We start from the raw sequence: 288,358 nt of genomic DNA, 5'->3' as shown, positions 1-288,358 counted from the left end.
GCGTAATTGGCCGACTCTAACCACGGTGAAGGAAGTGCAGCGGTTCTTAGGCTTTGCCAATTACTACCGGAGGTTTATCCGGGGTTTTGGCCAGGTAGTGGCTCCCATTACCTCATTGCTGAAGGGGGGGCCGGTGCGTTTGCGGTGGTCGACGGAGGCGGACAGAGCCTTCAAGAAGTTGAAGGCGCTGTTCACCGAAGCACCCGTGTTGGCGCATCCGGACCCGTCTCTAGCATTCATAGTAGAGGTGGACGCATCCGAGGCTGGGGTGGGTGTCGTGCTATCACAGTGCTCGGGTGCGCCATTGAAACTCCACCCCAGCGCTTTCTTTTCGAAGAAGCTCAGTCCGGCGGAGTTTAACTATGATGTGGGGGACAGGGAGTTGCTAGCGGTGGTAAAAGCCTTGAGGGTGTGGCGACACTGGCTTGAGGGGGCTAAGCACCCCTTTCTCATCTGGACCGACCATCGAAATCTGGAGTACATCCGGGCAGCTAGGAGACTGAATCCGCGTCAGGCAAGGTGGGCCATGTTCTTCGCCCGGTTTAGGTTTACGATCTCCTATAGACCAGGCTCCCTGAACACGAGGGCCGACGCGCTGTCCCGTCTTTATGACACGGAGGACCGGCCCATCGATCCAACTCCCATCATTCCAGCGTCTAGGCTGGTGGCACCTGTGGAATGGGAGGTGGACGCGGACATCGAGCGGGCATTAGTATTGGAACCTGCGCCTCCACGGTGTCCCGTGGGTCGCAAGTACGTGCCGCTCGGTGTTCGTGATCTTTTGATTCGGTGGGCGCACACGCTACCCACTTCGGGCCATCCTGGTGTGGCGAGGACAGTGCGGAGTCTCAGGGGGAAGTACTGGTCGCCCAACTTAGCTAAGGACGTGAGGTTCTATGTCTCTTCCTGTTCGGTGTGCGCCCAGAGTAAGGCTCCTAGGCATCTTCTTAGAGGGAAGTTACAGCCCCTCCCCGTTCCACAATGGCCATGGTCGCACCTGTCTGTAGACTTCCTGACAGATCTCCCCCCATCTCAGGGGAGCACTACGATCCTGGTGGTTGTGGATCGGTTTTCAAAGTCCTGCCGTCTCCTCCCGTTGCCCGGTTTCCCTACGGCCCTGCAGACTGCGGAGGCCCTATTTACCCACGTCTTCCGGCACTACGGGGTGCCGGAGGACATTGTCTCTGATCGAGGTTCCCAGTTCACATCCAGGGTCTGGAAAGTGTTTATGGAGCGGCTGGGGGTCTCGGTCAGTTTGACCTCTGGTTATCATCCCGAGAGTAATGGGCAGGCGGAGAGGGTGAACCAGGAGGTGGGCAGGTTTCTGAGGTCGTATTGCCAGGACCGGCCAGGGGAGTGGGCGAGGTACATTCCTTGGGCGGAGTTAGCCCAGAACTCACTTCGTCACTCCTCTACTAACTTATCACCCTTTCAGTGTGTTTTGGGTTACCAGCCGGTCCTGGCACCATGGCACCAGAGCCAGACCGAGGCTCCTGCGGTGGAGGACTGGGTACAGCGCTCCAAGGAGACCTGGAGAGCCGTCCAGGAATCCCTGAAGGAGGCCAGTGGACGGCAGAAGAGGAGTGCTGACCGCCACCGCAGTGAGGCACCCGTACCGGGGGACAGGGTCTGGCTCTCGACCCGGAACCCGCCCCTCCGCATGCCCTGCCGGAAGCTGGGGCCGCAGTGTGTGGGGCCCTTTAAAGTCCTGAGGAGGATAAACGAGGTGTGTTATCGGTTACAACTCCCTTCCTATTACCGTATTAACCCCTCGTTTCATGTGTCTCTCCTCAGGCCGGTGGTAGCTGGTCCCCTGCATGAAGGTGAGGTGCCGGAGGTCCCCCATTTATATTAGCTGGTCTGCCTTTTCTTTGTGCGGGATTGCGTTTATCTGTTGTATGCTTGTGTACACGCTGGTTGTGTTTTTGCGCTAGTGCATTGGTTTTGCGCCGACTGTGTTTTTCCCCCTGTGTTTGGGGCAATTTGTTTTGTGTGCTCTCTCATCACTCTTTGGGGTGGCTTGTGTTTTCCGCCATTTGGCCCATTAAAAGCCACTACTCTGTATTCGCTGCTTCCTGCATTTGATTCCTCACCCACGACACCCATCTGCGAGGGGTTAATAGGTCCATAGAGAAAAGCACTAACTATAGTTTCAATGGCCAAGATAAGACAAAGAAACATAGCAGAAAAACATCAAAGCGTAAGGAGATAGCTCCCTGTTTTAGATGTGGGACTATCGGGTATTGGAAGAATGAGTATACGGTGATAGTGGAACCTACTGCATTCGAAGGAAATGCCGCTATACAAGAGTTTGCATCTTTTTCAAAAGAGCAACAACTAATCATTTTGAGATTAGCAAGAATGGATCTTTCACCTAGGGGTGTATAGTCTCTGTTCGATCGATTAGTGGTTCATAGAGATTGCAGTTTCTATGTGAAGGAAGACGTATGAGATCACGTTTTACCTAACTTTTTAGTAGAGGCCAGGGATTAAATATTGCGGATTCCTTGCAATGAGAATTTGGCCAAATTTGCCACAGGAAAACGTGTTTTAGGTTGAAGAATCTAGGCGAAATGCCAGGGGAATGGAATCTAAAGGTAACACATTTAAATGATATAGTCAAACACTTCTTGCAAACTCAGATAGCCTTGGGGGGGTTTTGAAATCATTAGACATTTTATGTGGTTTTATTTTTAAATAAATTTACGTTTTATGTCGTTTTATTCTGGAATATGATTCTAGAATGGACGAAAGGGTGGAGGAGTTATGAGGAATAGGGGTCTCAAGGAATTGGTATAGGGGTTACCAAACCTAAAATTAACTTTACATTTTTTTGTGGCGCGGTGGTTATGAAGAATCTTCGGGAAAAGGAGACCAGTTGACTCAGTGGAGAGATAATGTCGCTGTGTCTAAGGGTAGTGTCGATAATGTCGCTGTGTCTAAGGGTAGTACATGCTAAATAAAGGATGGGCTGGATTAAAACAAACATTTAACGATTGGAGAAAGGACAGTGGATTTAAAAATAACATGTTTGGTTTATAATGAATACTTTTGGATTGCTGATTAAAATGTTGCATAGTGAATGCTAACGGAATGTACACTCTCTTTTCCGAAAGAGGTGGTTTCATTATTTTGCTTTGGAAGGTCCCCGGAGATTGTGGGGGGAGAGCACTTAGTGATATTCGGCAGTTTGAGGTATTAACGTATCTGGATTAGGCCATAAACAAGGTCCAGATAATAAGTGAGGCCTGTTTATGTTTGTTCTGGACCTACGGTTCAACAACAAGCACACACCATTTACTGGTTACGAATGTGCATTAGTGGTTTGTTGATACTGTGGGATTTATTGGATGGGGTCTTTTCAATTCAGTTAAATTGGGTATGCAGAAGGATGGAAATGTTTTAAAGGTATTTAAATAGTTTCTGAAGGACAGGGCAAGAAAGGCAGAGGAAACATTTTAATGGTGTCAAATGCCCTGTATACAAAAATTTCTCGTGAGGAATGATAAACCTCACTAGAATTTTCAGAACAGGGGGATTTAATTATAAAATGAATGAGAAACACCAGTCTCTTCAAATTGTACCATTACTTTAGGAGATTATTATTTCCGTACGGAGTTAGAAAGAGTTGTAATTCTATGTTGATTAGTTATTTGAATGTTTATTTTTGATTTAACATGTTTTTGAATCACGTGTTTGAAAGGGGAAAATGATCAGTTCCCTGAGGTCCTGGTCTCTAGGTACTTATACAGTGGTGCTGTGTTCAGTCTGCATATAGAAAGGAAAATATATGTTAATAAGGGATGACAGTTACTTCAAATGGATTGTGATATATGTATTGCTGATTTCATTTTGTGTTATTGTTTCGATACAAATTTCACCTGATTGGGGTCCTGGAGTGGGAAATCCTGCGAGGGGTTGGTGTGCTAACCTCATAATTTGGCAACTCTTCCGAGAGGTTGCCAGTAGAATAAGGGAATATGGACTAATTTAGAAAATGGTTTTAGCAGTAACATTGTTATGCTTTTTGACATTTGTCATAGAGATAATGTTATTAAGAAATGGTTAATGTCATACTTCGTCATATAGTCAATGTTTGTCTGGTTTCCTGAAACAGAAATGAAATGAACTAAACTGTTGTTATGATCTGTGCTTTTTTGAGGTTATCATGGAAGATGAAGTCAGATTGTGTCTTAATGCATGGTAGGAATAATTTGACCACAGACAGTGTGTGTAAACCTCAAAACCCTCCCTAACTGGCTGAAGAAAGAGCGACAAAGGCGTGCAATGAGAGACAGTGACCTTTACCACTCCTATCTGAGTCCGAGCCATAAACCGGGGCTGGGGTGCTGAGAGTGAGTGTGGAGTGAGCGTGGAGAGAGAGAACAGCTCAGGTGAGAGACTCGTGTACGTGGGAGAAACGGAAGTATCTACTAGGATATTAAAATCTGGACATTATCAAGGGCCATGAAATGTGACAGTCAAATGTTACATGTGCCGTTGGGTAAATTAACTGTAAACGATATCTGAAGAAGACACACTAGAATGATAAGTGCCGGGTGAAGGAAAGGGTGGTATACGCCCTGCTCACTATTTAGACTAAGAATGCATTGAGATACTGATCTTTCATTACCAGGCCACTCATGACAGGAAAACAGGGACAAAGGGGGGCTGTAATGAGAAGAGTTATGACCTGCAGTAAAAGGTTGTTTATAAATGTATGTTCTAACAGGGATGATGTGTGCTAAATTGAGAAGCTGGAATTCAAGTCCTAGACTCAAAGTAAGCACTTAGGACTGTCATTCTAAATTTGGGTTGTATAATTTATAAAATGTTTTCTTTGTGATTGGGTTACAAAGTGAGGGAATTGAACGATGAGGGGTGGGGGCGCTGCTTTGTTTACTATAAAGCTTGTTAGCCTGTAATTTCCCTCAGGTTGCTAGAGACCAACTGACACCATCTTGCTGGTCAATCCCTCTTTGTGATGACAAACAATATTTAATAGCTAGGCCAAGGTGTCAAGTTGTTGTATTTCTTACTGCTTTGCCTGTAAATAGGGATTTTGGTCTATGGTAATTGATGCAACATATATTTTTTTATCTCATTTATTTCGAAGATACTGTAATGTATAGGCTGCTTCTAAAACAATAGTACAAGACACCAGAAGCAAAACTAAACCAGAAAACCCATGAGTGATTTCAGCTTGAAAAAAAGCAGAGGAGCCATGTGTGACTTTATGGGAGGTGGGCTGGAGAGACTCACCTCTCCTCTCCATCCCCCACTCCAGCATCCCAAGGTCAGATAATCCTTGTGTGTGTGTGTGTGTGTGTGTGTGTGTGTGTGTGTGTGTGTGTGTGTGTGTGTGTGTGTGTGTGTGTGTGTGTGTGTGTGTGTGTGTGTGTGTGTGTGTGTGTGTGTGTGTGCCTGTCTGCTTGCCTGAGTTTCTGTGTGCACATGTGTACGTGTGAGTGTAAGTCAATCAGTGTGTGTGTGTAGTTGTGCTCTGGCTTGTTGCAGGCATGCATGCTCTGCACAGTCTGCTGCACCAGAGAGAGAGAGGTAGATGCTATAAATACATCTACTAGTTATAGTTATCTCCCGGCTGTATGACAAAGGGCTCTATTCAATCAGATCCGCTTTAGCTGACATCCGCATAGCGGAGGTGGAACTGCATTAGAGCTGTCAAATCCACAAGTGGCTCCCATCATTACACCTAAAGCAGACATTGGCTGCACAGAGTCACATTAAGAGGAATCCCATGCAGCCTTGTTTACAAGTTGAACACTGGAATGTGAGATGTAATCTACACCTCGATTAGGATGGTAGAAACCCTGATTATTTTGATGAATGTTTAAAAAATTTGAGCGTAATTATTTCTATATACAATGCTTTCAGAAAGTATTCAGACCCCTTGACTTTTTCCACATTTTGATACGTTAAAGCCTAATTCCAAAATTGATTTAAATAAATCATTTTCCTTACTAATCTACACACAATAACCCATAATGACAAAGCGAAAACAGGTTTTTGAATAAAATAAATAAAATAAATAACCGAAATACCTTATTTACCGTATTCAGTCCCTTTGCTATGAGACTCGAAAATGAGCTCAGGTGCATCCTGTTTCCATTGATCATCCTTGAGATGTTTCTACAACCTGATTGGAGTCCACATGTGGTAAATTAAATTGATTGGACATGATTTTGAAAGGCACACACCTGTCTATATAAGGTCCCACAGTTGACAGTGCATGTCAGAGAAAAAAACAAGCCATGAGGTCGAAGGAACTGTCCAAGCATCACGTCTGGAGGAAACCTGGCACCATACCTATGGTAAAGCATGGAGATGGCAGCATCATGCTGTGGGGATTTATTTCAGCGACAGGGACTTGGAGACCAGTCAGGATCGAGGCAAAGATGAATGGAGCAATGTACAGAGAGATCCTTGATGAAAACCTGCTCCAGAGCGCTCAGGACCTCAGACTGGGGTGAAGGTTCACCTTCCAACAGGACAACGACCCTAAGCACACAGCCAAGACAATGTAGGAGTGGCTTCGGGACAAGTCTCTGAATGTCCTTGAGTGACCCAGCCACAGCCCGGACTTGAATCTGATTGAACAACTCTGGAGAGACCTGAAAATAGCTGTGCAGCAACGCTCCCCATCCAACCTGACAGAGCTTGAGAGGATCTGCAAAGAAGAATGGAAGAAAATCCCCAAATATAGGTCTGCCAAGCTTGTAGCGACATACCCAACAAGACTCTGCCGTAATCACTGCCAAAGGTGCTTCAACAAAGTACTGAGTAAAGGGTCTGAATACTTATGTAAATGTGATATTTCAGTTTTATATTTTGAATAAATTAGCAAAAATGTCAAAAATAATGTTTTTGCTTTGTCCTTATGTGGTATTGTGTGTAGATTGATGAGGGGGAAAAAAACAATTTAATCAATTTTAGAATAAGACTAACGTAACAAAATGTGGAAAAGTCAAAGGGTCTGAGTACTTTTCGAAGGCACTGTAGCCTACACTTTCTTGCTCTGAACTTCTAACTCGAGTTGGGCGGGTATGGCTTCCTGACAACGATGCAAGTGCAACGGCTCACCGATGTGACGGCTCCAACACAGTTCCACCTCTAACACCGCCAAAACATCCGCTGTGCTGCTATCGCCAGCTAATGATTGATCTGATTGAATCAAGGCCCAAGTTTCTGCTTCAGAGGCACAAATCAGACAGACACACACAGGGGCCCTGATCAACGAATTAATATTAAATATCCAGAAGGATATTTATAGAAACAGGGAGTTTTTCCTAGCCAACGTGCTTCTACATCTGCATTGCCTGCTCTTTGGAGCTATAGGCAGGGTTTCTGTATAAGCACGTTGTGACATCTGCTGATGAGAAAAGGGATTTATAAATACTTTTGATTACATTTGATTGAGGGAGAGTCCTCAAGTGAGGTTTACTATCCATATGAGACTGTGTCATGTGTCTTTGAAAGGGTATCTATTGTAAGGAGTTTTTAAGTTTTCTCTCTGTATATGGTAGAATTTTCTTTCCCTGAGAATTAGTGCTCAAAATAATTTGTTGCAACAGTATGAATGTGAGTTAGAGCCTGTGTGTCTGTCTGTTCCATATATAGCTGGTCAGTGCTCTCTTTATCTTCCAATTGTCTGCATGTCCAAAACCCACCACAGGCACCTTCTCACATGGGGCTTATTGTACGGCTCAAAGTTTAATTAAATTCAAATCTGTGTCTCGAGGGTGCTATCTATCGCTGAGTCTCTCTTTCTCTCTCTCTCCCTTTATCTCTTTCCCTCTCGCTCTCCCTCGCTCTCTCACACCCTGTGTATGTTTATCTGCGTGTGTGTGCTTGTTTGTGAGCGTGTGTGTCTCTAGGGTGCTATCTCTCGATACATGGGTCTCATCTGGGAGTAAAACAATTGGGAGATAAAGAGAGCACTGACCAGCTATATATGGAACAGACAGACACACAGGCTCTATGTGCTTGAGCCTGGGTCAATGGTCTGTAGACTGCCTGGGACCTAAGAGTGGAGGCGGGGTACTGGAGGGAGTGTGGAGGGTGGGGACTGGAGGGACTGTGGAGTGTGGGGACTCTGGGGTTTGCAGAGACCTTAAGGGGACTGAGGAGGAGCCCACTAGGGGCACACTAGTTGAATCAACGTTGTTTCAACGTAATTTGTCAACATATTGTGACATGGAATCTATGTGGAAAACTGTTGTTTTGAGGGTGAAATTTCAACCACAGGATTGTCATCATGGTAACAAATTTTCAAACATAGACAAACATTGTATAAAGTATGTTGAATTTGTACCTTTGAAACAACATCAGATCTTCAACGTTATATCCACTACCAGAAAAAAAATATCAATAGGCTAGGCAGCGGCTCTTACCTGAGAGTTAATCTATCCACAGCTATCAATTTGGTATCCCATTCAGTGTTTTGACAAAGACCAGCCCAGCTTAGCTTTGATATTTGTCAATGACTACTACCAATGTGCTATCATGAGAATAATTATTGAACAATCTCTTAATAACTAAATAGATTCACTGTTGCAAAGGGTAGGTTTAACAGAGCAAATTAAATGTAACCATACTTGAAAGTAATATATCATCAATGGTACTATTTAGGCCTAAATAGAATTTGTGAATTCATCATTTTACATTTACATTTTAGTCATTTAGCAGACGCTCTTATCCAGAGCGACTTACAGTAGTGAATGCATACATTTCATAAATGTTTTCTCCGTACTGGTCCCCCGTGGGAATCGAACCCACAACCCTGGCGTTGCAAACACCATGCTCTACCAACTGAGCCACACGGATAATTTGACTTCAATGTGACCTCATCACAACTATCCTACAACTAGCTCAACATCTCTGCCAACCCACTTCTCAGCAGCTGCATTTTAATAATTCACAAGCTCCAGTTTCGTGACCTAGATGAAGGCACAGACAACTGGCTAGTTACCGTCCTCACAGTAGGAAGAACCATGTTGTCCTCAGCCCGACCTATTTCAAGAGCCATTCCTCATCTCATATTAAAAACAGAGTGTTTCCTTTCCAAAAAAACAAAGATGGCTGCCAACAGAACCAAAGCAAATTGCTTTGTCATAGAACTGGGGCACAGTTCAATTACTTAGGAAAATAGTCATTTTTGGCAGCCAAATGTCCAGAATCTGTCATTTACACACTGATGTTTTGGAGATTATTCAGATGGAAAATATTCCCCAACATTAAAGCCATTCCAACTGTACAGTGAGTGAATACAGTTGAAATAGCAACTGTATTAAAAAGGCTATACAGAACATTTGCCTCTGGGGACACTCTTGAGCCAAAAGGGGTTCTCTAAATGGACATAAATATTGAAAGGACCAGTGGAGGCTGCTGAGGGGAGGACGTCTCATAATAATGGGTGGAAAAGAGCACACATGGAAACCATGTGTTTGATGTATTTCATACCATTCCACTTATTCCGCTCCAGCCATTAGCCCATCCTCCCCAAGTAAAGGTGCCACCAACCTCCTGTGTCTCACAACTATTAGCAACTAAACTTCCATAGTGTATCTTATAACTTCCTACTTCATCAAAAGCTATTGTTTTAAATTCAACCCAAGGTTCAACTAAAATTAACCAATACATTTAGGTCTAGGGTTTCAAGCAGTTTTTATTTCAAATGTAATCTTCAAGTTAATATTTAATATGGTGGGATTCATGTTTCCATCTCAACCAACAATCTAACTTAATAATTATCCTGTTGAGGATAGGGGGCAGTATTTTCACGGCCGGATGAAAAACGTACCCAAATTAAACTGGTTACTACTCTTGCCCAGAAACTACAATATGCATATTATTAGTAAATTTGGATAGAAAACACTCTGAAGTTTCTAAAACTGTTTGAATGGTGTCTGTGAGTATAACAGAACTCATATGGCAGGCAAAAACCTGAGAAAAATCCAACCAGGAAGTGGAAAGTCTGAGAATTGTAGTTCTTCTTTTGAATCTCTATCGAAACTACAGTGTCTGTGGGGTCACGTTGCACTTCCTAAGGCTTCCATTGGCTGTCAACAGCCTTCAGAAAGTTCTTTCAGCATTCTCCTGTCACTGGGCAGAGTATAGGAGCTCAGTCACTGAGTGGACTGCCTGGGGACAAAGGGATTGGATATGTGCGGTCCCACGAGCGCGCCGTTCCCTTCTTTTTACATTTACATTTACATTTACATTACATTCTTTTTCTTCTTGAATGAATATGCTATTGTCCGGTTGGAATATTATCGCATTTTTACGTTAAAAATACCATAAAGATTGATTTTAAACAGCGTTTGACATGCTTCTAAGAACGGTAATGGAACATTTTGACTTTTCGTCTCTGGTACCGTGCTCGCGCGTTATGCCTTTGGATAGTGCTCTGTACGCACGAACAAAACGGAGGTATTTGGACATAAATATGGTTATTTCGAACAAAAACAACATTTTTTGTGGAAGTAGGAGTCCTGGGAGTGCATTCTGACGAAGATCAGCAAAGGTAAGAGAATTTTTATAATACTAATTCTGAGTTTAGGTGACCCCGAACTTGGCGGCTGTCTGTATAGCTTGCTGTGATCGTGTATCTTTAAAATGGTGTAAAATAGTCGTATGTTTGAGAAATTGAAATTATTCGATTTTTGAGGTTTTGTATTTCGCGCCGTGCTGTTCCATTGGATGTTGGCTAGCGGAACGCCTGACCTCAACAGGTTTTAAGCCCTGACCTCAATCCTATAGAAAATTTGTGGACAGAACTGAAAAAGTGTGTGCGAACAAGGAGTCCTACAAACCTGACTCAGTTACACTAGCTCTGTCAGGAAGAATGGGCCAATATTCACCCAACTTATTGTGGGAAGCATGTGGAAGGCTTAAAATGCACTTTATTAAATCAAGGTTGACATGATTTAGTCCTATTCTTTAACTTAGGTTATATATATATATATATATTTACTGCTCAAAAAAATAAAGGGAACACTTAAACAACACAATGTAACTCCAAGTCAATCACACTTCTGTGAAATCAAACTGTCCACTTAGGAAGCAACACTGATTGACAATAAATTTCACATGCTGTTGTGCAAATGGAATAGACAACAGATGGAAATTATAGGCAATTAGCAAAACACCCCCAATAAAGGAGTGGTTCTACAGGTGGGGACCACAGACCACTTCTCAGTTCCTATGCTTCCTGGCTGATGTTTTGGTCACTTTTGAATGCTGGCGGTGCTTTCACTCTAGTGGTAGAATGAGACGGAGTCTACAAACCACACAAGTGGCTCAGGTAGTGCAGCTCATCCAGGATGGCACATCAATGCGAGCTGTGGCAAGAAGGTTTACTGTGTCTGTCAGCGTAGTGTCGAGCATGGAGGCGCTGCCAGGAGACAGGCCAGTACATCAGGAGACGTGGAGGAGGCCGTAGGAGGACAACAACCCAGCAGCAGGACCGCTACCTCCGCCTTTGTGCAAGGAGGAGCAGGAGAAGCACTGCCAGAGCCATGCAAAATGACCTCCAGCAGGCCACAAATGTGCATGTGTCTGACTCCATGAGGGTGGTATGAGGGCCCGACGTCCACAGGTGAGGGTTGTGCTTACAGCCCAACACCGTGCAGGACGTTTGGCATTTGCCAGAGAACACCAAGATTGGCAAATTCGCCACTGGCGCCCTGTGCTCTTCACAGATGAAAGCAGGTTCACACTGAGCACATGTGACAGACGTGACAGAGTCTGGAGACGCCGTGGAGAACGTTCTGCTGCCTGCAACACCCTCCAGCATGACCGGTTTGGCGGTGGGTCAGTCATGGTGTGGGGTGGCATTTCTTTGGGGGGCAGGTAGCCTGACTGCCATTAGGTACCGAGATGAGATCCTCAGACCCCTTGTGAGACCATATGCTGGTGCGGTTGGCCCTCCTAATGCAAGACAATGCTAGACCTCATGTGGCTGGAGTGTGTCAGCAGTTCCTGCAAGAGGAAGGCATTGATGCTATGGACTGGCCCGCCCGTTCCCCGGACCTGAATCCAATTGAGCACATCTGGGACATCATGTCTCGCTCCATCCACCAATGCCACGTTGCACCACAGACTGTCCAGGAGTTGGCGGATGCTTTAGCCCAGGTCTGGGAGGAGATCCCTCAGGAGACCATCCGCCACCTCATCAGGAGCATGCCCAGGTGTTGTAGGGAGGTCATACAGGCACGTGGAGGCCACACACACTACTGAGCCTCATTTTGACTTGTTTTAAGGACATTACATCAAAGTTGGATCAGCCTGTAGTGTGGTTTTCCACTTTAATTTTGAGTGTGACTCCAAAGCCAGACCTCCATGGGTTGATAAATTGGATTTCCATTGATTATTTTTGTGTGATTTTGTTGTCAGCACATTCAACTATGTAAAGAAAAAAGTATTTAATAAGATTATTTCTTTCATTCAGATCTAGGATGTGTTGTTTAAGTGTTCCCTTTATTTTTTTTGAGCAGTATATATATTAGTGGCCTAGCCAGTCTCCAGACCTTAATCCCATAGAAAATCGAAACCTTAATGACTTGAAGAAGATCTGCAAAGGGGAGTGGGACAAAATCCCTCCTGAGATGTGTGCAAACCTGGTGGCCAACTACAAGAAACGTCTGACCTCTGATTGCCAACAAGGGTTTTGCCACCAAGTACTAAGTCATGTTTTGCAGAGAGGTCAAATACTTATTTCCCTCATTAAAATGCAAATCAATTTATAACATTTTTGACATGTGTTTTTCAGGATTTTTTTGTGGTTATTCTGTCTCTCACTGTTCAAATAAACCTACCATTAAAATTATAGACTGATAATTTCTTTGTCAGTGGGCAAACGTACAAAATCAGCAGGGGATCAAATACTTTTTTCCCCTCACTGTAACTTTACACCACTCCAGCTGATGCTTGACATTGCGCATGGTGATCTTAGGTTTGTGTGCAGCTTACAGTTGCCTGGGGCACCTCTAGCAGGGCAGAAATTTTATGAACTGACTTGTTTGAAAGGTGGCATTTTTTTGGACACACCTACAGTTGAAGTCTGAAGTTTACATACACCTTAGCCAAATACATTTAAACTCAGTTTTTCACAATTCCTGACATTTAATCCTAGTAAAAATTCCCTGTCTTAGGTCAGTTAGGATCACCACATTATTTCAAGAATTTGAAATGTCAGAATAATAGTAGAGAGAATGATTTATTTCAGCTTTTATTTATTTCATCACATTCCCAGGGGGTCAGAAGTTTACATACACTCTATTAGTATTTGGCAGCACTGCCTTTAAATTGTTTAACTTGGGTCTTGGGGAGCCTTCCACAAGCTTCCCACAATAAGTTGGGTGAATTTTGGCCAGAGCTGGTGTAACTAAGTCAGGTTTGTAGGACTCCTTGCTCGCACACACTTTTTCAGTTCTGTCCACAAATGTTCTATAGGATTGAGGTCAGGGCTTTGTGATGGCCACTCCAATACCTTGACTTTGTTGTCCTTTAGCCATTTTGCCACAACTTTGGGAGTATGCATGGGGTTATTGTTCATTTGGAAGACCCTTTTGCGACCAAGCTTCAACTTCCTGACTGATGTCTTGAGATGTTGCTTCAATATATCCACATAATTTTCTATCCTCATGATGCCATCTATTTTGTGAAGTGCACCAGTCCCTCCTGTAGCAAAGCACCCCCACAACATGATGCTGCCACCCCCGTGCTTCACGGTTGGGATGGTGTTCTTCGGCTTGCAAGCCTCCCCCTTGTTCCTCCAAACATAATGATGGTCATAATGGTCAAACAGTTCTATTTTTGTTTCATCAGACCAGAGGACATTTCTCCAAAAAGTACAATCTTTGTCCCCATGTGCAGTTGCAAACCATAGTCTGGCTTTTTTTATGGCGGTTTTGGAGCAGTGGCTTCTTCCTTGCTGAGCGGCCTTTCAGATTATGTCGATATAGGACTCGTTTTACTGTGGATAAACTGTTTAAAGGCACAGTCAACTTCTGACCCACTGGAATTGTGATACAGTGAATTATAAGTGAAATTATCTGTCTGTAAACAATTGTTGGAAAATTACTTGTGTCATGCACAAAGTAGATGTCCTAACCGACTTGCCAAAACTATAGTTTGCTAACAAGAAATTTGTGGAGTGGTTGAAAAACGAGTTTTAATGACTCCAACCTACGTGTATGTAATCTTCCGACTTCAACTGTTTCTTTATTTTGACTATTTTCTACATTGTAGAATAATAGTGAAGACATCAACACTATGAAATAACACATATGGAATCATGTAGTAAGCATGTTGTAAGTAAAAGCACGTAAAAAAAGAAGCATGTAGTAAGCAATATATGTTTTACATTCTTCAAAGTAGCCACCCTTTGCCTTGATATGGTCCCTCATGAATCCAAGATGGCGTAGCAGTCAGACGTCTTTGTCCTTCGTCTTGTCGTGTCCCATGTATATATATTTACATATTTTCTTCGCTTATCTTTTTAAATATTTTTTTCTAAAAACTCAACCTCAAAACACTCTCCTCACCAATAATTTTTTATTTTTATTATTTACCTCAAATCTGAAATCTGAAATCCTCAACAGAAGCTAGCCAGAGGTTAGCCAGAGGTTGGCCAGTTCACTGGCTAACGTTGGAGTTCAGCTAGCCACGGTTGGCGGTCATCAGCTGTCCCTTAACACGAAACGCTATCGCCAGTTTTGTACAGCGCGACTCAGACCAGAGCATACCGGACCTATTTTCTCTCCATATCCCCGGATTTCTATCGCAGGCTCTGGACATTTACACCTGGATCTTGCAGCTAGCTAGCTGCTACCCGAGTAACTATTGGCTAACATCGGTCCCGGAGCTAACATCAATTATTCCGGAGCTAGCCAGCTGAAGAGTTCCAACAGCCACTCCTGGGCTACAATCACCTATCCGGACCCGTTTTACTGCCGATGCGGAACCCCATCGGGCCTTCACGACTGGACTACTGACGTTATCTGCCCGAGGGAGCTATCCAAATGGCCCCTCCGTCGCAACGTAATCTGAACGCCCATCTGCGGCCTGCTAATCGTCAGCTGTCTTATCGGCTGCTATCTGAATAGGTCTATCGGACAATTTCCTTGGGCCACTATAACTATTTTGTCAATTGGACTGGTCCCCCCTACCACACGGAACCCCACTAATCTACAGACGGAAACGCATGAGGTGCTTGCTACCTATGGCCCTGCTAGCTGTCTGAATCTCACGGGACCCTTATGATCACTCGGCTAAGCATGCCTCTCCTTAATGTCAATATGCCTTGTTCATTGCTGTTTTGGTTAGTGTTTATTGGCTTATTTCACTGTAGAGCCTCTAGCCCTGCTCATTATACCTTATCCAACCTTTCAGTTCCACCACCCACACATGCTATGACATCTTCTGGTTTCAATGAAGTTCTAGAGACAATATCTCTCTCATCATCACTCAATGCCTAGGTTTACCTCCACTGTATTCATATCCTACCATACCTTTGTCTGTACATTATACCTTGAAGCTATTTTATTGCCCCCAGAAACCTGCTCCTTTTACTCTCTATTCTGGACGTCATAGGCGACCAATTCTCATAGCTTTTAGCCGTACCCTTATTCTACACCTCCTCTGTTCCTCTGGTGATGTAGAGGTGAATCCAGGTCCTGCAGTGCCTAGCTCCACTCCTATTCCCCAGGCGCTCGCTTTTGATGACTTCTGTAACCGTAATAGCCTTGGTTTCATGCATGTTAACATTAGAAGCCTTCTCCCTAAGTTTGTTTTATTCACTGCTGTAGCACACTCTGCCAACCCGGATGTCCTAGCCGTGTCTGAATCCTGGCTTAGGAAGTCCACCAAGAACTCTGAAATCTTCATCCCTAACTACAACATTTTCAGACAAGATAGAACGGCCAAAGGGGGCGGTGTTGCAATCTACTGCAGAGATAGCCTGCAGAGTTCTGTCCTACTATCCAGGTCTGTACCCAAACAATTTGAACTTCTACTTTTAAAAATCCATCTCTCTAAAAACAAGTCTCTCACCATTGCCACCTGCTATAGACCACCCTCTGCCCCCAGCTGTGCTCTGGACACCATATGTGAACTGATTGCCCCCCATTTATCTTCAGAGCTCGTGCTGCTAGGTGACCTAAACTGGGACATGCTTAACACCCCAGCCATCCTACAATCTAAGCTTGATGCCCTCAATCTCACACAAATTATCAATGAATCTACCAGGTACCACCCCAAAGCTGTAAACACGGGCACCCTCATAGATATCATCCTAACCAACTTGCCCTTTAAATACACATCTGCTGTTTTCAACCAAGATCTCAGCGATCACTGCCTCATTGCCTGCATCCGTAATGGGTCAGCGGTCAAACGACCTCCACTCATCACTGTCAAACGCTCCCTGAAACATTTCAGCGAGCAAGCCTTTCTAATCGACCTGGCCTGGGTATCCTGGAAGGATATTGACCTCATCCCATCAGTAGAGGATGCCTGGTTATTTTTTTAAATGCCTTCCTCACCATCTTAAATAAGCATGCCCCATTCAAGAAATTTAGAACCTGGAACAGATATAGCCCTTGGTTCTCTCCAGACCTGACTGCCCTTAACCAACACAAAAACATCCTGTGGCGTTCTGCATTAGCATCGAACAGCCCCCGTGATATGCAACTTTTCAGGGGAGTTAGAAACCAATATACACGGGCAGTTAGAAAAGCCAAGGCTAGCTTTTTCAAGCAGAAATTTGCTTCCTGCAACACAAACTCAAAAAAGTTCTGGGACACTGTAAAGTCCATGGAGAATAAGAACACCTCCTCCCAGCTGCCCACTACACTGAGGATAGGAAACTCTGTCACCTCCGATAAATCCACTATAATTGAGAATATCAATAAGCATTTTTGAACGGCTGGCCATGCTTTCATTTACATTTACATTTTAGTCATTTAGCAGACGCTCTTATCCAGAGCGACTTACAGTAGTGAATGCATACATTTCATTTAATGGATTTTTTTATTTTTTTTTGTACTGGCCCCCCGTGGGAATCGAACCCACAACCCTGGCGTTGCACACACCATGCTGGCGTTGCAAACACCAAAACACCATGCTCTACCAACACCATGCTCTACCAACTGAGCCACACCTGGCTACCCCTACCGCGGTCAACAGCACTGCACCCCCCACAGCTACTCGCCCAAGCCTTCCCCATTTCTCCTTCTCCCAAATCCAGTCAGCTGATGTTCTGAAAGAGCTGCAAAATCTGGACCCCTTCAAATTAGCCGGGCTAGACAATCTGGACCCTTTCTTTCTAAAATTATCTGCCGAAATTATTGCAACCCCTATTACTAGCCTGTTGAACCTCTCTTTCGTGTCGTCTGACATTCCAAAAGATTGGAAAGCAGCTGCTGTCATCCCCCTCTTCAAAGGAGGGGACACTCTTGACCCTGCCTTTCTAAGGTCTTCGAAAGCCAAGTCAACAAACAAATTACCGACAATTTCGAATCCCACCGCACCTTCTCCGCTATGCAATCTGGTTTCAGAGCTGGTCATGGGTGCACCTCAGCCACGCTCAAGGTTCTAAATGATATCGTAACTGCCATCGATAAGAAACAATACTGTGCTGCCGTATTCATTGACCTGGCCAAGGCTTTCGACTCTGTCAATCACCACATCCTCATCGGCAGACTCAATAGCCTTGGTTTCTCAAATGATTGCCTCGCCTGGTTCACCAACTACTTCTCTGATAGAGTTTGTGTCAAATCGTATGGCCTGTTGTCCGGGCCTCTGGTAGTCTCAATGGGGGTGCCACGGGGTTCAATTCTTGGGCCAACTCTTCTCTCTGTATACATCAATGTGGTCGCTCTTGCTGCTGGTGAGTCTCTGATCCACCTCTACGCAGACGACACCATTCTGTATACTTTTGGCCCCTCTTTGGACACTGTTAACAACCCTCCAGACGAGCAACTCTCCTTCCGTGGCCTCCAACTGCTCTTAAATACAAGTAAAACTAAATGCATGCTCTTCAACCGATCGCTGCCCGCACCTGCCCGCCCGTCCAGCATACTCTCTGGGCGGTTCTTACCTAGAATATGTGGACAACTACAAATCCCTAGGTGTCTGGTTAGACTGTAAGCTCTCCTTCCAGACACACATCAAACATCTCCAATCGAAAGTTAAATCTAGAATTGGCTTCCTAATCGTAACAAAGCCTAATTCACTCATGCTGCCAAACATACCCTCGTAAAACTGACCATCCTACCGATCCTCGACTTCGGCGATGTCATTTACAAAATAGCCTCCAATACGCTACTCAATAAACTGGATGCAGTCTATCACAGTGCCATCCGTTTTGTCACCAAAGCCCCATATACTACCCACCACTGCGACCTGTACGCTCTCGTTGGCTGGCCCTCGCTTCATACTCGTCGCCAAACCCACTGGCTCCAGATCATCTACAAGACCCTGCTAGGTAAAGTCCCCCCTTATCTCAGCTCACTGGTCACCGTAGCAGCACCCACCTGTAGCATGCGCTCCAGCAGGTATATCTTTCTAGTCACCCCCAAAGCCAATTCCTCCTTTGGCCATCTCTCCTTCCAGTTCTCTGCTGCCAATGACTGGAACGAACTACAAAAATCTCTGAAACTGGAAACACTTATCTCCCTCACTAGCTTTAAGCACCAACTGTCAGAGCAGCTCACAGATCACTGCACCTGTACATAGCCCATCTATAATTTAGCCCAAACAACTACCACTTCCCCTACTGTATCAATTTATTTATTTTTGCTCCTTTGCACCCCATTATTTCTATTTCTACTTTGCACTTTCTTCCACTACAAATCTACCATTCCAGTGTTTTACTTGCTATATTGTATTTACTTTGCCACCATGGCCTTTTTTGCCTGTACCTCCCTTATCTCACCTCATTTGCTCACATTGTATATACTTATTTTTCTACTGTATTATTGACTGTATGTTTCTTTTACTCCATGTGTACCTCTGTGTTGTTGTATGTGTTGAACTGCTTTGCTTTATCTTGGCCAGGTCACAATTGTAAATGAGAACTTGTTCTCAACTTGCCTACCTGGTTAAATAAAGGTGAAAACAATTTTTTTAAACGACAGCTTTGCATTCTCTAAACCAACTTCATGAGGTAGTCACCTGGAATGCTCATCCCAAATTATCTCAATTGGGTTGTGGTCGGGTGATTGTGGAGGCCAGGTCATCTTATGTAGCACTCCATCACTCTCCTTCTTGGTCAAATAGCCCTTACACAGCCTAGAGGTGTTTTTTGGAGCAACAAAAATGAAGGCGTATTGCTGCAGAATGCTGTGATAGCCATGCTGGTTAAGTGCGCCTTGAATTCTAAATAAATCATAGACAGTGTCACCAACAAAGCACCCCCACACCATCACACCTCCTCCATGTTTCACAATGGGAACCACACATGCAGAGATCATCCGTTTACCTACTCTGCGTCTCACAAAGATATGGGGGTTTGTAACGGCTGTCGTAATGAGGGGACCAAGGTGCAGCGTGTTGAGTGCTCATGATTTTATTCCACTATGAAACACTTGAACAAAATAACAAAACAAGCCAACAGTTCTGTCAGGTACAGAAAACTAAACACAAAACAACTACCCACAAACACAGGTGGGAAAAGGCTGCCTAAGTATGATTCCTAATCAGAGACAACGATAGACAGCTCCCTCTGATTAGGAACCATACTCGGCCCAAAACAAAGAAATACAAAACATAGAATGCCCACCCCACACCCTGACCTAATAAAATAGAGAAATAAACCATCTCTCTCAGGTCAGGGCGTGACAGGGTTGGAACCAAAAATCTCAAATTTGGACTCATCAGACCAAAGGGCAGATTTCCACCGGTCTAATGTCCATTGCTTGTGTTTCTTGGCCCAAGCACATCTCTTCTTCTTATTGGTGTCCTGTAGTAGTGGTTTCTTTGCAGCAATTCGACCATGAAGGCCTGATTCATGCAGTCTCCTCTGAACAGTTGATGTTGAGATGTGTCTGTTACTTGAACTCTGTGCGGTGCAATCTGAGGTGCAGTTAATTGCCGATTTCTGAGGCTGGTAACTCTAATGAACTTATCCTCTGCAGCAGAGGTAACTCTGGGTCTCCCTTTTCTGTGGCGGTCCTCATGAGAGCCATTTTCAAAGTTCTTGACATTTTCGGGATTGACTGACCTTCATGTCTTAAAGTAAAGATGGACTGTCATTTCTCTTTGCTTATTTGAGCTGTTCTTGCCATGATATGGACTTGATCTTTTACCAAATAGGGATATCTTCTGTATTTTGCAAGTCAGTTAAGAACAAATTCTTATTTACAATGAAGGCCTACACCGGCCAAACCCTAACCCGGACGACACTGTGCCAATTGTGCGCAGCCCTATGGGACTCCCAATCACAGCCGGTTGTGATACAGCCTGGAATCAAACCAGGGTCTGTAGTGACGCCTCTAGCACTGAGATGCAGTGCCTTAGAACGCTGAGCCACTCGGGAGCCCAATACCACCCCTATCTTGTCACAGCACAACTGATTGGCTCAACACACACATACATTACACTTCCATGTACACACACACACACACACACACACACACAAACTCTCACACACACCCATTTGGCTGGAAGGAGCAGGATGATCAGTTATAGCTGATGTTTTAAGTTACTATGCAAGCAGGAGTTGTGCCCTTGATTGATCAACATGAACATGACCACTGGTGTACTGAACACCCCCTCCAAAAAGTAATTCATAAACCTTTATAATTTCCAAATGTACTAGCAAGCTAAATGTTTGTTTCTTGGGCTTCAAGAATGTGACTGAAAAAGTGCCTCAGGTTTTGAAAAAGAAAACATTCAACTGATTTAAAGTAAGGGGATATCTGTGAACAAAGCTACGACTGCCAGTGGTGTAAAGTACTTAAGTCAAAGTACTTTAAAGTACTACGTTTTTGGGGTATCTGTACTTTTCTATTAATATTTTTCCAACTTTTACTTTTACTTCACTACATTCATAAAGAAAATAATGTACTTTTTATTTTCCCTGACACCCAAAAGTACTCGTTACATTTTGACAGGAAATTGGTCCAATTCATACACTTATCAAGAGAACATCCCTGGTCATACCTAGTGCTTCTGATCTGGCGGACTCACTAAACACAAATGCTTTGTTTGTAAATTATGGTTGCGCTCCAAAGACTTAAAAGACACACCCTATCCCCTCAGCCCTCAAATTAAGTGGACACTTCTGATGGCGTATCATGACGTCTGACGAGTATACACTTGCAGGGCAAGGGGCGAGGGAGGAAGGAATGATTTTTAAATGGACCACCTTTGGCCGGAAATTCATCACTCATTCATGCCGCATGATTGTGTTTTCAGCCACCAGTGGCTTGTGGGTGCTTTATATGCGCTACTTTCAATTATGAGTGCATGTCTACTTATATTAAATATATAATTATTAATATACACCTACAGTATGATAGCTAGCAAATTAATTAGCTAACTAACGTTAGCCTGTCTAGCTGGAACTTCTGAAGAAGGGAAATGTTTTATTTCTACCATTTCCAAAAGATAACCAAACAAAAACATTTACTTTTTACGTAGTAGCAACATTTATAACTTATTTGCATTCGTGTTGACTTCTCCATTGATGTTGTTTTTAAGTTTTTGAGGGCTTTTCTTAGCAGATGTACAATCGTCGCGAATTTAATTATGGGGAGTTTCAGGCCCCGGAGTGAACATAATTATACACTTGCAAAGCCGACTGAAAACTAAGCCTGAAGGGCTTACGTTGCAAACTTCCCTTGCTTGGCTAATCATTTGGACCACCCACCAAGATGGCGACGGGGATTCCCCCAAAGACATAAGGCAAGGGTAAGTGGACGAGGGTGTGTCTTTTAAGTGTTTGGACCGCAACCCATGTCTGAGTGTTGGAGTGTGCCCCTGGCTATCGCCAATAAATTAAAAAAAGAAAATTGTGCCGTCTGGTTTGCTTAATATAAGGAATGAAATGGTTTATACTTGTACTTTTACTTTTGATACTTAAGTACATTTTAGCAATTTCATTTACTTTTGATACTTAAGTATATTTAAATCCAAATACTTTTAGACTTTTAGTCAGATAGCATTTTACTGGGTGACTTTCACTTTTATTTGAATCATTTTCTATTAATATCTTTATTTTTAGTCAAGTACGACAATTGAGTACTTTTTCCACCACTGACGACGGCGCCAGTGCAATACTTACACGGAACCCAAATCGGCTGCGCCCGTGTGCCATCGTGCGCTATAGTGCATATATTTATTTTGTCCCCCTACACCAAACGCGATCACAACACGCAGGTTAAAATATCAAAACAAACTCTGAACCAATGACATTAATTTGGGGACAGGTTGAAAAGCATTAAACATGTATTGCAATTTAGCTAGTTAGCTTGCACTTGCTAGCTAATTTGTCCTATTTAGCTAGCTTGTTGTTGCTAGCTAATTTGTCCTGGGATATAAACATTGAGTTGTTATTTTCCCTGAAATGCACAAGGTCCTCTACTCCGACAATTAATCCACACATAAAATGGCCAACCGAATCGTTTCTAGTCATCTCTTCTCCTTCCAGGCTTTTTCATCTTTGAACTTATATGGTGATTGGCATCTACACTTTTAAGACGACAACCGGCAAAACATTTCGTCTTTCATTCACCCACGTGGGTATAACCAATGAGGAGATGGCACGTGGGTACCTGCTTCTATAAACCAATGAGGAGATGGGAGAGGCAGGATCTGTGTCAGAAATAGAAAGGAGTTCTATTTTAGTCCTTGGCATCGCAGATGCTCGTTGGTGCGCTCAAGCAGTGTGGGTGCAATAATTGAATAACAAGGATTTCAAAATGTATTTTGCGACGCTTGCGCACACGACATCATTAATAGACTGTTTTTTTCCACCTTTATTTAAAGATGCACCATGCAGAAATCACTCGGCCATTTCCTGGTTGCTCACATTCTAATTAGAGGTTGACCGATTAATCTAAATGGCCGATTAATTAGGGCCGAGTTCAAGTTTTCATAACAATGGGTATTTTTGGACACCGATAATTTTTTTATACACCTTTATTTAACTAGGCAAGTCAGTTAAGAACACATTCTTATTTTCAATGACGGCCTAGGAACGGTGGGTTAACTGCCTTGTTCAGGGGCAGAACGACAGATTTTTACCTTGTCAGCTCGGGGATTCGTTTTTGCAACCTTCCGGTTACTAGTCCAACGCTCTAACCACCTGCCTTACATTGCACTCCACAAGGAGCCAGCATGGCAGGCTGACTACCTGTTACACGAGGGCAGCAAGAAGCCAAGGTAAGTTGCTAGCTTGCATTAAACTTATCTTATAAAAACAATCAATCTTAACATAATCACTAGTTAACTACACATGGTTGATGATATTACTAGTTTATCTGGCGTGTCCTGCGTTGCATATAATCAATGCGGTGCCTGTTAATTTCTCATCGAATCACAGCCTACTTCGACAAACGGGTGATGATTTAACAAGCGCATTCACGAAAAAAGCACTGTCGTTGCACCAATGTGTACCTAACCATAAACATCAATGCCTTTCTTTAAAATCAATACACAAGTATATATTGTTAAACCTGCATATTTAGTTAATATTGCCTGCTAACATGAATTTCTTATAACTAGGGAAATTGTGTCACTTCTCTTGCGTTCCGTGCAAGCAGTCAGGGTATATGCAGCAGTTTGGGCCGCCTGGCTTGTTGCGAACTGTGTGAAGTCCATGTATTCCCAGCAAAGACCGTAATTAATTTGCCAGAATTGTACATAATTATGACATAACATTGAAGGTTGTACAATGTAACAGCAATATTTAGACTTAGGGATGCCATCCCTTAGATAAAATACAGAACGGTTCCATATTTCACTGAAAGAATAAACGTTTTGTTTTCGAAATGATAGTTTCCGGATTCGACCATATTAATGACCAAAGGCTCGTATTTCTGTGTGTTATTATGTTATAATTAAGTCTATGATTTGATATTTGATAGAGCAGTCTGACTGAGCAATGGTAGGCAGCAGCAGGCTCGTAAGCATTCCTTCAAACATCATTTTTGTGCGTTTGCCAGCAGCTCTTCGCTGTGCTTCAAGCCTATCAACTCCCAAGATTAGGCTGGTGTAACCGATGTGAAATGGCTAGCTAGTTAGCGGGGTGCGCACTAATAGCGTTTCAAACATCACTCGCTCTGAGACTTGGAGTACTTGTTCCCCTTGCTCTGCAAGGGCCGCGGCTTTTGTGGAGCGATGGGTAATGATGCTTCGAGTGTGGCTGTTGTCGATGTGTTCCTGGTTCGAGCCCAGGTAGGGGTGAGGAGAGGGACGGAAGCTATACTGTTACACTGGAAATACTAAAGTGCCTATAAGAACATCCAATAGTCAAAGGTATATGAAATACAAATCGTATAGAGAGGAATAGTCCTATAATTCCTATAATAACTACAACCTAAAACTTTTTACCTGGGAATATTGAAGACTCATGTTAAAAGGAACCACCAGCTTTCATATGTTCTCATGTTCTGAGCAAGGAACTTAAACGTTAGCTTTTTTACATGGCACATATTGCACTTTTACTTTCTTCTCCAACACTTTGTTTTTGCATTATTTAAACCAAATTGAACATGTTTCATTATTTATTTGACACTAAATTTGTCACGTCCTGACCAGCAGAGGGAGTAGTTGTTTAGTATTTTGGTCAGGACGTGGCAGAGGGATGTTTGTTTTGTATGGTGGGAGATTGTTTCTTGTTTTGCCTGTGTGAGCCTGACAAGACTGTTTTGTTGTTCGTGCGTTCTTCGTTTTGTTGTTTTGGTGTTCTCTTTATTTAAAATAAATATCAAGATGAGCATCCACATTCCTGCTGCGTTTTGGTCCTCTATTCCCGACGACAACCGTTACAGAATCTCCCACCACAAATGGACCAAGCAGCGGAGTAAGGAGCAAGGGGAATTTGGTGAGGACCGGGAACGCTACCGGGGTACACGACTGGCGAGGAAACCGGAGAGGCAGCCCCAATAATTTTTTTGGGGGGGGGCACACGGACAGATCGGCGGAGCCGAGGATGGAACCAGAGCTAGTCGGGGTAAAATTGGAGGTGAGAGGGATGAGAGAGCTACTGTGTTGGTGTATTAGGCACAACATTCGCACTACAGAGCATGTCCTAATGATATCACCTGAGTTAGCGATTTATTCTAGTCCTGAGGTGCGTGCTAGCTGTCTGGTGAAGATAGTACCAGCACCACGCACCAGGCCTCCAGTTCGTCAGCCCAGTCCAGTACGTCCTGTTCCTGCTCCCTGCACTAGCCCTGAGGTGCGTGTTCCCAGGCTGATACCTCCAGTACCAGCACCACGCATCAGGTTTCCAGTGCATCAGCCCAGTCTGACTCGTCCTGTTCCCGCTCCCCGCACAAGCCCTGAGGTCCGTGTTCCCAGGCTGATACCTCCAGTACCAGCACCACGCATCAGGCTTCTAGTGCGTCAACCCAGTCCGACTCGGCCTGTTCCCGCTCCCCGCACTAGCCCTGAGGTGCGTGTCCCCAGACTGGCACATCCAGTACCAGTACCACGCATCAGGCTTCCAGTGCGTCAGCCCAGCCTCGAGAGTTCAGCAATAGTGTGCAGTCCAGAGTATCCGGCAACAGTGTGCAGTCCAGAGTATCCGGCAACAGTGTGCAGTCCAGAGTATCCGGCAACAGTGTGCAGTCCATAGTATCCGGCAACAGTGTGCAGTCCAGAGTATCCAGCAACAGTGTGCAGTCCAGAGTATCCGGCACCAGTGTGCAGTCCAGAGTATCCGGCACCAGTGTGCAGTCCAGAGTATCCAGCAACAGTGTATAGTCCGGAACCGAGGGAGACTGCCTGCGATCCGGGAACCGAGGGAGTCTGCCTGCGATCCGGAACCGAGGGAGTCTGCCTGCGACCCGGAACCGAGGGAGTCTGCCTGCGACCCGGAACCAAAGGGGTCTGCCTGTGACCCAGAACCGAGGGGGTCGGCCTGCGACCCAGAACCGAGGGAATCTACCTGTGACCCAGAACCGAAGGGGTCTGCCTGCGACCCGGAACCGAAGGGGTCTGCCTGCGACCTGGAACCGGGTGAGTCTGCCTGCGACCCGGAACCGGGTGAGTCTGCCTGCGACCCGGAACCGGGTGAGTCTGCCTATGACCTGGAACCAAGGGAGTCTATCAGCAACCTGGAACTGAGTAAGTCTATTGACGATCCGGAACTAAATATGAGTAACTGTGTTTCAAATGAGTCTGCCTACAGTGTGGAACGGAAGAGGTCTGCCTACGATCCGGAACAAGGGGAGTCTGCCTACGGCCCGAAACTGAGCAAGTCTGTCTGCATTCTGGAGGACAGTAGGCCGGAGCCAGAACCACCTCCTGTATAGGTGGGTTGGGGAGGGGGGGTGTAGCACAAGTGCCGTCGGTGACGGCAGCCACCCTCCCTTCCCTCCCTTTAGTTTAGGGGGATTTTTTGTTGTTGCTGTTGTTGTTTTTTATGAGGTGCATCCGGGGTCTGCACCTTTAGGGGGGGTACTGTCACGTCCTGACCAGCAGAGGGAGTAGCTGTTTAGTATTTTGGTCAGGACGTGGCAGAGGGATGTTTGTTTTGTATGGTGGGAGATTGTTTCTTGTTTTGCCTGTGTGAGCCTGACAAGATTGTTTTGTTGTTCATGCATTCTTCGTTTTGTTGTTTTGGTGTTCTCTTTATTTAAAATAAATATCAAGATGAGCATCCACATTCCTGCTGTGTTTTGGTCTTCTATTCCCGACGACAACCGTTACAAAATTGATTTTATTGATGTATTATATTAAGTTAAAATAAGTGTTCATTCAGATTGTTGTAATTGTCATTATTATGAATAAGCATTTTTTCATCGGCCGATTAATCGGCACGGGCCTTTTTGCCCCCCAATAATCGGTGTCAGTATCGGCGTTGAAAAAAAATCATAATCGGCCGACCTCTAATTCTAATAGTTTGCTTAATTTCAGTATATGTGACAAAACAAGCAAGTATAGTCTAGAGAATCATTGTATCATCTAAACCTCTGTTAAATATATTTTCCATAACAAAAAAGATTGTATTTTCAGCTGTGTGAAGCTTGTGTACAAAACCTGAAAGTAAAAGAAGCAAAAACAAAACTTGAGAATGGGAAGCATAGAAATAGTGCACATAGAACAGATATACTGCTTCTTAGACTTGCTTTCAATGCGAATGACATATATAACTGAAATGTATATGTGAATTTGGTCAGGTTGCCCAACAAGCTACATATTGCAGCTTTAAAGGTACACTATTTAAAGGAATGGCTTTAGATAAATGTATTGAAAACCATATTGAATGAAAACCCAGCAAGTGGGAGGGTTTTCAGCAACTGAATTACATTTATTCAGTGCATGCAAGGGAGCCACACCTGCAAAGTCCATTATACACCTGCATAAAGTAAGTCTGGATACCAACTACTGAGAAGTACCTAAATCAAAATGTGTAAAAAACAAATAGCTTTCCTAAGTCTGAATCAGGTACTAAGACACTCACTTGGTGATGGCTACAGGACTGAAAGACATTGAATACAACAACCATGTCTCTGTCACTAACAAACAGTCATGGGTGGTAACTACAATTCACTCTAATGGCACACTGGGAAATATGCAAATAAGGTACAATAAATTCTCAAGTTGAATTGTATGTTCACTCAACCTAAACCTAAAATTCTAAGTTGAGTGAACATACAATTGAACTTGAGAATGTATGTTGGTTCATTTATGTGCCCAAATGTTGAGCAAAAACACAATCCTATTGCAGCTGGTTGCCTTACAATTGTACAATGAATCAACTTGTTTTTTTACAGTGTAGCTTCATGTCCACATCCCAATTCAACCTTTTTTTATTTTTATTCAACCAGGTAGGCCAGTTGAGAACAAATTCTCATTTACAACTGCGACCTGGCCAAGATAAAGCAAAGCAGTGCGACAAAAACAACAACACAGAGTTATACATGGGATAAACAAACGTACAGTCAATAACACAATAGAAACATCTATGCACAGTGTGTGCAAATGTAGTAAGATTAGGGAGGTAGGCAATAAATGGGCCATGGTGGTGAAAATAATTACAATTTAGCATTAACACTGGAGTGATAGATGTGCAGATGATGATGTGCAAGTAGAGATACTGGGGTGCAAAAGAGCAAAAAAATGTAATAATATGGGGATGGGGTAGTTGGGTGGGCTATTTAAAGATGGGCTGTGTACAGGTACAATGATCGGTAAGCTGCTCTGACAGCTGATGCTTAAAGTTAGTGAGGGAGATATAAGTCTCCAGCTTCAGAGATTTTTGCATTTCGTTCCAGTCATTGGCAGCAGAGAACTGGAAGGTAAGGCGACCAAAGGAGGTGTTGGCTTTGGGGATGACCAGTGAAATATACCTGCTGGAGCGCGTGCTACGGGTGGGTGTTGCTATGGTGACCAGTGAGTTGAGATAAGGCGGGGCTTTACCTAGCAAAGACTTATAGATGACTTGGAACCAGTGGGTTTGGCGACGCATATGTAGCGTGTGCCGGCCAACGAGAGCATACAGGTCGCAGTGCTGAGTAGTATATGGGGCTTTGGTGACAAAACTGATGGCACTGTGATAGACTGCATCCAGTTTGCTGAGTAGAGTGTTGGAGCCTATTTTGTAAATTACATCGCCGAGGGACAAGGATCGGTAGGATAGTCCGTTTTTTACGAGGGTATGCTTGGCAGCATGAGTGAAGGAGGCTTTGTTGCGAAATAGGAAGCCGATTCTAGATTTAATTTTGGATTGGAGATGCTTAATGTGAGTCTGAAAGGAGAGCTTACAGTCTAACCAGACGCCTAGGTATTTGTAGTTGTCCACATATTCTAAGTCAGAACTGTCCAGAGTAGTGATGCTAGTCGGGCGGGCATAAAGCAATCATAGGTGTTGATCGGGAGAGCTAAGACAACAACGGGTAAATGGCGATGAATGGGCAGAGAGGGTTAGTTAGGTACACACAGGACCTGAGTTCGAGGCTGGAGCCGACAGAAAAACAAAAATGTGGTACCGTGTTAGTGAACAAGTCCAGCAGGCATCAGCTGTGTAGCCGTGTGATCATAGGGTCCAATGAGCAGCAATAGGTGAGTCAGGGAGTTGTTCGGTAGTCGCTACTATGCTAGGCGAGCGGGAGACACGGTGTTCAGAAAGCTAGCGGGCCAGGGCTAGCAGATGGGACTTTGGCAACATCGCAACAGAAAAGCCTGTTGAAACCACATCGGACGATTACGTCGGCAGACCAGTCGTGATGGATCGGCAGGGCTCCGTGTCGACAATAAAGGGTACAGGCCAATTGGCAAAAGAGGTATTGTATCCCAAGAATTAGGTGATATACTTCGTCGGCTAGCCAGGAGATGGGCCTAGCTCGAGGCTAGTTCAAGGCTAACTTGTGCTTGCTTCGGGACAGAGGCGTTAGCCCACAATAGCCACTCGGTTGCAGCTAGCTGCGATGTTCCGTTGTAATGGTCCAGAGCTTGCAGCAGGAATCTGATGATGTGGTAGAGAATAGCAGTCTGATCAAATCAAATCAAATCAAATGTATTTATATAGCCCTTCTTACATCAGCTGATATCTCAAAGTGCTGTACAGAAACCCAGCCTAAAACCCCAAACAGCAAGCAATGCAGGTGTAGAAGCACAGTGGCTAGGAAAAACTCCCTAGAAAGGCCAAAACATAGGAAGAAACCTAGAGGGGAACCAGGCTATGAGGGGTGGCCAGTCCTCTTCTGGCTGTGCCGGGTGGAGATTATAACAGCACATGGCCAAGATGTTCAAATGTTCATAAATGACCAGCATGGTCAAATAATAATAATCATAGTAGTTGTTGGGGGTGCAACAAGTCAGTAACACAAGAGTAAGTGTCAGTCTTCTTTTTCATATTCGATCTTTGAGAGTATCTCTACCGCTCCTGCTGTCTCTAGAGAGTTGAAAACAGCAGGTCTGGGACAGGTAGCACGTCCGGTGAACAGGTCAGGGTTCCAGCAGGTCTGGGACAGCAGGTCTGGGACAGGTAGCACGTTCCATAGCTGCAGGCAGAATTGTTGGAACTGGAGCAGCAGCTCTGGGTTGATATCGCGCTGTGCAGACTGACAGGTATTGACCGAGCTAAAGCTGGCTGGTGTCCGAGCTAAAGGTGAAGACTGCTAGCAGTGGCTAACAATGACAACTAGCTAGTAGCTAGTTAGCTGGCTAGCTACTGATGGAGGTTCCAGTTATAAAGTATAAAAATAGCAGATCCATACCACATTGGGTGAGGCGTGTTGCAGGAAAGTATATTTAATTCGTAGATGGAAAGTGAGATTAAAATATATACGAAAAAAACAAAGACACAGACTATTTATACGGGACAAGACAAACACACGTCTGACTGCTACGCCATCTTGGATATATATCCAACCCTGACCTTAGCCACAACCCTAACACAAGCTCATGTCCACATCCCGATTAAACCTTAACCCTCAACCACAACCCTAACCCAAAAGTCCACACCCTGGCTCAACCATGCTCCTAGCCATACTCATAACCTTATGATACGCTACCAGGTCTGATAAGAATCAATGACATGAGAAGGATATGGCAACCCAGGTGTACATATGTCTGAAATAGCACCCTATTACCTCAGTAGGGCCCTGGGGAATAGGTTGCCATTCCAGAAAAAGACATGGGCATCCAAACAGCAGAAATGTTGATTTTATAAATCTATTAAAAAAATTCAATCCCCATCTGACCTTTCCCCGTCATTGTTGAACAGATCAAATTATTACAATAATGACTTAATTAATGCATTATTTCCCATCCACTGTGCAAGGAATGTATAATTACCAAAATGAGAAATAATCTTGGGTAGAATATGTATTTTATTGTGTGATATCTCTGCGTACACACAGCAGGACTCATGTTTTTGAATAAACTTGCTTTTGTAAAAGGGAGATATGAATATGCACAGATGTGAATTAAAGAATGGCTCTGGTATATGGAATACAGTTAATTGTATTGACACTTATAAGCACAAATTGAATAAGCCACATATTGTAATTACTTCTGTGCTCTTAGTATTCAGAAGAATGCACAGTGCTGTCATTTAGTTCAGATGCCAAGTGCTATTTTTGTCCACATCACGGTAGGGCTGGGCGATATGGCCAAAATCTCATATCCCGATATAGGTCATTTCATATCCCGATAACAATACATATCACGATATAGCACATTTTCTGTAAATTCAATGAATACATATACTGCTCAAAAAAATAAAGGGAACACTTAAACAACACAATGTAACTCCAAGTCAATCACACTTCTGTGAAATCAAACTGTCCACTTAGGAAGCAACACTGATTGACAATAAATTTCACATGCTGTTGTGCAAATGGAATAGACAACAGGTGGAAATTATAGGCAATTAGCAAGACACCCCCAATAAAGGAGTGGTTCTGCAGGTGGTGACCACAGACCACTTCTCAGTTTCTATCCTTCCTGGCTGATGTTTTGGTCACTTTTGAATGCTGGCGGTGCTTTCACTCTAGTGGTAGCATGAGACGGAGTCTACAACCCACACAAGTGGCTCAGGTAGTGCAGCTCATCCAGGATGGCACATCAATGCGAGCAGTGGCAAGAAGGTTTGCTGTGTCCGTCAGCGTAGTGTCCAGAGCATGGAGGCGCTACCAGGAGACAGGCCAGTACATCAGGAGACGTGGAGGAGGCCGTAGGAGGGCAACAACCCAGCAGCAGGACCGCTACCCCCACCTTTGTGCAACGAGGAGCAGGAGGAGCACTGCCAGAGCCCTGCAAAATGACCTCCAGCAGGCCACAAATGTGCATGTGTCTGCTCAAACGGTCAGAAACAGACTCCATGAGGGTGGTATGAGGGCCCGACATCCACAGGTGGGGGTTGTGCTTAGAGCCCAACACCGTGCAGGACGTTTGGCATTTGCCAGAGAACACCAAGATTGGCAAATTCGCCACTGGCGCCCTGTGCTCTTCACAGATGAAAGCAGGTTCACACTGAGCACATGTGACAGACGTGACAGAGTCTGGAGACGCCGTGGAGAACGTTCTGCTGCCTGAAACATCCTCCAGCATGACCGGTTTGGCGGTGGATCAGTCATGGTGTGGGGTGGCATTTCTTTGGGGGGCCGCACAGCCCTCATGTGCTCGCCAGAGGTAGCCTGACTGCCATTAGGTACCGAGATGAGATCCTCAGATATGCTGGTGCGGTTGGCCCTGGGTTCAAGACAATAATGCAAGACAATGCTAGACCTCATGTGGCTGGAGTGTGTCAGCAGTTCCTGCAAGAGGAAGGCATTGATGCTATGGACTGGCCCGCCCGTTCCCCAGACCTGAATCCAATTGAGCACATCTGGGACATCATGTCTCGCTCCATCCACCAACGCCACGTTGCACCACAGACTGTCCAGGAGTTGGCGGATGCTTTAGTCCAGGTCTGGGAGGAGATCCCTCAGGAGACCATCCGCCACCTCATCAGGAGCATGCCCAGGCGTTGTAGGGAGGTCATACAGGCACGTGGAGGCCACACACACTACTGAGCCTCATTTTGACTTGTTTTAAGGACATTACATCAAAGTTGAATCAGCCTGTAGTGTTGTTTTCCACTTTAATTTTGAGTGTGAATCCAAATCCAGACCTCCATGGGTTGATAAATTGGATTTCCATTGATTATTTTTGTGTGATTTTGTTGTCAGCACATTCAACTATGTAAAGAAAATGTATTTAATAAGATTATTTCCTTCATTCAGATCTAGGACGTGTTATTTTAGTGTTCCCTTTATTTTTTTAAGCAGGGTAGTTTATATAAAATGACCACATGTAAAGGCTTATTTCCTATTACATTTTGAATTATATTCAACAAATAAAAAAGGTACTTAATCATATTTGATTATTTTATTTTGAACCTATGCAAATTTTCAGTTAAGCATGTAACAAAATATAAAATATGAATGTATAAAATCTAAAAAGGTAAATAGAAAACACTTCAACTGTAGTTGCAAACAAAATAAATATAGGCCTAATATATATATATATATATATATATATATATTTATTTTTTTTTGGGGGGGGGGGGAGCTTGTCTGTTTTGCATGTTATTTTGGCATTAATACGTGTCACATATCAATTTGCATTTGGTACCTTGGGTCGAGTGTTAGCACCAACTCACGAAACCCCCGTTTCTCGACCGTGTAAATTGGGGCCATGTCTTTGCAGATGTAAGTTGTAACGGCAGCTGTTATCTTCGTGATTCTTTGCCATATGGTGTGCCACGGGCAAAAGCCTCTTGCAACGTCTGAGTCTGGGATTTGTTTTGAGCACTCGACTGTACTTTTTTGGGTCTCATCCGTAGACTCTCTCCGTACTGTTTCACATGATTCTTGCGTAGGTGGTAAAAGAGGTTAGTGGTGTTTGAGCCTGTTGTCGGGACCGGCCTGCGGCATATTTTGCAGTGGATGGTTTTCTGGTCGTGTCAGACTTTTCATACCCAAACCACGTCCATGCGACTGAATTTGCCCCTCTTTTAGGTACGAGCTCCGTGTCGCCGTGCTCTGTGTCACGTTCACTCTCTTCCATGTTTGTTTGTGTTGCAAATTTACTTCCACATGGTACGTGTGGAAGAACGCAAAGTGTCGTCCAATTGACGGAAAATATTGCCGTATAGAGTGTGATTTGCGACACAATGAAATAAACAATAGATCACAATATGAAACGATAGACGTTTTTCTATCGTCACACGATATATTGTCATATCGCCCAGCCCTACTGCACGGTATGCATACTGTTCTTTACTACAGACTACTGATCACTGTCCATGGTGGTGAAATTGCAACATGTCTATGTGGCTGCCTATCGAATTGATGAGAGGCATTCTGTGGTGCCAGGGCATATAGCTTTTCTTTAGCTACTGGAGAAATGTTTATTGGGAGGCCTATTTGGTCTCCATTTTCTCATGTTAAACCAAACATTTCACAAAGTTATTAACAGTGTCACATTGCCGCCATTTCGACTGCTGACTGGTGGCAATAATTGACTTCGGCGATGTCATTTACAAAATAGCCCCCAACATTCTACTCAGCAAACTGGATGCAGTCTATCACAGTGCCATCCATTTTATCACCAAAGCCCCATATACTACCCAGCACTACGACCTGTATGCTCTCGTTGTCTGGCCCTCACTACATATCCGTCACCAAACCCACTGGTTCCAGGTCATCTATAAGTCTTTGCTAGGTAAAGCCCCGCCTTATCTCAGCTCACTGGTCACTATAGCAACACCCACCTGTAGCACGCGCTCCAGCAGGTATATTTCACTGGTCATCCCCGAAGCCAACACTTCCTTTGGCCGCCTTACCTTCCAGTTCTCTGCTGCCAATGACTGGAACTAATTGTTGTAAATGAGAACTTGTTATCAACTGGCCTACCTGGTTAATTAGATTTATTTTGACAAGTTTACTAGAATATCGAGAAAATGTGTTCAGAGTAGGGATCAATGAAAAAAAGCAATCTGATTAATCCTGAAAGTTGTCCAATCCATGAAATATTGTAAGGTGAGAGAAGTGTACGATAGGGATTGAACAAGAGTCCTGTAAATCTACCCTAATCCTCACTAATCACAAAACTGTGATGACAACAGTCCAGTCATCGTGAACCGTGCGCCAGGCTCGAGGTTTAAACTGCTATGTATGAGTGAAATAGGCTACATGTCCCAAATTATTGCACTTGCAATATGTTAGCCTAATATGATCCACTATTGCTTGCGAACCTCAGGAACAACCACACGGACGCAATGCAAAATCTAGGTTACAAACTGAAGGAAACTAATAGTCACTGAACTAAAGTGACAGTTATTATGTATATGGGTTTTGCCCGTATATTATATGATAAAAAACAACAACTAACATTTCTTTCAGAAAAGGCTTCCATAGGCTACAGCATCGGCTTGGGTCTCCAAATTTCACCCCCGCAAATTATGACGCCATTGTTCTACAATTAAAAGGTCAAACTTTATTTGGATATTCTCGAAAGTCCATCTGTAGATGCTCTATCAACAACCTATGTATCTGTTGATAAACAACTGCTTGTTAAGGTCATGGTTCAGGTTAGGGTAAGGTAAGGGTTAAGGGTTAGGGTTAAGGTAAGGGTTAAGGTTAGGGTTTGGGCTAGGATAAAATGTAAGTTTAGGGCTAGGATAAGGGTTAAGGTTAAAGTTAGGGTTAGGGTTAGTAGATGGTTAGTTGAAATGTTACTGATAGTCCATCTGTAGATGCTCTACAGACTATCCAAATAAAGTGTTCCCTGCATTCAGTTTGCTAATGTGACTGCCCACTGGGCACAAACTGGTTGAATCAACGTTGTTACAATGTAATTTGTCAACATATTGTGACATGGAATCTACATGGAATGTATATTGCGTTTGAAAAAGTAATCAATGTAAACTTGTTGTTTTGAGGGTGAAATTTCAACCACAGGACTATGTAATCATGGCAAGCAAATTTGAACATAGACCAACCTTGTATAAAATATGTTTAATGTGTACATTTAAAACAACTTCAGATCTTCAACGTTATATCCACTATCAGAAAACAAAACAATAGGCTGGGCAGCACCTCCTACTGGAGAATTGTACAATCTATCTACAGCTACCCTTTGGTCTCCCATCCAGGGTTTTAACCAAGCCCTATAAGCTTTGATATTTGGTACTGACTATTACCAATGTGCTACTGTAAGAATGATTTTTGAGAGAGCTCCACTTAAGCACTACATAGATTTACTGTTGCTATCAAAGACATTCCAAAGGGTAGGTTTAACAGATCAACTGAACTGTGACCATATTTTATTACTCATACAGTATATCATCAATGATGTTATGTTTTGCCTATATAGCATTTGCAAAGTCATCAACAGCTATTGTTTCAATTCAACTCAGAATTCAACTAAAAATAGACAATACAATACAGTAGGGTGTCAAGCTAAGGTTGATTTAAAATGTAATAATATTTAATTTTATTGATTTGTGTTTGGTTGTCAATGCAACCAAATGTCAACATTTGAAGGAGAGGTATCTTCTGTTTGGATAGTTATATCTGTGCTATTGACTTAGTCTGGCTTTAATTACAGTTTGTCTACAAATTAATATTGATATATTGGATTCACGTCTCCATATCAACCAAAAATCGAACTTAAAGAATAGGACTAAATCAAATCAAACTTTATTTAAAGTTTAAGGTAAAATAGATTTGTAGATGTTGTTCCACTTGGAACCGACAGGCTGCTCAACCTTATTCATCGTTTCCTCGCACACCTCTGCCACACTTCCATTTCTGTGATCTCCACACAAAACAAATAGCTGGTAAATAGCATGCTATTCTCATGCTTAAGTTAGTCAGAATACGCATAGAGAGGAAAGTGCATAAAAAGTGCATTATGTTACATTTACACATGCTTAACCCGGGTCAGAATTCCCGCCTAAGTGAATATTTTATCTTAAAAATAAAACTCTTTATGACAATTCATTACATATATCATAAGGCCTTTCTTTGAGGGCCTAATTACATCCTAATGACCCTGCTACGCTACAGCCATCGGGTGTCAGGCATTGCCTTCAGCCATTGAGGGAATACTTCCTTTGAAATCAATGAAAGCTGCTATACTGCATGTGTTGCGCTCGAGTTGCGTCATATCCAATGGCCAAGCTCAAGAATAGCCGAGGTTCAATTCTCGATGGCTGACATGCGTGTTCATTCTATCTTGTGAATTGAAATAATGAGAAATAATGTTGATTTTGGTTGCATATGGCCTCGACTATACACCGCTGGTTATTTTATAAGATTAATGAACTCAAGAAGCTAACAGCTAACATAAACTGTAGCTAGCTACATTGACTATGTAGCCAACAATTGGGAACTTTTAATCACCTGAAACCTGCATTGAGAATGACTGCCAGGGCAGGGAATATTAATTGTTGAGATTACCTAAATTATATAAACTGGAACAGCCATCTCGCTAAGGGGTGCAATAAGTCCAACTACTAACAGATTGGATTAGTTTAGAAAAAAATATGTTATTTATGTTTGTGTAGCATATGATTAACAACAAACCAATCAATGTACATGAAAAAACACAGGTATTGAAACAAACAATTCTGAAATCAACTTGTAATAGAGCATACTGGGAAATATAATGATGGGTGTGATTTTGAGTGCGTAATTTGAGCGGGTAAACAAACTTTAGCTAAAATGATTGTCCTTTTGAAGTCCACTCAACTCATTTGGCTTTTTTATAGTGTTGCCTTCCAAAGTCAAGCATGACATTTTAATTGTACTCAAAAAGCTTTTTAAAATTCAACTCACTTCGAGCAGAGTTTGTTGAGTAAACAAACTTAAACACATTATCTAAAATTCTTGTCCTTTTTGAAGTCCACTCAACTCAATTGGTTAAGTTGGCTTTTTTACAGTGAAGGGTTCGGTTAGGGTTGTGGCTAGGAGTAGGGTTGAACCGGGGTGTGCTCATGAAGTTACACCAGGGTTAGGGTTGTGTTTGAGGCTAGGGTTTAACAGGGATGTGGACATCAAGATAGGGTGGGGGGTCAGGGTTGTGGTTGAGGGTTTGTGTTGAACCGGGATGTGGACATGAAGCTAAGGTTAGGCTTAGGGTTGAGGCTAAGGTTAGCTCTTTATGTTTACATTCAAGGTTCGGTGTAAGAACACAGATTAATTTTACATCTTGACTAAAAACCATGCTCAATGGAGAATCTCTTAGCAAAATCTGGGTCTGGGGAATCAACCGAACTGCTATAACGTGCCTCTCCTTCAGTCTTCCTTCCAGAGCTATGATACTGTTAGAGTAGGTAAGAAGCTTTTGCTCAAATCCAGCCACACAGCCTGAGGGGAGCAGATAGAGACAGGCAGGAGGGAGCACAGCCTCTGCACGCTACAGAGATTAACTACACACACAGAGACAATTCACATGTGTGCAAAAGCTCACACACAGACACACACAAACATACTTGCACACACACTCTCCAATAACCATGCTAGATGTGGATAGGTGGAGATATTGTCGGAACTGATGAGCAAGTACTGTACATAAGCAACTTTACCCCCAATTGTTTCCAGTATGAAGAGAGGAAAACGCCAAGCTCTGTCCTGCACAGCCTCCTTTTGTGTATGACAGTACCAGATCAAACATTTTTACTCCACGCACTACACACACCTCCATCACAGCAGCTGAGCCACATAATTCTGCCTCTGTATATCTGTCCTCCATGGTGACACAGCATCATCATCCCACTGGGTGGCTACCCACCGATGGTGACTGCTGGGGTCACATGCCTCACCTGGCAATGGATCACACCTGTGTGTGTGTGTGTGTGTGTGTGTGTGTGTGTGTGTGTGTGTGTGTGTGTGTGTGTGTGTGTGTGTGTGTGTGTGTGTGTGTGTGTGTGTGTGTGTGTGTGTGCGTGTGTACGTGTGTACGTGTGTGCACGTGTACATGTGCTTGCATGCTTGTGTGTGCAGGGGTTTCAGTGAATCACTATGTCTGGCTATCCCAGGTCAGCCACACCAGGGGACCTTTCAATGAAGGAATAGGCCAATTGCACATCCACACACACATGCCATGGTGAGCCATGTCTGAATAATGCCTAGGCTAGCTGACTATGTGGAGGAAGGAACACAACTCAGTGTTAACCCTCCCACTGCTGAGGTGGCAGCTACTGTTCCCTTTGTTAAAGCTGTAGATTTGTGGGTACCCAGCATTTAAGATAATTCAGGATAACCCCAAGTTTGATGACTTATTTAATATGTGGTTCTCTAAAAGTTAGCTAGCATGCCTACCAACCAAATGCCCTTAGTCCAGTCCAACCAACTTGCTCATCCTGTTCCTGCATTGAGCTCAAACTCTTATCCCTAAACCCATTAAGTTTCCAGACCCCATAGGTGCAGTTGGCATATAAGTGAGGGGGACATGTCCCCCCCAATATTCCAGTGGGCTATTTTGTCCCTCCCCTATAATTTTATATTTTCTATCCACTGAATGCGCCGGTTAGGTCATAGAACCACTGTTACACGTGTTATGTCTCATGGGCTTCAAAACCACGTCTTTATAAGAATTCAATAATGATGAGATGGGAGACAGGAATTGGTTCAACCATTTATCTAGAATGTGCGCATCGCAAACCCCCATGATGATCTGCTGCATAACCACAATACATAACAACTCCTCCCATCCTACATAGATTGTCCCCGTTATGAACAGTAGTCCTGTGAAGATAACTGTGAACCCCTAGGTGATGACTGCTGGGCCAGGGTGTCACCCAGTAACAGTTCTGGACCACTCGTGACTGGTGGTTTTGTCAGAGTTGCTTTACTCAACAGTAAATTATCTGTGTGCTTTTTCCAGATGACATCTTCTGCAGTCTGAACAGTGTAGGACACAGGACCAGTCTGACGATGACTGTAGCAGGAACCCCCTTTGGTCCTTTAAGGTAGTTCCTAGCTAAGACAGTTTCTCCAGGATTGAAAGCTCATTTGTTTGCTTTCAGTTCCCCATGTTTGACTTGACTCATTGTCCTTTGGGTTTGAGTAAGTCGTAGCTTGTGCGTAGCGCTCTCTTCATGAGTAGCGATGCAGGCAAAGCCTTGGTAAAGTAACATGCGGCATGTTACTTTAGGATAGCAGGAAACTCCTCAAGCTTTGGTGCAGTGTCCCTTGATGCTGAGATGCTTTTCAGGCATGTTTCATGGTCTGTACGAACCTCACCGCCAGCCCGTTGGTAGATGGATCATACGGTGCAGACCTGATGTACTGTACACCATTCACCTGTAGGAATGTGGCCATTTATTGAGACACTAACTGCAGTCCATTGTCGGTAACAAGTTGGAGTGGCGAGCCAAACCGACTAAACACTTCTCCAAGCTTCTCGATGGTCTTCTCTGCAGTAGTAGACCTTGTGATGGCAACCTCTGGCCACTTGCTATGAACATCCACGACCACAAGAAACATTCTGTCTTTGAATGTACCTGCAAAGTCAACGTTTATTAGTTTCCACAACTCCTCTAGCCAACCATTTCTGTATGGACCTCGCTTTATGCACCGGGGACTTGTCATGCTAAAATTGGAAAGGGCCTTCGCCAAACTGTTGCCACAAAGTTGGAAGCACAGAATCGTCTAGAATGTCATTGTATGCTGTAGCGTTAAGATTTCCCTTAATTGGAACTAAGGGAACGAGCCCAAACCATGAAAAACAGCCCCAGACCATTATTCCTCTTCCACCAAACTTTACAGTTGGCACAATGCATTCTGGCCAGGTAGTGTTCTCCTGGCATCCGCCAAACCCAGACTTGCCCGTCTGACTGCTAGATGTTGAAACGTGATTCATCACTCCAGAGAATGTTTCCACTGCTCCAGAGTCCAATGGCGGCGAGCTTTACACCACTCCAGCTGACACTTGGCATTGCACATGGTGATCTTAGGCTTGTGTGTGGCTGATCGGCCATGGAAACCCATTTCATGAAGCTCCCGATGAACAGTTCTTGTGCTGACTTTTCTTCCAGCGGCAGTTTGGAACTCGGTAGTGAGTGTTGCAACCGAGGACAAACAATTTTTACATACTACGCGCTTCAGCACTTGGCAGTCCCGTTCTGTGAGCAAGTGTGGCCTAGCACTTTGCCGCTAGGCCACACAATAACACTTCACAATAACAGCACTTACAGTTGACCAGGGCAGCTCTAGCAGGGCAGAAATTTGACGAACTGACTTGTTGGAAAGGTGGCATCCTATGATTTTATGCACCTGTCAGCAACATGTGTGGCTGAAATACCCGAATCCATTCATTTAAAGGGGTGGCCACATTCTTTTGTATTTATAGTGTAACTCTCCTCCCCCACAGCAGACAACCGGACTGTACTGACAGCTCAGTTCACCTAGAAAGGTACGTTTTCAGTTCCTGCATCTCCTGTGGCTCTACCTTTGATGATGATATCCATCTGTCATGACGTTGGCCTGTGGGTAAGGTTTGTGACCCCCCCATAAATACCTTTCTCCCTTCCCCTCTCTTTCTGACCCTACTGAAGGACTGCTGTCCTGAAGGACTGCTGTCCTGTTAAATATAGAGAGTCTGGGAACATCAAACAAATGGGGAAAGGAACAATATTTTGGTAATAAAACCAGTTGGAAATATGCTTTGGAACGTAATGAGTATGGATGTCAGTTCGGTTGTCATCTGAGACATTATGACTGATGACAGGACGACATAAACTGTACCTGGGAAAGTATACACCCTCTAGTTATCAGAGTCACATGGAATTGTTATGCAATTGAAATGTTTGATATTGAAATTGTTTGTTAGGAGATTAAATGTAATTTTAGCTTCCAAATGAGAGAATTGGGTTTTCATAAGGAAAGTGCCCTGCTTGATCAGTGGCCCACCAATGTGAAGAGACAGGGGTTATAAACGATGAAGCACATCCTTCCCCCTCTCCACTATATAAGCCTTTGATGAAAAGATAACCACATGTTCCAGTACGTGAGGTCTGCAGCCTCTACATTAGAAGGACACACGTCAAGTACAGAACTAAGCCAACCTCGGCGTGAGCTTTGGTGGCGAATGGTATGAACTTTGAGCTTATTCACTACAGAAGTGATACGTCCTAGCCGTTGAGTTAGCAGCGGCCGCTGTAGACGTGGGCTAGGAAAGGACGGACGACGGATCCAGTCTAACAACGAACACACGAAGATACCACCACGTATCCAATTTACCACCAGAGACATTCTTCCGAGGACAGGAAGATCTGTTGGCCAACCCGGCCAGCATCTACAACCAATCTACCGAAGCGCAGCTCAGAGTAAATATTTATTGCATTTTCCTTTTCCAAATGGGCGGTAATTTAGAATGCATAAGATAATGTATTTACGATAGCATAGCTGCTGTTTCTTTGTTCCTAAGTCTTCCCGCTCTTTCATTCAAGCCCAACCCCCTTTCATTTGTGTAACCAGCTTTCATACAGGTTCCGACCACCAGGGATGTTTTCTGTATGACATCATTTGTATTCTGTGTATTTGTAATTCTGTGTGATTAGTTTAGGTATTTAGTAAATAAATAATTAAACCCAATTTTGTATTGCTGATTCAACTTGTTAGCCAGGGTTCGTGAAGATAGCCAAGAATTTACAACTTTCATTATGAGACTGAAAATAAGATAAGGGTTAATATTGACTGCTATCGATGTAAAAGATTACTAAGTATTTTAAGAGTTTATTCGGAAGATAACGACTCTATAAACGTTCTTCCGTGGTGCCCCGACTTTCTAGTTAATTACATTTACATGATTAGCTTAATCAGGTAATATTAATTACAGAGAAAGAATTGTATAGGTTAGCATGTCATATCACTTAATCCGGCATAGCCAAAGACACGACACATCCCTTCAGATAACACCGGTTGTTTCTGGTGTTTCTCTGCACTTGTATTGAAGTGACTGGTGCGAATTAGAAGATGTCCACTTGGCGTGACTCCGGCTTGACCACAGGTAGTGGCAACCTGGAAAGTCCATCTGCGTTGCAGTTTTTACTTGCGGTACTTGATGTTATAGGTGTGTGCTGACAACTAACAAAGCCAATAAGTAACGGAATCCGAGTATGCGGTCCAAAGATGGTCATCAGCAGACGATGATCTGTAAGAACTCTGAACTTCCTCCCATACAGATACTGGTGAAACTTACGTACTCCAAAAACTATGCTTAGGGCTTCTTGTTCTATCTATCACATTTTAGGGAAGACCCAGATGCAGACATTGTCGAAGTAACAAAAGTTTATTACTAGAACAGGGGCAGGCAAAACAACAGGTCAAGGGCAGGCAGAGGTTGGTAATCTAGATCAGGGTCCAAACGGTACAGAACGGTAGGCAGTCTCAGGGTCAAGGCAGGCAGAGGTCAATAATCCAGTGTGATGTGACAAGGTACAGAACGGCAGGCAGGCTCAGGGTCAGGGCAGGCAGAATGGTCAAAACCGGGAAAACTAGAAAACAGGAACTAGAAACAGACAGGAGCAAGGGGAAAAATGCTGGTAGGTTTGATGAACAAAACAAACTGGCAGACAAACAGAGAACACAGATATAGATACACTGAAGATAAATGGGGAAGATGGGTGACACCTGGAGGGGGGTGAAGACAAGCACAAAGACAGGTGAAACAGATCAGGGTGTGACACTATCTGTACGTAGTAACTTTATGCTTTGTTCAATGTCCTTGATATGAAAGCGATCAGCTTCTCTCCACCGGAAGGCATGATATGGGACACAACTGCTCCCACACCATATGAACTTGTATCACAAGCTAGTTGGATGGGCAATGATAGGTCGGAGTGTGTCAATGCCTCAGATTTCAAATCAAATCAAAGTTGATTTGTCACGTGCGCCGAATACAACAGGTGTAGACCTTGCAGTGAAATGTTTACTTACAGGCCCTAACCAACAGTGCAATTTTTAAGTAAAAAATAGGTATTAGGTGAACAACACATAAGTAAGGAAATAAAAATAACAGTAAAAAGACAGTGAATAATAACAGTAGCGAGGCTATATACAGTAGTGAGGCTATAACAGTAGCGAGGCTATATACAGGCACAGGTTAGTCAGGCTAATTGAGGTGGTATGTAGGTATGTACATACAGACATACATACATGTAGGTATGGATAAAGTGACTACGCATATATGATAAACAGAGTAGCAGTAGCGTAAAAGAGGGGTTGGCGGGTGGCGGGGCACAATGCAGATTGTGCGGGGTCACCGGTTAGTCGGGCTAATTGAGATAGTATGTACATGAATGTATAGTTAAAGTGACTATGCATATATGGTAAACAGAGAGTAACAGCAGTGTAAAGAGGGGTTGGGGGGGGGACACAATGAAAATAGTCCGGGTAGCCATTTGATTACCTGTTCAGGAGTCTTATGGCTCGAAGTAAAAGCTGTTGAGAAGCCTTTTGGTCCTAGACTTGGCGCTCTGGTACCGCTTGCCATGTGGAAGCAGAGAGAACAGTTTATGACTAGGGTGGGTGGGGTCTTCAACAATTTTTAGCACCTTCCTCTGACACCGCCTGGTGTAGAGGTCCTGGATGGCAGGCAGCTTAGCCCCATTGATGTACTGGGCCGTACGCACTACCCTCTGTAGTGCCTTGCGGTCAGAGGCCGAGCAGTTGCCATATCAGGCAGTGATGCAACCAGTCAGGTTGCTCTCAATTTGGCCTTCACATGAGTCTTTCTGTACAGCTGTTCATTTTACATTATGAATAGAAAATAATCTTTACAAATAACTTTACTGGAGATGCAGGAAACTGAAACAAAAACATATGCTTAAAGTACTTTGCATCCTCTTTCAAAATATAGTTTGGTAAATCATTGGTGACTATTTTGAAGATAAAAAAATTATGTTGTGCATTTTCTCAATTTTCCATCCAGTTCACTTGATCTTCCTTGAATAAGGTCCTCAGTTCTTTTTGTTTTTCCTCTAACTTATTCTGTGTCTCTATGGTACAGATTTTATTGCCATCTACTGTATCTGTACTGTTAGTCCCTCTATTTCCTTTGTTAATATTAAATATTTTTACCTAAATTGCTTTGGTTTTAAAGATAAGTATTGAATTCCATGGCCTCTAAAGACACATTTAAAAGTGTCCAATACAATAAGAGGATCTAAGTTATGTTGGAAAAAGTCAGTTATAAATTCTTCTGTCCTGTTTCTCCGCAGTCTACAATGTCTCAACAGCGGAGGACATTCTAGAGCCAATCTACCCAACGAGTCAGCACACCAGCCCATTCAGCAAACTGCTCAGGTCAGCGATGCCCGTCTATCCCTCCTGGAGAAATATGACAGGACATCATCCAAATGCCGTGGCTTCCTCCTTCAGTGCTCCCTCTATTTTGCACATCAGATGGGAGTTCCCACCACCGAGAAGTCTAAGGTTGCCACGGTTATTTCTCTGCTGACTGGGCGGACATTGGAATGGGCTACGGCTATCAGGGAGAGAGGAGAGGAGGAGCTCGAGTCTTATGAGGGGTTCATGGTTCTGTTTTAAATGTATTTTCAGATCATCCTGCGGAGGGCAGAGAGGGAGGTGAGCGTCTGCTTCAGCTCCAGCTCCAGCAGGGGAATCAGACAGCTGCTGTGTATGCACTTACCTTCCGGACAGTAGCAGCTTCCAGTGGATGGAATAAGCCGGTGCTCAGCAAGTTATTTAGAAGAGGTCTGCTCGAGGAGGTCCACACGGAACTGGCCTGCCGAAATGACAACCTCACCCTGGACGCACTCATTGCGATTGCCATCCGTCTGGATAACCTCCTCCGGGAGCGTCGACATCTCCATCGCTTCTCTCCCTCCTTCGGCGAGTGTTCTGGATCAGAGACTGAACCCATGGAGGTAGGGGTCGCACGTCTTCCCGCGGCGGAACGACACAGACGGATACAGCTGGGGCTCTGTCTGTACTGTGGCCAGGGAGGGCACAAGCACCAGCGGTGTCCGTTACTTCAGAATCCGGGATCCACTAGAGCAGAGAGACGGAGAATTGATGTTACATCCCCCGGACCATCTGCGCCCTCTTCTTCACCAGGTTCGACTTCACTCTGACCTATCAGGTTCTAAAACCATCAAGGCCGATACCCTGTCCCGTATCTACAATTCGGGAGAGGCTCCTGTCCAGAGGCACCCATAATCCCATCCTCCCGAGTCGTGGGTCCAGTGGTTTGGGAAGCAGATGTGGACATCTGCCAGGCTCTTGAGAGGGAGCCCGCACCCCGGAATTGTCCTCCCGCGCGCATCTATGTTCCCACAGGGATAAGGGATCGGCTGCTGCCCTGGTCACACACAGCTGTCGTCGCTGGACATCCAGGTATTTCTCGCACCATCCATTCCATTACTGAGAAATACTGGTGGCCCACCTTGGTGCAGGATGTTACGCGGTATGTCAACTCCTGTTCCGTGTGTGTTCAAACCAAGTCCCCCCGGAATTCTCCAGTGGGGAAGCTCCTGCCGCTTCCCGTGCCTCAGCGACCTTGGTCCCATCTATCCATTGACTTTGTTACTGATTTTCCCCCTTCTGTTGGTTTCACCACCATTCTGGTGGTAATGGATAGATTCTCCAAGTCATGTCGATTAATCCCTTTTCCTGGTCTTCCCACTGCTCTCCAGGTCGCTGATGCACTCTTGCAGCAGGTCTTCCAGCATTATGGCCTTCCGGAGGACATCGTCTCAGACCGTGGCCCCCAATTCACATCCCGAGTAAGGAGGGTCGCCTTGGAGAAGCTCGGGGTCACGGTTAGCCTCACATCCAGGTATCGGCCCCAGTCTAACGGGCAGGTGGAGAGGATGAATCAGGAGCTGGGGAGGTTCCTGAGGAGTCACTGTCAGGACCGGCAGGGTGAGTGGGCACGTTTCCTTCCTTGGGCAGAGTACGTCCAGAACTCTCTGCGTCATTCCTCCACTGGGTTGACCCCCTTCCAGTGTGTTTTGGGTTTCCAGCCAGCTCTGGCCCCATGGGATTCATCATTACGCACACCTGGCACTCATCATTACGCGCACCTGTCTCTTTGCAGTGACTGGGTGTATTGATGCACCATCCAAAGTGTAATTAATAACTTCACCATGCTCAAAGCGATATTCCATGTTCTACCAATAGGTGCCCTTCTTTGCGAGGCATTGGATAACCTCACTGGTCTTTGTGGTTGAATCTGTGTTTGAAATTCACTGCTCGACTGAGGGACCTTACAGATAAATTCAGGCTGTAACACAGAAAAATGTGGAAAAAGTCAAGGGGTGTGAATACTTTCTGAAGGCACTGTGTAACGAAAAAAAAATGTTTTGAATAAAGAAGCAATAATTCTTTACCCAGTGGCCCAGAGGAAGAAGGCCATACCATGTTTCCTTACCTTGAAAACAGTTTATTATGCATTCAGAGGCCAGTTATGAACCTAAACTCATGAAAACATAAACATTGTATTGTCTATATTAAAGAATGTCCTTTTTGCACCCAAAACAATTTCATATAGAAATGTATAGAAAGATTTTACATTATTTTTCATTTTGGAAGTATTTTTGACACATAAAAGACACCTGGAAGTAACTCGGTGGCCTTGTGGTGAAAGTGTCCACCCTGAGATTGGAAGGTTGGGAGTTTGATCTCAGGTTGAATCCCACCAAAGCCTCTCAAAATCAGACCTGAACCCTCTCTGCTTGACACTCAGTGTGACCCTGTTTTAGCTTATTGTGACACAGGGAGTGAACACTATTTTGAATGACAGGAACCTGCCACAATTTCAAAATCCGTGGGTGGCAAGCCAATCCAATGAAGGCTCTTTTAAAGGCTCTCTGACATTTAATAGGTCAACATTTTCACAACTATTGTCTTTCCTATATTGCCCTTAAAGTACAGCTCAAACTTATATTTTCTACAAACCTTCCAAAGAGACCATGAGTAATGGCAAACCTTGTTAAAAGCCCAGTGCAGTCAAAATTGTTTTGTATCATATTATACAACAGCGGAAGAAACTAACACTCTAAAAGTGTGAAAAATGTTCATAATATGAAGTGTAATTTTTGCTGCTTGAAAATACAATCTACTCAGTCAGAATCTTCTAATCAGTAAGTTTTGCATGGGTGGAGTTTTAACTTGCCAGGTGACATCACCAGGTGGTTTAAGTTAATGGACCAATAACAAACATAGTTTGAAACCTTTGTGCCTATAACAGCTACTTTTACATTTTTGTCATTTAGCAGACACTCTTATCCAGAGCGACTTACAGTAGTGAATGCATACATTTCATACATTCTTTTACCATACTGGTCCCCCGTGGGAATCAAACCCACAACCCTGGTGTTGCAAACACCATGCTCTACCAACTGAGCCACACGGCACCTTTTCTGGTTATATATCCCTCCCATTAGGCCCCTCTGCTCTGGTGGATTGATCCACATTGCGGTTAATGCACTGCTTTGGAGTCCTTCCCATCCCTGCTCAGACCACTCCCAGACAGTCCTAGCAAAATCTTTGCTTGAATTTTATTTTTGTTTATTTTTGACCATTTTACTGTAATACCTTACTATTACAGTAAGGTACTTAATTGTTACCCAGAATTAATTTGATATTGAGATTTTTTTTTAAAACAGCTGCATTGGGCCTTTTAAAATGCAGGAAATGCAGAGCCACTTTAGCTCTGCATTAAAGTTTCAGATAGTTAGCATAGGAAAGGAATTTGTGATACATAATTAAGATGTACGTAAACCTTAACACATGCTTTTCTCTGCCTACCCACCAAACACCTACTGTATAATTATAAATAGCGCATATTCTCATGTACTGTAATTGTTTTTATAGTAGAGTTACTAAGCAGAGCAGAAGTGAGGCCACAGTAAATGCCTGGCCTGTTAGTCTGGGTAGTCATCCTGGTAGGTTGTGTACTATAAATACAATAGCAACACATCTTTAAATAATTTATATGAAAAGGATCAAAAGCTTGCAATGACTCATGTTGCCAATTACATTTTAGTCATTTAGCAGACACTCTTATCCAGAGCGACTTACAGTAGGGAATGCATACATATCATACATTTTTTCTCCGTACTGGTCCCCCATGGGAATCGAACACACAACCCTGGCGTCGCAAACACCATGGTCTACCAACTGAGCCACACAGGACCAATAAAGATACATTACAATACCAGGTTATTTTAGGTGTTTCTAAGGCAATGCGTGTTGACTCTCACTCACTCACTCACTCACTCACTCACTCACTCACTCACTCACTCACTCACTCACTCACTCACTCACTCACTCACTCACTCACTCACTCACTCACTCACTCACTCACTCACTCACTCACTCACTCACTCACTCACTCACTCACTCACTCACTCACTCACTCACTCACTCACTCACACTCAGACACCAGCCTGATGCTGCTCTCCTCAGAGGCTTCAGAAACATGCTGCCTCTGCACTCTGCAGACCGTGCCACAGTAGTGAGTTACACACACACACACATGCATGCTCACATATTTCATGCAATCAATTACAATGAGAAAGAAGACAAGAGGAAATACATTTACAGATGAGGATAGAAATGCAATTTATGAGACTGGCACTCTCTTGTAATCCAGTCTGGTGTATAAAACATGATAGGAGAAGTAACAGTTCTCTACAGACATGCCTGTCTTTCCTCTGTGATGATTTCACCCTATTTTAGCCTAAGAAGACCAATGTATTATGCAGGGATGCAGTAAGCAGATGTACAGTACGTAGCGCCCAGAGCAGAGCTGGATTTACAGGGAACGGAAAAATGGGGAACTAAGTAAGTAGTAGTGTGCACATGTGCTCCTTTCTGTGTGTGTGTTTTTGTGTGAGTGTGTGTGTTTCGGGGAGTGCACGTGCAGATGTGAAATATGTGTGTGTATGTGTGTGTGTCTGTTTTCAGGGCTGATTGATTAACAGTGACAGCGTCTTGAGGAGATTGGGCAGGGAGACCATATGATCCTCTCTCCCAGTCTCTAACATGATGACATCACTGCTACTCACAGGCAAACTGCCCTTTATTACCACTGCACTGTAGCTCTGCATCCCACCTGCGACACAGAATCCCCTGTGTGTGTGTGTGTGTGTGTGTGTGTGTGTGTGTGTGTGTGTGTGTGTGTGTGTGTGTGTGTGTGTGTGTGTGTGTGTGTGTGTGTGTGTGTGTGTGTGCCCATGTTCATGCATGGGCATGTGTGCTTATATGTGGGTGTTTAAAGTGCATTCAGAAAGTATTCAGACCCCTTCCCTTTTTCCACATTTTGTTACGTTACAGCCTCATTCTAAAATGGATTAAGTATTCCGTTTTCTCACCAATCTACACACAATACCCCATAATGAGAAAGCGAAAAAACTTTTTTTTGGAATGTTTGCATATTTATTACAAATAAAAAACAGAAATACCTTATTTACATACAGTACCAGTCAAAGGTTTGGTCACACCTACTCATTCAAGGATTTTTCTTCATTTTTACTATTTTCTACATTGTAGAATAGTAGTGAAGACATCGCCTCACGAGTGGTGCAGTGGTCTAAGGTACTGCAATGCAGTGCTAGCTGTGCCAGTAGAGATTCTGGGTTCGAGTCCAGGCTCTGTCGCAGCTGGCTGCGACCGGGAGACCCATGGGGCGGTGCACAAAGGGCCCAGCGTTGTCCGGGTTAGGGGAGGTTTTGGCCTGCAGGGATGTCCTTGTCCCATTGCACACTAGTGACTCCTGTGGCGGGCCGGGCACAGTGCACGCTGACACGACGCCAGGCATACAGTGTTTCTTCCGACACATTGGTGCGGCTGGCTTCCGGGCTAAGTGGGCATTGTGTCAAGAAGCAGTGCGGCTTGGTTGGGTTGTGTTTCGGAGGACGCACGGCTCTTGACCTTCGCCTCTCCCGAGTCTGTAGCGATGAGACAAGACTGTAACTACCAATTGGATACCATGAAATTGGGGAGAAAAAAGGTGGTCTAAGGTACTTTTTAAAAATAAAAAACAGCAACTAATAATCATGTTGTGGGGGTGCTTTGCTACAGGAGGGACTGGTGCACTTCACAAAATACATGGCATCATGAGAAGGAAAATGATGTGGATATATTGAAGCAACATCTCAAGACATCAGTTAGGAAGTTAAAGCTTGGTTGCAAATGGATCTTCCAAATGGACAATGACCCCCAAGCATACTTTTCAAAGTTGTGGCAAAATTTCTTAAGGACAACAAAGTCAAGGTATTGGAGTGGACATCACAAAGCCCTGATCTCAATCCTATAGAAAATGTGTGGGCAGAACTGAAAAAGTGTGTGCGAGCAAGGAGGCCTACAAATCTGACTCAATTACACCAGCCCTGTCAGGAAGAATGGGCTGAAATTCACCCAACTTATTGTGGGAAGCTTGTGGAAGGCTACCCGAAACTTTGACCTTAGTTAAACAGTTTAAAGGTGTCACGTCCTGACCATTGAGTGCTCTTATTTTCTATGGTAGAGTAGGTCAGGGCGTGACTGGGGGGGTTTATTGTAGTTTCTTTTTTCTATGTTGTTTGGTTCTAGTTTTTGTTTTTCTATGTTGGGGGCAGCTGGTCATCGTTGTCTCTAATTGGGGATCATATTTAAGTAGTTGTTTTTCACACCTTTGTTTTGTGGGAGATTATTTTGAGTTAGTGCATGTTGCACCTCTGTCGTCACGGTTTGTTGTTTGTTTATAGTTTATTGTTTGTATTGCGAAGTTTCACATTTAAATAAAAGATGTGGAACGATATTCACGCTGCGCCTTGGTCCGTTCCTACACACAGACGTGACAAAAGGCAATGCTACCAAATACTAATTGAGTGTATGTAAACTTCTGACCCACTGGGTATGTGATGAAAGAAATAAAATCTGAAATAAATAATTCTCTCTACTATTATTCTGACATTTCACATTCTTAAAATAAAGTGGTGATCCTAACTGACCTAAAACAAGGAATTTTTACTTGGATTAAATGTCAGGAATTGTGAAGAACTGAGTTTAAATGTATTTGGCTAAGGTGTTTGTAAACTTCCAACTTCAACTGTATGTAAATGTGATATTCCAGTTTAATATTTTTAACACATTTGCCCAAAAACGTTTTTTGCTTTGTCATTAAGCGGTATTGTGTGTAGATTGATGAGGATTTTTTTTAAATACATTTTAGAATAAGGGTGTAACGTAACAAAATGTGGAAAAAGTCAGGTCTGAAAACTCTCCGAATGCATTGTATGTGTGTGGGTAACCTCCATACCAAAAATCTAGAACAAAAGCGATGAACCAAGCAGAATGACTTATTCAACCCCAGCTTTGCTCTTTAAGATGACTCCCACACATCTGAACTGCTGCCAATTTTATGTGAGCCCATTTGAAGATCCCAACAATATCCCCTCACACAGAGACGGTATTGTTCCCTGCACCATCTACACTCACAAAGCAAGAAGCGACTCAGATCCAATATCTCACTGACGTTCGCTACATCAATAGCGTAGGAGGAAACTGGAATGGTCGCTTTTCATAAATTCACTGGAGGGTGGTAATAATAATAATCAGAAATGGCATTGGCTTAGCCACCAAGCCTTTCACATAGTGTCATTGGCTGGTACAGATATTGCTTTGCATTACGGGCCCCGCCGGTCTTCTTACATGAACAGAATTTACCCACTATTATTGCCTGTGAGAGATTACACCAGATATTTCAATAATCTATCCACCTTGTTCCATTCTAGACCCCTTTCAGTCTCCACTCTATCCCACTCTAAGTCTCAGATAGAGAGATATGATTTGATCTCCGGCATGCAGGATTCTTTATATCAGCACAGGTAATTGTCTTGTTCATTAGTGGCATCTGTGTGCAGTCTTTATGAGCTTCCTGTTCAATGATGTACTGTGAAGAGATAGACATCTGGTCCTCCTGTCTCTTCTCAGCAGGGCTTGGGATATTGTAAGGGTCCTGTGTGTAGCTGGTGTAGAGAGTCAGGCACAGGACAGCAGATATGAGTAATCAACGTACTTTACTCAAAAAGACAAATTTACAAAGTAACATCACGAGCCCACAAAGACGGACCGAATTACAATAAACAATCACTCACAAACACAACATGGGGAACAGAGGGTTAAATAATAAACAAGTAATTGGTTGAGTGAAGCCAGGTGTGTAAGACAAAGACAGAACAAATGGAAAATGAAAAGTGGATCGGCGGTGGCTAGAAAGCCGGTGACGTCGACCGCCGAACGCTGCCCGAACAAGGAGAGGGACCGACTTCGGCGGAAATCATGACAGATATAGCCTCAGGCACCTAGGTTTCTAGGAGTGTACTGAAAAAAAAGTTCCTTATATAACCAAAAAGGGTTCTATTGCTTGATTCATATATGGAACCCCTAAAAGTTCTATATAGTACCCACTTATAGGGTTCTTTGATCAGAACCCTAGAAGTTCTTCTTCACTGAACCAAAATGGTTCCATGTAGAACCCTGCATGGTGCCATTTATGATGGCTACTGCTGTTAAATATACTGAACAAAAATATAAACGTAACATGCAACAATCTCAACAATTCTATTGAGTTACAGTTCATATAAGGAAATCAGTCAATTGAAATGAAATCATTAGGCCCTAATCTATGGATTTCACGTGACTGGGCAGCGACGCAGCCATGGATGGGCCTGGGAGGGCATAGGTCCACCCACTTGGGAGCCAGGCCCACCCACTAGGAGCAAGGCCCAGCCAATCAGAATGAGTTTTCCCCACAGAAATTATTTATGACAGACAGAAATACTCCTCAGATTAATCAGCTGTCCGGGTGACTGGTCTCAGATGATCCTGCAGGTGATCTGCGGTTGTGAGGCCGGTTGGACATACTGCCAAATTCTCTATGGTAGAGAAATTAACATTAAATTATCTGGCAACATCTCTGGTGGACATTGCTGCAGTCAGCAATGTCCACCAATCGGCTTCCTATATCGCAACAAAGCATCCTTCACTCATGCTGCCAAACATACCCTCGTAAAACTGACCATCCTACCGATCCTCGACTTCGGCGATGTCATCTATAAAATAGCCTCCAACACTCTACTCAACAAATTGGATGCAGTCTATCACAGTGCCATCCGTTTTGTCACCAAATCCCCATACACTACCCACCACTGCGACCTGTACGCCCTCGTTGGTTGGCCCTCGCTTCATACACATCGCCAAACCCACTGGCTCCAGGTCATCTACAAGTCTCTGCTAGGTAAAGCCCCACCTTGTCTCAGCTCACTGTTCACCATAGCAGCATCCACTCATAGCACGCGCTCCAGCAGGTTTATCTCACTGGTCACCCCAAAGCCAATTCCTCCTTTGGTCGCCTTTCCTTCCAGTTCTCTGCTGCCAATGACTGGAACGAACTGCAAAAATCACTGAAGCTGGAGACTCATACCTCCCTCACTAGCTTTAAGCACCAGCTGTCAGAGCAGCTCACAGATCACTGCACCTGTACATAGCCCATCTGTAAACAGCCCATCTATCTACCTCATCCCCTTACTGTATTTATTTTATTTATCTTGCTCCTTTGCACCCCAGTATCTCTACTTGCACATTCATCTTCTGCACATCTACCATTCCCGTGTTTAATTGCTACATTGTAATTACTTCGCCACCATGGTCTATTTATTGCCTTATCTCCCTTATCTTACCTCATTTGCACTCACTGTATATAGACTTTTTCTTTTCTTTTTTTCTACTGTATTATTGACTATATGTTTTGTTTATTCCATGTGTAACTCTGTGTTGTTGTATGTGTCGAATTGCTATGCTTTATCTTGGCCAGGTCGCATTTGCAGATGAGAACTTGTTCTCAACTAGCCTACCTGGTTAAATAAAGGTAAAATAAAAAATAAAAAATATGCAGTTGTCAGTAGCAGCCGAAAAACTGATCCTCTGCCTCTGATAGTTCTGGGGTTACTGCCAGATTGAGCAAAACATAGAGTAACGTAATCATTAACTAGGCTATTGAATCACCAAGACTTACTATACATAATTTATTATAAATAATTTATACATACCTCTTTTCAGTCAGCAACAGTCTTCTACTGGCTTCATGAAACATAGTTCCCTTAATTGACTCCACACTTAAATAAAAGTAACCATTAGCTAATTTCCAATGTCAAGCTGGGCCTCTAGCTCTATTTGGCATATTGTCACGTCCTGACCAGTGAAAAGGGTCATTTGCCATAGTAGAATGGTCAGGGCGTGGCGGGGGGTTGTTTTTTGTGTTTTGGGGTTTGTTTGTTTCCAGGGGAATGTGTTCTAGTTTTAATTTTCTATGATTCGTTTTCCAGGTTTGGCCGAGTATAGTTTCCAATCAGAGGCAGGTGTCTTTCGTTGTCTCTGATTGGAAGCCATACTTAGGCAGCCTGTTTTCCTTTGGGTTTGGTGGGTGGTTGTTTCCCGTATAGTCTGTGAACCTTACGGAACTGTTTGCTGTCATTTGTTTTTTCTTTGTTTAAGTGTTCTATTAAGATAAGTAAGAATGAGCACTCTACACGCTGCGCCTTGGTCTCATCAATACGAAGCTTGTGACAGAACCACCCACCAAAAGAAGACCAAGCAGCGTGGTAAGGAGCAGCAGAGATATCTGGAGGAATGGACATGGGAGGAGATTCTGGATGGTAAAGGACCATGGAGGCAGGCTGGGGAGCATCGTCGTCCGAGGGAGGAGATCCAAGCAGCGAAAGAGGAGCGACGATACTACGAGGCGTTATATGCACCGAAAGGCAAGACTGAGAGGCAGCCCCCCCTAAAAGAATTGGGGGGTGGGGGCATACAGGGAGTTTGGCTAGGTCAGGGGGGAGCCCTGACTAAACTTCCCGGGCGTACAGGAGAGAGCCGTGGAGCAAACCGGAGCCAAGAATGGAGTCAAGCACGGAGCTTGACGCGAGATTCCGGAGGGAGGTACTGGCGGAGAGGGCACGACTGAGCAGGTGTGCAGAGGGGTGAGCGATGCATTACGGGGTGATGTGCCCTATCTCACCCATCCGCACGCACAGTCCGGTGCGGTCGGTATGGGCTCCGCAGCATTGCCGTGCTAGAGTTGGCACTCAGCCAGGAAGGAGTGTGCCTGCTCAGCGCATCTGGCCCAGTTTATCCTGCGCCTGCTCTACGCACGGCAGCCCTCATTCCCCAGCACAGCCCAGTTCACCCTGTGCCAGCGCTCCGCCCGTGCCGGGCTACAGTGACCATCCAGCCAGGACGGGTGTGCAGGCCGTGCACTCCAGACCTCCAGTGCGTCTCCAAGACCCAGTGTACCCTGTGCCTGCTTCGCGTACTGTTCCATTTAGTGCGCCACCATAGCCCAGTACGTCCTGTTCCTGCTCCCCGCACTAGCCTGAAGGTGTGTGTTACTAGCCTGGCGCCTCTCATGCCAGTCCCATGTAGCAGACCTCCAGTGCGCCTCCATAGCCCGGTAAGGCCGGTGCCTGCTTTGAGCACACGGTCCGCAGTGCGTCTCCCCAGTCTGGTGAGACCAGTTCTAGCACCCCGTAGGAAGCCTCTAGTGATGGTTAATGGTCCGACGTCTCCAGCGATAATCCATGGCACGAAGCCTCCTGTGATGATCCATGGCCTGGAGCCTGTAGTGTTAATCCATGGCATGAAGCCTCCTGTGATGATCCATGGCCCGGAGCCTGTAGGGATGATCCAAGGCACGAAGCCTCCAGTGATGATCCATGGCCCGGAGCTTGTAGGGATGATCCATGGCACAAAGCCTCCAGTGATAATCCATGGCCTGGAGCCTCCAGTGAGGATCCATGGCACAAAGCCTCCAGTGATTATCCATAACACGGAACCAGTAGTGATGATCCATGGCACGGAGCCTGCAGCGAAGGTCCCCAGTCCGGAACCTACAGAGACACTCTTCAGTCCGGAGCCTCCAGCTATGCTCTTCAGTCCGGAGCTTCCAGCGACGCTCTTCAGTCCGGAGCCTCCAGCGACGCTCTTCAGTCCGGAGCCTCCAGCGACGCCTCCCAGTCCAGAGCCTCCATCCACGCCTCCCAGTCCGGAGCCTCCAGCGACGCCTCCCAGCCCGGGGCCTCCAGCGACGCCTCCCAGCCCGGGACCTCCAGCGACGCCTCCCAGCCCGGGACCTCCAGCGACGCCTCCCAGCCCGGGACCTCCAGCGACGCCCCTCAGCCCGGGGCCTCCAGCGACGCCCCTCAGCCCGGGGCCTCCAGCAACGCCTCTCAGCCCGGGGCCTCCAGCAACGCCGCTCAGCCCGGTGGCCACCCTCCCTTCACTCCCTTTAGGTTTGGGGTTGTTTTGTGTTTTTTTTTGTTTGAGGTGCAGTCGGGGTCTGCACCTTTGGGGGGGTGGGGGGTACTGTCACGTCCTGACCAGTGAAAAGGGTCATTTGCCATAATAGAATGGTCAGGGCATGGCAGGGGGGTTGTTTTGTGTGTTTTGGGGTTTGTTTGTTTCCAGGGGAATGTGTTCTAGTTTTAATTTTCTATGTTTCGTTTTCCAGGTTTGGCCGAGTATGGTTTCCAATCAGTCTTTCATTGTCTCTGATTGGAAGCCATACTTAGGAAGCCTGTTTTCCTTTGGGTTTGGTGGATGGTTGTTTTCCGTATAGTCTGTGAACCTTACGGAACTGTTTGCTGTCATTTGTTTTTTCTTTGTTTAAGTGTTCTCTTAAAATAAATAAATAAGAATGAGCACTCTACACGCTGCGCCTTGGTCTCATCAATACGACGCTTGTGACACATATCCTATAATAAAAAGTATGTTTATTTTAAAGAGTTGGCTGGCTAGCTTGTAAAGAGGCAAATTAAAGTAGCCTAGCTTTCTGTTTACTTAGCTAACGTTAGGTAACAAACAAACAAGCTCAATTTGAATAAAATGTACTTTATTTTTCTAGCCTGTACTTTATTATATGACTGGCTTCATATATTTCAATTAAATTATCAACTTTGCTTACCTTAATATGTTGAACAATAATCCAGCCAACTTCACACAACTGTGGGAAGCATTGGAGTTAACATGGGCCAGCATCCCTGTGGAATGCTTTTGACACCTTGTAGAGTCCATCCCCCAACGAATTGAGGCTGTTCTGATGACAAAGGGGGTGCAACTCAATATTATGTTCCTAGTATTTTGTACACTCAGTGGTAGAACCCCTTTTTTATCTATGATTTTATTAAACACATGATTTCCTCTTGCTTTTAGCTAGCACTTTGTTTTCAACAGCACAGGTTTGTATCAGTGGAGTACCATGCTAAGTGAATTTTATAAAAATATTTTTTTGGATTTTATCTAAAATCCTTCTTAGATAAAACTATACTAAGTATATTCACGTCACCAAATAATTGATTAAAACATTGTTTTTCAATGAAGGTCTACAGTAGCCTGAACAGCACTCTGTAGGGTAGCACCATGGTGTAGCTGGAGTAAGCTAGCTTCCATTGACTTCAATACAAAACCTAGGAGGCTCATCGTTCTCACCCACTTCCATAGACTTACATTAATTATGACAACTCCTGGAGGACATCCTCCAACCTATCAGAGCTCGTGCAGCATGAACTGATATGTTGTCCACCCAATCAAATGATCAGATAATAAATATAGTACTGAAAGAATAAGCTACAGCTAGCCCTGCAGTGCATCAAATGTGGTAAGTAGTTGACTCAAAAAGAAAGACAATAGTTGAACAGTTTTGAACAAATGTATTTCTTCAACTATGAAGGAGCAGGGCGAGAGCTATATTTACTTTCTACTTTCACTTTCATTTACTTAGGTAGCAAATGCAGATAGCTAGGTTAGCCTACTCAAACAGAGAGGGATGCTATGTTAGTTAGCTGGCTATGGCTATCCAACACTGGAACTCTTCCAAGTCAAGGTAAGCTTTTGGTTTTACTAATTTATTGCAACCGGGGTCCACCGGTGTGACTGCTAATTGCTTACTGACTGTACTGCATGATTGTAGTGGGTTTACTATATTAGCTATGTTGACTATGACGTTACTTTAGATAATATGGTGACAAAAATGTAGTTGTTAAGAAATGAAAGTTTGGCTTGGAAGGGTTTTTATTTGACTGTTCACAGACATTTGATGTGTTGTGTATTGAAGTCCATAAGTGAAGGAAACAGGTGAGAGGAGGGTGTAGCTGCGAGTGGGAATACAACTAGCTGTTTGTATCTGGCTATGAAAGTGAGCTGTTTGCGTGAAATCAGGGATATTGTCACGTCCTGACCCTAGTAAGATGTCATTTTCTATAGTAGAGTAGGTCAGGGCGTGACAGGGGGTGTTTTTGGGTGGTTTTCTAAGTTTTCTATTTCTATGTTTAGTTCTAGTATTCTATTTCTATGTTGGAGTTTTTTGGGATGATCTCCAATTAGAGGCAGCTGGTTCTCGTTGTCTCTAATTGGAGATCATATTTAAGTTGGGGGTTTTTCTATTGTGTTTGTGGGCAGTTGTATTCTGTTTAGTTGTATTCTCTGTAGACTTCAGTACCTGACAGAACTGTTAGCTGTTCGTTTTCGCTTTGTTATTTTCTTTAGTGTTCTGAGTTTAATAAACGTCATTATGAGCGCTCAACACGCTGCGCCTTGGTCCCCTCTATACGATAGCCATTACAGATATATTCTTCCGCCAATTCTGTTGAAAAACGTATAGGGAAAATTTAAGTATCATGTACTTGCCTAAATCTGTCGATGTTGCATTGAACTGCGTGAATGGAATAGGAATGACAGTCATCCAATATGCTGTAATAGAAATAAACCCATGCTCATAAAAAATTGCACCGACCTTGCTGTTTGTCACTCAGACCTGGCAACAATGTTGCAAAATATGACATGATCTTCCCCCTGCCTTAGAGATAAATGGCTAGCTGACGTCTGACAGTTTTCTGACCATGCGAAATATGGATATAAATATCAATGTAAAACAGCTGAAACAAATTAAATGGTTATGTTAGCTTTCATAGAGTTTTATGCGACTGGGTTAGCTTTAGCTGTTTTCTAAAATCCCCATTACACTCTGGGGTTGGGATTAGGGCTGTGGCAGTCATGAAATTTTGTCAGCGGTGACTGTCATTCAAATAACTGCTGGTCTCACATTAATTGACTTAATGAACATAAACACATTTAGCATCTCTGGCTTCCACACATAGCCTACAAGCCACATTTTAAAAGTTTAAAGCCATTTAATATATCACATCCATTAGTTTAGGCAGGTCTAAAGAAACATTATGAAATGGAGCCTATTTCATGGAGTCCTTATGTTAGGCCCTGATCTAGCCATGCCATATGGCTGTGGCCTACAATAGTCCATTCAGCAGACAAGGTTTGCTTCCAATTCCCATGGCATTATTTTATAGGCTATTATTTTACAGCCTAGTAAGAAGAATACAATTGAACATAGCTGAATAAAATAGAAAGGATATTTCTCCCCAAACGATTTTCAAGGGAGAGCATGTTTCGAGGGAGAGTGCTCATGCGGCTACTGTGTTGAGGGTTTAACAAACAGGTCCTCCTATATGACTAATTTAGAGTTATTTATGCAACTTTAGTTGTGAGACAAAAGTTGGGCTATATGTTTTGATTTCTAATATATTCTAAGGCTGCATGATGCAACGAATGGTGATTTGAAAAAAGTCGCATGAAAGGGAAGGGCTCTTTGCTTCTTGCACAGGCTGCAGACACTTCATCAGTCTCTCATTCAAAATAACAGTATGTAATTGACATACTGAATAATGAATACAAATAGTAGAATTATGCCATACTTTTATTTTGAAGGCTAACCGCAAAGTCCCCTATTGTGGCTAATCCATTTTGTGGCTAGCTTCACAACACATAACCGGTCCGGTCGAGCCTCACTAGCCAGATGAAGCTAGCTGGCTGCTTATAACGTCAGCTTTGGGCAACAGGGTTAAGTAGCTGGCTAGCTATTTATTTTCATGAAATGAAGTTCAATTTCAATAGGTGAACAACAAGTGGCAGCCTAGCTAATACTTACTCACAAGGATATCTAAATCATTGCTAAGAATAATTAAAATGACTGCAGTTTCTACTGGTCATTATTTTCAGGCTGGTTGTATTGGTGCTAGCTAGGTACCAAGCTAAAGCTAGCTACCCCAGAAGTTGCGGTCAAACAAATGATGCTTTATTACCAACGCGGTATTGTAAACACATCGTTTGCTTGTTTGCATACTTTTTTGTACAGCTTTGACAGGGCTACTGTATATTTTTTGACACGCAAAGACCCAAACGGCGTTCCATAATATGTATGTCGTGAAGCTAATAGCAATGACGCTATTACTGTGTAACTCCAGAAGGGTAACATCTGAAAAATAGCGCACTTGGTAGTGTGTACCGATGCTCGACCAGTCGGCGAAAGCCACTGTCACCCATGACAGAGGACGGTTGATTGTCAAGAGCAATGAATTCCATTATCTTGGCTTTAATGGATTTCGCCTTTGAGTTGTCTCGCTGAAATGTTGTTACTCTGCTCGACTCGACTTGTTGATCCACACAACAGACATTGTGAGCTAGTTTAGGAGAGGTTGTGTTGCACATATAGCGCAACATTTTACATGGCGTCATTACGTCATGTACCTACGTTATATAGGTAAGCACGTCAGCTTTGACATCGGTTTTGCACATCGTGCATTAAACTAGACATCGGCCGATACCGTTGTTGGCATTTTTAGCTAGTATCGGCCGATTCCGATATGTTCACCGATATATCGTGCATCCCTAGTTGTGATACAACCTTAGCAAAACATATAGGCCTATGAGCAAGGCTACATGATGCATGCGACTATAATTTTTTTTAATCACCCAAAAAATGCATATGCTGTGCATCATTCACAATTAATAATATTCTCACCATTCAGTATATTCACAATTTAATAGTCTCTGAATAATATGTGTGAAATTAGTTTTGATTTAGAATGGGCCATTATCATTCACCTGTTGGAACAAGGGCAGGGTAAAAAAAGACATGTAATCTGTATGCACTTAAATAGCAAATGGAGGGTGCTTTTCCTGCAGTTCATTTTCATGTCAGTCAGGTAGGCTACTCTGGTTGTAAAGCGAAGCAATTTGCTTAATATAGGTTATGATAAGTTGAGAAATAAATGTAGTAGGCCTAGCCTATAGAAAGCTGATGGATAGGATCCTCATTTTAATAGAGGCCATCAACTTTCTCATGCAATTGCATAGCCTATTAAATTGTTGCGCAACAGGAACACTTACTCTATTTCATTCCATGCATCAACCAGCTGGCTCTTGTTGCGCCTCAGGTGATCCTATTCCACTCAAACTCTGAATGCTAGGGCTCTCATTAAGTGTTTGATTTGATTTTTGATTTTACTTGCAGTGATTTAAAGGGACAATAGAGCGCTGAGTACTGGCCAATAGCGAATGGCCTTTAGCAAGTTTGATAGGCTGTTAATGACCATCAGGCATCAGAGTGCAGTTTTGGAGAAGCCTAGTTACCATGACTCAACACTCACATGGAATTTGACTGCAGTCATGACTCCTGACATGGCGGTAAAATGGTCACCATAACAGCCCTAGTAGGGATAGAACCCTCAAGGTTATTTGCCTTCACTGGAGATATACAGTACAAGTCAAAAGTTTGGACACACCTACTCATTTAAGGGTTTTTCTTTATTTTATTTTATTTTTAGTCCATATTATGGCAAGAACAGCTCAAATAAGCAAAGAGAAACGACAGTCCATCGTTACTTTAAGACATGAAGGTCAGTCTGGAAAAATTAAGAACTTTGAAAGTTTCTTCAAGTGCAGTCGCAAAAACCATCAAGCGCTATGATGAAACTGGCTCTTGTGGTGGAATATTCTAATCAGGTGAGAGAGACTTTGTCATTTCTTCAAACAATCATCTTTATTCAATATCAATTAATTATTGCAATAATGAGACTGGTCCACTGTTGGGCCGAGTAGCTTAAATGAAAAAACAGATCTTATATAGGACCTAAAAATGCTTAGTCAAGCTGGTTCCACCCCTCCCATAAGCCACCTTGGTCTATCTCTTGGTTATCTGCACGAGATGTTGTTTCACTTGGTTATCTGCACGAGATGTTGTTTCACAGACAATGCGGGATTGTTCTAAACTCTTCCAGGCTATCTCGAGTCACACACACAATGCCAGCCCGATCAGTCCGGAGACATATGTCTCACATGCACCATTAATATTAGAATGCAATTTGGCTGTTTGGTTTTTATCACCAAGCCATCTCTTAAACAGTTGACAGCCCAAGCTTCAAAAGACTCCTCTCAGATTTATTGTGGAATGTCTGACTAGTCTCTTATCTCCTACACTCCCCTGTAGAGTTCTGTCTCAGTCACACATTTCTCAGAGGGGTCTCTTTATAAGAGGCAAAGAGACCAGAAAACAACTGTGGAACAATACTAAACCTCTATAATGAATATATATATATATATATATTGGACCAGTACGAAAAAAAAGAAAAAAAGAACAAAATAATGTATGAAATGTATGCATTCACTACTGTAAGTCGCTCTGGATAAGAGTGTCTGCTAAATTACTAAAATGTAAAATTATTCAATTTCTGTTAGTCACATGTCTGTGGAACTTGTTCAGTTTGTCTCAGTTGTTGAATGTTATGTTTGTGCAAATATTTACATGTTAGGTTAGCTGAAAATAAACACAGTTGCCAGTGAGATGATGTTTCTTTTTTGCTGAGTTTTTAGACAGTTGAAGTCGGAAGTTTACATACACTTATGTTGGAGTCATTAAAACTTGTTCTTCAACCACTCCACTGTCACGACTTCTGCCGAAGTCGGTTCTTCTCCTTGTTCGGGCGGTGTTCGGCGGTCATTATTCCTGTGGTTAGAATTTCCCAGTACACGCTCTGGATAGTCGACCATTGGGGTCCGGGCTAATCAGGGAAGCCACTATCTCCCTGGCCATGGTGACGCAGGGGAGTCATGAGGAGTGAATCAGTCTCTTTCTCATTGACTCTCCTGCGTTTCCCGTGGTACTGGGCCTTCCGGTTGGCTCGTCATGACCCCACCATTTCATAGCAACGGAGGGCCCTCACGGGGTGGTCGCGAGAGTGCTCGGGGAGGTGTGTAGGGGTTTTCGTTGGTGCTACTATGGTGGAAAGTCTAGACCAGGTCTCCACTGTGCGCATCCCCCCGAATATGCCGATTTGGCTCTCGCCTTCTGCAACTCAATTACCACCCCATCGACGGGGGGATTGTGCGATAAATCTCCTGGTAGACGCTGCACTTCCCAGGAGTCATGTGTATCCCCTGTCGCAAGCGGAGACGGTGGCTATGAAGACATATGTCTCCAAATCCCTGCGTCAGGGGTACATTTGGTCCTCCACTTCACCTGCCTCCTCGAGTTTCTTTTTTGTGAAGAATAAGGATGGAGGTTTACGCCTGTGCATTGACTATAGAGGTCTCAATCAAATCACGGTGAGGTACAGTTACCCGCTACCTCATATCGCCATGGTGATTGAGTCAATGCACGGGGTGCGCTTCTTCACAAAACTGGATTTCAGGAGCGCATACCACCTGGTGCGTATCCGGGAGGGAGACGAGTGGAAGACGGCGTTTAGTAGCACCTTAGGGCACTATGAGTACCTCGTCATGCAGTACTGGTTGATGAATGCACCATCAGTCTTCCAATCCTTTGTAGACAAGATTTTCAGGGACCTGCACGGGCAGGGTGTATATCGATGACATTCTGATATACTCCGCTACCCGAGCCGAGCATGTGTCTTTGGTGCGCAGGGTACTTGGACGACTGTTGGAGCATGACCTGTACGTCAAGGCTGAAAAATGCCTGTTCTTTCAGCAAGCCGTCTCCTTCCTAGGGTATCGCATTTCCACATCAGGGGTGGAGATGGAGAGTGACCGCATTTCAGCCGTGCGTAATTGGCCGACACCCACCACGGTAAAGGAGGTGCAGCGATTTTTAGGGTTTGCCAATTACTAACGGAGATTTATCCGGGGTTTTGGTCAGGTGGCTGCTCCCATTACCTCACTGCAGAAGGAGGGTCCTGTACATCTGCAGTGGTCAGTTGAGGCTGACAGGGCTTTTGGGCAACTAAGGGCTCTGTTTACCTCGGCTCCCGTGCTGGCCCATCCGGATCCCTCTTTGGCGTTCATAGTGGAGGTTGACGCGTCCGAGGCTGGAATAGGAACGGTGCTCTCTCAGCACTCGGGTAAGCCACCGAAGCTCCGCCCCTGTGCCTTCTTCTCGAAGAAGCTCAGCCCGGCGGAGCAAAACTATGACGTGGGGGACCGGGAGCTGTTGGCTGTCGTCAAGGCCTTGAAGGCGTGGAGACATTGGCTTGAGTGGGCTAAACACCCTTTTCTCATCTGGACTGACCACCGCAATCTGGAGTACATCCGGGCAGTGAGGAGACTGAACCCTCGCCAGGCAAGGTGGGCCATGTTTTTCACCCGTTTTGTTTTCACCATCTCGTACAGACCAGGTTCCAAGAATGTTAAGGCAGACGCACTGTCCCGGCAGTATGACACAGAGGAGCGGCCCATGGATCCCACTCCCATACTCCCCGACTCTTGCTTGGTGGCGCCGGTAGTGTGGGAGCTGGATGCGGACATTGAGCGGGCGTCATGTGCAGAGCCCGCTCCTACTCAGTGTCCAGTTGGGTGTCTGTACGTTCTGTCTGCTGTCTGCGACCGGCTGATCTATTGGGCCCACACGTCACCCTCCTCTGGTCATCATGGGATCGGTCGGACGGTGCACTGTCTTGGTGGGAAGTACTGGTGGCCCACTTTGGCTAAGGATGTGAGGGTTTATGTTTCCTCCTGCTCAATCTGCACCCAGTGTAAGGCTCCTAGGCACCTGCCCAGATGTAAGATACAACCCTTACCCGTTCCACAACGGCCGTGGTCGCACCTGTCGGTGGATTTTATAACCGATCTTCCACCTTCACAGGGTAACACCACAATCCTGGTCGCTGTGGATTGTTTTCCTGTCGTCTCCTCGCTTTGCCCGGTCTCCCTACGGCCCTACAGACTGCGGAGGCCCTGTTTACTCACGTCTTCCGGCACTATGGGGTGCCTGAGGATATAGTGTCTGATCGGGGTCCCCAGTTCACGTCGAGGGTCTGGAGGGCGTTCATGGAATGACTGGGGGTCTCGGTCAGCCTTACCTCAGGTTTTCATCCCGAGAGTAACGGGCAGGTGGAGAGAGTTAACCAGGATGTGGGTAGGTTTCTGAGGTCTTATTGCCAGGACCGGCCAGGGGAGGGGGCAGCATTTGTGCCCTGGGCAGAGATGGCCCAGAACTCGCTCCGCCACTCCTCCACTAACCTCTCTCCTTTCAGCCATGCCGATTAATTGGTCGACCTCTAGTGTGTGTATATATGTACCAAAAATATAAACGCAACATGCAGCAATTGTAAGTTTAAATCAGATTCTTGATATGCCACACCTGTCAGGTGTATGGATTATCTTGGCAAAGGAGAAATGCTCACTAACAGGAATGTAAACACGTTTTTTGAGAAATAAGCTTTTTGTGTGTATGGAACATTTCTGGTATCTTTTATTTCAGTTCATGAAACATGAGACCAACACTTTACGTGTTGCGTTTATATTTTTGTTCAGTGTTTTATATAACCTTTTTTAGTAAAGTGTTCTTTAATCTCATCCAAAGAACCAAAAGGTTCTTTATAGAACACCAACTAACCTTTTTTTTGTGTAGTACCTTTATTCTACATGACAGTTAAATTGAATGGGGGGAAGAGGGGAGGAGAAAACAGCTCTTAAATGTTTGCTTTTCCTTCAGGGTGGCTGTAGTGACAACTACTCTGGCACAGCAGGTGTCAATCTAGAGACAGTATCTGGGGCTTAGATAAAGTTGATAATGATGTGAAAATAGTCTTCTATCTTTTTTCTGCTTTCAGAGCAAAATCGTACAGCTTCAGTGAAAAATTAAAGCACAGAGCCAGATTACATTATGAAGTTAATTAACGTCCTAAAATCAGTAACAGTGTTTGTCCGCTTGTCCTGAAGGCAATTGATGCCTCTTTTTTCTTTCTGCTCAAAGTGAATTAATTTCACAGATCCAGTAACACAAGTGTTTTAGTGCCTGGAAGAAATGATAAGACATGCTAATCATCTTTGTGTGAAGTACATGATTGCCAAGTGTCCAGAATAATAAGCATTGAGAAATATTTGCTAGGGTTCTTTATAAAAGAAACCACCAGAACCTTTTAGCATTTCATCATCACTCGTTATCATTCGCGGACTTTTTATCCATCAGTGTCATTCCATTTCCATAACAGTAAATAATAAATAAGAATGATAATATTTCATTTGTAGAGTGCATTTCCCACACTCAAGCAGTGTAACATCCAACGCAGGAGATGAGAAGCAGGTACAGGGAGTGAACCATTTAATATAGACAGATATGCAATGGAAAAAGAACAGCGTCTGGACATAAACACGACAAACAGTGCTACTACAGGGAACAACACAGAGGAGCAGACATATGCAGGGGCAATCAACAAAGTGAGGAAGTCCAGGTGAGTCCAATGAGCGCAGATGAGCGTAATGATGGGTAGACTGGCACCCTTTAGTGCCATGGAGGGGGAGCGGGAGCAGGCGTGACAGTACAAGAACAGCGCCCTGGACATAAACACGACATGACAAACAATGCTACTACAGGAAACAACACAGAGGAGCAGACATACAGTTGAAGTCGGAAGTTTACATACACATTAGCCAATTACATTTAAACTCAGTTTTTCACAATTCCTAACATTTAATCCTAGTAAAAATTCCCTGTCTTAGGTCAGTTAGGATCACCACTTTATTTTAAGAATGTGAAATGTCAGAATAATAGTAGAGAGAATGATTTCTTTCAGCTTTTATTTATTTCATCACATTCCCAGTTGGTCAGAAGTTTGCATACACTCAATTAGTATTTAGTAGCATTGCCATTAAATTGTTTAACTTGGGTCAAACGTTTCTGGTAGCCTTCCACAAGCTTCCCACAATAAGTTGGGTGAATTTTGGCCCAGTCCTCCTGACAGAGCTGGTGTAACTGAGTTAGGTTTGTAGGCCTCCTTGTTCGCACACACTTTTTCAGTTCTGCCCACATATTTTCTATGGGATTAAGATCAGGGCTTTGTGATGGACACTCCAATACCTTGACTTTGTTGTCCTTAAGCCATTTTGACACAACTTTGGAAGTATGCATGGGGTCATTTTCCATTTGGAAGACCCATTTGCAACCAAGCTTTAACTTCCTGAGTGATGTCTTGAGATGTTGCTTCTATATATCCACATAATTGTCCTCCCTCATGATGCCATCTATTTTGTGAAGTGCACCAGTACCTCCTGCAGCAAAGCGCCCCCACAACATGATGATGCCATCCCCATGCTTCACGGTTGGGATGGTGTTCTTCAGCTTGCAAGCCTCCCCCTTTTCCCTCCAAACATAACGAGGGTCATTATGGTCAAACAGTTCTATTTTTGTTTCATCAGACCAGAGGACATTTCTTCAAAAAGTACTATCTTTGTCCCCATGTGAGGTTGCAAACTGTAGTCTGGCTTTTTTATGGCGGCTTTGGAGCAGTGGCTTCTTCCTTTCTGAGCGGCCTTTCAGGTTATGTCGATATAGGGCTCATTTACTGTGGATATAGATACTTTTGTACCTGTTTCTTCCAGCATCTTCACAAGGTCCTTTGCTGTTGTCCTGTGATTAATTTGCACCTTTCGCACCACAGTATGTTCATCTCTAGGAGACAGAACAGGTCTCCTTCCTGAGTGGTATGACGGCTGCATGGTCCTATGGTGTTTATACTTGCGTACTATTGTCTGTACAGATGGAATTGGTACATTCAGGCATATGGAAATTGCTCCCAATGATTAACCAGACTTGTGGAAGTCTACAATTTGTTTTTCTGAGGTCTTGGCTGATTTTCCCATGATGTCAAGCAAAGAGGCATGAATTTGAAGGTAGGCCTTGAAATACATCCACAGGGACACCTCCTATTGACTCAGATTATGGCAATTAGCCTATCAGAAGCTTCTAAAGCCATGCCATAATTTTCTGGAATTCTCCAAGCTGTTTAAAGGCACAGTCAACTTAGTGTATGTAAACTTCTGACTTCAACTGTATATGCAGGGAATATCAACAAAGTGAGGGAGTCCAGGTGAGTCCAATGAGCGCAGCTGCGCATATTGATGGTAACCGGTGCGTATAATGATAGGTAGCCTGGCGCCCTCGAGCGCCAGGCTACCTATTTTTGGGATTCAGTTCATTTGCATGGCAAATAGGGACTTTGCAATTAATTGCAATTCATCTGAGCCCTCTTCATAATATTCTGGAGTATATGCAAATTGCCATCATACAAACTGAGGCAGCAGACTTTGTGAAAATTAATATTTGTGTCATTCTCAAAACTTTTGGCCACAACTGTACAGTCTGCTGCCTCAGTTTGTATGATGACTTTACTGGGGTAAAGTAATTTTCTCTGATGAATCCCCATTCCGATTGTTTGGGGCATCCGGAAAAAAGCTTGTCCGGAGAAGACAAGGTGAGCGCTACCATCAGTCCTGTGTCATGCCAACAGTAAAGCATCCTGAGACCATTCATGGGTGAGGTTGCTTCTCAGCCAAGGGTGTGGGCTCACTCACAATTTTGCCTAAGAACACAGCCATGAATAAAGAATGGTACCAACACATCCTCCGAGAGCAACTTCTCCCAACCATCCAGGAACAGTTTAGTGATGAACAATGCCTTTTCCAGCATGATGGAGCACCTTGCCATAAGGCAAAAGTGATAACTAAGTGGCTCGGGGAACAAAACATTGATATTTTGGGTCCATGGCCAGGAAACTCCCCAGACCTTAATCCCATTGAGAACTTGTGGTCAATCCTCAAGAGGCGGGTGGACAAACAAAACATCACAAATTCTGACAAACTCCAAGCATTGATTATGCAAGAATGGGCTGCCATCAGTCAGGATGTGGCCCAGAAGTTAATTGACATTATGACAGGGCAGATTGCAGAGGTCTTGAAAAAGAAGGGTCAACACTGCAAATATTGACTCTTTGCATCAACTTCATGTAATTGTCAAAAGCCTTTGACACTTATGAAATGCTTATAATTATACTTCAGTATTTCATAGTAACATCTGACAAAAATATCTAAATTCACTGAAGCAGCAAACTTTGTGGAAATTAATATTTGTGTCATTCTCAAAGCTTTTGGCCACAACTGTACATGTAGATAGAGTTATTAAAGTGACTATGCATAGATAATAAGAGAGAAGGGGGGCAATGCTTGGGGTAGAAGCTGTTAAGAAGCCTTTTGGACCTAGACTTGGCCCCCCGGGTATCGCTTGTCGTGCGGTAGTAGAGACAACAGTGTATGACTAGGGTGGCTGGAGTCTTTGCCAATTTTTAGGGCCTTCCTCTGACATCGCCTGGTGTAGAGGTCCTGGATGGTAGGAAGCTTGGCCCCAGTGACGTACTGGGCCGTATGCACTACCCTCTGTAGTGCCTTGGGGTCGGAGGCCGAGTAATTGGCATACCAGGCAGTGATGCAACCAGTCAAGATGCTCTCGATGGTGCAGCTGTAGAACTTTTGGGGGATCTGAGGATCCATACCAACTCTTTTCAGTCTCTTGACGGGGAATACGCTTTGTCGTGCCCTGTTCACGACTGTTTTGGTGTGTTTGGACCATGATAGTTTGTTGGTGATGTGGACACCAAGGAACTTGAAGCTCTCAACCTGCTCAACTACAGCCCCGTCGATGAGAATGGGGGCGTGCTTGGTCCTCCTTTTCCTGTAGTCCGCAATCATCTCCAATGTCTTGATCACATTGAGGGAGAGGTTGTTGTCCTGGCACCACACAGCCAGGTCTCTGACCTCCTCCCTATAGGCTGTCTCATCGTTGTCAGTAATCAGGCCTACCACTGTTGTGTCGTCGGCAAACTTAATGATGGTGTTGGAGTCGTGCCTGGCCATGCAGTCATGAATGAACAGGGAGTACAGGAGCGGACTGAGCACGCACCCCTGAGGGGCCCCAGTGTTGAGGATCAGCGTGGCGGATGTGTTGTTACCTACCGTTACCACCTGGGGGCGGCCCGCCAGGAAGTTCAGTTGCAGAGGGACGTGTTTAGTCCCAGGGTCCTTAGCTTAGTGATAAGCTTTGAGGGAACCATAGTGTTGAACGCTGAGCTGTAGTTAATGAATAGTATTCTCACATACGTGTTCCTTTTGTGGTAAAGGTGGGAAAGGGCAGTGTGGAGTGCAATAGAGATTGCATCATCTGTGAATCTGTTGGGGTGGTATGCAAATTGGAGTGGGTTTAGGGTTTCTGGGATAATGGTCTTGATGTGAGCCATGACCAGCCTTTCAAAGCACTTCATGGCTACAGACTTGAGTGCTACAGGTTGGTAGTCATTTAGGCAGGTTACCTTAGTATCTGTGCCCAAGAACACTGTGGTGGTCTGCTTGAAACATGTTGGTATTACAGACTCACTCAGGGACAGGTTGAAAATGTCAGTGAATACACTTGCCAGTTGGTCAGCACATGCTCGGAGTACATGTCCTGGTAATCTATCTGGCCCTGCTTTGTGAATGTTGACCTGTTTAAAGCTCTTACTCACATCGGCTACGGAAAGCGTCATCACACAGTCGTCCGGAACAGCTGATGCTCTAATGCATGTTTCGAAGCATGCATGGAAGTAATTTAGCTCGTCTGGTAAGCTCGTGACACTGGGCAGCTCGCGGCTGTGCTTTCCTTTGTAGTCTGTAATAGTTTGCAAGCCCTGCCACATCCGATGAGCGTCTGAGCCGGTGTAGTACATTCAACACCGTAGTAGCCTCCAAGCTCATCATTAAGTTTGGGCCCCGGGTCTGAACCCCGCCCTGTGCAACTGGGTCCTGGACTTCCTGATGGGCCGCCCCCAGGTGTTGAAGGTAGGAAACAACTAGTGATGCACCGATATTATATTTTTGGCCGATACTGATATCTGATATTTTCCTTTCCAAAAACAAAACGATACCGATAACCGATATAAAAAAATTGCGGCCTTTTAAGCATTCTAGTACAGTTAAATAGTTAACACACACACACACACACACATGGACGCAGCGGTCTAAGGAACTGCCTCGCAGTGCAAGAGGCGTCACTCCAATCCCTGGTTCGATTCCAGGCTGTATTACATCCAGCCGTGATTGGGAGTCCCGTAGGGCGGCGCACAATTGGCCAAGCATCGTCAGGGACATCATTGTAAATAAGAATTTGTTCTTAACTGATTTGCCTAGTTAAATAAAGGTTACACACACCAAACTGACCAAAAGGTTTTTTGTTGGCATTTACGTATGTCCCCATTACCAGTAAAACATAATCAAAACCTATTTCTTTCACTTACTTGCTGTGCTGTTTCGTTGTTCATTTGTTCAGTCGTTTCATTCTCAACCAGGATTTCTATTGAACGTCGTTTGGGTCTTTGCATGTCAGAAAAGATACACATCAAATGACACTATTTGATGTGTCAAATAACACGTCTGTTTCAGTAGCTATGGTTAGCTAGCTAACTATATTGGTAGGTGTCATCTAAAATAACCCTAATTTATACGACAGTTATTATTTAATGAATGGGGGTCGGACCCATCTATGTGAAGCTAGCCACAATAAGGATTGCCACAATAGTGGAGTTTGCGGTTAGCCTTCAAAATAAAAGTATGGAATAATTCTACTATTTGTATTCATTTGCATCACTGTCAATGACATACTTTTATTTTGAAGACAAACCGCAAATTCCACTATTGTGCCTAATCCTTATTGTGGCTAGCTTCACAACACAACCCAGTCCTGTCGAGCCTCACTTTCCAGATGAAGCTAAACTCAGCAAAAAAAGAAATGTCCTCTCACTGTCAAATGCGTTTATTTTCAGCAAACTTAACATGTGTAAATATTTGTATGAACATAACAACAACTGAGACATAAACATAAACTGAGCAAGTTCCACAGACATGTGACTAACAGAAATGGAATAATGTGTCCCTGAACAAAGCGGGGGTCCAAATCAAAAGTAACAGTCAGTATCTGGTGTGGCCACCAGCATCTCCTTCTCATGGACTGCACCAGATTTGCCAGTTCTTGTTGTGAGATGTTACCCCACTCTTTCACCAAGGCACCTGCAAGTTCCCAAACATTTCTGGGGGGAATGGCCCTAGCCCTCACCCTCCAATCCAACAGGTCCCAGACGTGCTTAATGGAATTGAGATCCGAGCTTTTTGCTGCACCATGGCAGAACACTGACATTCCTGTCTTGCAGGAAATCATGCACAGAACAAGCAGTATGTCTGGTGGCATTCTCATGCTGGAGGGTCATGTCAGGATGAGCCTGCAGGAAGGGTACCACATGAGGGAGGAGGATGTCTTCCCTGTAACGCACAGCGTTGAGATTGCCTGCAATGACAACAAGCTCAGTCCGATGATGCTGTGACACACCACCCCAGACCATGATGGACCCTCCACCTCCAAATCGATCCCGCTCCAGAGTACAGGCCTTGGTGTAACTCTCATTCCTTCGACGATAAACACGAATCGTTTATTGTCACCCCTGATGAGACAAAACTGCGACTCGTCAGTGAAGAGCACTTTTTGCCAGTCCTGTCTGGTCCAGCGACGTTGGGTTTGTGCACAAAGGCGACGTTGTTGCCGGTGATGTCTGGTGAGGACCTGCCTTACAACAGGCCTACAAGCCCTCAGTCCAGCCTCTCTCAGCCTATTACGGACGGTCTGAGCACTGATGGAGGGATTGGGCTTTCCTGGTGTAACTCGGGCAGTTGTTGTTGCCATCCTGTACCTGTCCCGCAGGTGTGATGTTCGGATGTACCGCTCCTGTGCAGGTGTTGTTACACGTGGTCTGCCACTGCGAGGACGATCAGGTGTCCGTCCTGTCTCCCTGTAGCGCCATCTTATGCGTCTCACAGTACGGACATTGCAATTTATTGCCCTGGCCACATCTGCAGTCGTCATGCCTCCTTGCAGCATGCCTAAGGCATGTTCACACAGATGAGCAGGGACCCTGGTGTTTTTCCAGAGTCAGTAGAAATTCCTCTTTAGTGTCCTAAGTTTTCATAACTGTGAACTTAATTGCCTACCGTCTGTAAGCTGTTAGTGTCTTAACAACCGTTCCACAGGTGCATGTTCATTAATTGTATGTGGTTCATTAATATTATATGGTTCATTGAACAAGCATGGTGTTTAAACCCTTTACAATGAAGATCTGTGACGTTATTTGGATTTTTGCGAATTATTTTTGAAAGACGGTCCTGAAAAGTTTAGCTGGCTGCTTTATAACATTCAATTTCAATAGGAGAACAACAAGTGGCAACCTAGCTAATACTTACTCACAAGGATTCCTAAATCATTGCTAAGAATAATGAAAATGACTGCAAGTTCTATTGGTCATTGTTTTCAGGCTGGTTGTATTGGTGCTAGCTACGTACCAAGCTAAAGCTAGCTACCCCAGAAGTAGCAGTCGAAGAAATTATGCTTTATTACCAACTCGGTATTGTAAACACATCATTTGTGGTCGGGGTTTGCTTGTTTGCAGACTTTTTTGTACAGCTTTGATAGTGCTACTGTATCTTTTTTGACATGCAAAGACAGCGTTCCATAGTATGTATGTCGTGAAGATCATAGCAGTGATGCTATTACTGTGTAACTCCGGTAGGGTAACATTGGAAAAATAGCTCACTTGGTAGTGTTAACCGGTGCTCAACCAGTCGGTGAACGCCAACATCACCCACGACCGAGAACAGTTGATTGTCCAGGGCAATGAATTCCATTATCTTGTCTCGCTGAAATTTTGACTTGTTGACTGCTCGATCCACACAGCAGACATTGTGGGCTAGTGTAGGACTGCTGTGTAGCACGTATAGCGCAACATTTTACGTGGCGTCATTATGTCATGTACCTTCATTATATAGGTATGCACGTCAGCTTTGACATCGGTTTTGCACATCGGGCGTTAAACTAGACATCGGCTGTTACCGATGTTGGCATTTTTAGTTAATATCGTCCGATTCCGATATGCTCACCGATATATCGTGCATCCCTAGAAACATCTCCACTTCGCTGATCCTCAACACTGGGGCCTCACAAGGGTGCGTGCTCAGCCCCCTCCCATGACTGTGTGGCCATGCAACTCTCCAACTCAATCATCAAGTTTGCAGACGACACAACAGTGGTAGGCCTGATTACCAACAATGACAAGAAAGCAGGGATGAGGTGAGGGCCCTGGTGGAGCTAATCGTGGACTTCAGGAGACAGCAGAGGGAGCACACCCCCATCCACATTGACAGGGCCGCAGTGGAGAAGGTGAAAAGCTTCAAGATCCTCAAGATCCAGAAAGCAAGGTCAGTACAGGTGCATCAAAGCTGGGGCTAAGAGACTGAAAAAAGCTTCTATCTCAAGGCCATCAGACTGTTAAATAGTCACCACTAGCGGGCCTCTGCCCGGTTACTCTACCATGCACCTTAGAGGGTGCTGCCCTATGTACATAGTCATTGAACACTGGTAACTTTAATAATGTTTACATACTGTTTTACCTACTTAATGTGAATATACTGTATTCTAAGTCCTATCCTATTTAACTATTGCTGTACATACAATATACTATTCTTCAGATATACTACATATTCTATCCATATACTGTCAGTACATCCCATCGCATATTTATACTCCTGACTCCGACAATTCTTGTCCTAATATTTCTATATTTTTTTATTCCATTCTTTTACTTTTTAGATGTATCTTTATTGTTGTGTATTGTTATATATTACAGCACTTTTTGAGCTAGGAATACAAGCATTTTGCTACACCTGGAATAATATCTGCTAAATATGTGTACACAACCAATAAAATGTGATAATGATTTTTATGTTATGTTTTGTGCCAACTTAAGGAAACCTGCCCTGTAAAATCCCATGTGAATGCATTATGTCCAGCAGAGAGACAGGTAACCCAATATGATGAGACCTTTCAATCTTTACACAAAGTGAGTAAACTAAAGATGTCTAGCTATAGTGCCATCACAGATTTTAAAAGATCAGTTTTCCGAAATGACTGCCAACCAGCCAAATTGAGTCTAATTGGACTGGATTCACATGGCCATATCTCCATAAATAATTGGTACATACAGCCCAGTGATGGCATAAAATGTTTGAGTTGTTGTGGAGAACTACTTCTTCAAAGTAGCCACCCTTTGCCTTGATGACAGCTTTGCACACTCTTGGCATTCTCTCAACCAGCTTCATAAGGAATGCTTTTCCAACAGTCTTGAAGGAGTTCCCACATATACTGAGCACTTGTTGGCTTCTTTTTCTTACTCGAGTGATTGGAGGCAGCACTCCATCACTCTCCTTCTTGGTCAAACAGCCCTTACAAAGCCTGGAGGTGTGTTTTGGGTCATTTACCTGTTGAAAAACAAAAAATAGTCCCACTAAGCGCAAACTAGATTGGATGGTATATTGCTGCAGAATGCTGTGTGCATGCAGCAGAGGTAACTCTGGATCTTCCTTTCCTGTGGCGGTCCTCATGAGAGCCAGTTTCATCATAGCGCTTGATGCTTTTTGCGACTGCATTTGAAGAAACTTTCAAAGTTCTTGAAATGTACCGTATTGACTGACCTTCATGTCTTAAAGTAATGATGGACTGTTGTTTCTCTTTGCTTATTTGAGCTGTTCTTGCCATAATATGGACTTGGTATTTTACCAAATAGGGCTATCTTCTGTATACCACCCCTACCTTGTCACAACACAAATGATTGTCTTAAACGCATTAAGAAGGAAAGAAATTCCACACATTAACTTAACATGGCACACCTATTAATTGAAATGCATTCCTTGGTGACTACCTTATGAAGCTGGTTGAGAGAATGCCAAGAGTGTGCAAAGCTGTCATCAAGGCAAAGGGTGCCTACTTTGAAGAATCTAAAATCTAAAATATATTTTGATTTGTTTAACACCTTTTTTTGGTTACTACATGATTCCCTATGTGTTATTTCATAGTTTTGATGTCGTCACTATTATTCTACATTGTAGAAATAGCAAAAATAAAGAAAAACCCATGATTGAGTAGGTGTGTCCAAACTTTTGACTGGTACTCTAGGTAGGCGCTACCGAATGTCATTTTTGGTGTCTTTGGTCATTTACAAGTGAATGTGAATGAGAGATATTGTGAAAATGTACAAAGGTTTGATGTATGCTTGTCTGAAGGAAGAACAGTACTGGCTCTAGAGCAGCATGTGTACCCACTGTGTTTGAAGACGCTAGGGCAACGGGCTTGTCTGCTCTGCTCTGCTCAGAGAAAAGGGGCGAGGAGAAGACAGACCAAAAAGGGAGAGAATATCAAGATAGTGGTAGCTGTACAAATAACTCATCCAAATTGCTTTGACTTCTCAAACAGAGAAGAAAGCTATAACAATATGATGCCCTGTCACTTTATTAATTCTGCCGCTTACTTAGATAACTAGCAAGTTAAACTTAGGGGTCGTGTGAACACAGAATTCTGAATTTTTCACGAGATTAGATATATCTTGCTGTGTTTTGTAAACGCTGATCTAAAATGCTTCTTATTGTAATTTTGTCACACCCTGATCTGTTTCACCTGTCTTGTCTCCACACCCCGACCAGGTGTCTCATATTCTTCCCCATTATCCCCTGTGTATTTATACCTGCGTTTTCTGTTTGTCTGTTGCCAGTTCGTCTTGTTTTGTCAGGCCTTACCAGCATGTTTCCACTTTCTCCAGTTCTCTAGTTCTTGTTTTCTAGTCTTCCCGGTTTCGACCTTTCTGCCTGCGGTTTTGTCCCTGATTTGACTCGGCCTTGGATGACGAATCTCTGCCTGCCCTCGACCTGCCCTTTGCCTGCCCCTTTGTTATTATAAATATTCTGAGAACCAAACTATTCGCCTCCTGTGTCTGCATCTGGGTCATACCCTGAGTCGTGATACATTTCTGCTCGGAATCAGACAAATGTTGTGCTTCAGTTGCACTTCTCCATTCAGATGAGAATTAATGAACGGGCATTCTGTAAGCAGACAGCGCTCTGACTGATGTGTAGCTACTTTTCTCTGATACATTTCTTGGTGTAGCCAGCCTACTTTTCTCTGGTAAAATGCAAGATAAGATAAAGTTTAAGCAAAACATAAGGAAATGTAGCTGGCTACATTCTTTCTATGATAAACATCAGAAATATGATGGCCATGCATTGTTGTTTAAAAAAAAGACCTTGCTTTATCATTGTAAGCTCATTTACTTGTGTGTCTGCCAGCCAAATAGCGTGGCACTTCTGTTGTCATCTGATGTAAATGAATCTATTTTCTGCCAAATGTGTTGCTCTAATGTATTTTATGTGAAGGAAAACTATAGTTGCACGTCCCTGATAACTCTATTGAAGCAACAACAGAAACATTGACTTTCAATGTACAGGAACATTTTCTTGTCACATTTATTGAAATTTACAAAATACAGAATATCATATTTTATGTCTTTAGGGAACAGCCATTTGACAGTTTTAAATATTTAAATGTAAAATACTGAAAATGAGGCTGAAAGTATGTTCAAGATTCAGTAATTTTGGTAGATTCTTGTGCACTTTTTCACCACTTCTTCAAAATACTTAAAGGACGCATATACAGTATACGGCAGACAAATCAATGTCTCCAGACAAATCAATGTCTCGCAAGATCACTTGAATGAACGATTAATTATTATTCTGCATTTGTGTGGTATTAAAAAGATTCTCTAATATGTAGAATTGTATGACATTTTTATAAAAGGCAATTTTTTTCTCAGACCTGCAAAAATGATGATCGATTCATTCAATGCTTCTACTATAAAGTAGATCTTTCCACCCTTACTCTTGTCAATGGCGGTCAGGTAACCCACAACCTTCTGGCCCGCAGCCCAGATTCTAAAACTGCATATATAAGGCTCTGGTCTGTCCAAGGAGTAAGAGTAAATGGTAGACATGTTTTCTGCTATCCACTTTTGTTTTATAGGGAAGGGGCCATCCATTTTCATTTCAGAAAAGTCCAATCACTCCCTAATAGCATATCATCAGTGAGAGTGCGATCAAAAGGTTATGGTTGGCATTCAGATGCAGCTTGGACATTTCACCCATAAAACGAGAATAATTATCTTTCACGATTGGCCAAATGCTCTCATCATAAAAGTATTTTGTTAAAATGGGTTACATGTCTCTCTGCTGGACATAATCCATTCCTATGGGATTTTACCTAAAGTGATGTGTACAGGACAGATTTCCTGTACGTTTTCTTAAAATTGACACAAAACAGAATATCATATTATATATCATTGCAATCAGTAGACTTCAGGGAATACCATATACATTTTTTTTGTATTTACATGGAAACTATTGAAACAAACCATGAAAAGATTAACAAAAAACATACATTTGGCATGCATTTTCATCACTTTTCTACTAAAAGTTTAAACAATACGTATTTGTGGCCCATTTATTGTGTTTTGAAACATTTTAAGCCATCATTGGACTGTATGTACCAATTATTTATGGAGATATGGCCAAGTGAATATAGTCCAATATGGCCCCATGTAGCTGGTTGGAAATGACCGCCAGGGGGTTAATGGACAAAATCTGTGATGGCATAGTAGCCAAAAATACTTCTTAGACATGCCCCAGCTGTGTGAAATTTGGTGGCTCTAACGCAAAGTCCACAATTCTCTCCCGTAGCCACTGGACTATGGTCAAAATGACCTCAATTTGACCCCCATGAAGGTCTTCAGAGTATTTTGAGTCAGAATTGTTGTCTATATTATCTGTGGGGTTTATTTAATGGGTAGATAACATTACAAAGTCATTTTAATATTATTTGGAATGATTTTACCCTATTTTATTCTAACAGGAAATCCGAATTGCTGCCATTTTATTAAAATGGATGCCTTGGTTAACTGACATGCTTACCAGACTGCCTACAATCTTTAAAATGTACCTGAAGGTGGTATTTAGTATCAGTGTACCAAGTTTGATACTTGTATCATAAAGTGGAACAATCGCTGGTATATTTGGTTCTTATCCGCTGGACTAAACCTCTTCAGACGCCTCTACCAGCCACACACCTAACATTTTATACTTGCAACAATAACACACCTTAACTGGTTTTCCTTATTAAAAACAGCTGCTATAGGTTCATAGTACATTGTTATTACGCAGAGCTTTCTCTGCCCTTGAAAGCCATAATATTAAAACAGCATATAACATTGTGCGTTCATATGAGGAGCTAATCATTGCAATAACAACAAGATGCTAATTAGTCGTTAACCAAGCAACTTTTGGCTCAATAGTGTAATCAACACTGGATGGTAATTCCAGTTACATCCTGTCTGTCTCATTATAAAGCACTTATGTAAACAGCAGAGAACTCATGTTGAGAACAGTGTGATTATACTCTAGTAGGGCCACCGGTTACGTAGGTAGAGAGTAGGGATGTGCATTGTTCCCTTTTAAGACGATTCGATATGTATCTAGATACATGGGCTCTGATAGATACAGGATGTGATTCGGTTCACTAACATTTGTTGCATAAACACATTAATTTTCCATTCTAAATTCAAATCTGCTGCTGATGGAACTCATGAGCTGGGCCTCTCTGAGCTGGATCTGTCTGAGCTGACTTCTATGTGTGTGTGTGTGTGTGTGTGTGTGTGTGTGTGTGTGTGTGTGTGTGTGTGTGTGTGTGTGGAGTGTGTGTGTGTGTAAATTATGTATGTCTATGGCAAAGTCTTTTTTTTTTCATTGCTGGACATAATAGACTGTAAAAACACCAGCAAATCAATTCGAAGTGATTTTAATTCAAGAAATCTGTTCCCAAGTATTCCCATGCATAATAGAGATACACGTGATCGTATACAAATATAAGCAAGGCTTGAAATTAAATCTGTTTGGACATCTTGTGGTCAATTTGCAGTCTACGTTCCAGCCCCCGACCATCCGCTCAAAAAGAAATCGTCCCGCGGCTGAATCTAGTTGATGATCCCTGGTCTATGGTGTATGTACTGAAATAGGCACCGGAAGCTCAACAGCACATAAATAACAATAACCTAGCAAATGACATAGGTTCACTCAACTAATAAAGCCTAATATCACGAAGGCCATTTTAGCATTTGAATGCTGAAGGTGCCGTGCAGATGTGCAAGATTAGGGAAAGGCCAGTTTGACTAGGCTACTGATAATATATTGCCTGGGGTTGTGTGGCATGCAAAATTACTTGTAGATCAATGACTGTCAACACAGCAACATGCAATTCGAAACTGAAGGAGAAGACGCATCTATTGACTTAAAAGATGAGGTATTTGGTTGAAAAAATGTAATATTAGCAAAACATTTTAGTGAACCGGTGATTCATAATGTTTTAATCGATTTTCTGACGGATGCGTGCTACCTACATTTGTTTCGGTTTGTGGTCTGCTGATCGATGCGAATCATTACATCCCTAGTAGAGAGCATACTTGATTACTCTATTGTCATCAGTGTGGGTAGGAAGAGCACTTCACAATACTATAGCTACAAGGCAATCAATACCTAATTTACAGTAAGCATGTTCATTCTTGTTTCTTTGTCTAGCCTTTGTTTCTTCACAACGAGTCACAAATTCGGATATACATTTCCATTTACATACTTAAAAAGGTTTAACAATTATATTATGTTCTATCGAATCAATATTTCCCAATCAAACTAATTATGCACAATTCAAGATTGAGTTCATATGTATATTTTCAAAATATTAGAGCACCACCATGTGGTGAAATGGGTGTATTAAAGCATCAGGCAGCGGCTCAAACTCACTCAACAATATTAGTATTACATGAATAATTTTATTGCGTCAATTAATTTGATCATTTCAGCCCAGGGACAGCCATACAGGAACAAGAAAGATCAGTAACAGACAGATAAATATGCAGGTAGGAAATACAGGTAAAAGTAACCGAATTCTGACCAAAGAAACATTTCTGAAGCTAATGTACACACTACATTTGAAGAATCTACATACAGTACCAGTCAAAAGTTGACACACCTACTCATTCCAGGGTTTTTCTTTATTTTTTACTATTTTCTACATTGTAGAATAATAGTGAGAACATCAAAACTATTAAATAACACATATGGAATCATGTAGTAACCAAAAAAGTGTTAAAGAAATCAAAATATATTTTATATTTGAGATTCTTCAAAGTAGCCACCCTTTGTCTTGATGACAGCTTTCTACACTCTTGGCATTTTCTCAACAAACTTCATGAGGTTCATGACCTGCAATGCATTTCAATTAACAGGTGTGCCTTGTTAAAAGTTCATTTGTGGAATTTTTTTCCTTCAGTTGTGTTACAAGGTAGGGGTGGTAAAAGACCAAGTCCATATTATGGCAAAAACAGTTTATATAAGCAAAGAGAAATGACAGTCCATCATTACTTTAAGACATGAAGGTCAGTCAATCTGGAAAATGTCAAGAACTTTGAACGTTTCTTCATCTGCAGTTGCAAAAACCATCAAGCGCTATGATGAATCTGGCTCTCATGAGTAGCGCCACAGTAAAGGAAGACCCAGAGTTACCTCTGCTGCAGAGGATAAGTTCATTAGAGTTACCAGCCTCAGAAATTGCAGCCCAAATAAATTCTTCACAGAGTTCAAGTTACAGACACATCTCCACATAAACTGTTCGGAGGAGAATCAGGCCTTCATGGTATAAATAAACCACTACTAAAGGACACCAACAAGAAGAAGAGACTTGCTTGGGCCAAGAAACATGACAAATGGACATTAGACCGGTGGATATATGTCCTTTGATCTGATGAGTCCAAATTTGAGATTTTTGGTTCCAACAACGGTGTCTTTGTGAGACGCAGAGCAGGTGAACGGATGAGCTCCGCATGTGTGGTTCCCACCGTGAAGCATGGAGGAGGGTGTGTGATGGTGCTTTGCTGGTGACACTGTCAGTGATTTATTTGACCAAGAAGGAGAGTGATGGAGTGCTGCATCAGATGACTTGGCCTCCACAATAACCCGACCTCAACTCAATTGAGATGGTTTGGGATGAGTTGGACCGCAGAGTGAAGGGAAAGCAGCCAACAAGTGCTCAAGACTATTGGAAATGCATTCCAGTTGAAGCTGGTTGAGAGAATGCCAAGAGTGTGCAAAGCTGTCAAGGCAAAGGGTGGCTACTTTGAAGAATCTCAAATATAAAATAAATGTATATTTGTTTAACACTTTTTTGGTTTCTACATGATTCCATGTGTTATTTCATATTTTTCTACAAGACTATATATATATATTTTTTTTTCTACAAGACATATATATATTTTTTTTATTTTTTATTTTTTTAAACCTTCAATGAGTACGTGTGTCCAAACTTTTGACTGGTACTGAACGTTAAAGACTGTTTATTAAATAATTGACTGACGAATAGTTAAGCTACTGGATGATATTTTAGGCCTAAAGGACAGAGAAGGATTCTGGAATTTTAGGGCAACCAACCACATAAGAAACACAAAGAAGTTCAAGAACATTATTCAAGGGAATGCATTTGAAGGCAAGATTTAGATCATCTAAAATACAGCACAAAGAAATTATTATAACCCATTGTATATCACAACTTTACTCTTCAGAATATTGCAGCAGAATGTAAACACAGATGTTTGTTTACATGGTTTATTGACGCTATTCGCGATATAGAATAGGGAATAACAGACTAATTTCTTTGAATACAGTCAGGGATGTTGTATGTTTACAAAGAGAGGCACATCATTTAGTCTCTATCAACCTTTAACCGTCTGTTTGAATTAAAATTTAGACAAATAACACGTATAACTCTACCACAGAGTTAAATTTAGATAAGTCATGAATGTTCTTCAAAACAAATAACATTTCTTTAAACCATACAGTATAATACACAGATTCCTGCTTTACAATATGGCTTTTACATTTTTAGGTCTCTTCCTCCATCCAAATTACATCATTCAATGTACAATTCACAGTTCAAATGTACATTATAAAACATATTGTGCTCTTCAAAGTTTTCTTTACATGAAATGCATTTTCTCATATTTAGGGCCAGGGATTTTTCCTGGGCCTGATCTCATCACAACAGGAAAAACTCCTGGCCTTACTCATTTTAAATAGAAAAAGTATAAGCTATAGGTTTTTCCAAATAACTGGGTTCCTCCTGTTCAGTTCAGGCTACCACATAAACCTCTGTACAGCCGGACTATTTGGCCATTGAAAAGTCTTGTTGATGAAGATGTACAGCGTGGCTGCGTTAATGGCTGTATAGAACAGGAACTCCAGCACCAGTCTAGTGAGGGAGGGCAGGGGCATGTGGAGGCGGTAGAGCAGGTACGGAACAATAAAGTACCTGAACTCTAGCAGCTTCTGAGGCACTGTGGCCCCCAGCAGACACACCAGGAACGCCAGGCTCCAGAACAGTGACCGGGACTTCAGAGTGTCCATGAAGTTCCACGCTGCAAACACGTATGCCGGGATGAGGGCAAAACGCACCACCTCATGCTTCTGGAAGATCCTCTTCCACACGTAGAAGGGGAAGTGTCTGTTGTCGGCCAGGAGGTACTTGTGTACGAAGGTGAACTTCCACACTAGGAGAAGGCAGAGTCCCGTGATCAGTAAGTAGAGCAGTGGATGCTTCTTGAGGGTCTGGAGGAAGCGGAGAGCTCGGTGATAGCACAGCGACGTGGGGATGGAGAAGAAGAGGGCAAAGGAGAAGAAGTAGAAGAGCTGAGGGAAGTTGAGACAGGCCTCGTGACTGGATCTGTCCCCGACTACGATCCCATCATTCAACACAATGAATGCGATAAAACCCACGGCAACAAAAATGTACGGCCACACCACTAACATCACAGCCTTCACATGATTGGCTGTGGTCAGGAATTCCAACAGGAAACGCATCACTCTCTTCACCCCGCTTACGGAGAAAGGTATCTGACAGGGCGACTTATCGTCCTTCTTCTTCGACTGTTCCGTCCTCCAAGTTTCGTCCATCTTGTTGGCCACAATCGTGCTGGCGCAGAACACCACCCAGATGATGTTGGTCTGGCGGAAGAATATGGCAAAGACGCTGATGAGGGCCGAGGCTTTGTGACAGCCATACAGGGTCATGAGGTACGTGTAGAGAATGAAGAAAGTAGATCCGGCATCTGTGTAGTAGAGGAAGTTGAAGAAGTAGAGCACGGGGAAGGTGGACAGGGACAGGGCTGAGAGAACTCTGCGGGAGGCAGTCTTAGTCTGAAACAGATTTGAAGCTTTAAGGACATTCAATCATTTTTTCAAGGTCTTTTCATTTATACCAAACTTATTTGAGTAAGGTGAGTAAAAGTTGGACTGGAGCAAAAGCCTGCACAGTGCACACACTGCAGCTTTCCAGAACAGGAGCTGGCCACCCTTGGGGATGTTATAAATGTAATAACATGTAAAGACATTATTACCTTCTCTTTAAGGTGGAGCTTGCAGATGATGAGATACAGCAGGTAGAGGATGCCACAGTTGAAGAGGAGGTTGATGAAGCGCAGCATCTCCGTAGAACACACTACCTTCCCTGTGAGGTCCACTAGCCACACCACTGGCTTGATCACACCCACTGACGCCAGGTACAGGCCAGGAAGCGTGGTGATCATTGGGTCCCACTGGAACAACAAAGAGAAAGGAAAAAGATCCTGTTAAAGAGCCTCTACTACAGATTAAACATAAAAGGGTTAATGTTTTTCAAACTAGAGAGATGCCAAATGGTTTAGTTACATATAAGGCTATATACCACTGCAGAAGTACAATACTTTTCAGAATTCAGGCATATTATCCACAATAATGACTAGCGATAGTCTGATCTGTCTATGTTCATCGTCACAAATGGTTTAGTTAAGGGTTAAAAAGTAAATCTAGCAATCAATCACAATATTCCAAGGACAAGCGTTGCGTTAATCCGACAAGCAACACTATAACAAAATCAAGGAAATGTGATTGACATAGCAAAACGATACCTCGTTGAACTTCCCGTAGCAGTATTTCTGAGCTTGACGGACGTGAAATATTTCGTCCATGTAGGGTTCCCTTTGCTCCCGAGTTATTTTGGAGAACAGGAGACATGAAACCAAAAAGTTGGTGCTGCAGAAAGCAGTGAAAATGTACCCTTCGAATTTCTCCATCTTCACCTACAAATTCCGAACTAACGCAGAAATAATTCTAAAATTAGATAGATACGTATATATTGTGTACGCTACATACGTTTAATTTCATGTTAACTAAGCATGAAATTGAAATAAGATTACAAAAAATATACAGATCTTTCCATCTAGCTAAAACGCAAACGGAAAAGTTTAGATTTTCTGACAGCTTGGTGGTCCGTTGGTGAAAGGTAGTCCGTACGGAAGCTGTTTTAAAGTTCTGATGTCCCTATCAGTATCATTTCACAAATAATTTAATTGCTTCTCAGTTGTACACACGTATAAAAAATGCGAGCATATATGTATTTTATTTCATAATATGTATTAACAATTTATAAGTACAGCATATGTCGAGAGAAACCGGAACCTTTTAGATTAATTGTGCTACTTTGTTTTTGTTCCCTCTATTATTATTTTTTTAACCACGTGAGATGGTCTAACAGAAATGTTCGGGTCTTGTTTCATCCACAAATTCGTTTTTCTTCCGTTATGTTTCAACTCAAGAATTGGAACTCTCGTACTGTAACTCAGTTGCTATTCAAAGATGTCAAAAACGCCGCAGAATTGAGGAAAAATGCTGCCTTGATTATGGTGCCTTGATAAACCCGTCTATGGTGAGACAATGAGCTGGATAGATATTTTGGTTTGATGTAACGTGTGAATGCTTGACTGAAGTTGATACAATGATCCACAAATTGATTTTTGCAGATAGTGAACCCCTTCCAGGTGCTAGTGGCAGCAAACAAGGCAGTCCATTTACATAGCACTGGAAAAATGAAGACAAGGAGCTTATATTCCGAAATCATCTACAACCTTTCACCCACTAATAATGTATGTAGGCTCTAAAAGTATCACACACACATTGAAACTCCTTTCTAAGTAATATCCCATCCCAATGTCTTGACACATGACACATTGTGTCATGACACAAATGACACATTTTCCTTTAGATTTCAGAGGCTTTCAAGAGGTTTGGGATATCAGACAGTGCTGTTCTCATAGTTCTCGTCCATCCCAAAGAGGACGCAGCACATGAGTGACATCATTGCCAAGGTGGAGGGACAACAGATTCCAGTTGAAGATGTCTCCATGTTGACCGACCCTGTAAGATCAAAAAGGTTGGTCTAGTTTTTCTTTGTCAGTCTTGTTTTTCCTGGTGTGTTGGGTGCACACACACCCTTTGCTATGACACTCGAAATTGAGCTTTGGTACATCCTGTTTCCATTGATCATCCTTGAATTTTTCTACAACTTGATTGGAGGCCACCTGTGGTAAATGTAATTGTTTGGACATGATTTGGAAAGGTACCACAGTTGACAGTGCATGTCAGAGCAAAAACCATGCCACGAGGTCAAAGGAATTGTCCGTACCGCTCCGAGACAGGATTGTGTCGAGGTACAGATTACATTTTCACATTTTAGTAATTTAGCAGACGCTCTTATCCAGAGCGACTTACAGTAGTGAATGCATACATTTCATTTCATGCATTTTTTTTTGTACAGATCTGGGGAAGGGTACCAAAAAATGTCTGCAGCATTGAAGGACACCAATAACACAGTGGCCTCCATCATTCTTAAATGGAAGAAGTTTGGAACCACCAAGACTCTTCCTAGAGCTGGCCACCCGGCCAAACTGAGCGATCGGGGGAGAAGGGCCTTGGTCAGGGAGGGGACCAAGAACCCGATGGTCTCTCTGACAGAGCCCCAGAGTTCCTTTGTGGAGATGGGAGAACCTTCCAGAAGGACAACCATCTCTGCAGCACTCCATCAATCAGGCCTTTATGGTAGAGTGGCCAGACTGAAGCCACTCCTCAGTTAAAGGCACGTGACAGCCGCTTGGAGTTTGCCAAATGGCACCTAAATGACACGATTCTCTGGTCTGATGAAACCAAGAGTGAACTCTTTGTCCTCAATACCAAGCATCATCCCTACAGTGAAGCATGGTGGTGGCAGCATTATGCTGTGGGGATGTTTTTCAGCGGCAGGGGCTGAGAGACTAATGTCCTTGCTTCAACAAAGTACTGAGTAAAGGGTCTGAATACTTTTGTGATATTTGTTTTTTATTTTAATACTTTTGCAAAAATTTCTGAATACCTGTTTCTGCTTTGTCTTTATTGGGTATTGTGTGTAGATTGATGAGGGGAAAAAAACTATTGAATCAATTTTAGAATAAGGCTGTTATGTAACAAAATGTGGAAAAAGTCAAGGGGTCTGAATACTTTCCAAATGCACTTGAAAAATTTGCAGCGATTTTGCAGCATGCAAAATGTACATCTATGTAAACATGTTGTGTTATTGGCTTGTGATGTTGCAATGGCAAATACATTTTTTTATATACCATTTTTAACTCCATATGACTCGTCTCGGCAGGTAGCCTAGTGGTTAGAGCGTTGGACTTGTAACTGAAAGGTTGCAAGATCGAATCCCCGAGCTGACAAGGTAAAAATCTGTCGTTCTGCCCCTGAACAAGGCAGTTAACCCACTTCCTAGGCCGTCATTGAAAATAAGAATTTGTTCCTAACTGACTTGCCTAGTTAAATAAAGGTAAAATAAAAAAATCTCACTGATACTGACAGTGTATTCTAGAAAGGACTGAAATGTTTTCGAATTAGCGCTTTTGGAGAATGAAGAACTAAAGTGTCGCCAACTGATTTTTAAATGCACTTTTGGGACAGAATCTTGCTTAAGTACAGTTTTATCTAAGCAATACTGAAGCTCTTTTGCAAAATGTAGATGTGGAGTGGCCCCTATCGGTATTGAGACTCGTCGATACACAAACACTCCCTTAGATAAACGTGTCTGTTCTTTTTGTAACGATGGATCCATCAAAACAGAAGCGACATTAGGAATTATCTTTTTTTTCAACTGTCAAGCTATAATAAACATTGTAATGTTCTAGATGAAAATAATAAATTGTGTGATTCTCTCAGGTAACCATAATGTAAATGTCTGCACCAAAGCCTCCCACCTTATCCTCCAATGGAGACGTTTCTTTTTAAAGACCTAAATGTCCTTTTTAAATGTCTACTGCATCTGCATACATATGTATAGATGACATAATGTATAATAACAATTCCAATAAAGTATAGATGAAGTAATGTATTATAAATGACTCCCAATGAAATATTGTACTATGTTTGACTATGACTGCTTTTAGGGTCTCAACTCTGACTAGTCCACAATGTGTTTTTTTTTTAATCTGTATTATGTACTGTCAACTATTGTATCATTATGGAGTGACACTTTAATAAATGTTTTTAACTCTAAATCGACATACTCTTGTTTTTTTTCTCCAGCTGTACAAAACCTCACCCCAGGAGGATAAGTGTCTACTGGATGCTGTTGTCTGCAGGATGGCAACCAAAGATGTCATGTAGCTCAACAAGAAGACATGGCAGAAAATGGAACCGTTCATGTTCTATAATTTTTTTGCTGCACAACGTCATAAAACAAATGTTTTCCTCCTTGAATATGTTATTAAACATGTTTATTTTTATTCTTTATATGACTGTTAATTTACACATCAGCAATGTTGAATCTGGTTAGAAAATGACAGAAGTGTAAAACGTTGGATGACCAAACTGGATTATTAACTATAGCTAGATTACCATCCAATTGGGTACAGATTTTCATGCAAATACTCAAAAATCACATTTCCCCATCAGAGCTGTTTAATCAAATCAAATGGACTTGTTGCGGATAAAAAGCTGAGCGTGAGGATGTAGTGCATATTTAAATAACTTTTGCATTTTAATTCCCATGTACTGAATAAAAAAAAAAATGTAAGTGGGTTGTCAACGCATTTTCAACTCAACTGATGGTTTTGTCAGGAAAAAATTGGCGTTATATTGAGAATGTGCCCACTCTGCCCTTGGCATGTGCGCTCTTGCCTACAGCTCGCATATACAGTGTGGGTATTGCCTACATGATGAGCTTTTTATGGACAAATGAGCGAAATTATTTGTATTTGTCAAATGGCAGCCAAGCATCGATCATCATGTCACCAGAATAAGACCCTCGATATTTATTGGAAAGGAGCATCAATCTCATCAACATGCACTTTCACCTCCCTGTGAAGTTCATCATAATTTATTTAATCTGTAGCCTAATGCCTCGATCACACCACCAGTGTCATTGCATTTTGGTACACCAGAAGTACATTCATTTCCAATGGACCGCTGTGTTTGTCTTGCAGCATTGTGTTGAAGAGGCAGTTGCAGTGCGTTCTGTGTGGTGCATACATTGGATTTATCGAACATATACAGTGAGGGGAAAAAGTATTTGATCCCCTGCTGATTTTGTACATTTGACCACTGACAAAGAAATGATCAGTCTATAATTTTAATGGTAGATTTATTTGAACAGTGAGAGACAGACTAACAACAAAAAAATCCAGAAAAACGCATGTCAAAAATGTTATAAATTGATTTGCATTTTAATGAGGGAAATAAGTATTTGACCCCCTCTCAATCAGAAAGATTTCTGCTTGTCCTATTAAATCCACAAATAATCCACCCCACTGTGTAACCAACTCGCTCTTGAAATAGCTCTTTCATTCATCACATTGTTCCAGTGGGAAACAGTCCTGTCCTGAGAGTCCTGTCCTCTCTCCTGGCGTGGGAACTCGAGGAAATGGTGCTCCTTGAGTTGCAGCAGTGGGACAGGCACTGTGGTACATCATCATTAATCAATGTTCTCAGGTTCCTTCGTCACAGTTTAGGTTGGGGATTTATTAAATCCCCTTTTGTTTTACAGAAATCTGTCGGTGTTACCACTCACCGACATTCTTTGTTTTGCAGCGTGAATCATGCTGGAAATGTTTGAAGCAGATGCAACACGTATGAATCTTTGATGATACAGTTGTACTTGAGTTAACTCAAAGATAGCAAGGCCTCTATGTCTTGTCCTGGGTCCATATATACCACAGCACAATGATAATCATAGACATAACCACTGCAGCTGTCACAACTTGTATGTACTTGGTCTGATATAGTCGTTTCTTCACTGGTACCCACTTATAATTTTGCCTTCTAGCACGAAGGGGCAGGATCCTAGTGACAAAAACACAAATGAATTATCAGAAACTATATTACAGATTTATTTGACCAAATCTCAAAATACTTTACAGAATATGATAGATACAAAAATTATGCTGTGCATTTAATTCCTCAAATACTGCAACTGCAAATATTGAATCATAATTCTATCAAATATATCTGAACATACTGTACAAAAGTGTTTTAACCTAATATGAGCAGAATAGACATCAAACAACTAAATCAAACCTTTTGGTAGAGTTCATCCTCTCCTCAAAATAAAAAACAATCACTTCAGTGTCTAAGTTCTTCATCTGGGATCCCTCATGTTCCAGTATGATTTGATTCCCCTCCATCCATCTACTGTCTGTAGTGTCTCCAGTGTCTCCAATCAAAGTTACGTAATTTCGTATTTTTTACACCCAACTTCTAACCTAAATCCAATGATAGGGTGAAATGTTTGTTTGATTTCACGTTGAATTCACGTTAGTTGACAACTCAAGCAAATGTAAATCAAAACTAGACGTTGAACTGACGTCTGCGCCCAGTGGGTAGGAACGTAAAGTTATTTGCTCCACAACGTTATAATGAAAAGCTGCCTCACTCCCAAAACACGTCTCTGAAGACTTGCGGAGGTAATGCTGATGACATCGCACTCTGTATGTGTTTTTGGTAGCCTGACTGTATCCAGACTGAGGAGAATTTTATTTGTATTTATTTAACTAGGCAAGTCAGTTAAGAACACATTTTTATTCACAATGAAGGCCTACCAAAAGGCAAAAGACCTCCTTGACACCATTGACTCAAGGCATCAATAATTGTCCAAGCATGATATTAAAATCATTATGTAATTGTTGTAATGTATGAGTGTCAATAGTTTTGTTGAATGTTGTGTTAGTCTATGTAAGTTGTTTTGTCTGAAACTTTCTTCCCCTGCTGATGTTGGACCAGGTCTCTCTTGAAAAAAAGATGTTCTCAATGAGAAACCTGTATAAATAAAGATTAAATATATTTTTTTTATTTTGAAACAATATTTCCCAAATAATTGTTATACATGGAACGACCAGGAAAATATGGTCACAATGCAGACAAAGTGGACAGATAACATACACATTTTTATACCATGTGTTAAAGTGACAGAACTTGATCAGACAGTAATTGGATCAGGTTGATCGGATAATGAAAACCACATGTTAGCCAAGGTGTAAATGAGGTCAGTGAGAAGTGGCGTTGCTGTCTGAAGATAAGGGGAGTGTGCCAAAACACTGATACCTAAATCTCAAGCTCTAGAAAATAACAAGCATGATGTACAGTGCATTCGGAAAGTATTCAGACATCTTGACTTTTTCTACATTTTGTTATGTTACAGCCTTATTCTAAAATTGATTAAATAGTTTTTTCCCTCATCAGTCTACACACAATAACAAAGCAAAACCAGGTTCAGATATTTTTGCACATTTATATAAAATAAAAAAAACAGAAATATCACATTTAAATAAGTATTCAGACCCGTTACTCAGTTGAAGCACCTTTGGCAGCGATTACGGCCTTGAGTCTTCTTGGGTATGACGATACAAGCTTGGCACACCTGTATTTGGGGAGTTTCTCCCATTCTTCTCTGCAGATCCTCTCAAGCTCTGTCAGGTTGGATGGGGAGCGTCGCTGCACAGCTATTTTCAGGTCTTTCCAGAGATGTTCGATCTGGTTCAAGTCCGGGCTCTGGCTGGGCAACTCAAATACATTCAGAGACTTGTCCCGAAGCCACTCCTGCGTTGTCTTGGCTGTGTGCTTAGGGTCGTTGTCCTGTCGGAAGGTAAACATTCGCCCCAGTCTGAGGTCCTGAGCGCTCTGGAGCAGGTTTACATCAAGGATCGCTCTGTACTTCGCTCAATTAATCTTTCCCTCGATCCTGACTAGTTTCCCGACACGGCAGCCTTGATCTCTTCATCGTTCACCAGTACGATCTCAACGTAACGCTGGCACAGCTCATAGGGCAGGGTGCCTGGGAGGGACACCACACCAGGCAGTTAGCAATGGTAAATGTTTTAACCTTTAAGTGCCTTATGGTACAAAACACATCAGGGAGTTAGCACAGGTAAAGAAGGTACAATTCACAGATTATTTTGCTTGGCTATGGTTCATTCCAGATGAAGACAAAGTTGTTCCCTCTTATGTCCTGATCTTTTAGGATTTATTTAAGTCTAGCCAATCTACTTCTATGAGATGTACTGTACCTGCAAAAGGTGGAGCCAGTCCTGACGTAATGCTCTTGGTGTCCATGCCGACAGGCTTCTTCTCGATGAAACTTTTGTACATGGTGCAGGCTAATGAATCAAAGACAGGAAATTAAGGTAAACAAAATGGTCAAACTGTATATCAACCCTTCAGTATATGGTCCCATGTGTATGTTCATGTATATCAGTTAGTGGTGTATCATAGTTGTAAAAGCCCTGCCTGATATTGTCTTGGTGAGGTTTAACCAACAGGTGTTATGTACCTCCTTCTAGCTCTACTCCATAGATCCTGGTCTTCTCACAGCCGGCCACTTTGATGGCAGCAGCCACCCCAGCCAGTAGACCTCCTCCTCCACAGCACACCACCACTACATCAGTCTGGGGAAGCACCTCCAGCACCTCGAAACCTATACTACAGCACAGAGAGAGAAGGGGAGGGAGAGAGGCAGCCGGGGTAGGGGAAGTCCGGTGCGGGTGTGAGAGAGACAGACAGCGAGAGACAGACCAGCATTTTATTTTACCTCAGAGGGAAAAAGCCTGCATGAAGCTGGTTGTGTTGCCTTGTTCAGCTGTTCTGTACCTGGCATGTCCTGCAATCAGGTCCAGGTCGTCATATGAGTGGAGGAACGTCATGTTTTCCTCCTGGACACAACGATTCACCATGTTCATCAGACAGGTCGTAGGCAACCGTTCCACCTCACATCCAAAATTCTGGAGTGAGTGCACAGCAATTGTTCTCAACAACTCACTGATATGTTTGGTTATTTTCAGATGATACAATTAAAGACGGAAGCAGTCAATTGGAAAGAAGAACCTTAATTGTATGAGTGTAGATCTGGATACAAGGGCTGTCTCTGGCATCACCACTTTCCCCTTGGAGCCGTAGTGTTTAGAGGCATACGCAAAATACTTCCCATAGTTCCCTGCAGACATGGTGACAAAATGGGCTCCTTTTGGTCTCCTGGCGAACTGGTTGGCCACTCCTCTTATCTTAATTGAACCTGGCAATTAACACAATGACAGGAACTGCTGTTATTGTATCACTCTCAATGTCCAACATCAACCACGTCCATCAACATATCCACCAAGTCCTAGAGCAATGGGACTCCCTAAATCTTTCTCAGATTATTACCAATCCCACAACGAATGACTCCAAACACCCAGAAAAGGCTACTCTCCTCGATGTTATCCTTACAAATAATCCTGATGGGTATCAGTCTGGTGTTTTCTGTAATTACCTTATGTCACGATGTGCGCAACTGGTTGAAGGCAAGTCAGGTGCAGGAGAGCAGAGATGGGTGAGAACAGGCGCATTTTATTCATGCCCAAGGAAAACAGCGATAACGCCCAAAGTACACAAATGGTACAATAAACAAAACACACGGGTCAAACACATACCCGGCGCAAACCAGCCTGATGCGAACCACACGTGACAAACAAACAAACAATTCCACACACAGACATAGGGGGAACAGAGGGTAATATATATTTAGTCAGATGAGGGAACGTGAACTAGGTGTGCGGAAAACCAAGACAAAACAAATGGAAAATGAAAGGTGGAGCGGCGATGGCTAGAAGACCGGTGACGTCGACCACCGAACGCCGCCTGAACAAGGAGAGGGACCGACTTTGGCGGAAGTCGTGACACCTTAGGGATCACTGTTTTACAGCCTCTGTTCATAATGGCTGCTCATTGAAACGACCTGTCCTGATTTGTCAAAGACGCTTGCTAAAAAACGAGCAAGCCTTCCTTCATGACCTGCCCTCTGTAAATTGGTATAGAATCAGCTTAATCCCTTCTGTTGAAGATGCTTGGACCTTCTTTTTTTATATTTTCAGTGGTATTGTTAACAAATACAAAATTAGATTTAAAAACAGGTTCAGCCCCTGGTTCGACCGTAATCTTGCAGAGTTTCTCCACCTCAAGAATTGCATTTCGCGAAATGCTCGGCACACGCATACTCAGGCTGACTGGCTCTCATTCAGGCAAATGAGAAATAAGTACTCTCAGGCTATCCGGAAGGCCAAAGTTAGTTACTTTAAGGAGCAGATCTCTCTCTGTGGGTCAAACCCCAAGAAGTTCTGGAAAACAGTTAAAGACCTGGAGAATAAACCCTCCTCCTCACAGTTGCCCATGACCCTTAATGTTGATGATGTGGTTGTTACTGACAAGAAGCACACGTCTGCGCTCTTTAAACACCACTTCATTAAGTCAGGATTCCTATTTGACTCAGCCATGCCTGCTTGCCCGTCTAACGTTTCCTCATCTCCCAACCTGTTATAGGCCTATTTCTATTTTGCCTTATTATCAGAAGTGTTGGAAAAACTTGTCAATAATCAACTGACTGGCTTTCTTGATGTCTATAGTATTCTCTCTGGTATGCAATTTGGTTTCCGCTCAGGTTATGGATGTGTCACCGCAACCTTAAAGATCCTCAATGATGTCACCAGTGCCCTTGATTCTAAACAATGTTGTGCTGCTATTTTCATTGACTTGGTCAAAGCTTTTGATACGGTAGACCATTCCATTCTTGTGGGCCGGCTAAGGAGTATTGGTGTCTCTGAGGGGTCTTCGGCCAGGTTTGCTAACTACCTCTCAAAAAGTGCAGTGTATAAAGTCAGAACATCTGCTCTCTCAGCCACTGCCTGTCACCAAGGGAGTAGCCCAAGGCTCGATCCTAGGCCCCACGCTCTTCTCAATTTACATCAACAACATAGCTCAGGCAGTAGGAAGCTCTCTCATCCATTTATATGCAGATGATACAGTCTTATACTCAGCTGGCCACTCCCCGGATATTGTGTTAAAAGCTCTACAACAAAGCTTTCTCAGTGTCCAACAAGCTTTCTCTGCCCTTAACTTTGTTCTGAACACCTCCAAAACAAAGGTCATGTGGTTTGGTAAGAAGATTGCCCCTCTCCCCACAGGTGTGATTACTACCTCTGAGGGTTTAGAGCTTGAGGTAGTCACCTCATACAAGTACTTGGGAGTATGGCTAGATGGTACACTGTCCTTCTCTCAGCACATATCAAAGCTGCAGGCTAAAGTTAAATCTAGACTTGTTTTTTTCTATCGTAATCACTCCTCTTTCACCCCAGTTGCCAAACTAACCCTGATTCAGATGACCATCCTACCCATGCTAGATTACGGAGACGTAATTTATAGATCGGCAGGTAAGGGTGCTCTCGAGCGGCTAGATGTTCTTTACCATTCGGCCATCAGATTTGCCACCAATGCTCCTTATAGGACACATCACTGCACTCTATACTCCTCTGTAAACTGGTCATCTCTGTATACCTGTCGCAAGACCCACTGGTTGATGCTTATTTATAAAACCCTCTTAGGCCTCACTCCCCAATATCTGAGATATTTACTGCAGCCCTCAGCGCCCATACCTGCTCTGCTAGTCACATTCTGTTCAAGGTCTCCAGAGCACCCACATCCCTGAGTCGCTCGTCTTCTCAGTTCGCTGCAGCCAGCGACTGGAACGAGCTGCAACAAACACTCAAACTGGACAGTTTTATCTCAATCTCTTCATTCAAAGACTCAATCATGGACACTTACTGACAGTTATGGCTGCTTTGCGTGATGTTGTGTTGTCTCTACCTTCTTGCCCTTTGTGCTGTTGTCTGTGCCCAATAATGTTTGTACCATTTTGGGCTGCTGCTATGTTGTGCTGCTACCATGTTGTTGTCATGTTGTGTTGCTACCGTGCTTTGTGATCATTTGTTGCTGCCATGCTATGTTGTTGTCTTAGGTCTCTCTTTATGTAGTGTTGTGTTGTCTCTTGTCGTGATGTGTGTTTTGTCCTATTTAAAAAATATATATAATAATCCCAGCCCCCGTCCCCGCAGGATGCCTTTTGGTAGGCCATCATTGTAAATAAGAATTTGTTCTTAACTGACTTGCCTATGTAAAAATGTAAAAAGTATATATCTATTACAAACAGCCTGCATTATTAATTTAAACTTGTAATGTAAATGTGCCTGACTAAGGCATTTAATTCATACACAAACTCACCAGTTCTCTGCATCTCTCCAGTTTGATGTGGATGTTACAGGGGATGTTGAGCGGTAGTGCTGTTTGGCACCATGGGATCATAGGAGTGTTGATGACTCCCAAAAGACTGGTCCTCACTGTCTCTCTGGCATCTCTTAGCAGATCCAAAATTATGTCTTTCACTGATACTGGCACGTCCACCATGCTGGAAGACAACCACAGAGTTGTATCAAAGAGGTCAGAAACAGTCATTAATTTGAATAGACTTGGTGAGGAGGATTGTCCTTATATGACTTGCTTAGCTCCTTTCCACCAAAATAAACATTATATATTGCTCAAAAAAATAAAGGGAACACTTAAACAACACACCCTAGATCTGAATGAAAGAAATAATCTTATTAAATACTTTTTTCTTTACATAGTTGAATGTGCTGACAACAAAATGACACAAAAATAATCAATGGAAATCCAATTTATCAACCCATGGAGGTCTGGATTTGGAGTCACACTCAAAATTAAAGTGGAAAACCACACTACAGGCTGATCCAACTTTTATGTAATGTCCTTAAAACAAGTCAAAATGAGGCTCGGTAGTGTGTGTGGCCTCCACGTGCCTGTATGATCTCCCTACAACGCCTGGGCATGCTCCTGATGAGGTGGCGGATGGTCTCCTGAGGGATCTCCTCCCAGACCTGGACTAAAGCATCCGCCAACTCCTGGACAGTCTGTGGTGCAACGTGGCGTTAGTGGATGGAGCGAGACATGATGTCCCAGATGTGCTCAATTGGATTCAGGTCTGGGGAACGGGCGGGCCAGTCCATAGCATCAACGCCTTCCTCTTGCAGGAACTGCTGACACACTCCAGCCACATGAGGTCTAGCATTGTCTTGCATTAGGAGGAACCCAGGGCCAACAGCACCAGCATATGGTCTCACAAGGGGTCTGAGTATCTCATCTCGGTACCTAATGGCAGTCAGGCTACCTCTGGCGAGCACATGGAGGGCTGTGCGGCCCCCCAAAGAAATGCCACCCCACACCATGACTGACCCACCGCCAAACCGGTCATGCTGGAGGATGTTGCAGGCAGCAGAACGTTCTCCACGGCGTCTCCAGACTGTCACATGTGCTCAGTGTGATCCTGCTTTCATCTGTCAAGAGCACAGGGCGCCAGTGGCGAATTTGCCAATCTTGGTGTTCTCTGGCAAATGCCAAACGTCCTGCACGGTGTTGGGCTGTAAGCACAACCATCACCTGTGGACGTCGAGCCCTCATACCACCCTCATGGAGTCTGTTTCTGACCGTTTGAGCAGACACATGCACATTTGTGGCCTGCTGGAGATCATTGTGCAGGGCTCTGGCAGTGCTCCTCCTGCTCCTCCTTGCACAAAGGCGGAGGTAGCGGTCCTGCTGCTGGGTTGTTGCCCTCCTACGACCTCCTCCACGTCTCCTGATGTACTGGCCTGTCTCCTGGTAGCGCCTCCATGCTCTGGACACTACGCTGACAGACACAGCAAACCTTCTTGCCACAGCTCGCATTGATGTGCCATCCTGGATGAGCTGCACTACCTGAGCCACTTGTGTGGGTTGTAGACTCCGTTTCATGCTACCACTAGAGTGAAAGCACCGCCAGCATTCGAAAGTGACCAAAACATCAGCCAGGAAGCATAGGAACTGAGAAGTGGTCTGTGGTACCCACCTGCAGAACCACTCCTTTATTGGGGGTGTCTTGCTAATTGCCTATAATTTCCACCTGTTGTTTATTCCATTTGCACAACAGCATGTGAAATGTATTGTCAATCAGTGTTGTTTCCTAAGTGGACAGTTTGATTTCACAGAAGTGTGATTGACTTGGAGTTACATTGTGTTGTTTAAGTGTTCCCTTTATTTTTTTGAGCAGTGTATATTGTTTCATTCTTCTGCTCTGTTAATACTTGCAAAATGAGTTTAATGAAATTAAGTGACATAAAATCATCTCACCATTGACATGATGGAACTGTTACTACAGATTTACACATTTGTACAATATATTCCACTTTTGCGGGTGTAAGAAGCCAATATAATCAGATACACAGTTGTATAATTCTAGTCCACGTACCTTGACACTTTAAAAAAAATATTCAAACGTGTGGATTTTCTAGATTTTTACCCAAATTTACTGAGCAGAATTTCAACAGCTCCGTTATGTTTACACATTGTTACAGTTATTCTGGCAGACCGCAACACAACACAAGTAAACCACACGTGACTTGTTTCTCGTCGGGCATGGTTTTGAGACGGATCGAAGAAACGTCTTCGTCTATCCGAAAAAGTGAAGTTGTAACCAGAATTAGACAATTAAAAACATATTTTCGTGGCAAATAGTGAAAATCATGGGTGTAGTGAGACATCTCGTGTGCGCGATGTCTGGGTGAGTTGACAGCTCTGTGCTTTGTTACTCCGAAGAGGTGAGACATTCCTTCACTGGAAAACTCAACATTATCTAACTAAAAACTCTTTGAGACGATACAAGTAAACCTAAGATTTTTTTTAATGAGTCAACGGAATATCTGTCTTATTTTATATATAATGTTGCTTGTTTACTGAAAGTATATCGTCTTCCCGTTGACTTGTTTAAGGGTACCACGTTACTGGAGTGTTTATGAAGAACTGGGATTCCCTGGATGAGAAGGTGGTGTGTTCCTCCGAAAGAGACGAAAATGCCTACAAAGTGTGCCAGAATCTGGACATACCCTTCCTGTCAAAGAGTACTGGCACGAAGTGTTCACGTATGCAACCTCGTTAATTAGATGATTGTTAAATCTGTATAATTGGAACAGTTGTAGCCCGGTCAAGCAGACAGCTGGCGAGATTAGGCTGGTGTCACAAAACTAGATTTTTGGTGTGTTCATTGTCCTGCAAAGGAAACCGTTTACCGTTTAAGAACCAAACAGAGCAAATGGAACGAAATGGGAAAGGACCTACCGGAATTCGTCCAATAGAAAACGCTCATTTTCTTTGCAAAGCGTTTTCCGTTTGTAACAGAATCTGCTAAATTGATATACCCCAGATTGCTCTCTCTCAAATGTCTGAACAGTCTCCTTTCTAAAGCAATCTTTTAAAGGACACCAAATCCAGACATTCTGTGCAACAAGCACATCAAATTCAACCACTTCTACAATAATTCCATTAACTCCTTGGGTATGTAGCCTAATAATAATGTTAGGTATTATTAGTATGCTTAGTATCATATTATATAAATATCCAAGTATGCTAAGAATTTCAAGTACCATTAAAGAGACTGAGCTTGTACAAAAAAGCCAATATTGTGTTGTTGCTGATTTCCCGTAGGTGACATCTCAGGAGGATGAGGATGACTTCATGTGGCTCCTCCCCCTCAACATGTCTTCAGAGGCTTTGAGATCAGGAACCGTAAGAACAACAAACTCCTCTCAACTTCTTTCTGTGCTATTCTCATGCCACTGTTTTTGTTATTATTATTATCATGTCAATCTTACTTCTTTATAACAATACATAGACTTTGGGTGCTTTCACATATCCCCTTATGATCCGGGTCATGGAGCGTTTGGTACCCTGATCCGCGCAATAAAGCATGTGTGAAACACAAACAAACCCTGGCTGAAACGAAACCTGGACCTGCGTGAGTAGCGCATCCAAGATCCAGGACCAGAGTACCAGGTATTGTGACGCGGCAGTGTGAGTCGCTTGGAACTTTTTTGCCCATTGTAAATAAGATGGCTCGCTAACGTCATGTTGAATGTGCGTCTTGCTTATCGCATCCTGAAACGGTTAATTTCTGGTAGGGATGCACGGTATACTGGTAAGCATATCGGAATTGGCCGAAATTAGCTAAAAATGCCAGCATCGGCCCGATGTCTAGTTTAACACCGATGTGCAAAACCGATGTCAAACTAAGCGCACACTAAAAACAAGTTCAAGTCGAACAGTTATTTGAAAAAGTAAGAACATTTCAGCAAGACAACTCAAAGTCGAAATCCATTAACGGCAAGATAATAGAATTCATTGCCCTTGACAATCAACCATTCTCTGTCGTGGATGATGTTGGCTTTCGCCGACTGGTTGAGCACCTCGAGCCCCGGTACACACTACCAAGTAGGTGCTATTTTTCAGATGTTGCCCTACCGGAGTTACACAGTATTGTTGAAACGCACATCCATGAGCTACTTGCTATGGGCGTCACTGCTATTAGCTTCACGACTGATATTTGGACCAGCGATGTCAGCCTAATGAGCATGCTGAGTCTGACAGCACAGTAGGTCGACGAGGATGCCGTACTGAGGAAAGTCGTATTGCATGCTCAAGAATGTCCTGGTTCTCATACCGCTGCTGACATTTCTAGGGCATTTGAGAACATGCTTGAAACTTGGACACACTCCTAGCTCCATTCAAACAACTGACTCGAGAAATAAGCTCATCAACTGTGTCTGCAGCAGACGTGATACCCTCTGTCATGGCATTGAAACGCCTGCTCAACAAAACTGCCGACACAGACCGTGGGGTGCAAACTTTCAAAAGTACTCTACTAGAGGCTGTGAACAAGCGATTTGGTGGCATTCTCTCTGAGCCTCTTTACTGTATCGCCAAACATGCTCAATGCTAGGTACAAGGTCCGCTACTTCGATGCAGACAAGAAACAGGGGTTACATGAAATGTTAGACACAGCTGGACAAGATGGAAATGGACACAGTGACAGTGCGCACCGAGGAAGAGGACCCACGACAGAAGAGGCCACGGACAGACAGAACTGAATCTTCACTGCTTGACATGTATGATGAAATCCTGGTTGAGAATGAAACAACTGAACACCGAAACAGCACAGCAAGTAAATGAAAGAAATAGGTTGATTATGTTTTACTGGTAATGGGGATATATGTAAATGCCAACAAATTACTTTTTGGTCAGTGTGTGTGTGTTTCAACTATTTAGCTGTACTAGAATGCTTAAAAGGCCACTAAAATGTTTTATATCGAGTATCAGTGTCGATTTTTTTTTTATTCAGGTCTTGTGAAATCAAAAAGTGTTCTGTAGAATTCTCAAAACCGAACCAGGGTACCGAATTTCAAATGTGAAAGGCTTTTATCTGTAAGTCTGTATACATTTGATATGTGTAGAGAAATTCCAGGAACTTGAATGAGTACCACCATTGGTTATATTTGATATAGGGACCTATATTATAGGGTTGTCATTTGATTGGTGTCTCAGATTTTTAACCCTTTGTTATCTCCGTTGAAGCGGTGAGGTTGTACCACGGAGCGGACTGTTTTAAGGACCAGACATTCTTCCTCAGCCAGATGTTGCAGGATGCTTTGCGGCATAGAGTCTTTCCCCTGTCGGGACTCACCAAAGTCTATGTGAAGAAGATTGCAGTCGAGGCCGGCTTCCAACACGTCCTGAAGAAGAAAGAGGTAACTAACCACACAGACAGACAGATACACTGCCCTCTGTATGTACTGTATTTGGACAGTAAAGCAATATATTTAAATTTGTATCTGTACTCCAGCATTTTGGATTTGAGATCAAATGTTTCATATGTACTTTATGTATCTAGTCCTCCCAAGTCATAGGTATTTGGACAAATTCACTTAGTGTATTAAAGTAGTTAAAAGTTTTGTATTTCGTCCCCTTTTTCCTAGTGCGCAATGACTACATCAAGTTTGTGACTACAAACTTGTTGGATGCATTTGCAGTTTGTTTTATTTTCATATATCATTCAAAAGCTTGTTTTCCAGAGAATATAGTTAGCTAGTCCATGTATGGTTATATCCGTTGTAGACAAATAATACAAATCCGCTATCTGTTAGCCAATGCAAGAAAAGCAACATATTTGCCTCATCAACAGATCGTGGCAGTAGGCTAAAGATCGAGGAGGTAGACATGAAATGTCAATATTCTGATTAACTGTTCTGGGTAAGTCTGAGCATTGGGTGTATTATCACCCCCACCCCCTCTCAAAAAAATTCGAAATAATTCTGACTTGAAAAATGTATTATTGTGATATGCAAATTAGTGCTGATGATCATAATGATGATCACCCCCCCCCCCAAAAAAAAACCCCGCTAACCTTCCGTTATTGATACACTATAAGTGAATTTGTCCAATTACTTATGACTTCTTATGACTTCTTCAGAAGAGGGTAGGGACTAGTGCTTTCATTTCTCAACGGTAAAACAGATATGTATGAAAATACCCTCAAATAAATGGTGACATTCTGTACTTTCACCTCATATGAAACATTTGGTCTCAAATCCAAAATGTTGGAGTATAGAGCCAAATGTAAAATGTTAGCTTCGCTGTCCAAATACATACAGACGGGAGTGTATATAAAGTATTGATCATCTTTCCTCTCTGAGCTGCCTACAGATAAACTTTGTTAAACATAATTTCATTGCATTGTGTTGTTGTTTGGCCTACACCTTAATTACACTGTATTGACATATATTTCTATATCTTACAAAGTCAATTGTATTTTTTCGTGGACTGTGTGGCAACACTGAAAATCATTATCTGTTTCCAGAGTATGGGCATCTGCTTTAAGAGGACATTTTAGGATTTCATTCTAGAGGTATGTACTGTATCAAGTTAATTATTGAGATACGTTAGCCATAGTAATGAATAAACACGTTTGTCTGTAATAACAATATCTGCGTTGCTATTTTTCGGTCAGTATTTAGAGCCGAAACCGGCAAACTTTATCTCCATTTAGGATGGGGAAATCATGTCTGAACGTAAAGGTAACGCTGTGTGATATCCTCAGTGGTATCTTCTATGTTACTGCTTGTCCCACTATCCTTATAAGAGTACGGCTCTTCCAATGGTAAACCTTTACATTAACGACTGGTTCTCTTCCTCTTCTTCTCTTCCTCTCAGGTTGGTTCACCCTGACTCTAGGCCAAAGGGCTAGGGTTGGTTGTCTCGGATTGGTGGGCAGAGGGACGCATGGTTTGTTGTGGACAAAGACGTCACTACTGGAGAAGTGTTTGTGGTAAGGTATGGTTTCTACCTCTTCGATATTGTTATAGCTAATTGAGTCCTAAACAACCGGCCTAGCTACAGTACAGGATATGAGGCAGATCTCCCACATCCTTGCTGTTATTTGCTGTTGATTCTCAATGGGATTCTGATTCTAAACTCCCTAACATCAGGGTCCGACCACCAATCACCCGGCTCTATTCAGAGACGAGGTACGAACAGATCGTTTCCATTGGATAACAGAGGACCCTCCCACTGAGCTGATCCAGACTAAGATGGAGTGTCACTTCCGCTTCATCCACCAGATGCCTTTCAGTGAGTCACATGACACGTTAAGGCCAGACAGTTTGTAAGGAAGTGTCATTAATAATACCTTTACCTCCCATATGGATTAAACAGCTTTAATGGGTGAAAAATGTACACTTCGAAAGTGTTAGTGACATGTTAATAAAGTGTTGGTAACTTGTTAATAACACAGCTCCTTGCACTGTGACCTTGAACATGGATGGCTCTGTGTGGATCATGCTGTCTCAGCCAATCAGAGCACTCACACCAGGACAGGTAAGCACTCTGTTGTTTCCCACACTAGACATGTAAGCCGTCTCTCTCACCCTTTTTCAGAGTTTGGGCAGTTGGTTTTGTTACTTCCTAGGGATAGTTTTTTTTTTTTTTTTTATTGAGAAAAAAAACATGATTCAAATTTCTATAGGCAATTTTCAAATCGATTTATTGTCATTTTGTCAGTGTTTAGGAGTAAAGCCAACCCATGTACCGTTACAGTCGTTTTAGTTCATCTGTGTGAGCTGGTGTGTTAGTGTTAGTCCCAGTGTGTTATTCCTTAAGATCCTGATTAGCCAGCGAACAAAGGCCTATCATAGGCCCAACAAACGTAGCCAGCTGCTCCAGTGTGTCTCTGGTTTCCCTGACAGGGATTAGTCCAGACTCTAGTCAGGGTACAAAGAGCCTTGTCCACGCTTGGATTACCCCCTTTCTTCATGTGCTATCCCATAACCCACTGAGCTGAGAAAACAATATGGCCGAGACGCGTTTGTCTTGGAGCTCTGGGCTTGAGGCCAGAGTGCGGGTAGTTGAATAGAGAAGTGATAGAGAATAGTGGTGTGTGTGCTCAAATGTGGAGGTTAGTTCAGAGGAACTAGTAGTCAATATTCAGCATCAATGTATCCCACTAACATCAATTTTCTGTTCCTGTCTTATCTACCTCGACATTGAGTGAATAGCCTTGCTTCAAAAATTCTGTCAGTGTCTGCTCCTCACTACCCTCCCCTCTAACTTCTTATTCACTTCTCTCACCTCCCCCCAGTTTGCAGTGCTGTACAAGGGGGACAAGTGTCTGGGCAGTGGCAAGATCGTCCATCTGGGCCCCACAGAGCACACACTCCAACAAGGATGAGACCGCATGAAGGAAGCCCCTGTGGCCAAGGAGAGGACTCCGGAACCAGCCAGTTGAGCCTGAAAAAGACTTCCTAGGCCCAGGCCTATCCACTATCAATATGGACCTAACCTTACCTTCCAGACTTCAGTCACACTGCTGATGGACAAGACTACTGTACTTCCACAGGCCTTATCCCATTCTCTGAACCACTACTGTAGAACAGAAGAGAACACTGATCATGCTTTTGGAACTGTCCACTCGCCAAAAAAACACACACTCAAACTTCCTCTGTACTGTTGCACTCAGTTGATACTTCTTCCTATTAGGGTACTTGTGATGTACAGTATTATTTGATAAGTGTGGACTGTGTAAAATCATACACATGGTAATTCATTGTGTAATTTATTTATTTGGACAGATTATTAGAAAATGTGAAATGCATATTTATAAAATGATGGCTTTCATGAAAATCCAAACAAATAGTGCCTTTTCCTTTGGTGTCATTTCACCGAAACACATTTAGCATTGAACTGCATTCTTTTGAACTACTGTATAAAATATCCAACATGTAAATAGAGAATAACTTGATTAAGTGATTAAACGTACGATTGTTTTAAATAAGGGATTTCTGTGGCCAGCATAAAACCTCACTGAAGAAATCCAGTTAAAGTATGTGAGTCACTTTACATCTCTGTAGCTACTGTTTCATGTCCTCTTCCACTTTCTCCAAAAGGGGGCGAACATGCATAAGTTATACTAAGCCTTCTAAACTTTGCCTATGCACTGTTTCTGGTGGTTAAAATAACAGTATTGATGTTATACCAGGTGGAATGTATAGGTAACTGCCAAAATAATGGAAACACTGGAGTAAATGATGAATACAAAATATATTGAAAGCAGGTGCTTCCACACAGGTGTGGTTCCGGAGTTAATTAAGCAATTAACATCCCATCATGCTTACTTATAAAATGCTGGGCAGCCCATTATTTTGACTGCCATGGCTATGCCCCCATAGGATGACAATGCCCCCATCCACAGGGAACGAGTAATCACATTGGTTTGATGAGCATGAAAATGATGTAAACTATAAGCCATGGCTGTCACCAGATCTGAATCCTTATTGGAGATTCTGGAGTGGTGCCAGAGAAAGCGTTTTCCACCACCATCAACAAAACACCAATTTATGGAATTTCTTGTGGTAGAATGGTGTCGCATCCCTCCAATAGAGTTCCAGACACTTGTAGAATCCATGCCAAGGTGCATTGAAGCTGTTCTGGCTCGTGGTGGCCCAACGCCCTATTATTAAGACACTTTATGTTGGGGTTTTCTTTATTTTGGTAGTTACCTGTACCTGTTCAATGATTTTGCAGATTATGCATGATTTAATTTAGTTCCATGCATACCTTCATTTTCAATGGTGATGTGATTTCCATGGGAATAAAACCAACAAATGAAAGCGCCATACATTACAAACAGGTGCAAGGGACACTTTTTCATTAAATAAGGCTACATTAAGATGGATACCAACATAAATGGTAGGATGGAGGAAGCAATGGATTATAATCTAATTTCAAATGGATGATCTGGAGAGCTCTGTATATTCTGAAAATAAATTCAGAAATTAACCTTAAGTGATAATCCAACTCCACAATACAAATCCAAGCACATGGGCCAATTCTAAATCAATAAATTATTGTAAACTATTTATTCAGAATGGATATGCAAATGCTGAGCTATAGCCTACTAACCATGACAATAGCGACTCGTTGACCAAATAGTTTAACTTTTTCCAAAAGATAATTGTGTGCTAATTCTCTTGGAACTGTGGCCAGACTCATCTCTAACAATGTACCATTTTCCCAGGTGACAAACTCAATACAAAACATCAGAGAAAGTTTCAATGATACCAAACTTGTTTTATAACAAAGTTCTAGTAGCCCAAACACACAATGCGCTTGTTAACAAGCTCTCTGTATTGTTATAACAATGGTCCGAATGCGCAATCGCCAACAGCTCAGGACACTTCCGAATGTCAATGAGAAAGCCCCCTGCGAAAGTGTCCCGGTGAGCCGAACACAGCAGGTTTATGCTAATCAACTCTCAGAGGAGGGGAGCCGCGGAGCCATTTTGTAGTCATTTAAACTTGCCCGTGGAATAATGTGACTGCGCTCCGTGGATACTATGGATATAAGTGTGTTTTCCACTTTGAAACTTCACCATGAAGGATAAAAGAAAAAGGGAGAGGGATAGTTAATGTTTTTGTGGAGGTGTTTCGATGAGGTTGAATGGGATTTGTTGGAGTTTTAAACCATGGAATTACCGATGAATTGGATCTGGGTTTGTATTCTATTCAATGTGCCCTTGCTGGGATGTTTCGAGCTACACCTTTCGGAGACGTTACAAACTGGGACCGTTTTGGCAAATTTGTCCCTGGGGCCCGGTTGGACTTACAAAATCGACAGGACTTTAACTCCTAAATACATTCAGAACTTTTTACAAGTGGAATGGCAAGAAGGAGCTCTCCGTATGTATCGAAAAGTGGATTGTGTGCGCTTATTGAGGAACCCAGTGCCTGTCTATATCAGGATAGGGTCGTTGACGTCTGCAAATTTTGTTTTGACACATTTCAATACATTTGTACACGGACAGGACTGTTTTATCAAATACAAGAGAAAGAGCACAATAGGTAAGCCCGACATTCACATCAATTACTTTTCCGAACTGGAAGCAACTTCCTGCTTATCCGCGGGTAATTTGCTTGTGAATGTAACAGAACTTTTGCCTGCCTTTTCGCGAAATACCACTTTTTCTGCCTCATGTACTACTGGGAAAGACTTGAGAGCAGTTTTTAAACATGGCAATATATTGCTGGACGACAACTACTGTTTGGGTGAAGGAGAGCTGAGCGAGGTGCATTTGTATTGTACACTGCGTGCTCTGAGTGACCAGCGCGTCCGCGTCTCCGTGCGCGTGAGGTTGCGGTTGGTGACAGTGGTTGAGGGAGAGACCCATGAGCAGTTATCACCGTCACACACCATCCAGATTGTGCCTGGCAAACGGAACCACCGAAAACGGAGAAATGCAAACACACCTCCCCAGTTTCAGCTCCCCAACTACCAGGTGTCTGTTCCCGAGAATGAACCATCAGGGACCCGCGTCATCACACTGAAGGCCACTGATCCGGATGATGGAGAGGCCGGTAGAATAGAGTATGGAATGGAGGCCCTCTTTGACAGCAGATCCAACGATTATTTTGTAATAAACCCTCAGACAGGTGCTATTACAACAGTGCAGCCTTTAGACAGGGAGGTCAAAGACACACACGTCTTCAAAGTAATGGTAACAGACAACGGCTCCCCACGGCGCTCAGCCACGTCTTACCTCACCGTGACGGTCAGCGACACCAACGACCACAGCCCGGTGTTCGAGCAGACTGAATACCGGGTAACCATACGGGAGAATGTAGAGGTGGGCTTTGAGGTGATGACCATAAGAGCCACAGACGGGGACGCTCCCTCCAACGCCAATATGGTCTATAAAATAGTCAACAGCGGCGGAGTGAACGCTGGTTTTGAGATCGACCCACGCCACGGGCTAGTGAGGATCAGAGAGCGGCCCGACAGAGAGACCATGTCCCAGTACCAGCTTATCGTGGAAGCCAACGACCAGGGGAAAGACCCTGAACCCCGGAGCGCCACGGCCACCGTCAACATCTCTGTAGAGGACGAGAACGACAACTACCCCCAGTTCAGTGAGAAACGTTACGTGGTCCAAATCCCTGAGAACGTGGCTGTCAACTCTAAAGTCACTCAAGTCGAGGCCACGGACAAAGACGAGGGAAACAATGCTAAGGTCCACTACAGCATCATCAGTGGCAACGTGAAGGGACAGTTCTACATCCACTCTCCCACTGGGGTCATCGATGTCATTAATCCCCTGGATTACGAGATGATTAGGGAGTATAATTTACGGATTAAAGCTCAGGATGGTGGCAGGCCTCCGTTGATCAACGGGACTGGGATGGTGGTGGTCCAGGTGGTTGACATAAATGATAACGCTCCTATGTTCGTCAGCACGCCTTTCCAAGCCACTGTGCTGGAGAATGTGGCCATTGGCTACTCAGTAATCCACATCCAGGCTATAGACGCTGATTCTGGGAATAACGCACGTCTAGAGTACCGTCTCACTGACACCTCCCTTGGTTTCCCCTTCACCATCAACAATAGCACTGGGTGGATCACAGTCGCCACGGAGCTCGACAGGGAAACCACCGAGTTCTATACCTTCGGCATGGAAGCGAGGGATTGTGGGATACCTGCGATGTCATCCTCGGCCAGCGTGAGCATCACGGTCCTAGATGTGAACGACAACATCCCGACCTTCACAGAGAAGGTGTATTCTCTGAAGATTAATGAGGATGCTGTGGTGGGGACCAGTGTGTTGACAGTGACAGCCATCGACAGGGATGTAAATAGCGTCGTAACCTATCAGATCTCTAGCGGCAACACCAGGAACCGTTTCGCCATCACCAGTCAGAGTGGAGGCGGGCTCATCACCTTGGCGTTACCCTTAGACTACAAACAGGAGCGCCAGTATGTTCTGACGGTGACTGCGTCAGACGGCACACGTTATGACATGGCACAGGTGTTCATCAACGTCACGGATGCCAACACGCACCGTCCTGTGTTCCAGAGCGCCAACTACCAGGTGATGATTAGCGAGGACCGGCCCATTGGGTCCACCGTGGTCGTCATCAGTGCCACCGACGAAGACACGGGTGAAAACGCTCGCATCACGTACATCATGGAGGACAACGTCCCCCAGTTTAAGATCGACCCCGACACGGGCGCCATCACCACCCAGATGGAGATAGACTACGAGGACCAGGCGTCGTACACGTTAGCCATCATCGCCAGGGACAACGGCATTCCTCAGAAGTCCGATACGACCTATGTGGAGATAATAATCCTGGATGCCAACGACAACACACCTCAGTTCCTACGGGACATGTATCAGGGAACTGTATTCGAGGACGCACCCATTTACACCAGCGTGCTCCAGATATCTGCCTCCGACAGGGACTCCGGGTCCAACGGAAGGCTGAGCTACACATTCCAGGGTGGAGATGACGGGGAGGGGGACTTCTTCATCGAGCCCTACTCTGGCATCATCAGAACAGCCAGGAAGCTAGACAGAGAGAACGTGCCTGTGTATACCCTGAAGGCCTTCGCTGTGGATAAGGGGATTCCTCCTCTCAAAGCAGCGGTGGACATCCAGGTGTCGGTGCTGGATATCAACGACAATGCGCCCGTGTTCGAGAAGGACGAACTGTTTATCTACGTAGAGGAGAACAGTCCCGTCGGTTCTGTCTTGGCTCGGATCAGCGCCACCGACCCAGATGAGGGAACCAACGCTCAGATCATGTACCAGATCGTGGAGGGGAACATCCCTGAGATCTTCAAATTGGACATCTTCAAAGGCGACCTCACCGCCCTCACGGACCTCGACTACGAGTCTAGAACCGAGTTTGTCATTGTGGTCCAGGCCACGTCCGCTCCGCTCGTCAGCCGCGCCACAGTCCACATCCGTTTACTCGACATCAATGACAACGACCCGGTTCTGCAAAACTTTGAGATTATCTTCAACAACTATGTGACCAACAAGTCCAATAGTTTCCCCTCAGGGATCATAGGGAAGGTGCCTGCCCATGACCCGGATGTGTCGGATAAACTCCACTACAGCTTTGAGTCAGGGAATGAGCTGAACTTACTGGTGCTGAATGCAGACACGGGGGAACTAAAGCTCAGCAGAGACCTGGATAACAACAGACCTCTAGAGGCCCCCATGACTGTCTCTGTCTCAGGTGAGAGCACCTCAAATATATAAATGCAAATAGTGGACCGCTTATTACCATGTCTTATTATTATTAGCTATAATTACCTGTCTTATTACCTAAAGAAAACGCCTTGTTCATAAATCATATTCTTCTGGCCTTCTAAAATAGGCCTAGTTTCCCGCTGGCGGAGTTGAATGAGTAAGCAAGGAATTTATTCAAGATGGATATCTCAGTGCTGATTTGTATGGTAGAATGACCGAGAGTTGAATTAAATGAAGTGAAGAAGCATTTGAAAGTAAGCTATTTTGGTTTTGCGCTCTTTCCAGTCACCTGAAATCGTTTGCTGCTTGCAGAGTGGAGTAAGTGTAAGAAAAATATGTGAGATAGGCAATAGATGTCACAGTTGTAATAACATATTTATCGTCTGGAACTGTGTGTAGTTGACTGCGTGTTCTATTGAAGCGACGTGGAGCTTAGGCCCTAGCAGAAGTGCTGTCTTTGTTTAGTGAGAGGTAGTTGGAAGGTGTAACAGGATCTGGTTTTACCACTTTATACTGTTTGTGTGCTACTGTATTGTGGTGGTTGGTGGTTACCTGGGTTCATAAAAGGTGCTATTATACCAGGTGCCCCTATTTTTTTAACCAATGTTGGGTTTTTTTCACTGCAGAACTGCAGTTTGCACATATCAACATCATAGCACGTGAGATACCTTCTTAAAAGAACTCACCTTAGAAGTGAACAGCTTATGTTGGCCCCTTTTTCACTTAGGTTAGCCGGAATGGTTAAGTGTGATTATCAAAACTGCTGCAATGTCTGTCTCACGCATTCACTAACCGAAATAGTTCTCTGTGCTTTGCATAGCCTTAGTCAGCAGTTCGTGCTGGGTGATTTTGCTGCAATTTCGGTTAAAACGAGGAGTGCCTTGTTGCTGATTGTGTTGTACAGCCCATACAGTTTAGTGTAATAAATGTAAGATCGGTTATCTGCATTCGTCGGTACGTCACACAGAAATAATTTGTGTGAAAGATGTCCTCTTATACAGAAGTAGACTTCGTTCGGTTAAGTTAAAGATTACACTAACGCAAACACCCATAGCTCACACCCTCACAGAGACACTGTAGTATGGTTATTTCAACTGTAATATAGAGCATTGATGTTATACAAGCCTTCGTATTGACTTGTTTCAGGCAGTAAGTGGGAGAGAGACATCCTATCCCCATGAGAGAATGCTGTCATATTGACAGCTGTTTGTCTCTCTGTGAAGGCTTTTCTTTCAAATCGCGTCATGTTTCCTGATATGGCAAACTGCCTAGCACCTTAAGTCTCTCTCTCTCTCATTCCCTCTCTTTCTATTTACCAAGAATGAAACCTCTCTAAGCCTTTCCTTCTCAACTTCTCTCATAATTAGTTATCTCAATTACTTGTCTTTTTCTGTGTAACAAAAGACAGTCTGGCCAATGAGTGTCCAGAGGCTCGTGGTTACTAGTGGACCTTCTGAAGGGGCAGCTAGTCCCTTGTGTCCTGCATTCATAGGCCCTGCTTTCGCATTCGCCAATAACAATTGGGACTCTTGAGGTCTCCTTGACAATGCTGACCCCCGGCTGTCCCTCGAGGGGCACCCCTGCCCTCCTCCATCAGAATAATGCATTTTACACACACACACACACACACACACACACACACACACACACACACACACACACACACACACACACACACACACACACACACACACACACACACACACTGCCCCCACCTCCACACACACACACCCACACCACACACACACACACACACACACACACACACACACACACACACACACACACACACACACACACACACACACACACACACACACACACACACACACACACACACACACACGCACACATTCCAACCCCCAACCTACCTCCTCACTACTCTAGACATACCTTGATGTCAAATGTTAGGTAACCATTAACACTGGTACTCTGACCTCTCAACCCCAGGCCCAGGGGCGAGGAAGGGCCCTCTAGGGACAACAGGAGACCAGACTGAGATGGACCTCAACAGCTTGCTACTGGCTCCCTTTACTAATGAAACACTAGCCCTTCTCTCTTTCTCTGTGAGGTAATGACTTGGCTGAAATTCATTCAGAGCTTTTTGGAAGATTAGGCCCAATATTAGGGCTTATGAGAAAGGAAACAAATGTTTGTTCCAAAAAACAGTTGTATTATTAGTTAAGTCTGACCTCCTTACCTCTACCATTGGCATAGTAGTGGTGACTACTGATGTGTGAAATTGAACATTGTTTTAATTAGATAGATGTCTCTTTCTGTCTATTCACCCATTCAAACGAAGCTCTCAAAACCTGTTGAAATTCACCAAAAGGGGTAGGAACAGGTGTTTTATTCTACCCACAGAAAGGGATTGAAATTGTTTATCTATCCCTCCTGAAAGGCCAGAGGTACTGTCAGATATACCCCAGATAACGTAGTTTAACATTCTAGTCACAACACCACTCTGTCTCTCCCCTTAGAACAACACCGATGAGGAATGGTAGGGGCTGAGTGTTCCCACTGTAATATAATATCTCTTATCTGGCTAGCTCAACATTCAACAAGCTTTTCCCTCTGAATGTTGCTCTCTCATTTTATTCACCATAGTCTTGTTAAAAGAAGAGCCATTGACTTGACTATCTAATGTATGTATCTATCTAGATACCTAAGTCTTTTTCCGGCCCAGCATACAGAGTTCTGTCTGTGTGTGTCACGGTTGTCGTAGGGTAAAGCGGACCAAGACGCAGCGGGGAAATGTGCACTCATCTTCTTTTATTAAATGGACAAGAAGGTAAACCAAAATAAACACGTACACAACGACTAATAACAGGCCGGTAAGGCACAGAGCTATACACAGCACAATCTCCCACAAAACACTAAAACAAACACATACCTATATATAGGACCCTCAATCAGAGGCAACTAGAAAACACCTGCCTCCAATTGAGAGTCCAATCCCCAATTAACTAAACATAGAAATACAAATAACTAGACTAAACATAGAAATACATAAACATAGACCAGTGCCCAAAACCCAGAATAATAAATCAAACACACCACTAAACACACAACCACCCCGAACCACATAAAACAAATACCCTCTGCCATGTCCTGACCAAACTACAAACTACAATAACAAATAACCCCTATACTGGTCAGGACGTGACAGTGTGATATAAGCTGTCTGTTTGTGTGGCCCCCCTGGCGTAATTGAGACGAGGGATGGATAGTGTTACGTTACTCTTCTGTAGGCCGACTTTGTGAGATGTACCTTAATGATTTGGAGTGATTGGTGCTAAATCATCATTTCCACTTGGTCTCTCTCTCTTTCTTCTTTTGGAGGGAAGGAGGGAGGGATGAAGGGATGAAGGGATGGAGAGCTTGCAGTGTGCCGCTACACTCACACACTCCTTAGTTCCCCCTAGGGGCCTTTAGCTTGCGTCTCCTATAGGGCTGGTTTGGCCCTCGACCCCACTCTGTAGGGGCCACATAGTTGGGCTTTTGAACATTTCTCTTCCCTCCATGTCTCTCTTTCTCCCTTCCAGTCTCATTTTCTCTCCCTCTCGCTCTCTCTTTCTCTCCCTCCATGTCTCTCTTTCTCTGAAGTTTATCTCCATAGCACCCAGAGGTTTACCGTTTCTCGTAAGTCCTATAATCAGATTTCTGCAGGAATCTAAGAGGTTTCATTCGATTTACATGAGGTCTCTACTGCAGCAGCATGAATAAGATAGTAAATATAGATGTTTTAGTATATTAGGTGCTGAATATATCTTACAAGAGGTTTGCTAAAGGAAAGGACTAAAGTAAGGAAATGTGTGTGTGTTTGTGTGGGGAAAGAGGAGAGTGTGCCCCCTGTCCAGCTGTGCCAGTGTGTATCCCAGCCCTGCCTGTCACAATACTACCACTGCTGCCACTGACTGCACTCAACCAGCTGCAACAGAGAGGGAGAGCGAGAGGGGGTTATTGGTGTGGTGGGGCTCCTTCCTGTGTCTACACACAACCTCTGACCCTTAACTCTAATGAATGTCCTAACAATGTCCGGAGAGGCTCGTAGAGATGAGTCACTACCTATACAGGGCCTGCCTAGAGGAACATTGTCCTGGTCCCAGATCTGTTTGTGCTGTATTGCCAACTCTTATGGATATTGTGACCATAAGTGTTGGCTATACAGCACAAACCAATCTTGGACCAGACTAGAGGATCATGCCTTTAGTTTACATGATAGATTGGAACTAGGGGTTCGGATAGAACAGATTTTGTTTACATGTTTATGCGGGTGATGTGTTGGTATATTAGTCCTGACACTGAAAGTAACTGATATTAGCAAGCAACGCCATGGTCATTCCTAAGACATTACAACCACCTCTCTCCCCTCTCTCATCCTTCCTTCCCTCTATCACTTTCTATAATATATCTCTGCCTGTCTCTCGCTCTCCCTGCCTCCATCTCTCTTTTTCTCTTTCTCCTCTCTCTTGCTCGCTCTCTCACTCCCCTCCCCTCCCTCCCTCTCTCTCTCTAAGGATTGTCCTCATTGCAAGTCATCAGAGTCTGTTGGTTACCAGGCTCCTCGTTTGGAGGCTATATCTGTCCTTGGTGTCTATAGAAACTGTTATTAGATGACAGGAACAGTCTGGGTCTCACACACACAGCACACACGCACATTGCTCTGAAACTCGCAGCCTTTGAACAAAACACCAGGCTATGCCTAGAATCCCCACCGCAGGCAAGGGAAGAAATAAAGCTCCCCATAACTCACAGGGGATGTTTTGAAGTCGGAATCAAACCTAGAGTATTTCAATCCTTGCATTTCATTGTTAAAATATTACATTTGATTAACTCTAACGTAACCAAACTAGTATAATGCATTCGGAAAGTATTCAGACCCCTTTTTCCACATTTTGTTACATTGCAGCCTTATTCTAAAATTGATAAAATATTTTTTTTCCTCATCAATCTACACACAATACCCCATAATGACAAAGCAAAAACAAGTTTTTAGAATGTTTTGCTAAATATCACATTTAACATAAGTATTCAGACCCTTTACTCAGTTGAAGCACCTTTGGCAGCGATTACAGCCTCGAGTCTTCTTGGGTATGATGCTACAAGCTTGGTACACTGTATTTGGGGAGTTTCTCCCAATCTTCTCTGCTGATCCTTTCAAGCTCTGTAAGGTTGGATGGGGAGCCTCGCTGCACAGCTATTTTCAGGTCTCTCCAGAGATGTTCGATCAGGTTCAAATCCGGGCTCTGGCTCGGTCACTCAAGGACATTCAGAGACTTGTCCCGAAGCCACTCCTATGTTGTCTTGGCTGTGTGCTTAGGTTGTTGTCCTGTTGGAAGGTGAACCTTCGCTCCAGTCTGAGGTCCTGAGCGCTCTAGGGCAGGTTTTCATCAAGGATCTCTCTTTACTTTGCTCTGTTCATCTTTCCCTCAATCCTGACTGGTCTCCCAGTCCCTGCCGCTGAAAAACATCCCCACAGCATGATGCTGCCACTACCATGCTTCAACGTAGGGATGGTGTCCAGGTTTCCTCCAGACATGACGCTTGGCATTCAGGCCAAAGAGTTCAATCTTGGTTTCATCAGATAAGAGAATCTTGATTCTCATGGTCTGAGAGTCCTTTAGGTGCTTTTTGGGAACTCCAAGCGGGCTGTCATGAGCCTTTTACTGAGGAGTAGCTTCCGTCTAGCCACTCAACCATAAAGGCCTGATTGGTGGAGTGCTGCAGAGTTGGTTGTCCTTCTGGAAGGTTCTCCCATCTCCACAGAGTAACTCTGGAGATCTGTTAGAGTGACCATCAGGTTCTTGGTTACCTCCTTGACCAAGGCCCTTCTCCCCCGATTGCTCAGTTTTGCTGGGCAGCCAGGTCTAGGAAGAGTATCCAAACTTCTTCCATTTAAGAATGATGGAGGCCACTGTGTTCTTGGGAACCTTCAATGCTGCAGAAATGTATTGGTACCCTTCCCCAGATCTGTGCCTCAACACAATTCTGTCTCAGAGCTCTACGGACAATTCCTTCGACCTCATGGCTTGGTTTTTACTCTGACATGCACTGTCAACATTGGAACCTTATATAGACAGGTGTGTGCCTTTCCAAATCATGTCCAGTCAATTGAATTTACCAGTGGTGGACTCCAAGTTGTAGAAACATCTCAAGGATGATCAATGGAAACAGGATGCACTGGAGCTCAATTTCGAATCTCATAGCAAAGAGTCTGAATACTAATGTAAATAAGGCATTTCTGTTTTTTATATGTAGTAAATTAGCAGACATTTCTAAAAACTTGTTTTCACTTTGTCATTATGGGGTATTGTGTGTAGATTGATGAGATTTCTATTTATTTAATACATTTTAGAATAAGGCTGTAACATAACAAAATGTGAAAAAAATCGAGGGGTCTGTTGCAGTGCATCTAGTATACATTGACAGCTTCTGAGAAGAAATGAAATGTATTTATTTGTATATTGCTTTAAAAAAAAATCTGATACTGCATTTAAATTGTGTTTCTTCTCTTGGTTCACATGTGATGTAGCCTATGGAACGTTGTTTGGGTCTTTGCATGTCAAAAAAGATGCACGTCAAATAATACTATTTCAGGCGTCAAATAAGCTTTCAATTTGACATGTCAAATAACACAATTCTGTTATAGAATGTCGTGTGTGCTGAATATGCACGTGCTATCCAAGCGCCACCGTTACGATCACTGTCAAAGCTGTACGATACTGCGTTGGTAATAAGACCGAATGGAAAACATCTGTTTGAGCATTTGAAATGAGATCAGGATCAAACAAGCAGGATCAATTTTTTTTTACAAATATCTTTGATACAGATGTTATTAGCAACTTCTGGGGTAGCTAGCTAGCTTTAGCATGGTACCTAGCTAGCAACAATGCAATCAGTCTGAAAACAATGACCAGTAGAAACTGAAGTAATTTTCAATATTTTTAGCATTGATTCAGGAATCCATGAGACTAAGTATTAGTTAGGTAGCACTTGTTGTTCTCCAATTGAAATAACTAGCTAGCCAGCTATTTAACCCTGTTGCCCAAAACCAAAGTTAAAAGCAGCCAGCTAGCTTCATCTGGCTAGTACAGTATGGCTTGACCGGACCGGGTTATGTGTTGTGAAGCTAGCCACAATAAGGATTAGCCACAATAGTTTAATTTATGTTTCGTCCTCAAAATAAAAGTCCCTCTTTGAAAATGATGCAGAAGGTTATAATTGGTGGAATCATGCCATATTTAGACTAGATAATGTTAAACAAGGTTGGAGTGTTGAAATGTGGAGCAATGAAATGGGGTATCAGTCTACTTGGTGACACCCACAGAACACAACTGTGAAGAGTTTACGCAAATATTAACATCGTAGCTCTTATTGCGGGACTTTTGACTGTGGGAAATCATCTCCCCAGTCAGCCTATTGTGGGTATTGACATTCATATTGCACTGTACAGTCTTACCTAAGGATTGGGGATCAATGAAATGGGGTATCAGTCTACTCAGTACCCAAGTGCTTTTTTCCCAGTCCTCAGAGTTATCAGGTTCCAAAACATCCACGTTGTATTCTTTTTCCTCTGGAATAGTGTTCAATACAAATAGGTGGTTTATTGGTACAATAAATGTGTCTCAATTCACAGTGGTTTCAAAGTCCCGCAATAAGAGCTACGACGATAATGTTCTGTGGGTGTCACTGAGGAGACTGATACCCCATGTCATTGATCCACAATCCATAGGTAAGGCTGTACAGTGAAATAAGTATGCCCCCAATGCAATTCTAAAGTCTAATACATCAAATGAAATGTTATTGGTCACATACACATGTTAAGCAGATGGTATTGCGGGTGTAGCAAAATGCTTGTACTACATTTTTTATTTATTTCCGGTTGTATGTAATAACAGAAAAAAATGTCTGGACTAATAATGTAAGAAATAACACATAAAAAAACAATATACTGCAAAGTTGCCTAGGAGCTAGAAGCACGGCTGCCCTATCTGTCGGCACCATTTTTCCTCCAGTGTGATTTCAAAAGATTTTTGTCAAATTAACAAATTATTGTCTTTTGTTGAATTGATATAAGAACACTCCAACCTCGTTTAGCATGATCTATTCCATTATTCCATGATTCCGCTAGTTTTATTAATTTGCATCACTTTTATTGAGATACTTTTATTCTGAAGGCCAACCGCAAACGTCACTTGTGGCTAATCCTTATTGTGGCTAGCTTCACATGGGTGGGTCTGACCATCAATAATCAAATAAGAACTGTCTTATAAATTAGGGGTATTTTAGATGATGACACCTAGCTAGACAGTTAGCTAGCTAACTATAGCAACTGAAACAGATTGTCATTTTGTTATGTTTTTGGGAAGAACATTGTTTGCATAGTGTTATTTGACGTGTATCTTTTTTGACACGCAAAGACCCAAACGGCGTTCCATAGTAGCCTAGCTAAGTTAGTTTGTTCAATACACTTCAACACTCAAGAAAGCAAGGGCAGAGACTGTCATGGCCCAGGATAGCTAGCCTCTGATTTTCCTTTAGTAATTCCATGACTTTAGGTTTGAGCCCACCCCAGCCTTCTCTATTTTTCTACAACAGAAGAGCCAGAGGGAGAGAGAGAAGAGAGGATTGTGAATCGTGAACATCAATTAAGCTGAAATAACTGTCTGAACTGGGTAAGCCGGGTCTCTCTCCCTGTTCAATGAGCGGGAAAGGAATCTGATTCATGTTTAATCTTGCACACTCACTTGGGTGGGTGGTGTGTGTGTGTGTGTGTGTTGGGGGGTGGTATGTGTGTGTTTCTGTCATTGGTGCGTGTCGAGGTGACTGAGATTGATGGAGGCTAGACTCAGGAACGTGTGGATGTGGTATAAGCCTAGTTCTGAAGGAGGACAGGAAAGGGGGATGGATAGGAAAAGAGAGGAGTGTCTGAGAAAGGGCTATCCAGGGACACTGTAGAAACACAGATGACCTCAATCACCTCATACAGCTAGTTTTGATTTATCGATTAAATTCATTTATATCCTAATCCCCTTTGATTAGCGTGCAGGCTATTAGTTATAAAGATAGAAAAAGGGATTTTCTTGGCATTTTATCGTCTCTGGTATTTCAGCAGTGCTCATTGGTTTCTCTGTGCGTGTCTGGCCTTTAGATGTAGCCAGCCAGAGCTAGCCGCAGGGCTGTATCAGCATTTACCAACCCTTAGGGCCCATTGGACCAGCAGAGAGGTATGCCCACTGTTTGTGTGTGTGTGTGTCTGTATCTGTGTGGGCTAAGAGTTTGAAGTGGAACAAGTACTACCAGGGGATCAGGCTCGGCCACATCTCTCCTCTGTGTCCATCGCCGCAATTTGACATCTGGGTGCCTGTTTAATGGTCTTTTAAATTCTTGTGACCGGGCTGCCATTGTGCTGAGAAAAGAATCCCAGAGTGTAGTTTTAAAGGGTCTCGACAGACGGTAAATTACAGGCCTAGGAGTATAGAGGATCTATAGTCTGGTCCTGTCTGGTTAGGACATCACTACCCTCAGGGCAGGCAACGCTGGTATGGATTCCATGCAGTCTAGCGATGGATGGAGTGCTAAACAGAATATGCAGGCTAGGGATGTTTTATTACCACTACTTTTACACCTTTGACAGTGAAGTTTGGATTTGTAATCAATTAAATTAGATATATTTATGTTCTATAGCGTGTTTTGATTGGAATTAAATCCAGAGGTATGTTTGATTTCAAATCAGTTCTGAGTGGATTTGAAGGGATTGATAATGGTTATGTATTACCTGTTGTCTTAGAAACTGGACCACTACATATGGAGACTTATTCTGCCCACTTTTAATATATACTGTGCCTTCAGAAAGTATTCACACCCTTTGACTTTTTCCACATTTTGTTGTGCTACAGCCTGAATTTAAAATGGATTAAATTTAGATTTTGTGTCACTGACCTACACACAACACCCCATAATGTCAAAGTAGAATTACGTTTTTAGATTTGTTTACAAATTAATCAAATGTATAACAAATGAAAAGTGCCTATCTCAGTGAACTAATCCATTGTGGAGGCCAAGACTAAAAGCCAATTTATGCTTGATCGAAAATGTGGTCGGAGGCTCAATATGGAGGGTGTGACACAATTGCGAGTGAGTGTGAGTGATCACTTCTGACAACATGAAACTCAGTTATTATAGGCTCCGTCCAGAGGTAGCTTAATTTCTTCTTCCGGTAAAGGGGGAAAAAAGAATTTATCAGATGACAGAAGTGCAAAGTTATTTGGCTGGCAGCCACAGTAGATGAGCTTGCAAGGTGTTTTTTGAAAAAACGATGCATGGCCATTTTTTTCAGTAGAACAAAATGTAGCCAGCTACTTCCCTGTAGCTCAGTTGGTAGAGTATGGTGTTTGCAACGCATGGTGTTTGCAACGCCAGGGTTGTGGGTTCAATTCCCACGGGGGGCCAGTACGGGAAAAAACAAAAACAAATTATGAAATGGAAATGTAGGCATTCACTACTGTAAGTAGTTGTAACAATGCGGAGGGCTCTGTATAGCTCCACATTGACATGATTGGTTGACGGTAGGTGGGGGCGGTACATCCTGTAGAAAACAGAAACTCACTTCCTTGACAAAAGCTCTGCACTGCTCTGCGATGCGAAAGAAGTGTGAATGCCCTGACATCTGCTGAAGCCATATCACTGTTAATGCTGCATGGCCAACGCAGACGTCGGATTGACCATGCGCCCAGATGCACGATGCACTTCTCTCTCCAGAATGCGCTCTCTCCTGCCAATTTGTGCACATTCATTGTTTCATAACTTCATTGGGTGAATTGTTTGCGTTTGTTAGTGTATATAAATAAAATGGCGCCGGAAGAAATGGCAGCAGTTTTACAGGTGCCTAACCAATTGTGCTATTATGTGGTTTTTTTTCGCATTATTTGTAACTTATTTTGTACATAATGTTTCTGCCACTGTATCTTACGGCAAAAAAATAGCTTCTGGATATCAGGACAGCGATCACTCACCTCGGAATAGACAAAGATTTTTTTCTTCAACAAGCAGGTCGCGCAGGATATACTGCGAACACCCGATAAGGCCAACATCCCCGTTATTGGCAAGAGAAAGAGACGCAGGTACAGAGGACACAGGGAGGGGTGCCTCGTAGGGATCCGCAAAAAGCGAGTGGGAAAGCTGCCGTTACCGTCAATTTTACTCGCCAATGTACAATCACTGGATAATAAATTAGACGAGGTACGATCACAAATATCCTACCTACAGGACATCAAAAACTGGAACATCTTATGTTTCACGGAATCGTGGCTGAATGATGACATTGATATTCAGCTAGCTGGATATACACTGCACCGGCTAGATAGAACAGCACACTCCAGTAAGACGGGGGACGGGGGGGGTCTGTGTATATTTGTAAACAACAGATGGTGCACGAAATCTAAGGAAGTCTCTAGATTTTGCTCGCCTGAAGTAGAGTACCTTATGATGAACTGTAGACCACACTATTTGCCAAGAGAGTTTTCATCTATACTTTTCGTGGCTGTTTATTTACCGCCACAGACGGATGCTGGCACTAAGACCGCACTCAGTCAGCTGTATAAAGAAATATGCAAACAGGAAACTGCTCACCCAGAGGTGGCGCTCCTAGTGGCCAGAGACTTTAATACAGGGAAACTTAAATCAGTTTTAACTAATCTCTATCAACATTTTAAATGCGCAACCAGAGGGAAAAAAAATTATAGATCACCTGTACTCCACACACAGAGACACGTACAAAGCTCTCCCTTGCCCTCCATTTGGTAAATCTCACCACAATTCTATCCTCCTGATTCCTGCTTACAATCAAAAATGAAAGCAGGAAGCACCAGTGACTCGGTCTATAAAAAAGTGGTCACATAAAGCAGATGCTAAACTACAGGACTGTTTTGCTATCACAGACTGGAACATGTTCTGGGATTCTTCCGATTTCATTGAGGAGTACACAACATCAGTCACTGGCTTTATCAATAAGTGTATCGAGGACGTCGTCCACACAGGGACTGTATGTACATACCCCAAACAGAAGCCATGGATTACAGGCAACATTCGCACTGAGCTAATGGGTAGAGCTGCCGCTTTCAAGGTGCGGGACTCTAATCTGGAAGCTTATAAGAAATCCTTCTATGCCCTCTGACGAACCATCAAACAGGCAAAGCACCAATACAGGGCTAAGCTTGAACTGTACTACACCAGCTCTGACGCTCATCTTATGTGGCAGGGCTTGCAAACTATTACAGACTACAAAGGGAAGCACAGCAGCGAGCTACCCAGTGACACGAGCCTACCAGATGAGCTAAATCACTTCTATGCTCACTTCAACACTAAGACATGCATGAGAGCATCAGCTGTTGCGGACGACTGTGTGATCACACTCTCCGTACCCAACGTGAGTAAGACCTTTAAACAGGTCAACATTAACAAGGCCGCGGGGCCCGACGGATTACCAGGACGTGTGCTCTGGGCATGTGCTGACCAACTGGCAGGTGTCTTCCCTGACATTTTCAACATGTCCCTGATTGAGTCTGTAATACCAACAGGTTTCAAGCAGACCACCATAGCCCCTGTGCCCAAGAACACTAAGTCAACCTGCCTAAATGACTACAGACCCGTAGCGCTCACATCCGTAGCCATGAAGTGCTTTGAAAGGCTGGTTCACATCAACACCATTATCCCAGAAACCCTAGAACCACTCCAATTTGCATACCACCCAAACAGATCCACAGATGATGCAATCTCTATTGCACTCCACACTGCCCTTTCCCACCTGGACAAAAGGAACAGCTACGTGAGAATGCTATTCATTGACTACTGCTCAGCATTCAACACTATAGTACCCTCAAAGCTCATCACTAAGCTAAGGATCCTGGGACTAAATACCTTCCTCTGCAACTGGATCCTGGACTTCCTGACGGGCCGCCCCCAGGTGGTGAGGGTAGGTAGCAACACATCTGCCACGCTGATTCTAAACACTGGATGTTGTATTCGGCGCACGTGACAAATAAACGTTGATTTGATTTGATATATGAATTCCCCATTACATATATCACCAGTAGTACATTTACCCTTAATTACTATTATTTCTCATCTACAATGTTTGTTACTTTGGATACGGTAATTTCTGTTAATGCATTCAATATTATTATTCCAGTCTTCCCGTTATCATTGTCAGAGTGGACACATTGTTTGCAAAGTGCACAATCTATGCTACACTTGAGAGAAACAAGTTTTGGTTTATTTCTTTCCGTTTACGAGTTTTGTCAATTTAGTGATTGTCTTTTGTTTGGAGCGCTCCTGTCAATGTTGAGTAAGGAAGCTTATGCATAGAAGTAGGCCTATAGGCTACCTGGCCTGCTCTCAAATGTAGGCATATAAATGTGCCATTTGGGGATCTGATAGTATTTCTGTTTGGATTAACGCACCAGGACTAATGGATTGGATTTATATAGAGCCTTTCTACCAACTGATGTACCCAAAGCACTTTACATAGTAAGGGGAAAACTCATCTCATCCACCATCAGTGTGTGGCACCCACCTGGGTGATGCACAGCAACCATTTTGTACCAGATCGCATGGTGGAAAGACGAGGAGTGATATATGCCAAATAGAAATGAATTATTAGGTTGCCATGACACTAAGTTGCTCTTAAATCTGTGTAGTAACACTAACTACACTAGTAATAACATTTGTACTAACATATTATTAATTGGTATTATCATGAAATCAACCCGACTCCTGCTATAAATTATACTTTTGTAGATCTCAGAAACTTTCATAAAAAATGTCTACAGTTGCATTTGTCTCGTTGACTTGTCATATCTCCTCAATAATGACCTGTCGAGCTTCTCAAAGTAATGTTTTCTTCACCTCAAACAGCAAGAAAACAAAGTCTGTTTTTACATCCATTGAGAATTACAATAGTTTCTCAATGTATTTGAAAAATCTTTCTAGCTCTCTCCCTTTCGATAACCACTCAGTGTGAAATTAACCACATGACAATGATTTTGAGATTGACGTTTGAGATTGACTGTTTCACGAAAATCTGCATATGAAAACCATAACTGGCACGCAGATCGGTAGGAATGGTAAGATAAATCAGCATTCCACATTTGAAAAGTTGCAGACTCCTCGTGTAGCCTACTACCGAAACTTCTGGAGAGTAATGGCAGAATCTGCGAAAGCCAGCAGGAGCGGGAGGAGAATAGTTGGGTCAGGTTTTTTTATTCTGGTTATTTAGATCTCTGGTGCCCTCTTGAGGCATTTGTCTTATTTTAGCAAACCGTAAGCTTAAAGCATCAGACAATCTCAATGCATATATTAGATTTAAAAAATGTATTGACTAATTGATTGGTCGAAAGAACAGACGACTTTCAAGCGACAGCCCTATACCTCACACATATATTTATCTGTACGGTCCCTCAGTCGGGCAGTGAAATTCAAATAGGTTAAACCACAAACACCAGGGAGGCTTTCCAATGCCTTGTAAGGAAGGGTACCTATTGGTAGATAAAACATTTAAAATAAAAAGCAGACATTGAATATCCCTTTGAGCATGTTGAAATTATTAATTACACTTTGGACGGTGTATCAATACACCCAGTGTTAGCATGTTACTCTTCAATAACATAGACCCCAAGGCAAATCAGGAGGAGAAAAATATGTTTATTCAAAGAGGACGAATCATAGATGTTATGCTGAGAGGTAGATGTTCATTCTCCCCTTTCCTCAGTGATTCTGTCCTCGGTGATTCTCTCCACAGAACAAAGGGACAGGATGTAGTTTTATAACCCAACCCTAGCCTGTGGTTGACCAATTACAATTCCTTGCAATGAAACTGGGCCAATGGCCAAATAACAAGTCCTATTTCAGGCTCAATGTATAAACAATTCGGACCAATGAGAACTTGCCATGTAGCTATGAGTCCCGGAATGAAATTCTCTGACCCATCTCTGACCCATTGATCATTAATTCCCTATTACAGAAAAAACACTATTTCCATTGATCATTAATTCCCTCTTGACCTTTAGTCCTCTATTGACTTTTAGTCCTCTTGAACTTTAGTCCTCTACGTTGTGTATTTATCTTGAAAATATTCTTACATTCCTCCCTAGACCATTTTAAAAATAAATATACTTAAAATGTCTTTTTAGAAAACATGAAAAAATAGACAGTGTAAAAAACATTAGCAGTAAGCATACATTCATTCACATTAAACACCTATTTCTATAAAACACAAAGGGCATATTTTACTTGCTGTTACAATAAGAAATAGATTATAGAAAATAAGTTATAGAAAATAAGTATTAACAGGTGTAATGATGATGTCCCTACCACATCCTGTATTAGGAGGAAACGCACAAAAAAAAAAAAATTGTCTGCAAGACAATAATATTCAATCGTCCAATTGGCAAGGTAATTATTCACCAAGTTTAAAAAAAGTGACCAGCTCTTCCACACTGGTATCAGTCCCACATAGATAACTATTAGAAATTATTTTCTGACAGTGTGCCGGTAGTGAGGAATCCTTCTTCCGTTCCACTGATTGATAAGGACTTCTCTAATGAACACTTCACCGGTGATCTTGTATCTTTTCAGGTGCAGCCCTTGGATCAAGGGATATTGCTGCAGCTTCAGACATTAGATTCTCATGACCTGTAACGAAGGAAACAAAGAAGTGAAAGTAACATGTCCTGGTTTCAAGAGAAATTGATATTTCACATACCGTAATTTCCGGACAATTAAGCGCACCTGAATATAAGCCGCACCCACTGAATGAGAAAAAAAGTATTATTTTTAACATAAATAAGCCGCACATGTCTATAAGCCGCAGGTGCCTACCGGTACATTGAAACAAATGAACTTTACACAGGCTTTAACGAAACACGGCTTGTAACAAAAATAAATAGGCTTTAACGAAACACGGCTTGTAACAAAAATAAATAGGCTTTAACGAAACACGGCTTGTAACAAAAATAAATAGGCTTTAACGAAACACGGCTTGTAACAAAAAATAAAAAAATTTTCAGTAAGCTTTAGTTGTCTTTGAGCTGCTCCCGTGCAGCAGCTCTATTTCCTTTTCCAACAGCCAGATCAATCGCCTTCAACTTGAAAGCTGCATCATATGCATTTCTCCGTGTCTGTGCCATGATGAGGATGACAAAATGACTACCGTAATCAGAATGATGGGAAGTTTGCGAGCGCTCGATTGAATCTAAACAGTAAACCAAAAAGTTGTTTGACCTTAACCCGTTCGGCAATTTCATTGGTCTAATGAAAGCTTCATGCTGCCAAAAAACTGAGCACGTCACAGAATGTGTTTTTTTGGAGAACAAAAAATGTAAAGCGGGAAAAATCCATATATTAGCCGCGTCATTGTTTAAGCCGCGAGGTTCAAAGCCTGGTAAAAAAGTTGCGGCTTATAGTCCGGAATTTACGGTAGATTTCCCTAAGTAAGCATGTCCCGATTTTTAGGAAAAAGTTAACATTTAACCTAGATTGCCCTAATAAGATGACTGAGGTGTACAGAGTAGAAGATTATCAGGTTCTGATCATCTTACTATGCTTCTTCACCTGAGATTGGCCCCCGATTGCTTATCAATCAGTTCTTTATTCTACAGGCTCCGCTTTGTCATCAAAATGGACAACCTTGCAATTGTTTGCTAGCAAACACTTATGCTCGGAGCACAGTGGTAGACGGAGGTAGATAAAGGGGTGAGGAGGGCGAGGGTACCTGTCCTATTGATGCATAGCTCTCAGACAGGTGTCCCCCCTCCTCTCTCACCTGGGGTGAGGAGGGATAAGGTGGAAGTCTGGAACCTCCTGCTCTCTCTATCACCTGAGCACTTCCCCTCTCAGACACGTCGGACACACATGCGGAAGTATACACAGACAAAACACGCATGCATGGCCACATGCACACATATATATATACACACACACACACACACACACACACACACACACACACACACACACACACACACCCCCCCCCTCTGACAGGGCCAACATGCTGCAGGACACTGTATTCATCACTCAGCTCTAGCCGGACTGGAGGGGATATATTTGAGTGTAACATGACACACCTGCCACTCTCTCTTCTCTCCCCACTCGCTCTCTAACCAAACAATAGAGGTCTTTGTCCTTCACACTGAGGGGCTGGAAAAGCATCTTGTTCAGCTAACGGCACAACAGTGTGACATTACATGGGTCGGCTCTACAGTGACCAACTACTGGAATGTTAAGAGAGGGGGATGGAACTTTAAAGCTGCTGTGCTCCGTCTTAACAGGGCAATGAGTGACAGGGTCCGGAGGGGTTGTGTGTGTGTGTGTGTGTGTGCGTGTGTGTGTGTGTGCATGCGTGTGAGTGTGTGTTTGTGCGTGTGGTGTGTGTGCCACATGTGTGCATTCATGTGTGTGTGTTTGCATTAGGGCTGTCCCCGAACTAAAAAAATCGTGGTCGACCGAGAGTCGTCCTATTCTTTCAACCAATTGATCGGTCGAAATGTTTAAACTTATTTTTCCATATATAGACAGACACACTCTATTTGAATAAAACCAACTATATATGCACTGAGCTTGTCTGATGCTTTGATTAAGCACACTGTTCGATTAAATAATGAAGACACACAAATGACTCAAGAAAGAGCCTGATGATCACAATGTTTTAAAAAAAAAAATTACAGCAAGTGCCTGTGTGACTGGCGCACGTTGTCTCGCTCTCCCCCCTACTTCAGCGAAAAGGCACCATAGCACAGCAAGTGTTTATTGTGCTATCCGTGCTGAAGCTGTAACATCATGTCAGCCATTTAGTTTATTATTTGTTTCTGATTGAAGTTATCTTACCGAAATCCCTAACTGGTTTAGTAAAAACATTCTCTATTCCCTCAATCCTTGCTGTCTTTACGTGAAACATAAAAGCATCACGTGCATGTGACCAGTAGGGCCTGACCTATGGACTATCATAATCACATCAATACATTTGTTATAAGAAACTCCAAAGACTGTAACACGTGACAGCAAACGTGATACGGAGGACGTGAAAAAGAAACTTGAAATGCTGAATGTTTACTGGTTGCTCAGGAGGTAAAGGGGAGAGAAAGGAGAAGTCAGATGTGTGAAAGTCATTTGACTGTAGTTGTGGTAACAACTGGAGATTAAGAAAAAGGAGGGGATAGGAACAAGCGTGATTATTATGTGTGCCAAACAGTTGCTGTTAGATTCAAATATTTAAAACAATTCTGACCATTTGGAACAGTATAAACAACACTAAATAAACAAGGTTACCAGAGAGTGTTCTAGCGAAGGAAATAAATAAATATATAAAATCTTTATTACAGCAGAATGAAAACAATTGCATGCATTCGTGAATTGCGTTTTATTTATTGTTTGGGTTTAATTATTCAAAGCTCCCTTATTTAAAATGTAATTGTAAAACTAAAATGCTTGATTGCATTTCAAAGCATGAATGTCTCGTATGCTGTGTGATGGCAAGAACGAATGAATGAATTGATTGATACAGTAGCCTATATATTCAAATATAGGCCTACAGTAAATGACGGTATTAAGACTAAGCAGGATGCGCTCTTAGGCCTACAGCTCGATGGTGGTTATACTAAGGCTACTATACCAAGCCTGCTAATGATAACAACATGACTTATTATGATAATGATACCAGTCTGTTCTAACGTTTAACTTTTTTTTTTTTTATTACAGCATAGCCAAGATTAAAAACAGACACATCTTTGAAATATCCGAGATTTTCCCATTGAATGAGGCTTGGTGCTCACCGAATCAGTAGGCTATTAAACAAACACTCAAACAGGCAACAGAAGCAATATCTGTCTTATTTCTGTAGCTATACAGTATATAAATTATTTTTAAAGCCTGGCACATTTAACAGTTAGGCTATTGATTATAGACCTAATTAAGTTAGGTTTTCTTCTCTCCTCAATTTTCTTATAAATTAGCCCAAGGCAAGGGCTGTTTTGTCATCTCTGATGCTGCTGCCTCTGCCACATTGTTCTTTATCCCAATATTCTGGTTAACTTTTATATTATGCACATAACAACATAGGGCAAGGCGCCAATTCTACGGCACTCTGAAGATTGCTTCAGAACCGCGGACAGCGACAGTATCCAATGCGGGAGAAAGCGCATTTGTTATAATATTTTATTTATTAGCGTTGCACCAATATTTTTACATAGGATAACCATATACAATTTCAGTATCACATGCATGTGTGCGTGTGTTTGTTCCTGCGCGCTTGTGTGTACCCTCTGCGGGGCACAATCCCTCTCCAGATTTAGACTTTCAAAGACTTTCTTGTTTGCCTGCCTGTTGATCATATTCAACGTCACTGAGGATGGAATGCCCAGCCCTAGCTGTAACTTTATAGCACTGTTATTATCATCGCACAATCCTCCATGTACAATTTTTCTGTGATGGATAATGGACGAAAATTGAATTGCGTGCGTGATGCATCTGAATGGTAGCATGACAGGTATTAAGAAGACCCTTGGATAACGCCCATCTGCCTGTCTAGCTAATCCTTTAAGTTAATGGTTAGTGTTTATATAAACTTGTTGGTACATGGCCTTCGCTCAGAGAGAGAAATGAAACCCCGAAACCAGTCACTCACATCTCTAATGGTGATAATGGGATTATACAGTTTATAAAACACTTCCAAATGCTCCGTACCTTTTTGCTATGGAATTAACTGGTCTATGGCCCATAGAATAAATCATGTCCCTGATGTCTGTAGACCCCCCCTCCCATCCCCCCATAACAACATGTCCCCCTTCCCCTTAACACACAATCATCTGGGTGTTATTTTACAACCATCTTACAGCTCTTCCAAATGTCTGAACAGAGTGACAACAATGTGTTACCTGGCAGAACACACACACACACACACGTCACACCTATAGCTCCTAGCTACACCAGCTTTATCCCTTCTCTAAGCATATCGAAGGCCCCGTATAAGACATGTATTGAAGTCTTATGTTTTATTAAACCCCTCCGGGCTAATGTCTAATACTGCGAGAGGAGCGGACAGGAGAACACAGATGGATTGAATTTGCCTTCTCTATTGTAAAGGTGTCAGGCTACCTCCGTGTTACCTGGCACAACATGATGGAGGTATTCAGTTCATGACCCCTCCCTCCCTACTGTGTGTGTGTGTGTGTGTGTGTGTGTGTGTGTGTGTGTGTGTGTGTGTGTGTGTGTGTGTGTGTGTGTGTGTGTATGTTAACTTTCACAGTTTGCCCCAAAGATCCTTCCCACCTTAACACTGCATAGTTAAAACATTCCCCCTCACCTCCCTAACGTCTTAAATTCAATTTAGTTTAAAGTAGTGCACGTGGGTGGGTGGAACCTGCTCCATGTTGGGATTGGACCTACAATGGGATCCTCTGTTGGTTTCAGATCCATGTGGTAAAGAGGGCTGGGAATTGCCAGGGACCCCACGATACTAAATTATCCTGATACTTAGGTCCCGATATGATATGTGTTGTGATTCTCACGATTTTCTATGTATTACGATTTGATGCTGCGATTTTATTTCTATTTGACGTTCCAAACATATTGTTCACTGCATGTCTGCTGCAGAGAGATGCGAGAGCATGTAAAAATTAGTTTTGATCAGTCATGGAAATAAAAGTGCTGAAAGCATGTTGGCTCACTGTTTAAAAAGAAGAAGAACAAGCTGTAGGATGAAAAATACCGGAGTTTTGGCACAGGTACTGTCAAATAGTGCTAGATAATGCTACCTAGCAAATAAAAGGTATTATTGTTTTTAATACTCAAAGTATAGATATAATATCATCCCAAATAATATTGCGATATGTAACTGTATAGATTTTTCTCCCCTCATCATTAGTGGTAAATGATATACCTGCTGCTGCCATTCTGTCCTCTCCCTGGAACACTACTGACCCAACCTCAAACCGTTTATCTAATTCCCCTCAAGATAAACTAGTTTCAAGGGTTGGAACATGCAGCTCTGCAGTGTTGTGTGTGTGTGTGTGTGTGTGTGTGTGTGTGTGTGTGTGTGTGTGTGTGTGTGTGTGTGTGTGTGTGTGTGTGTGTGTGTGTGTGTGTGTGTGTCGGTGAAATATGAGAAATACAGAAGAAGGCTTTGGTATATCTGCCTCTCTTGTTAGAGGGAGGATAGGTACTAGAGAGATAGGGAGGAAGAGTCACGGAAGAAGGGAGAGCGTTTATCAGGGTTAGTTGGAAGGACCGGGCTAGCTAACGGCTGAATGCCAGCCAGAGGACTGCCCTCAACCCTCAGTGCAACCGTGCAGGCCGCTGGCCAACTGTACTCACTCACAGAGTGATTCACTGATAACAGGCAGACATCTAGCCTACTCCACTGATACAGCCTCTCACTGTCTCACCATAGACACTCACACTCACACCACTCATAGATTGGCTGCTGAATGACAAACGCTTACACTACTGAACGACAAACGTCCACTGAGATCAATTGAATGGACTCTAGTCTATTGTCACTGTTGCCCTTGAAGCCTATTCATTTTCAAAGAAAAACTTTTCCGTCATTATGGTGAAATGAGACAGTTGGTTGAGAAAGTGTGTATCCATATGAATGCACTTATTGATCCATTGATCTATTTCAAATCCAAGATGGCGTAGCAGTCAGATGTCTTTTGTCCTCATCTTGTCGTGTCCCGTGTATATATCTTTTTATATCTTTTTCTTCGCATATCTTTTTTATATTTTTTTCTAAAACTCAACTTCAAAACACTCTCCTGCAACCCGCCTCACCAAATGTGGTGCGGATCTGTTTTTTTTTTCTAAAGTATTTTTATTCACCTCGAATCCAGAATCCCCCAACAGAAGCTAGCCAGCTCACTAGCTACTAGCTAGTAGTCAGCTAACCACTGCTAGCGGTCATCAGCTAACCTTTAGCTCGGAAAGCTCTCGCCAGTACAACGCTACTCAAGCCAGAGCATACCGGCCCTATTTTCTCTCCATATGCCCGGATTCCTACCGCAAGCTCTGGACATTTTCACCTGGATCTTCGCAGCTAGCTAGCTGCTATCTGAGTGACTACTGGCTAACGTCGGTCCCGGAGCAAGCACCAATTAGCCTGGAGCTAGCCCATGCTAGGCCCTTTCTCCCAGCTAGCTAAAGATGCCCATCAGCCACTCCTGGGCTACAATACCAGGACACCTTCTACTGCCGGTAAGGGGAACGGAACCCCGCCGATCCTTCACGACTGGACTACGACGTAATCTGCTCGAGGGGGTACTCAACTGGCCTCTACATCGCGACGTCCCCTGAATGCCCATCCGCTAGCTGCGGCCCGCTAGCTGCTAGCCGCGGCCCCCTAGCTGCTAGCCGCGGCTCACTAGCTGTCTAGAGCATATTGGACTGTTAGCTGTATAGATCCATCAGCCAATTTCTTGGGCCACTATACCTATTTTGCCAATTGGACTTGGACCCCTCTGCTACTCGGAACCCTACTGGTCTATCGACGTCACCGCATGCCGAGGCTAAAACAGACTTTCCTCCGTCGAGACGTCCCTCTAAGGCCCTTCTGCTAGCTTGCTAGACCCGGTCTGCTAGCGTGCTAGCCCCGGCCAGCTAGCTGTCTGAATCGCCGCGTCTCCAGCCAGCCCAACCACTCACTGGACCCCTATTGGTCACCCGGCTACGCATGCCTCTCCCTAATATCAATATACCTTGTCCGTTACTGTCCTGGTTAGTGATTATCGTCTTATTTCACTGTAGAGCCTCTAGCCCTGCTCAATATGCCTTAACCTACCGTTTAGTTCCACCTCCCACATATGCGGTGACATCACCTAGTTTAAATCTCTTTCATCATTACTCAATGCCTAGGTTTACCTCCAATGTACTCACATCCAACCATACCTCTGTCTGTACATTATGCCTTGAATCTATTCTCTCACGCACAGAAACCTGCTCCTTTTACTCTCTGCTCTGAACGCACTAGACGACCAGTCCTTAATAGTCTTTAGCCGTACCCTCATCCTACTCCTCCTCTGTTCCTCTGGTGATGTAGTGGTTAATCCGGGCCCTGCAGTCCCTAGCTCCATCCCTAGCTATAACAATTTCCAACAAGATAGAACTGCCAAAGGGGGCGGTGTTGCAATTTACTGCAGAGAGAGCCTGCAGAGTTCTGTTGTACTATCCAGGTCTGTACCCAAACAATTCTACTTCTACTTTTAAAAATCCATCTTTCCAGAAACAAGTCTCTCACCGTTGCTGCTTGCTATAGACCACCCTCTGCCCCCAGCTGTGCCCTGGACACCATATGTGAATTGATTGCCCCCCATCTATCTTCAGAGCTCGTGCTGCTAGGTGACCTAAACTGTGACATGCTTAACCCCCCCAGCCATCCTACAATCTAAGCTTGATGCCCTCAATCTCACACAAATTATCAATGAACCCACCAGGTACAACCTCAAATCCATAAACACGGGCACCCTCATAGATATCATCCTAACCAACTTGCCCTCCAAATACACTTCTGCTGTTTTCAACCAAGATCTCAGCGATCACTGCCTCATTGCCTGCATCCGTAATGGGTCTGCGGTCAAACGACCACCCCTCATCACTGTCAAACGCTCCCTAAAACGCTTCAGCGAGCAGGCCTTTCTAAATCGACCTGGCCCGGGTATCCTGGAAGGATATTGACCTCATCCCATCAGTAGAGGATGCCTGGTTATTCTTTAAAAGTACCTTACTCACCACCTTAAATAAGCATGCCCCATTCAAAAAATGTAGAACCAGGAACAGATATAGCCCTTGGTTCTCTCCAGACTTTACTACCCTTAACCAGCATAAAAACATCCTGTGGTGTTCTGCATTAGCATTGAACAGCCCCCGTGATATGCAACTTTTCAGGGAAGTTAGGAACAAATATACACAGGCAGTTAGGAAAGTTAAGGCTAGCTTTTTCAAGCAGAAATTTGCATCCTGTAGCACAAACTCAAAAATGTTCTGAGACACTGTAAAGTCCTTGGAGAATAAGAGCACCTCCTCCCAGCTACCCACTGCACTGAGGCAAGGAAACACTGTCACCACCGATAAATCCACTATAATTGAGAATTTCAATAAGCATTTTTCTACAGGCTGGCCATGCTTTCCACCTGGCTACCCCTACCCTGATCAACAGCCCTCTACCCCCCACAGCAACTCGCCCAAACCTCCCCCACTTCTCCTTCACCCAAATCCAGATAGCTGATGTTCTGAAAGAGCTGCAAAATCTGGACCCCTACAAATCAGCCGGGCTAGACAATCTGGACCCTCTCTTTCTAAAATGATCTGCCGAAATTGTTGCAACCCCTATTACTAGCCTGTTCAACCTATCTTTGGTATCGTCTGAGATTCCCATAGATTGGAAAGCTGCCTCTTCAAAGGGGGAGACACTCTAGACCCAAACTGCTACAGACCTGTATCTATCCTACCCTGCCTTTCTAAGGTCTTCGAAAGCCAAGTTAACAAACAGATTACCGACCATTTTGAATCCCACCGTACCTTCTCCGCTATGCAATCTGGTTTCAGAGCTGGTCATGGGTGCACCTCAGCCATGCTCAAGGTCCTAAACAATATCATAACCGCCATCAATAAGAGACATTACTGTGCAGCCGTATTCATCCACCTGGCTAAGGCTTTCGACTCTGTCAATCACAACATTCTTATTGGCAGACTCAACAGCCTTGGTTTCTCAAATGATTGCCTCGCCTGGTTCACCAACTACTTCTCTGATAGAGTTCAATGTGTCAAATCGGAGGGCCTGTTGTCCAGACCTCTGGCAGTCTCTATGGGGGTGCCACAGGGTTCAATTCTCGGGCCGACTCTCTTGTCTGTATACATCAATGATGTCGGTCTTGCTGCTGGTGATTCTCTGATCCACCTCTACGCAGACAACACCATTCTGTATACCTCTGGCCCTTCTTTGGACACTGTGTTAACTAACCTCCAGACAAGCTTCAATGCCAAACAACTCTCCTTCCGTTGCCTCCAACTGCTCTTAAATGCAAGTAAAACTAAATGCATGCTCTTCTACCGATCGCTGCCCGCAACTGCCCGCCCGTCCAGCATCACTATTCTGGACGATTCTGACTTAGAATATGTGGACAACTACAAATACCTAGGTACCTAGTAAACTCTCCTTCCAGACTCACATTAAATATCTCCAATCCAAAATTTAATCTAGAATCGGCTTCCGATTTCGCAACAAAGCATCCTTCACTCATGCTGCCAAACATACCCTCGTAAAACTGACTATCCTACCGATCCTCGACTTCGGCGATGTCATTTACAAAATAGCCTCCAACACTCTAGTCATCAAATTGGATGCAGTCTATCACAGTGCCATCCGTTTTGTCACCAAAGCCCCATATACTACCCACCACTGCGACCTGTACGCTCTCGTTGGCTGGCCCTCGCTTCATACTCGTCGCCAAACTCACTGGCTCCAGGTCATCTACAAGTCTCTGCCTTATCTCAGCTCACTGGTCACCATAGCAGCACCCACCCATAGCACGAGCTCCGACAGGTATATCTCACTGGTCACCCCAAAAGCCAATTTTTCCTTTGGCCGCCTTTCCTTCCAGTTCTCTGCTGCCAATGACTGGAACGAACTGCAAAAATCACTAAAGCTGGAGACTCTTACCTCCCTCACTAGCTTTAAGCACCAGCTGTCAGAGCAGCTCACAGATCACTGCACCTGTACATAGCTCATCTGTAAATAGCCTATCCAATAGCCTATCCAATTTACCTCATCCCCATACTGCTCCTTTGCACCCCAGTATCTCTACTTGCACATTCATCTTCTGCACATTCTACCATCCCAGTGTTTAATTGCTATGTTGTAATTACTTCACCACCATGGCCTATTTATTGCCTTACCTCTCTTATCTTACCTCATTTGCACATGCTGTATATAGATTTTTATACTGTATTATTGATTGTATGTTTGTTTATTCCATGTGTAACTCTGTGTTGTTGTATGTGTTGAACTGCTTTGCTTTATCTTGGCCAGGTCGCAGTTGAAAATGAGAACTTGTTCTCAACTAGCCTACCTGGTTAAATAAAGGTGAAAAAAAAATGAAAAAGAAATCTTATTGATTTCATATGGATTTGTGATCCCTGTCCGCTGAGTTTGTCTCTGGTCTGAGGTAGTGAGGTCACAGATCCCAGGGTCATGATGGTGATTTTACCTTTGACCCTAGAAGTCAACTAGACCAGAGCCTGGCCTGCTGGACAGTGGCAGCAGAGTCTTATCAGCATGGACACCAGGGCACACCCGGGTAAGCTGCTGTAACACACTACTTGTCTATCATCGTTGTTTAACTATTAGAATCCAAATGAGTGAATGTCCCAGTCTGTTTTTTCAGAGCAGTTCCAATCACTCAGGGTTTGATAGGAACATTGATCCTGTCCTGTTTGCTGTGTGTATTATCTCTCCGTGTTCTAGCTGTCTCTGTCAGGGCTAATATTTTCCCATGCGAACACAACAGTGTTACCGATTCACTGTGTGGCCCTGAGATTCCACAGACAGGAAAGGAGGGCCCTTGTCTCTTCACTGTAATAATTATCTTAATGAACTAGGCCTATATCCTGGCAGTCATAACAGGGATTCCTCCGCAATCACAATCGGCTCCTCTCTTCTTGCAGTAACATAGTGGGATTTTGAAACTGACCCTCTGGTAATGTAGAGCAAATGTAAATGCATGGACAATGGAGCTAGGGGAAGGGGTTGTTTTGACAATGCCCCAGTAGTCCCAGCTAGCTGACTACTGTAGCCCCAGCCCTTATTAGCCTACACTGTTATAAGGTGTTATGATTCACACACATTGAAATGGCCTGCAGGACAATGCAAGTGAATGGAGCCTAATTACCCTCTGTAATGAAAAGTCACTTTTTCGCTTCTGGGTCCTAAATAGATGTGGCCTTGCTAGGCCCCAGTTAAGTCAAATCAATTCAAATTCTATTGGTCACATACACATGGTTAGCAGATGTTATTGCGAGTGTAGCGAAATGCTTGTGCTTCTAGTTCCGACAGTGCAGCAGTATCTAACAAGTAATATCTAACAATTCCACAACAACTACCTAATACGCACAAATCTAAGTAAAGGAATGGAATAAGAATATATACATAAACATAAGGGTCTACATAAGGGTCTAGGGTCTAGGTCCCCCCCCCCCCCCCCCGGCTCTTCCCCTCTCTGAGCTCAGGGTATGAGGCAGGGCATGAGTCATGGGCTGGTCTACGGGCGGCAGGCAGCCTAGCGGTTAAGAGCATTGGGCCCGTAACCCGAAAGATTGATGGTTCGAATCCCCGAACCGAGTAGGGGAAGTCGTTCTGGGTAAGAGCATCTGCTAAAATGGCTAAAATGGCACATCTAGAGAGCAAGGCTGTTTCCACCAGGCTGTGCCCCTCTCTGGGCTCTAGGTATGGAGCTGCCTGAGCTCGGTCCTAGGTCCCACTCCCAAGTGGGGGGGGGGGGTGTAAGGCCCCAGTCATGTGGGTGATGTGAGGAATGAGATCCTTCCACTTGGGTGATGACAGTTTCCATACTGGGATGCCTCACATACTCACTGACCACCTTATCCTCATCTTTCACCGCACAGGCTCGCGCAGGACGGCTCGCACGCACATAAACACACATACATTTGAAGGCCTGCAGTACGCACGGACACACGCACGGACACACGCCACACTATCCCAGCCCTCATATCACCACAATATTTCCAGCCTATTGATTTTCACTCAATGAAATATTATGGCATTAATAAACCAGTAAGCTTTTGCTGTCATAGGTACTGTAGTAGTGTGTAATGATGTTAGGTGAACAAGTCTGCGATAAAGTTCACTGTGCTGAGCTGAGACTGAGCTGGAGTTGAATGGAGCTAGCTTTTCGTGTGGAGCCATTAGTTCTGACTAGTCACTGTTTAGCAAACAGATCTGGGAGTCTGTCCTCTCTCAATGTACATAAAGTTCAATCATGTAGCAGTAGAGACGAGACTACTACAGTATATCCCTCTATCCCCCCCCGAGCTTTCCTCCTGTAGTAATTACACAGCCCTGTTGAGGGAATGTTTGCTCAGTAAGGTGTGTTGTGGCTGTTGGGAGTGCATGGCTCTATCTTTAGCTTTTTAACTGAGATACACACTAAACACAGGATGAACTTCATCACTTCCTTTAACTGGCCTGTTGCCACACAGCCTAGAAACTGTTACATATACACATTGCTTTCATAAGTAAACAACGTTTTCGTGCATGTGTGTGTGCGTGCGTGCGTGAAGGTTAGGACCATATGTACCTGCTGTGATCTGATGTGAGTAAAAACAGCATGATATGCTTATTTAACGAGTGCTATCTGTGTGTACTGTAACCAGACATAGTTTCCATCGGGTTGCATGTTTAATTGGGTGTTGTGGTTATGTCTTCAGGGGGAACAGAGGCTGGTATGAACATATCTCATGGTACTGAAGCAGGCAAGCACGGCTGGGACTGGTAGTGTAAATGCTCTAGTATTGTAGTGACGACAGTACCGCGTGGGCATGCATTACACTGGCATAGGCCTACATGTGTACCACTGGGAAGTGGAGCTATGGGCTAGATTCCACGCTCTGCATTGCTCACTCTCTCTCTCAATTTCAATTCAATTCAGTTTGCTTTATTGGCATGACGTAACAATGTACATATTGCCAAAGCTTACTTTTGATATTTACAATATGAAAATAATAAGAATCAAAATTGTCAACGGCACAACAGTAACAACAATAACCAAGGGTCAAAATAACCATCTCTCTCTCTCTGGCTGCTCTCTTCCCCTCCTTTAATTTCTTCCTCTCCTTTCTCTCTCACTTATCCGAAAAGCCTTTGCAGGATTGTTGGTGCCCACTGGGCTATCTCTATAGCAACCAGAAGCCCCTCTTAGGGTCATTTTGGGGTGGAGTGGGGCTCCTTGTGGCTGTGGCCAGAGTCTGAAGGCCCAGTGAAAGAGAGCCTCGCGCTGGGTGTATCACAGTGTAGTGTCCCCCTGCTGATCTGTGTGACTGGAGGACAGTAGGGGGGCTGGCTCTGTCTCACTAGCACTGTGTCACAGCCACTCGATGGGCCAGAGATACTCAGCTGCTCTGGAGTCTGGACTCTTGGAGGACAATGTTGAAAGGAAAATGTTTAGAAATATATTGAAAAGCAATGGGCATATCAGCCTGCATCACAAGAGCCCGGAAGCAGCACTGGGTTATTCTCTCTCTCACACACAGTAGGACCCTCCCCTGCCATAGGACCAGACAGAAGAGCCAGCTGAACATAGGGAATAGAGGTAGAATAGGGTGAGCATGGGTACATTGCCAGCTGAGGATGAACGGAACAGAGGCTGGTTATTAGATCTGTACAGAGGCATTAGTCAAATGGCCCTATTCAACAACTGGGAGAGAGAACCAGTGAGCTGTGACCACACCCTCACACGGGCCAGCCATGCACCAACAGTCACCCAGTCACGGGCCCTTGCCCCTTAAACACCAACCCCCCCCCAACGACCCTTACCCCGCTGGCTGTGAAGTCCTTTGCTAGTCTGTATTGGTCTACCAGATATGACTACCAAACAGTCTGTGTATGTAGTCCTCCAAGTCTATCTCTCTAGGAGATACAGTACCATTACCAAATAGTCCCCTATCACACCCAGTTTAGTTGAGTTTTACTGATCTCGTTTAATAACGAAACCAGTTAACTTAACCCTTAACAAATAGCCAGGCTAAAGTTTACTATTGTCTGAAAGGATCAAACGCCTTCTTACAGCACAACCCTTCCTTGGCTTTACTGTTTAAGACCCACCCACCCGTGCATGTCCTAATAAGACTGGTCTGGAGTATCAGTTCCACTGTCATTAGATCTTCCTCTAGCTAGCTGGCACTCTCTTGCTCCTTTTTCTTTATTTCTCCTGTCTTCACATTCTTTTGTCATTCCCACTCACTCTCCCTTGATTTCTTGGCTTGCTCACTGTCTTTTGCCATCGTCTCTCCTCTTTTCTCCTACTCTCTTTCTCTTTCCCTCACTTTCCCCCTTTCTCTCCCTCCCTCCCTCCCTCCCTCCCTCTCCGTTGGACCAGAGTCAAGTTACAGGCATTGTCCGTCCTAGTTACTGATAAACAGGAGGCTTAGTTACGTGCCCGCGGATTATTTGTCTCTTTTCAACAAAGCCAAGAAAGGGTTGCCCGGGCGACACAGAGACTTGTGTAAATTTGAAAAAGTAGAGCCGGGGCATGCAGACGTATTATGAGGAGGAGTGGAGGCATTTTCACAGCTATTACCAACACACGGCTAGAGATGGCATGACCCCCCAATACCCTCTGTCGTCTGTCTGCACTACCCCCTGCACTGTCGCTAAGCAAGCTGTAACCCCACAGACATTCCCCTGTGTAGAACTTAACAATGTGCAAAGTGAAGGCATAACAATAAAAGTATTGATGTCTATCTTAGTCAAGCCACTCCATAATGGCAGTCTGGATTAGTGACCGGACATCACTCAGGAGTTTAATTTAATGGGAAGAGCCATCAGTAGCAAATCATTGATAAACAAAGCATTACTATATTATATCTATAATCCAACCTATTACTCTCTGTAATGTCAGGCTAATCTAGCCAGCTGAGGAAAGACAGAGATGTCCATTTACTTCTTGCTGCTCTCCAGAAGTGATTTATTAAGGCCTTGATAGTAACAACATTACGACTATATAGACCACATAGCTATCTGAAAGCGTTTGCCGTAGGATGTATAGAGACTCGAGACATACCTCTCATTCCTCTCTTTATGTGTCCTGTCACATTTCTGAGGAAACCAAATAAAACGGAAACAAATGACTGCTGCTCAACGTTTTCATACCTAATTAGTTATGGTGAAACACCCCCCACTATTTCACCCCTACTCTATGCTAGACGTCTTTAGCTGCCTCCCGCCGCGAGGCTAGCCCCCAGACACACTGTCATCTCTAAGAAAGGGTTTCAATTATAAATCACTGATAATTTTCCGGATGTTTAAACTGTCAAGGGTGATTTGAAACCTAATAATTATCAGACTACAGTAGATTTACGGACATAACTTCACATGGGGATTTTTAGTTCTTACAATAATTTTCCCACTCACCATGGATGCCTATCCAACATAAAACCAATGCCATAACTAATATATTTGACTTCTCTGCATGAATATAGCATGTTCTTGTACAAACTAGAACAAATATTTAAAGACAAATGGAAACGAATACAGAAGCATGCACCCTTTACATCTACTTCAAAATACCGGTCTGTGATCAGCCTGTGAGTTGACTTGTTGACTTGTGCCATTGAGCCATTGATCCCGAGCCAGATGAGTGAATGGACAGTAGGCTTAGGCCCACCTGGTGCTGCTCTTGGCTGAGTTATTGATATTTTAATAGAGTTTTGGCTGGGTGCCTGCCCTGCCCACACTCTCTCTCTGCTGCCCAGGACCAGGACTGTAAACCTTGAATACCTGAGTAGCAGGAAGGCAGCCAACATCTCCTCCTCCACTGTGCCTTTTCCTGTTCTGGTTCCCCTCGGTTTTACTACCCCTCTGGTCCAAGGAACAAAGCTGTACCGGCCCAGCCCACCACACTGAGGTTTAAGAGAAGAGAGAGAGATTAGGCAGGGAGAGAGGCAGATCAGGGGAAATCTACAGAGGAGGAAGGCAGACTAGGCCAGGTGCTCTCGATTACCCAATCCTTCCACTCTGGTCTCTGAGCTGGATGAAAAGGCTCTCTCTCGCTCCACTCCACAACACTTCTGAGGCGCAAATCTACAAAGGTCAAATACTGGATGCTTATATTTGTCCTGTTTCACTGCATGTGTAAGTGGGTAACCTGCACAAGTGTGAAATGGAAATGTGTAAAGGCTCAGTAAAGGCTTGGGCCCAGGCCCCAGACTAACACATCTGTAGCTGTCACGTCCTGACCCTAGTAAGATGTCATTTTCTATAGTAGAATAGGGCAGGGCGTGACAGGGGGTGTTTTTGGGCTGATCTATGTTTTCTAGTTCTATGTTTAAATTCTAGTTTTCTATTTCTATGTTGGTATTGTTTGGGGTTGATCTCTAATTGGAGGCAGCTGATCCTCATTGCCTCTGATTAGAGATCATATTTAAGTAGGGGTTTTTCTCATTGTTGTTTGTGGGTTATTGTCTTGTGAGTAGTGCGTTGTCCTCTCTGCGTCACGGTTTGTTGTTTTGTATTTTCAAGTATTTCAGTGTATTGCATTCAGTTTCACTTTTAATAAATATGTGGAACTATGAACACGCTGCTTTTTGGTCTGTTCCTTATAACAGCTGTGACAGTAGTCCCATTAATGAGACGGATGGAGGAATGTGTGTAAGCCAAACTACACTACATGTGCGCATGCGAAAGGGCGATAGAGAAATGCAGGGCTCCTCATGGTTGAAGAGGTAGGCTCTAGACTGAAACACCAGTCAACTAATACTAGAGGCTTCTGAAACATGTACTTATAAGTGTTTTCACAGAAGAATAGAGTGGTTAACTGAATATTACGAGGGCTGCTGTTTTGTAGCAGTGGAATGGGATGTACTTGTGGTCTTTTTCAGAGTGAAATGAAGCATTCTGCTTGACTGAAGGTGAATAATCCCTGGCTCACCGGGATATTCTTTTGAAATGAGAGAGAGAGAATGTGATTGTGAAAGTAAAGGAATAGAGCGGAATCCCCCCCCCCCCACCCTTCCTCCCTCCCTCCCTCCCCTCCCCCCGTCCTCTCCTCAGGGGAGCTGAGTGCATTGTGGGTGGTAGTGAGGGATGACAGGGAGAGCAGGAATGGAGGGATGAGATACCTTTACCTCCTAAGTACAGTCAGTGGAGAGGCCTTCTCCAGTCCTCCGTCTCCTTTCCTCTGGGAGGGATAAGAGGCTGTCTAGGGACGAGGATTTCCGCTGACTTGTGTTTTGCTTTTCATGTATTGTTGTGTATAATAACATGTATTTAATGTGTATATGGGGGTGTATTTGAATTTGAATATTGTATTTTGATATGTATTGTACTAAACAGGGCTCATGTGGTAAATAGACCCTCCCTACACAGGGAAGAGGAAATAGTAAATTACTGTATGACTTCAGTAACGCGCCTGGAGTGACGGCCCTCACTTTGCTTCGCATCATCACGTCACAACTATTCCATCTCTCCTCTGAGAGAGGTGTTTTATTCTGCTGGCTTTGAGTTATGGTTCTGGCCCCACCACACTCCACTCAGTGAGAGAGATTTGAAATACCTTCAGTGCTCATTAAAAGACACACATCCACACGAACACATACACACACACTGCTATTAAAGTTCTAGGAGCCATGTTGCAGCATGTTGACTGTGTCTACCTGTGTGGTGTTACTGTAGACGACCGAACGCTTTATCGTAGCGGGAGATTCATTGTTGACAAAATGGAGGGAGGAGGGCGTTGTGACAAGAGCGAGAGAAGACACACAGAGTTAGGACCGCCTGTGGCTGTGGAACCAATTAACTCACCTTGCCACACCCCCTCATGATTAAGAAAGATACTTCTGAGAAGGGGGGAAATAGATCTTATATTACATATTTAGCAGTGGTGGAAAAGTACTCAATAGTCATACTTGAGTAAAAGTAAAGATAATAGAAAATTACTCAAGTAAAGGTGAAAGTCACCCAGTAAAATACTACTTGAGTAAAAGTCTAAAAGTATCTGGTTTAAAAAGTACTTAAGTACAGTTGTGAAAAAAGTTATCAATTGTCATAATTGAGTAAAAGTACAAAGTAAAAGCATCAAATTCCTTATATTAAGCAAACCAGATGGTACAATGTTTTTGTTTCTTACATTTCCAGACAGACAAGGGTACACTCCAACACTCAATTTACAAACACAGTATTTGTGTTTAGTGAGTCCGCCAGATCAGAGGCAGTAGAGATGTCAACGCATTATATTGATAGGTGTGAATTGGACCATATTGCTTTCCAGCCTGAGCATTTGAAATGTAACGAGTACTTTTGGGTGCCAGGAAAAATGTAATGGAGTAAAAAGTACATATTTTCTTGAGGAATGTGGTGGAGTAAAAGTTGCAAAAATATACAGTACCAGTCAAAAGTTTGGACACACCAGTCATTCCAGGGTTTTCTTCATTTTTTCAATATTGTAGAATAATAGTGAAGACATCAAAACGATGAAGTAACACATATGGAATCATGTCGTAACCAAAAAAGTGTAAAACAAATAAAAACATATTTTATATTTGAGATTCTTCAAAGTAGCCACCCTTTGCCTTGATGACAGCTTTGCACACTCTTGGCATTCTCTCAACGAGCTTCATGAGTAAGTCACCTGGAATGCATTTCAATTAACAGGTGTGCCTTGTTAAAAGTTAATTTGTGGAATTTCTTTCCTTCTTAACCTCTATGGGACCGGCGGGACGAATTCGTCCCACCTACGTAACATCCACTGCCAGCCTGTGGCGCGATTTTCAAAATCTTCAAAATCCTATTACTTCAATTTCTCAAACATATGACTATTTTACAGCCATTTAAAGATAAGACTCTCGTTAATCTAACCACACTGTCCGATTTCAAAAAGGCTTTACAACGAAAGCAAAACATTAGATTATGTCAGCAGAGTACCAAGCCAGAAATAATCAGACACCCATTTTTCAAGCCAGCATATAATGTCACCAAAACCCAGAAGACAGCTAAATGCAGCACTCACCTTTGATGATCTTCATCAGATGACAACCCTAGGACATTATGTTATACAATACATGCATGTTTTGTTCAATCAAGTTCATATTTATATCAAAAACCAGCTTTTTACATTAGCATGTGACGTTCAGAACTAGCATACCCCCCGCAAACTTACGGGGAATTCGCTAACATTTTACTAAATTACTCACGATAAACGTTCACAAAAAGCATAACAATTATTTTAAGAATTATAGATACAGACCTCCTCTATGCACTCGATATGTCCGATTTTAAAATAGCTTTTTGGTGAAAGCACATTTTGCAATATTCTAAGTATATAGCCCAGGCATCACGGGCTCGCTATTTAGACACCCGGCAAGTTTAGCACTCACCATAATCATATTTACTATTATAAAAATGTCATTACCTTTTGTTGTCTTCGTCAGAATGCACACCCAGGACGTCTACTTCAATAACAAATGTTGGTTTGGTCCAAAATAATCCATCGTTATATCCGAATAGCGGCGTTTTGTTCGTGCGTTCCAGACACTATCCGAAATAGTAAAGAAGTGTCGCGCGCTTGGCGCAATTCCTGACAATAAAATTCAAAGTATTCAATTGCCGTACGTCGAAGCATGTCAACCGCTGTTTAAAATCAATTTTTACGTCATTTTTCTCGTAGAAAAGCGATAAAATTCCGACAGGGAATCTCCTTTTCGGCAAACAGAGGAAAAAATCCCAAAGGCGGGGGCGGTCGGGGTCACGCGCATAAGCTAGTGTCTCTTGATGGGCCACTTGAGAAAGGCGATAATGTGTTTCAGCCTGGGGCTGGAATGACGACATTCTCTTTTTTCCCGGGCTATGAGAGCCTATGGACGACGTGGGAAGTGTCACGTTAGAGCAGAGATCCTTAGTAAATGATAGAGATGGCAAAGAAGTTCCAGAAATGGTCAGACAGGCCACTTCCTGTAAAGGAATCTCTCAGGTTTTGACCTGCCATTTGAGTTCTGTTATACTCACAGACACCATTCAAACAGTTTTAGAAAATTTAGGGTGTTTTCTATCCATATGTAATAAGTATATGCATATTCTAGTTACTGAGTAGGAGTGGTAACCAGATTAAATCGGGTATGTTTTTTATCCAGCCGTGTCAATGCTGCCCCCTAGCCCTAACAGGTTAATGCGTTTGAGCCAATCAGTTGTGTTGTGACAAGGAAGGAGTGGTATACAGAAGATAGCCCTAAGACCAAGTCCATATTATGGCAAGAACAGCTCAAATAAGCAAAGAGAAACGACAGTACATCATTACTTTAAGACATGAAGGTCAGTCAATATGGAACATTTCAATAACTTTTAAAGTTTCTTCAAGTGCAGTCGCAAAAACCATCAAGTGCTATGATGAAACTGGCTCTCATGAGGACCACCACAGGAAATTAAGACCCAGAGTTACCTCTGCTGCAGAGGATAAGGTAGAGTTACCAGCCTCAGAAATTGCAGCCCAAATAAATGCTTCACAGAGTTCAAGTAACAGACACATCTCAACATCAACTGTCCAGAGGAGACTGCGTGAATCAGGCCTTCATGGTTGAATTGCTGAAAAGAAACACCTACTAAAGGAAACCAATAATAATAAGAGAATTGCTTGGGCCAAGAAACACGAGCAATGGACATTAGACCGGTGGAAATTTTAGATTTTGGTTCCAACCGCCTTGTCTTTGTGAGACGTAGAGTAGGTGAACGGATTATCTCTGCATGTGTGGTTCACACTGTGAAGCATGGAGGAGGAGGTGTGATGGTTTGGGGGTGTTTTGCTGGTGACGCTGTGAGTGATTTATTTAGAATTCAAGGCACACTTAACCAGCATGGCTACCACAGCATTCTGCAGCGATATGCCATCCCATCTGGTTTGAGCTTAGTGGGACTATCATTTGTTTTTCAACAGGACAATGACCCAACACACCTCCAGGCTGTGTAAGGGCTATTTGACCAAGAAGGAGAGTGATGGAGTGCTGCATCAGATGACCTGGCCTCCACAGTGACCCGACCTCAACCCAATTGAGATGGTTTGAGATTAGTTGGATCACAGAGTGAAGGAAAAGTAGCCAACAAGTGTTCAGCATATGTGGGAACTCCTTCAAGACTGTTGGAAAAGCATTCCAGATGAAGCGGGTTGAGAGAATGCCAAGAGTGTGCAAGCTGTCATCAAGACAAAGAGTGGCTACTTTGAAGAATCTAAAATCTAAAATATATTTTGATTTGTTTAACACTTTTTTGGTTACTACTTGATTCCATATTTGTTATTTCATTGTTTTGATGTCTTCACTATTATTCTACAATGTAGAAAATAGTAAAAATTAAGAAAACCCTGGAATGAGTAGGTGTGTCCAAACTTTTGACTGGTACTGTAAATAGTAAAGTAAAGTACAGATACCCCAAAAAACTACTTCAAAGTATTTTTACTTAAGTACTTTACACCACTGATATTTTGAAGTACTTCCAAATAGTTGTTTGTGTTATTGTGGTGCTAAAACATGTCATAAGTGTCATAGGACGGTAGTTAGTTCTTCGTGTTACCACCAGACGTGTTGAACTCGATGGATCTCTATGTTGTAATCTCCGTGCAGATTTTAACTGAGCACCTTGCAGAGCAGACCCAAGTTTACCTGTCTGGCAACAAAGGGGGCTAACACTTCGACACTCTACCATAACACTATAAGTGTCAAGGAACAAAGGAATGCCTTCAGACTCTTTCCAGAGAGTATGGTGACATGCACACAATAATACCATTATTGTGAATAGTCAGATTAATATAATAGTTTGATTTACATGCTTTGCAAGAAGAATGATTTCCTTAATCCTGTTTACATGTTCACATATGAAATCATTGGCAGCAGAGAACTGGAAGGACAGGCGGCCAAACGAGGAGTTGGCTTTGGGGGTGACCAGTGAAATATACCTGCAGGAGCGCGTGCTAAGGGTGGGTGCTGCTATAGTGACCAGTGAGCTGAGATAAGGCGGGGCTTTACCTAGCAGAGACTTATAGATGACCTGGAGTCAGTGGGTTTGGCGACGAATATGAAGCGAGGGCCAGCCAACGAGAGCATACAGGTCGCAGTGGTGGGTAGTATATGGGGCTTTGGTGACAAAACGAATGGCACTGTGATAGACTACATCCAATTTGCTGAGTAGAGTATTGGAGGCTATTTTGTAAATGACATCACCGAAGTCAAGGATCGGTAGGATAGTCCGTTTTACGAGGGTATATTTGGCAACATGAGTGAAGGATGCTTTGTTGCGAAATCGGAAGCTGATTCTAGATTCAATTTTGGATTGGAGATGCTTAAAGTCTGGAAGGAGAGTTTACTGTCTAACCAGACACCTAGGTATTTGTAGTTGTCCACATATTCTAAGTCAGAACCGTCCAGAGTAGTGATGCTAGATGGGCGGGCGGGTGCGGGCAGCAATCGGTTGAAGAGCATGCATTTAGTTTTGCTTGCATTTAAGAACAGTTGGAGGCCACGGAATGAGTGTTGTATGGCATTGAAGCTCGTCTGGAGGTTAGTTAACACAGTGTCTAAAGAAGGGCCAGAAGTGTACAGAATGGTGTCGTCTGCGTAGAGGTGGATCAGAGTATCACCAGCAGCAAGCGCGACATCATTGATGTATACAGAGAAAAGAGTCGGCCCGAGAATTGAACCCTGTGGCACCCCCATAGAGACTGCCAGAGGTCTGGACAACAGGCCCTCCGATTTGACACAGTGAACTTAATCTGAGAAGTCAAAAAGAAAGGAGGACCAAGGCACTCTTCATATAATTAATTAAAATGCCTTTATTTGTATGGCATGTTCAATAGAAAAAAGGTTTTAAAAAAATCTGACTCGTTTCTATCTGAGAAGTAGTTGGTGAACCAGGCGAGGCAGTCATTTGAGAAACCAAGGCTGTTGAGTCTGCCGATAAGAATGTTGTGATTGACAGAGTCGAAAGCCTTGGCCAGGTCGATGACTACGGCTGCACAGTATTGTCTTTTATTGATGGTGTCTATGATATCATTTAGGACCTTGAGCGTGGCTGAGGTGCACCCATGACCTGCTCTGAAACCAGATTGCATAGAGGAGAAGGTACGGTGGGATTCGAAATGGTCGGTGATCTGTTTGTTAACTTGGCTTTCGAAGACTTTAGAAAGGCAGGGTAGATAGATATAGGTCTGTAACAGTTTCGGCCTTGAGTGTCACCCCCTTTGAAGAGGGGGATGACCGCTGCAGCTTTCCAATCTTTAGGGATCTCAGATGATACGAAAGAGAGGTTGAACAGGCTAGTAATATGGGTTGCAACAATTGAGGTGGATAATTTTAGAAAGAGAGGGTCCAGATTGTCTAGCCCAGCTGATTTGTAGGGGTACAGATTTTGCAGCTCTTTCAGAACATCAGCTGTCAGCTATTTTTGTGAAGACAATTTTGTTCTGAGTTCGGATATATATGTTTTCTTTGTAAAAACTATTTCTACGGTGAATACTTTTAGTTTTTCTGAAGTCACTTCACTCGTGCAAAAGAAGGAAGCTCGCACTGCTCGTGCTAGCACATGCAAATAAACTGCTGCATCTCAGATCAAGGCGTTTACATATCCTAATAATTTGAAAGATTGCTCAGATATGCTTACTTCGGTTATGACCTAACGCCGAATAAGATAAGCAAAATAAGGTGTTTACATGAATATTGCCATAATCAGTTTAATATTGAATTATTAGTGTGCATGTATACGTACTCAGAGAGAGATAATGGTCAGAGACATAAACGCATACACACACACACACACACACACACACACACACACACACACACACACACACACACACACACACACACACACACACACACACACACACACACACACACACACACACACACACACACACACAAGACAGACCTGCACATATAAAAGAGCATTCCTTAATCTCTCTTCCAGATAAATGCATTCCTGTGGAATATATCTGAGTGCCTGTGGAGGTTATTAATAAGAGAGTATGTCTGAGAAAGACATCTATCTAGTGAGTTACACTGAGTTACACTGAGTTACACTGACGTCAGTCTATGGGTGCTGCAGCCATACCAGCCTGAGGGAGGGAGGGAGGGGGGAGAGAGAGGGACAGAGAGCGGGAGATGGAGAGAGAGGTTGGCTGCTGATGCAGAAAGCAGATGTGTTTCAGGTGGGAGGTCTATAGCTCTCTGGAGAAAGAGGGAGAGGGGGAATACTATCTTTGACCATACGGTAGCATGTGTGGGACACATGCAAGTGTGTGTGTGTGTGTGTGTGTGTGTGTGTGCGTGCGTGCGTGTCTGTCTGCGTATGTGTGTGCCTAAGGCAGCTGTGTGACATTAGTCCAATACTGTTCCTACCATGATCATGAAAGTCACGAGAGCTGTTAGACAGTTCATAGCCTTCATCTACTCTACCATTCTAACTTTGTATTAGGGCTGGAAATTGCCAGGGACCTCACGATTTTATCACAATACTTACGTGCCGATATGTATTGCGATTCTCACGATTCTATATGCATTCCTATTCAGTACTGAGATTTTCGATGTTCCAAATGTATTTCTCACCATATGTTTGCTGGGGGATAAGAGAGAGTCATGAGAAAACGAGTTTTGATCAGTCATGGACTTAAAAGTGCTGAAAACAAATTGGCTCCCTATTTAAAAAGAAGGTGGATAACAAGCTGTGAAGGAAAAATACTGACGTTTTTGTGCAGGTACAGCCGACTAGCACAAAAATAATATTGCAATATTGTCAACACTATATGATATATCGTCAAAAATAATATCCCGATATATAACTGTATCGATTTGTTTCCCCCATCACTACTTTGTATGTTCCTTAAATTCCTTAGTCTGATTGAGTGATCATAGAACATTCTTTGATTTACAACCCAGGTGATTTCAAGTTTAGGTTAAGTTTAGGGGAATTTAAAAGCTGTAAGTTTCAGGTCAAATTTATAACCCATTAGTAGTAGTGGTTCTTTCTCAGGTGCTTTCTTTTTGTGTGCTACTGTGTCTCTTCAGTAGTATGAAATGTAAGCTAAAATGTTAAGGAAATAAGATACTTTAGCCTGGCCTAGAGGTATGAGTAGTTTTGACAGGCCTGATTGACTATGCTTCATTGTTGACATGTTTTGTGTGTTGTTTTGATTTGGTAGGGTGGTTTCGTCATTGTGTTGTGTAGCTGAGTGAGTTTATCACCCAGACAGACAGAGCTATCTCTTCATCTCATACGCTCTTCCCTCTCACAGTGCAGTAGCATGCCACAGGAAGCTTATTCCACATCTTCGATAGCGCAGACATTGTTTATTTTACTTTTTAAACACCGTTATTGGAGATCTCTCTCTCTTCATTTATCGCTCTCTCCATCTCTCTTTCCCATATTCCCTCCCCACCCCTCCTCTCTATCGCTCTTTCTCTCGCTCTCTCTCTAGCTCTAGTGTGACGCAGGGTTTGGGTATGCTATACTCAAATCCAGCTAAAAGGAGAAAGCAAAGCTGTCTGAGCAGGGAAATATGACAATGAGTCAGTTTTGTCACTGATTGACTACAGCAGATAAGGCAAATAAAGTAATGGGTTTTATCTTGTCAGGAACATGTGATCATATAATCACAGAACCTAGGTCAAACCCTGGTGCATCCTCTATCTCCCTTTCCATCTCTCTTTCTGTACATATTGTATGTCTCTCTTCATACTCTCCTCTCTCACACTCTCTCGCTCCCTCGTGTTTCTCTCTCCCCCTGTTTCTCTCTCTCTCTCTCTCTCTCTCCCCCTGTTTCTCTCCCCCTGTTTCTCTCTCTCCCCCTGTTTCTCTCTCTCTCTCTCTCTCTCTCTCTCTCTCTCTCTCTCTCTCTCTCTCTCTCTCTCTCTCTGGCCATGCTACAGAGGAGGATTTAGGTGTGTAGTTGCTGTGGCGACTTCGGCTGCCTTGAGAAAAAATGTTTTGTGCCTGAACAGCCGAAGAAACCTTTCTGAGGTCCAAAACGAACAAAAACTTCACAAAATACTCCAAACTGTTTCATCTGGGAAGCATTCGGACGCCTTGACCCCTCCCTTGGTCTGTTCCTGACATACCCCTTCTCGCTCCTCCCCCATCTCTTCCCTCCATTCCTTCTTTCTAATCAACCTCTCCTCCCCTGTTTGTAATACCCCTCCTTTTCCCCTCCCCCTTCCCTCCACCATAAAACAGTCTGGAGAGGAGTAGGAAGAAGTTGACCCTAGAAACTGATCTGAGGTCGGTTTTGCACTTTCCCTAACACATCGCTAAGGTTAATATTGGGGGAGGGGTACAACTGGTCCTAGATCAGTGCCTGTGGGCCACGTCTACCTTTCCTTCTGGTGATGAGTAGTAGACACCTGGATATGATGACCTCTGACCTTTATAATAAGGGGAAATAGAGAACCGGAACTCGATTAGAGGAGAGAGAACAGAGAGGTAGGGAGGGATGGAGGGGGGGGGGGGGGGGGGGTGCTGAGTTGCAGAGTTAACCACTAAGTAGATCTAAGCGGTGAAAATCAGCTAATGTCTTCCAACGAGACCACTTTGATTGCTGCTGAATTTGGGACGTTAATGAACCCTGATAAAGCAACAGGACCCTGTGGCCACCGGTGACCTCGTCCCCAGGATAATTGCTAGCAAATAGAACAGAGGGAGAGAAAGAGCCGGCTGGTGGACAAGACCATCCAGTGATCCATCGTGTGACTGTATTCCCGTAGTGTAGAAATACCCCCAACCACCAGCCATCAGGCTCTATTCTCGGTCTCTGTCCTCATAGCAGTTGAACGTCGCATGACACCCGGCGAATTATTGCCAGCTAATTTAATAGACAATGATTATGACACACTATCTACTCTCTCCCCCTCTCTCTCTTTCTCTCCCTCCCTCCTTAATCTAATATACCTTGTAATGCAATTCCAGCTTTCAGCCACCACCATCTGAAATCTTAGGCCTATAGCGACAACATGGGCAACTAGCAGCAAATCAATCTGTTCTATCTGTGTTTAGAATCTCAGGTCCAGTGTAACAGCTCGTTGAGCAGCCCCTAGCTACGAGATAGAGGACAATGGCCTAGATTACCCTATTGTGGATAAGATGGAGTAACAACAGCTAAATAGCAAATCAAGCTGTTAGTCCTTCATTTGGACTCATTTTAGAGGTCGTCTTTCTGTAACCGTGTCTGTTTTCTTCTCACTGGGTCTGGCCTTAAATGGGGACAACCACAGGTTAAAATGCAAGCAGCACACAGCCTGAGATAGGGGTATGACTTGGTAACAGGAGAAGGGTCTATAACGTTATTCCTACAGTGCCTTCAGAAAGTATTCACACCCCTTGACCTTTTCCACATTTTGTTGGGTTACAGCCTGAATGGATTAAATTGAGATGTTGTGTCACCGATCTACACACAGTACCCCATAATGTCACAGGGGAATGTTGTTTTTAGAATATTTTACAAATTAATAATAAATGAAAAGCTGAAATGTCTCGAGTCAATAAGAATTCAACCCCTTTGTTATGGCAAGCCTAAATAAGTTCAGGAGTAAAAAAAAAAAAGCTTAACAAGTCACATAAAACAAGTCAAAATCTGTCGTTCTGCCCCTGAACAAGGCAGTTAACCCACTGTTCCTAGGCCATCATTGAAAATAAGAATTTGTTCAATAGTTAAAGGTTAAATAAAAAAATGAAAATAATAAGTTGCATGGATTCACTCTGTGTTCAGTAATAGTGGTTAACCCTTTCACGCGTGAGTTCCAAATATCTCTAACGGTCACCCCAGTGTGAGTTTTTTTATGCACGTGATGTTCGAACCTTCTCTCCATTCCAGAATGTGATTGTTACATAAACAAAAACACTGAATGGCTCAGAGTGGGAGTGAGAGGTTACCGTGATTGACTGCCTGCACGCGCCATTTATATCAATAAATCACTATCATAAAATGTTTTGTGTGGTATTATTGATATATTTAGTATTTTTTTCACGTTTTTCAATTACCCGTTATAAATCATGCGTTCCGATTTTTGCATAAATTGTAATGGGTGCATAGTATGTGTGTAAAATAATGTTTTGAAGGTTGTACTGATTATGATGAGCTAAGCTAATTCCAGCTATGTGTATGGAGCCATGTTTGTTGACATACAATGCATTCTGGGTTTCACGTAATCGTCTGTTTGACCAAAGATGTTATAACAAAATGAGGTGAGTAAGAGTTAACTCATTTCTTGAGGACTTCCGGAAATGAATGGTGGGATGTGACGGTAGATGACACACCCCTTCAACATGCAAACAAACAGACCAAACTCATCTTGTCTTCTCTTATTATCTTCGGTTTCTGTGAGGAAAAAATGCATGGCTGCACGCTGAAACTAATCGACGGATTACTTTCAATTTCTAGAAAGTGTTTTACCTAATTATTTCGATCAATGGTGAGCTCACCCGTGATGTGATTAATTATACATAGTAATTGCTATTAGCTAATTCATATTGTAGTTTATGTCAGCCGAGAGTTAGAAAATATGACTGCTTGTGTTAGGTCAATCTTTCCTCAGTTAGCGCTAGGACTAATGTAGCCTACATTTTTACGGTTTGGATGATTGTGTTGTGCTATAGATACTTCTGTGAATATCTGAACATTGCATCCAAAAATAAACTGCTCACATTCTGGACATAACTTTGTAAGGACTGTGTTTGTGTAAATAGTTTCTGAAAAAAATGTGGCCAGCTCAAATGCTGATTGTTGCGTCGTTCGAAACTGGCCGTTCTAAATGAGTGTTCTAAATGAGTGTTCTAATCACACGGGTGTGATCGTACGCTTCAGTGACCACTGTAGAACGATCACACCCTGTGTGATGGTACGTGTGAAAGGGTTAATATGATTTTTGATTGACTGCTCCATCTCTGTACCCCACACATACAGTTATCTGTAAGGTCCCTCAGTTGAGTAGTGAATTTCAAGCACATATTCTACCACAAAAAACAGGTTGATTTTCCAATGACGCCCTGACCGTAGAGAGCCTTTTTATTTCTCTATTTGGTTAGGTCAGGGTGTGATTTGGGTGGGCATTCTAGATTATGTATATATGTTTTTTTATTTCTATGTTGGCCTGATATGGTTCCCAATCAGAGGCAGCTGTCATCCGTTGGCTCTGATTGGGGCTCATATTTAGGTAGCCTTTTCCCACTGGGTTTCTGGGGGATCTTGTTTTTGTATAGCTACTGTGAAGCCTGCAGAACTTTACGTTCGTTTTTATATTTTCTTTGTTTTGTCGGTGTTCATCTATTAAAAGAAAGATGTACGCTTACCACGCTGCACTTTGGTCTCATCCTTCAGACGAACTCGCAAAGAAGATGGGGGGGGGATAAGTTATCAATTACACTTTGGATGGTGTATCAATACACCCAGTCACTACAAAGATACAGGCATCCTTCCTAACTCAGTTGACGGAAAGGAAGAATTTCACCATGAGGCCAATGAGGAATTTAAAACAGTTACAGTTTAATGGCTGTGATAGGACAAAAATTAGGATGGATCAACAACATTGTAGTTACTCCACAATACTAAAGCTGCGTGACAGAGTGAAATAAGGAAGCCTGTACAGAAGAAAAGTATTCCAAAACATGTAACCTTTTTGCAATAAGGCACTAAAGTAATACTGCATTGAATACAGAGCATTTTGTTTGGTGCAAATCCGACACAACACATCACTGAGTACCACTCTTCATATTTTCAAGCATGGTGGTGGCTGCATCATGTTATGGGTATGCTTGTCATTGGCAAAGACTAGGAAGAATTTTAGTATAAAAGTAAACGTAATAGGCAAAATCCTAGAGGGAAATCTGTTTTTGTCTGCTTTCCAACAGACACTAGGAAATAAATTAACCTTTCAGCAAGGCAATAACCTAAAACATGAGGCCAAATATACACTGGAGTTGCTTACCAAAACGACATTGAATGTTCCTAAGCGGCCTAGTTACAGTTTTGACTTAAATCACTTTGAATATCTATGGCAAGACTTTAAAATGGCTGTCTAGCTATAAGGGCACAAGGCGAGGCCCAGATGCAGACACGGGAGGCAGATGATTTGAGTCTTTTGATATTTATTAAACAATCCAAAAGGGTAGGCAAGAGAATGGTCGTGGGCAGGCAAAAGGTCAAAACCAGTTCAGAGTCCAGGAGGTACAGAGTGGCAGGCAGGCTCGAGGTCAGGGCAGGCAGAATAGTTAGGCAGGTGGGTACGGAGTCCAGAAAACAGGCAAGGGTCAAAACCGGGAGGACAAGCAAAAAGAGAATAGAAGCAGGAGTACGGGAAAACATGCTGACAGGAAACACAGGGATATACAGTTGAAGTCGGAAGTTTACATACACCATAGCCAAATACATTTAAACTCAGTTTTTCACTATTCCTGACATTTAATCCTAGTAAAAATTCCCTGTCTTAGGTCAGTTAGGATCACCACTTTATTTTAAGAATGTGAAATGTCAGAATAATAGTAGAGATAATGATTTATTTCAGCTTTTATTTCTTTCATCACATTCCTAGTGGGTCAGAAGTTTACATACACTCAAATAGTATTTGGTAGCAATGCCTTTAAATTGTTTAACTTGGCTCAAACGTTTCGGGTAGCCTTCCACAAGCTTCCCACAATAAGTTGGGTGAATTTTGTCCCATTCCTCCTGACAGAGCTGGTGTAACTGAGTCAGGTTTGTAGGTCTCCTTGCTCGCACACGCTTTTTCAGTTCTGCCCACATATTTTCTATAAGATTGAGGTCAGGGCTTTGCCACTCCAATACCTTGACTTTGTTGTCCTTAAGCCATTTTGCCACAACTTTGGAAGTATGCTTGGGGTCATTGTCCATTTGGAAGACCCATTTACGACCACGCTTTAACTTCCTGACTGATGTCTTGAAATGTTGCTTCAATATATCCACATAATTGTCCTCCCTCATGATGCCATCTATTTCGTGAAGTGCACCAGTCCCTCCTGCAGCTAAGCACCCCCACAACATAATCCTGCCACCCCCGTGCTTCACAGTTGGGATGGTGTTCTTCGGCTTGCAAGCCTCCCTCTTTTTCCTCCGAACATAACAATGGTCATAATGGCCAAACAGTTATATTTTTGTTTCATCAGACCAGAGGACATTTCTCCAAAAAGTACGATCTTTGTCCCCATATGCAGTTGCAAACTGTAGTCTGGCTTTTTTATGGCGGTTTTGGAGCAGTGGCTTCTTCCTTGCTGAGCGGCCTTTCAGGTTATGTCGATATAGGACTCATTTTACTGTGGATATAGATACTTTTGTACCTGTTTCCTCCAGCAGCTTCACAAGGTCCTTTGCTGTTGTTCTGGGATTGATTTGTATTTTTCGCACCAAAGTATGTTCATCTCTAGGAGACAGAACGCGTCTCCTTCCAGAGCGGTATGACGGCTGCATGGTCCCATGGTGTTTATACTTGAGTACTATTGTTTGTACAGATGAATGTGGTACCTTCAGGCGTTTGGAAATTGCTCCCAAGGATGAACCAGACATGTGGAGGTCTACAATTTTGGTGGATTTCTTTTGACTTTCCCATGATGTCAAGCAAAGAGGCACTGAGTTTGAAGGTAGGCCTTGAAATACATCCACAGGTACACCTCCAATTGACTCAAATGATGTCAATTAGCCTATCAGAAGCTTCTAAAGCCATGACATAATTTTCAGGAATTTTCCAAGCTGTTTAAAGGCACAGTCAACTTAGTGTATGTAAACTTCTGACCCACTGGAATTGTGATACTGTGAATTATAAGTGAAATAATCTGTCTGTAAACAATTGTTGGTAAAATGACTTGTGTCTTGTACAAAGTAGATGTCCTAACTGACTTGCCAAAACTATAGTTTGTTAACAATAATTTTCTGGAGTGGTTGAAAAACGAGTTTTAATGACTCCAACCTAAGTGTATGTAAACCTCCGACTTCAACTGTGTACACCAGGGAAAATAAGTGACACCTGGAGGGGGTGGAGACAATCTCAGGGACAGGTGAAATAGATCAGGGTGTGACACTAGCAATGATCAACAACCAACTTGACAGAGCTTGAATAATTTTTTTAAGAATAATGAGCAAATATTGTACAATCCAGGTTTGCAAAACTCTTAGAGACTTACCCAAAAAGACTCACAGCTGTAATCACTGCCAACAGTGATTCTAACATGTATTGACTCAGGGCGTTGAATACTTCTCTAATCAAAGTATTTTAGTGTTTTATTATCCATAAAATGTTTTGAAATATTTGCATTTTTCTACCACTTTGTCATTACAGATTATTGTGTGTAGATCGTTGACAAAAAATGACAATTTACTCTATTTTAATTCCACTTTGTAACACAGCAAAATGTGGATAATGTCAACCGGTGTGAATACTTTCTGAAGGCACTGTAGTTATGTACATATCTATCTCAATTACCTCGTACCCCTGCACATCGACTCAGTACTGGTACCCCGTGTATATAGCCAAGTTATCGTTTCTTATTGTCTATTTATTATTACTTTTATTGCTATGTGTTTTACTTTTCTATTATTTCTCTATTTTCTTTCTCCTCTGCATTCTTGGGAAGGGCCCATAAGTAAGCATTACACTGTTAGTCTACACCTGTTGTTTACAAAGCATGTGACAAATAACATTTTCTTGGATTTGATTTGGAATAGGGTGTCGTGATTGCATTTCATGATCACTCTGGAAGAATTTCATGATTCCCTATTCCTGTTTAAGGATAAATAGATGTCTGTTCCTGTGTTGTAATCCCACCTGTTCCAGTGCTGTCAAAGGGATGTTATTCCCTGCTAGCCCCCCTCCTCTCATCCTGGGGTGAAAGGAGTCTTTTGTGTCCCTACCTGCTTGCCGCTCTGCTATCCTCTCCTCGCAACTACGGCTGAGTGACTGACTGGCTAAGTGAGAGAGCAATAATCCCTGTTAGCTCACACTTGAGTTTGGGGTTGTACCGTTGGAGAGGAGGAGGTGGAGGAAGATGAGGGGGAAGGGGACCCCCCTAGCAAGTGCGGGTGTTGAGTGGGACAGCTGTGTGTGTTTTTGTGTATGTGTGTCTGAGTTATGACATGAAGTGAATTTCGCTAGTCTAGTGGGATAGGATGACACCTCTGTAACATCATCAACAGTGCTTCCAAAACAGCCAGGGCCGCAGAGTTATAGATAGGCATAGAATATGGCAGGGTGCACTTTTGGACACTACCCCTGGCAGCCTCAGAAGAGGAGTAGTGGCCAGAAGCTCTCCTCCTCTCCTCTCTATTCCTCTCCTCTACTCTATTACTGTCAGTGTGTCTGGAAGCAGTCAGTGAAAGCCCCTCTCATCTCCCCAGACATGTTTATTCTCAGGTATGTCCATGGCTTTGTTCCAAGTGGCACCCTATTCCCTTATAGTGCACTACCTTTGATTAGATCCCTATGGGCCCTGGTCAAAAGTATTGCACTATAAAGGGTACAGGTTGCCATTTGAGATGCAGTCCGTGTGTCTGTCTCCAGGCCAGAGCAGATCAAAGCTGCAGCCAGACGTACATAAACACTAATCCTGTTAGATAAAGGGTTCTGGGTGTAGAGTCCACCGGGCCTGCTGGACAGACAGGGATGAGACACAGATACAGACAGACAGAGACCGATAAAGATAGTGAGCGATAGGGATGGGTGAAGAGAGGGAGGGAGATATGGTGAGAGGAAGAGAACAAGAGGAAAGGAGGAAGGGATGAGCGAAAATATGCAGCAGACTATCTTCGGCAAAATCATTCGCAAGGAGATTCCTGCAAAAATATTATTTGAAGATGAATGGACTTGAATGGACTGCCAGGTGGAGGAATTACAGTTGACAACGCTCTGCTGACTTTGCACAATTAATTCCCGGTGAAGGGGAATATGAGTGAGAGCGGCAGTGTGGGTGGGAAACATATAGCCAGCGTCCCAAATGGCACCCTATTCCCTTTGTAGTGCAATATATATGGACATGGGTGCCATTTGGGATGCTGCCGTAGTTCCAAAAAACTTTAAAGAGTGAACTGATAGATGAGCTCCAGCTTTTTCTAGTTGTCTAACTTCAGGTCTGAGGCCTATAAACCTGCCAGGGTTTCACAGTGAACCCAGTCACTCTGCACATTCCTGTAGGGTTAACCATTGATCCTGGAACACGGTTTCATTTAAAGGGCCACTGGTCAGACTCACGGCCAAAGTTCCTACTCCCTGTCCCTGACACGCGGCCCATATTTAAACACTATCATGCTATCACGGTAAAGTCACATCCCAGTTGTATGTCAACAGAGATGTTCAAGTTATATTAGTGATAGTTGATTTTATTTCAATTGAACCTTTATTTAACTTGGCACGTCAGTTAAGAACAAATTCTTATTTACAATGACGGCCTAACCCGGCCAAACCTGAACGACGCTGGGCCAATTGTGCGCCGCCCTATGGGACTCCCAATCACGGCCGGTTGTGATACAGCCTGGAATCGAATCAGGATCTGTAGTGGCGCCTCTAGCAGAAGCAGTGCCTTAGACCGCTGCGCCACTCGGGAGGCCACTAATAATGTTATTACAATGATTTGCCGTGGTGTCAGTATCTCCTGTCCTCCCTTGAATGATGCCTATGGCAGTTGTGTGGGTTTGTGTGTTGAGACGTAATTGATGTGTGTGCCAGTTGTGTGTAGGGAGAGACAGATGCACAGCTGTCTGTCTCAGGGAGGCCCCAGTCATCCCCAATCATCGGCAGTGATTATCTCTGTCAGCTACAGTTTCATTGTTTCCTGCTCTCCTTTCCTCTCCTCCCCACGCTCGCATAACAAACATCCACTTGGCAACTAGGAAGAACTTTTCCTTCACTTCCTCATTTAATCTATTACTTTCCCTAACCAATCATCTATTGTCATGCATATTGAATTCCTGAGTAATAGATAGATAGATTGATTCTATTATGATTGTCTTTCCGTTCTGTCAGTCTGTAGGATATAATGGTCATTGTGGTAGAGGAGGTGAATTCCCCTGTTCCTCTTATTATCACACAGACAGCAGGATGTCTGTAGGCCGCTGATATGTGATCCTTACATCCCAGTCTGTCTGCTCACACTGTGAGAGAAACCCTTCCACTGGACCCAGTTAGTTACCAAGTTCTTATAGGGAAAAGTTTTGCTGTGTGTGTGTGTGTGTGTGTGTGTGTGTGTGTGTGTGTGTGTGTGTGTGTGTGTGTGTGTGTGTGTGTGTGTGTGTGTGTGTGTGTGTGTGTGTGTGTGTGTGTGTGTGTGTGTGTGTGTGTGTGTGTGTGTGTGTGTGTGTGGCGAGAGAGAGAGAGAGAGAAATAGAGGTTAATTACACTTTCTCGAGCAGGTTGTTGAGAAAGCCAAACTGTTAGTGAAAGTGTGGGATTGACTCTACAGTCAAATAACCTGTTTGTTTGCTCTGTACCTGATAGGCCAGTGGCGGTTAGGTGTGTCACAGGGAAGGGGGAGCTGATATCACTCTAGACACCGATTGGTCGAGGTTCAGTCGGTTTGGAATCATTGTTGTGATTCAAATATTTGAATGTTCGGAGAGAGAAAGGGGTCAGTTGGTCGCTTTGTGGCGTTTTCTCAGCACCTCCTAAATAGGGCTCAGTTTTTACTGGTTTTCATTGGTCGCTGTACCTTTTAAAATGTTATTGCACAATAAAACATGGTTGCCAGTAAAATAAAAAAAGTATGTATGTCTAGTATGCCTGTTGTAATAATTGTTGGCTTTCTTCAAGGATTCAACACTTTTCCTCGTATTACCATCCTATTTGACTGTGGTAAATGTCAAAATGATTTAAATAATCACATTTCCACTGCAAACAAACCAATGCAGGGAAGGATTGGTCTTTGTGTGGAATGCAGGGGTTGTCCTTTCCTTCTTTCCGCTGTCATAGTGATTTAGGAGTGGAACATACCACTCTCTTCCTGCTGTAGGGGGAGGTTTGAATCCCCCCTCTGTTTCACACAGGTGAGGTTGACAGGTTTGCGAGGGGAACCTGTCGACTGTCGTACAGATGAGACGTCTGTCGTTCGTTTTTACCACCCTCTCTTGCTTCTTCCGTTATCTGTGAAAACACTGCTGTCGTCGTTAGATGAAGTAGGTGGCCACCAGGGTTGTGCTCCCCTTCATTTTTCATTCAGTCAATTGAATTGAAAATCACCTGTTGTTTCTATGAGAATGTTTCAATTCATTACTAACATTTTAACATGCTTCCTAAATTGTGAGTTGAAAAACAATTTACCCCACACCATGATGACCACACTCTGGGACTGTCAGTCACAGACCACAGACAGATAGTGACAGCAGTGTCATCGATCTCCAGAATGGGTGGGTGGGGCAGTTAGTGCTATAGACAAGGGTGTTGTCACTCACTGTGACAGCTGGGGACCTTGGTGGAATGTCCCAGTGTCCAGCTCCATCATAGTTAAGTTGGCTTATAAACTACAGGGACTGGCTGGTGTCTCCCACACTTTGTTAACAGCCTTAGCACCTCCTGCCTCGTAAACAAGATGCTCCTAGACACTGATCTATGGTGAGTTTTGAGTTTCTCCCACTTATGGTTAGGATTTCTACGGAAAACAGATTGCAGGTTTATTGCATTTTAGTAATCCAATAAACACATATGCAATCATCACATCTATGATTCATCCGCTGCTACAGCTTGGCAGTAGCAGCCGAGATGACTAATAAAACAATGAGTGATACGCTGTGACGATAATGAGTTTTACTGTTTGGATAATGTATTAGTTTATTTACTTTAGCGCTAGTATATCAGTCTCATATCTTAATGGTTATTACTAGTTAATGCTCGGCATATCGTAATTGTAACACACGGAATATTCAAGAAAACTGTAGCACACGGGCGATCGTGATGCTTCCAACAAATGTCATGGATCTTATTTCACCAATGTTTCAGACTTTATAGACCTTCGTCATGGTATTTCATTGTGACACACTCAGATATACTTGTAAGCGGCATCTTTGTGATGTAGTGTGTGGTGTTTTATATCACTATGGGATGGGTCCTGTCTTCTCCCATGTCACTCCCATGTAGTCCTGTTTACCCTCAGAGAACTCTTCTTTCCATGGTGTCTGAATGTGACACATCCTGAGATGACTGGCTGTGATCTGCCCAGGGACACCCTGTGTGTGTGTGTGTGTGTGTGTGTGTGTGTGTGTGTGTGTGTGTGTGTGTGTGTGTGTGTGTGTGTGTGTGTGTGTGTGTGTGTGTGTGTGTGTGTGTGTGTGTGTGTGTGTGTGTGTGTGTGTGTGTGTTGCCCTCTCATTGATCCCGAATAGAACAGCTGCAGGGATGTAAATAGCATCTCTCTCTCTCTTGGGATGCCACGGCACTCCTGTAAAACTCTTCCTGTATTTAACCTTGTTCTCCCGCGGTCTAAGGCACTGCATCTCAGTGCTTGAGGTGTCACTACAGACACCCTGGTTCGAACCCAGGCTGTATCACAACCGGCCGTGATTGGGAGTCTCGTAGGGCGGCGCACAATATGCCCAGCGTCGTCCAGGTTTGGCTGGTGTAGGCCGTCATTGTAAATAAGAATTTGTTCTTAACTGACATGCCTAGTTAAATAAAGGTTACATTTTTAAATACAAATAAATAAATAAATAAACAAATAATAATAATAATAGCCTGTTGTCAAACCTCATTCCCCCAGCATATTGTGTGTGAAAGAGTATGAGGGTTCAGTGGATCTATGTAGTAACTTACTTAGAGAGTCAGGACTGTGTGCATGTGCTTCATGGCCTATACAGTAGGCTTTTTCCCAGTTAGTTTACTCAGTGAGTAAATAGCTTAGATTGCCTAGAGTACACTGAGAATCGGTGATGAAACATTTGTCAAGCACATCATTTAGCCCACAAACAAGACGGCTTGAGTTGTACTCTCAACAGCAACGGGTTTAGAGTAGTACTGTTGTCTTAAGCTGAGTGCCAACAGCTAGTGTCAGGACTTTCTTCATCGCGGCTTAATGACAACACTCAACAGGTGACTGGAACCTCTTACACCTGCCTCCTGTATTGTGACTTTCTGTGGTGTGTGTGTGTGTGTGTGTGTGTGTGTGTGTGTGTGTGTGTGTGTGTGTGTGTGTGTGTGTGTGTGTGTGTGTGTGTGTGTGCGTGTGTGTGTGTTTTGTCCGACCATCCCTGCTCGCATATGTTTTTGTGTTTCAATCAATCAGCTGACTGATCTAGCTTAGAGACCACCATGTGCACTAACAGTGTGTTGTGCAGACAGACAGGCAGAGGGGACAGGTGGGGAGCGGACAACTGGGTAGGCTACTCTGTAATGGATGGCTAATGTAACAGTTACTCTCTGTGTTAGTAGAGCACACTCTCTCTACATCGAATTAAGGGAACGTGTGTGTGTGTGTGTGTGTGTGTGTGTGTGTGTGTGTGTGTGTGTGTGTGTGTGTGTGTGTGTGTGTGTGTGTGTGTGTGTGTGTGTGTGTGTGTGTGTGTGTGTGTGTGTGTGTGAGTGAGAGAGTTTGGGAGTGTGGGTTTGGGTGTGTGTGTGTGTATGACGGCATGGGGAGGGGGTGCTTTTGTGTGCACTTCTCTCGAAGTATATGTGGTGACTGTGGGTGTAACAGAGTGGAAAACATGGCTCGTCTTGCTCTTCTTTGTCTGATAATGATGGCACACTGGGCAACACTTTAGAGAAGAGGGAGAGAAGGAGGAGGCTGTGAGGAGACAACGGTATCAACACCCAGTCTGATAAACAGTGTGAGGCAGTCTGAACAGAGGCACTGACGGGGGAGGGAGCAGAGAGGGGATATAGGAAGGGGGAAGACAGGGGTAGAGAGGGGTGTAGGGGTCCTGAGAAATGACCTAATTTGGGGGAGAGTGACTGACAAGGCACCTGCCCCTCAGCCGTCTCTCTCACACACGCATACACATTGACTCAACAAGACTCCTGCAACCTGATCTCCCACTCAGAGACGTTTCAAAAGTATTTCAACTGCTGCAGCCACCTGTTGGCCACTCTCCTCCTACATCACAGCCCTATAGGCTCTCTCTGTATGCTTGGTGTTGAACATATAGTCTAGCCCTATAGACTTTGTATGGATCAGTTAGAGTTAACAGTTTTGAGTTGCCAGCTCTCTCCCTATTATCCGGCATTATATAGAACGGGCCCATGCCTATAGGCTCTACACAGAGTATACCAAACATTTGGAACAACTTCCCTCTTTGCCCTCAGAACAGCCTCAGTTCGTCAGGGCATGGACTCTACAAGTTGTCGAAAGCGTTCCACAGGGATGCTGGTCCATGTTGATTGTTGTGTCAAGTTGGCTGGATGTCCTTTGGGTGGTGGACCATTCTTGATACACACACACAGGAAACTATTGAGCATGAAAAACCCAGCAGCATTGCAGTTCTTGACACAAACTGGTGCGCCTGGCACCTACTACCATAAACCCCGTTCAAAGGCACTTAATCTTTTGTCTTGCCCATTCACCCTCTGAATGGCACACATACACAATCCATGTCTCAATGTCTCAAGATTCAAAAACATATTCTTTAACCTGTCCCTCTCCCTTAATCTACACTGATTGAACTGGATTTAACAAGTGACATCAGTAAGGGATCATAGATTTCACCTGGATTCACCTGGTCAGTCTATGTCATGGAAAGAGCAGGTGTTCATAATGTTATGTACACTCGGTGTATATGATATTTGGGTTAGTAAGACTTAGCAGTTTTCAGTTGTTCCACAAGTTGAAATGACATCAGATTTGTTTAATTACTTGGGAGTGGCTTTGAATCAGGTGGAATCACAACGAGACCTACTGACTCCTACTTAATTCCAGAGAACGCTGGCAGAGACTCAGGACAATATAAGCCAGTCCTTCCCATGTCTCACTGTAGCATAATATTTGTCAGGAAATCGCTGTGAGCAGCACACGTCTCTCATTTGGTGTTCACACTCTTGGACAGTACTTCTGTCCGTGGCCACATGGGCCTTGGTCTAAAGGAGTACACTACATAGGGAGTAGGGTGCCATTTTGGATGCAGCCTAGATCTCCTCTGAGAAGGATCCGTTAGGATTGAGATATTTACTGTACGTAATTAAAGTGTGTTTGTGGAAAAGAGGGGTAAAAATGTAAAAATCCAACCAGTGACTCTGTCTACTTGATTTAATGTCTGATCGGGCCAGTTATTACAAAATGTTCTCATTCATTAACTATTCAACGGCGGCAGGTAGCCTAGTGGGGCGGCAGGTAGCCTAGTGGTTAGAGCGTTGGGCCAATAACCAAAAGGTTGCTAGATTGAATCCCTGAGCTGACAATGTAAAAATCTGTCGTTCTTCCCCTGACGCTTGCGTCCCACCTACTCAACAGCCAGTTGAATCCTGTGGCGCGTTATTCAAATACCTTAGAAATGCTATTACTTCAATTTTTCAAAAATATGACTATTTTACACCATTTTAAAGATAAGACTCTCGTTAATCTAACCACACTGTCCGATTTCAAAAAGGCTTTACAACGAAAGCAAAACATTAGATTATGTCAGCAGAGTACCCAGCCAGAAATAATCAGACACCTATTTTTCAAGCTAGCATATAATGTCACATAAACCCAAACCACAGCTAAATGTAGCACTAACCTTTGATGATCTTCATCAGATGACAACCCTAGGACATTATGTTATACAATACATGCATGTTTTGTTCAATCAAGTTCATATTTATATCAAAAACCAGCTTTTTACATTAGCATGTGACTAGCATGTGACTAGCATTCCCACCGAACACTGCCGGTGAATTTACTAAATTACTCACGATAAACGTTCACAAAAAGCATAACAATTATTTTAAGAATTATAGATACAGAACTCCTCTATGCACTCGATATGTCCGATTTTAAAATAGCTTTTCGGTGAAAGCACATTTTGCAATATTCTCAGTAGATAGCCCGGCATCACAGGGCTAGCTATTTAGACACCCAGCAAGTGTAGCACTCATCAAAGTCAGATTTACTATAAGAAAAAAGTTATTACCTTTGTTGTCTTCGTCAGAATGCACTCCCAGAACTTCTACTTCAATAACAAATGTTGGTTTGGTCCAAAATAATCCATCGTTATATCCAAATAGCGGCGTTTTGTTCGTGCGTTCAAGACACTATCCTAAAGGGTAAATAAGGGTGGCGAGCATGGCGCAATTCGTGACAAAAAAATTCTAAATATTCCATTACCGTACTCGAAGCATGTCAACCGCTGTTTAAAATCTATTTTTATGCAATTTTTCTCATAAAAAAGCGATAATATTCCGACCGGGAATCTGCGTTTAGGTAAACAGACAAAGGAAAAGAAAGCATTCGGTCGACGCGGGCACGCGCCTAAGCCCATAGTACTCTGAGTGGCCACTTGCCAAAAGCGATAAAGTGTTTCAGCCAGAGCCTGCCTCGATATCGTTCAGCTTTTTCCCGGGCTCTGAGAGCCTATGGAAGCCGTAGGAAGTGTCACGTTATTGCACAGATCCTGAGTCTTCAATAAAAAGAGCCAAGATGAAACACTACTTCTCAGACAGGCCACTTCCTGCTTGAAATCTTCTCAGGTTTTGGCCTGCCATATGAGTTCTGTTATACTCACAGACACCATTCAAACAGTTTTAGAAACTTTAGGGTGTTTTCTATCCAAAGCCAATAATTATATGCATATTGTAGTTACTGGGCAGGAGTAGTAACCAGATTAAATCGGGTACGTTTTTTATCCGGCTGTGTCAATACTGCCCCCTAGCCCTGACTTGCCTAGTTAAATAAAGGTAAAAAAAATGTTTTTACTGCTCAACAAAGTTCAACACCAGTCTTCATGTGGTTGACTCTACTTCTGCTCTGCAATAAATCCACTTAAATCCACTGGGTCCTGCCCCCCCCCCCCTCCCTCTGCTCTGTAGTTCATCCATTTAACCCTCCCTCTGTCTCCCCCCCCTCCCTCCCTCCCCAGACGGTATCCATCAGGTCACAGCCCTGTGCACCCTGCGTGTCACCATAATCACAGACGACATGTTGACCAACAGCATCACGGTGCGCCTGGAGAACATGTCTCAGGAGCGCTTCCTGTCCCCTCTGCTGTCCCTCTTCCTGGAAGGTGTGGCAGCCGTGCTCTCCACCAGGTAATTTGTCTGCTCCTACTGAGGGTTCCAGAAAACCTGGTTGAAAGATTCTCGGTATCAGGACGGAATAATAATCCTCCAACCGAGATTTCTGTCTAACCTGGGAATTTTGGGGAAAGATATTGAAATGTTGTAACCCTACATGGGAGTCCATGTAGCATTCTGTTGCTGCTACAGTACTTCTGCTCCGTGTGATCACAAGACTCTCTACTCGCTATTCTCTACTCTCCACCAGCCGCCAGGCCGTCTTTGTGTTCAATATCCAGAACGACACAGACGTGCGGGGCGCCATCCTCAACGTGACCTTCTCGGCGCTGCAGCCAGGGGGTCCCCCAGGGAGGTACTTCCCCTCCGAGGAGCTGCAGGAGCAGATCTACCTGAACCGCACCCTGCTCCGACTAATATCATCACAACAGGTTATTTGAATGAATCCCAAATCGACCCTACCTACCCCATAGGCACTCCTATAGAACTGGGTCATGTACAGTTGGCACGAAATTGAAGAAAATGATCAGAAACTGGAAGGTACTATCTGAACTTGTTGAATAATAAATGTTTGTTGTTGTTTTGAAAAGTTTAGCTACGGTGTGCCCTAATGAACACGACTAAGGTTTTCCCGATCTAAGTCAGCCACTGATTCGAAGGAAGGAATGAAAACCAGCATTTCATTTTCTGGATTTGTGCAATTTCCTGATTAATTGTATCCATTCCAGGTGCTTCCCTTCGACGACAACATCTGCCTGAGGGAGCCGTGTGAGAACTATATGAAGTGTGTGTCTGTGCTGAAGTTTGACAGCTCCCCGCCCTTCATCTCCTCCGACACGGTGCTGTTCCGGCCCATCCACCCCATCAACGGTCTGCGCTGCCGTTGTCCTGCAGGCTTTACCGGGGACTACTGCGAGACGGAGATAGACCTCTGCTACTCAGGACCCTGCAGGAACAACGGGAAGTGTCGCAGCCGAGAGGGAGGCTATACCTGCGAGTGTCAGGAAGACTTCACTGGTGAGTGGCTCCACTCTATACTGTATTATGCTTTGCTAGCCTGTTCTTTGGGCTGTTGTGCGTTCTTGCCAATGGTGTGAAAATGGCCATAGTAGTTGGCAAAGTAGCACAAACAGATCTGGGACCAGGCTAACACTTTACTAGGTCTCTAAGCGCTTTAAATTATATGTAGGTGCTGTCTGGTAAGTCACCCCATTCACCATCAGAGTGTAGCTTCCCATTTGGGTGACGCACGCATTTCATGGCAATCATTTTGGCTGCAGATCAACTCTGGTGTTTGCCAGCAGCAGGATGCGCCAACCCACTGATGATCCATCAACTACAAATGACCCCTTTACTAAATGGGAAAGCATGTGGTCTGTCTCAATGTGATTTATGTTTGAGATGAGGTTGGAATGCTGTCTAGCTGGCTGCCCCAGGTACACTCTATAGTATGCCCTACTCCCTACTCATATCACTCAGTCTTTGTCTCTTTGAGTGATAGTCGAGGGTCGGAGCTATCAGTTGCACTCATGACGTTTTGATTATGGCGTTTGCAGGTCAACTGAACGGGAGCTTTCATCTGATAGTGATACCACATCTCTCCGTCTCTCTGTCCCTACAATGGGGCCCGGTAGAAAATAATAACAGCCCCACCACTCCTTTCCCCTCTTTCCCTCCTTCACTTCCTTATCAGCTGTAATTACCTGATCATACCATCCTCCACCTCTCCGCTCCTCCAATGGGGGGGCCTAGTCTTTGAAGGTCACAGTTCAACCTCAGCTAGTCAGGAGCCATTATGTGGCCGATGACAGCGGGGCGTACTGTGTCTGCCTTGGGTTTCCACGTTATTTTCACATTACAGGGAAACAGATCCTCCTAATTCTCCTCGGAAAAAGGGATTATACCGCAGAGAGAAGAGTCATTACCAGGGTCCAGACAGGGTCTGAGATCTGATGTTCTGGCATCCTGTGCCCCCTTTCCATCCCACGCATAGCTGGCTGTCCCCACCCCTCCCCCCGTCGGACAGATTTTGTCAGGATGATGGTTGGCACAACACTGGAGCTGGAGTTGACGCTGATGGTTGGTGGCTGTCTTAGATAAGGAAACTGATGGACTCCAAGATGGAGTACCAGTCAGAGCCATGGGAGTCTGTCAGTGGAGGAATCAGGAATCTGCTTTGGCTGGCCCACTTTGGCATGCAAACTTGAGCCAGTCAGCCAGTTTCCTGTGGTCTCATAGACAAACAGTCTGCCAGTGGGAAACTGGCTGTGTATCTGTGGTGGTGATGTCCAGACCAGTAGTTAGTGTCCATAACCCTAATTTGCTCCTTGGGCGCCGCATTAGTATGGCTGACCCTGTAAATCAACACATTTCACTGCACCTATCCAGTGTATGTGACAATAAAACATTATTATTAGATTCTCCATGAGAACCGTTCAGCAGAGCAATATGGAAACAGTGACGTCTGTTCAGTGTCTTCTGTCTCTCAGAAATGGGAAATGGGAATGCAGTCTATCAATATGACTTTGTGTGTGTCTGACCGGCTGTATATCACTCTTAAACCTTACTATCTCCCTCCTCCCTTCTCTCCCTAGGTGAGCACTGTGAGGTGAACGCCCGGTCAGGGCGGTGTGTCCCGGGGGTCTGTAAGAATGGGGGGAAATGTGTGGACCTGCTGGTGGGGGGGTTCATGTGCCAGTGTCCCCCGGGAGAGTACGAGAAGCCTTACTGTGAGATGACCACCAGGTCCTTCCCTGGTCGGTCGTTCATCACCTTCAGAGGACTACGACAGAGGTTCCACTTTACTGTCTCATTCATGTGAGTACTTGGAAACCATCTACTCTCTCTCTCTCTCTCTCTCTCTCTCTCTCTCTCTCTCTCCCTCTCTGTCTCAGCTCCCCATCTATGTCTACCCCCTCTTCCTCTATCTGAATCAATTGTACTTTTCTCCCCATTTACCCTCTCTTCTCTTATCTCCTGTCGATCTTCACCTCACACACACACGGCTACACAGACTAGATGTGTTAACAGAGCGACATGCGTACTGTACATGTTTGTGTGTGTGTAGTAAACTGTAATTTGGGTGCAGGGAGGGTTGCACAAACAAACACACTTCACTCAGTTCAGTGTACCAGTTCAGTGGGGCATGCAGAGACATCTTTATTGTGTCGGAACTCACACAAAAACCGCTTACATAAAACACATGAGAGGGGTGTGTGTGTGTGTTCACGCTCGAATCTGTTGAAACTGCCGTATAGGAAAATGAGCTATAACACCTTTCATAACCATATTAGCCAAGGCAGGAACACAGAAATGGGATTGCAGGTCAAGTTCTTCGCCTCTCAAATGACTCCATATTCCTGGACCATAAACTATAGTAAACTACATTCTATGTGGCAGCCCTATGTGGCTCTGATCAAAACTAGTGCACTTGCACAATAGTGTAAATATTGTATCAGATCTGTTGCTAGTCCAATTAGAATTTCTAGGTGGGGTGAGGATCATAAAAGTGGGTTGATGTGAAAAGCAGAGTGTGTGTCGGTGAGAAGTGGTAGAACAGGGTGAAAACAGGAAGCGCCCTGTGATGAGGTACTCTTATCACTGTTTTCTTTAATCGGCTGTGTCTTCCTGCCCCCCTCCGCACCTCCCACTGCCCTGCTGGCATCTGGTGTCTGACTCTTGTGCCCTCTGTGCCCCTCAAAGCATACACACAGGCAGACAAACACACACACACACTTACATAAACACACACACTATGGCAGGGGATAGATGGGCCACCAGGGCAGGGCATCTACTTCCTCCTTCCTGTCTCTAGACCACTGGTCTTACGACCACATCCTTATTGTCCTTCAAGTCTCTCTTCCTCTTTTCTTCCTTAGGAATTTCTCACCCCTTCCTTACACACTTCTCCAACCCCAAATCCTACCTCTCATATATACTACATGACACCTTTATGCCCATGATTTTGGAACATCTCATTCCAAAATCATGGGCATTAATATGGAGTTGGTCCCCCCATTAGATGCTATAACAGCCTCCAGTCTTCTGGGAAGGCTTTCCACTAAATGTTGGAACATTGCTGCGGGGACTTGCTTCCATTCAGCCACAAGAGCATTAGTGAGGTCGTTCACTGATGTTGGGCGATTAGGCCTGGTTCGCAGTCAGCGTTCCAATTCATTGATAGGTTTGAGGTCAGGGCTTTGTGCTGGCCAGTCAAGTTCGTCCAACACTGATCTCGACAAACCATTTCTGTATGGATCTCGCTTTGTGCACGGGGCATTGTCATACTGAAACAGGAAAGTGCCTTCCACAAACTGTTGCCACAAAGTTGGAAGCACATAATCATTTAGAATGTCATTGTATGCTGTAGCGTTAAGTTTTCCCTTCACTGGAACTAAGGGGCCTAGCCAGAACCATGAAAAACAGCCCCAGACCATTATTCCTCCTCCACCAAACCTTACAGTTGGCACTATCTGTCGGACTGCCAGATGGTGAAGCGTGATGCATCACTCCAGAGAACGTGTATTCAGTGCTCTAGAGTCCAATGGCGGCAAGCTTTACACCACTCCAGCCGACGCTTGGCATGCTTGGCTCCTCAGCCATGGAAACCCATTTCATGAAGCTCCCGGCGAACGGTTCTTGTACTGACGTTACTTCCAGAGGCAGCTTGGAACTCGGTAGTGAGTGTTGCAACCAAGGACAAGCAATTTTTACGCGCCACATGCTTCAGCACTCTGCAGTCCCGTTCTGTGAGCTTGTATGGCCTATCACTTCGCAGCTGAGCCTTTGTTGCTCCTAGATGTTTCCACTTCACAATAACAGCACTTACAGTTGACTGGGGCAGATCTAACAGGGCAGAAATTTGACAAACTGACTTGTTGGAAAGGTGGCATCCTATGACGGTGCCACGATGAAAGTCACTGAGCTCTTCAGTAAGGCCATTCTGCTGCCAATGTTTGTCTATGGAGATGACATGGCTGTGTGCTCGATTTTATACACCTGTCGGCAACGGATGTGGCTGAAATAGCCAAATCCACTAATTTGAAGGGGTATCCACATACTTTTGTTTATATAGTGTATCTTATCTGGCAGTTTGGGTTCGGTACACAGACTCTGTGACAGTCTAACTATACCACATACTGTAAAAACGTAATGAATAATTGTTCACAAAAGAATTATTTGGCTAACTATATTTCAGATGTAGGATTTGAATGGGTGCAATTTCACCACCAAATGTGGGTTTTACAATAAAAGTTTGACCCAGTGTCCATCTTGTCCCCAGGTTTGCCACCAGAGAGAGGAATGCCCTGCTGCTGTACAATGGGAGATTTAACGAGAAGCATGACTTTATCGCCTTGGAGATTATCGAGGAACAGATCCAACTCACCTTCTCTGCAGGTGAGAGGGCGGCAGTGTGTGTGTCCACAGTACAAATAATCATGTTCACACAAAGAGCTGGAAAATGACTTTCAAGCTGATAGCTTGATCAATCAACTCCGCTGTAAGGATTTCATTAATGTGGCTTTCACAAACCGCTTGGCAAATACTCTTATCAGCTGAACTCCTTGACCAGTGTGAAACAAACAGTTACAGGATTTCGTTAGAATGTGTCCTCTCAATTGTCTGGCTATGCTGCTGTGCTGGTAAACCTAGAGATGCATTGGCTTTGGCTGTGTGAAAGGAATGAGTGTTTTACTGTGGTCAGAGAGCAGCTGCTTCCCCCCATAACAGAGCCTGGGCTGACTGATTCATGACAGTATAGACACTTAACAAGCCATAAAGACCTACTTACACCTTAGCCCTGCTCAGCCCCGCTCACACACGCTCATAAAGAGAGGAGCAAAGACTGGGCCACTGCTTCCTCTGGCTCAAACACCAATATGCACGCAAACAAACACAGCTCTTGTTGAATCCACTACGCTGAGTGTGTCTCACTGCCAATGCCTAGGGAGCCCTGGAGTTTATACCACACAGCCAACGAGAAAAGGCAACATTGTACTGCAGAAGTCATTGCGTTTTTTCCTGATTTAAGACTGCTAAACACCATGACTAATGGCTCTGTGTAACACAGCTATGGTGTTGCGTTACTGTTGACTGAGTCAGTGGGTAAATCCTTCCAGAGGTGCTCCTGCCCTTGGTAAACAGTCAGTAAAAGCCCTGGGTAAATCTGGTGTGATTGTTGCTCTGTAGACGTTGTGAATGAGAACCATCGATATGGTTGGAAAACCCTGGTGTTCTTACAGTGAGTGTGATTTATGACGACTGTGTGAGCTGGCTGGCTTTATGAGTCTGGCTGCGTTTCTATTTCCCCGTGTTGGAGTTTCATGTTTTAGCTTAATGAATGAATGGAGGAGAGAAGTACGTTTCCTTCCGTTGATTTGAACTTTGACGTACTTAGAGGCTGTAAAAATGTTTTTTTTATTTTTTAAATGCATGTTGTAAATCATGTATTGTTTGTTAGTAGCGTCGTACGATGGCACTACTATCATAGGAGACATTTATCATCCTATTAAAGAAGAGCCTGCAAGGTTATGTACATCCAGCAGACAATATGGTATTGAATGAACCACAATGTATTTTCATCTCTCTTGTCTTTCCTCTCTTTCCTCTCTCCCTCTTTCCCTCTCTCCCCATCACTTTCTCTCTCTCCTCCAGGAGAGTCGAAGACCGTGGTCCATCCCTTTGTTCCAGGTGGGGTCAGTGACGGTCAGTGGCACTCTGTCCAGCTGCACTACTACAACAAGGTAAGACACTGCTACACCTTGTTTATCTCTCTTGTCTCATCTGGCTTGTTTGTTGCTGTACATAGAAACTGTAAACATATGTTGAAGACAAATATAATGGACACCCCAATGGAGAAGTCTGCGTACCTGTCATGTTCACCTACTCAGATAACCTGGTTGATAGTCTGTTGATATTTTGGCCACCTATAGATAATTTATTATGGACTATCGAAATAAAGTGTGACTACATTTAAGTACCATATTCATTTTTGGTATTTGGTATTTTATTAGGATCCCCATTAGCTGTTGCAAAAGCAGCTACTCTTCCTGGGGTTCACACAAAACACGACATAATACAGAACATCAATAGACAAGAACAGCTCAAGAACAGAATTACATACATTTGAATCATAATGATCATGATTATATCATGAAGATTTTATGAGTCGTGTGTGTGTCTGAGTTAATCATAATTCTATTACATGTGAACTGTTCGAACAGAGTGAAACATGACTGTGATTTTCCTTACACTCTGTATAAAAGCCAATCTTAAGGAGCATTATAATGCTTATTTCATAGTGTGGATCAAATTCACCACCAAAGGTATATATTATGGCAGTAAATTGCTGGGTGTTATTTTCCCACAAACTTCCATGGCCTCGGGCCCATTGAATTACAATAGCAGGCTGACAACATCTACCTTATCTAGCTGAAACGTATATTACAGATTATGCTTCTCTGAACATGAGAGAGTTTCTTAGCGACGACTTTTAGACTCTTTTCCAACCGGTTTCCAGGAAAGCATATGTTAGCTGGAAGGTATGTGCCTTGTGTTGAAGCTTTAGAATAGCCTCATACATTTTTGTTACAAAAGACACCGGTTTCTTTATTTCCTGCCCGTCTTTGATTCCCGCTTTCCAGGCTTCCCTAACCCCGGTTTTATCAGATGTGAAATACTGCATTGTGACTGGCCAACCTCCTAGCAGGTTGGGAGACATCCAGGGTCTGGCTGTCTGGCTGTCTGGCTGTCTGATTGTGTGTGTGTGTGTGTGTGTGTGTGTGTGTGTGTGTGTGTGTGTGTGTGTGTGTGTGTGTGTGTGTGTGTGTGTGTGTGTGTGTGTGTGTGTGTGTGTACGTACATACGTACGTACAGTGGAGTCCAAAATGAATCACACAAATTTTGGACCCCACTGTACGTATAGTTTTGTTCAGCCCCCTCTTAAAGAGGATCTGCCTCTGTTCTGACTTCGCCAGGATTGCAGAAAACAATGTAGCATTTTGTTACACTACCTATCAACTAGCCTTGTTTCTACCAGGCATGCTGGCACTGACAAGCATTTGGTCTCAGAAATGTAAATAGATAAAGATGTTCTTTAGAGCAGCATGGCTGTTGTCATTGGTGTATTTAGGACAAATCCCAACTTTTCTCAATAGGAACCCGTTCTAAAGAGGATGATTATTGTTAACGAGCGACATATCATGTAGTACTTTGTGGTTAGAGCGTTGGGCCAGTAACCGAAAGGTTGCTGGATCGAATCCCCGAGCTGACAATGTAAAAATCTGTCGTTCTGCCCCATGAGCAAGGCAGTTAACCCACTGTTCCCCGGGCGCCGAAGACGTGGATGTCGATTAAGGCAGCCCCCCACACCTCTCTGATTCAGAGGAGTTGGGTTAAATGCAGAAGACACATTTCAGTTGAAGGTATTCAGTTGTACAACTGACTAGGTATCCCCCTTTCCCTACTTCGTTCATTTCAATACCTGACCATGACAACCACAGTGTTATTTGCACTGTACAAACTTAAGGAATGTTGGTTTTCATTGTTCTGTTTGTTGTATTACGAGTGTTGTGGGGGTATAGTACCATGGGAACGGGTGATTAATTTCCCTGCTATTGCCAGTCTGGGCAGATTTCTTGTTTCTTAACCAAATCCTCCTCTTTCTTGCTTGTTTAGTTTCTCCCATGACTGGACTTGTCGCCTTTATGCTACTCGTGTTCTGTCGGCAGCGTAAAACAAACCCAAACACACACACATGCATGGGCGAGCTCACACACACACACACACACACACACGAGTCCAACAGACCTGAAATTCAGAGATCCGACCCGGGACCCAGGTGGGTCCTAAATTCTGACTTTTGTCTCGGATCTGGGTCGGGTAGGTGTAACTAAAAATGTATTATCGATTGGACCCGTCCTCTGTTAACCTCTCTAGGGTAGGTGGCACCAAATCGTCCCACCTACGTAACAGCCAGTGGAATCCCGTGGCGCGTTATTCAAAAACCTCAAAAATGCAAAAACTTCAATTTTTCAAACATATGACTATTTTACACCATTTTAAAGACAAGACTCTCGTTAATCTAACCACACTGTCCGATTTCAAAAAGGCTTTACAACGAAAGCAAAACATTAGATTATGTCAGCAGAGTACCCAGACAGAAATAATCAGACACCCATTTTTCAAGCAAGCATATAATGTCACATAAACCCAAACCACAGCTAAATACAGCACTAACCTTTGATGATCTTCATCAGATGACAACCCTAGGACATTATGTTATACAATACATGCATGTTTTGTTCAATCAAGTTCATATTTATATCAAAAACCAGCTTTTTACATTAGCATGTGACTAGCATGTGACTAGCATTCCCACCGAACACTGCCGGTGAATTTACTAAATTACTCACGATAAACGTTCACAAAAAACATAACAATTATTTTAAGAATTATAGATAATGTGTTTCAGCCAGAGGCTGCCTCGATATCGTTCAGCTTTTTCCCGGGCTCTGAGAGCCTATGGGAGCCCTAGGAAGTGTCACGTTATTGCAAAGATCCTCAGTCTTCAATAAAAAGAGTCAAGATGAAACACAACTTGTCAGACAGGCCACTTCCTGCATGGAATCTTCTCAGGTTTTGGCCTGCCATTTGAGTTCTGTTATACTCACAGACACCATTCAAACAGTTTTAGAAACTTTAGGGTGTTTTCTATCCAAAGCCAATAATTATATGCATATTCTAGTTACTGGGCAGGAGTAGTAACCAGATTAAATCGGGTACGTTTTTTATCCGGCCGTGTCAATACTGCCCCCTAGCCCTAACAGGTTAATTTAATGTGTGTGAGGTAATGACAACTGCGCAAGCTTGTTATGTATTCCGGCTGCTCACCTCATGTGCGCCTGCTGCCGAGTAGAGAGCCAGTGAAAGGAGCCCTAGCCTAGGCTACTGTTGATTGTGAAGATGGAGGCCTTTTCCATTGAAGTAAAACAATTCTCAGACAATGAGAATGTTCTCGGGGACAAGTTTTAAAATTGTAGTGAACAAAGATGAGAAGAATGTTGTCGCGGCGTTAATCTAACTGCACTGTCCAATTTACAGTAGCTATTACAGTGAAAGAATACCATGCTATTGTTTGAGGAGAGGGCACAGTTTTGAACATGAAAAGTTATTAATAAACAAATAAGGCACATTTGGGCAGTCTTGATACAAAATTCTGAACAGAAATGCAATGGTTCATTGGATCAGACTAAAACTTTGCACATACACTGCTATCTAAATTGCTCCTGGGCTGGAATAATACATTATGGCCTTTCTCTTGCATTTCAAAGATAATGGTACAAAAAAAAAACAGTTGGTTTTTTCTTTGTATTATCTTTCACAAGATCTAATGTGTTATATTCTCCTACATTCCTTTCACATTTCCACACACTTCAAAGTGTTTCCTTTCAAATGGTACCAAGAAAATGCATATCCTTGCTTCAGGGCCTGAGCTACAGGCAGTTCGATTTGGGTATGTCATTTTAGGCGAAAATCTTTTAAAAAAGGGGCGGATCCTTAAGAGGGACTGTGCGAATGGACTGTGTGAAACTCGCTAATCAGGTTTGTTGCAATTTTCTAACTTTTATTTATGTCTGTGTCGGGAACATCGCACCGACATATCTCTGTCTTTCTCTCGATCTCTCTAGGGCTTCTCTTACTTTATATATACAGTACCAGTCAAAAGTTTGGACACACCTACGCATTCCAGGGTTTTTCTTTATTCATCAAAACAATGAAATAACACATGGAATCATGTAGTAACCATAAAAGTGTTAAACATATCAAAATAGCCAACGTTTGCCTTGATGACAGCTTTGCACACTTTTGGCATTCTCCCATGAGGTAGCCACCTGGAATGTGCCTTGTTAAAGGTTAATTTGTGGAATTTGTTTGAGCCAATCAGTTGTGTTGTGACAAGGTAGGGGGGTATACAGACGATAGCCCTATTTGGTAAAAGACCAAGTTCATATTATGGCAAGAACAGCTCAAATAAGCACATTACATCATTACTTTAACCTGTTTAGGATAGGAGGCAGTATTGACACGGCTGGATAAAAAAACGTACCCGATTTAATCTGGTTACCACTCCTACCCAGTAACTAGAATATGCATATACTTATTACATATGGATAGAAAACACCCTAAAGTTTCTAAAACTGTTTGAATGGTGTCTGTGAGTATAACAGAACTCATTTGGCAGGCAAAAACCTGACAAGGTTTCAGGCAGGAAGTGGCCTGTCTGACAAGGTGTCGTTCTTCTTGTCTCTGTTTATTGAAGAGTGAGGATCTTAGCTGTCCCGTGACACTTCCTACGGCTGCCATAGGGTCTCAGAAGGCGGCAAAAAGCTGAATCGTGGCTTTGCAGGCTCTGGCTGAAACAAAGTAGCGCGTTTGGGTAGTGGCTGGTTACAGTACTGTGAGACTCAGGCGCGTGCCCGCGTCGACCGAAAGCTTTGTTTACTTTCCTCAGTTTAGCTAAATGGACATTCCCGGTCGGAATATTATCGCTTTTTTACGAGAAAAATGGCATAAAAATTGATTTTAAACAGCGGTTGACATGCCTCGAAGTACGGTAATGGAATATTTAGATTTTTTTTGTCACGAATTGCGCCATGCGCGCGACCCTGATTTACCATTTCAGATAGTGTCTGGGACGCACGAACAAAACGCCGCTATTCGGATATAACGATGGATTATTTTGGACCAAACCAACATTTGTTATTGAAGTAGCAGTCCTGGGAGTGCATTCTGACGAAGACAACAAAAGGTAATCAAACTTTTATAATAGTAAATATGATTATGGTGAGTGCTAAACTTGCCGGGTGTCTAAATAGCTAGCCCGTGATGCCTGGGCTATGTACTTAGAATATTGCAAAATGTGCTTTCACCAAAAAGCTATTTTAAAATCGGACATATCGAGTGCATAGAGGAGGTCTGTATCTATAATTCTTAAAATAATTGTTATGCTTTTTGTGAACGTTTATCGTGAGTAATTTAGTAAAATGTTAGCGAATTCCTCCGGAAGTTTGCGGGGGGTATGCTAGTTCTGAACGTCACATGCTAATGTAAAAAGCTGGTTTTTGATATAAATATGAACTTGATTGAACAAAACATGCATGTATTGTATAACATAATGTCCTAGGGTTGTCATCTGATGAAGATCATCAAAGGTTAGTACTGCATTTAGCTGTCTTCTGGGTTTATGTGACATTATATGCTAGCTTGAAAAATGGGTGTCTGATTATTTCTGGCTTGGTACTCTGCTGACATAATCTAATGTTTTGCTTTCGTTGTAAAGCCTTTTTGAAATCGGACAGTGTGGTTAGATTAACGAGAGTCTTGTCTTTAAATAGCTGTAAAATAGTCATATGTTTGAGAAATTGAAGTAATAGGATTTTTAAGGTTTTGAAAATCGCGCCACAGGCTTCAAGTGGCTGTTACGTAGGTGGGACGAATTCGTCCCGCCTAGCCCATAGAGGTTAAGACATGAAGTTCAGGCAAGTTTCCTCAAGTACGGTCGCAAAAACCATCAAGTGCTATGATGAAACTGACTCTCATGAGGACCGCCACAGGAAAGGAAGACCCAGAGTTACCTCTGCTGCAGAGGATAAGTTCATTAGAGTTAAGTGCACCTCAGATTGCAGCCCAAATGAATGCTTCACAGAATTCAAGTAACAGACACATCTCAACATCAACTGTTCAGAAGAGACTGCGCGAATCAGGCCTTCATGGACAAATTGCTGCAAAGAAACCACTAGTAAAGGACACCAATAAGAAAAAGAGACTTGCTTGGGGTAAGAAACACGAGCAATGGACATTAGACCGGTGGAAATCTTTCCAGACGCCTCACAAGTCCTCAACTGGCAGCTTCATTAAATAGTACCCACAAAACACCAGTCTCAACGTCAACAGTGAAGAGGCGACTCCGGGATGCTGGCCTTCTAGGCAGAGTTGCAAAGAAAAAGCCATATCTCAGACTGGCCAATAAAAAGAAAAGATTAAGATGGGCAGAAAAACACAGACACTGGACAGAGGAACACTGCCTAGAAGGCCAGCATCCCGGAGTCGCCTCTGCACTGGTACTATTTAGCTGCCAGTTGAGGACTTGTGAGGCGTCTGTTTCTCAAACAAGGCACTCTAATGTACTTGTCTTGTTCTCAATTGTGCACCGGGGCCTCCCACTCCTCTTTCTATTCTGGTCAGAGCCAGTTTGTGCTGTTCTGTGAAGGGAGTAGTACAAAGCTTTGTACGAGATCTTCAGTTTCTTGGCAGTTTCTCACATGGAATAGCCTTCATTTCTCAGAACAAGAATAGACTGACGAGTTTCAGAAGAAAGTACTTTGTTTCTGGCCATTTTGAGCCTGTAATCGAACCCACCAATGCTGATGCTCTAGATACTCAACTGGACTAAAGGCCAGTTTTATTGATTCTTTAACCAGAACAACAGTTTTCAGCTGTGCTAACATAATTGCGAAAGGGTTTTCTAATGATCAATTAGCCTTTTAAAATGATAAACTTCGATTAGCTAACACAACGTGCCATTGGAACACAGGAGTGATGGTTGCAGATAATGGGACTCTGTACGCCTATGTAGATATTCCATTAAAAAATCTGCCGTTTCCAGCTACAATAGTCATTTACAACATGTCTACACTGTATTTTTGATTAATGTGATGTTATTTTAATAGACAAGATATGTGATTTTCTTTAAAAAACAAGAACATTTCTTAAGTGACCCCAAACTTTTGAACGGTAGTGTACATTTGCACACATTTAAAAAAACTTGTTTTCACTTTGTCATTATGGGGTATTGTGTGAAGATTGATGAGAAAAATTCATAATTTCATCCATTTTAGAATAAGACTAATGTAACAATGTGGAAAAAGGGAAAATGTCTGAATACATTCCGAATGTACTGCATATTCATGCAATGCCCTGATGCATTTATTGCTCGAATCTTAGACAGCTTAACCGTAATATGGACAATTATTGTTTTAGGGAAGGTATAATCAATAAAACAATAGGCTGTAAAGTTTTGAATATGCTACACATCAAAACACAACTAATTGTTTTTTATTTTATTTGTCATTGGCAGTTTTTAAGGACACGGATCATTTGGTCAATATCTCTCATTTATTGATGGAGATGGCTGCTTTCTTTCTCTCTCTCTTTCTACTCTCGGTTCTGAATGGGCATGTTTGGGTCTGTTTTTCCACAGGCCTTTTCGGGAACAGGTCTGACTGTCCTCAGGTCCATTACTTGATAAAATAGCTGTATTGTTTAGGTTGCTTTGAATGTACTGATATAACTTTGAGAATAACTATTTTGTATCAGAGTTGTGCTAGGTAGCTAATTAGCTTCTTCTTACATGTACTACTAAAGTTAAAAAGCTCTGAATTGGTGTAAACATACGCAAGTGAAAGTTTCCTAACTTCTTTTTTGCTCCAGTCTGTACGCTATTCATTTTGATAAATCCAAGTCACGATGAGATTGACCTAAAAATTCAACCAAAACTCACCTATGACCTGACAAATCTCCTTATGTATTACTGCCCCCAGTTGCAAGAAGTGACACAAAACATTTCACAAAAAACTAGCCTCCCACGCATGCTTTCTATCCCTAATACTAAAACCAAATATAAAAAGAAAATATACATATTTTTATACAACTAAAACCAAATAAAAATTAGCAAATCAGAATTTCTAAGAAAAATCGAAAAATGAATAGATATAAAAACACGATAATAACCTTTCTGTCCACAAATTGGCTGAAATCCCTTAAATCTAGGAAGAGGCTACAGCAACCAGGCACGCTGTCACCTTATGTTATACCTCACCCCAGTCAGATTTAGAACAGCCAAACCTGGCCCTGACAGTCCAGATAGGATCCAGGCCTTCATCTAAAGCCAGACTAAGCTCAGAAGACCTATCACTTTCTATATCAGAGCCTTGGAGAACTTATAAAGGGATTCTCTATGTCTGCATTCCACGTGGCATCCTATTCCATACACAGTGCACTACTTTTGACCAGAGCTCTATGGGCCTTGGGCAAACATAGTGCACTTTGTAGGGAATGCAATGCCATTTGGGACACAGCCTATGATATTTGTATGGTCTATTCAAGGCTTCTCAAGGCACCGATTAGATTAAGGGTTGTCCAAATCAGAGTGGAGAGGCCCAGTCACCCCAAACAGCCCCTAACAGTCAGCTCTGAGTTATGGGGTCAGGGACCGAGGGTGTAGGGGTGCCCCTGCATGCACCCATTCCCCTTTCTCCCCAAACCATAGTTCAGAGGCCACAAGGGGATGGGCTATGAGGGCATTGGGCCACAATGGTAACAGAAACACTTGCATTGTGCAAGGTGATTTACGGTGGTGTGTGTGGTGGGTAGACTCATGCAGGGCGGGGGTGCCGTCCCTATTGAAGATTTCACACAATAGGAGACATTTTTGAAATTCCCACTTTATTTTGGATGTAGAGCAGCGACTTCTCAAGGACAGCAAGTGGAGTTGGCACAAGACACACACACACACATACACACACACACACACACACGCACACACAGAGCTAAACAGGAAACACACAGAGAGAAAGAGAGGGATATTCTTGGACTGTTCAGGTTTTGATGATTATGAAGCAGGAAGTGATTAGTGGTCGACCGATTATGATTTTTCAACACCGATACCGATTATTGGAGGACCAAAAAAGCCGATACCGATTAATCGTCCGTTTTTTTGGTGATAATGACAATTACAACAATACTGAATGAACACTTATTTAACTTAATATAGTACATCAATAAAATCTATTTAGCCTCAAATAAATAATGAAACATGTTCAATTTGGCTTAAATAATGCAAAAACAAAGTGTTGGAGAAGAAAGTAAAAGTGCAATATGTGCCATGTAAGAAAGCTAACGTTTAAGTTCCTTGCTCAGAACATGAGAACATATGGAAGCTGGTGGTTCCTTTTAACATCTTCATCTTCAACATCTTCTTCAATATTCCCAGGTAAGAAGTTTTAGGTTGTAGTTATTATAGGAATTATAGGACTATTTCTCTCTATACGATTTGTATTTCATATACCTTTGACTATTGGATGTCCTTATAGGCACTTTAGTATTGCCAGTGTAACAGTATAGCTTCCGTCCCTCTCCTCGCTCCTACCTGGGCTCGAACCAGGAACACATCGACAACAGCCACCCTCGAAGCAGCGTTGCCCATGCAGAGCAAGGGGAACAACTACTCCAAGTCTCAGAGCGAGTGACGTTTGAAACGCTATTAGCGCGCACCCTGCTAACTAGCTAGCCATTTCACATCGGTTACACCAGCCTAATCTTGGGAGTTGATAGGCTTGAAGTCATAAACAGCTCAATGCTTGAAGCACAGCGAAGAGCTGCTGGCAAAACGCACGAAAGTGCTGTTTGAATGAATGCTTACGAGCCTGCTGCTGCCTACCACCGCTCAGTCAGACTGCTCTATCAAATCATAGACTTAATTATAATATAATAAACACACAGAAATACGAATCTGGAAACTATAATCTCGAAAACAAATCGTTTTTCCTTTCAGTGAAATACGGAACCGTTCTGTATTTTATCTAACGGGTGGCATCCCTAAGTCTAAATATTCCTGTTACATTGCACAACCTTCAATGTTATGTCATAATTACATAAAATGCTGGCAAATTAGTTCGCAACGAGCCAGGCGGCCCAAACTGTTGCATATACCCTGACGCAAGAGAAGTGACACAATTTCACCTGGTTAATATTGCCTGCTAACCTGGATTTCTTTGAGCTAAATATGCAGGTTTAAAAATATATACTTCTGTGTACTGATTTTAAGAAAGGCATTGATGTTTATGGTTAGGTACAGTCGTGCAACGATTGTGCTTTTTTTGCAAATGCGCTTTTGTTAAATCATCCACCGTTTGGCGAAGTCGGCTGTCTTTGTTAGGAAGAAATGGTCTTCACAGTTCGCAACGAGCCAGGCGGCCCAAACTGCTGCATATACCCTGACTCTGTTGCATGAGAAGTGACACATTTTCCCTAGTTAAAAGAAATTCATGTTAGCAGGCAATATTAACTAAATATGCAGGTTTAAAAATATATACTTGTATATTGATTTTAAGAAAGGAGTTGATGTTTATGGTTAGGTACACATTGGTGCAATGACAGTGCGTTCTTCGTGAATGCGCTTGTTAAATCACCCGTTTGGCGAAGTAGGCTGTGATTCAATGATAAATTAACAGGCACCGCATCGATTTTATGCAACGCAGGACAAGCTAGATAAACTAGTAATATCATCAACCATGTGTAGTTAACTAGTGATTATGTTAAGATTGATTGTTTTTTATAAGATACGTTTAATGCTAGCTAGCACCTTACCTTGGCTCCTTGCTGCACTCGCATAACAGGTAGTCAGCCTGCCACGCAGTCTCCTCGTGGAGTGCAATGTAGCAACTTGTTGGAGCAACGTGTACCTAAGCGATTATATGCAACGCAGGACAGGCTAGATAAGCTAGTAATATCATCAACCTTGTGTAGTTAACTAGTGATTATGATTGATTGATTGTTTTTTATAAGATAAGTTTCATGCTAGCTAGCAACTTACCTTGGCTTCTTACTGCATTGGCGTAACAGGCAGGCGCCTCGTGGAGTGCAATGTAAAGCAGGTGGTTAGAGCGTTGGACTAGTTAACCGTAAGGTTGCAAGATTGAATCCCCGAGCTGACAAGGTAAAAATCTGTCATTCTGCCCCTGAACAATGCAGTTACCCCACCGTTCCTAGGCCATCATTTAAAATAAGAATGTGTTCTTAACTGACTTGCCTAGTTAAATAAAGGAGTAAAAAAATTGTTTTAAATCCGTCAAATCGGCGTCCAAAAATACCGATTTCCGATTGTTATGAAAACTTGAAATCGGCCCTAATTAATTGGCCATTCCGATTAATCGGTCGACCTCTACAAGTGATGTCACGTCATCTCTCAGAAGGATGATCGTCTGGGAAGGAAGTAGGTTGAATCACTGTGGTGTATTTCTGTTCATCTCTTTTCTGTTGTAGACCACTGGTTGAAACAGTGACAGTTAGGCAGGCAGGTTTTGTCTTGTGATGGATGACTTTAGGCACTATGTTGAATGATGAAAGTTTAATAAGGACAAGAGGTTGACAAGTGTGTGTGTCTGTGTTTGTGCATATTTGTGTATGTCTGTGTACTTTATTTGTGTGTTTATTTGTAAAGGGGTCAATGTCTGGGCCTAGTGTCAGACTTGTTAATAGTTGTGGTCTGGACGGAGTAGTCTAGGGGACATGATGTTATTTACACTTTACAGTATAGGGTGCTCTATTAGCCACATTCCCAGACACAGACAGGCCTAGCTCACTGTAATAGCTAGCCCTAATCACACTGCTGCATCGAAGCCCTCACCTAAAACTCATACTCTGACTGATGGAGATGTTGATAACATGGCTTTTATAGATATGGGTATTTATTAATGCATGCCATAGGCTGTAGGCTTGTTCATTTAGTAGACAAGATATGCTTATATGTCCCGTGCCATTATTATAGATTGTTATGGTTTTATACTAAGGAGAATATGATCAAATTTAGCTGAATAAAATAGAAAGGATATTTTTCCCATTCGAGAGCGAGTGCCAATATGAAGTGGCTATATTGAGCATAAAAGTAATCATTTGAAACAGGTCCTATAGGCTAGTTTTAGAGATATTTGGAAACTTTAGTTGTAAATGATACAAACCTTAGAAGGTTTTTTTTTCTCCATTATGCCAGGTAGTCTTTGCCTGTTATTTCACTCCACCCATCAACCACTGTTTGAGGAGCATGTATCCTCTCGATACGCGACAGGGGATATTCTGCCCAAATTCTGTATGCCATGGGCTCTCCAAACCTGTTCCTGCAGCTACCCAGTGCTTAATTTGGAAAACAAAGTGACTTCAGTTTGGGAACATCAATAGTAACATGTTTTCACAACGAAACATTTCATTAAACTGTTGACAGCCCCTCTCTCTGCACACTCGAGAAAGGAATGAAGGAGAGAGCGGAGGAGATGGAAACGCATGGTGGTAAGATATTCTGTAGCTAAAGGTAATGTGTCAGCCTATTAATTATAATAATGTAAAAAATGCCCTATTACTAGGCTATTCAAAATCAAATACAAATTCACTATAATTGTAGGCTAACCCTGCACAATCAATGAACCAACAGGATCGCCTAGGTCATTTAAAAAATATGTTTTTCTGCCGTGCGTAATATGCGGCAGGCAATATATATATATATATATATATATATACACTGCTCAAAAAAATAAAGGGAACACTTAAACAACACAATGTAACTCCAAGTCAATCACACTTCTGTGAAATCAAACTGTCCACTTAGGAAGCAACACTGATTGACAATAAATTTCACATGCTGTTGTGCAAATGGAATAGACAACAGGTGGAAATTATAGGCAATTAGCAAGACACCCCCAATAAAGGAGTGGTTCTGCAGGTGGGGACCACAGACCACTTCTCAGTTCCTATGCTTCCTGGCTGATGTTTTGGTCACTTTTGAATGCTGGCGGTGCTTTCACTCTAGTGGTAGCATTAGACGGAGTCTACAACCCACACAAGTGGCTCAGGTAGTGCAGCCCATCCAGGATGGCACATCAATGCGAGCTGTGACAAGAAGGTTTGCTGTGTCTGTCAGCGTAGTGTCCAGAGCATGGAGGCGCTACCAGGAGACAGGCCAGTACATCAGGAGACGTGGAGGAGGCCGTAGGAGGGCAACAACCCAGCAGCAGGACCGCTACCTCCGCCTTTGTGCAAGGAGGAGCAGGAGAAGCACTGCCAGAGCCCTGCAAAATGACCTCCAGCAGGCCACAAATGTGCATGTGTCTGCTCAAACGATCAGAAACAGACTCCATGAGGGTGGTATGAGGGCCTGACCTCCACAGGTGGGGGTTGTGCTTACAGCCCAACACCGTGCAGGACGTTTGGCATTTGCCAGAGAACACCAAGATTGGCAAATTCGCCACTGGCGCCCTGTGCTCTTCACAGATGAAAGCAGGTTCACACTGAGCACGTGACAGACGTGACAGAGTCTGGAGACGCCGTGGAGAACGTTTTGCTGCCTGCAACATCCTCCAGCATGACCGGTTTGGCGGTGGGTCAGTCATGGTGTGGGGTGGCATTTCTTTGGGGGGCCGCACAGCCCTCCATGTGCTCGCCAGTGGTAGCCTGACTGCCATTAGGTACCGAGATGAGATCCTCAGACCCCTTGTGAGACCATATGCTGGTACGGTTGGCCCTGGGTTCCTCCTAATGCAAGACAATGCTAGACCTCATGTGGCTGGAGTGGCCCGCCCGTTCCCCAGACCTGAATCCAATTGAGCACATCTGGGACATCATGTCTCGCTCCATCCACCAACGCCACGTTGCACCACAGACTGTCCAGGAGTTGGCGGATGCTTTAGTCCAGGTCTGGGAGGAGATCCCTCAGGAGACCATCCGCCACCTCATCAGAAGCATGCCCAGGCGTTGTAGGGAGGTCAAACAGGCACGTGGAGGCCACACACACTACTGAGTCTCATTTTGACTTGTTTTAAGGACATTACATCAAAGTTGGATCAGCCTGTAGTGTGGTTTTCCACTTTAATCCAGACCTCCATGGGTTGATAAATTGGATTTCCATTGATTATTTTTGTGTGATTTTGTTGTCAGCACATTCAACTATCTAAAGAAAACAGTTTTTAATAAGATTATTTATTTCATTCAGATCTAGGATGTGTTGTTTAAGTGTTCCCTTTATTTTTTTGAGCAGTGTATATATATATATAGGCCTATGCATATGCTTAAGCTCTAATATGTATATGGAGGTTTTGAATGAATCATCACCTTAGAAAGCGCTGTCCATTTTGTTGTGTTGGGCTTTGAAACAACAAACATGTTTTCCACTCAGTTTCAACCTGTTGTTGAACTTCATTGTTTAAATTATTCATTCACAGTGAGGTGAGTTTTAAAAGCATGACACTGTTTTGATGATAAGTGTTTGATGTGATGTCAGAGTGGGAGAGAGACGATAGAGCAGTGAGCACTCGACCATTAGAGACCTGATGGTTGTTAGTGAATTGGGTAGTACCAATGCAATATCCAGAGTGCACAAGAGGAGATTACCGTGACTCAACTGTCACATGGAATTCCTTTTTTCAAGAAAAAGGAGCACTCTGTTTCTGCATTGATCTGAGTATTTATTGGGGCATACAAACAGGCTTAAGTTTTGGCGTAAATCGCCTGAAGTACTCCCTCATGTGCATTTTACCAGTAGGTCTATGGTCTCATGAGTCTTCTCAAGTACCCCCTGTGGATAAGCCAAGTACCCTCAACGGTCCTAGTACCCCTGGTTGGGAACCACTGTCCTAGAACCACAAGTAGTAGCACAGCAGTGACCATGCGAGTTGGCTATACACAGTATTAGCAGATCTGGGACCAGGCTACCCAAACAGGTCTAGCCTCACTGGACCCCCTGCTGGGTCATTCTCACAGGACAACGCAGTGTTTGCCTGCTCTCTCTCTCCACTCTCACCCTCCACCAGTTTTCTCTTATTAATTCAGCCATGCTAGCTCCACCGAACAGAGCAGCTAGTGTTATGGCAGAGGGATTTGCTTGTGATTCAGGAAGCATTTTTATCCAGGACAGCCAGTGTGATACAGTGTCTCTGTTTCTCTGTGTGTCTCTGCTCTACGAAGGATAATTTCTATGCAAACAGTGCAGAGAGATGATGGGGGGGGTAGTGTGGTAGTGGGGATGATCTATCTACTCACAGTGAGATTTATCCCCCAACAGATAACTGGACTCTGGGGTGGGCGTTATGAGTTCCAACACCCAGGTGGAGACCCCTGTGTGTGGGGGGGGGGGGGCTCTGCTGCTCCCTAAATGTCTCAGGAGTTAAATTTATGTTTTCTAGGTTAAAGCCAGTCTCTATGTCTCTTAGGGGAGTGTTTTAAAGGAAGCTAGCTTGTTATTCTTTGGTATGTCTTGACGCTCATTACTCCAGAGCTCAAAGGCAGAATTTGTCATCAGTGCTAGCACCTCAGAACAGTTAAGAAGGCTCTGTTCACTGCTCACAGCTCGACTCATGATCATAAACTCTGAGTGAGTTAAAATGCGTATTTTAAAATGGGAGTCATATCTGCCATAGCCATTGGTTTTGTAGGGAGATAATATTTGTGGTTCAGTATATTAGCTGATATACCTGGAGTTATAACTGATATAATGTTTTTTATTCATCCGGCTCAGCATTTTAGTGCTGAACCGAGAACATACAGAATAATCCAGTCACTGAGATCTAAATGAGCAGAAACAATTTCTCTCTAACATGCATACACATGCATACTCCCTGTCATGCAGACACAGACAATCACACACACTTACACCTAGACTAGAGGATCCACTGTTGGTGCTGTAGTCCACACACACACACACACACACACACACACACACACACACACACACACACACACACACACACACACACACACACACACACACACACACACACACACCACACTAGTTGCAGATCTTAATGGATCTAACACACCCCTCTCTCTCCCATGGTCTACCCAGGACAGCCTGCACCTGCTGGGGTCCAGTGGGGTGCTGGGGGTCCCTCTTTATACTGCCTGGCTGGAGCTGACACACAAGGAGGTACAGTAGCATGGCCTCTAGTGTCTTAGCTCTAGTACTGGTGTTAGTTTTAGTACTGCAAGTACTGGTGGTAGTACTAGTCTTGGGGTTAGTCTGGCTCTAGTTTGGTCTCTGGTCTGGCTTTAGTTGTGGTCTAGTCTTGCGGTGGTTCTATGGTTAGTTTGGTTCTAGTCCATAGTGTGTTATCCAACATGTTGTTGAGTGTCTCACAGGTTTGCATGTCTTTACAGCAGGGTTCCCCAACTGGATTCGGCCCGCGGGTGGTTTTATTTGGCCCCCCAAAGTTTATTTTGGGGCAAAAAAATTACAAAAAAATTACAAAATTGATGGGGCGGGGCGGGACATAAAAGACTGGATAAACACCAGTCAGATGCAAGTGATTTTTATTTAAGATATTTGTTCCCAAGAATTCCCACACATAATAGAGAGACACGTGATTGTGTGCAAATGTAAGCAAGGTTTAAAATGATTATGTTTTAATCAAACATTATATCTGTTTGGGCTTCTTGCGGTCAATTTGCAGTCTACAAATTATTTGTAAATATGTTCCGGCCCCCCGACCGTCCCCTCAAAATCGTCCCGCGTCTGAACCTAGTTGATGATCCCTGCTTTACAGACTCCATTCTTTAACAGAGTTACTTCACTTCTTGTGGTGGATTTCCATTTGATTTCCATTCATTTCACTGTAACTACATTTTCCTTCACTGAAAACACAATGCTCACCCATTAAACCTGCGTGTTTGTGTTCGTCAACATCTCTCTATGCTGCAGCCTCGCAAACACCTACAGGGAATCTTGCAGGAGCGCTGAGCACCATGAGCTGCAAGCACCTGCTGTAGTGCTCAGCAGAGGACGGGTTCAAATGGAGGTGTTTATTGTGAAGTGAGGTGTCCGATTTCGGCCAATCACCAGTCAGAATGGGCCTGACACACAGAGAGGGATCTCTTTCCCCACTGACATATTTTCTCTTATAGGGCTGGTTGTGTGACAAGGGAGCAAATAGGAGCAGTAGGATTAAAGACATTATCTGGTGCTTTTGTATACTTTTTAGCCAGTAGCTCTCACAAGCCAAACGCGGTCCCGGAAAATTGCGTACTATGTCACATATGTGCAGATACTGTATGTACACCTCGTCATTGCTCTCTCGCTCTGCTATGTGTGCATCTTGATAGCTGTCACTCAAATGTCGAGGGACTGAAGCTTAATGGCTGGAACTCTAATTGATGTTGGCAAGATTAGGAGTTGGGTGCTTTCTGTCAGTGTGGATGGTACTCTCTCTTTAACAGCTAATCTCATCAATTTGATTTCCTCTGAGTGATAATAAGGATAGTTTGGGATAATTGACTTGCTAATAGGAGAGATTCATTGGGATTAATGTATTAAAGATGGCTACATTAAAGGGATTGTGTGAAGGATTAAAACGTGGACCTTCCAAACCTCTCCAGCTGTATTGGTTCCAGCACGGTGTATGCATAAAACCAGGACATGATGAGCTAAGCGTAGTGTGTGTGTGTCTACTTGTGAGTTACAGTAGTAGAAAACCCCAGATGTTTAGATAGTGAGTCATAAATCTGCCAGTCTCCACCTGCATTCATGACTGCCTCTTCCTCCCATCCCTCTCTCCCTCCCTCTGTCTCTCTTTTACTTTCCCTCTCTCCCAGTCTCTGTTTCTCAATCTCTCCCTCTGTCTGTCTCTTTATGTCTATCACACTCCCTTGTTCTCTCCATACCTCCCTCCCTCTGTGTTCTAATCCAGGGGTGTTCAACCGGGGGTCCACGGTACTGCAGGGGGGGCCGCAAAAATGATTTGTATATACAACAAAGTGGGACAGTTAAATGTTTTATGTTTTTATGAATATCGCAAGCAACAACAGAATACATTAATGTTGAATTTCATACCTACAGTGGTAACCGGCGTCGTCAGAATGAGACCAAGGTGCAGCGGAGGATGTGTTCATATTAAGGATTTTAATAAACAAATGAACACTATACAAAAAGAAAACACGACAAGGAATGACAGCCAAACAGTCCTGTCAGGATTAACAAACCTAGACAGAAAACATTCACCCACAAACCCCAAAGGAAAAACAGGCTGCCTATGTATGACTCTCAATCAGCAACAACGATCTACACCTGTTCCAGATCGAGAGCCATACACGGCCCGAAACAAAGAAAACCACCAACATAGAAAAAGAAACCTAGAACGCTCACCCATGTCACACCCTGGCCTAACCAAAAATAGAGAACAAAAAACCCTCTCTATGGCCAGGGCGTTACAACAGTAGAAAAGAGGATAGTACCTTTCCAACTTTATTTCTCAACTCCTAATATTGAGCAATTTACACTCATTGGAGCTAATTGCACTCTCTGGAGTATCTGACCTAGGCTTTGAGAAAGTGCAGCTGGCAAATCTATTCATTTTAAAATGTTGATTACTTCTCCTTACCATTCACTTGATGATAAGACAAGACGTGACATTTTTTTGTTTGCTAACATAAACTCAGCAAAAAATGAAACGTCCTCTCACTGTCAACGGCGTTTATTTTCAGCAAATTTAACATGTGTAAATATTTGCGTGAACATAACAAGATTCAACAACTGAGACATAAACTAAACAAGTTCCACAGACATGTGACTAACAGAAATGGAATAATGTGTCCCTGAACAAAGGGGGGGTCAAAATCAAAAGTAACAGTCAGTATCTGGTGTGGCCACCAGCTGCATTAAGTACTGCAGTGCATCTCCTCCTCATGGACTGCACCAGATTTGCAAGTTCTTGCTGAGAGATGTTACCCCACTCTTCCACCAAGGCACCTGCAAGTTCCCGGACATTTCTGGGGGAATGGCCCTATCCCTCACCCTCCGATCCAACAGGTCCCAGACATGCTCAATGGGATTGAGATCCGGGCTCTTCGCTGGCCATGGCAGAACACTGACATTCCTGTCTTGCAGGAAGTCACACACAGAACGAGCAGTATGGCTAGTGGCATTGTCATGCTGGAGTGTCATGTCAGGATGAGCCTGCAGGAAGGGTACCACATGAGGGAGGAGGATGTCTTCCCTGTAACGCACAGCATTGAGATTGCCTGCAATGACAACAAGCTCAGTCCGATGATGCTGTGACACACCGGCCCAGACCATGACGGACCCTCCACCTCCAAATCGATCCCACTCCAGAGTACAGGTCTTGGTGTATCTCTCATTCCTTTGACGATAAACGATTCGCGTTTATCGTCACCCCTGGTGAGACAAAACCGCGACTCACCGTTGAAGAACACTTTTTGCCAGTCCTGTCTGGTCCAGCGATGGTGGGTTTGTGCCCATAGGCGACGCTGTTGCCGGTGATGTCTGATGAGGACCTGCCTTACAAACCTACAAGCCCTGAGTCCAGCCTCTCTCAGCCTGTTGCGGACAGTCTGAGCACTGATGGAGGGATTGTGCGTTCCTGGTGTAACTCGGGCAGTTGTTGTTGCCATCCTGTACCTGTCCCGCAGGTACTGTATGATGTTCGGATGTACCGATCCTGTGCAGGTGTTGTTACACGTGATCTGCCACTGTGAGGACGATCAGCTGTCCGTCCTGTCTCCCTGTAGCTCTGTCTTAGGAGCCTCACAGTGCGGACATTGCAATTTATTGCCCTGGCCACATCTGCAGTCCTCATGCCTAAGGCACGTTCATGCAGATGGGCAGGGACCATGGGCATCTTTCTTTTGGTGTTTTTCAGAGTCAGTAGAAAGGCCTCTTTAGTGTCCTAAGTTTTCATAACTGTGACCTTGATTGCCTACCGTCTGTAAGCTGTTAGTGTCTTAACGACTGTTCCACAGGTGCATGTTCATTAATTGTTTATGATTCATTGAACAAGCATGGGAAACAATGTTTAAACCCTTTACAATGAAGATCTGGGAAGTTATTTGGATTTTACAAATTATCTTTGAAAGACAGGGTCCTGAGAAAGGGATGTTTATGTTGCCGGTTTGCCTGAGGGGGGTCCCTGTGCAAGAAATGGCTGAAGACTCCTGATGTAATACCTGTGTCCTATTCCAGACCAATTGCTGTTTGCCAATGAGGGAGCCAGAGATTCCACGCAGCTCATGTAGCATGACTCAATGATAGAGAGAGAGGGAGAACGTGGCCCGGAGATATAGAACTAGGGAGGGTGAGAGTGCTACGAAGGGATTTATTATTAGTGCTGTAAACACCTGGCTCCTGTCTCTGTCTTTTAACCTCCCACCCCCCCCCCCCTCTCTCTCTTTGTCCCTTTCCTCCCTTACTCACTCTGTCCATTTCTCTTACTCATAAGCTGTGTTAATGTGTAACAGCATTCACTGCCAGACATTCTTATAGGTGTTTGATGCTTTCAATACTCCTAGGCATGTATAAAACATGTATAACAGTAACCTTTCACACCTATAGTGGGGACTTTGTAGTAAGATAGTAATCTCACAGATATTCCAACTAGCTTTAGATTTCAATAACCGCTCACGGGATTCGTATGATAGAGACTCCATATTTGAAGGTTTCCTATTCCTCAGCATATCATTTGTCCGGCTCAAGATATTCAGAGGACAATGCTGCTGTCCATCTGGCATCGCCCAGAGAAAGAGCAGAACACTGATATATGTGTGTGTGTGTTATAGAGAAGGCATCAGGGTAACATATAGGGTTGAACGTCCGCCTCATGTCCTGTGGGAGAGAGAGCAACATTGTTACCCATTGTATATCCTCAGGGTGTGTGTATCTGTGTGTGTGTTAAAAATTTGCCTGAATTGATGTGATAACGATAAAAAGAAAGATACGTTTATAATGTCGTCCACAGTTTGATTTATTATCCTTTCACCCACGACGACTAGTTTTCCCATTAACAGTCACGCATATTGGCAAACTTATTTCATTTCAAACCTTTTCTAGTATAAGCTACAATATCAGCAAAATGCCTGCGATAAGTGATTTGTATGGTCATTGTCGATCATTTTAGATTTAGCTCTAGTGTGTGGTTGTGGGTGTGTGTGTGTGTGTGTGTGTGTGTGTGTGTGTGTGTGTGTGTGTGTGTGTGTGTGTGTGTGTGTGTGTGGTGTGTGTGTGTGTGTGTGTGTGTGTGTGTGTGTGTGTGTGTGTGTGTGTGTGTGTGTGTGTGTGTGTGTGTGTGTGTGTGCGCGCATGCATGCATGCATGCATGCGTGTCTGAATAATTGACAGCTCTAGGTTTACAGTGCCAGAGGGTAGGTGAGGTAATGGTCAAAGAACACATGGGGACGTACATGGACACCCAACCCAACACAAGACAGGCACACATACACACCAGACCAAACACACGCATACACACACCATGCATGCGCGCACACACACACACACATTGAACATTTGCCTTTCCCCCCCTTCGTAGGAGCACACAAAGAAAAGGATGGCAGGAGAGACAGCTTTTTAAAAAATTCTGGAAGTTGGAATGAGAGGGAGACAGAGAAAGAGAGGGCAAGAGATTGGCGATTGCATTTCCTCAGTGAAACCCAAGTCAAATCAGAGCCTTCGCTCCTGACTTCCTTCATTATGAAAATACCCCCGCTCACCCTTTCCTCTCCTCCGCTTGTAACTTCCTACAGCGTGGGCCTGACTCACACACTTACTTACTTGATGCGTATGCGATGATGACTTCCACTACTGCTTGTGGGTTTGCTGATGACTGTATAATCCGATGCGGGATGCACACGATCTGCCACAGACAGAGTTACACAAAGGCCTGTCCCGTTGATGCTGGTACAGGCATGGTCGTATGTCTTCACTGTCGATCCTCTGGCATCCGGACGGCATCGCCGAGCCATCTAAGCTGGTGGTGTGTGACGGATGCCTCAATGCTCCTGCAGTTGGTTCTCTGTAGGATCTCTGCGTGTGGAACACGGTCCTGCCAGGTCACTTTCAAAATGCATTGTAGGCATTTTATGTGAAAGTTTTTTTACGTGTCGGCTGTAGACTGTCAATGTTTCACATCCATAAAGGAGTGTAGATACACACTGCCACTTTGGTGTGTAGGTTTAGGTTGTTAAAAACCCTCTTCCTTAGCCGTCCAAAGGAGGGTGAGGCCTGTTTGACCCGATTCTGGATATCCTGGTCGATGTTGCGGTCTTCTGAGAGGATGCTTCCAGGATTTTTAAAGTGTGGTACAATGGCAAGTGAGGAATCGGAGATGGAGAACGCGGGTATTTCAGGCAGAGGATCAGATGACCACTGACATTGGACCTCTGTTTTTGAGATGTTAACAGACAGCCCGATTCTGCTGTATTCTCTCACAGCTGCTGTGAGGGTGGCTTGTAAAAGCTTCTGGGGCATGTGCCACAAGAACGCGATCATCGGCGTACGTGTTCAGATTTTGAGCTTTGTGGTAGCTTGGAGCTTCCTAATGTTGAAGAGGTTCCCGTCCAATATGAAGTCCAGGGTTTCCCCATTGTGACACAGCGGAGGAAGACTGATACACACACACACACTCTCGACATCACACACACCCTCCCACTCCACGGCCCTAACACTGCCTTGTGACTCAAAATGTACGCCTGGAAAGATTCCAGTTGTGACATTAGCACAGTTGTTTTTCCTCTTTTGTTTGTAATCTGATACATCCACCACTGACCTTAGCCTCCCTCCCGGGTAGTAAAGTTGTCATATGTGTGTCAGACATACATAGGTCTAAGGATGAAAATATAATGTTAGTTAGTCAGTGTTCAGTCCTAGGGCTGTTTTGGGGTAGTTACTGCAGTGTTTTCTGTGTTGTCAGCTCTGTCAGTAATCTTATACCCTACATACTGTGCTGCAGGGCACACTGAGTGGTAAAACATTTTTTGAAACTTTCGCAAACTAACACTCACACTTGACTTTTCCCCTCTAGTACCACTGACTTTGCTGAAAGCAACTTTGAGGGAAATGTACTTACTATGACTGACATATGTGGTTGTCCCACCTAGTTATCTTAAGATCAATGCACTAACTGTAAGTCGCAATGGATAAGATTGTCTGCTAAATGACTAAAGTGTAAAAAAAAACGTGAGGCCATAACATGTTTGCCTGTACTGACTTGTGTTAGAGCTGAAAACAAGTACACAGAGCGAGAGTTAGTTGGTTCACACACTCAAAGAGGCGGTGAGAAGAGAGAGTGAGTGTGTGTGTGCGTGCGTTTGTGCGTGCGTTTGTGTGTGCGTCTGTCTGTGTGTGTACTTGTTGCTTGTGTTCTCTGACCTTCTCCTCTTTGTCAGTCGCCGTATGGATCAAGTGTGTTGCTATGGCACCAGCTAGGCTATCGTCCCCAGAGACGAGCTAGGAGATGAACGGCAGAATTGTCAACACCCCAGAGAGCGAGAGAAAGAAAGAGGGGGAGAAAGAGAGAAGGAAAGGGGGTAAACTGGAGACTCCCAGGGGGCCCTGTCTGTGAGCCAAGTCCACTTTTAGTCGGGGGATCAGAAACTCTGTTGAAACTGAAACTGTATAGGGCCTAGGCCTTCATTTCTGCGTAAAACTCTGGTGCAACTTGATACATTTCTCCCATACATACAGATCTATCTGTCGGTATGCTGAATAACAGTCAGTGTCACTGAAAGCCCCATTCCATATAAAGGGCAACATTATTTCACACAGGACTTAGTCAAATGTCTACTGTATGTATGTCTTGGAGCTGTATTGGGGAAGTTTCCTCTGTGTGTGCGTGTGTGTGTGAGACACTTGTGACCAGCCGATAGCTGGGTAAATGGTAATGTTTCAAATCAAATTGTATTTGCGCCAAATACAACAGGTGTAGACAGTACAGTGAAATGCTTACTTACAATCCCTTAACCAACAATGCAGTTTTAATAAAAATATGTGTTAAGTAAAAAATAGATAAGTACAAAAATAAGAAATAAATTTAACAAATAGTTAAAGAGCAGCAGTAAAATAACAATAGCGAAGGCTACAGGGGGTACCGGTTCAGAGTCAATGTGCCGGTTAGTCCAGGTGATTGAGGTAATATGTACATGTAGGTAGAGTTAAAGTGACTATGCATAGATAATAAACAGAGATTAGCAGCAGCGTAAGGGGGGGGGGGGGGAATAGCCATTTGATTAGCTGTTCAGGAGTCTTATGGCATGGGGGTAAAAGCTGTTGAAAGGCCCTTTTGGACCTAGATTTGGCACTCCGGTACCGCTTGCCGTGCAGTAGCAGAGAGAACAGTCTAGAGTGGTTGGAGTCTTTGACAATTTTTATAGCCTTCCTCTGACACCGCCTGGTATAGAGGTCCTAGATGGCAGGAAGCTTGGCCCCAGTGATGTCCTGTGCCGTACGCACTACCCTCCGTAGTGCCTTGCGGTCGCAGGCCGAGCAGTTGCCCCTGCGCATGCGTCAATACGTCAGACACATATCGGACCCCTATCCTGGGATTTCAGTGTGTGTGAGTGTGAAGTGAGTTTCGAGCACATCTGCTGCAGACCCTTCACCGTTCGGTGTGGACCCCCATATACAACATCTGGACCTGCATCTGTTCCTCTCCATCTTTCTTTCTCTCCTCTCTCGGTCTATCTCTCTTTTTCTCTTTTTTCTCTAGATTAGAACATACCATGCAATTACACACTCTAGTGATAAAACACCTGCATTCCCGGCCCTGCATGGCTGAGGACATAGGGGAACACAAAGGTGAGACTGACTACATATCCTCCACTCTGTGTGGTTTTACTAACTACTAGCTTCTGTTGAAGAAAGTCTGGTGTGCTAATACAGTAGCCTGCTGCCACCACCACTCACATTGGCTAACTCAACAAAGTGGTTCAGAAGTGAAGAACCAGCACATGCATTTAAAGGGGCAATCTGCATTTGAGATTGGTTACATTTCTCCAGCCTCAACCCTCAGCTACTTACCAAATCAGTGACGGGGTGGCAGCTTTGTTATTGTTTCAACAGCTGATTGCCCCTTTAAGGGTACTAGACAGGAAAGAGGGATGTCTGTGGTTACCATGAGACCCCAGGGGGCACCCAGGTACAGGTAGACACCTGCCAGGTCCCGGGGGAGAATGGCACTGTGCCAGAGACGGAGGTGTGTTCTCATTATAAATTGCATACCTGCATAATGTATATCACCTGCTGCAATACATATATATCACCTCTGAATTTACCATACATGTACTGTATATTATAAACCGGGTAGTTTGGGTCCTGGATGCTGATTGGCTGAAAGCCGTGGTATAGTAGACATTATGAACTGGGTGGTTTGAGCCCTGAATACTGATTGGCTGAAAGCCGTGGTATATCACGGGTATGACAAAACAAAACTTTTTACTGTTCTAATTACATTGGTAACCAGTTTATAATAGCAATAAGGCACCTTGGGGGTTTGTAGTACAGTATATGACCAATTTACCACGGCTAATGGCTGTATCCGCGTTGCGTCGAGCAAAGAACAGCCCTTAGTTGTGGTATATTGGCCATATACCACACCTCCTCGGGCCTTATTGCTTAACTATAAACTGGGTGGTTCGAGTCCTGAATGCTGATTGGCTGACGGTCATGGAATATCAGACCATATACCACGGGTATGACAAAACATTTATTTTTACTGCTCTTAGTATAGCAATGAGGCCCCTCAGGGTCTGTGGTATATGGCCAATATACCTCACGCCCTCATGCCTTACTGCTTAAATATACCACGGAAAGCAGAGTTTGTTCTGGATTAAAAAGGGGCTTAGGTGGTGGGTGTAATAAGGGGGCGTGGCAATGGGCGTGGTCGGCCCGTCGCCGATGCTGAATTTTAGAAGTGCTTTTATTATAAAACATATTTTTTTATAAAAAACATTTTTACACTGTTTGGACTTAGTCGACCCACCGAAGAATTTCAATGCCAGAAAAATCCCTGGTATGATGCAAAATTACTTATTTACTGCTCTAATTATGTTGGTAACCAGTTTATAATAGCAACAAGGCACCTTTGGGGTTTGTGGTATATGGCCAATATACCATGGCTAAGGGCTGTATCCAGGCACTCCGCATTGCGTTGTGCATAAGAACAACCGTTTGCCGTGGTATATTGGCCATATACCACACCTCCTTGGGCCTTATTGCTTAATTATATAACGTCCTGAGTAGGGCTGTGCTGGTCATGAAATTTTAACACCCGGTGATTGTCAAGCAAATAACTGCTGGTTTCACAGTAAATTACACTTTAATTAACATAAACACATTTAGCATCTCCTGGCTTCCACGCATAGCCTACGACCTTTGCAACAACTACATTTTAAAAAGTCTAATAAATCCATTTAATATAGCCTACACCTTCACAATAAATCTATGATTTATTTTAGGCAGGTCTAAAGAAACATGATATAAGGAAAATGTAGTCTATTTCAGAAGAACAGAATAGCATACTCTGAGTTGTCCTTATGTTCGGTCCTGTTCTGGCTATGCCATATGGCTGTGGGCTACACTAATTCATTTAGCAGACAAGATTTGCTTAGAATTCTGTGGCATTGTTTTATAGTATGACGGTGCTATGTAACATAGCTAAATAAAATTGAAAGGACATTTTCTCCAAATGATTTCTGTGTGCGCATATGCGGCTATTCTGTGTTGAGCAGTTAACAAAGAAGCAGATCCTCCTATATGCTTAATTTAGAGTTATTTATTCAACTTTAGCTGTGATTAAAACGTTGAGCTGTTTGTTTTGATACGACTCTGATAATGATTTGAAAAAAGTCTCATGAAAGGCATGAGCTCTGCTTTGTTTCTTGTGCAGGCTGCACACACTTGATAATATTCTCACCGGGCCTCGAATTTCCTGTGGCATCCACCTTGTGTGGCCTAAATGCCCTCTACAGCAATTACAGACTCGAGTCTTCGGTATGACGCAACAAGCTTGGCACACCTGTATTTGGGGAGTTTCTCCCATTCTTCTCTGCAGATCCTCTCAAGCTTTGTCAGGTTGGATGGGGAGCGTCGCCACACAGGTATTTTCAGGTCTCTCAAGAGATGTTCGATCGGGTTCCGGGCTCTGGCTGGGTCAATCAAGGACATTCAGAGACTTGACCCAAATGATGCTGCCACCACCGTGCTTCACCGTAGGGATGGTATTGGCCAGGTGATGAGCGGTGCCTGGTTTTCCCCAGACGTGACGCTTTGCATTCAGGCCAAAGAGTTCAGTCTTGGTTTCATCAGACCAGATCATCTTGTTTCACATGGTCCAAGAGTCCTTTAGGCGCCATTTGGCAAACTCCAAGCGGGCTGTCATGTGCCTTTTACTGAGGAGAGGCTTCTGTCTGGCCACTCTACCATAAAGCCCTGATTGGTGGAGTGCTGCAGAGAGGGTTATCCTTCTGGAAGGTTCTCACATCTCCACATAGGAACTCTGGATTGCTCAGTTTGCCCCCGATTGCTCAGTTTGGCCGGGCGGCCAGGTCTAGGAAGAGTCTTGGTGGTTCCAAACTTCTTCCATTTAAGAATGATGGAGGCCGCTGTGTTCTTGGGGACCTTCAATGCGGCAGACATTTTTTGATACCCTTCTCCAGATCTGTACCTCGACACAAGCCGGTCTTGGCACTCTACGGACAATTCCTTCGACCTCATGGCTTGTTTTTTTTCTCTGACATGCACTGTCAACTGTGGGACCTTATATAGACAGGTGTGTGCCTTTCCAAATCATGTCCAATCAATTGAAATTACCACAGGTGGACTCCAGTGAAGTTGTAGAAACATCTCAAGGATGATCAATGGAAACCGGATGCACCTGAGCTCAGTTATGTATTTGTGTTTCTGTTCTAAAGGTAACTGTAAAGAGGATATTATATTGTACCTGCCCAAACACAGCCCTCCCGTTCCCCCTGGGCATAAACATACACATACACACACCCAACTCTTTTCCAGTCCACTGCTGCTGAGTGTGTGTTGCTGCCAATGCGTAAAGAGAGGCCTGGTGTGCCAAGCCAAGTATCGAGTGGGGTTTCATTGAGTGTGTGTGTGCATGTGTGTGTGTGCGCATGCATGCGTCACTGTTAATGTGCCGCTCTGCGTGCCAATGGAGTGGCTTCACCCCTCGTCTCATTAATCATACAGTGTCACTAGGCTGACACGGAGAGTGTCAGCCTATTCCCTATGTAGTGCACTGCACTACTTTTGACCAGAGCCCTACATTGGTCGAAAGTAGTGTGTTAAATAGGGTGCCATTTGGAACATAACCAGAGTGTCTGAGTGTCTACTTAGGAGGCCAGTACTGTATACCATTGACCCTTCACCCTGAGAGCCATTGATCTGCTGGCCTGGCCTGTCAATGGGGTGCTGGCTACAACATCTACTACAACATCCACTAGACTTCTATGGTCATTCAGCAGACACTTCACCTACACACAGCTATGAGGGTAATGTTCATTATCCACTCTGAGAACTGCTCGTCCTTTCTCTCGTTCACTTACACTCATTAATTTAGCGCAGATCTTCCTTGGTGTTGAAACATGGAGGAATGACAGGCGTGTAACTCGGCCTCGTGTTATTTTTCCAGGAAACTGTTTCTCATCGAATACCGATCTTTTCTCATGGTTATGTGGCAAGGCGAGGAAGCAATTATTTTCTTGTCTTTGGCAGTAAGTGTGTGTGTGCATGTGTGTGTGTGAGTGTGTGCTTGCTTGCATTCGTGTGTTCACGTGTATATGTGCACATTTGGCAGTAATGGTGCCACTACTTTCCCTCACTCTGCTCTCTGATAAAGAGATTAGACAGAGAGCCGTGATGCTTAGCTCTCTATTCAAGCTCTTATAGTAAATCAAACTATTATAGAGTACTAGTTGTGCCTTCAGAGCGTAGCCAGCCAGCTCCCAGTGCAGCTCTTAAATCAGGCCTGGCCAGCCAGAGTTATGACGCTCTACAGGTTGACCCAGTGTGAGTGCAGACCAGGGCATTGTGCGGTACTGAGCTGTACGTGGTACCAAGAGAAGTTGGCTCAACCTCAGGAAACGCCCGCCGCCCGCTCGGCTCGCTACCTCTACTTAAAAGTTCAAAGCTTTCGCGCTCTATACTTCCTACCTCTCTCTATCATTCTCTCTCTCATTTTCTATCTCTCTCTCTCTCTCTCTCTCTCTCTCCCTCTATGAGCCAGGGAATATCTTGGGGTTTCAATTGAGGTTACACTGCAAAGAACAGTAACCTAAAATGACTTACATCCTCAGACCAGGCCTGTCCGAATTACCTTTTATTAAGCTTTTGTACTTTGTAAACGGCCAGACACAGTTGGTGGTGTGTTGTCTGAGAGCTATCCCACAATGGTCTGCTCCTGCTGCTGCTGCTGCTGCTGGACCACGCCTGCCTGCCTTTCAACAGCCCATCCTCCCCATTGTCACACTTCCACAGGAAAGGGATCAAATACCCTCACTGCTAGACCCACACCGTCCCTGTTAAACCCTGTTTGTGTGCGTGTGTTTGTATGTGTGTGTGTGCGTGTGTGTGTGAGAGAGAGAGAAACGGGGACAGATAGAGTGTAACGTAGGGAGAGAGTGTAACGAGGTCAGAAGCGCACTGTTGTTTAGATAGGTCTTTATGTGGAAAATGTGAAAGTGTTTTGAAGGTGGAGAGGCGTGGAAAGGGGTGGGGCTAAAGGAGTGGTAGTGATAGTGCTGCTAAAGGATATTGTGTCCTGGCAACTGTGCCACCCTGGGACTGCTCTGACCCAAAACGGAGCTCGCTCTCTGTTTCTCTGTCTCGCTTACAACTTTCTCTTGTTTTTCTCTAATTTTTTTTCTCTTTCCACTTCTTTCTAACTATAGTCTCCCTCTCTATTTCTGTATTTCTTTCCTCCCACAGTCTGTCTGCCCTACCATACACTGTGCTATTACTTTAATGTTATTTGTCAGTGATAAACACTCTGCCGGCCCCTCTATCTCTTTTTCTTCCTCTCGCATTCTCCCCTTCTGATTCTCTTCCTCTCTTCTAGCCCAATCTTTAAGCACCCAGGATTAAAACCCTTCCTATCTTCTGTAAACTCTGTGGTCATCTGCATTGTGATCTCTAGTTAGTTATTGTAGGGGCAAGTTCTTTACTGTTCATCTGAGTTGGGATCTGTACGGGAGTTATTGTACGGGTAGACTATTTACCTCTTTACTGTTTTCCAGGGAGACAGAGAGACAGATAATCAACTAATCTGTGGTCTCAGGCCAGGCTGTGGAGTAAATACACTGTGAGACAATACTGGTCTTTCCACACAAGCCCACTGCTTGCCTATTGTTAGAGGAAATATATTGCTGCAAATGAATGTTCAGCCTGAGCTTTGACACTGCGATTAAAACCAATTTAATCAGATTTTCTAAACTGATCTTAATTTCTCTCAGATCAACATTCATAGGACAGAGCCCTTGAGCAGGATAATTGCTCTCATCAGTGTCCATTATGACCAAATTAACCTAATAGATTTTTAGTGTTTCTAAGTTTCATGCAATCTTTAGAATGCAAACTATTTTCAAACAGTAAAGAATGAGTAAAAAAATATTTTCAAAGGAGGGCAACTTCTTCATTCCTCCATTATTGATGGTAGTTGTTTTTACCATTCCTGTAATAATCATCAGACCTACGACCTCTGTGTTCCAGCCCAACATTGGTCGACTGGGGATCCCCCATGGACCCTCAGGTGAGAAGGTGGCTGTGGTTGCTGTGGACGACTGTGACATTGCCATGGCAGTTCGTTTTGGCAACCAGATCGGCAATTACTCCTGTGCTGCCCAGGGAACCCAAACAGGACAGAAAAAGTGAGTGTCTCTCTGTGTTTTTCATTCACTCGCTCGCTCACTCCTCTCTCTCTCTCTCTCTCTCTCTCTCTCTCTTTCTCTCTCTCTCTTTCTCTCTCTTTCTTCTCTCTCCCTCTCTTCTCTCTCTCTGTCTCCCTTTCTCCCTCCCCCTCTGTCTTCAGGTTCATTCCACTACCTTCATTGAGACTAATATGTGTTAGGCTAATAGGAGTCAGTGTTGTAAGTGCAAGACTGATGTTCAGTCACCTTCATTACACCACATTACCTTGCCTTTCTCTCTCTTAATCTCTCAGGATTGACATGCTCTCAATTGTCAGACGAATTATCTCAGACGTAGCCTCTTACACAGCCTAACATGGCTTAACCTTTACTTCATCTTTCAGACGTTTACTACTGCAACTAATTGTTTCTGTATCTGAACCCAAGATCCTTTTCAAATTAGGGACGTTAGGCAAGGCAGCGAGCTAGAACACATTCAGGAAAAGAAGAAAAACACATCAAAGGAACGGGGTAATGAGGCTGCATTCTTTTAGAACATGTCGCTCCACTATGATAGGCTCGGAGCTGTTCTACAGTAAATTACGTGGCTCCGTTTGACTCCGAGGCCGACACCCAGGCTTTTAGGTTACGTCTTTAACGGAGGAGTGAAAGTTACGACGCACGCACACACTATCTATCTGTTTACCTATTTATCGGTCAGACCTCACCCTAGCTGCTTCTCCTCAAGTGAGAGGCAACAATCGCTACAAAGGACCGGCCCAAAATAGCATACATTGTGTGACACTCGTTCAACACATACTTTGTGTGACACTCGTTCAACACATACCTTGTGGGACACCACACGAGTTAACATGGCATTTTTAGACCATATGACATTGGCCTTTTGCCGTATTCAAATTGATCATATGTTTTATGTTATGCATTGGTGTTGCGTCACAATAACTCACGTTAAACCCTGGGCGTTGGATGTTTTTTAAGTTTAGAGGCGTGTGTGTAAGCTAAGTGGCTTCTTTAGCCAGCGTCCTTGCTGCCTGCTAAGTCTTCTGGGCTGTTGGTGGTGTTACAGGATGAGGAATGAATCAAGCTAGCTAGCTGGGTTACAGTGGCTTTGTCCTTTCAGTCAACAAGGCCTGTGACAAATAACCTTTTGCAGGGTAACCATACTACTCACACCATCAGTACCCTGTAGTCCCCTTTAGAAAACTTAAGAACCTTTGAGGAACACTTTGGTGTCTGTCACAGGCACTCTGTTGTGGAACGTTGGTCCTGTCATTGCATTCATTTTAAAGAAAGGGTGTTCAATATAGTGTGTGACTTTCGTTTTCACCTAAGTCCATTACCCATCAGTTGGCACTTTGTTGGTCCATCTTTAGCTCCTAATCCATTGGGGGCTGGGGCGCCATTTTGGATCCAGAACCATTAGAGGAACTCTAAGTGCCATTTTGTCTCCATTCTGACCCAGTTTCCTGTACTCTCCCCTGCAGATCATTGGACCTGACAGGACCGCTGCTGCTGGGTGGTGTTCCCAACCTGCCCGAGGACTTCCCTGTGAGGAACAGAGACTTTGTGGGCTGCATGAGGAACCTGAGCATCGACAGCAAACCCACCGACATGGCCAGCTTCATCGCTAACAACGGAACCACTGCAGGTAACAACCTTTGTTGGTTCACTCGTTGTTCGTCGTTTGTTTGTCCGTCCGTCTGTCCATCCAACCATTCATTAATTGATTCATTCACCAGGCTATTAATTAATTAATTCATAGAAACATATATTTTTGTGATCTTTACTCAGGTTAGCTGTGTTGTTTGTTTACTGCTACTGATTGACATCTATCATGACCCATGTAGGTTGTCCTGCCAAGATGAACTTCTGTATTAAGGATTTGTGTCAGAACGGAGGAGTGTGTGTCAACAAGTGGAACACCTACAGCTGTGACTGTCCTCTGGGCTACGGGGGCAAGAACTGCGAACAAGGTGAGGGTGTGTGTGTGTGTGTGTGTGTGTGTGTGTGTGTGTGTGTGTGTGTGTGTGTAGCCGATGTGAAATGGCTAGCTAGTTAGCGGTGCACGATAGTAGTGTTCAATCGGTGACGTCAGTTGCTCTGAGACCTAGAAGTAGTTGTTCCCCTTGCTGCGCCACGGCTTTTGTGGAGCGATCGGCAACATCGCTTTGTTGAGTGGCTGTTGTCAATGTGTTCAGAGGGTCCCTGGTTCAAGCCCAGGTTGGGGCAAGGAGAGGGACGGAAGCAATTCTGTTACGTGTGTGTGTGTGTGTGTGTTTCAAGATGGCATAAGGACTGCTGCTGTGCGTGTTACAGTGAAGGTCCCTCATATTGAATATCTGGGTCAACATCTGTACGCATCAGTGTGAGCTGGACTTGTTTGTGTTACAGTTGATTGCATGAGGAAGGACACTGGAGTTAATGTGGCTTAGCTTCCTGTGAAGGAAGTGTCTTTTCAGATAGCGATCAAGAAGGGTGTGAGTGCGTGTGTGTGCGTGTGTGCGTGTGTGCGTGTGTGCGTGTGTGCGTGTGTGCGTGTGTGTGTGTGTGTGTGTGTGTGAAGGAAGTGTATCTGCGGATAGAGATCCAGCAGGAACCTGAGGTGACTGGTCATTACTGACTCATACACGTGCTATGCAGAAGCTAGATGTTAGTATAATAGTGAAACTTAGAACATAGCCCAAAGAGCTGTTGTCTATTTCACTAATGAGACAAAGACCAACTCTGACTCACATATCAGTTCCAGGATCAAGGGACGGGGACACACACGCGGACCCTGTGGTTGCCCCTCTGTTGTTGAGCCAGAATGTTTACATGGAATAGACCACGGAGCTCCTGTAGTATGGATATACAGTACCAATCATAGCAGTCCTATATACTCCCGTGCTGATGGACAGGTGTGGGTGTGTGATAGACAGATATATGATGTGTGGTTACACTGTTATAGCTTGCCCTGTTTTGATCCTGACTGTTCTGTTGCTCATATCCCCCACTAGGGATGGATGATGGGTGGGGTGAGGTGAGGTGTGGTGGGGTGTGGTGTGTGTGTGTGTGTCTAACAGGCCTAATGATAGCGCTGTATGCTTGTATGACAGTGATTTACTGGTTTTGTGGTCCGGAGCGGGGTACTGAAATGGTGTGTGTTCCTCTGAAAGGGTTAAACTAAGTGACTCACTCTGTGCCTGTCCTGTCTCGCACACAGAGACATCTAAAGTCATCAAGGGAAGCTGTAGTGTGTGCGCGCGTGTGTGTGTGTGTGTGTGTGTGTGTGTGTGTGTGTGTGTGTGTGTGTGTGTGTGTGTGTGTGTGTGTGTGTGTGGTGTGTGTGTGTGTGTGTGTGTGTGTGTGTGTGTGTGTGTGTGTGTGTGTGTGCAACGGTGTGCGACTGTGTGTGTGTGCCTGTGTGTCAGCGTTATGTCCAAAGCAATTTCTTTATTTGGGAAACTATCCAAGGCCAGGGCAATAGAACCAGAACACTTGCCAAAAATATTGTTATTTTTACCTGAGTAAAATGAATGCTACTAAATTACTATGAGTAATATTCCTACTGAGTTATAAAACAGTAAGAGGGTGGCTTTGATTTACCCTCTAGGCTATGGGTGTCAAACTCTGGCCCGCGGGCCAAATTTGGCCCGCGAGACAATACCAAATTACTACTAGAGCTTGCCCGCCGGTATTATACAGCGCATTCACCGCTAATACTACGAATCCCATAATGCTCTGCTGTTGTTTTCGCGCGCCAATCAGGACAGGACCCAGAAACGCCCTCTCCTCTGTGACAGTAGTCATAGCAACATAGACGCTACAACTGTCAGCGCGCTATCCCTTCCCACAAATGGCGAAAAGAAAGGCAGAAAACAGGAGCTTTCTGGACAAGTGGGAGGCAGAATATATGTTTACATATGTAAAAGACAAACCTGTTTGTCTTGTTTGTGGAGTCAACGTGGCTGTAAGTAAGGAGTACAACATTAGACGACACTATGAAACGAAACACCATGACAAATACAAGGACCTGGACATGACTCAAAGGAGCCAGAAAGTAGAGGAGATGAAAAGAAGTTTGGTTTCACAACAGAATATGTTCAAAAAAGCCACATACAAAAGTGAGGCTGCTGTAAAGGCTAGTTATATAGTGGCAGCAGAGATCGCAAAATCAGCCCGGCCCTTTAATGAGGGAGAGTTAGTGAAAAAGTGCATGATGAAAGTTTGTGACCTCGTATGCCCAGAGAAAAAGCAAGCATTTTCAAACGTGAGCCTGAGCAGGAACACAGTAGCTGATCGCACATGTGATCTTGCCACCAATCTGTATGACCAGCTGATGGAAAAGGGAAAATATTTCGTTGCGTTCTCCCTCGCTGTGGATGAGAGCTGCGACGCATCTGATACTGCTCAGCTGTCAGTCTTCATCCGTGGAGTATTATCATTTTATTTGTAAAATTATTAGCCAGTGGAAAAAGTTTATTTTGGTATTTAAATCAGAAGGCTGCAAATAGAAAAGAGGCATACGATTTTTATTTAAATGTTATTTATTTAATAAATGAATGCCATTGATGTGTTTTTTTCATTTGAAATTCGATTTTGCATGTCTCCACTATTAAATTATATATTGTATGGTAATAAGCGATGCTTGTTCCATATTCAATGTTAAAGCAAAACTTGTTTGGGTCCATATTAAAAGGTTCATTTGTTCAATGTTGGCCCGCGACTTTGTTCAGGTTTTACATTTTGGCCCACTGGGTATTTGAGTTTGACACCCCTGCTCTAGGCCCTGCTTCCAAACAATTATAAAACACACACACATTGATATTTGACAAAATATCTCCACGTAGTCTGGGTTGGATGAGGTAGCTGTGTAGTGATGCCAGGCAGCAGATCGAGTATCTGTAGTTGGACTTAGGAACAGAAGTAACACGGAGGGTTTGGCTGCTTCACTACTTGTTGACAAGCTGTGTAGGAAGTAGAAACCATAGACGTTATATCATGGGTACGGACAGCACAGGAACCATACAGTGAGGGAAGAAAGTATTTGATTCCCTGCTGATTTTGTACGTTTGCCCACTGACAAAGAAATGATCAGTCTATAATTTTAATGGTAGGTTTATTTGAACAGTGAGAGACAGAATAACAACAAAAAAATCCAGAAAAACGCATGTCAAAAATGTTATAAAATTATTTGCATTTTAATGAGGGAAATAAGTATTTGACCCCTCTGCAAAACATGACTTAGTACTTGGTGGCAAAACCCTTGTTGGCAATCACAGAGGTCAGACGTTTCTTGTAGTTGGCCACCAGGTTTGCACACATCTCAGGAGGGATTTTGTCCCACTCCTCTTTGCAGATCTTCTCCAAGTCATTAAGGTTTCAAGGCTGACGTTTGGCAACTCGAACCTTCAGCTCCCTCCACAGATTTTCTATGGGATTAAGGTCTGGAGACTGGCTAGGCCACTCCAGGACCTTAATATGCTTCTTCTTGAGCCACTCCTTTGTTGCCTTGGCCATGTGTTTTGGGTCATTGTCATGCTGGAATACCCATTCACGACCCATTTTCAATGCCCTGGCTGAGGGAAGGAGGTTCTCACCCAAGATTTGACGGTACATGGCCCCATCCATCGTCCCTTTGATGCGGTGAAGTTGTCCTGTCCTCTTAGCAGAAAAACACCCCCAAAGCATAATGTTTCCACCTCCATGTTTGACGGTGGGGATGGTGTTCTTGGGGTCATAGGCAGCATTCCTCCTCCTCCAAACACGGCGAGTTGAGTTGATGCCAAAGAGCTCCATTTTGGTCTCATCTGACCACAACACTTTCACCCAGTTGTCCTCTGAATCATTCAGATGTTCATTGGCAAACTTCAGACGGGCATGTACATGTGCTTTCTTGAGCAGGGGGACCTTGCGGGCGCTGCAGGATTTCAGTCCTTCACGGCGTAATGTGTTACCAATTGTTTTCTTGATGACTATGGTCCCAGCTGCCTTGAGATCATTGACAAGATCCTCCCGTGTTGTTCTGGGCTGATTCCTCACCGTTCTCATGATCATTGCAACTCCACGAGGTGAGATCTTGCATGGAGCCCCAGGCCGAGGGAGATTGACAGTTCTTTTGTGTTTCTTCCATTTGCGAATAATCGCACCAACTGTTGTCACCTTCTAACCAAGCTGCTTGGCGATGGTCTTGTAGCCCATTCCAGCCTTGTGTAGGTCTACAATCATGTCCCTGACATCCTTGGAGAGCTCTTTGGTCTTGGCCATGGTGGAGAGTTTGGAATCTGATTGATTGATTGCTTCTGTGGACAGGTGTCTTTTATACAGGTAACAAGCTGAGATTAGGAGCACTCCCTTTAAGAGTGTGCTCCTAATCTCAGCTCGTTACCTGTATAAAAGACACCTGGGAGCCAGAAATCTTTCTGATTGAGAGGTGGTCAAATACTTATTTCCCTCATTAAAATTCAAATCAATTTTTAACATTTTTGACTTTTTTGTTGTTATTCTGTCTCTCACTGTTCAAATAAACCTACCATTTAAAATTATAGACGGATCATTTCTTTGTCAGTCGGCAAACGTACAAAAACAGCAGGGTATCAAATACTTTTTTCCCTCACTGTAGACATCATATCACTTTTAGAGTGGCAAGGGACACCATAGACATATCAGTTGTACTGTAGAGGCGCAGTAAGAGAAATATGACGAGACAATCGATAATTCAGGATTTCCCAGACGCATTCTGTGGGTTTGGACATAAACTCAGCCAAAAAAGAAACGTCCCTTTTTCAGGACCCTGTCTTTCAAAGATCATTTGTAAAAATCCAAATAACTTCACAGATCTTCATTGTAAAGGGTTTAAACACTGTTTCCCATGCTTGTTCAATGAACCATAAACAATTAATGAACATGCACCTGTGGAACGGTCATTAAGACACTAACATCTTACAGACAGTAGGCAATTAAGGTCCCCGTTATGAAAACTTAGGACACTAAAGAGGCCTTTCTACTGACTCTGAAAAACACCAAAAGAAAGATTTCCAGGGTCCCTGCTCATCTGTGTGAACGTGCTTTAGGCATGCTGCAAGGAGGCATGAGGACTGCAGATGTGGCCAGGGAAATAAATTGTCCGTACTGTGAGACACCTAAGACAGCGCTACAGGGAGACGGTACATCACACCTGCGGGACAGGTACAGGATGGCAACAACAACTGCCCGAGTTACACCAGGAACGCACAATCCCTCCATTAGTGCTCAGACTGTCCGCAATATGCTAAGAGAGGCTGGACTGAGTGCTTGTAGGCCTGTTGTAAGGCAGGTCCTCACCAGACATCACCGGCAACAGCGTCGCCTATGGGCACAAACCCACCGTCGCTGGACCAGACAGGACTGGCAAAAAGTGCTCTTCACTGACGAGTCGCGGTTTTGTCTCACCAGAGGTGATGGTCGGATTCGTGTTTATCGTCGAAGAAATGAGCGTTACACCGTGGCCCGTACTCTGAATCGGGATCGATTTGGAGGTGGAGGGTCCGTCATGGTCTGGGGTGGTGTGTCACAGCATCATCGGACTGAGCTTGTTGTCATTGCAGGAAATCTCAATGCTGTGCGTTACAGGGAAGACATCCTCCTCCCTAACGTTGTACCCTTCCTGCAGGCTCATCCTGACATGACCCTCCAGCATGAACCAGCCATACTGCTCGTTCTGTGCGTGATTTCCTGAAAGACAGGAATGTCAGTGTTCTGCCATGGTCAGTGAAGAGCCCAGATCTCAATCCCATTGAGCACGTCTGGGCCCTGTTGGATCGGATGGTGAGAGCTAGAGCCATTCGATTTTGACCCCCCCCCTCCCCCCTTTGTTCAGGGACATTATTCAATTTCTGTTAGTCACATGTCTGTGGAACTTGTTCAGTTTATGTCTCAGTTGTTGAATCTTATGTTCATACCAATATTTACACACTTTAAGTTTGCTGAAAATAAACGCAGTTGATAGTGAGAGGACGTTTATTTTTTTTCCTGAGTTTATGTTGTTGTTTAGTTGCACATCAACAGCTGACCTGTGAGTGTGTTTAGGTTGGTGTGAAGGTTTCGTGTGAGCTTCTGGCTTTCCTCTGCTCTCCACTCTCTTATGAACTGTATCTCGAAGGAATCCAACTCCGGACTATCTTTGATGTTGTTCTTTATGCATCATGTACATCTTTTGACTCTTTCCAGCCACTGCGAATGAGCAATGTATCGTGTGGAAAAAACGTTGGAGAGACACAGAAAGAGCGACGGTTCAGGAGCTGGTCCCCATGCATCTTCTGAGTGTGTGTGCGTGTGTGTGTGTGTGTGTGTGTGTGTGTGTGTGTGTGTGTGTGTGTGTGTGTGTGTGTGTGTGTGTGTGTGTGTGTGTGTGTGTGTGTGTGTGTGTGTGTGTGTGTGTGTGTGTGTGTGTGTGTGTGTGTGTGTACTCTGTGCGTCAGTAAAAATATGTGCCCTACGGAGAAGAGGGAGATCGAGAGAGCTTAGCGCTTCAGTTGTCTCATAGGGAACAACCTAGTGCTATGCTGACAGACATGCAACTGTTATACTGACTGACTGAATGGCTGACTGACTGACTACAACGTGTCTGTTTGGCTGCAGGGCTAGTGGGTGCTCTGGAGTGTGATGTGTTATACTGTGGGCATGTTTGTCAAAGAAGGATTAGTGTCCTGTATGATACAAGGTTTTTGACAGTAATGATGTCTTATAGCAGAATTAGACATGCTGGGGTGGATTAGCTACTGTAATTATTCTCCCTGGAAGAATACAAAAATACAACATTCAATCTGTAAATCTGACATACTAAGCATTAATGATGGGGGGGAAAAAATGAATACAGTTACATATTGAGATATTGTTTTTGGATGATATTGTATCGATACTTTGACTCCAGGTATCGATGTGTAAAAATACAAATGTTTTTGTTTTGTTTGCTGGCTAGCGCTAGTCGCTAGTCGCCAAAACTCTGGTATTTTTCATCCTATAGCTTGTTCTCAATCTTCTTTTTAAACAGTGAGCCAACATGCTTTCAGCACTTTTATTTCCATGACTAATCAAAACAAATTTTCTCATGTTCTCTTGTGTCTCTCTGTAGCAGACATATAGTGAGCAATATATTTGGAACTTTATATCGCAATAAAATCGCAGTATCGAATCGCAATACATATAGAAATTGAGAATCACCTAAGTATCACGATAATATAATATCTTGACCCTGACCCATCTGTCTATCTCCTCATTTGAATTCCATGCTGTCACAGTTACCAGCCCTTTCAAGCTTAACATCCTTATCATTTATCGCCCTCCAGGTTCCCTTGGAGAGTTCATCAATGAGCTTGACGCCTTGATAAGTTCCTTTCCTGAAGATGGCTCACCTCTCACAGTTCTGGGTGACTTTAACCTCCCCACGTCTACCTTTGACTCATTCCTCTCTGCCTCCTTCTTTCCACTCCTCTCCTCTTTTGACCTCACCCTCTCACCTTCCCCCCCTACTCACAAGGCAGGCAATACGCTTGACCTCATCTTTACTAGATGCTGTTCTTCCACTAATCTCATTGCAACTCCCCTCCAAATCTCCGACCACGACCTTGTATCCTTTTCCCTATCGCTCTCATCCAACACTTCTCACTCTGCCCCTACTCGGATGGTATTGCGCCGTCCCAACCTTCGCTCTCTCTCTCCCGCTACTCTCTCCTCTTCCATCCTATCATCTCTTCCCTCTGCTCAAACCTTCTCCAACCTATCTCCTGATTCTGCCTCCTCAACCCTCCTCTCCTCCCTTTCTGCATCCTTTGATTTTCTCTGTCCCCTATCCTCCAGGCCGGCTCGGTCCTCCCCTCCTGCTCCGTGGCTCGACGACTCACTACGAGCTCACAGAACAGGGCTCCGGGCAGCCGAGCGGAAATGGAGGAAAACTCGCCTCCCTGCGGACCTGGCATCCTTTCACTCCCTCCTCTCTACATTCTCCTCTTCTGTCTCTGCTGCTAAAGCCACTTTCTACCACTCTAAATTCCAAGCATCTGCCTCTAACCCTAGGAAGCTCTTTGCTACCTTCTCCTCCCTCCTGAATCCTCCTCCCCCTCCCCCCCCTCCTCCCTCTCTGCGGATGACTTCGTCAACCATTTTGAAAAGAAGGTTGACGATATCCGATCCTCGTTTGCTAAGTCAAACGACACCGCTGGTCCTGCTCACACTGCCCTACCCTGTGCTTTGACCTCTTTCTCCCCTCTCTCTCCAGATGAAATCTCGCGTCTTGTGACGGCCGGCCGCCCAACAACCTGCCCACTTGACCCTATCCCCTCCTCTCTTCTCCAGACCATTTCCGTAGACCTTCTCCCCTACCTCACCTCGCTCATCAACTCATCCTTGACCGCTGGCTACGTCCCTTCTGTCTTCAAGAGAGCGAGAGTTGCACCCCTTCTGAAAAAACCTACACTCGATCCCTCCGATGTCAACAACTACAGACCAGTATCCCTTCTTTCTTTTCTCTCCAAAACTCTTGAACGTGCCGTCCTTGGCCAGCTCTCCTGCTATCTCTCTCAGAATGACCTTCTTGATCCTAATCAGTCAGGTTTCAAGACTGGGCATTCAACTGAGACTGCTCTTCTCTGTGTCACGGAGGCTCTCCGCACTGCTAAAGCTAACTCTCTCTCCTCTGCTCTCATCCTTCTAGACCTATCTGCTGCCTTTGATACTGTGAACCATCAGATCCTCCTATCCACCCTCTCCGGGTTGGGCATCTCCGGCGCGGCCCACGCTTGGATTGCGTCCTACCTGACAGGTCGCTCCTACCAGGTGGCGTGGCGAGAATCTGTCTCCGCACCACGCGCTCTCACCACTGGTGTCCCCCAGGGCTCTGTTCTAGGCCCTCTCCTATTCTCGCTATACACCAAGTCACTTGGCTCTGTCATATCCTCACATGGTCTCTCCTATCATTGCTATGCAGACGACACACAATTAATCTTCTCCTTTCCCCCTTCTGATAACCAGGCGGCGAATCGCATCTCTGCATGTCTGTCAGACATATCAGTGTGGATGACGGATCACCACCTCAAGCTGAACCTCGGCAAGACGGAGCTGCTCTTCCTCCCGGGGAAGGACTGCCCGTTCCATGATCTCGCCATCACGGTTGACAACTCCCTTGTGTCCTCCTCCCAGAGTGCTAAGAACCTTGGCGTGATCCTGGACAACACCCTGTCGTTCTCCACTAACATCAAGGCGGTGACCCGATCCTGTAGGTTCATGCTCTACAACATTCGCAGAGTACGACCCTGCCTCACACAGGAAGCGGCGCAGGTCCTAATCCAGGCACTTGTCATCTCCCGTCTGGATTACTGCAACTCGCTGTTGGCTGGGCTCCCTGCCTGTGCCATTAAACCCCTACAACTCATCCAGAACGCCGCAGCCCGTCTGGTGTTCAACCTTCCCAAGTTCTCTCACGTCACCCCGCTCCTCCGCTCTCTCCACTGGCTTCCAGTTGAAGCTCGCATCCGCTACAAGACCATGGTGATTGCCTACGGAGCTGTGAAGGGAACGGCACCTCCATACCTTCAGGCTCTGATCAGGCCCTACACCCAAACAAGGGCACTGCGTTCATCCACCTCTGGCCTGCTGCCCCCCCTACCTCTGAGGAAGCACAGTTCCCGCTCAGCCCAGTCAAAACTGTTCGCTGCTCTGGCACCCCAATGGTGGAACAAGCTCCCTCACGACGCCAGGACAGCGGAGTCAATCACCACCTTCCGGAGACACCTGAAACCCCACCTCTTTAAGGAATACCTAGGATAGGATAAAGTAATCCTTCTAACCCCCCCCCCCCCCCCTTAAAAGATTTAGATGCACTATTGTAAAGTGGTTGTTCCACTGGATATCATAAGGTGAATGCACCAATTTGTAAGTCGCTCTGGATAAGAGCGTCTGCTAAATGACTTAAATGTAATGTAATGTAATGTAATCTTATTGTGAGGTCCCTGGAAATTCCCAGCCCTACTTAGCATGTGATGTGTATAACATGGGATTTGCCTTAATAGCAGTGATTATTGAACATATTATGTGATTCTGATTTTGTATCATTCTCCTCCTCTAGTGATGCCGTCCCCGCAGCACTTTGACGGCCAGGCCCTGGTGTCGTGGAGTGACCTCGACATCACCATCGCTGTGCCCTGGTACATGGGCCTGATGTTCCGGACGAGGCAAGGCACTGGCACACTGATGCGGGCTAACGCTGGAGACTCCTCTACTGTCAGTTTACTGGTGAGTTATTGTACACGCACAATAGCAACAACAGAGCAAGAAGGTAAGTTGTGTTGTATGGTTGATTGAAGTTCAGTAGACTGCCTGTGTGTAGTAATTGTCTTTCTCTCTCTCTGTCTCACCCCACCCTCCCCTCAGATAAGTGATCAGTACGTGAGGTTTGAGGTGTTTCTGGGATCTGAGCGGGTAGCGGTGCTGGGCTTCCCTCAAGTCAGGGTGAACGATGGGGAGTGGCACCATGTCCTTGTGGAGCTGAAGAGCGTCAAAGACGGCAAGGACATGAAATACATGGCCTTGGTGTCACTGGACTACGGACTGTACGAGGTACTGAGACATACACATACACACCGAGACACAGATACAAACACACGCATACGTACACACAGCAAATCGTATACTCTGTGTGTGTCTGTGTGTCTCCAGAGGTCTGTGGAGATAGGTAATGAGCTGCCAGGTCTGAGGCTGAGGGCTCTGTATCTGGGAGGATTACCAGGAGTGGGGAACCACGTCCACGATGGCTTCACCGGATGCATACAGGTCCGTTTTAACAGTAACCATGGTCTGGATTACATTATTCTTCACAACATAAAGTACTGTAGCCCACTGTATGTATATACCTACCTGTCTTAGCTAATACCTAGGGGCTGTGGGCAGAGCGTGTGATGAGAGTGTGTACCTGCGATTCTCTGGGACCTAATGGAGAGGGCATGTTTTCTTTCCCACAGGGTGTGCGTATGGGTGAGACGTCCACCAACGTGGTCAACGTGAACATGCTGCAGGGCTTTAAGATTCATGTAGAGGACGGCTGTGACCTGGCTGACCCCTGTGACTCTAACATCTGCCCTGAGAACAGCCACTGCAGCGACGACTGGAGCACACACACCTGCATCTGCGACCCAGGTAACACACACTCATACGCACGTACGGGCGTACACACACACACACACACACACTGTAGTAGACACACACACACCTGCGTCTGCGACCCGGGTTACACACATGCTGTCAGCACACACGGTGTACACACACACACACCTGTGTCTGCATCTCGTCACACCGTTCACTTGTTCTGAAAAAGGTTCACCATAGGAATGTTGTTTTGTAGTCTCCAGCTGTGTATAATTCTGCCATGTTGTTGAAGACCTGCTGAACAGATGTCTCACTCTGTGACCTGTGTCCTTTCCCAGGGTACTTTGGGAGGGAGTGCGTTGACGCATGTCACCTCAACCCCTGCGAGCACGTTTCCACCTGCGTCCGCAAGCCTAGCTCCTCCCATGGCTACACCTGCGAGTGTGGACAGAACTACTACGGACAGTACTGCGAAAACAAGTAAGACCTGGCCGCTTTGTGCAAGTGCCTGTGTAAGTGTGTGCACGTGTGGGTATGTGTGTGTCCTGGTTTGTCTCCACAGTGCAGGGGAAACACACATTCACATGCCTCCAATATCAACGCAACATCTGATTGTTTTCATGTTATCCTAATCAACCTCTGCTCCCTTACCTTCCTCTCTGTCTTTCACAAATATGCGCCTCACCATTCATCTGCCTGGCAACAGGCTCTACTTTTACTGGCCTTAACTCAAAACAGTCCTTCTCCAGCACCTGATGTAAGCCTGCTGGTAATGAACCCCAGATGTGGCTGTTCCCAGACCTGTGATCTGAGCTCTCTGGGGGATTTTTATTATTCCAAAACTGATCCCAGATCTGCCTTTGATCAGAGCAGGAATCTGGCGTGAGTGTCAGAGGCAGGAGCCAGAGGGTTAGATGAAACCACTGTGTGTTGTTCTAGACATTAACTGGGTCTTGTAACAAGTGTGTGTGTGTGGTGTGTATGGTTTAAATGCAAACGGGGTCTGTAGCGGGCGTGTGTGTGAGTGTATGTGTGTTTTTGGCCATATATAACGGTAAGCCAAGCCTCAGGCCAGCTTTAGCTATATTAGGTTCTGGCCATAACTGGCTCCTGTAGGACTGTAGTTATGTAACAGTAGCTAGCAACGTACTCCTGACTATTCCTCTGGGTGGTAGATTGCATGTCAATTCTTTACCCACTGACCTTTGACCCATATGTCACACATCATTTCCTGTCTAAGGCAGGCTGTGGGACCACCTCATGCTTCAGTGCTCCTCCATAGGTGTTTGGTCTCCACCTGCACTGATACTCTGCTACTGACTACCCTGCCCCTATCATAACCCCCTATCTTACCCCTCCATCAGCTCAGAGACATGAAAGTGTTTTAGAAAGAGTGTTTGACTCACTCACTGTGTTGTGTCTCTCTTCCAAGGGATAGAACATTTATGCTAGATTCATGATGCAGTTGAATGTGTTTTTGTCGTTAAGTGATATTGTTATATAGCAGGTATGTGATGTGAGGATAAATGCAGTCTCCTTTTTTATCTTAATTTTTTTTCTGCCATTTTATTTCCATTCATTATGTGCTGAACTCAACTAAATGCGTTGTTATCGTGTGATGTGTCAGGGTTGAGAAGCCGTGTCCTCGGGGCTGGTGGGGGCACCCCATGTGTGGCCCTTGCAACTGTGACATCAGCAAAGGATTCAACCCTGACTGTAACAAGACCAGTGGAGAGTGTCGGTGCAAGGTAAGAAGCTAATCACAGGTACTCTTCTCACAGGCTAATGCAGCGTTTCTCATATGTTTTTTTGGACCCTCCGTATGCCTTTTGAATTTTCTGTGGCTGAAGATGAATCAAACTATGTTTCCTCTTGAAGCCCCCCAATTATAAACTATGACAAACCTAGTAGGAATTGGCCACAACTCACCAATAGGTCCCAAATCAACCAACCATTCTTTAACAATAGGCTGGTAGATAATACTGCGTGTTGTAGGCTTAGTAAACTAACCGTATCTTCTCTCTCCCCAGGATAACTACTACCGGCCCAAGGATGAGGACACCTGTTACCCCTGTGAGTGCTTCCCTCTAGGGGCCCACTCCCGTACTTGTGACACACACACCGGACAGTGTCCCTGTAAGGCCGGGGTCATTGGACAACAGTGTAACCGCTGTGACAACCCCTTCGCTGAGGTCACCGCCACCGGTTGCGAAGGTATGTGGAAGGAAATGGTGCACACGCAAATGTTTGTTACTCTTAAATGTGACCTTGAGAGTCTTTTTGAAGACTTTGAAAATGCAGCCTTTCCTCTGTCCTTCCTTCCTTGATGCAATCATTGATCTCACTCGAATTTGGATTCATGAAAGCAAGGATTCCTCTTATCCAGACATGTCAGATCAGTTATAACGCCAAGGACAGGAGGAAGGACGGATTCATCTTCAGAGGATTTGAACAGAACCTCTTCCTCCCTACAGTCTGGTTCAAGGCCTTCCCTCTTTAAGATCCCACTCTAGCTTCAATAAAGAACCACAGTCCCCATACCATATCTGTCACCTAAGTGCTTCAACCCAACCTTGTGGCTTACTGTACAAAAGGCCTTCAAAGAGTTACAATCATGGTCACTTCTTAGGATATAAGCACTTGGGTGTGTACACAATACAGCACATGATCAGGCTGCATTACTTAGAAAGCCATAACAACACGCATACAAGCCTTAACCTGGTTTTGTTTAGGATTAGGCTACTAAATTAGAAATCAGGTGAATAATTTATTAACATTGTGTAACCACTCTGTAGGATTATTGATATAATTGCTGGCCTGTTTGGCTGTTTTGAAAGACTCGTAAGAGTCGTTAGCAGTCGTGTTTCTTGGGTGTGTTAGATATGTGAAATACAGCCCAAGGCAGCCCTTGACGCTCAAGGCAGAAGTTGTTCCTAACCATCTAGGATCAGATTACACAAGCCTCACTACCAACCAGAACCATTAGGGGATCTCAACACATCTGACCCTGTGTCAGTGGTTAGGGATTATAGGCACCACTTCAAACCATGTGCCATCTGTCCCCTCTCATCTCTCAGTGGTGTACGAGGGCTGTCCCAAGGCCTTCGACCAAGGGATCTGGTGGCCTAAGACCAAGTTTGGCCGTCCTGCAGCCATGAACTGTCCCAAAGGATCTATCGGTGAGTTCCTCTGCACGCAACACAGCTCTTATGATAGCAGGTACAGTCACAATAATACAAAGCCCAATCCGTATGGATATCAAATGCTTTAAAGGATTTTATTCATAATAAAGATTGTATGGGTGGAGAATGGAGGTTATGTACTGTGGAGTCCCTTAGTTCAAGGCCTTCTGCTGTTCCTAACACCTCTTTCTTGTCGAGGGAACTCATTAGCGCAGCACATTAACGAGGCCATCTCATTGGTCTATCAGGGCCTTTTGAGATTTGTCGTTGGCCAATGGTGTTAATGAAACTCTGTCTCTGGAGGGCAGCAGCCGGAGACAGAGACAAACACAAGGTATTGTGAGGAAGACTTGGCAGCGTCTGCTTGCAGACACATTCATAATACTGCAGAACCGTTTGTGTTTGTGTGTGTGTGTGTGTGTGTGTGTGTGTGTGTGTGTGTGTGTGTGTGTGTGTGTGTGTGTGTGTGGTGTGTGTGTGTGTGTGTGTGTGTGTGTGTGTGTGTGTGTGTGTGTGTGTGTGTGTGTGTGGGGTTGGGTCTCCTGCTCCACATAGAGCCTTAGCAGTAGAGACAATATGGGCAGGGCCAAGACGTAACATCACTGACCTGCTCCCATTAAACCACAGTAACCTCCCTAGTTACCCCCTTAGTTACTCTTGTCACCACGGAAACCCTTTGTTGCCCCGCAGGACTCTCTTGGGCTGTTTTTATTGGGTGACTCGCCTTGGCTCACATCAACCAACTGTCAGTTCTAAGCGTAAAGTCTTTTCTCTGTTTAATGCTTGTTTGGAAGTAATGGTAATGACTTTGGCATTTAGATTGTGCTTTTAACTAATTTATTATATGAAGTAACTCCCCATTTTCACCCATGTGTAGAGAGCCACCTGGTGCTAGGAAGAGACTCTTTCACACCCCAATATTCCTTTTAGTTTTTTTCTATTCTTACTGTGACTATAGCTATCATTGAACTTGTTTCTTCTAACTGTAGGAACTGCTATCCGCCACTGCAATGATGAAAAGGGCTGGCTGCCTCCTGAACTCTTCAACTGTACCACAGTCTCCTTCTCCCAGCTCATGAAGATGGTGGGCGTGCTTCTCTTATCCAGTCCAAGTTCACTCATACAGAGACCTGTTTTAACTACAGATGTGCATATGGACAGCTCTTTCTTAACTTGCAAATCTCCCACTGAAAGATTATACAACATTTGGAGTCACTTATGCGAATCTAGAGTTCAGTGGTGAAAGTAAGCCGGTACGCCACAAAATGGAGAGAAAAAAAAACCTATAGGCTATTACACCATTATTTAACATTACTGAATGTCAGCCACATGGAAAATGTGCAAATTGCTCCAAATTGCATTGTGGTTCAACGAGAGCACTTACATTTTGCCAAAGCGGCGATAAATGGTCAAGACGTGCGAGGACAAGGCACAAATTAGTGACTGAGACCGAGCAGTGCAGATGAGTTGGCTGAGATCAAAGCGTGCGTTAATAACAGTGGACATCCATTCGGGCAAGAGGGGTAGGCCTAATGACAATCGCAGAATGTCAGTACATTACAAGTGGGTGTTTTATAACAGATGTCTCTTTCCATTCATCAAATTGTGGGTGCACAGTGCACTGTTGGGGTTTGGATGCTGGAATTATTTTGTGAGTGGATGAACGTGCGTGGGTAGCCTACAGGTGTGTCTTTTTTAAGTGATTGTTTGACAGTCAGATGAAAACATCATGACTGGTTGTGTTTATTCCACGTTAAAAGGCATAGACGGCGTGTCCATAAGGCTAAGGGAAGCTAAGCTTACCCTAAAGTAAATTGAATTAAATTGCCAATTAAAAATCCTAATTAGCTTACTTCTGTCTATACATAAATAAATAAAATCTTTCAAAATGTGCTACTACACCAGAAAGCATGATTTGGCCACAGAGGATCATTAGCTTTTTTTTGTTGTCGCAGTGGATTGTTTTAAATCCCATGGCCAACACTCGCAAGGGCCCGCAATTGGGCAGCGCACTCGGCAAATACCAAATAGATGAATGTTGACTTGTGACTGTCAGTGAAAAGCAGAGAGACGCAGCCAGGCATATCGTAATATTTAAAAATACAAACGTGGAAAACCTGTTTGGAAAGCAAATGGCAATTGCTGTAAAGAGATTACAATGAAAAGACTCCAATCTGTCTTTTAGTCATCAAAATTCTCTACTTAATTGAGCGAACAGTAGCCTATCTTATTGGCACTAGCGTAGAACATCGGCCCTATCTCCGGTGAGTGTGCATATTCACTGTCTTTATCATAAGAAATTCAATCTACTTTCACCCCTGGTTAGGATTCATCTATTAGTGCCAACCTACCACAGACAGTCCATATAGTTGTAACTGTCTCCAGTATCTGTCTGTATTCTTGACCTCCTTCTCTTCCCCTCTGTCCCTCCAGAATGAGGAGATGCATCGTAACGAGTCCAGGATGGATGGCGAGCGCTCCAAAGCGATCGTCCGCCTGCTCCAGAACGCCACCAACCACACGAACAGTTACTACGGCAACGATGTGAAGACAGCGTTTCAGCTGCTGACCAGGGTCCTCCAGTACGAGAGTCAGCAGACAGGCTTCGATCTCACCGCCACGAGGGACGCAGAGTTCAACGAGGTCAGAGTTTGTTGTTTTTGAAATACAACATTGCAAGTATGCTGACTGCAAACTGTCTAATTGCAATATTTTTATTTTTTATAAAGATTTGTTTTTGTATGCACAGTATTTCTCTCAGAGACCATGCACTAGTTGTCTGTTGTGTCAGACAGCAGGTCATTAGGTGCATTACCAGTGCATTATTCAGGAGTAGCCTACTGGGTGGGTTCAGTTACACTGGGAAGACTGGAGGAATACTGCCCTCCACTGGCTCTCTCCCAGTTCCACTGACAGGGGAAGCTGACCTGGCCAATGTGAACGCAGGTTGGAAGACTCATGTACTGGAGGCAGCTCTGCAGAGTGGTCACTAGCTGGCACAGCCACAACGTCCTATAATCTGATTTTAAACATAACATTAACCACACTGCTGACCGTAATAAGTTTAATGCCTAAACTTAAATTAAGCTGTTTTTTTTAAACAATATAGACAATTTTTACTTTGCAGCTGGCCCATCTAGCGGAAACTGCTCAGTTCTCGTTGCAGGGAAAGATTCAGGACAATAAACGTCAACCTGCAATATGAACTCTAATCTACAAAAATCTGAGCTATTTTATATCTCCACATTTTATTATGGCATTTCTCTTTAGGTTGTGAATGTTTTAGGTCACCTATCTTATATAGGCCTACGTGAGCAGGTAACGTCTGCTACTCCAGGACTTGAAATGAATTAGACAGGAGAGACAGAGTTTGAGCTGTGCCCATATTCAAAGCGACTTACTGTCAGACCGTCCTGCTCTGTATTGTTAAACCCTTCAGAACCTGGTGAGAGCGGGCAGTGCCATCCTAGACTCTGGCACCAGAGACCACTGGGAGCAGATCCAACGCTCTGAGGGGGGAACCGCCCACCTGCTGCGCCACTTTGAGGATTACACCAACAACCTGGCACGGAACATGAGGAAGACCTACCTCATACCATTCACCATCGTCACTGACAATATGAGTGAGTGAAGACACATTTACAGACCAATGAAGAGAGGATTTCAGAGAGTCTAGGAGCAGATTCCTAACTCCCTAACACAGAATTTGAACAAATCGTCCATTGATAATTCGGCTCTGGGTAAACTGCAGTCAAGTTTTACTTCCATTCAGTGCAATTATGATATATCACCTTTATATGATAATGAGCTGGTCTTGATGTGTAGTTCTTTCTCTCTCCTTAGTCATTGTTGTTGATTACCTGGACACGTCCGTCCCTGAGCAGGCCTCATTCCCTCGCTTCCATGAGATCCAGGAGTACTACCCCAAAGACCTCACGTCCTCTGTCCATTTCCCACAGTTCAACACTAGGCCCCAGGAGGTCCCCAACAAAGGTACAGTCGTCTGCTCACACTACCATTGGACTTGGAATACTGCAAACTGTACAAACTCATTTGGGCTGTAATCTTTCAGAACCTTTCGGATTTGTGGGTGACCTACCAATTAAACAGATCCAGTGCTTGTAGTCAAGCTTACGCAGTCATGTAAACCCAATCTCTTACCAAGACTCAAATTGAATCAGCCGTGATTTATATTCATATTTATTATGGATCCCTATTAGCTGCTGCCAAGGTAGCAACTACACTTCCTGGGGTCCAGCAAAATTAAGGCAGTTAAATACAATTAAAAAAAAACATTACATTACATTTCACAACAGATTTCCCAACACATTAAGTGTGTGCCCTCAGGTCACTACTCTACTGCCACATATCTACAACACAAAATCCATGTGTACGTGTATGTATGTTATCATGTGTGTGTATGCCTGTGTGTGTGTGTGTGTCTCGTCACGATCCCCGGTGTTCCATTATTTTATCTGTATTTTTACTGCTTGCTTGAGTTACTTGATGTGGAATAGAGTTTCATGTAGTCATGGCTCTATGTAGTACTGTGCCTCCCATAGTCTCTTCTGGGGATTGTGAAGAGACCTCTGGTGGCATGTCTTGTGGGGTATGCATTAGAGGTCGACCGATTAATCGGAATGGCTGATTAATTAGTGGTGATTTCAAGTTTACATAACAATCGGTAATCGTCATTGTTGGACACCGATTATGGCCGATTACATTGCACTCCACGAGGAGACTGCGTGGCAGGCTGACTACCTGTTATGCGACTGCAGCAAGGAGCCAAGGTAAGGTGCTAGCTAGCATTAAACTTATCTTATAAAAAACAATCAATCTTAATGTAATCACTAATCACTAGTTAACTACGCATGGTTGATGATATTCCTAGTTTATCTAGCTTGTCCTGCGTTGCATATAATCGATGCGGTGCCCGTTAATTTATCATTGAATCACAGCCTACTTCGCCAAACGGGTGATTTAACAAGCGCATTCGCGAAGAAAGCACTGTCATTGCACCAATGTGTACCTAACCATAAACATCAACGCCTTTCTTAAAATCAATACACAAGTATATATTTTTAAACCTTCATATTTAGTTAATATTGCCTGCTAACATGAATTTCTTTTAACTAGGAAAATTGTGTCACTTCTCTTGCATTCTGTGCAACAGAGTCAGGGTATATGCAACAGTTTGGGCCGCCTGGCTCGTTGCGAACTAATTTGCCAGAATTTTACATAATTATGACATAACATTGAAGGTTGTGCAATGTTTTTAGACTTATGGATGCCACCCATTAGATAAAATACAGAACGGTTCCATATTTCACTGAAAGAATAAATGTTTTGTTTCTGGATTTGACCATATTAATGACCTAAGGCTCGTATTTCTGTGTGTTATTATATTATAATTAAGTCTATGATTTGAAAGAGCAGTCTGACTGAGCGGTGGTAGGCAGCAACAGGCTCGTAAGCATTCATTCAAACAGCACTTTCCTGCGTTTGCCAGCAGCTCTTCGCAATGCTTCAAGCATTGCGCTGTTTATGACTTCAAGCCTATCAACTCCCGAGATTAGGCTGGCAATACTAAAGTACCTATTAGAACACCCAGTAGTCAAAGGTATATGAAATACAAATGGTATAGAGAGAAATAGTCCTATAATAACTACAACCTAACACTTCTTACCTGGGAATATTGAAGACTCATGTTAAAAGGAACCACCAGCTTTCATATGTTCTCATGTTCTGAGCAAGGAACTTAAACGTTTGCTTTTTTACATGGCACAATTTGCACTTTTTCTTTCTTCTCCAACACTTTGATTTTGCATTATTTAAACCAAATTGAACATGTTTCATTATTTATTTAAGACTAAATCGATTTTATTGATGTATTATATTAAGTTAAAACAAAAGTGTTCATTGTTCATTCAGTATTGTTGTAATTGTCATTATTAGAAATATATATATATATATATAAAAATTGGCTGATTAATCGGTATCGGCCTTTTTTGGTCCTCCAATAATCAGTATCGGCGATGACAAATCATAATCGGTCGACCTCTAGTATGCATGGGTGTCTGAGCTGTGTGCTAGTAGTTTAAACAGACAGCTTGGTCCATTCAACATGTCAATACTTCTCACAAATACAAGTAGTGATGAAGTCAATCTCTCCTCTACTTTGAGCCTCTTCTACACTCACTTTACAGAATTCAAAATGACAGTGCTTGTCTTTCGTAATTCGGTCAGTTATACATGGATGTGTAGGTTCAGAAATACTTGTTGGCATGTCATGCCTACGTTTGCTAATCATACCAATGAAAAAAACATTAAAGTGGCAATATTAGTGGGTTTTGTGATGAATGAGCCAGCTGATTCAGTGAATGGTGGAGCCGAGTTCGCCTTTTTGCCCAAAATGTAATTTAAGGTGCTCCAAAGCTTTTTACTATTATTCTTTATATCATTTATCTTTGTTTTAATGCATCAGTGGGTCCCAATCTACTATGTAGCAAGGACTTTAATAGGTGTTCCAACTCTCTCTCTTACTCTCACTCTCTAGTAGTCGAGCCCAGCCCCAGCGTCGAGCCCTCTCAGACCGACGCCCCCGAAGAGGATCACACCCTATCCAATAAGAGACGCCGCCATGTCGAGCCCGCCGCCCCCCTGCCTGTTGCCGTGGTGATAGTGTTCAGGTCGTTGGGTCAGCTCCTCCCTGAGAGATACGACCCGGACCGTAGGAGCCTCAGGTAACCAGCACTTTACTACATTTTACCTCACTTTACTTCAATCTTTCATAAAATCTGACATAACCAGACACTGCCTTTATCAATTTCTATGTAGCTAATCTAGCCATCATAATAAAGACATAACGTATGTCATAAATTACTCAAGCGTGGCAACAGATATGGCAACTGTATTTGCGTTGGCACAAACCATTGTTTACTTTAGGTGCGATTATTGCCCTGGCATACTGTGGGTGTTTGTCTCACATATCTTTCACTGTATACATTTAGACCACTCAAAACTCTATACATGACTAAAACATATCATTACAAATGAAACATACACGTGTAAGGCGGAGTTAAATGTGGAACAGTTTGGTTGGTATGTCATAATATTTAGCGCTGTGTGTGTATATGATAGCTGCTACACTGGTACTAGAAGGGCTCAGAAAGCACTATTTGGCCAGTCGCCAAGTGGCCACAAACAGCTGAGAATGTATATTTTGGGAACTCCCTAAAAGGAGTGTTTGCGGTCATACGTGCGTAAACAGTACTTCAAAAGTTATCATGCTTGCTCATATGTATATGTGTTGTGTGTGAGCAGGCTGCCCAACCGTCCAGTGATCAACACCCCCATAGTGAGCACGTTGGTGTACAGCGAGGGTTCACCCCTCCCCTCTCCCCTTGACCCCCCCATCACACTGGAGTACACACTACTGGAGACAGAGGAGAGGACCAAACCTGTGTGTGTGTTCTGGAATCACTCCATCGCGTGAGTACTACATACGCACACGCGCGCACACACACATACTTTTTCCATGGTATTTATTCTCTTTCGTGTGTGTGTGTGTGTGTGTGTGCGTGTGTGTGTGTGTGGGTGTGCGTGTGTGTGTGTAGGATTGGTGGTACGGGAGGCTGGTCGTCTAAGGGATGTGAGCTGCTGAACAGGAACAACACACACATCAGCTGTCAGTGTGACCACATGAGCAGCTTCGCTGTGCTCATGGACATCTCCAAGAGAGAGGTAGGCTCATAGAGATACACTGTACATAACTCTAAATATAGTTGTCATTATATTGCTATAGGCAGGAGGGGGGGGAGGTAGTTAATGTCCTCTCGAGTTTGATTATGATCTTTATTTGAGCAAGGTATATAACACGTCTCTCCTTTCTCTTCCCCTCCCCTCTCCCCAGCATGGTGACGTGTTACCCCTAAAAATTGTGACCTACACCACGGTGTCAGCCTCCCTGGTAGCCCTGCTCCTCACCTTCATCCTGCTGGCTCTACTCAGGAAGCTACGCTCTAACCTCCACAGCATCCACAGGAACCTGGTGGCGGCACTCTTCTTCTCCGAGCTCGTCTTCCTCATCGGCATCAACCAGACTGACAACCCGGTGAGAAACATTTAACCTATGACCCCTGACCTCTTACTCTGACTTCTATGACCCTAACCCTGATGAATCGACCAGGCTGACAACCTGGTGAGATAAACGGAACTAAGGAAGCCTAATTGTGACCTCTAACCATGACCCTGACCTCTAACCTCTGACCCATCAACCAGACTGAAACCCCAGGGACTGAAAACTAAGGAACCCTGATCTCTAAACTCCTGACAATGACATTGACCATGCTTTAGCAGGGATAGTTTGGAGTGTTTAGTATTTGTGACTATGTAGATATGAATTAAAAAGATCTTGGGTGTTTGGTAGCACTCCTGATTCTTAAGCTTAAGTGCCTCTGTTCTCTCTGCTTACAGCACAGGTGTGCTTTCCATTGTATTCACAGTTACATTTAATTCTTTAATTACCACTTCTGTAAATGATGTGGATTATGGAGTCCCCACATTTTGTTTACAAATTGAAGGGATCACCTGGGATAACCCCAGGAATACAGCCCTGCAGCCATTTTCTCCCTGGCGTTATGGGAATTCATCGTTGTTGTTGAGCTGAGAAAAGAGTCAAGCTCTGCAACATCACTAAGAGAAGTCTTAGTGTTTGTCTGCCTGCACAGGTTTCTCGTTTTGTCCAAAATCATATTGCAATGTTTAAAACACACTAACAACCCACGTTCATTATATGCACACACAAACACACCTCCCCAGTCCCCCCACATACACACTCCTCCCCAACATATACAGTATTTGTCCCATTCCTGTAGTGTGGTGGATTTTCAGGTAGGATAAGGGATAAAGCAGGGATTTCTGTTTCAGGTTCACTCCAGTTAGCAGTTTCTGGTAAGTAGCTGCTATTTGTTTGCCTGTAGCCATTCAGGTACTGGTGCTGACAGGAGCTTAGAGGGATCGGTCCTACCTGAGAGTTTGTCTTTGTCTGCTCAATTTTTGGGGGGGATTATACATCTGATGCTTCACTAATAGTGTTACAGCTAAGGAATTTACTGTACTGGATGGGACTAACCATTTCTCTGTTGTCTAAAAATAGATTCCCTATTTAAGGCACTCTGAGATGCCGATACTGTGTATTCGCATAGCATGTGATTCCTTTAACTTGTAAGTGCAGTATAAAGGTTTGCCTATAAGCAAGTAATCTAATAGTGTATTTTGACATACATTTTTTTTTTTTGGTACATTGATGCAATTTACTCTGAAATGTGCACACACACACAGGCACACTAATAGAGCTGATGTCCCTCCGGGCCTGTGATAATAGAGACATGCTGTTACTGGTGCCTAACTGTTTGAGCCTCAGGGCAGTAGACCCTGTCACAGACAGACATACAGCTCTGTCTGTCTCCATAGACTCTGTTACTGTTCAAATCAAATCAACTTATTTTATATCAGAAGCTTTACAGAAACCCAGCCTAAAACCTCAAAGAGCAAGCAATGCAGAGGCAAAAGCACAGTGGCTAGGCAAAACTCCCTAGAAGGCCAGGAACCTACAAAGAAACCTAGAGAGGAACCAGGCTCCGAGGGCTGGCCATTCCTCTTCTGGCTGTACTGTTACAACAGTAGTAACGATTGACATTTACTCACCCTCTGTTTTTCTGAAGTTAGAAGCCTAGCCGTGTGTGTTTGTGTTTGTGTGTCAGTGCTGTGGAATGCTGTCATCAGTCACAGCCCTGAGCCATCTTCTGTTAGATTGATGACCCTCAGCTCCGTGATCTAGCTCTAGTCCTCTCCCTCCCTTACCTGCTGGGGGATTCCCAAGAACACTGCATTCTTCCTGGAACAAGGGATGGAGGGAGATAAAGAAAAGTAGAGTGAGATGGAGGGAGGGAGAGAGAGAGAGACCCACTCAGGGCGATACAGAGTATACAAAACATTATGAACACCTGCTCTTTCCATGACATAGACTGACCAGGTGAATCCAGGTGAAACATATGATCCCTTACTGATGTCACGTGTTAAATCCCCTTCAATCAGTGTAGATGAAGAGGGGGAAACAGGTTAAAGAAGGACTTTTAAGCCTTGAGACAATTGAGACATGGATTGTGTATGTGTGCCGTTCAGAGAGTGAATGGGCAAGACACAACTCTATTAAGAAGGTGTTCTTAATGTTTTTGAACCCTCAGTGTAGTGTGGCCAGTGCTGAAGAACGGAACTTGGAACTTGGATTAGTGGTTCTCAATGTGACTGAAATGGATGTCCCTCGTGATCTCTGACCTTGTCCCTCCGTGACTCTCTGTCTGCAGTTTGTGTGTACGGTGATCGCCATCCTGCTCCACTACTTCTACATGTGTACGTTTGCCTGGATGTTTGTGGAGGGCCTCCACATCTATCGCATGCTGACGGAGGTCAGGAACATCAACCACGGTCACATGAGGTTCTACTACGCCATGGGCTGGGGCATACCTGCAGTCATCACAGGTGAGGACACGCGCATGACGTATGCGCACACAGATGCACATGCAGACAGACGGATGGGCATGCACGCACACACACACACTTAAACTCAGTCACCCCAATCCCAGGTAAACAAACCTAGTCACATCTATGAGTCAGAAGCCATCTTCTCTGTATTCTGGCGTACTACGACTCTTTGATCCCTGTGGGAAACCTGGAGGAGAGAGAGGGAGAAAGAGAGAGCAGTAGGAAAAGCCAGATAATATGAGGGAGAGAGCAGAGAGAGAGAGAGAGAGAGAGGAAGCGAGCGGAAAAAAGAGGAAGCGGTGGAAAGAGAGAGAGGGAGAGACATCCTGAAGTCCCTGTCCAGTAGTAGTCTCCAGTGCTATATGTCTCCTCCTGTCCTGTTGACTTCCTCTAGTTGATTAGACCTGTGTCTGCTGATGCCAGTCGGCCCATAATGGTATATCACCTTCCACCCTGGCACACGCACAAAGCCTGGGGAGAGAATAAAACCCTAACCCAGCCCAGCTCCTCTCTTCTCCCGTGGATAATACCAGTAGATCTGCTTACACCGTTGTGCACTAGAGTGAGGTGTTTTATGAAGCCTCTGTGTGTATCTATGGATTTGAATGAAGGAATATACACTGTTCCCACATGGTTTGCTTGACCTGCAACATCATTTGTGGACGAACCATGCACAGGCGTGCTAGACTTTCTCTGCTATTCTCTTCTCCCATCAATAATAGCCCGATGCATCTACTTACATAGTATATTTTGAGGGGGTTTCTAATAGGTGCCTCTGATTTATTTTTCTCTGCATTTGAATGAAGAAACAATCCCTGCACAGTGCAAATGTATTATTGGCCCAGTACAGGTGATGCTCATACTTTACAGTAGGCCTGTAGCTAACACAGTCTTGATATGTTTCTCTGGTTCTCCCCTCCTCAGGTCTGGCAGTGGGTCTTGACCCTCAGGGCTATGGGAACCCAGACTTCTGCTGGCTCTCTGTCCACGACACCCTCATCTGGAGCTTCGCAGGACCCATCTCTGTAGTCGTCCTGGTGAGTGCCTGAGATAAATGGTGCCTTTTTTTAACCTGTAATAGTGATAGATTTTGACTTACTGTACACGGTTCTTTTCAATGTTACGTTTTTCTTTCTTTCTTTCTCTGCTCGTTCTTCTCTCCTTGCCCTTTCCGTTTCTTTTTGTCCTTCCTTTGCTCTCTCTCTCTCTCTCTCTCTCTCTCTCTAATTCCTTAGTGAATGCCATGCCTGAGCCCTCTCTCTCCCAGTGATTTGCAGTGTACGTCTTGAGTGTATCTGTTGTTTACAGTAAGTGGATTACCCTGTTGTCTGCCATGGTACTAATGCTTGTCTCCATCTCTCTCCTCTCTCTCAGGTCAACATTGTCATCTTTGTACTGGCAGCTAAGGCATCCTGTGGACGCAGGCAGAGGTCCTTCGAGAAGTCTGGAGCCATGTAATTATTTTTACACACACACACACACACACACACACACACACACACACACACACACACACACACACACACACACACACACACACATACGCACACGCCCTTGAGATTAAGAACATCAAAGGCCATTCTCTACATTCCATTGTTGAGCTACGCCTATGTTACATTAACCATCTATTAGTAGGACTTACGTGTGTGTGTCTGTGGATGCGCGACTGTGTGGGTGTGCATCAATGCGTGTATGTATGAGTGTGTGCATGTGTGTGTTATGTCGTGTGTGTGTGCATACATGGGGATGACTGTGTGTGTGTGTGTATAATCTGAGTTTCTCCCTCTACCTCCCTCCCCCTACATAGCCCTGCTCTGAGGATAGCCTTCCTCCTCCTATTGCTCATCAGCGCCACCTGGCTGTTGGGCCTCATGGCAGTCAACAGTGATGTCATGACCTTCCACTACCTGTTCGCCATCTTCAGTTGTCTGCAGGTGAGGGGTCAGAGACAGGGCTCAGGGTTAAAGGTCACGGGTCAGGCTGTACAGTCATTCACGACTCTAGAGGTTAAAACTCTCAGCCTTACTGTACACCAGCCGTTACAAAATCCATTCTCTTCATTAGGCCAGGGCCTACATTCATAAAGCGTGTCAGAGTAGGCATACTTATCTTCGATCAGTTTTGCCTTTTAGATCGTAATGAATAAGATTACATTGCCGGGGGGGACCTGGTCCTAGATCAGCACTCGTACCCTGAGACAATTTACGAATGCAGGCCCTGGCCTGATATCAGTGAAGAGAATGGATTTTTAAAAAAGGCTTTCACTGACCCTCTCTCTCTGTCTCCTTACAGGGCATCTTCATCTTCTTCTTCCATGTGATCTTTAATAAAGAAGTGAGGAAGAATCTGAAGAATGTCTTTACTGGGAAGAAGGGTTCACCTGATGAGTCCAGCACGACCAGAGCATCTCTACTGACTGTAAGTATCCACACGGATAAACACACACACATAAGTAGATGAACAGATGTCTTTACTGTCTAGTACTGACTGGTTTCTTTCTCCACCCCTCTCCTCCTCCTCCCTCCCTCCCTCCCTCCAACCAATCCCCCCTCGTCCCTCCCTCCAGCGGTCTCTGAACTGTAACAACACGTACACTGAGGACGGTCCTCTGTACAGGTCAGCCATTGGGGAGTCCACTGTTTCTCTGGAGAGTGCCGTCAGGTCAGCCAAAAGCCACAGCAGCTACCTCGCTTACACAGTCAGGTAACATGGTGGCTGCCGCATGGCTATGGCATAACTGTCTGTCCTGTCTCAGTCTGGATCTCTCTTTTTTTCTCTGTTACTCTTTTGATCTCTGAGCCATCTCTCTCTCTCTCTCTCGCCACACTAACCACAGTTACAGCCTCCACAGCATCTCTGAGCCCTCTCTCTCTATCTCTCTGTTATTTCGGGACAGTTTTTCTACCTTTCTGAATATTATTTCACACGCATGCAGGCAAAGCATGGCTCAGCTTAACACAGCAGTGTGTAAACGACAAGCACACACACACACACTTACACAGGTCAACTAGGGCTAGACCCAGTGGGTGGGGAGTGTCTGGCTGGAGGAGGGAGGTATATACAGTACCTGGTAGAATATTCCACACACACACAGCTGGCCTCCGGCAGTTAGGCTTGTTGGGGCTGGAGCCTAGCTAACTCTTAGATCAGAAAGCATCAGACAGGTTAGCTTCAATACAGTATTGCTATAGACCCTCTGGCTAATGTCTCAATCTATAAGAGTTTGGAAAAGGTATTACTCTTACATTATGTTCAGGGAAAAGAGACAAAATGGGAGAAGAAATCCACTTCATCCACTGCCCAGGTGAAGTTCGTCATCATGGCCTCCCGAGTGGCGCAGCGGGCATCGCAATGCTAGAGGCGTCACTATAGACCTGGGTTTGATCCCAGGCTGTGTCGCAGCCGGCCGCAGCCGGGAGACCCATGAGGCGGTGCACTATTGGCCCAGAGTCGTCCTAGTTAGAGGAGGGTTTGGCCGGCCGGGATTTCCTTGTCCCATCGCGCTCTAGCGACTCCTTGTGGTGGGCCGGACTTCGGTTGCCAGTTGTACGGTGTTTCCTCCAACACATTGGTGCGGCTGGCTTTCGGGTTAAGCGAGCAGTGTGGCTTGGCATGGTCGTGTTTCGGAGGACGCATGGCTCTCGACCTTCGCCTCTCCGGAGTCCGTACGGGAGTTGCAGCGATGGGACAAGACTGTAACTACCAATCGGATATCACGAAAAAGGGGTGAAAAGTAAAAAAGAAAAAAAATAAGAAAATGAAGTTCGTCATCAGTTCTTCTGCTGCTCTACAGTAAGTTCAAAGGATCCAATGTGATTACATCTAGACGTGTAACTAACCTCAGTTTGGCCTGCTCTCTGATGTAGGGGTGACTCTGGTCAGAAGCCCAGTGTGTCGTCGGCGACAGCGAAAGCAGGACACACTGACATGGACGGATCTCTGTTCCACAGGAACGGCACTAAAGGAGGAGACGGTAAGCCGCATCATGATCCGATTCGCATCATGATCCGATGGTCCTTTTTCATGAAAGAGTTGATGGAGATGGGGTGCATTCTTCACAGCAGTGAGCTGTGCATCTGTATAATGTGTTCATGTGTTGCTCTTTCTCTCTTTTTGTCTTTTGGTCTCCCTCTCTCTTTCTCTCTCTCAGACTCGGACTCGGATAGTGAGTTGTCTGTAGATGAACACAGCTCGTCCTATGCCTCGTCTCACTCTTCCGACAGCGAAGATGATGACATGGACATCAAGCCCAAGTGGAACAACGAGAGACAGCCTCAACACAGCACACCTAAAGGGACCAGCATTGCATCCAAAGGTAGCCATCACTTTCCAATACAAAACACCCCTCAACGGTACCTATCAAAACATCCAGGGTCTCACTGCTCAGAAAGTACTGCAGCTTTTTATTAATTCTTAATGACTCACTGATAAGATTACATAAGTCTGAGAATACATTATAACTGGATTATAGTGCATTATACCTCCAGACTTTACAGTAAGTAAAGTGTTATCGACATATTTATTATTGTACTGTGGTGTGGTAGTACTACCTACAACCAAAGTACTGATTGGCTCATATTTCTTCTTCCTCTGACCCTAGTGGAAGCGGTATCCAATCACGTGAAGCCTTACTGGCCCAAGGAGGCGACAACAGCCAGTGACAGTGAGGATCCTGGGGGTGCAGAACGGCTGAGGGTGGAGACCAAGGTGAACGTGGAGCTGCACCAGGAGAACAAACTCAACCATGTAGGAGAGAGAGGAGAGACACCCCAGGACAGGGAGACCCCCACTAGGGAGAATGGACCTCCCAGTCTACCCTCCAATGGACCCTCCAATGGGCCTCCAAGCCTACCCAACAGCACCCATCAACCTGAGCCGAAGAAGGGTGCGATATGTAGACATTCCTAATTTTGTTTATTTTTGGGGGGGTTGGTTTGTTTGTTTGTTCATTCATCCAAGCATACAATATATTGGCCCTGTAACTGGGTCTTTGTCCATTTGTGAAAGTTTTTTATTACACCTAAAACAAATCTAAAGAGATCCTGTATTCTTCCCATCTCAGGCATCCTGAAGAACAAGATCACATACCCTCCTCCCTTGACCGACAAGAACATGAAGAACCGACTGAGAGAGAAGCTGAGTGACTACAACCCTCCCACCATCTCTTCCTCCATCCCTCCGCCCGTCATCCCTCCATCCAAGACCCCCTCCGTGGCCTCCAACGACGGGGTACACCCCGTATCTGTGGGCAAGAGCAACAGTGTAATCATCAAGCCGCTGATTGCCCCACGACCACAATTACCACAGAATGGGGGCGTGGCTATGAGCATGAAGGCGATAACGACCAACGGAGGCAACGAATCAGACTCAGAGTGGGTAGTCGCGTGATGATGTAATTCTTGTGTGTGTTGTTTTTCAATAGAGCAGACAATGCAGCGCAACTCAGCATGAAGTGATGTATGAATCCTTTTAGCCTAAATAGTGAATGAGTGGATTTTTTTTTTTTTTATGTCAAATTGCATCTGAATGGTACTTCATTATAGACACTTTAATGACACGCATCTGTTGATCATGGAGTCTATTGATGCTGACCTGCATGTGTTAGGTGAAGTTATCACATAAGGAGGACATATTTCGCTGTTGCACATGTCTATGTGTACTGTATGAATGAAAGTTCCCATCCTACATATGAATGCTGCACGTGGTTGTACACTGTTTAGAGGTGTTAGCCTGCATCCCTACCTGCACACATCTAACCCAGCATGTCTCCCCTCCCTCTATCCCCCCCTCCCTCCCTCCCTCTATCCTTCCCTCCATTCCCTTTTCTCTCCCGGAACAGCGGCAGTAATGAAACTTCCATCTGACCCAGCAGGAAAACCAGAGTCTCTCTGCCCTTATGAGAGGAGAAAATATGATCTCTCACTGAAGTAGAGGAGAGAAGGAGGAGAATAAAGGAACAAGAGAAGAAAGGACAATGAAAGGAAAAGAGAGGAGAAAACAAGAGAGTAATGGAGAAAAGAGAGGCGAGAAAAGGATAGGTATAAAGAAAAAGAGAGCAGGTATCATGCCCATGTGCAATGGAGAAGTGACCTCTCGTCCTTCACCTCTCACCCTCTTAATCTCGTAAGGAGAGCAGTATTACTGCAGAGCCATGCCTGCCGGACTAAAGTAAAGACAAGAAAAGGGAATGTATGTGTCAGACTAAACCAAGTAAAGGATGGGGTCCTACCTACTGGACTAATGGAACCTCCTGTGCCAAACCACATTTTTGAAATCCTTGAAGAAAGACTCCATCCCCCAGAATGAGTGACTCACATTGGTCGATCAGAGACTCTTAAGAGCCTCGGGACTGATACAGATATGGATGTATGACCACTGTGTGCCGGTACAGTCAGAAGTCTTTCTCTGGACTACAACTAAGACTACAAATCCTATGGAGACCTACAGGAAGCTCAGGAGAAACTCAGACTTACCAACTGCCTTGTTCCTCCAAGCTAATCATAGAAAGAGGAGCATAGCCTTTCACCCAATGCTTTTAGAGTGTAATTAATATGTAGATATTTCCCCCCCCAAAAATCTATATTTTGTATTTGAACTGTGTCGTCATAGATGAGACAAAACAACATATTTGTAAATTGAAAAGAAAATGCTTTTGTAAACACAACAATTCTAGAAATCCTTTCTCTTTGTGGAGAAATCACACGCTGTTATAGGACATGTTCTTCTGTGGCTCAGACTAGCAAACCTTATCATTGTGCAAACCATGCCCATCAGGCACTCCAGGAGTTCTCCCCCCCCAAAAAAAAATTGAACACAGGTCAGCAGCATACACCCATTATTCTGCTTACCAAAGTAGATCAAGAACCACTGCAGTACATATACGGTATGGAGTCTCTAATGTCAAGCTAACCACTACATAAGTAATGCCTTTATAACACTTCCTATCATGTGGCACTGTACAAAATGTCTTTTTTTTTTGTATGATCAAAGACACTGGAATCGTTTTGTAACACATGTATATTTATTTTTATGGTTTCAAGACACTGGAAAAAATTATTGTAACTGTAAAATTAAAGATGAGACGTTCAATTTTTTTTATGCCTTGTCTGAATTCTGACATCGCACCCGCACATTATGAAAAGTTTAAATAATACCCTTAAGGAGGGAGATAAAACTGAAATGAGGATAACTGAACGAGGTAATGGAGGAAAGAAAAGAGATGTACTTTGAATGGTATTTTTCCTTAAAAGGTAGTGTAGCTATGTCTTAAATGACTCTCCCTGTATATCCTTACACTGTCCAAGGAATGTAATGTCTCTTTACACTCCTTGAGACTGTCCTGTGCTGTGCCAGGCACAACTGGGAGTTTGTGTGTGTGTATGTCTGGCTGGCTGATGGGCTGTCTGACTTGCCTGCTGTGGGGTCCAAAGTCCAGACAGTGACTGAGGTCCAGGGCTAATCCTTTATGGAACAATGGTGCCTACTGGTGTGTGTGTGTGTGTGTGTGTGTGTGTGTGTGTGTGTGTGTGTGTGTGTGTGTGTGTGTGTGTGTGTGTGTGTGTGTGTGTGTGTGTGTGTGTGTGTGTGTGTGTGTGTGTGTGTGTTATCCACATGACAGGGTCAAACATGAGTGAGTAATAGGCACATTTTTGAAGTGCGTAGAGTTTTTCTTGACACCCTGATGAAGAGTTTAGGTATTTTATCACACTTTCTTAGTCGTTCTTTAACAAATGGCTCCATAAGTTCATGGAAAAGGTGACCTGGGGTTTAAGCAATGAGTATTGATGATGAGAAGGAGGATGAACAGGAATGTTTCCTGACTGTGAGACATATTCACAAAGCGTCTTAGAATAGGAGTTCTGATCTTGGATCAGTTTTGTCATGAAATGGGTTATATGAATTTTTATTTTACCAGGTAAGTTGACTGGGAATTTAGCCAGGACACTGGGGTTAATACCCCTACTCTTATGATAAGTGCCATGGGATCTTTAGTGACCACAGAGAGTCAGGACACCTGTTTAACGTCCCAAAGGCAGCACCCTACACAGGGAAATGTCCCCAATCACTGAACTGGGGCATTTGGGATATTATTTAAAAAAAATTGACCAGAGGAAAGAGTGCCTCCTACTGGCCATCCAACACCACTTCCTGCAGCATCTGGCCTCCCATCCAGGGACCGACCAGGACCAACCCTATTTCGCTTCAGAGGGTGGGGAGGACCTGAGCCTAGACAAGCACTCCTGCTCTGAGATGATTTATGAATACAGGCCCTGACCTCCCCCCCCCCCCAAAAAAAAATGGTTTCTAGTTAATCTAGACTTTTACTATGACCCAGAGTTATTCCTTACCAGGTTACGAGGTCAGGGAAAACCCCTGGCCTAAATGATGACACTCAACAGCACCCTTTAAAGGGGCAATCTACAGTAGCTAAATAGATTTTTGGACTTGTGAATTAATGATTCTTGAAGAATATAACTTATAAATGCCTCGTGAGCTATGTTCAACTGTCGTACCCCATCAGAACCCAAAATAGGCTTGTTTTGCTCCAATGTTTGTAAACAAAGTAGATGTAAACAAACACTATATAGCCTAGAAATATGGTTTAAACTATCATTTTGATATCATGGATGGTCAGTCTTTGCATCCATAGCTCTGTCTATGAATGAGTGGTTACATTTCTCTAGCCCCATTTTTACCGAAACGTCGGGGGGAACCTTTGTTATTGTTTCAAATGCTGATTGCCACTTTAAAGTAAAGCCACATGTTTTATTAAACTTTTGACATCACACATTCTCCTCATGTACATTATAACCTACCTAAAAAGCAGGCAGGATTATCCACCTCTCAGACCTGAATTCCAAGGTAAGCCTCTCGCCCTTTTCAGATTTGGGTATTTCAGCTCCAGCGTGACGCATCTCCTTCGCATAGAGTTGATCAGGCTGTTGATTCTGGCATGTGGAATGTTGTCCCACTCCTGTTCAATAGCTGTGTGTGAAGTTGCTGGATATTGGCGAGAACTGGAACACGCTGTCATACATGTCGATCCAGAGCATCCCAAACAGCTCAATGGGTGGTGAGTATGCAGGCCATGGAAGAACTGGGACATTTTCATATTCCAGGAATTGTGTACAGATCCTTGCAACATGAGGCCTGAAGTGGTGGCGGTGGATGAATGGCACAACAATGGGCCTCAGGATTTCGTCACTGTATCTCTGTACATTCAAATTGCCATCATAAAATGCAATTGTGTTCATTGTCCATAGCTTATGCCTGCCCATACCATAACTCAACCGCCATTTAGGGACACTGTTCACAACGTTGACATCAGCAAACCGCTCACCTACACGAAGCCATACAAACTGTCTGCCATCTGCCAGGTACAGTTGAAACTGGGATTCACCCTCTAACAGCACACTACTCCATCGTGCCAGTGGCCATCGAAGGTGAGCATTAGCCCACCGAAGTCGGTTACGATGCCAAACCCCAGTCAGGCCAAGACCCTGGTGAGGATTATAAGCATGCAGATGAGCTTCCCTGAAATGGTTTCTGACAGTTTGTTCAGAAATTATTCCGTTCTGCAAACCCACAGTTTCATCAGCTGTCCTGGTGGTTGGTCTCAGACAATCCCGCAGTTCAAGAAGCCGGATGTGGAGGTCCTGGGCTGGCGTGGTTACACGTGATCTGCGGTTGTGAGGCCGGTTGGACGTACTGCCAAATTCTCTAAAATGACATTGGAGGTGGCTTATGGTAGAGAAATTAATATTAAATTCTCTGGCAACAGCTCTGGTGAACATCCCTGTAGTCAGCATGCCAATTTCACACTCCCTTAAAACTTGAGACATCTGTGGCATTGTGTTGTGTGACAAAACTGCACATTTTAGAGTGGCCTTTTATTGTCCCCAGCACAAGGTGCACCTGTGTGTAATAATCATGCTGTTTAATCAGCTTCTTGATATATGTCACACCTGTCAGGTGGATGGATTATCTTGGCAAAGGAGAAATGCACACTAACAGGGATGTAAACAAATTTGATCACAACATTTGAGAGAAATACGCTTTTTGTGCGTATGGAAGAACAGCACTATTTAGTAAAAACCTATACAGTAAGCAACAAATATCAACATACTACTCATCCATTTGAGACGGTGTAATTAGTCACGCCCCCCTACTAAAGACGTTGCATGCATAAACCAATGGCTGCATTCCACATCATCGACTGACAGATTGCTATAAAATATGTGGTAAGCTGATACATAAAATACATATTCAAGCGTTGTTAGATCTGGCATGAGTCACCAATATCTGGGCAGATGAACGCACCCATTGAATGCGCAATATGTCATCAACTGTGTCAACGACTAACAGATTGCTACACTACCGTTCAAAAGTTTGGGGTCACTTAGAAATGTCCTTGTTTTCCATGAAAACATACATGAAATTAGTTGCAAAATGAATAGGAAATATAGTCAAGACATTAACAAGGTTATAAATAATGATTTTTAATTGAAATAATAAACTTTGCTTTCGTCAAAGAATCCTCCATTTGCAGCAATTACAGCCTTGCAGACCTTTGGCATTCTAGTTGTCAATTTGTTGAGGTAATCTGAAGAGATTCACCCTATGCTTCCTGAAGCACCTCCTACAAGTTGGATTGGCTTGATGGGCACTTACGTGCCATACGGTCAAGCTGCTCCCATAACAGCTCAATAGGGTTGAGATCCGGTGACTGTGCTGGCCACTCCATTATAGACAGAATACCAGCTGACTGCTTCTTCCCTAAATAGTTATTGCATAGTTTGGAGCTGTGCTTTGGATCATTGTCCTGTTGTAGGAGGAAATTGTCTCCAATTAACCTCTTGACGGTCGCCTAGGATAGGGGGCGCTACAGCGATTTTTGAAAAAAATACGTGCCCATTTTAAACGGCCTCCTACTCAAACTCAGAAGCTAGGATATGCATATAATTAATATATGTGGATAGAAAACACCCTAAAGTTTCTAAAACTGTTTGAATGGTGTCTGTGAGTATAACAGAACTCATATGGCAGTCAAAACCCCGAGACAGTTTCTAATAGGATGTGGAAATCTGATTTGCGGACTCAACTTCAGCACTTTGCCTATAAATCACACCGTGAGCTATGGTTCATTGAGCACTTCCTATGACTTCCACTAGATGTCCCCAGTCTTTACAAAGTGGTTTGAGTCTTCTACTGTGAAAACTGACCGAATGAGAGGCTGTTGATCTTGGTCACATGGGGAGGGCCATCACCATTATGACGCGGGCGCCCCTGGCTACCCTCCCCTTTCGAAACGTTTTGAAAGACAGTGCAACCGTCCCCATGGAATATTATTGAAGCTCTGGTTGAAAAGGCCCTAAAGATTTATGTTATACAACATTTGACATGTTTGAACGAACTTAAATATTTTTGGGGGGGGGCTTTCGTGAGGAGAAGTCCCACGCACGACGGAACATTTTGAGGTGCCTTCGGAACGCGCTAACAAGAAGAAGCTATTGGGACATAAATTATGAACTTTTTCGAACAAAACTACATTTGTTGGGGACCTGGGATTCCTGGAAGTGCCTTCTGATGAAGATAATCAAAGGTAAGGGAATATTTACAATAATATACAAGAGTAGATTTGATATTCGATTGTTCCAAGATGGCGCAGACCTGTATTGCTAGCCTATTTCTCTGAGTATAGTATCTCCTTTTATTGCAAAGTGTGATTTCCCAGTAAAGTTATTTTTAAATCTGGCAATGCAGGTGCTTTCACGAGATGTTCATCTATAATTCTTTGAATGACAATATTACATTTTTAAAATGTTTTCGAATAGTAATTTAGTAAATTGTAGCGCTGATCCACCGGATGCATTTGAGGGAAAATAGTTTCTCAACGTCACGCGCCGATGTAAAATGCTGTTTTTATATATAAATATGAACTTTATCGAACAAAAGAATGCATGCATTGTGTAACATGATGTCTTAGGAGTGTCATCTGATGAAGATTGTCACAGGTTAGTGCTGCATTTAGCTGTTTTTTGGTTATTTGTGATGCATGTGGTTAGTCGGAAAATGGCTATGTGAATACTTTGACGATATACTCCTCTAACATTATCTAATGTTTTGCTTTTGCTGTAAAGCCTTTTTGAAATCGGACAACGTGGTTCGATTCAGGAGAGGTGTATCTATAAAACAATATAAAATAGTCCTATATTTGAAAAAAAAGAAATGAAATTTTTCTATTGTTCGGTTATGAATATGGCGAAATGATTTTAGGGTTAGGGTTACGGGACGGAGAACATCGAGGTCGCCGTCCACAGGGTATGGCATGGCGTTGCAAAATAGAGTGATAGCCTTCCCTCTTCAAGATCCCTTTTACCCTGTACAAATCTCCCACCTTACCACCACCAAAAAAAACTGACCATCACACTGCCTCCACCATGCTTGAAAGATGGCGTCAAGCACTCCTCCAGCATCTTTTCATTTTTTCTGCGTCTCACAAATGTTCTTCTTTGTGATCCGAATACCTCAAAACTTAGATTCGTCTGTCCATAACACTTTTTTTCCAATCTTCCTGTGTTCTTTTGCCCATCTTAATCTTTTATTTTCATTGGCCAGTCTGAGATTTGGCTTTTTCTTTAAAACACTGCCTAGAAGGCCAGCATCCCAGAGTCGCCTCTTCACTGTTGACGTTGAGATTGGTGTATTGCGGGTACTATTTAATGAAGCTGCCAGTTGAGGACTTGTGAGGCGTCTGTTTCTCAAACTAGACACTCTAATGTACTTGTCCTCTTGCTCAGTTGTGCACCGGGGCCTCCCACTCCTCTTTCTATTCTGGTTAGAGCCAGTTTGCGCTGTTCTGTGAAGGGAGTAGTACACAGTGTTGGCAATTTCTTGTATGGAATAGCCTTCATTTCTCAGAACAAGAATGACTGACGAGTTTCAGAAGAAAGGGCTTTGTTTCTGGCCTGTAATCGAATCCACAAATGCTGATGCTCCAGATATTTAATTAGTCTAAAGAAGGCAAGTTTTATTGCTTCTTTAATCAGAACAATAGTTTTCAGCTGTGCTAACATAATTGCAAAAGGGTTTTCTAATGATCAATTAGCCTGTTAAAATTATAAACTTGGATTAGCTAACACAACGTGCCATTGGAACACAGGAGTGATGGCTGCTGATAATTGGCCTCTGTAGATATTCCATAAAAAAATAAAAAAATATGCCATTTCCAGCTACAATAGTCATTTACAACATTAACAATGTCTACACTGTATTTCTGATAAATGTTATGTTATTTTAATGGACAAAGAATGTTGCTTTTCTTTAAAAAACAAGGACATTTCTAAGTGACCCCAAGCTTTTGAATGGCAGAGTATGTGGTCAACTGAAACGTAAAATACCAGTTGGGGCATTGTAATATTTGGAATGCTTCAGCAACACCAGGGCAGAGGAACGCGCCCATCGAATGTGCAATCGCGCATGTTACCCGTCACTCATACATTTTTGTAGAGAGCGTCCCCTATTCTGATTATCAGCTGTTGTCGAATACACACGTGGGTGTGAAAAACGATTATCTTCCTCGCTAGTGTGCAGAGAATTCTACTAGATGAATAGCCGAAATCAGCATGAAATTAAAGTTGATTTGTTATATTGACAAAATAGCCAAGTGACCGCTCTAACAATGGAAATACACATACTCAATGATGGAAAGCTGGTGAGACTAACATGGTCCAAGCACACCAAGACAGTCGTGAAGCGGGCACGACAAAACCTATTCCCCCTCAGGAGACAGAAAAGATTTGGCATGGGTCCTCAGATCCTCAAAAGGTTCTACAGCTGCACCATCGAGAGCATCCTGACTGGTTGCATCACTGCCTGGTATGGCAACTGCTCGGCCTCCGACCGCAAGGCACTACAGAGCGTAGTGCGAACGGCCCTGTACATCACTGGGGCCAAGCTTCCTGCCATCCAGGACCTGTATACAAGGCAGTGTCAGAGGAAGGACCTAAAAATTGTCAAAGACCCAAGCCACCCTAGTCATAGACTGTTCTCTCTGCTACCGCATGGCAATCGGTACCGGAGCGCCAAGTCTAGGTCCAAGAGGCTTCTAAAAGGCTTCTACCCACAAGCCATAAGACTCCTGAACATCTAGTCAAAGGGCTATCCAGACTATTCTCCACACCCCTACCACTCTCTGTTGTCATCTATGCATAGTCACTTTAATTAACTCTACCTACATTTACATACTACCTCAACTAACAGTTGCCCCCGCACATTGACTCTGTACCGGCACTCTGTATATATTGCTATTTTTTACTGCTGCTCTTTATTTACTTGTTACTTTTATCTGTTATTCTTATCCGTATTTTTTTTAAACTGCACTGTTGGTTAAGGGCTCGTAAGTAAGCTTTTCACTGTAAGGTCTACACCTGTTGCATTCAGGGCATGTGACTAATAAAATGTTATTTGATTTGATCAGGTGGGACCATTCCAGCCAATGAGAGGGCAGATACACGTGTGAACAACAGGCACAGCTAAATCGTTTTTGTCAAAGTTTCCGGAATGCCACGTGCATCAACTTTTGTCAGTACATTTGTAACAGCCTAAACATTATGAAACTTCTATTTGATCAAATAAGCCTCACCTAATTTGACACGCTCTCATAGACCTCCATAGAAAAAAGGACTTCTCATGCAGACAGATTTTGGACGGTGTAAATCCTCTTGCTTTGACTCTTCCTTGCAGATGACATCCGGGCATTTAAAGTATAGGCTACAAAGGTTCTACCCTGCATGCATTGTTTGTAGTTTTCCTCTGGACATGTAGAATAATCTTACAGAACTGTGTGCAGGGTTGCCATGGGGTATTTGTTCCATTGGGTGAAATCTTGTTTATCAAGTGGAATACCACTCCTCGCTGCCATAAAGTGCAATTGGTTTATTGACACATTCAATTACTTTTAGCCAAATTTGTAATTTTATTTCAATTTGAATTCGGTTTTTAATTCTGTAGAATGTCCTGCGTGTCTCAGTTCAGTATTCACCCTAAATACTAATTCAAACCATCAATGACGGCTCTTTTCTGCCTTTGCCTTACCATCATACTTGTCATTTCGTACACTCATTCTTTGTAGGAACACCAGTCAGCCATGACCACTGTCAGTAGTGCACAGTGGTGTAAAGTACTGAAGTAAAAATACTTAAAGTACCACTTAAGTCATTTTTTTGGGTATTTGTACTTTACTATTTATATTTTTGACAACTTTTACTTCACTTACATTCCTAAAGAAAATAATGTACTTTTTACCTGACACCCAAAAGTTAGATTTTAAATGCTTAGCAGGACAGGAAAATTCTCCAATTCACGGACTTATCAAGACAACACATGGTCATCCCTTCTGCCTCTGATCTGGCAGACTCACTAAACACAAATGCATATTTTGTAAATGATGTCTGAGTGTTGGAGTGTGCCCCTGGCTATCCATACATTTTAAAAACAAGAAAATAATGCCATCTGCTTTGCTTGAAATAAGGAATTATACTTTTATTTGAGCAGTATACTTAAGTATATTTAGAACCAAATATTTCTGGACTTTTACTGAAGTAGTATTTTACTGGGTGACTTTTACTTGAGTAACTTTCTATTAAGGTATCTATACTTTTACTCAAGTATGACAATTGGGTACTTTTTCCACCTCTGGAAGCTCAAACACAGCGTTCGCCTTGGACTTTCTTCGCACACTTGGCCAATCCAACTCCAGTAAGAACATCTGCTTCTCTCCCATGAGCATCAGTTCAGCTCTGGCCATGGTCCACCTGGGGGCCAAATGAGACTCTTTTCCTCCAATGAAACTGGTACACAAACACAAAGGAAGATTTTAGAAATACTTTATCATCAACATTCAATGGTGAAATTGGCCAGTATAAAGCACACATCAAGAAGTATTCACCTTTTAATCTGGAGGTAATTTTCCTGCTGTGGAGTGGTTCTACAGTTGAAGTCGGAAGTTTACATACACATTAGCCAAATACTTAAACTCAGTTCTTCACAATTCCTGACATTTAATCCCAGTACAAATTCCTTGTTTTAGGTCAGTTAGGATCACCACTTTATTTTAAGAATGTGAAATGTCAGAATAATAGTAGAGAGAATGACTTATTTCAGATTTTATTTCTTTCATCACATTCCCAGTGGGTCAGAAGTTTACATACACTCAATTAGTATTTGGTAGCATTGCCTTTAAATTGTTTAACTTGGGTCAAACGTTTTGGGTAGCCTCCCACAAGCTTCCCACAATAAGTTGGGTGAATTTTGGCCCATTCCTCCTGAAAGAGCTGGTGTAACTAAGTAAGGTTTGTAGGCCTCCTTGCTCTTACACGCTTTTTCAGTTCTGCCCACATATTTTCTATGGAATTGAGGTCAGGGCTTTGTGATGGCCACTCCCAATACCTTGACTTTGTTGTCCTTTTTCCATTTTGCCACAAATTTGAAAGTCTGCTTGGGGTCATTGTCCATTTGGAAGACCCATTTGCGACCAAGCTTTAACTTCCTGACTGATGTCTGGAGATGTTGCTTCAATATATTCACATAATTTTCCTACCTCATGATGCCATCTACCTTGTGAAGTGCACCAGACCCTCTTGCAGCAATGAACCCCCACAACATGATGCTGTCACCCCCATGCTTCACGGTTGGGATAGTGTTCTTCGGCTTGCAAACATCCCCCTTTTTCCTCCAAACATAACGATGGTCATTATGGCCAAACAGTTCTATTTTTGTTTCATCAGACCAGAGAACATTTCTCCAAAAAGTATGATCTTTGTCCCCATGTGCAGTTGCAAACCGTAGTCTGGCTTTTTTATGGCGGTTTTGGAGCAGTGGCTTCTTCCTTGCTGAGCAGCCTTTCAGGTTATGTTGATATAGGACTCGTTTTACTGTGGATATAGATACTTTTGTACCTGTTTCCTCCAGCATCTTCACAAGGTCCTTTGCTGTTGTTCTGGGATTGATTTGCACTTTTTGCACCAAAATACGCTAATCTCTAGGGGACAGAACACGTCTCCTTCCTGAGGGGTATGACGGCTGCGTGGTCCCATGGTATTTATACTTGCGTACTATTGTGTGTACAGATGAATGTGGTACCTTCAGGCATTTGGAAATTGCTCCCAAGGATGAACCAGACTTGTGGAGGTCTACAATATTTTTTTCTGAGGTCTTGGTTGATTTCTTTTGATTTTCCCATGATGTCAAGCAAAGAGGCACTGAGTTTCAAGGTAGAGGTACACCTCCAATTGACTCAAATTATGTCAATTAGCCTATCAGAAGCTTCTAAAGCCATGACATAATTTTCTGGAATTTTCCAAGCTGTTTAAAGGCACAGTCAACTTAGTGTATGTAAACTTCTGACCCACTGGAATGTGATACACTGAATTATAAGTGAAATAATCTGTCTGTAAACAATTGTTAGAAACATAACTTGTGTCACGCACACAGTCGATGTTCTAACCGACTTGCCAAAACTTTAGTTTGTTAACAAGAAATTAGTGGATTGGTTGAAAAACTGGTTTTAATGATTCCAACCTAGGTGTATGTAAACTTCTGACTTCAACTGTACATTTGAATTGTTTGTCCACAGATAAAATAAAATCTTGTTAAACCAGGAAATGTCAACGAAATGACCAGACTGGTTCTTGTGAATGCTCTCTACTTTAAGCAACTTGGTTACATACATTCTCCAGTGCTCGTACCTCTGAAAAGCCATTTAAAATCCACCAGGTGAGTGTTCTCCCTTTGAGCAGCATTGGAATAGAGAATAAACATCTGAAATCATGTATATTGGCATTTCAAATGACCCCCCTACTAAAAGGTACAGAACCTTCCAGTCAGCCCCTACTGACATAGAAGACAGAACCTTAATCTATAACCACTACTGAAGATTGATAACCTGCAAGTACAGCCCAGTTAACGACGTTACACTGAAAGTATAGAGCCTTACAACATCTATAGAGTTTAACAAATGAGATGTGTCAATTAGCCAGTTAGCTTGGGTGCTTGACTGCCATTGTAAGGTCAGAACACTCAGATCAACCTTTCTCCTCGGCCAGAGCATCCAGTGTGCATTCTGACACCGCTCTGAATTTACGAATGACCCAGAGCGCACTCAGACACACTGGAGGAATTTAACAAATGCACCTGACAGAAGGAAGCTTGTACAGAATAAAAAATATTCTAAAACATGCATCATGTTTGCATTAAGGCACTGCAGTGATTCTTGGCAAAGAAATTAACTTTTTGTCCTCAATACAAAGCATTATGTTTAGAGCAAATCCAACACAACACATCACTGAGTACCTGCCACTCTTCAGATTTTCAAGCATGGTGGTGGCCGCATCATGTTATGGGTATGCTTGTAAAGTTGTTTTCATTGCAAGTTTAAGTGTACTGTTAGCTAGCTGGCTTGCTAGCTAACACTACATGTATGATCTGTGTGGTAATATTATTCATATTTCCGAAACCCATTTGCATTGCTAGTGATAGCCTAATGTTAGCTAGCTAGCTAACATTGAACCTTGTTGGGGGTGATAACGGTCATTTATTTAACTAGATAAAGTGTATTTTTGCTACTATCACCACTTTTACTCTTGAAGTCTTTTGTTGTTTACTACACTACCTTCCTCTGTCTAGCTACCTAGCCTCACATGTGAATTCTTAAAGAGGTGGGTGTGGCTAAGGCTTAAGAGGATGTGAACGATGCTGAATGGGTGTAGACAAAGAAGAGCTCTCCAGTAGGTGTACCAAAACATTCAAGGGCCATGTTATGGGTATGGTTGTCATCAGCAAGGACTAGGGAGTTTTTTAGGATAAAAATAAATGGAATAGAGCTAAGAACAGGCAAAATCCTAGAGGAAAACGTGGTTCAGTCTGCTTTCCGACAGACAATGGGGGACAAATTCACCTTTCAGCAGGACAATTACCTAAAACCCAAGGCCAAATCCCAAGGCCAAACCCAAGGCCAAATCTAAGGCCAAACCCAAGGCCAAATCTACAGCACACTGGAGTTGCTTACCAAGATGACATTGAATGTTCCTGAGTGGCTTAATAACCGTTTTGACTTACATTGGCTTGAACATCTATGGCAAAACTTGAAAATGGCTTGCTAGCAATGATCAACAACCAACCTGACAGAGCTTAAATACATTTTTTAAGAATAATGTTTAAATATTGTACAATCCACTTGTGTAATAGAGACTTACCCAGGAAGACTCACAGCTGTAATTGCTGCCAAAGGTGATTCTAACATGTATTGATTCAGGGGGTTGAATACTTATCTCATCAAAATATGCAGTATTAGTGTTAATTTCCCATTAATAAAAATAAATAAAAAGTATTTTGTGTAGATTGTTGACAAAAAATGTCAATGAAATCAATTTTAATCCCAGTTTGTAACACAACAAAATGTGGAAAAAGTGAAGGGAGTGTGAATACTTTCTGAAGGTAACCTGTTCTATTATAAGTGGTCTCTTTCGTCCTTGTGTCAAACATGGAAAAAGAGCGAACGCCAAAGAAAATGTACTAGTGGACAGACAGGAGAAACATGGATGCTGACATCAAGGTCACTGTCAACTAGAGGTCGAACGATTAATCGGTAATCTGCCTTTTTGGATGCCGATTACGGCCGATTACATTGCAATCCATGAGGAAACTGCGTGGCTGGCTGACCACCTGTTACGCGAGTACAGCATCAAAAGGACCTTGTGGCTGCAATGAGCCAAGGTAAGTTTCTGGCTAGCATTAAATTTATCTTATAAAAAACAATCAATCTTCACATAATCACTAGTTAACTACACATGGTTGATGATATTACTAGGTTAACTAGCTTGTCCTGCGTTGCATATAATCAATGCGGTGCCTGTTCTTTTATCATCGAATCACAGCCTACTTCAACTTTGCCAAACGGGTGATGATATAACAAAAGCACATTCGCGAAAAAAGCACATTCGTTGCACAAATGTACCTAACCATAAACATCAATGCCTTTCTTAAAATCAATACACAAAAGTATATATATTTTTAAACCTACATATTTAGTTAAAATAAATGCATCTTAGCAGGAAATATTAACTAGGGAAATTGTGTCACTTCTTTTGCGTTCAGTGCAAGCAGAGTCAGGGTATTAACAGTTTGGGCCACCTGGCTAGATGCGAACTGTGTTTCTTCCTAACAAAGACCGTAATTAATTTGCCAGAATTTTACACAATTATGACATAACATTGAAGGTTGTGCAACGTAACAGCAATATTTAGACTTAGGGTTGCCACCCGTTTGACAAAATACGGAATTGTTCCGTATTTCACTGAAAGAATGGCTATCACTTTAATAATTCATTTTCCTGTGGGCGGGCACATGTTGGCACCACTGGAAGAAAGTGCCATACAGCAGATTCACAGACTTCAGAAAACTGTCCAATATGTTGGCTCAAAAAAGTCCATGAAAAGAATCCTATACCGCCATCTATTGGTTGTAAAATAGTATCACAACAGGCATATTATATTGCAGATACATTAATCTCACCTGCCCTGCCACAGTGGATACCAGGGCTGATGGGTAGGGGCCCTGATTGAATACCTTGTCATATGCTCTAATTGTATTAAATCTGGACTAAGGGCTCCCTTTTAGGAGGGACATTTTTTAATTTCACTGTCAAGTCAGTTAAGAACAAATTCTTATTTACAATGACGGCCTACCCCGGCCAAACCCAAACGACGCTGGGCTAATTGTGCCCCGCCCTATGGGACTCCCAATCACGGCCAGTTGTGATACAGTCCAGGATCGAACCAGGGTCTGTAGTGATGCCTCTAACACTGTGATGCAGTGCCTTAGACCGCTGTGCCACTTGGGAGCCCACTTAGTGTCACTAAAGTAAAAAAAAGCCACCTCTTTCTCCTTTCATTTCCTCTGCCTCTAAGCGAGGGGTGTCAAACATATGCGAGGAGGACCAAATCCGGCCCCCAGGTGGTTTGAGTAAAAAAAAAAAAACATGAAAATGACTAACACCAAATCGAAACTGTCTAGAATGGATCTGCATTTATACAGCTTCCTCACTGTATCCAGCTCTCTAATAATCACCGAAATTAAGACAGACAGTCAGTGCAACTGTGTTGGTTATTATTCTTTTTTTTTGGGGGGGGGGGTAATATTTAAGATACACTTTGAAGAGGTAGGGTTTCGGGTGTTTTTAGAAGATAGGCAGGGACTCTGCTGTCCTAGCTTCAGGGGGAAGCTGGTTTGACCTCGTTGAATACCGAATGCGGCGTTAGACACCCCTGCTCTAAACTCAACCATCTCTGCACACCAGCCTCTTGACATCTTACAATGTATTTGTATTTATTAAGGATCCCCTACTCTTCCTGGGGTCCAGCAACATTAAGGCAGTTACACTAGATTACCAAAGTATGTGGACACCTGCACTCTCATTTGAAAATCATGGGCATTAATATGGAGTTCACAAGAGCATTTGTGAGGTCGGGCAATGATGTTGGGCAATTAGGCCTGCCTCGCAACCGGCATTCCAATTCATCCCAAAGGTGTTTGATGTGGTTGAGGTCAGGGCTCTGTCCAGGCCAGTCAAGTTCTCCACACCAATCTCAACAAACGATTTCTGTATTGACCTCGCTTTGTGGATGGAGGAATTGTCATGCTGAAACAGGAAAGGGCCTTCTCCAAACTGTTGCCACAAAGCAGGAAGCACAGAATCATCTAGAATATCATTGTATGCTGTAGTGTTAAGATTTCCCTTCACTGGAACTAAGGGGCCTAGCCCGAACCATGAAAAAGAGCCCCAGACCATTATTCCTCCTCCACTAAACTTTCCAGTTGGCACCATGCATTTGGGCAGGTTGCGTTCTCCTGGCATTCACCAAAACCAGATTCGTCTGTCGTTCTTCCAGATGGTGAAGTGTGATTCATCACTCCAGAGAACGTGTTTCCACTGCTCCAGAGTCCAATGGTAGCGAGCTTTACACCACTCCAGCCGATGCATGACATTGCACATGATGATCTTAGGCTTGTGTGCGGCAGCTCGGCCATGGAAACCAATTTCATGAAGCTCGACGAACAGTTCTTGTGCTGGCGTTGCTTCCAGAGGCAGTTTGGAACTCGGTAGCGAGTGTTGTAACAGGACAGACGATTCTTACGCACTATGTGCTTCAGCACTCAGCAGTTCTGTTCTGTAAGCTTGTGTGGCCCACCACTTCGCAGCTGAGCTGTTGTTGCACCTAGGATGTTTCCACTTCACAATAACAGCACTTAAAGTTGACCGGGGCAGCTGTTGCAGGGTAGAATTTTGTTGGAAAGGTGGCAATAAGGCATTCTACTGCCAATGTTTGTCTATGGAGATTGCACGGCTGTGCGATCGATTTTATGCACCTGTCAGCAACGGGTGTGGCTGAAATAGCCAAATCCACTAATTTGAAGGGGTGTCCACATTCGTTTGTATATATAGTGTATTATCTAAGTGAGTTTCAGAGATAGTCAGTATATGAATGTCATCTCTTACTAGCAAGTTATTGAGTTCATAAACCTTGTTTCTTAAGCTTCATATGTTAATGTGGACTATTTTTAGCACTTTTATGGGACTCTTTATTGTTTTAATTGCTTTACCGGGAAGCTTATCAGAAGTAGACATGACAATGTTATTTATGTTTGAGCTGATAATGCAGGGTGAGCTGCATACAGTGGACTTCCTACTAGAGCACACCGCCTCAGTGGTTACAGTATAACTCTGGTTCATAGGCACATGATTACTGTGTAAAACAGCTGGGGATCAAGGCATTCAGGGGTGTTAGAGGGACATAAATTAGGTTACTTACATTGTGACTGCCAATGCCCCTGGGATAATGTACATTTGCTGCAGCATTAAGACAACTCAGCGACAGTGGTAGGGATTATCTGATCTGATAAATCATTGTCTCAATGCAGCCTTAAAATGCGTGGACAGAGTCCAGGAGTCAAGATTATTTGGATGCACTCTGTCATTCCTGTAGAGCATCGTCTGTTTCCAGAAGGTGTCTAAGTTATCTATAAAAGTTATTCCAACAGAGCTACAGTAATATTTTAGCCAGATGTGTAATGCCAGTAGCCTGCTGAGTCTTTCACACCCACAGACCAACGATGGAACCGGACCTGAAATAATTGTCTGCTTTTTGGAATCTTTCAGAGCTATAATCAGTTATTTAAAATACATTTTCAGCAGTTCCGAACTAGCCCTCCTAATGTAATTCGACCCCACATGGACTATAACAGTGTCAGCTCCCGGCAGTTGTCGTAGAAATGTCAGAAGCAGCCTTTTAATGTTCCGTACTCCAGGATAGCACAGGGTTTTTACCCCGTGAACTGAGATGTTTCTTACCATAGAGCTGCCGATGACGACAGCTGGTACAATGGCTGAGGAGGTACGTCCGTTCTTTCGCCTCGAGTGGTTCCGCAAACCCCTTCGAGGACCGAAGGGTTGTTGTGACCGATGGACCCGAGCCAGCTGTAGTATCCATTATGGATGATGAATGGGCCGGTATCTTAGCTAGCCTCACAGTCCGATGAGGTGGGGAGCTCTGAGGATCTGAACCCGAGCTAGAAAGCCACCGGAGAGGGAGACAGAACAGAGGACGAAGGAGCAGGTACCTCAGGATCCGATCTCGAATCGGAAGCCCCCAGGGAAGAAGGCGCCAGAAACTCAGGATCAAGGGCGGCGAAGCTGTTTCCACTCTGTGCCCGGTCCAGGCTTACCTTTGCCAAGGAGGCCCCCATTGCCAGAGTTTGCTGTTTTCGACTTCCACGGTGAGTGATATTTTCATGGTTGGTTGGTAGGATCGAGAACATGAACATCCACCAAGTCATCCAGGAGCATCCTCCTAACGCCATTCTCCAGGGAAGGGGGAGACCCCTTCGGGGATGGGATCCATGCAGAGTACCGACCAGTCTCGTGTGGAGAGCCAACATGGCGGCGACACTTCCAACAGACCATGGCATCATCCGGCTACTTCCGGTGCCGACAAAGATGGTCGCCTCGCTTCGCATTCCTAGGAAACTATGCAGTATTTAGCTTTTTTATGTGTTATTTCTTACATTGTTACCCCATGTAATCTTAGGTTTTACTACATACAGTCGGGAGGAACTATTGGATATAAGAGCAACGTCAACTCACCAACATTACGACCAGAAATACGACTTTCCCGATGGGAATCCTCTGTTTGGCCCACCACCCAGGACAAAGGATCGGATCCCAGCCGGCGAGCCAAAACAACGGCGCCGCAGAAGAAGGGGCAGATGGAGCGGTCTTTTGGTCAGGCTCCGTAGACGGGCACATCGCGTACCGGTCCCGAGCATACTACTCGACAATGTCCTGTCTCTTGACAACAAGGTAGACAAAATCCGAGCAAGGGTAGCATTTCAGAGAGACATCCGAGACTGTAACGTTCTTTGTTTCACGGAAACATGGCATCACTCGAGACACGCTATCTGAGTCGGTACAGCCACCTGGTTTCTTCACGCATCGCGCCGACAGAAACAAGCATCTCTCTGGTAAGAAGAAGGATGGAGGTGTATGCCTTATGATTAACGAGACGTGGTGTGATCATAACAACATACAGGAACTCAAGTCATTTTGCTCACCTGACTTAGAATTCCTCACTATCAAATGCCGACCGCATTATCTACCAAGAGAATTCTCTTCGATTATAATCACAGCCGTGTATATCCCCCCCCAAGCAGACACATCGATGGCCCTGAAAGAACTTTATTGGACTCTATGTAAACTGGAAACGACATATCCTGAGGCTGCATTTATTGTAGCCGGGGATTTTACCAAGGCTAACCTGAAAACAAGGCTCCCCAAATTCTATCAGCATATCGGTTGTGCTACCAGGGCGGACAAAACCCTTGACCACTGTTATTCTAACTTCTGCGACGCATATAAGGCCCTCCCCCGCCCTCCCTTTGGAAAAGCTGACCACAACTCAATTTTGTTGCTCCCAGCCTATAGACAGAAGCTAAAACAGGAAGCTCCCGCCCTCAGGTCTGTTCAACGCTGGTCCGACCAATCGGATTCCACGCTTCAAGATTGCTTTGATCACGTGGACTGGGATATGTTCCGCATTGCTGCAAACAACAACATTGACGAATACGCTGACTCGGTGTGCGAGTTCATTAACAAGTGCATCGGTGATGTCGTACCAACAGCGTCTATTGAAACATTCCCCAAGCAGAAACCGTGGATTGATGGCAGACCCTGGGTCTCGACCCCGCTCTGTGCAACTGGGTCCTGGACTTCCTGACGGGCCGCCCCCAGGTGGTGAGGGTAGGTAACAACATCTCCACCCCGCTGATCCTCAACACTGGGTCCCCACAAGGGTGCGTTCTCAACCCTCTTCTGTACTCCCTGTTCACCCACGACTGTGTGGCCATGCACGCATCCAACTCAATCATCAAGTTTGCAGACGACACTACAGTGGTAGGCTTGATTACCAACAACGACGAGACGGCCTACAAGGAGGAGGTGAGGGCCCTCGGAGTGTGGTCTCAGGAAAATAACCTCGCACTCAATGTCAACAAAACAAAAGAGATCATCGTGGACTTCAGGAAACAGCAGAGGGAGCAGCCCCCTATCTACATTGACGGGACAGTAGTGGAGTGGGTGGAGAGCTTTAAGTTCCTCGGCGTACACATCACGGACAAACTGAAATGGTCCACCCACACAGACAGCGTGGTGAAGAAGGCGCAGCAGCGCCTCTTCAACCTCAGGAGGCTGAAGAAATTCGGCTTGTCACCAAAAACACACAAACTTTTACAGATGCACAATCGAGAGCATCCTGTCGGGCTGTATCACCGCCTGGTCACGCAGCTGCTCCGCCAATAACCGGAAGGCTCTCCAGAGGGTAGTGAGGTCTGCACAACGCATCACCGGGTGAAAACTACCTGCCCTCCAGGACACCTACACCACCCGATGTCACAGGAATGCCAAAACGATCATCAAGGACAGCAACCACCCAAGCCACTGCCTGTTCACCCCGCTAACATCCAGAAGGCGAGGTCAGTACAGGTGCATCAAAGCTGGAACCGAGAGACTGAAAAACAGCTTCTATCTCAAGGCCATCCGACTGTTAAACAGCCATCACTAACATTGAGTGGCTGCTGCCAACATACTGACTCAACTCAAGCCACTTTAATAATGGGAAAATTGATGTAATCAATTTATCACTTGCCACTTTATATTATTTATATTAGATAATGTTTACATAACCTACATTATTCATCTCATATGTATATACTGTACACCATACCATCTACTGCATCTTGCCATCTTGATGTAATTAGATGTATCACTAGCCACTTTAAACAATGCCACTTTATTTAATGTTTTCATAACCTATATTACTCATCTCATATGTATATACTGTACTCTATACCATCTACTGCATCTTGCCATCCTGATGTAATGTATCACTAGCCACTTTAAACAATGCTGCTTTATATGTTTTCATACCCTACAATACTCATCTCATATGTATATACTGTACTCCATACCATCTATTACATCTTGCCTATGCCGTTCGGCCATCACTCATTTCTATATTTATATGTACATATTCGTATTCATTCCTTTACACTTGTGTGTACAAGGTAGTTGTTGTGGAATTGGTAGATTACTTGTTAGACATTACTGCATGGTCGGAACTAGAAGCACAAGCATTTCGCTACACTTGCATTAACACCTGCTAACCATGTGTATGTGACAAATAAATGTGATTTGATTTGATTTGGCTACTCGGGGGCGTGGAATCCCCAGTAGCTTGTGTAAATTTGCTAAGAGTAGCCACTTTGCCCCTGTAGTCCTCTGCAAGCAAACAGTTGCTACGTTGAAAGTCCGGACGGTCCACGTTGTCCCGGAATAAAGCAAAATAAACACAGCTCCTGCAGCATTGAAAACGTTTGTTAGCATCCTCCATTTGAGGCTACAGGCTATCTAAGCTAGCGAGGATTCCGTGTCTCTCCTCTTGACAGGGAATTCTCAACATGTCGGAGAGAGAATTACACAACTATCAAAAATGTCAGGCCAAGGTAAGCCTACACCAAACGCACAATTAGAATTTTTGTAAAATTCACAATGTGAAAAATGAATGTAAACTCATCTTATATAGAAATAGGATATCAAATATAATTATCAACCGCTGGGGTCACTTTAAGTTCAGGTCCATAATTTCAGAAAGTGAATTAAAATTCAATTAATAAAGTTATTTTACAAAAACGATTGAAACTAAATGTCACTTTTTCCATCATAGACTTGTATATCAATTCATATTTGATCTCCGTTCTATTTCTTACAAAATGTCTAATCTCATTTCCCCTCATACAATTGTGTGTTTACATCATTAAAGCAGCACCAACCCCTCCAAGCTGTTCTGTAATTGACTCAGTGTGGTAGTTGTGATTGCATAAGAAGATAACATGTGCAATGAACGCTCTAGAAAACACTCAATTGGGATTAGGACTTTTATTAATAACATGGAGGGAGGATTTGGGCGCTTCAGCCCCACAACTCTGTTATGGGACATCGAGAGAGAGAGGCTAGAGTGATGGTTGTGTTTAGGCTAGAAATAGTGTAGGGATTACATACTGTAAAACCATGGTATAAAACCATTTAGTTTCCACAAAACATACCTCCTGCTATTGTAACATGTCCAATGAGAAATTTGGGATCAGGATTTTATGTTGTCATAATACTGCGATACTGTGTCAAATAAAATGTATTACAATTTCGTAAGACGGTAATTGAATTACCTAAAACATGGTCTCAGCGGATTTACGTAACACAATTCATATGCACAGTGGTGATTGAAGTCTTTAAGTCTTGATCTGAATTTTCCACTTAATCTTGCATACTGCTGTATTACTTAACAATATAAGATAGTGTTTTGAGAGGATGACTTGGCATTTTATATGACTGGTTATACTGTATGATGCTTGTAATGCAAAGCAGTGTTTGCTTTGCTCATACAGTGCAATGACTAACGGCTCAGTGACATTTTAGTGGGGTCTATCTGTTTCATGTTTGTTAAGTGACCACTACCTAGTGGAGAACATTAAAAGAGAGGGAGAGAGTGAGAAGGAGAGAGAGAGAGAGAGAGAGAGAGAGAGAGAGAGAGAGAGGGTAGGAAGAGAGAGGTGGAGACCAGACTTCCGCCGAATCCAAAATCAAACACTCTTTTCCTAAACACTTTCTTGGCTTGAAAGGATCGGATGGATGTAAGCCATATCATTAATATTACAGCAGCTCCACCTAGCCCTCCATTCTCAGATCTAGGTTTACAGGACAGACAAGCGACAGAAGGAGGCTGGTTTTAGACTGGGCCAACACATTTCTTGGTCCACTTGACTGACTCAAACCAGGGCCACGTTCAGTAGACAAACATTGTCGAACGTTGCAGATAGATATGCCATGAATAGGGCTGATGTGATTCCTTATTCTATACTGAACAAAAATATAAACGCAACATGTAAAGTGTTTGTCCCATGTTATATAAGCTGAAATAAAAGATCCCAGAAATGTTCCATATGCACAAAAAGCTTATTTCTCCCAAATGTTATGCACAAATTTGTTACATCCCTGTTACTGAGTATTTATCCTTTGCCAAGATAATCTATCCACCTGACAGGTGTGGCAAATCAAGAAGCTGATTAAACAGCATGATCATTGCACAGGTACATCTTGTTGTCACGTCCTGACCAGTATAGGGGTTATTTGGTATTGTAGTTTGATCAGGATGTGGCAGGGGGTGTTTGTTTTATGTGGTTCAGGGTGTGTTTTGTGTATGTGTTTAGGTAGAGGGGTATTTGATTTATTAGTCCGGGGTTTGTTAGTCATTGTTCTATGTTAGTATATTTTCTATGTTCTATCTAGTCTTTTGTATTTCTATGTTTAGTTAATTGGGGTTGGACCTTCAATTGGAGGCAGCTGGTTATTGTTGCCTCTGATTGAGGGTCCTATAATTAGGAGTTTATTTTTCATGGGTTTTTGTGGGAGATTGTTCTTGTTTAGCTGTTTGCCTGATGAGACTGTCAAGTTCGTTTCGTTTTGTTTATGTGTTTTTCCTTCTTCACCTAATAAAAAGAAGATGAGTGTACATTTTCCCGCTGCGTCTTGGTCTCTACCCTACGACACCCGTGACACTTGTGCTGGGGACAATAAAAGGCCATTCTAAAATGTGCAGTTTTGTCACACAACACAATGTTACAGATGTCTCAAGTTTTAAGGGAGCGTGTAATTGGCATGCTGACTGCAGGAATGTTCACAAGAACTGTTGCCAGAGAATTTTATGTTAATTTCTCCACCATAAGCCACCTCCAAAAGCATTTTAGAGAATTTGTCAGTATGTCCAACTGGCCTTACAACCGCAGACCACGTGTAACCACGCCAGCCCAGGACCTCCACATCTGGATTCTTCATCTGCAGGATCGTCTGAGACCAGCCACCCGGACAGCTGATGAAATTGAGGAGTATTTCTGTCTGTAATAAAGCCCTTTTGTGGGAAAACAAATGAAAAACTGGGCTGAGCCTGGCTCCCCAGTGGGTAGGCCTACGCCCTCCCAGGCCCACCAAAGGCTGCGTCCCTGCCCAGTCATGTGAAATCCATAGATTAGGGCCTAATTTATTTATTTCAATAGACTGATTTCCTTATATGATCTGGAACGCAGTAAAATTGTTAAAATTCTTGCATGTTGCGTTTATATCTTTGTTCAGTATACATGTCAGAGAGGCATGTTAGTAATATGCTATGTAGAACAATCTGAACGTTCCAAAACATTGCATCCTGCTGAACGTGCCTCAGTGTAAGTCTATAGGCCTACTGAAGGGGTGTACACTATATATACAAAAGTATGTGGACACCCCTTTCAAATTAGTGAATTCAGCTTTTTCAGCCACACTCGTTGCTGACAGGTGTATGAAATCAAGCACACAGCGAATTAATCGCCATAGACAAACATTGGCAGTAGAAGGGCCTTACTGAAGAGCTCAGTGACTTTCAACGTGGCACTGTCATAAGATGCCACCTTTCTAACAAGTCAGTTCGTCAAATTTCTGCCCTGCTACAGCTGCCCCGGTCAACTGTGAGTGCTGTTACTGTGAAGGGAAAATGTCTAGGAGCAACAACGGCTAGGCCGCATAGTGGTAGGCCACAGAAGCTCACAGAATGTGATTGCCGATTGTCAGCACAAGAACTGTTCGTTGGGAGCTTCATGAAATGGTGTCGATGGCCGAGCCGCCGGCCACAAGCCAAAGATCACCACGCGTAATGCCAAGCATCGGCTGGAGTGGTGTATAGCTCACCACCATTGGACTCTGGAGCAGTGGAAATGCGTTCTCTGCACTTCACCATCTGGCAATCCAACGGACGAATCTGGGTTTGGCAGATGCCAGGAGAATGCTACCTGCCCCAATGCGTAGTGCCAACTGTAGTTTGGTGATGATGAATAATGATCTGGGGCTCTTTTTCATGGTTTGGGCTAGGCCCCTTAGTTCCAGTGAAGAGAAATGTTAACGTTACAGCATACGATTACATTCTAGACGATTCTGTGCTTCCAACTTTGTGGCAACAGTTTGGAAAAGGCCCTTTCCTGTTTCAGCATGATAATGCCCCCCATGCACAAAGCAAGGTCAATACAGAAATTGTTTGTTGAGATCGGTGTGGAAGAACTTGATTGGCCTGCACAGAGCCTGACCTCAACCCAATCGAACACCTTTGAGATTAATTGGAACGCCCACTGCAAGCCAGGCCTAATCGCTCAACATCAGTGTCCGACCTATCTAATGCTCTTGTGGCTGAATGGAAGCAAGTCCCTACAGCAATGTTACAACATCTAGTGAAAAGCCTTCCCAGAAGAGTGGAGGCTGTTATAGCAGCAAAGGGGGGACCAACTCCATATTAATGCTCATGATTTTGGAATGAGATGTTTGACGAGCAGGTGTCCACATACTTTTGGTCATATAGTGTACTTTTGGCCATGTATTGTGTCAACAGTCTCATCACTGAGTCACAGACCTTGTCTCACAACAGACTGACAACAGACAGACACAGGGTTCTATGATTGCATCCCAGTGTTTAATCTCATCATTAGGTTTCACGGGGGGCAGAGTTCACTTTATTCAGACAGCCAATCCAGTGAGATGTAGTGTAAGGGTCAGGGGTCATTCCCTGACCAGGATGGAACAACAGCAGTATCAGACTATCAGCTGCTGGAGAGTATGGAGGAGACCATTGTATGGTGTCAAATGCATGTTGACTAGTCTAAAATAGTTTTTGCGACAACTGCATAACAGGACAAACGGACTATACAGTCGTGGCCAAAAGTTTTGAGAATGACACAAATATTAACTTTCACAAACTCTGCTGCTTCAGTTTGTATGATGGCAATTTGCATATACTCCAGAATGTTGTGAAGATTGATCAGATGAATTCCCTCTTTGCCACGTAAAGGAACTGAATACCCAGAAAACATTTCCACTGCATTTCAGCCCTGCCACAAAAGGACCAGCTGACATCATGTCAGTGATTCTCTCATTAACACAGGTATGAGTGTTGACGAGGAGAAGGCTGGAGATCACTCTGTCATGCTGATTGAGTTCGAATAACAGACTGGAAGCTTCAAAAGGAGGGTGGTGCTTGGAATCATTGTTCTTCCTCTGTCAACCATTGTTACCTGCAAGGAAACACGTGCCGTCCTCATTGCTTTGCACAAAAAGGGCTTCACAGGCAAGGATATTGCTGCCAGTAAGATTGCACCTAAATCAACCTTTTATCGGATCATCAAGAACTTCAAGGAGAGCGGTTCAATTGTTGTGAAGAAGGCTTCAGGGTGCCCAAGAAAGTCCAGCAAGCGCCAGGACTGTCTCCTAAAGTTGATTCCGCGTGCGGGATCAGGGCACCACCAGTACAGAGCTTGCTCAGGAATGGCAGCAGGCAGGTGTGAGTGCATCTGCACGCACAGTGAGGCGAAGACTTTTGGAGGATGGCCTGGTGTCAAGAAGGGCAGCAAAGAAGCCACTTCTCTCCAGGAAAAACATCAGGGACAGACTGATATTCTGCAAAAGGTACAGGGAGGACTGGGGGCTAGGGTAAAGTCATTTTCTCTGATGAATCCCCTTTCCGATTGTTTGGGGCATCCGGAAAAAAGCTTGTCCGGAGAATACAAGGTGAGCGCTACCATCAGTCCTGTGTCATGCCAACAGTAAAGCATCCTGAGACCATTCATGGGTGAGGTTGCTTCTCAGCCAAGGGAGTGGGCTCACTCACAATTTTGCCTAAGAACACAGCCATGAATAAAGAATGTTACCAACACATCCTCTGAGAGCAACTTCTCCCAACCATCCAGGAACAGTTTGGTGACGAACAATGCCTTTTCCAGCATGATGGCACACCTTGCCATAAGGCAAAAGTGATAACTAAGTGGCTCAGGGAACAAAACATCGATATTTTGGGTCCATGGCCAGGAAACTCCCCAGACCTAAATCCCATTGAGAACTTGTGGTCAATCCTCAAGAGGCGGGTGGACAAACAAAAACCCACAAATTCTGACAAACTCCAAGCATTGATTATGCAAGAATGGGCTGCCATCAGTCAGGATGTGGCCCAGAAGTTAATTGACAATATGCCAGGGCGGATGCAGAGGTCTTGAAAAAGAAGGGTCAACACTGCAAATATTGACTCTTTGCATCAACTTCATGTAATTGTCAATAAAAGCCTTTGACACTTATGAAATGCTTGTAATTATACTTCAGTATTCCATAGTAACATCTGACAAAAATATCTAAATTCACTGAAGCAGCAAACTTTGTGGAAATTAATATTTGTGTCATTCTCAAAACATTTGGCCATGACTGTACATTGTTTTGGAGCTCATTTCTGTAGATGATGGAAGTTTAGATTTCTACCTTGCTCATCTGAGTGGAAACATGCAAAGGTTTGTATTTCAAAAACACTTGGCAACTGTTTGGTTATTTCATTAAAACATTGTTTCATTGCTGTTTTATATATAAATGTTTATATGTGCAAATGTCAATTCGTTCAATGTATGTATTATTTATTTATCAACTGTATTACATGAAAGAACTGTCCTAATAATATATGAAATCAACTGTGCACATGCAATACTGTTGGTAGGCCTACATTGTTATAATATTGTCATCCAACAGAGGATGCTGATGGGCATTATGAAGGCAGACGAATACAGAGTGGGCGGTACAATAACAGAAACCGAAGGCTTGTTGATAACTTTGAAACTCCATAAACGGCCCCTTTAAGAAAGGAAGTCTGCTGACATTGACGGAATTCCCTGGTCTGGTTTGGAAGAGCTATGGAATTAAGAGAGAGAGTGACTGGTTTCAAACGGTACTGACGGAAATCGCGTATACTATTATCTCTCCGGGGGAACTGGCATTTCTGCAAAACTAATCAAGGCTGCAGCGGGATGTAAATCGTTTCTTTGGTTTACAAAAGAGCGGATTGCGATGGCGGGGCTGAGGCTCAATGAACAGCTTGTGGCTTGGCGGATCTGAACAGTTTGGAGCAGGTGGACGCTACTGGATACATTCAAAGGCAATTCTCAGTGTTAATGAAACTTTGCTACGATTTACGGGCTGGGTAAGAAGAAACGTATTTTTTTTTAAATATAAATGATATCATGTAAAGTAGCCTAGCTCAAGTCTTTGCGTGTGGTGTTTATGTAAACGTCTGTCTTTTAGTTGGGTAATTAATGTATTTAATAGAGCGCAAGGGCTACTGTACGTAGCCTGTCATTTACGAAGATTACAATTTTAATTGAGAAATAGGAACGATAAGTAAATTCAAGTTTTACAAATGAACGTTGCATCGCCATAGTTTCAATAATGAAGCGAAGACGAACATAACGGACTTGTTACGTTGTTACAACGGGCCAACACCTACTGTTGCTCACGCGCATTGTTACAAATCGTCGTGGGTACGGTGAAGCCATACAACACTGGTCCTTCGTAATCCGTCAATTATCACCGTGTTTTAGGCTCATCTTATCAGCTGTTTTATTTTTTGTTTGCTGCGAAGAATGACAGCTCGCAGTGCCTTAGCCTTTGATCATAACTCAGTTCCATTACGTTACAGAAGACGCCTTCGTCCAATTACTTGTGTAAGGGGAAGGTTTGTTAAGAACCCCGACGCTCTGTCTGAACATTAACACGCATCGCTTGTGGTACGGTTTTGGAAGGACCTTATCTTTCATATCAGAAAAAAATAATTTTAATTAACAATGTTCAATTGATACACACATTTTATAAGGTTGGGGTTAGTGTTCCCACATGGCCATATCTCCATGTTACAGTGTGTGTTTACACAAGACATGGACCACCTGTGCTAATTAGCTATCTAGCATGCGCCGAACACCTGTGTGTAACAGAAGACCGCCAGAAACATGTTGTCACTGAAAAATACTGTTGGCTGCAACTGAGAAATCAATAAAGCCTTGTACACAATGAAGGCCTTAATGCCCATATCAGTTTTGTTTTTCAAATCCGTTTTGTAACACTGACTGTCCATAGACAAGTGACTTAATTGGATTTTGTGTGTGTGTGTGTGTGTGTGTGTGTGTGTGTGTGTTCAGACAGCAGTCATTTGCTAACATGGCTACGCTAGTTGTCATAATAATGGCAAGCGTGTGTACAGTGGTGTAGGCTGATTGGTGTTGGTGCTCAGGCTTCCTATCACTCAGCAGTTATGTAGTGAGCTAAGGTGAAAACAATGCCTGCCATGGATGTTTCCCAGTAAGAACACGTTTAAAGCCTCAAAGGATAAGATCATCCAACTTTCAAAACAAGTCAATTTTGGCTAGTCAAGGCAGTCAACTTAGTTAGAAAGCTATACAGCTACCTAGCTTGTTATCACATTCATTAATTTGTTTGGAAACCATTAACAAGCTAATTAGCTACCACATGTTCTTGCCACTGTTGATAGAGTAGGTAGTAAGCAACAAGAAATGCCAAATAAGTCTAAACCACAAGGGTATAAAAAAATCTGATTTGGCCATTCAGACAAAAGTCCCATGGCCAGGAAAGAAGCACAAATAGCTTTCTGGTGTCCTCAGATAAACTATAGCAATATTATGTTGTATTTTCTAAATAATAATAATAATTGCTGAAATCAGGCTTTTTCCCCAAAATGTGTAATAAAAATGACCAAACACTCAACTCCTTTACTTAAACATTTAGCCTAAAATTGACATTAATTCAGAATTCAGTCTCTGAATGAACAATCACATGTAGACTACAGGTTCAGTGGGTCTGCAACTTGGAATGACATTGACAGGGGGTTTGGTGTATTTCATGTGAAACAAAACCTGTGAGATGACTGTGCCTAAAATAAATGTGATGCCTACAGGTGGGTGTGAGAGGTGTAAAGCACTTGCCAATGGGGGTTTCAGGAGAGGGTTCCGGGTGGGAGTTTTTAGTTTGTATTATTCTCGGAAATATCTGTCCATTTATCTCTCACCCTAAACCTAACAATGTCTGATTAATGTCTTTGTTGAATTCAACAATGTCCTATTTTCTATGCAAGTGTGGGGCCTTCCATCACTACTAAACGATGCCATTGACTATCCAGTTCCTAGAATGCTGTTCTTTTCTCAGAAAGTGCTCAATCAAACACACTAGGCATTGAGGGGAGCGGAGCCAAGTCAAGTCTCTGTGGCCCCTTCTCTTTTATTCAGAAGATTCACATCAGAGGTGGTAATCTCATTGAAGTGAGACACGACAGCACTCATGGCTGCCATTGCAATGGCTCTCATAGGAGTATAGACTGATGTGCAGTCACGAGTACTGTGTGTCAATTCACCTGAATATTTGAGGTGTGGGTGAGTCTTGAGTCGGTGTAGTTTAACTTTGTATATGTTTGACTGTGTATATAATTAAGCAGTACTTAAGATCTCTCTAGGTATATCCCATTGAAGAAAAACTCACTCTTCTCTGAACAACATTACAGCTTTACCCTATGGTACCCTCTCACCTCACCTTGCTCCTGCAACTCTCTAGGTGTTTCACTAAGCTATGCTGATGGTGGTGAGCTATGGGGTCATTATCTGACTAGAGAATGTTACCTAAGGACTGATCTAATGTCAGAGGTAAATCAACCTCCTAAATGGGCATGGTTAGGATTAGGGCAAGGGTAATCTTATTCTAGATCTGTTGTTAGGGGTAATTTCTACCTTGAGCATCATTAGCAGGGACTTAGTGACACACTGACCATGGAGGTGAGCAGAGGACTTCTAGAGATGCACACGAGGACACAACAAGCTTAGATGATGCCCACCTTGAGAGCCGGATCAGAATCCCCTGGCCAGAAAATGGCCTGAACAGTCCTATATAAAGCCCTGTGCCTCAATGTGTGTCATCCCTGTTGATCTGCTCTAATGGTGTCACCTGTTGGTCTGCTCAGATGCCCACCATTTTACATTAGAGTGAAGGATCCCTTGGGGCAGGATCCCTTGAGCGAGTGAGCTATCGTGTCACAGACCAAGTTTGCACTAGCCCCTTTCCACCCCCCTCAATACAGCCCAGGAGGTGTGTGTGCGGGGCCGGCTCCAGGCATAAGCGGTCTCTACGTTATTTACCGTTCATTTCTATTGGGCACAACATAATCCGAACCAAAACAAACTGCAAATGCATCCAAGTTTGTAGAGTCACACGCTTGATGTAATCATTGCGTGCCAGGAATATGGGACAAAATACCTAACTTTTGACAAAATGTAATCCACTAAGTGAAGTTGTCCAAATATGTATGATACCTTCAAATGGGGGGGCTAGATACAGAGTGAGAAAGTTGGAGGCATAAAAATGCTAACTTCTCCTGTTATTGGTAATGGTGAGAGATTAGCATGTTTTGATATTATGACCCCTTCAAATGGGGGGACTAGATGCATAAAGTGCTTTTATTTCTAAATGGTAGAACAGATATGTATGAAAATACCCTAAAATAAAATGTGACATTCTTTGCTGTTGCCTCATATGAAACATTTGATCTCAAATTCAAAATACTGGAGTAGGCTATAGAGCCAATTTAGCTTCACTGCCTAAATAAATATGCAGGGGAGTGTAGATCTAAGTCAAGGATTCACATTAATCAAGTCGTTAAGTCATATATGTTTGGTGACAGTGTTTTGAAGTGAGAGGGTGATCGCCTCTTGTCTCCATCTCGCTCCACGCCTCGTTGTGATAATTTCCTAAGCAGTAAGAGATGTGGCCCTGGATGATGGCTGATGACTCACACTGATGAGCCTTCGATGGCTCTACCGCTAGATCTATATGGCTGTGTTCCAAATGGCACCCTATTCCCTTCATAGCTCACTACTTTTGAGCAGGGCCTATAGAGCTCTGGTCAAAAGTAAGTGCACTATATAGGGCACCATTTGGGACGTAGTCTCTGTCAGTAGGCTGTCTGAGTCATGGACAGAGACGACAAACACAATGATGAAAGGTGGTAGTCTTTTTAACTGGATACTGGGGCAGAGATGACATCTTAAATGGAGTGATCTGCTACATTATTAGGATGCTGTGGCTCCTGGCTGGCCTATATGTTAGTGTGTCTGTATGGTGTTTATTTATGTATCTTATTTTAAAAAAAAAAGGCTTGTATTGGCCACACTCAACAATTGTCTTAACTTGTGCATCTGTGTTCCGTAGTGTTTAGGTACTTATTTACAAAAAACAACTTCTGATGCAAAGAAATTTGTCCCACCCTTTCATTTTCACTGCTTTTCAAAGGGGAACCTTTGACCCTTCTCTGTTTTGTCTTCTCAGGATTGCTGTACACCATGCTAAGGTAAAGCCGCCGACGAGAGGGGTGTTGAACATGCTAAAGCGGCTGGACAAAATCAGGTTCAGAGGTCAGAAGCGAGACGACTTCCTGGATCTTGCAGAGTCCCCCAACGGATCCGACAATGAATGTAGCGATGACATCCTGCTGAGGACGAAGCCTTCACTCAAGACACAAGACACGGAAGAACTAGGAGACCCTGTAAGTATTCATTCTACTTAGCTGTGACTAAGTAGAATGACTCAAATGAGAGACCATGAGCAGGGACAGAAGTTTTTCCTTTCAACAGGACCCGACCAGGAAAAACTCTGGGCCATAGTTATAGGCCGTATCAGGTGGTCTGGAGAAACTCTACGTCAGTGTTTGCTAACGGGTTTTGAAATATTGTGTGGATGAAGTTCTGGCTGAATCAACAGAAAACAATACCATTTTTTTTTTTTTTTTTGTTATAATTCTTGTGCAATTTAGATCTATAGGCTACATTAGGGTTTTTTTTCTTCCTGCATAATGTTTACGCTATGGAATTAGTGTGTAAGCCTAAGATTTAGGGCCTAACTTTAAGCGTGACATAGCCTACACACCAATTGCCAAGCTCTTGGGAATGGGCAGAAAAAGTTAACTTCGATCCACTGAGGCAAAATGGACAATGTCTGTGTTTTTTTTTTTTTTTTAATTCAATAGAGAGAAGCTGCAAAATGGAGAGTTAAAAATAAAGAGAAGTGAGGGCCAGAAATGTAATGTTTGGTAAAGATTTGATGACGTGGTAATAGAGAATGTTGTGTGATGATCTGTTAGACGCTATACAAAAGGACTTCAAATAGGCCTATGGCATGTCAAGGGAATGGTAGCCTACTGTTCAGATGGGTTAAATGTAAACTGAAATCTGGACACAGACTACACAGTGCATTCGGAAAGTATTCAGACCCCTTGACTTCTTCCACATTTTGTTACAGCCTTATTCTAAAATTGATTAGATTGTGTAGATTGAGGGGAAAAAAACACAAATCCTCATAATGACAAAGCAAAAACAGGTTTGTAGAAATGTTTGCTAATTACAAAAAATTATGAAATATGACATTTACATACAGTGGTTCGTCCTTTAAAAGTTGCAGCGTATTGCAGCACAGCTTGCGTGGTGCCGCAGAATTCTATGGCCCGTTATTTAAGTGGCAACCACTAGTAACATTAATGCTAGTCCCCATGCTTGTCTCAGATAAACGCAAAACGGTGCTAAAATAGTTGTAGGCTATTGCTTCAAATCCTATTGCTTCGAACTTCAATATGCTCTTTAAATAAGACCTACACCACTTTTAACAGCACGTTACTCAACACTAGTGAGACTCATGTGCCTACGGTAGGCCTACAGTATATCGAAAAATATGACGTGACACTCTGCCGATAATTACATATAGAGGATTGGAGGATTCTAAATTAAAACCAAAAGCCGCCTCAAGGGTCTCTCGGTGGCGGCCGGCACGGGTATCTGTAGCAACTCATTTTGCATTGCGATGCGTGACTTAGACTGCTGCGTCACTGAGGAGGCCCCATCCAAAGTATCAAAATACAGAGAGGTGTTGGTAAAGGTATATTGTCCTGCTAATAGCCCACAATGGGCTGTTATAATACTGTACATGGTGTCCAGGTCAGGATAACCAAAGCATTTCTTTATTAAAGACTATCAGAAAGAATGTTGGTACTTATTTATTTTGATCCAAAGCCATGAATGAGTGAGTCACTCAGCTTTATGTAGGTGCCGCTACATGACTCTGCCATCAACTTAATAATATCTAACGATATTTTGGAGGTTATTTAAAAAAACAAAAAACGAAAGTGAGCGATTTGTAAAGTGAATAAAGACTAAAATAATATTTGTATTGGCCAAAACATTTATTTCTGTTTTAAGAGGGAGAGAAAAACTGGGCCAATTGTGCACCGCCCTATTGGACTCAGAAGTCGGATGTGATGCATAATACTTTTTGTTTTATTATTTGTTTTGTCTTTTCTGGTGGATTAAACTGAAATTGCAACCAATCACGGCCGGTTGGGATACAGCCAACCTAACTAAGAAATACATTTGACGATAGAATTCTCCCCCTACCCCCCTAGGCAAGTCTATTGTCCAGCTACCTGCTAATAACCATAACGGTGCTGTACAACGTGACCATGTGTGTTAGAAATAGTATTTTCCAGTAAGCAACAATTTGTTTACCTTTATTAGGCAACTTTGTTCCAATATTTCTGTAATTCAGTAATATTTATTCCCATAGTAATTAGTTATGGATCCGTAACTAAATAAACTTCGGCATTTTGAAAGAGTATTTTTATCATTATTTTATTTACGAAAGCATAAAAATGCCATTATTAGTTACGTTGTCTTAGTTTGAACGTGCAGACTGGCACTAAGAACAGCGGGAATGTTTCCCTAGTCGGCGCCATTATTAGTGCAATGCCCCTTAAAGTGTTGCCCTGTGCTACCCAGTGTGGTGGGTGTCCACATCCCTCTTCCTCCTCCCTTCCCCATGGGCTAGGTCTGTCTTCTGTGCGCGGCTCTGCGGCCCATCCCGTGCCCCCTGCCCTCGTGCCTTGAACCTCGTTCGCTTTCAGTGGATACAGCTGGAGAACTGCAAGGCAATCCCATTGTGAGCCTCTCGGGAGCCATGACCAATATATATTGTCCTGCTAATACCAGGGTTAATAATATATCTGTGAGAATATCCAAGGGGCTTTTATATAATTCTAAATTAATAATAATCACTTTGTTTAAATAAAAGAGAGAAGTTTTCAAATAAAGTAAAATGACTGAGGAAAAAGGCCATTCTTGAACATGGAGTGAGACATTGTTACTAATTTGTAAATAAAGCCAGTTTTGTTATTTATGATTATTTATTTCTACAGTCATCTCATGGGCCTCCCAGTAGAGGCCGGCATGGGTATTGAACCAGCATCTGTAACAACACAGCTGATACTGCTATGCAGTGTCTTAGACCGTTGTGCCACTCAGTCGCTGTTCAACGTGACCGGTCGGGAGTGGGCTACACTACTACAGTAAGAGTAAAATAATAAAAACCTTAGTGTAACAGTTTTAGTAAGTTTTACTGAAAGTGTGCACAATTGTCAGTTTCTATTTAGATTTATGTTGCACGTTCATTGTCAGTTAAAGACACAGTAGGCCCCAAAAGCATAATCAGTGCTCTAACTCACCCTTGCGCTGGTCTGAAGCAATGAAATGGTGACACAGGGTACCGTACTAAACCACAAATTACCTCGAAGTACCGCAGCATAATCACACTTTTTTTTTTTTTTTTGTGGAGCAACCACAAAATATTCAAACCCTTTAATCAGTGCTTTGTTGAAGCATCTTTGGCAGAGATTACAGCCTCCAGTCTTCTTGGGTATGATGCTACAAGCATGGCACACCTGTATTTGGGTAGTTTCTTCCATTCCTCTCAGGCTCTGTCAGATTGGATGTGGAGCGTCGCTGCACAGCTATTTTCAGGTCTCTCCAGAGATGTCGATCGGCTTCAAGTCTGGGCTCTGGCTGGGCCAATCAAGGACATTCAGAGACTCGTCCCGAAGTCACTCCTGTGTTGGCTTGGTGCTTAGGGTTGTTGTCCTGTTGGAAGGTGAACCTTCACCCCAGTCTGAGGTTCTAACCTGCTCCAGAGCGCTTTTCATCAAGGATCTCTCTGTACTTTGGTCCGTTCAGCTTTCCCTCGATCCTGATTAGTCTCCCAGTCCCTGCTGCTGAAAAACATCCCCACATCATGACGCTGCCACCACCATGCTTCACTATAGGGATAGTGCTAGGTTTCTTCCAAACGTGACGCTTGGCATTCAGGCCAAAGAGTTCAATCTCGGTTTCATCAGACCAGAGAATCTTGTTTCTCATGTGCCTTTTTATTGAGGAGTGTATTCCTTCTGGCCACTACCATAAAGGCCTGATTGGTGTAGTGCTGCAGAGATGGTTGTCCTTCTGGAATGTTCTCCCCATCTCAACAGAGGAGCTCTGTCAAAGTGACCATCGGGTTCTTGGTCTCCTCCCTGACCAAGGGCCTTCTCTCCCGATTGCTCAGTTTGGCCGGGCGGCCATTTGAAGAATCTCAAATATATTTGTTTTGTTTTAAATAGCCACCCTTTGCCTTGACAGCTTTGCACACTCTTGGCATTCTCTCAACCAGCTTCACCTGGAATGCTTTTCCAACACTCTTGAAGGAGTTCCCACATGCTGAGCACTTGTTGGCTGCTTTTCCTTCACTCTGCAGTCCAACTCATTTCAATTGGGTTGCGGTCGGGTGATTGTGGAGGCCAGGTCAACTGATGCAGCACTCTCCTTCTTGGTCAAATAGCCATTACAGACTGCAGGTGTGTTGGGTCATTGTCCCGTTGAAAAACAAATGATACTCCCACTAAGCACAAACCAGATAGCATGGAGTATCGCTGCAGAATGCTGTGGTAGCCATGCTGGTGTGCCTTGAATTCTAAATAAAATTCCAGACCGTGTCACCAGCAAAGAACCCCCACACCATAACACCACCTCCTCCATGCTTTACGGTGAGATATATAAATGTGGAGATCATCTGTTCACCCACACAGCGTTTCATAAAGACACAGCGGTTGGAATCAAAAATCTCCAATTTGGACAAATTTCCACCAGTCTAATGTCCATTGCTCGTGTTTCTTGGCCCAAGCAAGTTTCGTCTTATTGGTGTCAGTTTAGTAGTGGTTTCTTTGCAGCAATTCGACCATGAAGGCCTGACTCGCACAGTCTCCTCTGAACAGTGGATGTTGCGATGTCTGTTACTTGAACTCTGAAGCATTTATTGGGGCTGCAATTTCTGAGGCTGGCAACTCTAACTTGTCCTCTGCAGCAAAGATAACTCTGGGTCTTCCTTTCCTGTGGCGGTCCTCACGAGAGCAAGTTTTATCATAGCGCTTGATGGGTTTTGCGACTGCACTTGAAGAAACGTTCAAAAGTTCTTAATGTTCAATGTTGACTTACCTTCATGTCTTAAAGTAATGATGGACTGTCGTTTCTCTTTGCTTATTTGAGCTGTTCTTGCCATAATATGGACTTGGTCTTTTACCAAATAGGGCAGTCTTCTGTATATCACCCTACCTTGTCACAACACAACTTATTGGCTTAAATGCATTAAGAAGGAAAAATTCCACAAAATAACTTTTAAGAAGGCACACCTGTTAATTGAAATTAATTCCAGGTGACTACCGCATGAAGCTGGTTGAGAGAATGCCAAGAGTATGCAAAGCTTTTTTTTTTTTTAAACACTTTTGGTTACTACATGTTTCCATATGTGGTATTTCATAGTTTTGATGTCTTCCCTATTATTCTACAATGTAGAAAATTGTAAAAATAAAGGGTTTTCTAAAAATTCTGACCGGTAGTGTTTAAATTTTTTTTATAGACTTTCAAAAATGTGTAAACCGGTTTAAAAAAATACTCTAGGCAGAGTTTCAAAGAGAGCCATATCGCACTGGCAAAGAAAAAGATTAAGATGGGCAAAAGAACACACACTGGACAGGAACTCTGCCTAGAAGGCCAGTATCCCGGGGTTACCTCTTCACTGTTGACGTTGAGACTGGTGTTTTGAGGGTGCTATTTAATTAATCTGCCAGTTGAGGACTTGTGAGGCGTCTATTTCTGAAACTAGACACTCATGTACTTGTTCTCTTGCTCAGTTGTGCACCGGGGCCTCCCACTCCTTTTTCTATTCTGGTTATAGCCAGTTTGCTCTGTTCTGTGAAGGGAGTAGTACACAGCGTTGGTCAAGATTTTCAGTTTCTTGGCAATTTCTCGTATGGAATAGCCTTAATTTCCCAGAACAAGAATGACTGACGTTTTTCAGAAGAAAGGCCTTTGTTTCTGGCCATTTTGAGCCTGTAATCGAACCCACAAATTCTGATGCTCCAGATACTGAACTAGTCTAAAGAAGGCCAGTTTTATTGCTTCTTTAAGCAGAACAACAGTTTCCAGCTGTGCTAACATAATTGCAAAAGGGTTTTCTAATGATCAATTAGCCTTTTTTTTAAAATGATAAACTTGGATTAGCTAACACAACGTGCCATTGGAACACAAGAGTGACGGTTGCTGATAATGGGACTCTGTACGCCTACGTAGATATTCCCCCCAAAAATCTGCCGTTTCCAGCTACAGAAGTAATTTACAACATTAACAATGTCTACACTGTATTTCTGATCAATTTGATGTTATTTTAATGGATAAAAAAATAGCTTTTCTTTCAAAAATAAGGGACATTTCTAAGTGACCCCAAAATTTGGAACGGTAGTGTAAATTGGGCGCAAAATCATTCCACCGTCTGACTGTAGCCGACAGAACATCTTCAATTGTTTTTCAACTGAAATGTTCCGCTTGTCCTCCGTTTGATGTTTCCCCGAAAAGCTCCTACTGGTGTGTGTGTGTGTGTGTGTTCTCTCACATCTAGCCTACTTTGCAGACAGAAGTTTGATCTTAGCTTAACATCTCCATCACTTCCTGGGGAAAGCAAAGAGAGCGTTTTAATATTGCTACAGACGTGTGTGTGTGTGACCGGTTCCAATGAAGTTGATTACTTATCCCTCAGGGAAACTTAATGGAGAACGTACTTCAGCGAGAGTGGGAGGGAAAGAGAAAAGGAAGCACAGGGCGGTTTGATAGGCATTCTTCCTGTTTACTCTGCTCATTCCTCGGAGGGTTGGATGGAGGGAGGGAGGGATACAGAGTACACACACACACACACACCCACGCACACTACCTCCTATAGGCTTTCAGCCATTATGGTTACTCTGGATTTATCGTCCCCTGCTTGCCAATTTAATATATCATTACTGCCGACGATCTCAGTGTTTGGACTTGTCTTGAGGGGATATTTTAAACTGCACAGTCATCTTGACTTTTTCATGCTTCATGTACCATCAGCCCGTCAGTGTTTTCCCCCATATTAAAACAGTAGATTAGTCACTTGATTGTCCAATTTCCTCAGAGGTCATCTTCTTGTGCTCATCTGCTGATTTTTGTAATATAAACTGAGCCCTTTGCAGAGTTAGGCCTTTAGTCTGAGTGTACACATTTCGTGTGTACGTCTCCCAGTGTTTTGCGCGTGTGTGGATGTCGCAGGCCGCCCGCCCTGTATGTTTCTATGCCAGGCATGTGGGCAGCTGCTTACTGAGAGGGTGGACTCTAGGAGGCGTCAGGAAAACAGTCAGTCATTGCGTACACAGTCATCTCTCACTTCATATAAAGTGCCTTCAGAAAGTATTCAGACCCCTTGACTTTCTCCAAATTTTGCTACGTTACAGCCTTACTCTAAAATGGATTAAATAAATACAAATCCTCAGCAATCTACACACAATACCCCATAATGACAAAGTGGAAAAATGTTTTCCATATGTAGGGGGAAAAAAAGATACCTTATTGACGTAAGTATTCAGACCCTTTGCTATGAGACTTGAATTGAGCTCTGGTGCATTCAATTGATTGGACATGAAGTGGAAAGGCACACAACTGTCTATATTAGGTCCCACAGTTGACAGTGCATGTCCAGAGCAAAAACCAAGCCATGTGGTTGAAGGAATTGTCCATAGAGCTCCGAGACAGGATTGTGTCGCCACAGATCTGGGGAAGGGTACCAAAAACTGTTTGCAGCATTAAAGGTCCCCAAGATCAGTGGCCTCCATTCTTAAATAGAAGAAGTTTGGAACCCCCAAGACTCTTCCTAGAGCTGGCGGCCTGTCCAAACTGAGCAATCGGGGGAGAAGGGCATGGCCTATAACACTTGCTGTAGGCTACTTTTTACTAGTTAACAAAAAAAGCATGTATGTAATAAAATATATTCACCCCACCCAGTAGTGTAATCAAAACTTACCAGAAAGCATGGAGTCCTTGGCTCAGTGTAGTAGTCTGGCCTCAATAGCATCTCATTACTGTGCAAGATCTTGAGAATCAGCTGTACATGTGACTGAAGAATGCACTGTGGATGTAGAGCGTTGCAATTCCATTGAATTGGGGATAGTTAAACCAAAATATGCCACAAGACCTAGAATTGCCTTGTGTATCCCACAAAAAAGTTCACTCTTTTATAAGCTATCTTTAAAAAAAAAAATGAATTTAAGCAATATTCCCCATATTCCCAGGCTTAACTTCCCTTGGAAAATTTACGGAAATTTACCTGAACGTTTCCGACCCTTTGCAACCCTAGCAGCAATGCTCCCCATCCAACCTAACAGAGCTTGAGGGGATCTGCAGAGAAGAATGGGAGAAACTCCCCAAATACAGGTGTATCAAGCTTGTAGTGTCATACCCAAGAAGACTTGAGACTGTAATCGCTGCCAAAGGTGCTTCAACAAAGTACGCGGGTGGCTTTTAAATGTAATATTTCAGACATTTTTGCTAATTTATAATTAAAGAAATGAACGGTTTTGCTTTGTCTTTATGGGGTATTGTATGTAGATCGACTGATTGCAACAAAAAAAATATTTTCGAATAAGGCTGTAACGTAACAATGTGGAAAAAGTGAAGGGGTCTGAATACTTTCTGAAAGCTTTGTATACACATACTTTATCCTCCACTGTATTCTCCCTGTTCCTCCCCTTATTGCACCTGTCAGAGCAGGTGAGTCAGACAGGGGCATTTGGAAACATTTACAGGCTAGGAAGGTACAACAAGGAGAGTTGGACTCCAGACTACTGAGTCTCCTGTGCGTAACCTTTAACTTGCATGTCAAACTCAAGGCCCGGACCTCTAGCCCATTCAATCTGGTCTGCAGGTGGCTTTTCTGTGGGAAAACTTATCTCAGTTGACTTTGAAATGACTAAAACCAAATCAAAACTGTGTGGACCTACATTTGTGGTTGGTTTACTTTTGTCCTGCTTGCTAACAGTCATCAAAACAACTAAATCTAGACAGTTGGGAAAGCATCGAAAGTTCCAAAAGTGATGGAAAAAGATTTTTTTTTTTGCTAATTCTGAGGGCAAGGAAGTATAATAAATTAAGTGCGGCCCTCCAGACCTTGGTGAAGACCGAGTGCGCCCCCTGGGGAAATGAGTTTGACACCCCTGCTCTTACTGGTTAACTGGCACAGAGGCCCTGGTCACAAGTATTAATCCCCTGGCTACAGCACACTCAATGTCCTCCCTCTGTGATTAAGGCTGCACTGGGACCAGTGCCAGAGATACTGGGTTACCAACCATTGCCACCCCAGCTTCCCAGTAGCCTAGAGTACTGCTGCTGCTTCAGGTTACTGTGGTGTTAGCGTTACATCACCTTATGCCTGATGGCTTCTGGCATCAGAGGATACAAAAATAGTTGTTTTTCTCTCTCTCCTTTCTGTCTTGTCTCTGTGGGTTAGATGATGACAGGAGAAGGCTATTGATGGATGAGAAGTGGAGTAAATGTTTATTTTCAGCTCAATAAGATGTCTCAGCCTGTCTGTAGCTTAGGGGAGAAGAAGCCAAATCAAATGACATGACAGGAGGCAATTCCTCAGCTGAGATATTCAGGCCGTTCTAGAAGGACCTATCTAGCTCTCATTCAATATCTCATACAACACAGATTGTAGGTGCAAGTGATCATCCACATGTCAATCCACTGTCCCCATTCCTGATTTTAAGGCTTTTTGTAAAGGTACAAGTCACAGATTCATTCTAATCAATATTTAGCTTAACTATGGAACTGTCCGGATTGGTTGTATTGAGCAAACAGCTGATGACTCAGTCTCGGATCAATCCATGAATCTATTCCATGCTTCTGTAATGTTAGGGTTTTGCCCATTTTAATCCCCTTCTAAGTAGAGCAAATCTCGGCAGGAGTGTTTTGCAAGTCATTTGCATGGCCTGTAACCGAACCAAGAGGAATAGAAGCAGTAGAAACACCGGTCTTTTCTGGCAGACAGAGGTAAGACTAGACTTGCTTTTTTAACTCCAGACCTTTGCTAAGGCATTGTCTGTTTGCGTAACCTTCTAACATGGAAGGAATTATATCACCGCGAACAGGCGCCTACTTTAGTAGTCTGTCTGGCAGACTGTATAGCAGTCCAGTCCAGCTACTCTCTGCTCTACATCAGGCCACGCCTGAGGGCTACAGCCTACAGCTTGCTAATGGAGCCCTGATTGCTCCCTATATGAACAGACTGTTTTGCACACATCCAACTGGGCACTAAGCTGGACAAAAATTATTATTTATATATAAAATAGGATAATGTTTCCTGCTATAAAACTTCCATCATTTTTCCCTAACACTCCCTCCCATCACAGCAGACCAGGTGGGTGGATCTGTCATTGATCTTTGCTAGAATGCTCCAATAGTGATGATTTCATTCTGTTAGGAGTGCTCTCTGATTATGTCCCACAGGTCCGATTGTGAGTGGTCTGCCTCTGATGTTGGTGTCTGTTATGGGTCTGTCTTCAATTGGACCAAAAAACAATTATGCCAGTCCGCTGATGATACGACACCTGCTACAGCACCGATGAGTCATGATCAGGAAACGCTCTCCTGTTGGGCTGAAACACACAGCTAGATTTGAATAATCGTGGCTATTTATGGCTAATTGTTTTCCCCTTTAACCAAACATCAAATGTACCATTTATGTAGCCAGCTTGTGGTTTGATTGAAGGTTTAACTTCTTGCCACAGATATAATTATTAGGGTTGGGCGTTATCCAGTTTTATCATACCGTTTCTGTACTATATTACCGGAAGTTTACACAAGGGGCGCTATTAAACAGAATAAGTGTGTGGATGGATGGATACAATCACAAGTTTGGACACAAGGATTTTTCTTTATATTTACTATTTTGTACTTTGTAGAATAATAGTGAAAACATCAACTATGAAATAACACATATGGAATCATGTAGTAACCAAAAAAGTTTAAAAAAAAAAATATATATATATATATAATGTGACTGCTTTGCACACTCTTAGCATTCTCTCAACCAGCTTCATGAGGTAGTCACCTGGAATGCATTTCAGTTAACAGGTATGGCTAGTTAAAAGGGGTGGCAGGTAGCCTAGTGGCTAGAGCGTTGGTCCATTAACCGAAAGGTTTCTGGATCGAATCCCCGAGCTGACAAGGTAAAAATCTGTTCTGCCCTTGTTCAAGGCAGTTAACCCACTGCTCCCCGGTAGGCTGTCATTGTAAATAAAAATTTGTTCTCAACTGACTTGTTCATTATTATTGCAAGAACAGCTCAAATAAGCAACGAGAAATGACAGTCCATTCATTTTAAGACATGAAGGTCAGTCAATCTGGAAAATTTCAAGAAAGTTTAAGTGCAGTCGCAAAAACCATCAAGTGCTATGATGAAACTGGCTCTCATGAGGACCGCCACTGGAAAGGAAGACCCAGAGTTACCAATGCTGCAGAGGATAAGTTCATTAGTTAACTGCACCTCAGATTGCAACCCAAATACTTAACAGACATCTCAACATCAACTGTTCAGAAGAGCCTGTGTGAATCAGGCCTTCATGGTCGAATTGCTGCAAGGAAACCACTATAAATCGACACCAATAAGAAGAGACTTGCTTGGGCCAAGAAACACGAGCAATGGACATTAGACTGGTGGGAATCTGTCCTTTGGTCTGATGAGTCCAAATTTGAGAATTGTGGTTCCAACCGCCGTGTCTTTGTGAGACGCAGAGTAGGTGAACGGATGATCTCCGCATGTGTGGTTCCCTCCATGAAGCATGGGGGTGGGGGTGTTTTTGCTCTTTGACACTGTCTGTAATTTTATTTAGAATTCAAGGCACACTTAACCAGCATGGCTACCACAGCATTCTGCCATGATATGCCATCCCATCTGGTTTGTGCTTAGTGGGACTATCATTTGTTTTTCAACAGGACAATGAGCCAACACACACATCCAGGCCATGTAAGGGCTATTTGACCAAGACGGAGAGTGAAGGAGTGCTGCATCAGATGACCGGGCCTCCACAATCACCCGACCTCAACCCAATTTCAGATGGTTTGGGATGAGTTGGACTGCAGAGTGAAGGAAAAGCAGCCAACAAGTACTTAGCATTTGTGGAAACTCCTTCAAGACTGTTGGAAAAGTATTCCTCATGAAGCTGGTTGAGAGAATGCCAAGTGTGTACAAAACATTAAGAACACCTGGTCTTTCTCATACTCTTTTGTACAAAACAATATTTTTTAAATTATAAAAAAATATACACCAAAGGGATCTTGATCCAGGAGGGGATTGAATGTATTTGGTGTAACCAAAAAGCTTGATCGTGACATCTAGCCATCTTAGCTAGCAAGTTAGCAAATAAAAGGTATAGCTAGAGCACTGAGCTAGAGAGAAATTATTTGTCATCTTAGATTTCTTATAATTATACTTAATTTAAGTTTATAAGCAGTAGCACTTATAACTAAGGAAGGGGGGTTTATGGGTACCCACAAAACTGGTATCGAAAATCATACTGTCGACATTTCAAAATAACCCGATAAACGCTATGTCGCCCAAGCCTAATAATTATATTTTCTGCCCAGGAACAATCATGACACCATCTCAATGCCAGCTGTATGTGTGAGGTTGCTGCTGTCATTTTCTGAAAAAAAACAAAAAACTTTCACAGTCGTAGACACATAGAGGGGAGTAGACCTGAACAGTGGTTTTGTAAATGAAGATGCCAGTAATATGCCTCTCCCAGTAATCCAAAGAGTCTCTATGTAGTGTTGTGGTGTCTCTCTTATCATGCTGTGTGTTTTTGTCCTACATTTTGAATCCCAGCACCCACAGGAGGCCTTTTGATAGGCCATCATTGTAAATAAGAATAAAGGTTGAATGGAAAAATTAAATATACACACTGCTCCTTCCTCAGTGCTAGTTCTGCACTGCTTCTTCTTTGCCCTTCGGGACCAGATCACATGACTTAGGTGTTTACTTCCAAATCCTCTTCCTGTTTCAGACCCACCCAGTCTAGCCCCTCCCCTCTCCAGCTCGCTTGTCGTCGTCCCCCTCCTTCTCGCCATCTCTCTCTGACATTTGAGCTACAGAGCGAAGGCTGTCTGTTTTTAGTCTTGAAATTGTCTCAGTATCTTTATTCTTTATCCCTTGTTAATCACTGGCTGCATCCCAAGTAGGGTATCTTTCCTTCATTCCTTTCTCTCTACTCATCCCTTGTTCTCTCTCTCATGCGGTGTGTCTCTTTCATGGACTTGACAGGCAGCATAATAGATTAAGACACGCTGCAGTCAGGACTGCTGCAGGGAGAAGAAGCTGCTGCAGTGTGTGTTTGTCCGTGTGTGTCTTTGTCTGTGGCGGGAGCCTCTTAAAGGGACACCCTGCCTGCGTTGGTCAGTTGGTGGCTGGTTAACCTGCAGTGGCTCAGAATAGCATCACGGCAGCTTCCACGCTCTCCTCCCTCATTTCATCCTATTTCTGTCGCTTTCTCTTGACACTTCTTTTCATCTGCTCCTCCACTCTTCCCCTCTCACCATCTCTCTCCCTCTCGCTCACCTGGTATTAGTCTGTTAATCTATGGAGTAACGCGGTTATGTGGTCTAAAGATCTGAGTCGGTCAGTTAGGGAGAGTGGTTGAGTCATCAGTGTAGTGTTTAGACTAGAGGACAGACAGTCGGTAGGGATCTCCTTTGCAACGCGTTTCAAAACGGGAGGGAAACGCATTGCCTGTGAGTCATCATACTGGAGGTATAGCTACTCCGCCATGGTGTGTATGTGATGCGTGTGTACATTTTTAATTCATGCATGTGTTGTTGAAAGTCGATCTCGTGCATGTTTTGGCGTGTGTGTGTACCTGTGTGTTGCTGTCATGCCTGTATTAATGTCAGTTTCGCCTCTCTTGGTGTTCTTGCTTTGACGGGTTCTGGGGCGCTCACAATGGAGGCCGCCTTTCAGGACTTCCACTCTCTGTGCGTTGATATTACGCCTGTATGAACATGCGTATCTCCTCTGTGCAGGCAGGTTCGGGGGCTCTCACCATGGCTGCAGCATTTCAAGACTTCCAGAGGAGCGAGTCAGACCGGCTAAATGAGATGAAGGGTCATCTAGAGATTGCCTTACTGGAGAAACACTTCCTTCGTAAGTAACCTTAACAACTCTAACACACATTTTTTGCTTTTTATTCATCCTCCATTGCTACAGTAGCTATCTGCTTGTGCACATTAATTGGTGAGTCAGTGAGAATGGGAGGGGCTGGAGGATTGGCTGTTAATGGGGAAAGAGGATGTTGGAGGGATGGGTGACGGAGAGGAATGGATGAGGGAGTTGGGATGCTCCGTAGCCTGAGGGGGAGCACATTCAATTGTGCTGACTCATGTTTATTCTTTCTCACACACCTCTGTGCTGGGTCAGACACTCTAATGCCTCTGGCCAATGTGGCTGTCCTGCCCCATTAACCCCACTCAGGGACGGGTAAACACTGTACCAAGCCTTCACTACGGTGTAGTTGCCTGTGCTGTTTGTGTGTGTGTGCTCCCCGTGTGGTGTGTGTGTGTGTGTGTGTGTGTGTGTGTGTGGCGGGGGGGGGGGGGGGGGGGGGGGGGGGGGGGCGCACGCGCGCACAGTTTTTCTATCCACAGGTCTGCCAGTGTACCTCTCCATCCCTGAGAGTGTGAGCTAGCATTGCTGAAGCAGTATGATTAAAGCCTATTGCTGTGTGGCTGAAGCTATAGGCTACGGATAAAGCTATTGCTATATGTCCAAAGCTATAGTGCTACAGTGAAGCTAAAGCTATATGGTTAAAGCTATGGCTAAATGTACAGTGCTTAATATACACTCCCTAGTATTTATTTGGACAGTGAAGCTAAAATGTTTAATTTAGCTCTCTACTCCAGCATTTTGTTTTATGTGGCGACAGTACAGAATATCACCTTTTTATTTGAGGGTATTTTCATGCATATCTGTTTTATCATTTACAAATGAAAGCACTATGTATCTATCCCCACATTTGAAGGTGTCATAACTAAGTATTTGGATAATTCACTTAGTGTGTCAGGGCTGGGGGGGAGCAGCAGGTGTAAAAAATAAAATAAATAAAAACAGCACAGAAATAAACTTCCATAATTCATAACATACCAACTGCCTCTAGTGAATTTTTTTTATTTTGTTTTTGCAACACTCTCTCATCAGACATTGTAAGCAAGCTAATGACAATGCCTCCTAAAGACATGATTTACATCGGGAAGTTGATGATGTAAATCTGCTAGTTAGCTAGCTATGCTGTCCCAAATTATTATTTTTACTTGATTTGAGTTTGTTCTGCTGCTGACGTGCCTCTTACCAGTGGCAATTTTGGCACATAAATCTTTTTGTTAATGCATGCCAGCAAAGCCACAACGGAACACTTACATGAATTGCACTATAACGGTGGCAAACTGTGCCCACAATCTGTTAGGGCCTACATTAAAGCACCGTGGAGTCAATCCTTACCACTGCTTCACCTGGCTGTCAGCGGAGCCTTGTCTGGCATCGTTTACTGCCTTTTTTAAAACACATAGCTGATGTTGCTGACTTGCTTAAACAAATGTGGTTTCTACTGACAATTGATGTACAAACTATGGCATGAGGGACGACAAGCAAATAAGAGGCAATCTGTAATTTCGATATGACATTTTAATGAGCAAGCTCAGATGCATGTAGTGAATATAACTTTGTTCAGCACTTTTGAAATATACAGCGACGGGAAAGAGGCGACTATTCTTTCTCAATGTACACCAAGTCAGAACCGTAGGATAAATAAGGGGTGCATATAAGCAGACAATGAAAGCTCTTACAATATTCAATGATTACATTTCTCTAAAACAGGCTATAGACTACATGTGCACCACCATTTCAGAACAGTAGGCTAAGATAAGAGGGGGAAGGGACCAAATTGTTAGGGTGAAGCACTTGAGTTCCCAATTGTCTTGAACTCACTGAAGTCTGAGGTTTCCAAGTTTCCAGTTCTTTTGAATGTGGCAGAAGTCATGCTGGATTGGCAGCATGGCCAATGTATTCAACCTTTTCTGGCATGTGAATGTTTATATCCCTTTAAGCTTGGAAAAGAGACCCATAAACCTAGACTTGGACCATACACCCACTCCACTGAATAGCAGGCAAGTGATTGCTTTACAAACCACTGATTCCTTCCAAACCACTCATTGTTGAGTTTGAGATTTCCAACTTGTTGTGTAATGTTTATGGCCAATGAGCACCAATATGTTATCTATAATTTCTCTTCATATGACAAGGATAGAAAAGGATTTGCCAGTAGATCGACTTGATTCATGATGACTGCTATCTAAGACTTTGAAAGTAAGATGTTGACATGATCAGTCCAATCAAAGCTATGGTAGATGTGATTTGACACCATCTTATTTGCGGCCTATGACCTTGAGCCTTCTTGGATGGGCACTTCTAATGTAAATATATGGCAGCGTCCAAGGGGCTTGAATTTGAGCTCTCCCCATAGATTTTGCGGTGACTTGGTGTCCCCGTGAGTAACAGAACACTGAGCCAATCATCCTATTCCCTGGCTGTCCCACCACCACAGAATGCACTGAGTTTGGCTGAAACACCTGCATTTTGGAGCTGCCTTAAGAAAGCAAAAAAGAGACCATAATATTTGTATGCGGTTTTATTAACTAAGTTACTATAATCAATATTTTTGTTTGCAAATTGAAAAAACAGGCAACAGTTATTTTTTAAATTATTTTTTGCAAATTTGATGAGCAAATTGTTACATTCCGAACATATAATTTTTTTTTAAAGAGACTTAAGAGTAATGGAAGAGGGATTTGGGATGCTCCGTAGCCTGAGGGGTAGCAAATTCTATTGTTGA

General features: G+C 43.5%; 3 protein-coding genes and 2 pseudogenes across 12 annotated transcripts in view; 4 read left to right on the top strand and 1 right to left on the bottom strand.

Annotated features, from left to right (window-relative positions):
* Window positions 1-83,717: 83,717 nt before the first annotated feature.
* On the bottom strand, window positions 83,718-86,119 carry LOC106609113 (dol-P-Glc:Glc(2)Man(9)GlcNAc(2)-PP-Dol alpha-1,2-glucosyltransferase). Its single transcript, XM_014207543.3, has 3 exons — window positions 85,769-86,119; window positions 85,220-85,417; window positions 83,718-85,019 (listed from the first exon to the last, which is right to left on the bottom strand). The coding sequence occupies exons 1-3, from the start codon at window positions 85,931-85,933 to the stop codon at window positions 83,961-83,963; spliced, it is 1,422 nt and encodes a 473-aa protein (XP_014063018.1). The 5' UTR covers window positions 85,934-86,119; the 3' UTR covers window positions 83,718-83,960.
* A 249-nt stretch (window positions 86,120-86,368) lies between these two features.
* Window positions 86,369-89,446, top strand: LOC106609156 (EKC/KEOPS complex subunit TPRKB-like; annotated as a pseudogene). The gene is made up of 5 exons (XR_014392912.1): window positions 86,369-86,565; window positions 86,660-86,782; window positions 86,902-87,069; window positions 87,256-87,346; window positions 87,454-89,446. The product of XR_014392912.1 is annotated as an EKC/KEOPS complex subunit TPRKB-like (transcript).
* Window positions 89,447-103,950: 14,504 nt separating this feature from the next.
* Window positions 103,951-106,228, top strand: LOC106609089 (mitochondrial tRNA-specific 2-thiouridylase 1-like; annotated as a pseudogene). Its single transcript, XR_014392815.1, has 5 exons — window positions 103,951-103,966; window positions 104,103-104,217; window positions 104,378-104,519; window positions 104,683-104,765; window positions 105,526-106,228. The product of XR_014392815.1 is annotated as a mitochondrial tRNA-specific 2-thiouridylase 1-like (transcript).
* A 1,486-nt stretch (window positions 106,229-107,714) lies between these two features.
* Window positions 107,715-240,778, top strand: LOC106609112 (cadherin EGF LAG seven-pass G-type receptor 1). Of its 6 annotated transcripts, none has more exons than XM_082977603.1 (38): window positions 107,715-111,460; window positions 169,239-169,407; window positions 169,643-169,823; window positions 170,121-170,409; window positions 171,987-172,209; window positions 174,674-174,789; window positions 176,047-176,135; window positions 192,059-192,139; window positions 206,705-206,862; window positions 208,347-208,510; window positions 208,710-208,835; window positions 218,942-219,108; window positions 219,247-219,432; window positions 219,532-219,645; window positions 219,834-220,008; window positions 220,296-220,437; window positions 221,585-221,705; window positions 221,988-222,171; window positions 223,035-223,136; window positions 224,129-224,223; window positions 225,573-225,782; window positions 226,579-226,762; window positions 226,983-227,132; window positions 229,699-229,882; window positions 230,463-230,630; window positions 230,756-230,882; window positions 231,052-231,252; window positions 233,507-233,681; window positions 234,609-234,721; window positions 235,059-235,138; window positions 235,492-235,618; window positions 235,977-236,102; window positions 236,251-236,387; window positions 237,551-237,657; window positions 237,835-237,999; window positions 238,285-238,569; window positions 238,747-239,056; window positions 239,557-240,778. In XM_082977603.1, exons 1-38 carry the CDS (start codon window positions 107,908-107,910, stop codon window positions 239,582-239,584), a joined length of 9,312 nt encoding a protein of 3,103 aa, XP_082833729.1. In that variant the 5' UTR covers window positions 107,715-107,907; the 3' UTR covers window positions 239,585-240,778. The 6 variants fall into 6 exon arrangements, with proteins under 6 accessions (XP_082833729.1, XP_082833732.1, XP_082833731.1 ...); XM_082977606.1 differs by having other exon boundaries at window positions 229,696-229,882; window positions 236,251-236,300; XM_082977604.1 differs by having other exon boundaries at window positions 107,716-111,460; window positions 229,696-229,882; window positions 236,251-236,345.
* Window positions 240,779-260,583: 19,805 nt separating this feature from the next.
* The window catches only part of LOC106609111 (GRAM domain-containing protein 4), a 75,750-nt gene continuing 47,975 nt past the window's right edge, over window positions 260,584-288,358 (top strand). Inside the window, exons 1-3 of one of the 3 annotated variants that reach the window (XM_082977599.1) lie at window positions 260,584-260,795; window positions 271,552-271,768; window positions 285,498-285,618. In XM_082977599.1, the coding sequence (XP_082833725.1) occupies window positions 271,604-271,768; window positions 285,498-285,618 (286 nt within the window). In that variant the 5' untranslated portion in view covers window positions 260,584-260,795; window positions 271,552-271,603. Of the gene's footprint in view, window positions 260,796-267,021; window positions 267,374-271,551; window positions 271,769-284,542; window positions 285,229-285,497; window positions 285,619-288,358 lie in introns of those variants that run through there. The other 2 variants (XM_014207533.3, XM_082977600.1) reach the window with 2 other exon arrangements.

This window comes from Salmo salar, chromosome 07, assembly GCF_965601325.2.
Source record: "Salmo salar chromosome 07, fSalSal1, whole genome shotgun sequence".
Classification (NCBI taxonomy): Eukaryota; Metazoa; Chordata; class Actinopteri; order Salmoniformes; family Salmonidae; genus Salmo; species Salmo salar.
Note: the sequence above shows the minus strand (reverse complement) of the source record. Positions and strands in the feature narration are given on the sequence as shown.

What these genes read in the sequence shown, in the direction of transcription:
- LOC106609113 (XM_014207543.3), bottom strand. Translation starts at nt 85,933, where the DNA reads ATGGAGAAATTCGAAGGGTACATTTTCACTGCTTTCTGCAGCACCAAC. An exon ending in GCTACGGGAAGTTCAACGAG is followed by an intron (nt 85,418 to 85,768) that starts GTATCGTTTTGC and finishes TTGTTGTTCCAG; the next exon opens with TGGGACCCAATGATCACCAC. An exon ending in AGCTCCACCTTAAAGAGAAG is followed by an intron (nt 85,020 to 85,219) that starts GTAATAATGTCT and finishes AATCTGTTTCAG; the next exon opens with ACTAAGACTGCCTCCCGCAG.
- LOC106609112 (XM_082977601.1), top strand. Translation starts at nt 107,908, where the DNA reads ATGGAATTACCGATGAATTGGATCTGGGTTTGTATTCTATTCAATGTG. An exon ending in GGGACGCAGAGTTCAACGAG is followed by an intron (nt 225,783 to 226,578) that starts GTCAGAGTTTGT and finishes TAAACCCTTCAG; the next exon opens with AACCTGGTGAGAGCGGGCAG. An exon ending in GGCAACGAATCAGACTCAGA is followed by an intron (nt 239,057 to 239,556) that starts GTGGGTAGTCGC and finishes CTGACCCAGCAG; the next exon opens with GAAAACCAGAGTCTCTCTGC.